Source organism: Natator depressus, chromosome 6 (genome assembly GCF_965152275.1).
Source record: "Natator depressus isolate rNatDep1 chromosome 6, rNatDep2.hap1, whole genome shotgun sequence".
Taxonomy (NCBI): Eukaryota; Metazoa; Chordata; order Testudines; family Cheloniidae; genus Natator; species Natator depressus.
This window is the reverse complement of record NC_134239.1, coordinates 91,263,994-91,529,081: the sequence shown is the minus strand read 5'-3', so window position 1 is coordinate 91,529,081 and position 265,088 is coordinate 91,263,994. Positions and strand designations below refer to the sequence as shown.

General features: G+C 46.6%; 4 protein-coding genes across 6 annotated transcripts; 3 read left to right on the top strand and 1 right to left on the bottom strand.

Annotated features, from left to right (window-relative positions):
* The first annotated feature begins 40,326 nt into the window (after positions 1-40,326).
* SPTLC2 (serine palmitoyltransferase long chain base subunit 2) lies at positions 40,327-159,470 on the top strand. The gene is made up of 12 exons (XM_074956022.1): positions 40,327-40,558; positions 64,410-64,604; positions 75,661-75,815; positions 79,461-79,609; positions 79,990-80,114; positions 86,420-86,513; positions 89,774-89,879; positions 90,815-91,034; positions 93,243-93,369; positions 143,186-143,321; positions 144,806-144,935; positions 153,090-159,470. The coding sequence occupies exons 1-12, from the start codon at positions 40,433-40,435 to the stop codon at positions 153,207-153,209; spliced, it is 1,683 nt and encodes a 560-aa protein (XP_074812123.1). The 5' UTR covers positions 40,327-40,432; the 3' UTR covers positions 153,210-159,470.
* Positions 159,471-166,799: 7,329 nt separating this feature from the next.
* Positions 166,800-217,940, top strand: ISM2 (isthmin 2). 2 transcript variants are annotated; one of them, XM_074956008.1, is made up of 6 exons: positions 166,800-166,949; positions 204,654-204,917; positions 207,268-207,589; positions 210,693-210,833; positions 211,645-211,722; positions 212,722-217,940. In XM_074956008.1, exons 1-6 carry the CDS (start codon positions 166,812-166,814, stop codon positions 213,237-213,239), a joined length of 1,461 nt encoding a protein of 486 aa, XP_074812109.1. In that variant the 5' UTR covers positions 166,800-166,811; the 3' UTR covers positions 213,240-217,940. The 2 variants fall into 2 exon arrangements, with proteins under 2 accessions (XP_074812109.1, XP_074812110.1); XM_074956009.1 differs by lacking the exon at positions 166,800-166,949 and adding an exon at positions 186,442-186,463.
* Positions 217,941-230,519: 12,579 nt separating this feature from the next.
* On the bottom strand, positions 230,520-236,760 carry AHSA1 (activator of HSP90 ATPase activity 1). Its single transcript, XM_074956007.1, has 9 exons — positions 236,620-236,760; positions 235,861-236,051; positions 235,564-235,646; positions 235,004-235,121; positions 234,016-234,104; positions 233,477-233,611; positions 232,307-232,408; positions 231,411-231,462; positions 230,520-230,888 (listed from the first exon to the last, which is right to left on the bottom strand). Exons 1-9 carry the CDS (start codon positions 236,697-236,699, stop codon positions 230,716-230,718), a joined length of 1,023 nt encoding a protein of 340 aa, XP_074812108.1. The 5' UTR covers positions 236,700-236,760; the 3' UTR covers positions 230,520-230,715.
* Positions 236,761-236,873: 113 nt separating this feature from the next.
* On the top strand, positions 236,874-262,632 carry VIPAS39 (VPS33B interacting protein, apical-basolateral polarity regulator, spe-39 homolog). 2 transcript variants are annotated; one of them, XM_074956004.1, is made up of 20 exons: positions 236,874-237,243; positions 237,731-237,823; positions 239,126-239,222; positions 241,632-241,775; positions 242,928-242,966; positions 243,506-243,570; positions 248,922-248,978; positions 251,295-251,387; positions 252,209-252,242; positions 252,789-252,891; positions 252,997-253,024; positions 253,289-253,362; positions 254,202-254,277; positions 255,711-255,845; positions 256,948-256,989; positions 257,835-257,924; positions 258,493-258,579; positions 259,683-259,772; positions 260,456-260,560; positions 261,703-262,631. In XM_074956004.1, the coding sequence occupies exons 2-20, from the start codon at positions 237,731-237,733 to the stop codon at positions 261,721-261,723; spliced, it is 1,473 nt and encodes a 490-aa protein (XP_074812105.1). In that variant the 5' UTR covers positions 236,874-237,243; the 3' UTR covers positions 261,724-262,631. The 2 variants fall into 2 exon arrangements, with proteins under 2 accessions (XP_074812105.1, XP_074812106.1); XM_074956005.1 differs by lacking the exon at positions 236,874-237,243 and adding an exon at positions 250,534-250,666 and having other exon boundaries at positions 261,703-262,632.
* The last annotated feature ends 2,456 nt before the right edge of the window (positions 262,633-265,088 follow it).

The window sequence follows — 265,088 nt, the reverse complement described above, 5'->3', positions numbered from 1 at the left end:
CATAATATTGGTGGGCTCCTGCAAATGGATGGATAAGGGGATTAGATGGAGCTTTTCTATCTCTGACCTTTGTGGTGCTGCACCAAAAATGCTCCCCAAAGTCTTAGTCCTTATGGACTTAACATTTTCCTCATACGTAAGTCTTGGGGGAGCAGAGGCTGTCATGAATAAATGCCCTAGTGTGGCTGCATGAAAACTAAAGGTCTGGCATTTGAATAAGCCCCAGAAAATATCAGAGAGCACATTAGCAGCATCTAAAGGGCAAAATTCTTGCTCTGTTTTGTAAAGGGCTAAGTTAGAGTTCATTGAGGGCTGAGAATTCATAATGAATTCACTACTTGCTTTGATCTGCATTAATCCAGATCTTTGCTTCAGTCTTGAGCATTCCAGTCATAATATGCCCATTAGCAACTGGAAAAGTGTCTAAAATCAGCTCTGTCCAAGTTTAGAAGGTGAGTGTTACCACTGATCTTTTTAAGGGACTACGCCCAGGTCGATAGGCTCAAGATGCAGATGATAACCCTTGTCTCCTCTGGGTGGAAGGGGAGACATTCTATTTTTAAACATCCCCAGCATAGGTGTAAATCCAAGAAGTCTGCAAGGAGAGCAGCAAAAGTCCATCTGCTCAGCAAACATTGAAAACTAGATAGGACAAAGCCCTAATGCAGGGGTCTCAAGCACGCGGGCTGCCTGCGGGGTTATTTTCTGCGGCCTGCCAGCTCCCCGCGGCCTCCCCAGCATTTACCTAGAGCGGCTCCAGCCAGGCACGCACTGGGGACAGGACTGCCTGCCTGCCTGCCTGCCCGCCCTGCCCCGGCACCGCTCCGGGAAGCAACCGGGACGTGGGGGAGGGGGCGTACAGGGGTCTGTGTGTTGACCTGGCCGCTCCTCCAGGTACCTCCCCTGAAGCTCCCATTGGCCGGGCACGCCCATTGGCCGCAGTTCCCTGTTCCCGGCCAATGGGCACTTCAGGGGAGGTACCTGGAGGAGCGGCCAGGGCAACACACAGACCTCTGTGCCCCCGCTTCGCGTCCCCTGCCAGGTCCTGGCCGCTTCCCAAAGCGGCGCGGGGGCAAAGCAGGCAAGAAGGGAGTCTGCCCTGCCCCCGGTGTGCGCCGGGCTGGACCCAGCCCCCCATACCCGTCCTGCACTCCAACCCCCTGCCCTGAGCCCCCGATGCATCCTGCACCCCTTCTGCACCTCCTGGGGGCAGGGAGAGGGTGGAGTTGGAGTGAGGATTTCAGGGAAGGGGTGGGAAGAGGCAGGGCAGGGATGGGGCATCATGGAAGGGGTGGAGTGGGGGCGGGGCTGGGATAATGAGGGGAGGATCAGTGGTGCGGCCCTTGGGCCAATGTACTAGTCCTCATGTGGACCTCATGGTCATTTGAGTTTGAGAGCCCTGGTTTAGAGAGAAGCAAATCAGAAGGGGACATGATAGGAGTCCTGAAAATAATGAATGGGCTAGAGAAGGTAAACCAGGTGCTTGTAGTTTTGCTTTCTCATAATACGTAAACAATGAGACATTCAGTAAAAGGCAATAAATTTAAAGCCCATGACAGAAAATGATTTTAACATAATGGCAGTTTAATCTGTGAAACTCACTGCCCCATGATATTCTTGATGCTGAATTCAGCAGGATTCAAACTATGATCAGAAACTTATACAGATAATGAGAACAGCAACAGTTACATTAGATAATGTCAAACATTATTAGAAGGGCTACAAACCTTTCTGTTTCAGGGTACAAACCAACCACTAACTAATAGGGATTAAGTGAAATTTTCCTTTGGGCAGGTACCGTCATATATTCATGGTATTTTCTTGCGCCTTCCTCTGATAGATCTGGTACTGGCTATTGTCGGAGACAGGACACTTGACTAGAGAGACCATTTGTCTGATCTGGTGTGGTAGGTCCTAGGATTTTCCTAGGCAGAAATTTTTTGAAAGAACCCTTCTGTTCCCCTATATACAGTATACCATAATAAAACCAAACACAGAATCTCCCTTGCACCTTTAATGCAGACTTGGCCTGGGCCTCCCAGCAGCAAGTCTACTCAGAGCTGCATTGCTCCTGGGGTTCCAGTGGGGGAAGAGGAACTTCTGGAGCATCATGGGTTAGTTTAGTATAAGCAAGCTCTCTCCCGCGTCCTCTTTCCTACTATTTTAAAGGTACATCCTGCCCCAAGAGGATTTGAATGTGTGCACACCACTCTGAACAGGTTAATCGGCTAAATTCTTATCTCCCTGAGATAATAAAAGCATTTGCAGGTTGGCAGGGAGCCGGATTTGAGATTCTCATTGAAATCCAGGGCCTGTGCACAGAGAGACATTGGAAATAGCAGCTGCTGCCTCCACTGCTTGCGAGGAGAAGGAGAATGTTTAATGTTTGCAGTAGTTTTTCCTTTCTTCCAAATAAAGAGGCATTGCCTTGTCTCTGAGCAGGTCACAACAAATGCAGACGTTCCCAATCTCTTTTTGCTTCTCAAAGCCGATTCACTACCGTTGACTGGCCCAACATATCCCCTTAGCCGGACTCCAACCTTTTCTTTTGTTGCTGTTGTTAAATATCCTCCCACCTGTGAAATGAGTTTGGCTTCAGTCTTGTTCCCGCTGAGTAAGTATTCACATGCTCAACTCCATCAGCTTCATTGGCACCTGTGTTGAATGGGCTGTGGAGACTGAGTTCCCCCCTCCCTCAAGCTGATTCCTAGAGATCAGGACTGAGCACTGCTGATGGGATAGCACAGGGAAGTTCTCACACCTGCTGCCCATGAGGTACATGTTCCTATGTAATAGGTCATAAGGCTTGTCCGAGATGTCTTTCAGGCAGGGAATCTCGAAGTACATCACAAAAGTGGCTCAATATCATTATCCCCTTGCTACTGATAGGAAAAATGAGACACAGGTGAAGTGAGGCATAAAGAACCATTGTCCAAAACTTTAAATTGAACTCAGATCTCCTGACTCCCAGTCATGTGCTCTAACCAGTAGACACACTGCTTCTCTACGGAGACTTCATTCACAAGTACTGTGAAGTGAGCACCTTATACGAGCATTTAAATTTATCTAAAAAGAACCTATAACTCCTTCCCAAACTGCATTTACTATAGAAGGCTGGAGGGTTGCTGCCCTGGACAGAGAATCAATAAAGGCCTTGGCTTTCCAGAGCTGATCATCACACCAATCATTTCTGTCCATTTTCTGTTCTAGTGGCTGAGATAAACTTTTTTTTTCTCCTTAATGGAAAGCCCCATTGATTAAGGTGAGGGAAAATGGGGAGTGCAATTTTGCTGTGGCAAATTAGAACTATAATGAGGCAGAGATGAGCTGAAGGGGGAGAATCGGAGATGGCTATTGATTTTTAAATGGTGGAGGATCTGCAGCAGAGCGCAGACCTTAGAAGGAAGACTCATCTTTCATGTCGTGCTGCTTCTTTACAGATAATCAGTCCTGGGGAAGGGGTTGTTTGGTGGTGGTATTTGCGGGTTTACTTTTGAGAGGAAGATTTAAGCTTGGATAGACTCATCAGAGTTCATGCATTTGGGCAGATCTCAAAGATACGGAACTAGGAATCATGGGCTGCACCTGAATAAATCTTGTGCTGAATATCAGGAAACACTAATGGTGACATTGGTGAGAATGGATCAGACTGTGGAAAAGTTCCACCAAAGAAAGGGGTGGAAGCCCCATTGCTCAAAGCCCAGCAGACTAGACAAGAGGGAATAATCCTTCATTGTCATAGGAATGGATTATTTTAGTGCTAATCAGTCTTTTCATCTCCAGTTTCTGTGTTCTGGGACCCATCATTTCTATGATTGAAAATTCTAATCAGGCTCTGACTTACCCTGCTCCTGTGGCTGAGAGCAGTCTTAGGTGTGGGTTTCTCTGATCCCTTTTCAGCACCCTTGGCCATAAATAGGCCCCGCCTTCTGGTTGTCTATCTGGAATTTCTACAAGACTAAAGTTGCCCTTTAGTCTGACCCAAGTAGCATCTGCCCAGCACCTGAAGAGTCTGAGAAAATTCCAGGTCAGCTGTGTTGATCTGTGATCAATTTGAGTTTGTCTTAACTCCCTTATGGCCATCACAGACCTGGCTTCATAAAAGGGAGATGATGGTGATGGGAGGTCACGATGGCCCTGCCACAGCAAGTAAATAACTTGTGGCAACCTTATGCCCTGGGTGAATGCTGCAACAGACCCAATTCCTGTTCTGTGGCCTGCTCACTCACTCCACAGGCCAGGAAGAGTTGGGCTTGCTGCAGGCTCTATCCTGATGGCAATACGAGCAGTGCTGTCTTCTCCCATCCAAGAATCTTCTATTCTTGACATTGATCTTGCTCCATGGAGTCATGAAGCTGGGGATGACGTTACCTCTGTATCTCTTCTGGCTCCTGTGGGGCTAGCAGTTTGTAAAAGGTGCTAATGCGTCTTTGATCTGGGTTCACTTTCCTTGCTCAGTATTTATTACTCTTTCCCCAGCTTCCAAGCATGGTGCTGTAGTCAGTGCTTTCAGGTTTCTAATTTCTCTGCAGCCCCATCCCTACCAGCAGCTAAGATGCTGCTATGCACCCTACTATAGTGAGACCCCTTGGTGAATCCCAAGAGAGCCTCTGTCTCCTGCAGCACAGGTCCTTGCTAGCAGGGAGAGGACTACTTTCCCCCATCTTTTTCTACTAGTAGCAGAACACTGCACTCACAACAGGCTGTGATGTGTCGTGGTGTATATCAAATGCAGCTATAGATAAGGTACTGTCTGATGCTCATCAGACCAGTAGTACTGTACCAAGTCAAACTGCTACAGCCTTTGCTGTACTAGCAGCTTCTCCTGCTCCCTGGGTGTTACACTGATGGAGTCTCTGGCTTTCCAGTTTCTCTCATGCTTATACCCCTCAGAAGAGAAACAAAGGCTCAGTGTGCTTCTTTCTTCTTGCCTTTCTCTGGCTTGGGTCCTGAGGAGGAGGAAGTGGGGCAAAGGCGGCAGCAGCAGCAGATGTGATTCCCCAAGACCTGTCTGTCTCCTTCAACATTATGGAAAATCATGCTGAGATTGTACCAACGCACATTCTCTCCCCGAGTGCTATGGTCTGATCCTACAGCGTTCATTTGAGTCAGAGCTGGAACCAAAGTTGTGTATGTGGTGAGGGTGTAGGCTCTGATTACAGAGGTCTCCAGGTTTACATAGCATTCAGTTACGGTAAGTGTTGGATTATGGACTGTACTGCTGTCTGAGACCACCAGTCAGCTCTGTACTGGTAGTAGGGCTTAGGTAGAGGAGATGAGGGACAGATTAAGACCTTGTCCATACTACAGAATTTTGTCAACACAAGTTAGGCCGATATACAGCCACCGCTGTAATTAAACTGCTGGTGCATGTCCACACGATGCTCCTTGTGTCAGTGGAGCGCATCCACAATAGCAGCTCTTGCGTCAACACAGAGCAGTGCATTGTGGGTAGCTATCCCATTGTGCAACTGGCCACAGGGTACTTTGGAAAGGGTTTGCAATGCTACATGGGAGCAGATACAGTGTCACATGCTGACGGTTTCTTAATCCCATCATTCTATGGGCATCCCACTAGATTGCCAGCTGCTTTTCAACTACCCTCTTAACCTGCAACCCAGCCATCTCTGTTGGAAAGCATGGATCCTGCACTGCTGTTCAGTATTGTGCTGTGAGTTATAAACACAAGGCTATAAGAGGAGCCCAACATGGGGGCTGTTCAGCTGAAGAAGCATATTAACACTGATCCACAGTAATATATGTTGCTGTAGTGTGCTGAGCCTGGCATTGTTTGTTTGCACCGTGCTATGAACCTTGTAATGATTGCTCTGTGGGGCCGAAAAGTAACACATTTTAAATCACTTTTTAAAGTAGCGCTCAGTAATATGACCAAATTGACATTGCTGAACATTAACACAAAAAGCCCATGGAAGGGGGGGAGGGGAGAAGTGTGTGACAGGAAGTGTGTGTGTGTGTGTGAGAGAGAGAGAGAGTGTGAGTGTATGTGTTGGGGAAGTGAGTGTGTTGGCATGCTGTCTCTTTAAGTTCAGACAGTAGCAGGAAGCAACCAATCCTGAGGCAGAAGCTGGTGCACAGACAGCTGGTATCCTGCTGTCCCCCCACCCAGCTCAGTGGAGACTGGTATACCGGTGGGTGGAGGGGGACACCCCAACATCAGCTGAGCCCCCACCTCACTCCCTGGCTCTGCACAGCACAAGTCTTTTTCCCTGCCCCCAGCAGCAGCCCACCCTGTCTGCCTGCCACTGTGGTCCTAGTGCCGGGGAGAGCAGGATTCCATGTTAATGTTTTGATTCCGTAATTTCGTCCACGTTCTCCCACAGCCTCGTCTCCCCACAGACCAAGGAGATCTACCCCTTCCCCTGCAGGAGTGCGTTTGCTGCCAGGAGCTGGTTATCAACTGTGAAAAAACGGGACGGGGGTGGGGGAGTAATAGGTGCCTATATAAGAAAAAGTCCCAAAAAACGGGACTGTCCCTATAAAAACGGGACATCTGGTCACCCTAATTGTGGGATACCTCCTGGAAGCCCGTTACGGTGACCTAACAAACACAGTGTCTACACCACTGGTCTCCAACCTTTTACCCAAAATCACTTTTTGAATCTAAGGGCAACCCAGGTAATACCCTTCCCTGAGCACTGCCCCATTTCCCACAGCTCTGCCCCGCTCACTCCATTTCCCCCCCCCCATCACTCGCTGTCCCCCACTCTCACTCACTTTCACCAGGCTGGGGTAGGGAGTTGGGGTTTGGGAGGGGGTGCGGGCTCTGGGCTGGGGCCGAGGGGTTTGCAGTGTGGGAGGGGGCTCTGGGCTGAGCCTGAGGGGTTTGGGGTGCAGGAGGGGGGTGAGGGGTGTAAGCTGTAGGAGGGAGTTTGGGTGCAGGAGGGGGCTCCAGGCTGGGGCAGAGTGTTGGGGTGCAGGAGGGGGTACAAGGTGCTGACTCGGGGCTGGGGCTTGGGGTATAGGAGGGGGCATGGGGTGCTGGCTCCGGGAGGGAGCTCAGGGCTGGGGGTTGGGGTGCAGGAGGAGGTATGGGGTGCTGGCTTCCGGAGGGGGCTGAGGATTAGGGTGCAGTCTCCAGCGGCGCAGCACTTACCTCCGGCAGCTCCCGGTCAGTGGCGGGCGCAGCAAGGCTAAGGCAGCCTCCCCCAGCCCCACACCACTCCCAGGAGGGGCCAGTGCACCACTGCAGCCCTTGGGGAGGGTTAGGGGCATGTAGCTTTGTGCGCTGCCCCTCTCTACAAGCACTGCCCCCGCAGCTCTCCCGGCCAATGGGAGCTGCAGGGGCGATGCTTGCAGGCAGGAGCAGTGCACAGAGGGAGAACCCTGCCTTCCCACCCGCGGGGCCGCGCTGGCTGCTTCCGGGAGGGGCGTCAGGCTGTGGTAGGGAGTCTGCCTTAGCGGCAGCCATGCTGCACCACCGGAGATCATGATTGACTGCAAGATCCTTGAGGATCGACCAGTCGATCACAGTTGACCGGTTGGTGACCACTGGTCAGCACTGACACTTTGTCCATCTAACTTTGCCGCAAAAAGCTCTATGCCTCTCGTCAAGATGGTTTTATTTTGTAAGCAAAGCAGGAGAGTTTTGTCGGTGGGAGGAGCACTGTCGTGTGTACACCTCCACTGTTTTGTTGACAAAAGCTGCCTTTTGCTGACAAAACTGTGTAATGTAAAAAGGGCCTAAGAGAAAGGAGGCCCGCAGGCATAACCTGCCAGGGGTGCAGGCATAACCTCTCTGACGCCACCAAGAACCCAAGGCCTCAGCTGTGGTGCAGGATGAGGGGATGTGCTACAATTGTGGGATAGAAATTGGGACAGCTTTAGTATTATCAGGTGCTGCTTCATACTTAAAGTAGCAACTAGGTTTCCATTTTACCCCGTTTTCCTGAAATTCATACAAGAAATATTAGAAATAAAAAATGATTAGGGGTATGGAACAGCTTCCATATGAGGAGAGGTTAATAAGACTGGGACTTTTCAGCTTGGAAAAGAGACGACTAAGGGGGGATATGATAGAGGTCTATAAAATCATGACTGGTGTGGAGAAAGTAAATAAGGAAGTGTTATTTCTACCTCATACTACAAGAAGTGGGGGTCACCAAATGAAATTAATAGGCAGCAGGTTTAAAACAAACAAAAGGAAGTATTTCTTCACACAGCGCACAGTCAACTTGTAGAACTCTTTGCCAGAGAATGTGGTGAAGGCTAGGACTATAACAGGGTTCAAAAAAGAACTAGATAAATTCATAGAGGATAGGTCCATTAATGGCTATTAGCCAGGATGGGCAGGGATGGTGTCCCTAGCCTCTGTTTGCCAGAAGCTGGGAATGGGCAACAGAGGATGGATCATTTGTTGATTATCTGCTCTGTTCATTCCCTCAGAAACATCTGGCATTGGCCACTGTCATAAGACAGGATCCTGGGTTAGATGGGCCTCTGGTCTGACCCAGTATGGCCGTTCTTAGACTTAAAATAGGTTCAGGTGGTTTAGGGCATGAGAGAGGGTTTTTTGCCACATTTGGAGTAAACTGGACAAATTCACAAATGTTGAGACATTAAATATATAAATCCTTAGCAAAGTCCAAGTTATCTCCAAAAATTTTTTCTGCTATGTACCATAAAAGCAGCAAGGAGGAGAGAGAAAAACATTGTCCAGTGGATTCATCTAGCTGAGATCTAGTGTCCAGGCCACTGCTCAGCAATTATTAAGTAGCATCTCTTGTTACTAAGACTTCATTATTGTTAGGAGATTTAGTTAGGAGATGCTCTAGTTTATGTTCTGGTATGTTCCTGAGCATCATTGTAAATCATTTCAATTATAGTTGCCAAAATAAATTAATAAAGCCTATTAATAAAGGCTCTTTTTTAAAAAAATTATTTACAACAGGTCTCCATGCCAATGTGATTTAGTGAAGCTACTGTATGAAGGGACCACTGCACCATCCCTGAAATGCAGCCACCTGTGGGGTGGAATGAGGAAATTGTTTAACAGCTGTGTAGTAATGCCAAATTGTTTAGTCAGGAAGCAAAGGAAAATCCCCAAGCCACCATCGTTTTCAACTCGCTCCTTAAGAAAATAGAACTTGGTTTCCTTTGTCCTGTAAAGTGTCCAGCATGCTTGTGAAAATAATCTATATTAATTCCACAGGAAGATTTTCGGTAGCGAATTGGGGTCAACACCCTGACTCTCATACAAAAATGGTACCACGGGCTCTTTAATGACCACAATAAGTCTCTCTGGTTTTACCACTTCTCTGACAGAAAGATTGAACATGGTGACTCAGCACTCTGAAATGGCTAGGTCAGGGGTTCTCAAGCTGGAGGTTGGGACCCCTCAGGGGGTGATGAGGTTATTACATGGGGGGTTGCGAGCTGCCAGCCTCCACTTCAAACTCCGCTTTGCATCCAGCATTTATAATGGTGTTAAATATATAAAAACTATTTTTTAATTTATAAGGGGGGTCACACTCAAAGGCTTGCTGTGTGAAAGGGGTCACCAGTACAAAAGTTGGAGAACCACTGGGCTAGGTGCTTCTCTTTTATTGCCACAAGCCTACCAGTAGGCTGTGATGAAGCTTGCTCTGGGAGTAGGAAATTGGGAGAAGGAGGCAGGTCCTCAGGGCACCTTTTAAAAACACCCCTAGCAAATCAAGAAAGAATGTGGCCCCAGGAAAAGATGCTGAAATGGGCAGGTCAGGTGGAAAGTAGGACCACTGAGTCTTCCCCTCTAGCCATGCTCAACAGTGGGTCCAACCCTGTCCTAGCACAGAGCCAGGGACTTGAGACTAGGCAGTAGCTAGATCATCATAGTCTACAGTGACACCTTGGCCTCATAAGACAGCACTCCTGTGGGACCAGCATGTCAGTTGCTCAGCTCATTATTCTTTCTGGCCTTTGAGCATGGATTCTTGAGTGCAGGATGTGAGTGGAGAGTGCAATGGAGTAAGTGCTCTTTGGAGAGCACAACGTGACCACGTTTGCCCCAAGAAAGTGCAACCTCTGAGGGTATGTCTGCACTGCAATTAAAAACCTGGCTGGCCTATGCCAGCTGACTTGGATGTAGGGACTATTTAATTGTGGTTTACACACCTGGGCTGCAGCCCGGGCTCTAGGATCCCATGAGGTTGGAAGGTTCCAGAGCTTGGGCTCCAGCCCGAGCCTGAACTCTGCACTGCAGTTGAACAGCTCCTAAGCCCAAGCCCCGTGAGCCTGAGTTATCTGGCATTAGGGTTGCCAAGCATCCAGTTTTCGACTGGAACGCCCGGTTGAAAAGGGACCCTGGCGGCTCTGGTCAGTACTGCCGACGGGGCTGTTAAAAGTCCAGTTGGCAGTGCTGCATGTCTAAGGCAGGCTAGTCCCTACCTGTCCTGACACTGCGCTGCACCCCGGCAGTGGCCAGCAGGTCTGACTCCTGAGGGGAGGACCATGGAGCTTCGCGCGTTGCCCCCGCCCTGAGCACTGGCTCCACACTTCCGTTGGCCAGGAACTGCAGCCAATGGGAGCTGCGGGGGTGGTGCTTGCAGGCGAGAGCAGTGTGCGGAGCCTCCTGGCCCCTGCCGCCTAGGAATTGGACCTGCTGGCCACTTCCGGGCCACAGAACGGAGTCAGGACATGCAGGGAGCCTGCCTTAGCCTTGCTGCGCCGCTGACCGGAGCTGCCCAAGGTAAGCCCACACCCCAACCCTGAGCCCCTGCCCAAGCCCAGAGCCCCCTCCTGTACCCCAACCCTCTCATCCCCAGCCCCACCCCAGAGCCTGCACACCCAGCTGGAACTCTCACCCCCCCTGCACTCCAACCCATGGCCCCATTCCGGAGCCCCCTCCTGCACCCTGAACCCCTCATTTCTGGCCCCGCCCTGGAGCCTGCACCCCCATTCAGAGCCTTTGCCCCCTCCTGCACCCCAACCCCCTGCCCCAGCCCAGTGAAGGTGAGGGAGAGCAAGCCACCAAGGGAGTAGAAATGTAGTGAGTGGGGGCAGGGCCTTGGGGAAGGGGCAGGGCTAGGGTGTTCGGTTTTGTGCGATTCGAAAGTTGGCAACCCTATCTGGCATGGGCCAGCCACGGGTGTCTAACTGCAGTGTAGACATACCCTGAGAGAGCTGGCCCTCCACCCCATACAGTACATCATGGGACTTCCAGGTCCAGAGAACACACCATCTGGACCCTACCCTGGAGACCACAGTGCCCCACTCCCACTAAGAACATGGATTGTGGGGAGTCCCCATCCCCCATACGGCCTGGAGTACAGCATGCAGCCTGGAGACTGCAGGCCCCTTTGAAGATGTGAGGTGAGTTTGGGGCTTTCAGCCACACAAACATCCTTTAGCAGCCTGGCATCTGGAGAGGAGAGCACAGTTACCATGGTGATGATTCGCCTCATTTAACCACAAAATATCCTCTTGTTTTGTTACATACAGCCATTTCCAGCACATATGCCCCATGTCCAATGTATACAGCATGCCACACACAACACAATGCACAACACACACTGTGCACAAAACACTCCCCAGGTATAACACATGCAACACACAACATACAATGTGCACGCAATACACATTCACAACACATATGCTTCCCCAACATACTATACACATTCCTAACACCCCCACACCATTCTTACAGCACACATCTGCAACACATACATGGATCTCCGTCGCACAAGCAATGCACACTACATGCCTCCAACAGGATGTTTCAACACAGATGCTTAGACCTTAAGGTGATGGGGCCCATATAAGTATCTAAATTAAGAGATGTGCAATCACACATGTTCCCAGCACACACACATACCAAGTACATGTACCCCAACACAAACCCATGTGAGACATACATTTTCTCTCTGTCTTTCACAGATACACAGCCCCCCACACTGAGTCCACATCCCAATTTTGTCTGTTCCTTGATCCATCTCTCTCTGACAATGGGGCATGGAGCCAAGATTGGAACAAACCCAGCTCCATCTTGCTGGCCTTCATTATGCCTGTGTCCCTCACAAGCAAGACCCTGGAAGGAAAAGCAGTACTGCACATAATCCCATTTCTTTGGCTCTTCCTGCAGCATGTTCATCTTACACTGTGTTGATTAGCAGAGCCTAGACTTTCATGGGCAGTTTGTGCAGCAGCTGTGACCCAGTGGACCCCTGCCATTCTCATTTGCTTGGTGATGGCTATGGGGAAGAATATCAGTCACATTTCTCTGCAAAGGACCGTACATGCACCAACAGATTAACCCTTACAACCCCTTGAGAAGAATAGTCAGTGCCATGATCCTGCTAGGACAGCGGGGAAAACTGAGGCAGGGAAGGGACTTGTCCAAGATCACACAGTGAGTCTGTGACAAGACTGATACTAGAACCCATGAGTCCTAACTGCCTGACCTCTAAGCTAAGCACCAGACCAAGCATTTGCCCACTAAGAAATAGACCAAGACCAACAATTTCTTTTTACATAAGCTGCCAAACAGCCATCTGCTTATAATGGCTGGCTCTGCTGAGTTTTAATTTACACTCTCCCACCATCACACCAGCTCCGGTGTAGCCCCACCAGTGGGTGCCACAGTGCAGGGAGGGCTGAGGTGCTTTTACCACTGCATCAAGTAGGCCAGCTCAGAGCAAGACTAGATGACCGAAGGATGAGAACATCTGAGCCCTCCCTACGCTACAGGTCCCACTGGTGGAGCTGCATTGGACCTAGTGTGATGATAGGAGACTTCCACAAATCTCAGTAAAGACAAGGGTCTTGGCTACACTTGAGAAATTCAGCCGGGTAGGGATCCCCCTCAATCAGCTGACATGCACCTTCATGTCACACATGAAACTGCTTCAGTACATTGTCAGGAGAGGCTTCTCCGATGATGATGGTGGCACTTACCTGTGGGTGTTCTAGGGCTAAGTGAAGACTGAGTCCCATTTATTGCAGGCAGAATCGGTTGTGACAGTGGTGATGTGTCCCATAAAACACTGCTGTCATCTCTAACAGCTGGCTCAGCCAGTAAACTTCCTTTAATTCGCTGGCTGTGAGTTTACTCTAAGCCCCTCTCAGTCCTCCCCCATAAATGTTCCCTCAGCCATCTCCCTCCCCCCACACTCAAAATACCCCCCTCTCTAATTAATATCCCCCTGCTCTGACCCTGAACAAAGTAAGCTGTGTTTTCAGCTGTGGCTCGCCAGCTGCAAGTAGCAGTTTGATGATGCACATACAGGTGATCACTGCCTGAGAGCAGGACAGGGAGAGCTGGTGGAAGAAGTGGTGGAGCTTTTATAGGGAGCCACAACTGGGGGAGGCAGTGACGCTATCTTAGCCTCCCCCACCTTTGCTTCCCTGGAAATTTGCCATCAGTGCTGCCATCTTACACTCACTGCACCAGAACATTTATGAGGATGGGTGAGTGGAAAGCTGATTTGTTACCCCAGGAGTTATTCTGTGCTCACTAGCTTTCTGACTTTATAGTCTCTCTCTAGTCTTTATAATCTAGCACTTTTCTCATCACCCTGAGAATGTCAGCATGGGCTCCTTGTGAGTGACAGCCATGCTACATCTGACACCATGGCAGAGCATCATCTGGGTCTCCCCACACATCCCCTCCTCACACACACCAGTGATCACTGAATGGTCAAAACAAGCTTTTGAACTGGGGTTCCCAGTACTAGCAAAGTGCGGGGGGAAACAAAGTTCCAGTCTCGCCTCAGAGCCAGTTGAGTCAAAGAGGAGTGAGCTCAACTTGTCTCACTGGCAGGATCAACGTGAATCCAGCTCAGACACAGCAGCGATTTTAGTAGGGAAAGGCTTAAAAGAGCCAAATCATCTTATTTAATTGAATTAAAAAAACTCTGTGTCACAAAGGAGCAGAGATTTTTCCTTTCTGAGAATCGTTTATACAATACGGTCCCCACCAGCTCAACCCTTATGCCACTACCCTCAGCCCATCCATAACCACCATTCCAATTGCCCTGGATGGGGATGTGTGAGAGAGACAGAATGAATTCCTATTGTGGCAGTCCTTCACTCTCAAGTATGCAGCTGAAAAGGATAGCTTCTTTTCTTCTGCTGCTATTTCTGTTCTCCACATAGTGTTCCTGAATATGGCAATTTTGTCACTGCACACCTGCAAAGCTTGAATGTCAGTTTCTGTTTCCTCATTACTTCTGGTTGTGGTAGTTTCTATTGCACCCAACTCCTGAATGTGGCAGTTTGTGTTTTCTCCACCCTTCCTAGTGCTTCTGCAAGAGGCAGTTTGATTCCCTTAGTGGTTGTGAATGTGACAGTATCCATCCCCCAGGTGATCCTAAATGTGGCAATTTGGATTCTTAATCCTTGCCTCTACTGCTCCCAAAAGTGGCAGTCTCTCTCCTCCCCTCCCCTGTATGCCTGACTGTGGTACATGTACATGGCCATGGCCATGGCCAGTTCCAAGTAGCAGAGAATCAAGGACCCTGCCCTGATGTAGCATGTGTGCTGTTGTGTTACTATCACTAATGACTCTGGATCACACAGACTTGATCTGTGAGCTCCTCAGGGCTGCTGCCACCTGCAGGAAAGCATATTGATGAGCACATACCGTCCTCTTGTGACCAGTCCTGGTACTGCAGCCAGACATCTTGCTGGTTTCAGTAGGCAAGAGCCTTTGTTTAGGCTATGGATTTCAGGAGAATATTAATACGTTTTCCACAGGAGGGTCCCAAACATTCCAGACACAAAGGTCCTTCTCCTGCACTTGGATGTATGTGTCACTTCCTATTGCATGCAAGGAGTGAGCCATACCATTTAGTTCAGTTCAGTAATGCTTTAGAGGCAAGAAAAGCTTCATGAGTGTTGCCCAAGTATATAGGTTGCAGACTCCTCCTGTATCTGTCAGAGTTGAGTATGATCTGCCCAGCATGGGGCTGCACACTGTGTCTGGGGTCTGATCCCAAGTGTCTATTCCTGGCCTGGTGGCAGATTATTCTATAGCAGGATGCTGTCTCTGACACCTCTGTCCTTTCCCCAACCCTTTGGTATGATTTTTTACTCACTGATTCTGAGTGGAAAATCTTTGTTTCTGATGACTTGATAAAAACTCTTCTTTGCACTTCCTTATATCTCACACATTGTTGGAGAAAGTCTCTGTGCAGCTCAGTTACAATGATTACACATTTGCTCTTCTTCGGATTTGCACTATGTTTTGATCCTCTCGTTTTCCGCCTCTGGTTTATGGTTTCTTTTTCTGTAGCTGGTGAGAATTTTTCTAGTATTGTACATTTCCCTGTAGTGAGGTTTCTGTTACAGTGATAGTTATCCAGAGGAATCCTGCTTGGTCACACAGACTCAGACCCAAATGTGGTAACATGAGCCTGCCTTTGTTCTCTGTACTATAGTTCAAAATACACTTTGTCCTTTTCTGCTTGAAATGAGTTAGGTGACTGGGGGATCTATCATCTTTCTTAGGAGACTATTTCACATTCTAATGGATCTTGTTTCAAGGACGTCCTATGACCCAGGAACCTCTGGATGCCAATCAGCAGAGGGCACAGGAGTACACAGGGGCACACAGATCCCCTAGGTTCACCAAAAGAATGTCATGTAGGTTGTCTAACGAATGCTGTCGCACTGGTCTTCATAATCGTTGCAAAACATATGTACAGATGGTGAATAAGGAATTATGTATATATACCGAAATCATGTTCTTCAGGTCTGTGAGTAGGCACTGGTTAGTAGAAAGGTGAAAAGCAGGTTTTCTTTCAGGCAAGAAATGTTTATCTATCTGTCTGTTTACAAGTAAATTGTGTGGTTCACAATGGGCATCCATTTAGAATCTGAGCTGACTGCTAATTTTGAAATCTTCGAAGAGGGGAAATTTACAGGAAGCAGTGAACCAGCAGGAGAGAGCTCTGTTTACAGGTAAGGACAATAAACTTTTAGGGGTATAACTGAGGGCTACAGAGGTATACTCTCATTCCTTCAATCTGGGAAAACAAGCCACCACTAGGCTTGATCTTATGAGATTTCAGCCAAACTGGGTGAAAAAGCTGCAAAAAGGACTTGGGTCAAGTTATCTTACAGGAGATAGGAAGTACCTTGTTAATTAAACTTAGGCTCTAGAAAGCATATTATGTTTCCAGTATTTTTACTTGCTATCACTTGAATCTGTTTTCACTATAAGTGCAGCAGGTTAAATAGAAATCTTCACAAGCTGCTGTATACTATTCTTTTGGGAATAGTGGATCAAGGACAGTGGTTCTCAAACTTATTAGATCATGCCCCCCTTCTTTCTCTCTCTCTCACACACACACACACACACAGAGAGAGAGAGAGAGAGAGAGAGAGTAGGTGCCTGGCAGGGAGCAGCCGCTCTCCAGCCACCCAGCTCTGAAGGCAGAGCGGAGAGCAGTGGGTGCTGGCCAGGCATTCAGCTCTGAAGGCAGTGCCGCGATGAGCAGCAGCACAGAAGTAAGGGTACCATTCCACATTTACTTCTCCACTGCTCTCTGGCTGCCCAGCTCTGAATGTGTGCTGTAAGTTTTTTTTCCCTCAAATCTTTTCATGCCCCGCCCCCCTCACAACTACATTCCGTACCCCCCAGTTTGAGAACCTCTGATCAAGGACAGGTTTCAGAGTAGCAGCCGTGTTAGTCTGTATCCACAAAAAGAAAAGGAGTACTTGTGGCACCTTAGAGACTAACAAATTTATTTGAGCATAAGCTTTCGTGAGCTACAGCTCACTTCATCCGATGATGTGAGCTGTAGCTCACAAAAGCTTATGCTCAAATAAATTTGTTAATCACTGGTCAAGGAGCTTGTGAGCATTCAGAGGAGCAGGGGCTGAGCACTCCAGAGGGATGCTTGGAGGACTTGGGAGTTGGTGTGCACCATACTGCTAACCTAAACAGAGAGTGAGGCCTTCAGAGGCCTGAAGACAGTTCTTGTGTTGCCAGAGACTGGTGGTTTGAGAGAGCTGAACCGCAGCAGGCACAGACAAAGATTTTGTCACACTAAGGGTGGGGTGGTGGCAAGGTGCCTCACAACCCTGGAAAGCATTTAACATCCAGTCTTTGGCCATCCTATGATTGCTGGTTGCATTTCAATGAACCACCTAGAAAAATTCCTCTCCCTTCCTCAATGATTGCAGACATGCATCTTATTTTTAATTATTATTTGTATTGCCGTAGTTCCTAGGAGCCCCAGTCATTGATCAGGAGCCCATTGTGAAAGCTGTAATTCCCAGGAGTCAAACAGGTCAAAGGACAGTCCAGATCAGTGGTCAAAATTCACATAAGGGGTCCAGTCACTAGGGGTATGTCTACACTACGAAATTAGGTCGAATTTATAGAAGTTGGTGTTGGAGAAAGCGTTTTTATACAGTCGATTGTGTGTGTCCCCACACAAATGCTCTAAGTGCAGGTAGTCGGCGGAGTGTGTCCACAGTACCGAGGCAACCGTCGACTTCTGGAGCGTTGCACTGTGGGTAGCTATCCCACAGTTCCCGCAGTCTCCGCTGCCCATTTGAATTCTGGGTAGAAATCCCATTGCCCGGTGGGGCTAAAACATTGTTGTGGGTGGTTCTGGGTACATATTGTCAGGCCCCCGTTCCCTCCCTCCATCCGTGAAAGCAAGGGCAGACAATCGTTTTGCACCTTTTTTCTTGAGTTACCTGTGCAGACGCCATACCACGGCAAGCATGGAGCCCGCTCAGCTAACCGTCACCGTATGTCTCCTGGGTACTGGCAGACATGGTACTGCATTGCTACACAGCAGCAGTTTATTGCCTTTTGGCAGCAGACAGTGCAGTATGACTGGTGGCCGTCGTCGACGTAGTCCTGGGTGCTCTTTTAACCAGGCACCTGGGCAAACATGGGAGTGACTCAGCCAGGTCATTTCCCTTGTTTCGTCTCATGGCAATTGAGTCCTACCGGCAGTGCACTGTCTTTTAATCTGCAGGTAGCAGAAGATGATGGCCAGTAGTCATACTGCACCGTCTTCTGCCGAGCACCCAGGTGTTGACATTGGCTAGCAGTCGTACTGCACAGTCTGCTGCCAGCAAGATGTATAAAGATAGATGAAGTGGCTCAAAACAAGAAATAGACCAGATTTGTTTTGTATTCATTTTCTCCTCCCTCCCTCCCTCCATGAAATCAACAGCCTGCTAAACCCAGTTTTGAGTTCTATCTTTGAGGTTTTGAGTTCTATCCTTGAGGGGGCCATTCAGTTTCTCGCAAAGCCACCCCCTTTGTTGATTTGAATTCCCTATAAGCCAACCCTGTAAGCCATGTCGTCAGTCGCCCCTCCCTCCATCAGGGCAACGGCAGACAATTGTTCCGCCCCTTTTTTCTGTGCAGACGCCGTACCACGGCAAGCATGGAGCCCGCTCAGATCACTTTGGCAATTAGGAGCACATTAAACACCACACGCATTATCCAGCAGTATATGCAGCACCAGAAACTGGCTAAGCGAAATCGGGCAAGTAGCTGACGTCAGCACGGTGACGAGAGTGATGAGGACATGGACACAGACTTCTCTCAAAGCACGGGCCCTGGCAATGTGGGCATCATGGTGCTAATGGGGCAGGCTCATGCGGTGGAATGCCGATTCTGGGCCCGGGAAACAAGCACAGACTGGTGGCACTGCATAGTGTTGCAGGTCTGGGACGATTCCCAGTGGCTGCGAAACTTTCGCATGTGTAAGGGCACTTTCATGGAACTTTGTGACTTGCTTTCCCCTGCCCTGAGGCACAAGAATACCAAGATGAGAGCAGCCCTCACAGTTGAGAAGCGAGTGGCAATAGCCCTGTGGAAGCTTGCAACGCCAGACAGCTACTGGTCAGTCGGGAATCAATTTGGAGTGGGCAAATCTACTGTGGGGGCTCCTGTGATGCAAGTAGCCAACGCAATCAAAGATCTGCTGATATCAAGGGTAGTGACCCTGGGAAATGTGCAGGTCATAGTGGATGGCTTTGCTGCAATGGGATTCCCTAACTGTGGTGGGGCCATAGATGGAACCCATATCCCTATCTTGGCACCGGAGCACCAAGCCGGCGAGTACATAAACCGCAAGGGGTACTTTTCAATAGTGCTGCAAGCACTGGTGGATCACAAGGGATGTTTCACCAACATCAACGTGGGATGGCTGGGAAAGGTACATGACGCTCGCATCTTCAGGAACTCTGGTCTGTTTCAAAAGCTGCAGGAAGGGACTTTATTCCCAGACCAGAAAATAACCATTGGGGATGTTGAAATGCCTATAGTTATCCTTGGGGACCCAGCCTACCCCTTAATGCCATGGCTCATGAAGCCATACACAGGCAGCTTGGACAGTAGTCAGGAGCTGTTCAACTACAGGCTGAGCAAGTGCAGAATGGTGGTAGAATGTGCATTTAGACATTTAAAAGCACGCTGGTGCAGTTTACTGACTCGGTTAGACCTCAGCAAAACCAATATTTCCACTGTTATTACTGCTTGCTGTGTGCTCCACAATATCTGTGAGAGTAAGGGGGAGACGTTCATGGCGGGGTGGGAGGTTGAGGGAAATCGCCTGGCTGCTGGTTACGCACAGCCAGACACCAGGGCGGTTAGAAGAGCACAGGAGGGCGCGGTGCGAATCAGAGAAGCTTTGAAAACCAGTTTCATGACTGGCCAGGCTACGGTGTGAAAGTTCTGTTTGTTTCTCCTTGATGAAACCCCCCACCCCTTGGTTCACTCTACTTCCCTGTAAGCTAACCACCCTCCCCTCCTCCCTTCGATCACCATTTGCAGAGGCAATAAAGTCATTGTTGCTTCACATTCATGCATTCCTTATTAATTCATCACACAAATAGGGAGATAACTACCAAGGTAGCCCAGGAGGGGAAGTGGAGGACAGAAGCACCAGGAGGGGTGGTGAAGGAGGGAAGGACAAGGCCACACAGTATTTTAAAAGTTTAAAACGTATTGAATGTCAGCCTTCTGTTGCTTGGGCAATCCTCTGGGGTGGAGTGGCTGGGTGGCCGGAGGCCCCCCACCGCGTTCTTGGGCATCTAGGTGAGGAGGCTATGGAACTTGGGGAGGAGGGCGGTTGGTTACACAGGGGCTGTAGCGGCGGTCTGTGCTCCTGCTGCCTTTCCTGCAGCTCAACCATACACTGGAGCATATTAGTTTGATCCTCCAGCAGCCTCAGCATTGAATCCTGCCTCTTCTCATCACGCTGCCGCCACCTTTCAGCTTCAGCCCTCTCTTCAGCCCGCCATCTCTCCTCCCGGTCATTTTGTGCTTTCCTGCACTCTGACATTGTCTGCCTCCACGCATTCGTCTGTGCTCTGTCAGTGTGGGAGGACAGCATGAGCACAGAGAACATTTCATCGCATTTTTTTCACCTTCTGATCTTCGCTAGCCTCTGAGAAGGAGAAGATCCTGTGATCCTTGAAACACATGCAGCTGGTGGAGAAAAAAAAGGGACAGTGGTATTTAAAAAGACACATTTTACAGAACAATGGGTACACTCTTTCACGGTAAACCTTGCTGTTAACATTACATACATAGCACATGTGCTTTCGTTCCAAGGTCGCATTTTGCTTCCCCACAGCGTGTGGCTAGCCCCTCCACCCTCCCCGTGGCTAACAGCGGGGAACATTTCTGTTCAGCCACAGGCAAACAGCCCAGCAGGAACGGGCACCTCTGAATGTCCCCTTAAGAAAAGCACCCTATTTTCAACCAGGTGACCATGAATCATATCACTCTCCTGAGGATAACACAGAGAGATAAAGAATGGATGTTGTTTGAACGCCAGCAAACATACACTGCAATGCTTTGTTCTACAATGATTCCCGAGTACGTGCTACTGGCCTGGAGTGGTAAAGTGTCCTACCATGGTGGATGGAATAAGGCTGCCCTCCCCAGAAACCTTTTGCAAAGGCTTTGGGAGTATATCCAGGAGAGCCGCGAATGCCAGGGCAAATTAATCATTAAACATGCTTGCTTTTAAACCATGTATAGTATTTTTAAAAGGTACACTCACCAGAGGTCCCTTCTCCGCCTGGCGGGTCCAGGAGGCAGCCTTGGGTGGGTTCGGGGGGTACTGGCTCCAGGTCCAGGGTGAGAAACAGTTCCTGGCTGTCGGGAAAACCGGTTTCTCCGCTTGCTTGCTGTGAGCTATCTTCCTCATCCCCAAAACCTGCTTCCGTGTTGCCTCCATCTCCATTGAAGGAGTCAAACAACACGGCTGGGGTAGTGGTGGCTGAACCCCCTAAAATGGCATGCAGCTCATCATAGAAGCGGCATGTTTTGGGCTCTGACCCGGAGTGGCCGTTCGCCTCTCTGGTTTTCTGGTAGGCCTGCCTCAGCTCCTTAAGTTTCATGTGGCACTGCTTCGGGTCCCTGTTATGGCCTCTGTCCTTCATGCCCTGGGAGATTTTGACAAATGTTTTGGCATTTCAAAAACTGGAACATAGTTCTGATAGCATGGATTCCTTTCCCCATACAGCGATCAGATCCCGTACCTCCCGTTTGGTCCATGCTGGAGCTCTTTTGCAATTTTGGGACTCCATCATGGTCACCTCTGCTGATGAGCTCTGCATGGTCACCTGCAGCTTGCCACGGTGGCCAAACAGGAAATTGAAATTCAAAAGTTCGCGGGCCTTTTCCTGTCTACCTGGCCAGTGCATCTGAATTGAGAGTGCTGTCCAGAGCGGTCACAATGGAGCACTCTGGGATAGCTCCCGGAGGCCAATACTGTCTAATTGCATCCACAGTACCCCAAATTTGACCCAGCAAGGCCAATTTCAGCTCTAATCCCCTTGTCAGGGGTGGAGTAAGGAAATCGATTTTAAGAGCCCTTTAAGTCGAAAAAAAGGGCTTCGTCGTGTGGAGGGGTGCAGGGTTAAATCGATTTAACGCTGCTAAATTCGACCTCAACTCCTAGTGTAGACCAGGGCTAGGAAATCCAACCCAAGGGGAAAAGTACAGCAAGGCAGCTAAGCCGGGTCAAGCAGGTCCAAGTAGAAACTATCAGGCAGTGGCATGTTTCTCGGACAAGGCCAGAAAGGCAACAGGAAATTTATATGTATAGACACCAGCCAATAAGGGTCAAGAGCATGTGGCCAATCAGGAAACAGTTTGTGGAACCCTGGAAGCTGCAGGTCCATCCACATCCATTAATTTCCTAGTGCTCTACTGCATATGTGGTGCAACAGGTGAGGCTGCTTCCTGAAAACCTAGTGGGCCTGGGTTTGAGACTGCGCTTGAAACCAGCATCCTGACAGTGGCATGTATGAACACAGAACAGAAAGAGTGTCCCTGCCCAAAGAGTGTACAATCTAAGTAGAAGATGGATTCAGGGCTGGTGCAAGGATATTTTGCGCCCTAGGCAAAACTTCCACCTTGCGCCCCCCTATATATCAAAATCTACTACATTTTATTCTACCTTTAGAATATCCAATTATTGTTATTAATAAAATTTATAAAATTAGAATGGCGGATACTCCATCATACAACAACTGACAACATCAATATGACAAATTTCAACAACCTTCACACGCATATTCGTACATGATAAACATATACACTCAAATACTTAACATACACACATAATTGACACAAAGTATTAGAGAAATGATGCAGCAGCAATTGCCAGTCTTAGATCTGCAACAACTCAACAAAAATAATTAGCCTCAGTCGACAACCTCCAAAAACTGGTAAACTTAGCATTATAAGCAGCCTGTCAGAATGGGTAATGGCTGCGCGCGACGAGAAAAACGAGGTCACTGCCACTTTGTACCGTAGTGAAGCAGTACGCTTGTGCCCGCAACGCAGAGCTGGCCTAGGCTATAGCTGTAATGTACGAGAGAACAAGTTAAAATGCAAGTTCAACGATGTTTCTCTTTTCTTTATTCATTCATTTTCCAGCAATAGTGTAAAAAAAAATTGGGGGCACCACTTTTTGGCTCCCCAGGCGGCCGCCTAGTTCACCTAGTGGTTACACCGGCCCTGGTAAAGACAGATTGATGTGGGGAGTGTAAGAAGACAATAATGGTCAGCACGATACACTGTGGTCTCAGCACACCATGTGCCTAACAGTTGTCACGTTATTTGTAGACATCACTGCAAAGGAGAGTTTTAAGGAGGGACTTGGAGGCGGATAATAAGTTAGTTTTGTGGGCATTTACAGGGAGCTTCTCCCAAGTGTGACCAGGGTCCCAATGCGGGCCAGCTATGATCACTAATTTAGGGTGAACCGCAAAGAATGGGGCAGACCATCCCATAAAGCTGGTGGATATTCCGCTACTTAGATTTACCAAGCCAGCATAAAACAGCTTCTTTATTACCTTGCTGGTTACTCAGAAGTCCAAACAACACAGTTCCCTTAAAGTGATCCAGCCTCAGGCCTTCATCCAGGTACCCATGTCAAATATGATGAAAATGTCTATAAATCTTATTTCAACATATAAAAGAAAAGGTTCTACCAATCCCAAAGGATTGGACACATTACCTCCCAGGTTAATGAATGTTTCAGATCATACCCAAATACACGCTACAGCCAATTCTTATTTACTAAACTAAAATTTATTAAAAAACAACAGAGAGAGAGTATGGTTAGAAGATCAATATACATACAGACATGAGTTCAATTCAATGAGGTTCAGATTCATAGCATAGATGGTGAGCTTTGTCGTTGTAAAGAGTTCTTTCAGAAATAGTTCATAGGTTATTGTCAAATGTCCAAATATCATAATCAAAGTGTACCAGCATAACTGGGACCTCAGTCTTGTGACTCAAACTTCCCCTGATGAAGCCTAAGTAGATCTGAGATGACAGAATCAAAACCCAAGGATCTTTTATACAATTTCATGTCTTTTGACAAGTTGGGAGTTCAAAAGGTAATTAGCATGACTTTGAAGGAGGTCCATCACCGGTACTTAGCTATAGAATTAACATAAGGCAATTTGCTTGTTCCTCCACCATTCACAGATTATTTGCTATACATTTCAAAGAGAGATGAATACAGAGCTATCCCGTGTTTACAATTCATTTAAATGATAATATGTTCTTTTGACCTCTGAATTATCAGAATACAGCATAGACAGGGACTGTTTATAACATTGTAGACCCTACTCATACATACGTAAATACACAAAAACACAAACATTATCTCCCCACATGTCTTTTGAGGGTTATTTATTCTGCAAGATGTTTAACCCTTTCTAGCCATGTGTCACAGGCAGCATGAGAGAAAGCATAAAGGTGCTTGTTTGAAAATGTATTAAGTGGGCATTAGTTGTCTTTTAGCCAAGCTATGTGTACCTAGTTCTTTCGGTGGCTCTAGGCCACATCTTTTGCAGGGCCTATGTGTGGCTGAGAGGATAAAAATCCTGATTCTCCTTTTACTTCCACCAGTTTTACACCAATTACTGCAGTTGAGTTACTCCTGATTTACCCTACTGTAAATGAAAAGAAAGTCAAGGAGTTTCTATGTTTATCTCCTCCAGTGAGCATTTCATGAGACAGAGGCCAACTTTCCATAGTCTGAATCCACAAATTACATGAGATGATGAAGTATCATATTCTTCATCTCTTATGTCACAGTAGTCTTTGCCAATGTGCCTCAGTCCTGACCTGGATGGACACCTCCTGCTAGGGATGAGAGAGTTCAGTCCCATGTCCCATTGGTCTTTCTGACAAATGGACCAAATGTGGTTATCTGATCATTAGAAATGACCTGAGATCCACCAAACACCTTTCACAGAGCAGAGACACCAGGCAACTACCAAATGGTAATAAGCCACTACTGACCTGGGCTGGCTTTGAACTGAAAACCTAAAGGAGAAATACCCAGTAGTCTATTCTCACTATTTAAAATTTTTAATGGCCCCCATCCTCTTAGTGACTGAGAACATGATAGCCCCTTGCCCTTTTCTAGAAATATCTAAAGTAGAAAAAGAGATGGGATGGAGGTGTAAAACATGTTAGCTAACCTGTTTTTAATTAAGTAGTGTTTAAGGTATCAATGTCAGGAACCGAACCAAGGAATCTTTTCTCCTAGTGGTTCCTTGATCCATCCAGTGCCCCCAACCTGGGACAATATTGGAGCTCGTGTCCTAGAGATGAAAGTCTCAGTATCCCATTCCCAGATACCTCTGAACCAGGTCCCTTCCCAGATCTGTGGCTGGCTGGGAACTGGTGATCTAGAAGTGAAAGTGTCCATATTCTATTAAGCAGCACACACCCAGTTGAGAAATTATAATCCCATCTGCAGCCTGGGGACACAGGCAGTCTCAAGTAGGAAGGTCTCAAACTATTTAGGGCTTTAGGGTCAAACCAACACCTTCAACTCCACCCAGAAACCAACAAGCTGCTAGTACAGATCACTAGGCACTGGTATACTGCCATAAAAAGGCACCACTTAAAAAGAGGGCTGCCATATTCAATATCTGTTTAAATTTCTCAATAGATATAAGGCATAGCCCCATGAAGAGTGCCCATTCAGTCTCGGGGTGACAAAGGCAGGGATCACAGTAGCAAGGTCAGTAGCAGAGAGACATGGTCACAATCTGTCTTGGCACAGATGATGAAAGTATTCCTGGACAATGCTGTGATGTGATCGTCCAAAATCAGATGGGAATCAAACAGCATTCCCACATTGTGATACCAAGTAATAAATAGCGGGCAAACCTCCTCAATCACAGGGAAAGATATCAGGCTTGCCATATCTTCTAGGTGCTTCTCCCATTTTACCAGCCTCAACTCACTCTTATCTGGATTGAGCTTCAGATAGCTAGTTCTCATCCATGCCCCAGTCTTGCCCAAATATTAGGCTTGGTGTTCAACACCACTGGCTGGATTGGATGAAAAGGCGACATAACAATGGGTATAATTAGCATATTGAAAGCCCCTTAAGTCATGCCTCTTCGCTAACTCTCCTAGTAGCCTTATAGATGTGTTGAACAGGACTAGAAACAAAATGGAACCCTGCAGAATGCCACAAGACAGTGCCCTTTAGGAGGAGGATCAATTACCCCACAGCTTTCTCTGTGATTGCTCCACAAGGCAAGAATGGAGCCACCCAGGATCTGTACCATCTCCTCCTTTTGCCAGCGGCTCCTCATGGTCAATGATATCATAAAGGGCTGCTGATTGATGAAGTGATATCAGCATGCATGCTTGATCTTCATCTTCATCCATTATCAAGAGGAAATCATCTACCATTGCTGTCAGTGCCACTTCTGTCTCATACCCAGGTCTGTATGCAGATGAGCAAGGAGCTCTGACGCAACTACATAGTCAGAGAGTGGTCTTACTATAATCTTACCCAGAAATGGAATGAACCAAAATGTTAGAATCAAGTGTTGGTTTGCTGAGTGAAATCCACACAACAGTTTCCAGAAGAGAAAGAAAAGGAGTACTTGTGGCACCTTAGAGACTAATAAATTTATTTGAGCATAAGCTTTTGTGAGCTACAGCTCACTTCATCAGATGCATTCAGTGGAAAATACAGTGGGGAGATTTTATATACACAGAGACCATGAAACAATGGGTGTTATCATACACACTGTAACAAGAGTGATCAGGTAAGGTGAGCTATTACCAGCAGGAGAGAAAAAAAAAACACACCTTTTGTAGTGATAATCAAGGTGGGCCATTTCCAGCAGTTGACAAGACCGTGTGAGGAACAGTAGGGGGGAAAAATAAACATGGGGAAATAGTTTTATTTTGTGTAATGACACATCCACTCCCAGTCTTTATTCAAGCCTAATGTAATGGTGTCCGGTTTGCAAATTAATTCCAATTCAGCAATCTCTCGTTGGAGTCTGTTTTTGAAGTTTTTTTGTTGAAGAATTGCGACTTTTAGGTCTGTAATCGAGTGACCAGAGAGATTCAAGTGTTCTCCGACTGGTTTTTGAATGTTATGATTTTTGACGTCTGATTTGTGTCCATTTATTCTTTTACGTCTGGTTTAACCAATGTACATGGCAGAGGGGCATTGCTGGCACACGATGGCATATATCACATTGGTAGATGTGCAGGTGAATGAGCCTCTGACAGTGTGGCTGATGTGATTAGGCCCTATGATGGTGTCCCCTGAATAGATATGTAGGCACAGTTGGCAACGGGCTTTGTTGCAAGGATAGGTTCCTGGGTTAGTGTTTTTGTTGTGTGGTTGCTGGTGACTATTTGCTTCAGGTAGGGGGGTTGTCTGTAAGCAAGGACTGGCCTGTTTCCCAAGATCTGTGAGAGTGATGGGTCATCCTTCAGGATAGGTTGTAGATCCTTGATGATGCATTGGAGAGGTTTTAGTTGGGGGCTGAAGGTGATGGCTAGTGATGTTCTGTTATTTTCTTTGTTGGGTCTGTCCTGTAGTAGGTGACTTCTGGGTACTCTTCTGGCTCTGTCAATCTGTTTCTCCATAAGAGAAACTGGCACCCTCCCTGGAACTCACAGTCTCCACCAGTAACAAACCCAGTACTTACCCAGTGTCTTTCACCATACAGGAATGGACAATTCAGTGTGTTTGTTTTTTTTTACTCTGTGGCCACAAGAGTGAAAATGCTTTAGCTTGCATCCTCCTTTCCCCCAGCCAGATGCTTTAACTTCCCAGGTACTCGGGCTACTAAGATGCTACTGTATGTTCCATTTCTGGGCACCTGTTCTCTGTAGAATGCAAGGCCCCCATGTGTCACATGTCTCTAGTGGCTTGAGGAGTTGCATGAAAAAGAAGGGGTACCCAAGCAAATTGTTTAAATATCAGGGCTATGCACATCATGTCCCTCCATGCAGAAAACAGGATGCCCCCCACCCCCAGCTCCCACCCCAGAAGTCACTGTGCTGGCTAGTGCATGTTGTCACCCTAGTTTGTTATGCAAATGAGATCCAAAAAGCAGATTAAGCTCCCTGCCAGAATGTCTAATTAAACTGGAAGTCGCATGGCAGCTGATAATCCTGCCAGCCTCTGATAGTTCTCCTTATCGACAGCAATTAATTTGGCAGCCATTGAACTCAATGGGCTGGATGAAGAGTCTGAATTTATTTCCGCCAAGGTAGGGCATGGAAATGAATGTCAAGAGGTTAGCCACTTCCAGGTGCCTTTCCCAGCATGCTGAAGGTTACCCATTGTTTCCCTGCATGCCAAGAGACACACTACAGTCCCAGGGCTCTCCATGCTGAAAAGAGCTACATAATGCCTGTCTTAATAACAGAGAGACTTTTGTGGACTATGGAGGCCCACAGAGGTTAAACAAGGGCCCTGTTTAGGGACACAGGCCATGAAAATACATAAGACCCCCAAAAGAGGGACAATGACTCTCCCCAACTCCAAGAGTTGTGCACACAAGAGGTGGAGGAGCTATGGCATGTAGGGAGGTGAGTGCCATTTGGTAATGGCCTTACAGAGCAGGTAGAGTTGGCAAAGTGACTATAAAATAGCCCCTCCCTTCCCTCACATGCTTCTGAGTCACACCTGTGAGTTTTGCTGACACCCAGGAGGTTTTACTCCCATTAATCATGCAGGAACTGGCGAGTAAGCGGGGGATTGTGCTGTCTCATGTATCACAAACAACACTGACAAAGGCAGAAAGGACCCGGCTGGACTCTTCACTCCCAGTGGAAGTTGGTGGCACCAGCAATAAGAAAAAACATCTTCTGATGTGTGAGCTGAGCACATGAAGAACCTTCTGCAAGTTTCCAGTGCCTTCTGTCACAGGAGATCAAAGCAGACTTCAGTGAAGTTAGATCAGGTCTACCCTAGAAACTTTTACCTATATAGCAACATCATTTGGGTTGGGGAGGAGGGGACAGATTTTTTGCAACATTTCCATACTGGCTAAAGCCCCGTTGTAGATGCAGTTATGCTGACATAAAAGTGATTTTGCCAGTATAAACTCTGTCTTTGCTAGGAGGGTTTTGCCAGTATAGCTATGTTAGGATATAGATATTCAGGCCTGTCTGTAAAGGCCTATACTCTAAGAATTTAGGGGTATTCTTATCACTTGGCTAGTTAGAGGTATAAAAGAAAGAACCAAAAATCACTGTCTGCCAGTGTAAGGTCCTTCTCTTACTGTGACAGTCTGAGGCCCTGTTCTTAGGCTAAGGCCTTTGGCTAAGCACCAGAGGCAGCCATAAGCTGGGAAGCGACCAGTCACCTCATCACATTCCAAACTAGTCACATTGAAATAAGGTGCAATTGGGCTGTTAGGAATACAATCCTATCCTAATAATGCCTATCACCTCCAGAGAAAGGGAAGTGCCAAGTGTGACAAAGTTTGGGCTTCACCTTAGTGGGTCTTGCGCTTATTGGCAGATTTGCTTGCCTTGGAGTTTCACGGCAGCCCTCAGCTTGGCCGTTTTTCTGAACCCACAGTCCAGGTCAACTCCTCCTGTGTCTAACCAGGAGTTGGGAGGATTTGGGGGAACCCAGGCACGCCCTCTACTCCAGGTTCCAGCCCAGGGCCCTGTGGAATGCAGCTGTCTAGAGTGCCTCCTGGAACAGCTGTGCAACAGCTACAATTCCCTGGGCTACTTCCCCATGGCCTCCTCCCAACACCTTCTTTATCCTCACCACAGGACCTTCCTCCTGGTGTCTGATAATACTTGTACACCTCAGTCCTCCAACAGTCCACATTCTCACTCTCAGCTCCTAGTGCCTCTTGCTCCCAGCTCCTCACACGCACACCACAAACTGAAGTGAGCTCCTTTTTAAACCCAGGTGCCCTGATTAGCCTGCCTTAATTGATTCTAGCAGCTTCTTGATTAGAACACCTGTAGCCAATAAGCCTCTCTGTCTTAATTGTCTCCAGAAGGTTCCTGATTGTTCTGAAATTGCCCCTGTTCCCTTATTCAAGGAAAAGGGACCTGCTTAACCTGGGACTCATAGCTTTCACTTCAATCACTCTTCTGTAGCTCTCTGGCCTGGAGGGAGAAGGAGGAAGAGGGCTGCTGCTCCTATGCCCTGGTCTATCCCTACTGGTGCTGCTGTTGCTGCTCCAGCTGCTCCCCTGGCTGGGCCAGGTGCAATTCCCCCCTTCTCTGCTGCTACTACCTGGTTGCTGGCCGGCTGCTGGACCCCCCCCCCACCCTCGGGTGCTGCTACTGCTCCAACTGCAGCCCCTTGGGAGGGGGGGGCCTGCTGGCCTGCTCCCCAAAGGGGGGGAGTGAGGGGCCCCAGCTGCTGTGGACACCACCACCTGAAAGGGGTCCTTTCTGCCTGCCTGGACCACCACCTGGAGTTCCGGGAGCTGCTGCTGCAGAGTCTGCTGACTGGAGCTGCTGAAGCCCCAAGGAGGAGAAGAAGAAGAAGAGGACCATCTACCAGTGGGGGAGCACCGAGAGACTTTGCAGACCACCGTGGAGGGGGCCTTAAGACTGAGTAACTTTTGAACTTTGCTTTTGTGGTGGTGGTCTTGACTGTGCTTGTAGGGACACAGGGGGTATGGCGTGGAGCTGCCCCCAATCCATCTGTGTCCCCCTCCCAACCCCCACCACTACCACCACCGCTGCCCCCTCCACTGCCCGCACTGGCTGTTTACCATCTGCCTCAGCTCCTGCCTCTGGACTCAGCTGCTTGCTTGGCTTGCCACGCCCTGATTCCATCATTTGGGCCAGAAGCAGCAGCCCAAATTGACTTTGTGCAAGCGCACGTGCCCCACCTCTGGACTGCCCACCTCACAGCTTTGCCCCTTGTTACCTGCCCCATTTGCCCTTTGCAGCTTTTGCCCCCCCTTTTGCCCCAGCCCTCCCTTACTAGCTTCAGTTTGTTTGCCTGCCCCACCCATTTCCTTCTACAGCCTTTGTTTGTTTGCCCTGCCCCAGCCTCTGAAGCTAGCCCCTTGGTTTCCCTGCCCTAACTCCAGTCTGCTTAGCCCCTTGCTCCGTGCGTCCATGCCCCCTCCCATGCACTTGTGCCACTCCCCATTTTAGTTTCAACCCTCTTCACTGCACCCCCAATGTTGTTGTATCCCCCCCCACCCCTAGTGCAGCTAGAGGAGCTGGAATTCCACCCTGTGTCGGCGACTGACCCCTAATCCCTGTTTTGTCCCTGCGTCCAGCCCACCCCTTTTGGCACCCTCCTCCCCTGCCTGCAGCCTAGCGGGGAGGAGTGGTCAACCTGCTTCCCCTTTCCCCTCCTTCTTTTGGTGTCTCCCCTTCCCTCCCTGCTCACGATGGTGGGGGATGAGACGGGTGGGGCCCCTCCAGCAGCCCCAGCTACCCCTCCCCCGCCTGCCCCTCCATCACCCCCCCAAGCCTCTACCGCCGCTGCTGAACCACCTGCCACCACACCCGCGGTGACTTCCGCTGCTGCCGTGTCCCTCGCCCCCTCAGATTCGGGGGGAGCCCCCCCAGCCAGCGGGAAGGGCCAGGGTAAGAAGAAGGGGAAGAGCCCCGCTAAAAATACCAGGCCCTCCATGGCAGGGGCTGCCCCCAGTGCCGCGGCCCCACCACCGGCCGTGGCGTCCCTCCCTGCTGTTCCCTCCACCAGCTCTGCGGGTGTCCCTTCCCCAGCCCCCAGGGCATACACCCAGGTGGTGGCAGCCCCCCTGCCTGCCGCTACATCATCTCTCCCGCCCACCGCCTCCGCTACCATCTATAGCGGCCGGGGCCCCTTTCCCACCATGACCAGGAAGCATGGTGTCTGTTGCCTCCTGGTGCCCGCCTTGCCCCACGTGGAGACCTACGTGCGGGCATTGGCGAGGGTGGTGGGGCCCACGGCCATTGTGGCGGTGTCCAAAATGTATGGCAAGGTCGTCTTCTTCTTAGCATCGGAGGCCGCCGCCCAGGAGGCGGTGGAAAAGGGCCTGGCAGTGGGGAGGGTGTTCGTCCCCCTGGAGCCGCTAGAGGACCTGGGTGTCTGCCTGGTCCTGACCTCCGTCCGTCTGTCCCTCCCTTCCTTCCCAATGCCGCCCTATTACCCGCCCTCTCCACCCTGGGGAAGCCCATTTCTGTTGTGAGCCCTCCCCCGTTGGGCTGCAAAGACCCCGCCCTCTGTCACTTCCTCTCGTTCCGCCGGCAAGTGCAGCTTCAACTGCTGCCGGCGGCGTGTGACGGAGAGGCGCTCAAGGGGTCCTTCCTGGTCCCCTACCAGGGGGCCCATTACTGGGTGCATTACTCTACGGGGGAGGCCCGGTGCTACCTCTGCTGGGCGATGGGGCACGTCCGGATGGACTGCCCCTTGGCCCGGCAAGGAGGGGCATCCAAGACCCACCGGCAGGGCACTGGCCCCGTCATCGCCTGCCCCCCTAGCTGCCCAGCCCCTGAAGCCACCCCTCCTCCTTCCCAGTCCACCACTGCTCCCGCTCAGGCCCAAGGGGCACCTCCCTCACTATGCCCAGATGAGCAGGAGAGCCCCGCCTCTGCTGCTTGCAATCTAGCGGGGCCTGTGGAGGAGGGTGCAGCAGGGACGCCACCGGGCATGGGAGAGGGCCCGCCCCAGGGGGAATCCTCCCTCCCTCATGCTGCCCCACCGTTACCCCCCCCCCGAGTCCCTGAGCCATCGCCTCTGCCCCCTGACACGACCCCTGCTTACCAGCCCCCAGATGATGCTATGGAGGGCTGGACCCTAGTCCAGGGGAAGCGAGGCAAGCAGAAGGCTTGAGCTCTGCTGCACCCATCCGATGTGGAGGCCCCCCGGAAGACCAGGAAGGGAGGCACTGATACTTCCGCTATGCCCACAAGTGAGATCCATCTGCCGGTGTCGGGAGGGGAAGACACAATAGCATTGGAAGGTAGAATCTCCCCTCCACGGGAGTCCCTCCCCTCCGAGGCCCCTGAGGGAGCCCCTTCTGCCCTGGTACCATCTGAAGCCTCTATGAGCCCCGAGGCAACCGTCACGTTGGGTGCCAGAGAGGACAACCCCGAGGTGGCAGAAAGCGATCTCCCCTCCATATAGTCCACCTCCTGATGCCGTGGCTGCCAAACCCACCATAGAGCCTGCGCCCGGCATCACTGAGAGCCCCCTCCCCACCCCCTTAACCCTTGAGCCTAATCGGGAGGCGCCACCATCCAGCTACTTGGCCTCTGAAGCCCAGAATCTCGTCTCTGCCCCTGCCCCTATCCCGTCCACCTCCCCTGATGTTATTGCCACCCCTGCGGCTGTCTCCTTCCCTTTTCCAATAGATGACCCCCAGGGAGCGGCCTTTGTGTTTCCCTGTCCCAACCCACTAGGGGCTGCTATCCTCCCTCCGCCGCCCCCTACTGCCCCAGGGTTTGAGGCAGGCCTAGTGGCGCCAGCCCATCAGACGCCCCGTCGGGGGTCCGCACCCTCTCTGCCCGTCTCGGTGGGCCACGGGGCTGTACCAAGGGCCCTGTCAGGGGATAAGCAGGAGACCGTAACCCCACCCCCCCCATGCGCTGCAAGAGGAGTTGTGGGAGATTTTAGAAGACGTCCGTGGCTCCTGCAACAAGGTACAGCTTGCTCTCCAGCGATGAGGGGACTTTCATCAAATCCTCCGGGCTGTGAGGGCCCTCATGGGGGAGAGTAAAAGGACCGGGAAGCAAGGCGCCGCGGCCTACTGGCGGGTCCGCATCTTCCGTGACTCCTTACTCACTTACGGGGTAGGTCACGGACTGTTGCGCAGCCCGTCGGGAGCCGTGAGTGTCCCTGCCGGCGAGGATCCCCCCACAGCCCTCCTCATGGCACTTCTCACCATCGCAACATTGAACATCTGGGGCTGTAGGATGGGTCTCCGCAGGTTCCAGGTGCTCTCCTTCCTTCGGGAGGGGGGCACTCTGTGGTTTTCCTGCAGGAGACCCATACGGATCCGACCACTGAAGACAGCTGGCGGCTGGATTGAGGGGACAGGGTCTACTTTAGCCATCTCACAGTTCGTACGGCTGGAGTGGCGACCCTGTTCTCCCCCAGCCTACCAGCCTGAAGAAGAGGGTTTCTTGCATGATCCTGGCCTCCTGTGTATGCTTCAAAACACTTCTGGGTGAACAGATGCTATGGGTTAGGCAATGCTGCTGCCTAGGAGGGGGCACTGCAGCATAGATCAGGCCCCAAAAAACACCCGTGTCCTCGAACACTGTGGTTTTCAACCTTTCCTGACTACTATACCCCTTTCAGGAGTCTGAAGTGAGAGCCCTACCTCCCAGGGCTGAAGCATGTAACTTAGCTTCACGAGGCTTCCTCGCAATTGCTCTGCTTGCCATGCCTTAATGCCAGCCTTGCACTTGCAACCCCCGAAACCTGTCCTGTGACCCCCTGGGGGTTGTGATACCCTGGCTGAGAACTGCTGCTCTAGATGAGTTGACATAGCCCCAGGAGGTCTGTGTACCCCTCATTGAGAACCACTGCTCTAACACAGCATTTCTCACCTTTTGATACCAGAGACTGGCTTGCTGCCTTTGTGAAGTGTGTTAAGAGATCTCTGGGACCAGCACTGGTCCATGGACCAGTCACTGAGAAACACTGCAAAACATGCCATAAGACAAGTACATAAACACAAGTCAGCACCCACTGTACCACCTAGGCTCCCTGTTCCTCTATTCACAACCCTACCCCCCACATAAAAGTCTTCTGGGAGAGCCTAGCTGACTTTTTTTTTTTTTTTTTTTGAGGGGCATGCGGAAAAGGTGAACAGTGCATTGTGTTCACAAATCCTGGCTCCAAAAGGTTTTGCCTACCAAGAGCCATTAAAATTGAATATGCACCTACCAGGAGACAGACAGGGCTTCATTGCAAGTGAAGAGATGAAAATTGGGGTCAGAGATCAGTGTCTTTATAGCCTCATAGTTATTTTCAGCATAACGTTTTTCACAGACCAAGTGAAATAAAACCAGCTTGGAGTCTGGCAGAGGCCTGGAGTGCTCACTGTAGAGAAAAACAGTACAGAAAGTGGAGGGTCTGCTCTGAAGCAGTGTCATACCCCTCCAGTTTGAGAATCCAGGGCACACCCCTCCAGCAGTGCTGTTCAAGGCATTCACCCCCTTGTGGGGGGCCAGTTAAAGTCATCAAAACAAAGTCTGCTTCTATAGCCAACAAAAAGCAGGAAACCAAAGAAACAACAGCAAAAAAAAAAAAGCCCTCTCTTGTCACTTTCCGAGTCAGCAACCCCTGGGACCAGGGAGTTCTGAATAGCAATCCTATCCCTTCAAAGTGCCATCCTATGCTAAGTAGGGAGCCTCATCTTCCCTTTTAAGGACCCACCCATCTCTAAACTTAACAAGCTTACAGACACACTGGGTTGAGGCTGATTGTGCCCAGAGGAGCTCTTTAACCCTTTCCTGTCTGGGGTGGAGAGCTGCCCCATGAGGAGCAGAAACGCAGCTCTCTTCTGTTACAAAGTTTACTCCTAAACCACCAGGAAAGAATCTGGGTATTGTTTAACAAGGTGTATCTACCTCCTCCAGCACACGCCCATCATAGTAGTATTTGCATTACTATCCTCACTGAAACCATCACTCCCACACATTGTTGCTCACCTGGTAGATTCAGGTGGATTTGATGGGATGTGAGAGTGCAGTTTATACTTTCTTGAAATTGCAGCATCTTTTCCCTTGTTTTGTTTTTACTCCATAGGGGATGGCTGGGGCCAGCACTCACTCTCTGATGCATGCTCTCTCTAATTCTTAGTAGTATAACAAGCTATGGAAGTGTTGCCAAAATGTAAGGAAGAGGCAGATCCTCAGGTATCTGTCAGAGGTAGATCATGCAATTTGCCCTGGGGGATTCAGAGTGTCTTTGAGGTTTCATTCTGTTTCCATACATAGCACAATGCCATCTCTACCATCTCTCTCCTTTTTCCCATCAAAAAGGCTTCTTTTCCTCATCCTCCTTGGTCAATCTTTATAATCTGAGGACATATCTTTCTCACAGCCCCGTGTATTTTGGACACTGAAACAAAGTGTCTGTCTGCTACAATTTCTCCTCTGTCCCTTTGGATGCACAATTGGTTCTCCATTGCTCTATGCTTTGTCTCCCAATTTTATAACTCTACTTTGTGGTCCCCGAGTCTGTAGTTGAGAAAAGTCTGCCTTAATTTTGCATAAATCACTGTGCTGAGATATCTGCTGGAATGACAGTTCTGCACAGAGATCTGTAGCAGTCTAGCTTGTTACTTATGGTCTGTTCTTCCTGATGACTCATATTGGTTTTCTAGGTGTGGGTCTAGTGTCTTGACCATCATTCAGTTTGGGGTGAAATTGTTTGCTCCATCGATCAGGAGGTTAGTACTGCTGTGGCCTGGAAGGGGTGCTCGATAGCACTGGGTTTTGTTTTGGATTAATTTTGCTCCTCTAAAGTTTTGCAGTGAACGAGGTGGGCATATGCTACTTAGGCTGAAATGTCCCTGGAAGTCTAGTATTCTTTTATGCATGTTGATGAAGAGGGTGTCAAAGTCAGATTCAAGACTCACAAAATTTGTCAGACCATTCTGTTTATTAGCAAAGCGCTTTGCCAATGCACCCAGATATGTGAGCCTCCAGCAAAAGCTCAAGCTAACTTTTATTTAAACAGATAAGGGAAAGCCAATTTAACATAAGAGACAAAAGGAAGCAGAAACTGACAAATATACATACATATCTTATTTGCATACTAACGTTTACCAAACTCAGTAGGAGCTCTAAGTTAATTAGTTGGAGGACCCATTGTCTCACACTCCTTAATGTTTCTCTTCCTGACAACTATATTTCAACAAACCCTTCAAGCAGCATTTCTTTAATGAATTATAATTTCAATATAATTCATTCTACTTTCACAAGGGTGAAGTGCCTTAGTTCTGCTCTACAGCTGTTGTTTCCTGTTTCCGTTTCTTGTATCCTGTTGTAGCTGTTTGCAAACTAAGATGTAGGGATTTGTCATCACTGATACAGTAGGCTGTGGAAGTAACACCTGACTTTACTCCCATAGAGTGGAATGGGTAGGTTTATGCTGTCAAATAGTTTTAGTAGTAGTTTCATGACAGGTTTGTAACTATTTAGTGGTTTTCTCATTATAGCGTGGACAGCCCACAGAGCTATATCTTGTAATGCTTCCCTAGCCAGAGTACAGGTACACACAGAGACTCTGTCTCCCACACACTGTCTCACTCAAGAGTCTGTCACCACTTCAGTGAAATGAAACACCTATGGCTGGCCCATGTCAGCTGACTCTGGCTCATGGGTGTCACACACACACTCCTCACTTTCTTCCTCATTCAACTTCCCATTCATTTCCTTTTTAGCTTCTCTGCTGTTGGTTGGACTCTCCCTCGCTTGAGAGTGGCTGAGAAGGGGGCTGTATTCTCTCCCCTCCCTGCATTCTGAGCAACTTTCCACGTCTTTATCCAAACAAAGCCTCCAGGTGGGTGCCAGTTGCTGAGCAAATTTGTGGTTGTGATCTTCTTCCTTGCTGTATCACCGATCTTCTTGTTTGGCTTTCTGCCCAGGTAAAGGGAGGGAGGTGAGCCACAACAATCCACCCCACCTTAGCCTAAGGCACATTCTCGCTGCATATAGAAACTAGGTGCAGTCAGAGCTTTTCCCAGGCTGCTTCCTACAGGCTTTAGCGGTAGACAGTCAGGGTTTGGGATGTTGCTCAACAGAAAGCTGGGCTCCACACAGCAAGGATTTTTAGCTGCTCATAAGCCTGCAGTTATACCAACCATTACTAAACACCCCTCCCAAATCAAGCAGAGTATAGGGCAATGGGGATGCTTTATAGTTAGGGGGTATGGAGAAGTCACACTTGCAATCCCTGCAAGTTTTATTTAATGCACAGAACATATAGTTTGTAACTATAACCATCAGGGAGGGGGTGGGTAATTGAAGAATTCCATGGTGGCACCCTAATGTAATGGTTCACGGAAGGCTCCACCCTGCAAAGAGAAGAGTGACAATCACAGAGACAAAGACCACGTTTAAGCTAACTACATTTATTTCATGCCATTTTGCTGATCATACATTGGTAAATGCCTACCCACCCTCTTCACAATGCAGCCACTTTGAAGCAGCTGGGACAACATTACTAGGCTAATGTAAACTGGTTCAAGGACCCTAATGCTGTTTTTTACAGCAAAAGGTGTCTGACCCAGAAATATCTAGTCTAAAGGCCCCAGTTCCCTATCTGCTTGGATACACACTGGAGAAATGGCATGGGATCGCAACATCACAAATAGGCTAAAACTAGATCTGTAGCTTTCCCAGTCCACCTTGGAGGGCTGAAAATGTTGGCTCTTTCACAGAGGGAGTCCCCCCCACACCCCAATTGTTTGTCAGGAGTTTGAATTAAACGTTTGTTCTGTATTTGTACAACACCTATGACAAAGGGGCCTGGTCCATGAGTGGGGCTTCTAGGCACTATGGTATTGCAAATAAATACATGAATTAATTTAGGTTTCAGAGTAACAGCCGTGTTAGTCTGTATTCGCAAAAAGAAAAGGAGGACTTGTGGCACCTTAGAGACTAACCAATTTATTTGAGCATGAGCTTTTGTGAGCTACAGCTCACTTCATCGAACGATGAAGTGAGCTGTAGCTCACGAAAGCTCATGCTCAAATAAACTGATTAGTCTCTAAGGTGCCACAAGTCCTCCTTTTCTTTTTTTGAATTAATTTAATTATTATTAATGTCACAGTATGGTGCCTCTTAAGGAGAGATGTGCCTCAGTCCAACTATCACAAGCGTCAGTCACCTCCCCAGTGGAGAAAATGAAGGTTAGGTGACTAGTGGGTCAGGTGACCTAATCAGCCTTATTATATGGGAAGGGCCTGCAAAGTAAAGGAACTGTGACCTAGCTGTGGGAAGGAAGGCTGGGGACTCTCTACTTAAGACAGAGATACTGACCTGGGGTTGGGAACTGGAGGGCCAAACTCCAGATTAAAAAGAGAGAGAGATTGAACAATGACCCAGCTTTGTGAAGGCTGAAGGGCCAATGTGTGAAAGGACTAAATAAAGTGGGCCCCAAAAGGGCAGTGTTTTAATTAACTTTTGGATTATGATGTGGAGTCATGAGTCCAAGAAGGGAAACTAAGGCAGAGTAACCACTGGCTACAACACTAACAACTTAAAGAAAATACCAAGGAGATAGATTCTGATCTCAATTCCTTTGTGTAAACTTGGAATAACTTGATTGCCTTCCATGGAGTTACTCTAGATTTACACCACTGTGACTGAGAGCAGAATCTGACCTAAACATTTTTAAATAGCACGTCCCTTCCCCTCTCAACGAAGGACATGAAAGTTACAGCTCAGATTGTAGCCTGGTAAGACATCCTTTTCCCACGCATTCTCCAGTGTGTCCTCCAGCAAAAACTCAAAAGTCAAACCCTAATGTAAAATCAAACAAATAAAAAACCCCCAAAAGACACTTCCCAAACTTTGGACACCCCTTTCCATGTTTTCATTATGCATCAAGCAGTAAAGGGTGATCACAAATGCTGACTTTTTGCATATCACCTTTTCTATGGAGTAATTCCTATGTGAGGCTTGGTGACCCAACTTCTAATTGGATGATTAGATTTATTCCCAGAATAGATACCATATTTCTGTACTCTTATTTATATTTATATATATATATATATCCTACCTTCAACTACAAGGTCTTGTTTATGATAGAGCTTGTAACCAAGTTTGAAACTGTTTTCAAACACATCTACAGCCAGGTTTCAACAAGTTATCATCCATGCCTGATATGGGCACCAATTCAGCAAAGAATTTAAGCACATGCATAACTTTATGTACAATTTTAATTCCCACTGACTTAATTTCTGCTGGGTTGCTGCTTGCAGGGGTTCTCAAACACTGGGTCTTTCCTCCAGCTGGGTGGGGGCTGAGTTATACCTCCTGCAGAATAAGCCCCAGCCCCCCTGAAGAATTCAAAGCTTTTCAGGTCAGAAAGGACCATTAGGCTCATCTTACTCTGACCCCTGCACAACACAGGCCAGAGAATTTTACCCAGTAATTTCTCCATCAAGCTCACATAGGAGCCAGCGGTGGAGTCACACAGGGGCCGGCCATGAGGGGCCCCAGACAGGGATAGACCAGAGGTCCAGGCACAGCCCTACAGAGGGGTCTACGCGGCTCTCCTTCATCGAACCCACCCATCTCGTCACCGGCTAGAGCCCATCCCCAGACCGGCTCTTCTATCCTGTCATTGGCCAGGGCCTACCTTTAGATCCCGCCCACCCCCGAGGCTCTGTCCTGCGATTGGATAGCTCATGCTCTTCTCTTCGCCCTCGGTGGTTCTATGCCGGGAAATTGGTCAGCTCGTCCCCTGGGCCTCGCCTGGCCTGGATTTTTTTGCCCTGTAATAGGATATGGCCTTTCGACGGCCCCGCCCCTCTTCCCTGCTTCCCACCCACCACCTTACTACACGGTCTTGTCGTTAGGCCGTGCCGTTTGGCTACGACCCCCCTCCCGCGGCCCCTTGTCTCACGCAAGCGCAGATATATTTGAGCGCGGGCCCCGCCCCCGGGTGACGCGAACACGTGTGATTGGCAGTCAGATCGGGCTGGGCTTTCACGGCCCGGGGGGGTGGTGGGGGACCCCAAGCGGCCGGGCGAAGGCGGCAGGATGGAGCGGCCGGAGCAGGGCCTTGGGGAACCGGACTCCCACTCCCGCGCCAACGGCTGCAGCCTGATGGGACATGGGGCGCTGCGGAACGGATACGTGCGGGGCCTGCTCGAGGCCGAGACCCAGGTGTGGGGCCGGGGAAGCCGGGCGCGGAGGGGCTGCCGGGCCGGGGCTCCACGGCGGGCGCGGGGGTCTTAGCTCGGCCGCCCGAGGGGAGGCGTGGAGCTGGGACCGGTCCCTGCCTGGGGTGGCCAGGGGCCAGCGTGCGGCGCGGAGCCTGGCCTGGCTTGGGGCTCCCTGCGCCGTAATCAGGCAAACGGGACGCGCCCCTCCCGGCTTGGCCGCCCGCGGGCTCCACAGCGAGCGCTGCCGCTCGGACCCGCCGGGCGGTGGCTGGCCGCCTGGCTCCGTGGGGACCCCGCGGGGCGGCAGGGCAGCCCTGCTCCTTGGCCTGAGCGGGACTCGCCCTTGCGGAGATTCCGGGGCCAGGTGTGGAGGCGCAGATGGGACGTGGCCGGAGGCGCTGGGTGCCCCGCGGGCCCTGGTACGAGCGGAGGGGCTGCCAGTCTCCTAGGCTCTGGGGCGGGGAGGGCCGCACGGGTCCTCACTGCGGCTCCGGGGAGCCACCTGGTTCTCCTGTCACGCTCACGTTGGCCATGTGCGTGAGGCTGCCCAGCCCTGACAGCGGGAGCTAGGTGAGCTGCAGGGTATCTGCTTTCCTAGGGCTGGCTGGGGAGGAGAGAGCTGGCAGAGCCTCAGAACGACCCACCTGGTCAGACCAATGGTCCATCTAGCCCAGTGTCCTGACCTAACAGGGTGGCCAGTGGAAGGTGCTTCAAAGGGAATCAACAAAACAGGGCCATTACCAGGTGATCCATCCCCTGCCCTCCAGTCCCAGCTTCAGGCAGTCAGAGGTTTAAGGACAGCCAGAGTCCTTCATGGGGTTGTGTCCCTGACCATCTTGGCTAAAAGCCATCGTGGGGACTATTCTCTAGGAATTTACCTAATTCTTTTTTTTGAACCCAGTTGTACTTTTGGCCTTCACACCATCCCCTGGCAATGAGTTATGGAAGTTGACTGTGCTTTGTGTGAAGAAGTACTTCCTTTTCTTTGTTTTAAAACTGCTGCTTATTAATTTAATTGGGTGATCCCTAGCTTATGTGTTACACTTCCTTACTCACTTTCTCCACACCATTCTTGATTTTATAGACCTCTGTCATACCCTCCCTTAGTTGTCTTTTCTAAGCTGAACAGTCCCTAATCACTTTTGTTTCCCTTCTCTGTACTTTTCCGAATTCAAATATATATTTTTTCAGATGGTGGGACCAGAATTGCACGCAGTATTCAAGGTGTGGATGTACTATGGATTTATATAGTGGCATTATATTTTGTCTTAGTTTCTGTCCCTTTCCTAATGATTCCTAACACTTTGTTAGCTTTTTTTGACCGCTGATGCACATTGAACAGATGTTTTCACAGAACTATCCATGATGATTCCAAGATCTTTCTTGAGTGGTTACAGCTAATTTATACTGTACCACATAATTTTGTATGTATAGTTGGGATTATGCTTTTCAGTAGACATTACTTTGCATTTATCAACACTGAATTTCATCTGCCATTTTCTTGCCCAGTCACCCAGTTGTGAGATCCCTTTGTAACTCTTCACAGTCTGCTTTGGAGTAATTTTGTATCATCTGCAAACTTTGCCATCTCAATTTTTACTCCTATTTCTTGCTCATTTATGAATCTGTTGAATGTCACTGGTCCCAGTACAAATCCTTGAGGGACCTTGCTATCTACATCTCTCCAATGTGAAAACTGACCGTTTATTTCTGAGCTTCGTTTCCTATCTTTTAATTAGTTACCAATCCATAAGAGGGAAGATACTCTCATCCCATGACTGCCTGTTTTGCTTAGGAGTGTTTGGTGGGGGATCTTGTCAAAGGCTTTCTGAAAATCCAGGTACACTGTATCCACTAGATCACCTGTGTCCATGTTTGTTGACCCCCTCAAAGAATTCTGATGGATTGGTGCGGTCTGATTTCTCTTTTTTAAAAACCCTGTTGACTCTTTCCCCAACATATCATGTTCATCTATGTGTCTGATAATTTTGTGCTTTACTCTAGTTTCAACCAACTTGCCTGGTACTGAAGTTAGGTTTACTGGCCTGCAATTGCCAGGATTGCCTCTGGAGCCTTTTTAAAAATCAGCATTACATTATCTACTCTCCAGTCATCTGGTACTGAGGCTGATTTAGGCGATAGGTTACATACCAGTTAGTTATTCTGTTTCATATTTGAGTTCCTTCAGGGCTCTTGGGTGAATGCCATCTGGTCCTGGTGACTTATTAATGTTAATTTATCAATCTTCCCCCAAACCACCTCTATTTACATATCAGTGTGGGACAGTTTCTCACTTGTGAGCCTTTATTTTTAGACGACAAATCTGAGGATCTTCCTCTGCAGTGAAGAGCGATGCAAAGAATTCATTTAGCTTCCTTGAGTGTGCCTTTAGCACTTTGATTGTCCAGTGACCCCACTGATTGTTTGGCATGCTGCCTGCTTTGGTGTACATAAAAAAAAAAAAAAAATTCTTTTGCGAGTTGATCTTCAAATTATTTTTTGGTCTGCCTAATTATACTTATACACTTGTCACAATTTATGTTCGTTTTTGTTTTGTTCAGTAGGATTTGACTTCCCGTTTTTAAAAGATATGTTTTTTGTCTCTAACCGTCTCTTCTACTCTGTTTAGCCATGGTGGCATTATTTTGGTCCTCTTGCTGGTTTTTTTAATTTGAAGTGTATGTATAGTTTGAGCCTCTATTATGGTGGTTTTTAAAAAGTTTCCGTTCAGCTTACAAGCATTTCGCTCTTGTGACTGTTCCTTTTAATGTCTGTTTAATTAGCAGCCTCGTTTTTGTATAGGTCCCCTTTTTGAAGTTAAATGCTAGAGTGGTGGGTTTCTTTGGTATTTTTTCCCTACAAGGATGTAGTTAAATTTAGTTAAAAGAAAAGTACTTGTGGCACCTTAGAGACTAACCAATTTATCTGAGCATAAGCTTTCGTGAGCTACAGCTCACTTCATCGGATGCATGGGCTGTAGCTCACGAAAGCTGATGATCAAATAAATTTGTTAGTCTCTAAGCTGCCATAAGTACTCCTTTTCTTTTTGCAGATACAGACTAACACGGCTGCTACTCTGAAATTTAGTTAAAAGAAGCTTAACTGGATGTGTCTAAGGTGATGGGGTGTGGGAAGATTTTTTGGGGTGCACTGAGGATGATTTCTGTCCTTGTTACTGAAGAAGTCTGTCTACTTTGTGTCCTAGGGGTTTCTGTTTTGGGAGAATAGGTGCATGGGTTTTTTTTTTTTGTTTGTTTGTTTTTAAATCCCCATTTGCTTCTGGCATCTTTGATGGTATTAGCATTTAAAAGTGTATCGTTCCATCTGTCTCTGGCTAGATGATTGTGGCTGTTTCTCTCAGGTCTTCTAGACCTTACTACTCTGCTTTTGTGACCTTCAGACTGGGTTAATGCAGTACACTTTGCAAGGAGCTACAGTTGAAAATCACTCAAAATTTTCCAGTGGTGCAGCATACAGGCAGGTTGGCAAGCTGACAGCTGAAAGAACATATTACACCATTTTTTTTGGTCATCTGTACTTGCTTCAGGGGGCTATTCAAGGCACTGACTTTGATCTCTAAGGTCTGATGACTTGGGTCTTGGCTATTAGTGTGATGCTTCTGTTGCTGTATGCTGCAGTGAAAGTTGAGCTCTGGAGCGAAGTCTGCAGATCAAAGTATTGGGTTTGGATGGATATTCTCAGTGAAGGGCCCTAGATTCTGGAATGTACTTCTGCATTGATCTGTCAGAGCTGGAATTTGTTGATCTTTCAGGTGTACAGTAAAACCAACCTGTTCTTCCTGTGTTTAGGTGTCTGGATGTGGAATTGGATGTATCTTATTAATTAAAACAGAAAAATCAGAACTAGTAAATATCACATGTAACTGTTCAGCTGTTGGGCCAGCTCCTGCTCCTTATTTACCTAGTCTGGCTTTAGATCAGTGAGATGGAAAGGAAAAGCTGTGTATCCCTTAATATATTCCCTGTGCTGTCTGCTTGCTTAATTATATGGACCTAAGATGGGACCTAAAAGTGCTACATAGCCCGTACCACCCACTTAGCCTGGGTTATTCAGTAAAATCAGTGTTTCTGTGGGGTGCCCTCTATGAAGGGCCTTTTGGCAGTCTTAAAACAAACTACATACTCAGTATTTGACTGGAATGAGATTTTCAATTTTTGGGAACTTTTAACTTTAGTGAAAACTTCAAACTAGTATATAACTGTGCTTGAAGTTTTGATGCTTAATGTGACAGGATAAGTAGACAGAGAATTGGACTAATATATGATAAGAATAAAAGGAGAGCTGGTTTTTTTTTTTTCCCCAGCCAGTTTGAGATTGCTGTTGTCTACGTTGAAGAAATGAGAGGATAGACCAGGGTGCTTTGTGTAACAGATCTGACACTTTTTGCCATCTGGTAATAGGGTTGCCAACTTTATACTCGCACAAAACTGAACACCTTTACCCCTCCCCTTCTCTGAGGCCCATGCCCCGCCCCCGCTCACTCACTCATTTTCACCGGGCTGGCTCAGGGGGTTGGGATGGGGCTGGGGATGAGGGGCTTGGGGTGGGACAGAGGGTTGATGTGTGGGAGGGTGAAGGCTCTGGCTGGGGATGCAGGCTCTGGGGTGTAGGAAGGTGCTCCGGGCTGGGGCAGTGGTTGGGGCATGGCGTGTGGGCTCTGGGGTAGGGCCAAGGATGAGGAGTTTGGCTCTGCGTGGCTCCTAGAAGCAACAGCATGTCCTCCCTCTGGCTCCTACGTGGAGGCACAGCCAGGCAGCTCTACATGCTGCCCCGTCTGCAGGCACCAACCTGGCAGCTTCCACTGGCCATGGTTCCCGGCCAATGGGAGTTGGCGCTTGAGGCGGGGGCAGAGCACGGAGCCCCCTTGCTGCCCCTACGCTTAGGCGCTGGAGGGGGGACATGCTGCTTCTTCCGGGAGCCACGAAGAGTCAAGGCAGGGAGCCTGCCTTAGTCTTGCTCTGCTGCCAGCTGGACTTTTAACGGCCTGAGCTGCTAGGGTCCCTTTTTCTTCCGGGCGTTCTAGAAGAAAATCAGACAGCTGGCAACCCTGTCTGGTAAGGAAGGAAGGTAATGTACTTCATAGTAATATATTTAGTGAAGGAAATTGGTGGATGTTACATTGAGAGGTAGCAACCAGGATGAGAACTGTGATTACTTTAGGATAGGAAAGTATTCAGCATCTTTTATCCTAAAACTCTTGTTCAGCTATACACATGGCAACTACTTCATTGCCCAAAATACAGCTGTATCTGGGAGGGTGGGGAGGACGACACAGTAATTATTTAACAATGAACAATATGCAACAATTTAAAGCAGAAAATAAAGAGCACCTTAGCTAACTGAAGTTGCTGATTTAAAGTGTATTATTGGTGGAGTAGGCTTGTGATTATTGTGCCTTCTCTCGCTCAGAATAAAAAGTAGATGATAGGACAAACTAGATAAAATGGCTAAAAATAGTTCAGTTTCTCTTTGTGGTGTGCTAGCTGTAGAAACTGAAGCACGGTTTGTGTATAGAGGTTTGCTAGAGGATAAAATGTAACCAAAATTTTCAGTACTGGCTACGAATGTGTATGTTTGGGTGAATTAAAAGGAAAATGTAGTTAATGTGTGTGAGGGGAGGGAAGGAATGTGGAGGTAACATGACAATTCATCATGATGATGGCGGGCATTTTGCCTAAATGTAGCTTTCTTGTCCCATACTTCCCTTACCTGTTTTTTTTTTGTCCTTTAGATTATAAATTGTGTTTTAGTAGCACCCCATCTCTGATGTCTTGTGGCCTGTAGATGGTACCTCAGTACAAATAGTAGATATCATGTGAAGTTAAAATGACTGACTACTAATGTTTATGATGCTTATTAATCCAATTCAGTCACTTCACTTTTTGACATTTTTTTCAAAGGCTTGTTGGTGATAGGACAGGTTATATTTTTGGCTAGTGCATTTGGAAGGGAATTCATGGCCTGAAGTTAGTGTGATTGGGCAGGGAGAGACATTTCACTTTTAGTTCAGTTAAATAGATTACAGCAGAAGCTGCTGGCCAAGGCATACCCGGAAATTGACTGTGCCGGAGGAAGTAAAAATTTCAGATTTTCATTTCCAAAATGTTTTAATCCGTAAAGAATCTCAATGCAATATCAGAATTGCATAGCTTTCGTTGTGTAAGGGTGACTCTAGACATCTGTTAATAGCAAGACACAAAGAAGCACAGCAGCTGAACAATAAGGCCCTGTGGTTCCTTTTGGTGTTTGTCATCACTAGATACTATGTTGAGACAGGAAAAATGTTCAGTTACTTGGTATAATCAGTTTATGCATGATGACCACTGAAATTATTACAGGCTGGAATGAAATAATTAGGTGGCTGGGTAATTATAGTTGGAATACTTGACTTATTCAGTGGTGCTCTGTGTTTTTTAAAAAAAATCAGTTTAGTGCTGCCTTGCAAAACTTGCCAACCTAAACACAAAATCTGCGTGCTTACTGTTTACCATGACTGGAAAAAGCCCCATAGATCTTAATCACCTTCCACCCCACCTCTCAAAAAAAAAAAGCAAAACTCTCCTGCCCTGTGTGGTTGGCTGGGCTAGTAGTATTTTGTAAGGCTGTAAAATTTCTGAAACCACTGGGATTTAGCTGAATCTCAAACCATTACTTTTTTCCTAGGCTTTTAGTTGAGTTGGTGATGAAGCTTGAAGTTTAATCCTCCTAGTATATTGTGCTTTTGCTACTAAAAAATCTTTAAAAAAGAGAAATGAAGCAGCGGTGAATTTTATTTTTATTTTCAAGAAAAAGCTTTCGTTTTGTGGTAAGGGAATTGTAGCAATTTGTACAATGATTCATCCTTTCATCCCATTCTGGTTATCCTGTTGTAATTCACTATGACTGCAGATGGACACAACTCCTACTAAAAAGACTTAGGCTGATACAGCATTTGGCATCTTGCTTCATTAACAATTCACAATGCAAGTGTGTTATAGCTGTTCTTTGAGAACTCCATTTGCTTCAAAACAAAATTCAAAATCTTTGTCCTAAAATACAAGGCACTTAATGGACTGGGAACTAGCTAGGTCAGAGACCCCTTTACTTTCAGTCCTTCAAAATGGCTATACTCCACAGGAAAGATGCAACTTGACAGGCCCAGGTTATGTCTATCAGAAACTTAAAATGGCATTCTAGGCAGTAGAACCCTGACAGTAAAACTCCTTTCCATGAAGATCAGACTGAGACCAAGCATGATGGTCTGCCACTCTCCACAACTCCCTATTCAATAAAGCTTCCCTCAATGAGCGCTTCATTGTTGTTAAGGAAAGGAAAGGTCCTACACAATCCCACTCCTATGCCTTGAAAGAACAGAAGGGGGAAGAACCTTTTTGCTCTGGGATTTTATGCTGTGTAACTCTGTGCAGTGTGCATAGCAAAATGAAAGGTGAAGCATGAAATTTAAGATAAATACTGCCCTTACATTGACCCTATTTAATAACTTATTGAATTCTCAAGACATTATCTTCCTGCAATCGCATTGTGTGTTGTAAATCCTGGACTTGTTTGTGAGTCCCCAGGCTGTTTGGCTGTGTTGGGCATGGCTACTTATAGAAGAGAAAGGAGACTGATGTTGCAGGGCTTCTCTTCTTAGCATAAGCACAACGTGCCTCAGATGGCAGCGGCCAGGATTCATCACCGAATTTGATCCTCTGGTTTGGACGAATTAGCATCACTGGTGCATACTGACTGGGAGTGCAATGTGACAGGAATCAAAAGCCAAACATAGTAGTATTGGCAGAGAATGTTAAGGGGACATGGCAAAGTTTCTGGGCAGCTGTCGTAATACAGTGAGCCCCATGGGTTTTGGAATTGGGGAAACTTGCCTTCTGTTCCCATCTTCTCTCTTGATTTTTGGGCAAGTAACTAACTTAAAACTTGAATGCTTGAAAGTTAGGTACAGAAACATCCCCATTTAGGCACCTCAATAAAGGGGTTGATTTTTCTGAGGTGCTGAGAACCTACAGCTTGCATTCATTTCAGTTGCAGCTGTGGGTGCTCAGTAGCTCTGAAAATCAAGGAACTTTAAGGTGTCTGAATATGGATTAAGGTGTTTGGGTTTGGGCACTCGTATTTGCAAGTGTTGGCCTTCACCTCTCTGAGCTTTGGATTCACTGTCTTTAAAGTGGGAGTGGTAATGCTTACTTATCCACGGATAGCACTTTGAAATCTACCGATGAAAAGCCTTGTGGGAGTTCTAAGCACAGTGGACCCCGTTTATCTGATCTGATTAGGATTGGGGGAGCATCAAAAAATTGGGTAGTCAGGAGAATGGGCGGGGCTTGGGCTGTCAGCCCCGGGGGCGGCACTTGGTTCAGTTAAGATGGATAATGGAGACTCAGATAAACGGGGTTCTACTGTACTGATGATGCACTTCAGAAGGAAGTGAATTAAAAGTGTAATGGGCTACTTAACATGGAAAGAGCAAAAAGCAGATGAAGGTTGAAAAATGTAAACTACCCTGCTTCCCTTTTGCAAGAGAGTAATCAATAGCACAATGACTAGAGAAATCAAGGAGTGCAGGAGTGGGACCTAGCTTACCTCAGCGTATTCACACTGGCAAAGCCCAGAGAAACCCACAGAGTGCTGAAGGGCAGGCAGAAGTTTTGTAATCACTGGCAACTTGATGAATGCTTGAAAAGCGGGCATGGTTCCGGTAGAGTCTTGTGAAAGGGCTTGTCTGAAGCCTGTATGCTGTTGTAGACAGGGACTCCCTTCAGCACTCTTTCCAGCATCATTGAATAAAGATGCAGGTCCCCACTTGCAGGAGGTGGGGAGCCCAGGGAATTATATCTGTATGTGCGATTGGTTAATTGTTAGGGTGAAGGTTTTCCTTAGGGTACAGAGAAGGGGTGATCCTTGCGGCCAAACAGATGAGCTCAAATTATCCTCCCAATTTCCTTCCAAGTGGAAGGGAGTGACAGTTTAAAGAAATGCAGCATAGACTCTTTTTGGTGTTACTCCAGGGTGAGTTAAAGGTGGGAGGTGGAAGTGTTCATCTTAAAACAAACTACTTAAAAATCACTTCCTCCCCTCAAGGACTGAACTCCCCATTTTCCCCTCGCAACAGTGGATTCCATCACTGCTCACAACGGATGGGCAGGAGCCAACCTCATACCGCCTTGGGCATTAATGAGGGCATAAGGAGTTGCTAGAGAAGTAACAATCTTAAATAGGGTCTTGGAAGGTAGAAAAGCCTTTTTATTCACATCTAGCACTATCTGAATAACAGTTCCTCTCATCCTTCGCTTCCCTGCCAAGTTCTGTGTTCAGGTTTGTGTGTCCCTGTTAAGTTAAATCTCCTCATAGATCCCTAGTTGTGTGTGTGTAGATCTCAGGAGAGGCATGTTTCTGAAAATGAGTTGAAGGACCATATTGCAGTTAAGGAATTCTGATGGGTGGAAGAAGAATGAATGAATTAAAAAGGGGAATATTTCTTATTGTAATAGAGCTAAGGGAGTGTGTACGGAGGATCTGATCTCATTCATGCTTATTGTAGATTATTCTATTTAGTACCTGAGTATAGCATCATAGTGTTAGAGAAAATAAAGGCCTGCATTTTTCAGAACTAAACGAGTTTGTTCTGAAGTATGCATGTGGCACAACAGGTGGGCAGATGGTCACCACCAAGGGAAAGTGGAGGAGTGTCTGTGAGTTGTGCATCACACTGCTGCCCTCCCCCCCCCCTTTTTTTTTTCTTTCAGATATCTGATGTGAGCATGGGTTGCTGTTGGAGGGATTGGTAAAAGTGGGTTTTGGAGGAAGTGTTAGGAGAGAGGGAGGGTGGTTTTGCATAGGGGATCAAGGGGGATGTTCCCAGGTCTAGAGTTCGCATGGGAAATTGCCTTTCCAATGGCAAAATGGCCTAAACTGGAGCATATTTTGCCTTTGCAGTTTGTTCATTGTCACTGTACTTTTCTCTAAATCGGGTCAGCAACCTTTGAGAAGTGGTGTGCCGAGTCTTCATTTATTCACTCTAATTTAAGGTTTCGCATATCAGTAATACATTTTAACGTTTTTAGAAGGTCTCTTTCTATAAATCTATAATATATAACTAAACTATTGTTGTCTGTAAAGTAAATAAGGTTTTTAAAATGTTTAATAAGCTTCATTTAAAATTAAATTAAAATGAGGATCCCACGGCAGTGTGAGTGCCACTGAAAATCAGCTCGCGTGCCGCAGGTTGCCTGCCCCTCCTCTAAATGGTAAAAAAAAGAAGCTAGTGCTGCTCTGGGAACCTATTCACAGTCGCCCTACTGTTGCCCAAAATGTGAGAAGAATTGGATGGCAATGACAGGACATTTTAATAGGCCAAGATGCCTTTACTCAACCTTCCATGGTAATTTGTTGGAATTTGATAATAATCTCACTTCAGTGAAGAAACTCTTGTGAACAAATATTTTCAGTAATGCTGCAACTCAGAGTGGGTGCGTACAGCCTTGCGCTTTAGACCTGCCCCTGTTGCCATGTTTTTGATGATATATTAAGGAGTGATCTTAAAAGCTAATCAAACCTGGATCTGGTCAGAATATGGATTTGGGGCCTCTGAGGAAAGTGCAAGATTCTGCAAGAAGTGGTGTTACTAATTCATAGGGCATGCTCTTCCCTTTGAGTAGTACTAAGGAATAGTTATAGGAGAGGGTACAATATAAAAAAGGTTCAGATAACTTCAGGTCATTAAAGATACTATAGCATTTCTGTCAAGAGAGGGGGTAGCACCCGCTTCTTCGCAGTCAGCAGTGACTCTCAGCCAGCGTTGTAAAGCAGAAGGGTTTATTAGTTGTCTGGAACACAGCATAGAACAGTTCTTGTTAGCATAGGAAGTAGGAACATTCAGCAAAGTCCATCTTGGGAGGGGGAGAGCCTAGGGCTCTGGATTCCCCCTTCTCCCAAGTCCCAAACCAGGAGACTGACTAGCTTCCAGCAGCCCACCCTTTGTCACGCCCAGTTCCCCTGCTCTGTCCTTGGTCTGTTTCCTGGGCAAACAGGTCACCTAGCCTACGCCTCCCTTTTCAACTCAGTTTTAGCCTGCTGGCTCTTGCAAAGGGCCCCAGCCATCAGTTGCCAGGATACAGAGTGTCTGGCTATTGCAGAAGTGGGCAAACTATGGCCCGCGGGCCACATCTGGCCCATGGGACCATCCTGGCCGGCCCCTGAGCTCCTGGCCCGGGAGGCTAGCCCCCGGCCCCTCTCCTGCTGTCCCCTCTCCCCCGCAGCCACGCCGCCGTGCGGCGTAACACTTTGGCGGCGGAGCTGCAGAGCCCGGCCTGACCCAGTGCTCTGTGCTGCGCAGCTGCCAGCCACTGGTGCTCCAGGCAGCACGGTAAGGGGGCAGGGAGCATGGGGCGGGGTTGGATAGAGGGCAGGGGAGTGCAGGGGGTGGTCAGGGGCATGGATGGGGTCGGGGAGGTCAGAGGGCGGGGAACAGGGGTTGAATGGGGGTAGGGGTCCCAGGGTGGCAGTCAGGAAGGAGAGGGGGGGTTGAATAGGGCGGTGGGGGGCAGTTGGGGCGGGGAGTCTGGGGGCGGTCAGGGAGAAGAGGTGGTTGGATGGGGCAGGGGTCCCGGGGAGGGCAGTCAGGAAGGAGGGGGGCAGTTAAGGGCAGGGAGTCCGGGGGTGGTCAGGGGACCAAGAGCAGGGCAGGGGATGTGGATGGGGTAGGGGTCCCTGGGGGGGTGGCAGGGGGTGAGAAGCGGGGGGGGTCAGATGGGGGCGGGGGCTGGGCCATTCCTGGGTGTTTGGGGAGGCACAGCCTCCCCTAACTGGCCCTCCATACAATTTCAGAAACCTGATGCAGCCCTCAGGCCAAAAAGGTTGCCCGCCCTTGGGCTATTGTCTGGTCACAGGCAGCGAGAGGCACTCCCACCTGCCTTCTAGGGGTCTCAGCAATGATCACACACCCTTGTTCCACCACCTAGATACTTGTGCAATACTGGGGAAACCGAGGCGCGCACAGTATTCATGTAAAACATTAAGAAAATTCCCACTTCGTCACAGACTGTTCCACCACTAAGCATGTGTTTGACACTGTTGTTGTATTCTCTTGTTTTTACTATGCTAAAAATAGTTGAATCAAGTGTTGCCAAAAGCATTTTTAGCTTTAAAGGGTAATTAATCTTAATAGTACACACGGACCAAGATTTTTAGAGATGACTTATGATTTAGGTAACCAGCGTGAGCTACCTGATTTTTCAGAAGAGTCCCAAATTGGGCACCTAAGATCTTTAGTCACTTCTCAAATGTTGGTGATCTGTCCATAGTTCTGGCTGAGGTTAACAGGAGGGAATTTAGAGATTCCACAGCAGCAATCTCCAGACAGTTTTTATTACATATATTCCTAGCAAAGCAGAACTCATCATTTATTCCCTTAGCAAGAGAGTGCATAGTTGTGGGGAAAGCTGTGCATGGACCATGGAGCTTGCTTTTGTCTCTAAGGAGTTTGACCTGTTAAGTCATATATATATATATATATATATATATATATATATATATATATATATATATATATATATATATATATATATATATGGGCTGTCGATTAATCGCAGTTAACTCATGCGATTAACTCAAAAAAATAATCATGATTAAACAATAGAACACCAATTGAAATATTTCGGATGTTTTTTCTACATTTTCATATATGTTGTAATTAAAATCAAAGTGTATATTATTTTTGATTATTGTAAACAAAAGAAATGGTATTTTTCAATTCACCTCATTGTAGTGCAGTCTCTTTGTTGTGAATGTGCAACTCACAAATGTAGATTTTTTTTTTGTTACATAACTGCACTCCCAAACAAAACAATGTAAAACTTCAGAACCTAGAAGTCCACTCAGTCCTACTTCTTGTTCAGCCAATCGTTAAGACAGAGAAGTTTGTTTATATTTATGAGAGATAATACTACTCTCTTCTTATTTACAATGTCACCAGAAAGTGAGAACAGGCATTTGCATGGCACTTTTGTAGCTGGCATTGCAAGGTATTTACGTGCCAGATACGCTAAACATTCATATTCCCCTTCCTGCTTCAGCCACCATTCCAGAGGACATGTTTCCATGCTGATGATGCTTGTTTTAAAAAAAAAAAAAAATGCGTTAATTAAATTTGTGACTGAACTCCTTGGAAGAATTGTATGTCGCCAGCTCTGTTTTACCTGCATTCTGCCATATATTTCATGTTATAGCAGTCTCGGGTGATGACCCAGCACATGTTGTTCATTTTAAGAACGCTTTCACTGCAGATTTGACAAAACACAAAGAAGGTACGAATATGAGATTACTAAAGATAGCTACAGCGCTCGACCCAAGGTTTAAGAATCTGAAGTGCCTTCCAAAATCTGAGAGAGACGAGGTGTGGAGCATGCTTTCAGAAGTCTTAAAAGAGCAAAACACTGATGCGGAAACTACTGAACCCAAACCACCAAAAGAGAAAATCAACCTTCTGGTGGTGGCATCGGATTCTGATAAAGAAAATGAGCATGTGTCAGTCCGCACTGCTTTGGATTGTTATCAAGCAGAATCAATCATCAGCATGGATGTATGTCCCCTAGAATGGTGATTGAAGCATGAAGGGACATATAAATCTTTAGCACATCTGGCACGTAAATACCTTGCAATGCTGGCTACATCAGTGCCATGAGAATGCCTTTTCTCATTTTTAGGTGACTAAACAAGAAGCAGGCAGCATTATCTTCTACAAATGTAAACAAACTTGTTCGTCTGAGCGATTGGCTGAACAAGAAGTAGGAATGAGTGGGCTTGCAGGCTCTAAAATTTTACATTTAATTTTTGAATGCAGTTATTTAATACATAATTCTACATTTGTAAGTTCAACATTCATGATAAAGAGATTGCATTACGGTACTTGTATGAGGTGAATTGAAAAATACTGTGGTTTTGTTTTTTACAGTGCAAATACTTGTAATCAAAAATATCAGGTGAGCACTGTACAGTTTGTATTCTGTGTTGTAATTGAAATCAATATATTTGAAAATGTAGAAAACATCCAAAATATTTAAATAAATGGTATTTTATTATTGTTTAACAGCGTGATAAATGGTGATTTTTTTAATCGCTCAATTAATCACGTTTAATTTTTTTAATCGCTTGACAGCTCTAATATATACAGCTGTTGAAATGGGGCAGAGCAGTATTTCTGAATGTTGGTGTCAGCATTTTAAAAATTTGCCTGCAAGTCTTGCTGCTGTGTGGTGTGTTCTGTGGGGCGGGTGTTTGTTCAGGAAAGCTTTCACTTAGTTGCTGTTTCAGACATAAATATGCTGATTTTGTTTCTGCAGAGACATCTCCTAAGAGGAGTTTGCTGAGAAATGCTTCTTTGGGAGCCACATCTTCATGAAAATTGAACAGTAAAGCTGGCAGTGGAAATCTTTTTCAGTGTACCAAGTTAACCACAGCAGCTGTGTAAAGCAACTTATTTGGGATAAAAACCTAAGTCTAAGATGTAGTAATTAAAAACAAATTGATTATAAAAACAGCCTTTCCACAACCCAATGATCTGTAAAGAAGGCATTGAAGACACAATCACACTTTTTCAAATTTGTGTAGAGGTGCAAAATGCAAATACAGCTGGAAAATTTAAAAAAAAATCATGTTGCATAAAGAGGGCATTGGGATTAGCTCATTCCTTACATAGCTAGAAATCCCATTGACTTCAGTGGACTTTTGCCCAGATAAGGACTTTAGGGTCTGGCCCTTACAGAGTATCTTTGGCAGGGTGTCAGAAGTTCATAGCACGTGCATTATAGTCTGATGTGTACATGGCACATGGATTATTAGAACAATTCCTTTCTAGCTCTTGTCAGATTGTGACATTTTGATACTGAATCAAAAAACATATGCAAACTAAGACAAGTTGGAGAAGGTTGGTTTGACATATTGCAGGCTACAGTGTCCTTTGAACGTGCTATTTTAATTGACAAGCTATCTTTCAAGAAGTCTCATTGAGATCGTTATTGCTTAGTGTGTGGGCACTCCTCACAAAGCATGACTTCCTTGCAAAAAAGATCAGCTCTCTTGCAGGGGCAATTGCTTATTTGAAGACAAGTGTCTTGACAAAGTTTGTGCCAATTTAATTTAAAAAAAAAATTTGTTTTTTAAAAAAACATAATTAAATTGGTAAGCCTAGAGTACAGTTTTATTGCTGAAAAAGTGTTTTTAGCTGGTTTCTGTAAACTTAAGTGTGTAGACTAAGACAAGTTTTAAACAGATGTGAGTGTCCACACAATGGTACAGACATCACTGAATTGGTATAAAAATAACACCTTCAGTTATATCAGTACAACTCTATGCAGGCAGGCTTGGACATGGTTCAGTTTGGGTTTGTGCAATGGGGGGAAACATTTTGGTGGCAAATATAGTGGGTTTTTTGTTTTTTGGGGGGGTGTTTTTTTTATTAAATGCTTTTCATATTTGAAGTCTCACTGACTAGATAGCTGTAGGAGTTAGAGATGGAGTTGACTGACGAAGTAAACACAAAATATTGCAGGAGGTATTGGCTTTGGGGTGCTGCTCAGTGAGAATTGCCATTTAATATTGCAATCCCTCTTGGAGCTGGCTCACTTGGCTGGCTTTTTAGTAAGTGATTGCCTTATAGACCTGGAGTGCTCCCTTCCCAATGCACTCCTCTGAGTTCTGCATGCCAGGAGCTCTTCTGTCTATAAAAAAAAATATTTTGAATGCAGAAACCCTTCATATCATGCAGCTAAAAAGAAAATTGCCAGGCTCTTAGCGAAATCTCTGCAGTATGTGTGGTAGTGAGAAGCTAATACATTTTAGTAAGATTCCAGGAAAGAGACTGTTCCAGCAGAAATGATCCTGTGGATAGAGGCATTTAAATAGAATCTGCCATTTTCAGCCTGTTCCTATTCCTGCCGACAGAAAGGAGTGAAACCATCTCTTTAATGCAAAAAGTGATTGCATGATATGTCTTGGGCAGCAGTAGTTAGTATAACTGCAGCCCTTTATTGTGCATTGCTTTCAGAGCAGCGGAAGGGAAAGCCCAGCCCTGCAACAAGATTAGGTTCAATGCTGAATTGTTCTACGTCTTTTGTGTCCTCAAAAACCTTTATATAAATCTCCGATAAACTCCTCTTCCAACCCCTCTGTGTGACATCTTGGCTCCAAATACTCCTGGCTACTGACCTCCATTGCCTTCTCCTGTCATTTGGCCTCTTCCCCTCCAAATACTAGCATGCAGTAGTTTTCCGCACACCATTTAAACCTTTCCAAAAACTTGCTGCTTGTGTCACCAGTCACCATCTGTTCCCCTCTTCTTCCACACCTCTTGCTCAAAGAGCTTAAAACTGGTGCTTCGGGTGGTTCTCCTCAATTCCATCCTGGATCCACTCCAGTCTGCCTTCTAGGTTCTCTATTCCACTGAATCTGCTGTTGCTAAAGTCCTGAAAGTCCCCCTTGCCGAGTCTGTATTCCACTCTCATGATCTACAATCTCTCTGAGGCTTCTGATACTGTGGACCACTCTCTCCTCAACATCCTGTCCAACCTCCTTGCATTTAGTGGCATTGTCACCTACTTCAAACTGCTCCTTCAGCACCTCTTGCTTTCTTTGGTGGTCCCACATGATTCAGTTCTTGGTTCCTTCCTCTTCTCCTTCTGTACTTCATACTTGGCAGAGCTTATCCTCGTACAGATCCAAGAGTAATTTCTCTGCTGATGCCTCTCAAATGTTCTTCTCTATTTCTGTCCTGTTCCCTTTGGTCCAGTTTCAGCCTGTTTCTGATGCTTCCTCCTTTATGTCTCACTGACGTCTCCAGTTTTACGTGGTTCAATCACAGCTTGTTGCCTCCTAAACTAAAGCCTCTTCTCTTCACTTCTCCATGGCCGTTGACACCAATGTCATCCCAGTCAGTCTGGGATTTTTTGACTTCTCCCTGCCCTTCCTTTGCGTATCAGCTGTACCCAAATCCTGCCATTTCTTTCTCAGATTAAGCTCTTGCCCATCTTCCATGCTGCCCTGTTCAAGGAAAGACCTTCCTATCCAAGATGAGTATTAGCATCTCATTCAAATCCTTATATATTCCATTTCTTTCACAATGCCCTGAAGAAGTGATCTTATAATTAAGAAAACCAGCTAAGTCAGTAGTTCACAAACATTTGTACTGGTGACCCGTTTCACATAGCAAGTCTCTGAGTGCGACCCCCTCCTTATAAATTAAAACCAATTTCTAATATATTTAACACCATTATAAATTCTGGAGGCAAAGTGGGGTTTGGGGTGGAGGCTGACAGCTTGCGACCCCCTATGGGGTCCCAACCCCCAGTTTCAGAACCCCTGCTCTAAATTATCCCAACTTCTAGATTTCCCTGTGCAGCCCCTCATCTGTGTCTCTTCTAGGCTGAAAGCTCTTCAGGGCACGGGCAGCCTTTGTTTGTTACTGTACAGTATTGAGCTCATTGTCGTTAAACAAATGCGTCTGGAAGAATGTGTTTGTTTTAACTACATGTGGTAATTTAGTGTCAAAATATGGTCCTGTAAAGACAGTGACCCTTCCCAGAGACTGAATACAAACTCAGAGGGAGGAAAGTTGGGAGGAGTGTAACAAACCAGTGAAGTTATTGTTAATTTCATGGATTGCATTTTTGTTAACTTAATGAACACTGCAGTGAAGGGGAGTTTTCCAGGAAGTCACTAAATACCAAGAATTGCAAGGAGCTGCATTGAAGACCAGGAGATTAGCTGGAGGCTGCTGAGGGGCCTGTTAGGTTGGTGTTAGGCTTGAATGAACGGGGGCTGGAGTGGAGTTGTTAAGAACAGAGACCATTTGTTTTTGGTTAAGAATCTCTCATACAAACCATACAAGATCCCTACAGTCTTAGGGAGAAACTGAAAATAATTGCAGATGGGGCAGGGTCTGGGGTATAAGTGAGGGCAGGAAGGATTTGAGCATCTCAAGTTAAGAGGAATTAACTTTCTGCCTATGTAGATCTCTGAGGTCTTAGTCCTGCTAGCAGCTGACTGGTTTTTTTTTTTTTAAGCATTATAAATTCACGAGTAAAACCTGACATTATTTGAAAGAGAAACTGTTCTTTAAAACACTAAGATTGTGTTCAGCAATATTGTGAGAACCTCAGGCTACATGTATGCAACCTACACTACAAATGCAACCACGTCAGGGAGTATGGTGACCTTGTGGTATGGACTAGGACTTTAACCATGTTTTGTAAAGGTCCAGACTGCTCCCAACTGTCCTGCAAACTGGAGTTGTGTTTGGAACCAGGTTAGGGGACAACAAAGTTGTAACTAGGCTCCCTGTATTTGTGGTGTAAGCAGGACCTAACTTCCAGTTGTTTGTAACTAGCTAGTGAAATTATTGGCTCTAAATGTGGCTTGTCTGTACACCATGAGGTGGTTATTGTCGTTTCTAATGTTCCACACTTGCTCGCAGTGTAGGCCAGCATGTAACTGCCTTCCTGTAAACAGCTTGTAATGCTTTTCTTTTTGCAGTGTTGATGGGACCCCAACTGTGGTTTTGTAATCAAGTTGGCTGGTCATCTCTCCTCCCAGCTCTCTGCACAGTAGGACTTCCCAGAGTAGTGGTGCTCCTCTGGGCAGCGTTAGTAGGTCACACTTTCCCCTGAATGCACTGATACAGACATGACTAGGTGAAGTGAAGGAAGTAGACACAAACTGGAGTGGCACACAGTTTTCCTGAATGGACACCACACAGCCGTGTATAATGGGACCAGATGAGTATATCCTGATTGCAAAACCATGATTTTCCTTGCATTGTGTAGAGGACCTATGGTTTCAACATATCAGGTCCCAGTCCTACTCACTCTAAAGTCAGTAGCAACACTCATTGATTTCCGTATGGCAAATTAGGCCTCTCGACCACACACCAGCCTTTCTCTCTTGGGCTCTCAAAAGGAATTTGCTGCTCATGTGCAGTTGGCTTAGAGCTGAAGACACACACATTTTTATTTGGAGGTTGGCTGTGCAGATGCAGACACCCCTTTTTTCCCCATGAATGCTTTGTATCTAAACTTAGACCACAAACTTCCTTTCTAAGGGCAATTTTAAATTGTATTTATTTACATGCATTCATCATATGCTTGTTGAAATGTCTAAGGGATGTTTTTAATCAGTCTCTTTCTAGTCTTACAACGTTCAAACGTGCTAATGTTGAGGGGGGAAAAATTTTTCCCCCTAAACTGACATATAAGCACAGTACTGTATAGACTTCCAAGCTGTGCTCTTGGCTTGGGTGGGTCTCCAACTGATGCAAATATCCCCAAAGATGATCCACCCACTGCATTCCTAAACGAAACTTCTGTGTTCTGGAAGTACAGACAATGGTACTGTGATTTCTCTGGTTCTTGTTCCAATATGGCAGTTGTCAGAAAGAACAGGCCTCTTTAAAGTTTTACAGATTGTGATTATTGCAGCCTTGTTGATGTGATACTTTTTATTTAAAATTTGATGTCGAGATTTTTTTCCCCAAACAGATAAAACCTTTGCCACTGGCCAGAATTTTGTTCTCATACTTGTTGGGTCTAGCCTTTCATTTCTTTCCCAAGTTACTGCTGCCTCAACTGGCAAAGACTGAGATTAAAGGCTCGTTTGTGATAGACTCACTCTTGGGACTTCAGTATGAAGTTGTTACATTGATCCTTCTGCGGCTGTGGCTGACAGAGGCATCAGCCATTAAATAGTTAAGTATGTACATTATAGGCATGCATATGTATTTTCTGTCCTGTCTTACTAAACGTTGGACAACGGTACATTTCAGATTTCCTGACCTACGAGTTTGTCTTTAGACAACAGTGGGGACATGTCAGTAGAAGTCTGCCTATTGTGCTTTTTTCCCCAATGGGTCCTACTCACCGCAACCCTTTCTTGATGGGTGGGTGTGCCTGGGATTCACTTCTTGTCTGAGGGTTGTAGCTGAATTTCCGCTATTGGCAACTATCAAATATCTGTCCAAAAATACATGCCTCATACTTGGCTGGAGGCTCCAGAGAGATTTCAGCCACTTTCTCCACTCCTTCGGTGTCCTTGTATTGGCCATGTTGTCAAGGTGGTGTTACTGTGAATACAGGCACTTACTGGTAGCAAATGTCTCTTCTGCATCCCACCTTCTTGCTAGTCTCCCAGCTACTCCCACATATACCCAGAGACATCTGTCGTATCACACTAGGATCTAAGCACTTTTTCAGAATTTATATTCCAATATGTAGCCTAAACCTGGATGTTCCTGCTAGTACTGTCCCTTTCCCAATGCAGAGAAGGAGGTGGTGGTGTGGAAGCTATGGCAAAGAGATGGATCTTAGTTTGTCTGAAAGCAATAAGGTTTGTGGTCCTTTTTATCCCGTGCCATGATTCTGGGCCCAGCCCCTTGAGAAGGCTCTATCTTCCACACTCGCAAGTATCTTTCCTTGACTCTTTGGAGTACTGATGTCAAGTTAGGTGTGGTGGCCCAGGCTTTCTACTTTCTGACTGGTCTATTGGCTTTGAAGATCAAGACCTGGATGTTAGACTTAGTCCAAAATTCTTTCCAGGATCAGTGTAGTAGTTAAAATTCAGTACTGTGCTCACAACATCCCATGTTGCTGAGCAGGTTGCCTGCTCTGAATTGTACCAGCTGAAGCTTGTTTGTTCAGTCCAGTCTTATTTGCAGGCATTGTGCATTGCAGTAATCAGCCCTGGAGAGCATGAATCAGTGGATCACTATAGCTAAGTTTTAGTTTTTCATGACGAGATGGAGTCTCTTGGTCAGCCTTTGTCAAACATTTCGGTGCTAGGGGGATACGTACTTGTGGGGAAGCATAATATTTATGATCCAGTTAGAGCAGAGGTGGGCAAACTATGACCCACGGGTCATATCTGGTCCGCGGGACCGTCTTGCCTGGCCTGAGCTCCTGGCCAGGGAGGCTAGCCCCCAGCTCCTCCCCCGTTGTCCCCCCTCCCCCGCAGCCTCAGCGCAGCGCAATGCCAGTGCTCTGGCTCACCGCTTCTACCGGGCCAGGCCAGGCGGTAGCATGGCTGCGAGCTGCCGCTCTGAGCGGCGTGTTAAGGGGGTGGGGGGTTGGGTTGGATAAGGGGCAGGGGATTCCAGGGGGCAGTCAGGGGACAGGGAGCAGGGAGTGGTTGGATGGGGCAGAGGGTCGGGGTGGTGGTGGTCAGCGGACGGGGAGCAGGGGGGTTGGATAGGGGGTGGGGTACCGGGGGGCAGTTAGGGGCAGGGATGTGGATAGGGGTCAGGGCAGTCAAGGGGCCGGGGGCGGGGGTTGGATAGGGGGTGAGGTCCTGGGGGCAGTTAGGGGACAAGGAGCAGGGGAGGTTGGATGGGTCGGTGGTTCTGAGGGGGGCAGTCAGGGGGCGGGAAGTGGGAGGGGGCGGATAGGGGGCAGGGTCCAGACTGTTTGGGGAGGCACAGCCTTCCCTACCCGGCCCTCCACAAAGTTTCACAACCTGGATGTGGCCCGTGGGCCAAAAAGTTTGCCCACCCCTGAGTTAGAGGTTTCCAAGACAGGGAATCAATAGTTCTGTGTGTTACAAAATTCATCTTTCAGCATTTATGCTGTTGATGCATTGCAGGTCACCTAGTATGGGGACAGTGAAACTAGAGTTCAGTTTCGTTTCTTGCATTTCCTGACCTAGACCGGGAAGGCTTGTATCAAACAAACTGGGTTTGCTGAGCTCTTCGGTCAAGTGAGTCTTTAAAAGTGGCTGGAAGAAGAATGGGGTCTGGAGTGGGTGAAAAAACGAAGCATAAATTGAAAATTTAGGGTACAATACAGGGATACATGGCTGGGGTGTTGTAAAAAGAGCTCAGATGTGGGTGCTTTTGAAGTGAAGATAAGAAGCCCTCACTTCTTGAAGTGGATGTGACATGGTCCTTTACCCTTTTTATACCATCCTCATCCAAGAATCTTAAAGTGCTTTACAGAATTAAATCTCAAAGCTCTTCTTGGGGGGGTAGCTCTGTGTTATCCCCACTGTGCAGATTGGGAAACAGACACAGAGGAAGTGTCTTGCTAGGGAAACACAGCAAATCAATGGCAGAGCTGGGAATAGAACAATGGTGTCCTGACTCCCATTCCTATGCTCTAGCCAAAAGGCCCTTACATCCATGGTATAGGATGGGAAGCCAGATGTGGTCTTGGAGAAAGAGGAAGATCTGTACTGGCACCAGAGTTTTGCAGTTCTGCCAAGTGTCCTGCGTCTTCCTGCCTATAGATCGGGTAAAAATCTTGTGCCAAAAGAGTATTGCATTCCAAATACTCTTTCTCCTAGAAGGCGGAGCACTGGCTGGGGACACAGGAGATTATGAGTTCTGGTTTTGTCTCTTCTACTGACTGGTGGAGTTTCTGTGCTGTTCACAACCATACTGCTGGCCAGGGCCTCGTATCCCTAACCTGGGGGCCAGTTTTGTTTGCCCATTTTAAAATGGGTAACATTGCACAAGGTCATTTTGGCAGATCTGGGAATAGAATCTTGGTCTCTAGTATGGCAGACCCATGTCTCATCCACCTCATCACAATGGCTTTCTGAACAAATATGCCAAATGTTTATGCTTGACTAGGTCTGTAACCACTGCTCTAACCACTAGACAACTCTGCTCCCAGAGCCTGGAGTAAAACCTAGGAATCCTGATAGCCGACATCCCCATCTTGTCTCATAAGTAGTTGTACAACATATTGGTAAAAGTGTCTCTGGCCTCCCTCGAGGGGCTGGCTCATGTAGAGGGTAATAGCCTATTCCTTCAATTGGTTACTACTCCAGTTCAAGCAGAAGAAGTCTGTGCTGTATATCTAAAGGCCCAGAGTTTAAACTCTGCTCGTGGTCATGTGGGGAGAAATAGTTTGTAATTAAAGACTGTGTACCCAGAAAGGAGCCGAATTAAGATAGCATGGGTAACATCAGTGCTGGCATTTCTGTGTGTGTGTGTGTGTGGTTTTTTTATATGCTTGCTTTTGCAACTGTAAGTCTAACACAGGTTTTTTATATGCGAAAGACCTCCTAAGTAGCCCTTACTGAGGGACAGGTGCCTTAAAGTATTGCAAGTGAGCTACAGAGCCTTTTACCTGTAGGTCACCAGTTTGAACCCAGTCCTGTTCAGTAGGGACTGAAAGCTGTTCTCACCTAATATGGATGTTGGCTGATTCCTACATTGGGATGAGTTTGAGTCTTGGTTCCAGCTCTGACATCACAAGTTCACCACCATTATTTGTACTAATGAGCAGATTTGTCAAAGAATTATTTGAGTCGTAAGGACTGAACTAGCACCATCCCTTTAACCAGCAGAAGTCGTCTTTCTCCTCCCTCACCCTCATCAAGGCTGAACTATGCTGGCAGGACAGTGTGTGTGGGAAGCTTGCCCTGGTGCTGCCCTATATATAGATAGATGTCGTTCACCAGGGTTTTCAATCTGGCAGTCACCCTTTCAACTGGGACTAAATCCACACATCTGAGATGACGTTGATGGTTGTATGCAAAAATTTAATTTGCTAATTTACATAACTTGTATAAAATGTCACAATGAGTTGCACAAAACTTGGCAGTGAAAACTTTGGACATGCTGGAAGCAAGAGAGAAGATGAAGCTGAGGCTAATAGTTGGGGATAGTGTCCTTTATCAAGAGTGGTTGTCATTAATGCTTGACCCAGTCTGAAAATGCTTGGTTCTTTGAACTGAGTAAAAATCTTGCCCCAATGCTGCTGGACATCTCTAATTTAGCAACACTCTCTGAAAACAGATTTTTTTTTTCCATTCTAGTAACTTCTAATTCCAGTTTTAACCTTCTATCCTAGATTCATCACGTTGCCCACAATGGAGGATTATATAAAAGACCCTTTAATGAAGCTTTTGAGGAAACACCAATGCTGGTTGCTGTGCTGACGTATGTGGGCTACGGTGTCCTCACCCTCTTTGGGTATCTGCGAGACTTTCTGCGACACTGGAGGATCGAGAAGTGTCACCATGCATCAGAGAGAGAGGAACAGAAGGTAGTTGCTGGACAGGCAGGGGTGGGATTGGAGCTGGTGTGCAGTGGCATGTCAGCCAGTAGTACCAATTTAAAATGTTTCTATTTCTAGCCCAAATGGATGCAAAAAGAACCTGCCAATATAGCCTTTGCACAGCTGGTTGGAGTAATCTGTAAACAGCTTGAAACAATAGCACCGAGGTGCTAATTAATTACCTCATAATCTCAATGAGGTGTTAACTCTGGGGCCCACTGATGACCATTTTAATGTCCACACTGGTGACTGTTTCATTGTCCACCACGTTAACAGAAATATCCAGTTCCTCTGAGATTGAAGATAGAGCACTGATTTATGCCACTGAGGATCTGTCCCTGTATTTGTGTCTGTAGTAAACAAAAGGCAATATAGGGAGAAAGCATAGGAATAACTGTCAAACTACTGAGGAAATAATTTTTCTTCCAATAAAAGGCTCTAGAATTAGGGGGTCAAATATTGCTTTTGAGTTAGTGTTCAGTGTGATTTATTTTCATCAAGTGAGGATTAGAGTAGGGTAGCTAAAGTACATGGGCAAACGTGGCCCATAGCTGCTCTAACCTTCAGTATAGAGGATTTATTGGTCATGAATCACACTCTGTATTCTTCACTGGATGTTCTTATCAATGTGCTTCATTGCATGCTGGGTTCTGTAGTCTCCCTGTGTCTCATCTCTGTTAAAATGGGGGCTGCTACAAGCTCCTTTGTTCTGTGCAACAGTGGGGTTTAAGATGCTTTTCTGTGGAGTATCATTACATAAACTCAGTATGCTTCCTGCCAGGAAGGATGAATAAAACTCCTGTCTCTTTTCTTTCTCTCCCCCCACCCCCCTCCATGCCCCAGTTTAAATGTACTTTATTAAGTTATTAAAAGTGTATGCACCTGATAATGCACATGAAATATGGTTGCTGTCCTGCAGAATGTGGAATGCAGTTTCAGGCATGACTAAAGGGGATACTCAATCTGTAGATAGGAGCTGAGATGGGAAGGACTGGGGTTACAGCATTGAGGTTGGTTACTCAGTGAACGCTAGTGCACAATACAGGGGGATTATCCTGAATATCTATAACTAAAGGGGGAGTGGGCAAACTCTTTTGGCCCGAGGGCCACATCAGGGTTGCAAAACAGTATGGAGGGCCGGGTAGAGAAGGCTGTGCCTCCCCAAACAGCCTGGCCTCTGCCCCCTCCCACTTCCCGCCCCCTGACTGACCCCCCTCCCACCCCTAACCACCCCCCTGGGACCCCTATCCATCCCGCCCCTGTCCCTAACTGCCCCCCAGGACCCACCACCTGTCCAATCCCACCCCCTATCCAAACCCCCTGGTTCCCTGCCCCTTATCCAACCCCCCCCGCCCCCTTCCCCTTACCATGCCACTCAGAGTGGCAGGACAGATTTGTTCGAAAGCCTGGGAGATGGGTGGCTTGCCCACAGAGCAACGTTGCTGCGGGGGGGGGGGGGCCGGGGACTAGCCTCCCTGGCCAGGAGCTCAGGGGCCGGGCAGGATGGTCCTGTGGGCCATAATTTGCCCACCCCTGAACTAAAGAGATACTGAATTAGGATTCCCTTACTTCAGACATAATGTATATTTAGAATTTCTGTCCTGAGAGTTGTCCTTCAGCCTAAATTCTTAATGTTTCCCTGAAATGCATTTGTTTTGGGAGATAACTGGTGACTTGAAGCCCTTTGGGAGCGTGTATGTGGAGGATGGCCTTGGGAGCCATTCCTCAATATGGTGGATATGGATCTTGGGTTGGGTCATGAGTTGCAGATAAGATATGCCCCTTTTCTATCCACTTTTATACTGTTCATGACATCTTTGTGGGTGAGTTTGGTGAGAGATTCGGGCTTTTTTTTTAAAGAGGAACTCATTTATGGTTGGTTGTGAAGGGAGGATCAGGGCATGTGGTGCAATACACTATAAAAATGGAAACTCCCTGTAAAAAATGTTACCAGTGTTGATGAAATGCTGACCTGGTGCACTTCCTCACATTCATACCTAGATTGGAGTAGCTGCTCGTACTGTAAGGTGAACTTAGTTGAGTGCACGTGACTTCTGGAACAAGTTGTGAGCTGCAAGTACTAGACCAGGGAAGGGCAAACTACGGCCCGCGGGCTAGATCCAGCCCCTCAGGGCTTTGGATCCAGCCCGCGGGATTGCCCCCCATGGTGCCGCAGGCCCTGCATCACTCTCAGAAGTGGCCGGCACCATGTCCTTGGGACCCCAGTGGGGGTCAAAGGGCTCTATGTGTTGCCCTTGCTTCCAGGCACCGCCCCCCCACAGCTCCCATTGGCCGGGAACGGGGAACCGCAGACAATGGTAGCCTCGGGGGAGGTACCTGGAGGCGTGGAAAGGGCAGCACATGGAGCCCTGTGCCTGCCCGCGCCCCCCCCCACCCCCCGGGGCTCTGCAGGGACATAGTTCCAGCCGCTTCCCAGAGTGGCGCGGCGTGGGGCCAGGGCAGGCATGCAGGGAGCCTGCCCTGGCCCCGGAGTGGGCCGCTGCCACCCCGGAGCCACTTTAGGTAAGCGGCACCGGGCTGGAGTCCGAACCCCTCCTGCACCCCAACTCCCTGCCCTGAGCCCCCGTCTGCACCTCGCACCCCCTCTGCACCCCAACTCCCTGCCCTGAGCCCCCTTATGCACCTCGCACCCCCTCTGCACCCCAACTCCCTGCCCTGAGCCCCCTTATGCACCTCGCACCCTTCCTCTGCCCCATTCCCTTGCCCTGAGCCCATTCCTGCACACCGCACCCCCTCCCACACCCCGCACTCCCTCCCACACCCCAGCCCCCTGCCCCGGCCCTGCATATAATTTTCCCACCCAGATGTGGCCTGTCAAGGTTCCTCCCCCACTCTGAACTCTAGGGTACAGATGTGGGGACCTGCATGAAAAGCCTCCTAAGCTTATCTTTACCAGCTTAGGTCAAAACTTCCCCAAGGTACAAAATATTCCACCCTTTTGTCCTTGGATTGGCCGCTACCACCACCAAACAAATACTGGTTACTGGGGAAGAGCTGTTTGGACACGTCTTTCCCCCCAAAATACTTCCCAAAACCTTGCACCCCACTTCCTGGACAAGGTTTGGTAAAAAGCCTCACCAATTTGTCTAGGTGACTACAGACCCAGACCCTTGGATCTTAAGAACAATGAACAATCCTCCCAACACTTGCACCCCCCCTTTCCAGGGAAATGTTGGATAAAAATCCTCACCAATTTGCATAGGTGACCACAGACCCAAACCCTTGGATCTGAGAACAATGAAAAAGCATTCAGTTTTCTTACAAAAAGACTTTTAATAGAAATAGAAGTAAATAGAAATAAAAAAAAAATCCCCCCTGTAAAGTCAGGATGGTAGATACCTTACAGGGTAATTAGATTCAAAACATAGAGAACCCCTCTAGGCAAAAACCTTAAGTTACAAAAAAGATACACAGACAGAAATAGTTATTCTATTCAGCACAATTCTTTTCTCAGCCATTTAAAGAAATCATAATCTAACACGTACCTAGCTAGATTACTTACTAAAAGTTCTAAGGCTTCATTCCTGGTCTATCCCCGGCAAAGACAGAATATAGACAGACACACATACCCTTTGTTTCTCTCCCTCCTCCCAGCTTTTGAAAGTATCTTGTCTCCTCATTGGTCATTTTGGTCAGGTGCCAGCGAGGTTACCTTTAGCTTCTTAACCCTTTACAGGTGAGAGGAGATTTCCTCTGGCCAGGAGGGATTTTAAAGGGGTTTACCCTTCCCTTTATATTTATGACATGGCCCTCAGCCCAAAAAGTTTGCCTACTCCTGTGCTAGGCTGTGCATCAGGCTCCCTCAATCTGCCTAGAAGTTTGGGAGAGCAAGCTGTAATGAACCTGATGTAGAAACCAGTTTCACCTTGTGGGTTAAGATAGTTATTGAACACCATTTTGAAGCAGTGTCCCTTTAAGAAGTTTCAAGTATTTAATCTTTCAGGGTCCTGATTACTTGCCCAGTTGGCTCACAGTGGCAAAGAATGGACTTCCTTGCGTAGAGAGGAAGTGACTCTTATTTTATAATTGAAACTTGTATCATTATGCAAGTAAGTCAAAGTGCTTGATAGAGGCAGTTGGCCTAAAATAGTCTCTCCCAGCCTTGTTGCATCTAACTGTATGGAAATGAGAATCTTTTTATTCTCCTCATGCAGATACAAGAGACTGGCAGGTTAAACAAAGCATTGCATTTAGATTTCTGAAGTAATACTTTGTTAATGTTTGTAAGTTACTTGGGAGATGAACAGCACAACATATGGGGATAAGTGTTTGGAAGATCCCTCTGTCTAGGTGACCAGTGTGCAATGAGTTTATTATATGTAGTTAGTAGTCATAATGTTTGCAATGCTTTATACAATAAACCCTATCTTAAACAACCACCCAAGGGGTGAGCAAAAGAAGATTGCTTAGTGCAGGTGGCCATTTAATGGAAGATTGAACAAACTTGTACTGGAAATCATGGGTTTACTTCAAAGTGGCTATGTAATATGGTTGTATTTCCTAGTTCATTGTAGTTTATAGGGGCATGGTCTGGAATTAGATCCAAAATGTAATAGTTTTGAAAAAATAAATGAGTACTAATAGAAATATTAACTTTTCACCTGGAAAAAAATAATTTTCTTTGGGGATTAAACTATGTCCTCTGCCACCTAACATTTCAGCTTTGTGGTAGTGCACAGAACCAGAAAGTGACTAGATTAATTTGGATTTTCAAGCCTGTTTTTTAGTTTGACAGTATCCTTTGGCTTGCCTACAGTATCCTTGGACTTATTGCAGGGGGAATTAATAACACTCCAGATAAGCCTGATATCCTCTCTCTGCTGCTTATATACAGCTCACAAATGGAGGAAGCCTTGTAAATTTTGTTTCTTTAGCTTCCTTTAAAATATATCCAACTGACATTTCCCTGGTAACTGCTGTTATGAAACACATCCTCTGAGGACAATTAGCAGCTTGTTCTAGGGCATTTAAACTGTTGAGAATTTTTGGTAGCCTTTATCAGCTTGAAGGAAGCCTGTCCATGTCTAACATGCAGTAGCACATACCTTTGGAGCTTACAGCAAACCTTCCCAGTAACTGTGTAAGTTAAATCTGGAAAACCCATATTGTACTTGATAAGTAGGATTGAATGTTACTCCCATCTAAAAGTGACCTGTATGTGGCTGACTACTCTGTCCCTGGGAATCGGAAGACCTATGGTGGTGGTTGGTGCAAAGCTAGATAGGTAATTGGTATTAATTTCTTTTAAGTGCCAAAGAAAGGGTGGTGATAAAAACCAGCTGCAGGGTATGCTCTGCAGGGTTGGTCTGTTCTTCCCTCTGAGCTAATAGGTTTACCCTGGGGGAGCTGTACTGGAGATAAGAGTTCTCCTAGAGGTGAGGAAGGTGGCAATGTTTGTTGTTAGTTGGGAGACTCCATTTTGAGTCAGGTTGACAGGGCTCACTAGCCCCTCTCCTAGTAGACTCTGACCAGGAGTCTAAACATCCTGTTTCAGCTTTGAAAGATTGAGTTTTGCCCTGGCTGAGGCCTTTACCACGCTGAAAAGATTTTTGTTCAGGTTAGACAAAGGGCTTGTCCACACGAGATTTTTCCAGTACTATTATATCTGTCTAGTTAAATTACTATGGATAAACCAGTACAACCTCCCCAGGTGGAGACATTTATTCCCGAAGAAGAGTGGCTTTTTTGGCTTAGCTTAAACTATTTTCAAAGCAACATAAACTAACGTGGAAAAAGGCACTCTGATACTGAAATATAGATGTCCTCACGGGAAGTTATGCTGGTCTAACTGTTTAAATTCATACACTACTTCTTACTGGTATAACTTTCCCATGTAAACCAGACCAAGGGTTTGTTCTGACTCTGGGTTTTTTACTTTATCTGGGAGCTATATTCTTATGAAGTTGCTATGTGAGTTTGATAGGTGAAGTAACTTCAGTTCCTATGGAACCTAAAACTAAAAAAAAAAAAAGAAATTTCTCCTATATTTTTAATGCTCCTGTGTGTCTTTCTGCTTCTGTGCCCTTCACAACATCTGAGGGCAAGTCTGAGCCTAGTATAGTAAGAAAACTGAATACAGATTAAAATCTCACCCTCAGAGATGTTTCAGTAAGCTACTATCACAGACCGGGTACCTTCCTAGTCTGGGCACAATCTTTCCCCTGGTACAGCCCTTGTTCCAGCTTAGGTAGTAGCTAGGGGATTTCTTATGACTGCAGCCCCCTTTGTTCTGTTCCATCCATTTCTAAGTTTTCAAATATATTGACTTAAATTACAATGCAGAATACAAAGTGTACATTGCTCACTTTATATTTATTTTTGATTACAAATATTTGCACTGTAAAAAACAAGACATAGTACTTTTCAATTCACCTCATACAAGTACTGTAGTGCAATCTGTTTATCATGAAAGTTATATTTACAAAAGTAGAATTATTAAAAAAAAAAAAAACAAAAAAACCCAGAAACCTGCATTCAAAAATAAAACAATGTAAAATTTTAGAGCCAATGGCTCAGACAAACAAGTTTGTTTACATTTGCAGGAGATAATGCTGTTCTCTTATTTACAATGTCACTGGAAAGTGAGAACAGGCATTGGTATGGCACTGTTGTAGTCGGCATTGCAAGGTATTTACGTCCAGATATGCTAAACATTTGTATGCCCCTTCATGCTTTGGCCACCATTCCAGAGGGCATGCTGATAGCACTCGTTTAAAAAATAATGCATTAATTAAATTTGTGACTGAACTCCTTGGGGGAGAATTGTATGTCCCCACCTCTGTTTAACCCGCATTCTGCCACATATTTCATGTTATAGCAATCTCAGATGATGACCCAGCACATGTTCATTTTAAGAACATTTTCACTGCAGATTTCACAAAACACAAAGAAGGTACCAATCTGAGATTTCTAAAGATAGCTACAGCACTCAATCCAAGGTTAAAGAATCTGAAGTACCGTCCAAAATCTAAGAGGGACGAGGTGTGGAGCATGCTTTCAGAAGTCTTAAAAGAGCAAAACACTGATGCGGAAACTACAGAACCTGAACCACCAAAAGAGAAAATCAACCTTCTGCTGGTGGCATCTGCCTCAGATAATGAAAATGAACATGCATTGGTCCACTCTGCTTTGGATTGTTCTTGAGCAGAACCCATCATCAGCATGGATGCATGTGCCCTGGAATGGTGGTTGAAGCATGAAGGGACATAAGAATCTTCAGTGCATCTGGCATGTACATATCTTGCGATGCCAGCTACAATAGTGCCATGAGAATGCCTGTTCTCACTTTCTGGTGATGCTGTGAACAAGAAGTGGGCAGCATTATCTCCTGCAAATGTAAACAAACTTGTTTGTTTGAGCAATTGGCTGAACAAGAAGTAGGACTGAGTGGGTTTGCAGGCTCTAAAGTTTTACATTGTTTTATTTTTGAATGCAGGTGCGTTTTTTTACATAATTCTACTTTTGTAAGTTCAACTTTCATGATAAACAGATTGCACTACAGTACTCGTATGAGGTGAATTGAAAAATACTATTTCTTTATCATTTTTACAGTACAAATATTTGTAATCTATACACTTTGATTTCAGTTAAACACAATACAATATATATGAAAATGTTTTTCTACATTCAAAATATATAATAAATTTCAGTTGGTTTTCTATTGTTACAGTGCGATTAAAACTGTGATTATTTGTGATTAAATTTTTTTGAGTTAACCACATGAATTAACTGTGATTAATCGACAGCCCTAATTTGAAGTAGGTCATTTACATTCCTTACACCCCCAAGTATTTGCTAGGAAATCCACTCCACACGTATTGTCCCAAAAAGTCCTTTGAAGTTTCTAAACCAGCAGTGGGCATACTTTTTGTCTCAAGGGCCACATCTGGGTATGGAATTGTATGGAGGGTCATGAATGCTCACAAAGTTGGGGTGCAGGAGGGGGTGCGGGCTCTGGCTGGAGGTGCAGGCTCTGGAGTGGGGCCAGAAATGAGGCAGTGAGGCTGTGGGAGGGGTCTCCAGGCAGGGGGTTGGGGTGTGGGAGGGGGGGTGAGGGCTCCAGCTAGAGGTGTGGGCTCTGGGGTGGGGCTGGGGATGAGGGGCTGGGGGTGTAGGTGGGTGCTCTAGGCTGGAACTGAGGGGTTTGGAGTGTGGGAGGGGGCTCCGGCTGGGGCAGGGGATTGGGGCACCGTGGGAGGGGGTGAGGGCTCTGGCTGGGGTGCAGGCTCTGGGATGGGGCTGAGGATGAGGTGTTTGGGGTGCAGGAGGGTGCTCTGGGCTGGGATCGAGGGCTTTGGAGGGCAAGAGTGGGATCAGGGCTGGAGCAGGGTGCTGGGGTGCGGGAGGGGCTCAGGGGTGCAGGCTCCAGGTGACGCTTATATCCAGCAGCTCCCAGAAGTAGCGGCATGTCCCCCCTTCGCCTCCTATGCGGAGGCACAGCCAGGTTCCTCCATGTAGTTCCTGGCCAATGGGAGCTGCAGGGGTGGCACTTGTGGTGCGAGAGCGTGTGGAGCCCCCTGGCTTCCCCTATGCTCAGGAGCTGGTGAGGGGGACATGCTGCTGCTTCCAGGAGCCGCGCAGAGCGGCCCCTGACCCCGCTCCCTGGCTGGAGAGTGGGAGCGGGGCAAGTCCCAGACCCCGCTCCCCAGCGGGAGCTCAAGGACCGGATTAAATCAGCTGGTGGGCCGCAGTTTGCCCATCCCTGTCCTAAATGTGATGAGATTGTATTAATCATGTCTTCCTCCTAAAGAACCTCTATAGATAGTACATAAACTACTCCCAAAATACTTAAGTTAAACCTTCCTGAATTAAGTTTAATTCCATAAGGTTTGTCCAGGATATTGTTGTCTGTAAAACTCATTTTCCCCTTGAGGTTCTAAAAACTTTAATTCTCCTTAGGTAGGAAAGGACACATCTGAGATCCCTGGTCTACCTGGGAGGTCCATTCTGTGACTGGATTTGGTTTACCCTTCTGTAATTTAAATTACCTGTGGAGGAATAAATAGGTTTGTTTGTTTGTTTTTTTGCTGCTCTGCTGTGTGAAGGTGGCTAAGAAGGGCTTTTAAAAAAACAATTCTACATGCTCTTTTTTAGAAATATCAGGACTGTTGCATCTCGTTGTGACGCTTTGGGTTTCCCCCAGATCTGCGGGGCATTCAGTCACTGCCTGCCTGCTCTGTAGCCCTGGGTGCTGTTGTGCTGTGAGCATGCTGCTCATGTCAGGGCTCTAAGCCACAGCTGTACAATGCTAGTCTTTACTCTTTTTGTTTGTGGTTTTCCTTGGAGGATCCAGAGCAGTGGATGAGGTACCATGCTAAGTGAAGGAGAAAGGGGGTTAAATCTTTAACAAAAACGTTTTTCTTCCAGATGTGTAACATGAGTTGGAGTTATTTGGTCTGTCGGAATCTAATTAAAAGCTTTGAAAGAAGTATGAATAAATATTACTTTCCTCTCAATCAAAATCTACTTCCATGGTACAGTGGAACCTCAGAGTTATGAACAGCTCGGGAATGGAGGTTGTTTGTAATTCTGAAATGTTCAGAACTCTGAACTAAACATTATGGTGGTTCTTTCAAAAGTTTACAACTAAACATTGACTTAATACATCTTTCAAACTTTACTATGCAGAAGAAAAATGGTGCTTTTAACCATATTAATTTAAATGAAACAAGCACAGAAACAGTTTCCTTACCTTGTGAAATCTTTTTTTTAAACTTTTCCTATATTTTTAGTAGTTTACATTTAACACAGTAGTACACTGTATTTGCTCTTTTTGGTCTCTGCTACTGCCTGATTGCAGACTTCCAGTTCCAAATGAGGTGTGTGGTTGAGTGATCCGTTTGTAACTCTGGTATTCGTAACTCTGAGGTTCTACTTATACTTAATGTCAAAACATTAATTCTTCACTCTTTCATATGAGCTCCTCAATAAAACAGGCCAGACAAGTCCTGAATTTCTAATATGAAAAACAGCTTGCATGGATTTTCTTCCTGTCTGTCTTCCTCTATCATAAACTCCAGCTTTTCCTCCTGTGTAGGTCACTTTTAATGAAAGATGCTTTTCTTGCACCACTACATCAGGTTAATAGTGTATTCTACATAGTCTCACTGCTCTTCTGATGTCAAACTTCCTTTTAATTGAACAGTAAATAAAGAAATTTTGTTATCCTTTCAAGCTTTCAAAGTGGGCCAAGGGAGTACGTTACCCTGTGCTCAGATGAGTCAGTGTTGTCAGTAAGCTTGAAGTTCTTCCTTGTTATCCATTCAAGACATACATTTGGTTTTCCTGAGAGATATGTTGGAAAGGAAGCTGGAGTTCAGGAAACATTTGTGCAAACAAACTTTGTGGGATATAAGTGATAATGCAAACTATAGAGAAGAATTTGTCAGAATTCAGCTTTACAATTGGGTTTCTGAACACAAGTTTGGGAAATTTAGAAATTAATTTCCACAGTAATGCTAATGCTGCTGTATTAATTGCATTAAAGTATGTTGTTTTTCTGAAAATGAACTGTAAAAAGGGTACCTTCATACAGAAGATTTCCTTGGTCTCAGTTGCAGCTGAACACACAGTGAACAGGAACTGCTGCACTGGGAGAGGAGGAGTTGGGAAAGTAGGCCCCAGCGGGGGCCACCCCTTCTCTATCTCTTCTCTACAATGGGATGTAAACAACTGAGGAAATTTTACTCATCTCCTGGGATTGAAATATGGATAATGTGGATAATGGCATGCCCTAGGAATTGGGAAGTTTAGGTTCTGTTTCTGGTTCTGCTGCTATGTGGAAGTTGGGCAAGCAGCTTTCCCTGTGCCTCAGCTTCCCAGCAGAGATGTATGTAGGGAGTGACGCCTCAGTGAAGTTCTTTAAAATCAGTGGCTGAAAAGTGTTCAGTGTGATCATATATTGCATTTTTCTTGAGTGCACTTAAAAGTGCATCCCAAACTGATGCAGAAAACTGGCTCTCCTTGTATCACAACAGACTAGGCATATGATCTTGTTTGAATGCCCTTAATGTATCTTTTGCAGGACTTTGTCCCATTGTATCAGGACTTTGAAAACTTCTACACAAGGAACCTTTACATGCGCATTCGAGACAGCTGGAACAGACCAATCTGCAGTGTACCTGGGGCCAAAGTGGACATGATGGAGAGACTTTCCCAGGACTACAATTGGACATTTGTGTGAGTTAAAGCTTGGGGAAAGATTCCCAACAACTAGTCTTGAGTGGAGAATGCCTGTGGGCTGTGAAACTGTCTTTGAAGGAGCAGCAGGTCCTGCACAGACTAGTGGATAAGAGGGAAGGTCTTCTCCTGGATCAGTTATTGGTTAAAACATAGGAAACAAAGGGTAGGAATCAACTGTCAGTTTTCACAGTGGAGAAAGGTAAATTAGCAGGTTCCTCAAGGGGTCTGTACTGGGACCAGCGCTGTTCAACATAGTCGTAAATGATCTGGAAAATGGGTAAACAGTCAGGTGGCAGACAATACAAAATTACTCAGGATAGTAAAGTCCAAAGCAGACTGAAGAGTCTGTCTCTCAAAACAGGGTGACTGGACAACAAAATGGCAGATGAAACTCAATGTTGATAAATGCAGAGTAATGCACAATGGAAAACAAATCCCAACTATACACAAAAATGATGGGGGTCTAAATTAGCTGTTATGCAAGAAAAAGATTGTGGAGTCATTGTGAATAGTGCACCGAAAACATCTGCTCGATGTGCAGTAGCAGTCTAAAAAAGCTACCAGAATGTTAGGAACTATTAGGAAATGGATAGATACTATGACAGAAAATATCATAATGCCCCTAGATAAACCCATAGTACACCCATACCATGAATACTGCATGCAGTTCTGGTCTCCCCATTTCAAAAAAAACATATTTAAATTGGAACAAGTAGAGAGAAGAGCAGCAAAAATTATTAAGGTATAGAATAGCTTCCATATGAGGGGAGATTAAGACCGGGACTGTTCAGCTTGGAAAAGAGGTGTGGGGATGGGGGAAGAGAAATATGGTAGCTGTCTAAAAAATCATGAATGTTGTGGAGAAAGTGAATAAGAAAGTGCTATTTACCCATTCACATAACACAAGAATCAGGGGGTCACCTAATGAAATTAATAGGCAGCAGATTTAAAACAAACATAAGTAAGTACTACTTCCCACCACTCACAATCAACCAGTGGAACTTGTTGCTAGGGGAAGGCCAAAACTATAACTGGGTTCAAAAAAGTATCCGATAAGTTCCTGGAGGATAGATCCATCAATGGCCATTAGCCAAGATGCTCAGGGATGCAATCCCATAATGGGCTCTGAGACTTTTTAAACCTGTGATTACTAGATGCTGGGACTGGAGGACAGGTGATGGATCACTCCCTAATTGCCCTGTTCTGTTCATTCCCTCTGAAGCACCTGGCACTGGCCACTGTCGAAGACAAGATACTGGGCTAGATGAATCATTGGTCTGACCCAGTATGGCCATTCTGATTGTTCTTAGAAGTGCCACAAATTTGAACCAAGGAACTTCAGAGTTTGAGATGCTAATTCCTCTTCACTGGGGTTATGACTTACACCAAGTATAAACGATTACACATCTGTAAACACAGTGATTAGAAGTGTTTTTATATCATTGTATGGAAGGGTTCACGTAGTAGTGGGAAGCCAGTGGTAAAATCAGGCCAGTACCTTTGTGAGGGCATTTACTGTGTATGCTGCTTAGCCTGTCTCACTTCTGGTGACTTTATTCTGACATGGATTAGAATTCAAGTGAGAGTTTGGTATTCTGGCTCCTGGAGTGTACTGTTGTGTTAATTGAGATTGAATATGTAAGCCAAAGGTGTTAACCCAGTCACTGTCCAACATTAAATAGTTTTAAACAAGGTTTGGGGTTTGGTATTCAGAGACCTCCGCCTGCCTAGAACCATGGCAAGTAGTATACTATAAAATTCATGCAAAAGGTTAGTAGTTTGACTGAAACACACAAAAGGAAGAGACTCAAAATGAGGTAGAGAGCATTGAAACTGAAATTGATAGGTTAACTTTGTTTTGGATAATCAAAGTCCTTTTTTGGAAACACTGAATATTAGTTAATCTTTTATTTAGCCAAACCATTTTTGGTGGTGAAGTAAAGGGTGAGTACTGTTGTTCAGTTCTGAGTTGGGAATGAGTCACTTTCCTGCTTTAGACAAGACCGATATAGAAAGGATAGTAAAGATGGGGGGAAACGCAGCTTTTGTTGATGATCTCAGGATACAGGGTGGCTGGTCAGTTGTGGATGGATGCTTTGGGCTGACAGGTGGGCCACGACAGCTGTTCTGGACTCCAGCTCACCATGGATATCATCTGGTTGGTCTGGGCAGGTCCCTCTCCTTCACTGGTCCTTCTCAGGCAGAACAGAGCTGGATGGACTGTCTCATTCCATTGTGCTGGTGCCATGTAATATGGTTGGCTTCAGGATCCCATGAAAAGCTGGGAGGGAGAGAGCAGGAGGAAGATATAAGGGACAGAAAGAAGCACATGAGGGAGGGGAATACAGCAGGATCTCACATTTATCAAGTTATGGTCCTTGCTGGTTTAGCGATAATGGTCCTGTGCTTCCACTGGAGTATCAAAGTCTAGTGTCACAGCAACAATCCTTCCACTACTCCTTCAGTGATGATAAAAGGTTTTTCTTCTTCCCCAAAGTCTCTTAAGAACCCCAAAAAGGAGTGATGAGTGGTGATTTCATTATTTTATCCATCAATTAGACAAAACTTCCTACATGCCAATTTTGGTTCACTGATTTCTGATCCCACGCTGTTTTTGTTTAACCAGGCATGATCTTAACACATTCCTTGAATTATATTAGTTGGCCTCTTTATACTAATTCAGTCCTTGTCTTGCTTTTGTATCTTTTCCCATCAACATTTGTTACAGGATATTGTGACATTCCATTAACTTTCACTCATTTCTCACAGCTGAACATGCAATTAGGGTAAATGTGTGGGCTCGATTATCACAACAGTACATTTCACACAAACACCACATGATTGTCTAATGCTGAGTTTAGGAGGAGTGCTCTGGGTCAAGACTGAAATAAACTGGCAGAGCTGTGGGGTGGAGACCAGAAGTGGAATAGCAAGGGTTTCTACAGATCAAGTCTGAGGTACCCTGACAGAGGTTGTATGTAAGAAACCTGTACAGCCCAACACACAGTGTAACTTGATTCCTGTCCTTGGCTTTCAAGAGTATTATATTTAATGCAACTCTTTTCCACTACAGTTTGTTCTTGCCCCGTATTGCAACACACCAGTGCTGACTTCCAGATGCATTTCCTTTGTGTGCTGGGGGGATATCCTGTTGGGGGTAGTGCCAACCCAATTGGTCTAAAAAATTCATTTTTAAAATGGAAAGAAAAGGCTCGAAATTTGGGAGTGGGAGGCTGAAGAAAGGACATAGCTAACAAATGGTTCGAAAAACCTTCAGCATTCTTTTAAAAATTTAAGACAGTATTCCAAAGAACATCTACTGGCTTCTAGCCTTCATTTAATTTTTTAAAATATATAAGCATAAAAAAGATGAGAAATCAGATATTTGTAAAAAATGGTTTATATACCTTTAACACATCTAGCTTGAATTAGAGACCCCAGCAATGAAAGAGCATCCTTGTTCAGCTAATTTTAGTTTTGTCAATGAGGGCCATATCCACGTAAACTTTCTGGCCACTGGCTGTTGGTCTCTCCTAGTTCCATGCATTTCCTAGCAAGCTAATGGTAGCTAGTGTATTCTTGTGTAGCTGGATCTTGGGTTTGATTGTCAGTGTCTTAACATGTGATGTTATTGAAATACAGGTACACAGGGAGAGTGATAAAAGACGTTATTAACATGGGTTCCTACAACTATCTTGGATTTGCTCAGAACACTGGAATTTGCAAAGAAGCAGCAGCTAAAGTACTGACACAGTATGGAGCTGGGGTATGCAGCACTAGGCAGGAAATGGGTAAGTTTGGGTGGGGGGCAGGTGTTTTCAAAGTATATATGTAAATCATCATCTGTTCATTAGTCTCTACAAAACATTGTATGGTTCCAGCTTTTGAACCTCAGATGAAGCAGTGAAGAAATCACAACTATAGAGTGAAGATAAATTCTGTGTTCTCTTCTGTTCTGGCATGCTTAGTTTACACAGCCACAACAGTCTTCATTGATATGTTCTCAGATTTTCCACCGATCCTTCCCCTCATCCGCCCCTCCCCCTCCCTTTTCTGGATCATACCAAAAAAAAAAAAAAATTCTAGCTGTTGAAAAACCTCTTGTGGCACAGATTTGGCTCCAGGTTCATTTGGTCTATTTTTGACTTCTCTTTTGCTATTTTACGTGCAGGAAATCTGGACAAGCATGAGGAGCTGGAAAAACTAGTGGCCAGGTTCCTGGGTGTGGAGGCTGCAATGACTTATGGGATGGGGTTTTCAACCAACTCAATGAACATTCCTGCTTTAGTTGGCAAGGTATGGCTTCAGAGAGAATGGGTAACAGGGTGTGAGGCATGAAGTTTCTGCTTATGGACTCTTTAGGGGTTGTTCACTCTTTTTTCAAAGAAGTTACTGCAAATGTTCTTTGCAGAAACAGGTCCTGATATGTCATCAATACTGTATCACAACCCAAGGGTCTTTTGGGGACAGTGTGTGCTTGGACCTATAATGCTCTAGAATGGCTCGTGTTGGGAGAGAGCACAACCCCGTGGGACTTCTAGTTTCTGCAGGCCACACCTTGATATTAAAGATGGTGATTACTTCCATAAACTGCCCAATTACAGACTGTTCTGACAGCTTGCTGGGAGACTGAATCAGCTGAATGCCACTTCTAACTGGCATAAAATTGAGCCAAGTTGGGCATCCCAGTCATAAACTTGGAAACCTGTAATCTTTCATACAGACAGTAGTTACTAGGGAAGAAAAATTTCCTTTGATGTAATAAACGCATAAAAGAACAAACATTTTGTTCACTAAATAGTTCTGCATTAATGAATACAATGATCATCCATGTCTGCAAAATAATAGGTCAGCTGCCTGACAGCACAGAACTCAGCCTGAATCTCTTGCATCTCTAAATGGTGTTACCTAATCACAGGAGATTAAGGCCTGGTCTATGCTGGGGGCGCGAGCTAAATCGGTTTAAATTACACAACTTCAGCTATGAAAATAGAGTAGCTGAAGTCGACATACATAGAGCTACTTACCGCAGTGTCTTCACTGTGGTAGGTTGACTGCTGAAGCTCCCCCGTCGACTCCGCCTACGCTTCTCACTCCGGTGGGGTACCGGAGTTGATGGGAGAGCGCTCGGCAGTTGATTTATTGTGTCTTCACTAGATGCGATAAATCGACCCCGGCTGGATCAATTGCTCCGAAGGTAAGTGTAGACATGCCCTGAGAGATGGAGAAGACCTGTTAAACTCCGTTTAATCCATCTCCCTCTGTTGGTATAGTACAAAGTATGTCTATTGCTGTCTCCTGTTCAGGTTTAAACATAATCTAATGGGGCTTCTCCCTCCCTTGGGAGATAATTCTACAGCCGTGCACATCTATCAGGATTTTTTCTTGGTACAATTTAAATATTCCCATTTTTAATTTCATCCTGTTATTCCTAATTATTCCCCCTTGGACCCTTCTGAATTCCTCCTATGGTGTTTGAACCTCTCAAATTTCTGTTGCTTCATCTCATCTCCTGCCTTTTTCCGTGTGTAGTCCTTTTCTTGAATACCTTCAGTGCCTGCCTCTGACACTGCTTACAATTTTCCCAAGCAGCAGAAGTGAAAGTGACCATATTCTGGGCAGTTTCACTGAAGCTATTCAGAATCTTGTGGGCATCAGTGAAAATGAAAGCTTTGCTCACTTTCACTGTATTGACACCTGGGTAGCTCTGATCAGCATCCAGGGTTGCAGTAGCTGTCTGCAGATTGAAGAGGATCACTTTGTGTTTGTATTGTAAAGTTATTTCCACAACTATAGAAACTAGCACTTATGTTAAATGATTGCTTAAATTTTCCAGATACTGCTGGCTTAGCTGCTGCCATAACTTTCTATCCCTGTGTGTGAACATTTACCATGGTAAAGTCTTTCAAGTCCTAGGTTTCCTGGTTTATTTTCTCAAGATGCCTTGTTTTTGTATTTAAAACTATCTGAAGTAATGAGTAAGATTTTGTGACAGATTATCAAATACTTTATAAAAATTAAGTTACTTACCATTTATAGTTATTCTCATCCAAGGATCTTAATTGTTTTACTTCTGTGCTATAAGGTGATTTCTAGGGTGTATGATGAAGAAGGGTCTTCAGAAGTAGTTTCAACTCAATGCAGTAATAGAAATTAAAATGACCAGATTTGGGATAGTCCATCAAAAATTGAAGTGTTCATGTTGTTTTCTCCAGGCATTCTAGAACCCTGTTATATATCATTAATAACAATAAGAATGGAATAGCTGCTAGAAACAGTAGCAGGTTTGGGAGAAAAGTTCAAGAGCTTGTAGGGACTATGGGGAGGGAATGAAAATTCAAAAAAAGCTAGTGTCAGCTGCAAGGATAATTTCACTTGCTGACCAGAGAATGCATATTTGTGATGCAGCAATGGAAATTTAGAATTTTTTAAAACATTCTTATTTAAGTTAAACACTTTGCATCGATTGCATCTGATATAGTTTGAAGATTAAAGTTAATAGGGTTAGTCTTCCTTTTGTCAATTGTAGGTATTAGAGAAACTAGTAATTTTCACCTATTTTTATTCCTTTTAGTAATAAGACTGCTTTCTTTTTCATTTTGCGTAATAATTATAAAGTCCCCAATTATAAAGTCCCCAGAGATTAGATAATTCTGCTTTTTTGGATGTCCTTATCTTTCCTCTACAAGTCTCACCTGACCCTCTGTTAATGTGTGGTTGCGTCCTGTCTCCTCTTCTAAGACTCTGGAGCATGTCCCTGGTGAAGCAACTACTTCATGCTCTTCGCATTTTGTTTTGGAAGATACATGGTCTCTTTAGCCTTAAATATGTGTGTTCTTGGAATTGTCCAGCTGTTTTCCAAACTGGTAGATATTAATACTTTTTCCAGTTGCATCTTATGTAAAAGTATTAAGTGCTCAAAATCTAATATCTTTGAAATGCCATGTTGTGTGAATCCCACGGTCTTTACTATGGCTGATTTGAGTAGCCAGGGACAACTTTTCCTCATGGTTTTTCACTACTTCTGTCATAAATAGAAAGGGAAGGGTAAACCCCTTTAAAATCCCTCCTGGCCAGAGGAAATCTCCTCTCACCTGTAAAGGGTTAAGAAGCTAAAGGTAACCTCGCTGGCACCTGACCAAAATGACCAATGAGGAGACAAGATACTTTCAAAAGCTGGGAGGAGGGAGAGAAACAAAGGGTTTGTGTGTCTGTCTACATTTTGTCTTTGCCGGAGATAGACCAGGAATGAAGCCTTAGAACTTTTAGTAAGTAATCTAGCTAGGTATGTGTTAGATTATGATTTCTTTAAATGGCTGAGAAAAGAATTGTGCTGAATAGAATACCTATTCTCTGATAGTGATTGTCAGCCTACAGAAAAAGACAATTCCCTTGTCTCTGCTCTGGGCCCAAATCAAAGCAAAAACTTCCAACTACTTTGAAACCTGTTTACCCAGCCCAAAGAAAAAACAAGTTTCCTTTTTAAACTTGTGCTCCTTGTAAAAAATCAAAATCCAAAAAAAAAAACCCTGCCACTTTTGTCTCCAGGCAAATGGGTAGAACACCCCTCCTTCTATTTACTTTTAGGGAAACAAAAAACTCTGGGTTGGAAGACTGTGAATTTCCCTGCAGGAGTTAAGTACCCTGCCTCCAGGCAAAGAAAACCTGCAATTCACAAAGATAATCCCCTTTTGTCTCTGCTTGGCCACAAAGCAGAGAAAAACAAGCTGCTTTCAGTTTCAGCTGCTTCTGGACTTCCTTTTTTTTTTTTTTAAATCTGTATTTCTAGTTCAAAAAAATCTCAACTGGATCTCAAAATGATTTCAGGTTAATCCCACCACTCTGCCACCATGTCAAGGTTCCTCCCCCACTCTGAACTCTAGGGTACAGATGTGGGGACCTGCATGAAAAACCTCCTAAGCTTATCTTTACCAGCTTAGGTCAAAACTTCCCCAAGGTACAAAATATTCCACCCTTTTGTCCTTGGATTGGCCGCTACCACCACCAAACAAATACTGGTTACTGGGGAAGAGCTGTTTGGACACGTCTTTCCCCCCAAAATACTTCCCAAAACCTTGCACCCCACTTCCTGGACAAGGTTTGGTAAAAAGCCTCACCAATTTGCCTAGGTGACTACAGACCCAGACCCTTGGATCTTAAGAACAATGAACAATCCTCCCAACACTTGCACCCTCCCTTTCCTGGGAAATGTTGGATAAAAAGCCTCACCAATTTGCATAGGTGACCACAGACCCAAACCCCTGGATCTGAGAACAATGAAAAAGCATTCAGTTTTCTTACAAGAAGACTTTTAATAAAAATAGAAGTAATTAGAAATAAGAAATCCCCCCTGTAAAATCAGGATGGTAAATACCTTACAGGGTAATTAGATTCAAAACATAGAGAACCCCTCTAGGCAAAAACCTTAAGTTACAAAAAAGATACACAGACAGAAATAGTTATTCTATTCAGCACAATTCTTTTCTCAGCCATTTAAAGAAATCATAATCTAACACATACCTAGCTAGATTACTTACTAAAAGTTCTAAGGCTTCATTCCTGGTCTATCTCCGGCAAAGACAAAATGTAGACAGACACACAAACCCTTTGTTTCTCTCCCTCCTCCCAGCTTTTGAAAGTATCTTGTCTCCTCATTGGTCATTTTGGTCAGGTGCCAGCGAGGTTACCTTTAGCTTCTTAACCCTTTACAGGTGAGAGGAGATTTCCTCTGGCCAGGAGGGATTTTAAAGGGGTTTACCCTTCCCTTTCTATTTATGACAACTTCCTGTCCCTCAGTGAAATGATGTTGATCCAGGTTTCTCTGAAAACTTCCTGGATCCTAAAGTTGTCTTCTGTGTGGCATAGGCTCGTCTTTTGTGTATACTCGATTCTGGTTGTCCATTACTCCAGATACCTATTGTAAGTAACTGAAATCCTCCATGAGTACAGTGTAACAGACGAGTATTTATTTCATCAATATAGATCCAATATAAATTTATTTAATGTACCATCAATATCTCTCTAGAAGGAGCCTCAGAGGTGGTGAGTGAGGTTAACCAGCATTTCTGGATCTTCTGAAGGAACACAAATGCTGAAATGTCAAGGCCCAAGACTTTTATTTTCTTTCTCAATCTGCAGATTGATTGGGTTTCTTAAAACATAATTAGGTGATACTCAGCTATTATGGTGATGAAGGCCATGTAAATATAAATTGGAAGGGCACATTGAGGGATGCTGGGTGACCCAGGTTTGCACTGCAATTAAAAAACAAAACAAAAAACTGGCATGAAATCTGAGCTGGGTCAATTGATTCGGGCTCACAAGGCTAAAAATGGCAGTGTAGATGTTTGGCCTTGGGCTGGACTCTGGCTCTGAGATCCTGTGAGTGGGGAGGGTCTCAAAGCCCGGGGTCCAGCTGTAATGTATGTAACCCGTTAGCTAATCAGGAAGACTAGCAGTCTTTCATTATTTACACTGTAATTAGGCATTTACATCACACTTGATAAGCCTAAAATAGAAGTCACCACAGCTGTGCTGGTCACAAAAGAACTGCTTGAGCATTTTTTTCCTCTGTTCTTCAAAAGCTTTAGTTACATCTTCAGTTACTACTTACGTCTCCATTCTACTGTTGTCATCGGTGAGGGGATTGAGAGCACAATAATAGGACCTAACCTACCCCAATAGTGTCTAGTCAGCATAGCCAGCAAGAGGGACTCATAGGCTCCATAAGCATGAGGTAATTGATCTGTTGCTCCCCATGGGCTGTCAGCAACAGGACACCCTGAACTGATGCTGAAAACTGCATAGCTGTAATGCAGATAGGACATAATCATTTTTTCAACACTGGCAAAAATGATTGAGAACAGTTGTGTCCTTTCTACAGTTTTGAGCACCAGATTCTGGAGGGGATGGGCGCATTGCTGATGATCGTTAGCAGCAGCCGGTCAAGTTCCTAGTGTAGACAGAGCCAAGTATAGGCTGGGGCTGGAAAGCTGGGGATGGTGTGAAATCCATAAGGCTTGTGCAGTCAGAAATATGCAGACTTCCTGAGGGTGAGTCAGGGTGCACTGAAAACTTCCTGTCCTGTACTACATTTCCTGTTCTCCATTTTATGTGAGCACTGATTTTAACAAACTTCATTGTAATTGCTTAATAGCAGTACCCGTGCCGCGTTTTAATATAAGGCTGATCGAAGTCACTAGTAGATGTTAGTGCAACAATATTAGGGAATCTTATCTTTTCCCTGAGAGAATGGATTAAATTGTTTTCAGACATACTCGGCTTTCACAAACTGACACTGTGACCGGCTGTATGTAGATGCCCTGTATTGCACACAGCACTTCCTAGTAAGGTATGGCTTTCACGTATTCCCCACAGGATTCATATGGTGAATCACTGATCTGGACTTCATGGCAGGATACTGGGATGTGCACACATGTCCATTACTAGCGATAGTTAAAGACACAGCTGTCTCATCTAATACAAGCACAGCAGTTTGAAGAGTACTCTGACTAAAGGCAAATAAGAGTGGTCTTACACACTGGTCTGCTGTTAACCTCAGTCTATTCAGCCTTTCTGCCTCATTTTTTCCCCTTGTGCAGGGCTGTCTGATACTGAGCGATGAGCTGAATCATGCATCACTAGTGCTTGGAGCAAGATTGTCAGGAGCAACTATTCGAATCTTCAAGCACAACAGTGAGTACCTGTTGGGGGGCACTTCCTCTTGTAGCTCAGACAGGTCACTCTTTTCTGAGAACCCTGCCTCTTGTTGCAGTAAATCTGAATTTCCAGCTGGGAAACCCATTTCCAGTAATTGGAGGCTCTTAGGGGCTGCTAGCACCTTGAAGTTAATAGTGTTGAAAACCCTGGATTGGAAGCTCTCTTCTTTGCAAATTGGCCATTAAATACAGGCTTTTTTAAGGTTGTTGAGAGGACACTTATGGAAGAGATTTAAACTGGGTGAGTGAATTTAGTGCTTATGCAAATGTGGGTATCTGATTAAATCTAGACATTAGAGGCAGGTGTCATGTAGGCTTTCTCTTCTCTCCCTTCCCAGCTCTACCAGTACTCCTCTGCCCCAATCAGTAGCTCTTTGTGATGTTGCATTTCTGGGTCCCCTTATAGCTGTTCATATGTAAAGTAGGGATATAAAATAGTAAATGGTTAACCAGTAAGCATTAGTCTTACCATTAACCCCCAGCCCTGGACCTGGCTGGAGCTGGGGCCCCTTGCCTGGCTGGAGTGGAGCCCCCGGGCCCTCTCCCTTTAATCGGTTAAACAATATAGTTGTAATAGTTTAAACGGTTTACTTTTTAAACAATATTTACATCCCTAATGTAAAGCCAGTGTATGTCTGTCTGGAATATGCAGGGGAACTGCTGGTGTTCACACCTTTCAGTTAGTAACATGTATGGGTCAGCACACTTACAGAATCTTATTACAATCCATGTCCGATACTAAAGTGGTGAATGTCGTGTAAGAACCTAGATAGATGATTTAGATTGTCATATGGTTTCTTAGGTCATTGCTTAGTTTCCTAGGTCAGGATCTAAGCTGTAATAAGATTCCCTAGCATGGTTCTGTAATCATTTCCGTCCTATGGACAAAAACATTAAAAATGAGTACCCCTACCCGTGCCTGGCACTATGCTTTGGCACAGTCTCCTGTAGCTGGACTCTGAAACCAGAAAGAAAAGGTTCTTTCAGCTCCTTCCACCTCCACTTTTCAAAATCACACTCTTTCCTCTTTTTTGTGATTGTCTGTGTTCCCCACCAGCCTCCCCATAATTTGTTTTCCATGCCTGGCTCTCTCCTCTGCCTCCCTGTCTTCATCCTATGTCACTTCAACTTCCATGTTGATCACTCCATCTCTAATGTCTTGCTTTCTTTCCTTTGGGCTCTTAGTTTGGACTGACTCCTGCATGATTTATTCACATTAGCCATTCCATCAACTGGATCTCCAAGTGCTAGTGGTGTGCTCCTCTCATCACTCAGATGCACTCTGGTCTTGTCATTCAACATCAATCTCTCCCTTGCTCCTCCCTGCATCATTTCATCTGCACTGTCATTCAATTCAGGCTACTGATGTCTCGGAGTCTGCTGCTACTCCCAGCCCTCCACTTTACTGTTATGGTGTGGTATGAATTCCGCCCCCTCCTGTGCATTCCCCTTGCCTTTGGTCTCTGCTCCCCTAGTGCAGTGTTTCTAGAGGGCAGAGGCCTGTAACTACCCCAGCTTCCTCCACTCACTGTCCTTTGCTCATTTTACTCTGTTTTGTTCCTTGTGTATTCGCTTTCTCTTTCCCCACCTCCAATCCAATCAGGTCTCATCAGATTTTCTTCCTTATTAACTCTTGTGTCTTTTCTCCACTCACCATCTTGTTCAGTTTATTTAAAGACAGAAATTACATTGGGGAGAACTTGCTTCCTCATCTATCCTCCTTTGTCCAATCCCCAGCAGTCTGTCTCAGGCCCATAATCCTTGAACTCATTCTCTCCCCTCTGGCTTCTTTGTTCCAGCCACTAAGCCTACTCTTTTTCCCAAACATCAAATGCCTTCACTCATCTCCACCTGCCATTTACCAACCCATTTCTCTCTTCCCTTTTATTTCCAAGTCTGTCTCTTTTGGATGGCTTAATCTCTGTACTGTTGTACTCTTAACCAGGGATGACCAAATCCTGGCCCATAGTGGAAATCATGTGGCAGTGCTATACCACACAGCCACAGTCACCTTTAACATGAGATGTGGCTTGCAGGAGAATGCAGGTCCTCAAATGCAATGTGGCTAAACTTGGACCATGATAGAGTATAGATTCCACAGGTACAGTAACTCCTCACTTAAAGTCATCCCGGTTAACGTTGTTTTGTTGTTACATCGCTGATCAGTTAGGGAACATGCTCGTTTAAAGTTGTGCAATGCTCCCTTTATAACGTCGTTTGGCAGCCGCCTGCTTTGTCCACTGCTTGCAGGAAGAGCATCCTGTTGCAGCTAGCTGGTGGGGGCTTGGAACCAGGGTGGACCGGCAGCCCCCCATCAGCTCCCCTAAGTTCCCTGTGCAGCAGCTGCCCAGCAGGCTATCAATTGCCGGAAGTTCAGCTGTCCCTCCCCGCACTGCCCTCTGCCTTGGAGCTGCTCTCCGGAGCCTAATTGTTGGGGGAGGCTAATGTCAGGGTGTCCCCCTCCACCATGCTCCTGCACCCTGTTTACCCCATCTCCATAGAGCAGGGGGGACACAGGACAGGGCTCAGGACGGAGAGAGCTTCCTGGCAGCAGCTGCTCTGGTCTCAGCTTGCTGATTAACTTAACAAGGTAGTGTACTTAAGAGTGGTGTCAGCCTACTTAAAGGGGAAATGCTCATCTCTCTCTCTCTCACACACAGGGTGTGTGTGTCTGTCTCTGTCTGCCATGCTGTCTCCCCTCCCTCCATTCGTGCTGCCTTGTGGAGAGTGAGGCTACATTAACAACAATGAGTTAACCCTTGAGGGCTCAGCCAATTGCTAGTTCATCATTTAGCAGTAAGGCATTCCCTGGGAGATATCCCACCCTCTGACTCCACCACCTCAACCAAGCTTCACAATCATCATTGCTGTGTACAGTATTAATTTGTTTGTTTAAAACTTATACTGTGTGTGTGTATATATGTCTTTTGTCTGGCAAAAAAAAATTTCCCTGGAACCTAACCCCCACTATTTACACTAATTCTTATGGGGAAATTGGATTTGCTTAACATCGTTTCACTTAGTCACATTTTTCAGGAACATAACTACAACGTTAAGTGAGGAGTTACTGTATTAGTCTCTGTGGGCCACTCTTCATATCAGAGGGTGGCTGTGACTTGTAGCTGTGGCCTCATTTGAGTGCTCCTGCATTTAATTATGTCATGCTAATGGGGAAATAGAAATAAAGGCTGCTTGGTGGAATCTCGCTACCTTTTTTTTTTTTTCTTTTCTGTGCAGACATGCAGAGCCTGGAGAAACTGCTCAAAGATGCCATTGTGCAAGGGCAACCTCGCACCCGCAGGCCCTGGAAAAAAATCCTCATCCTGGTGGAAGGAATTTACAGGTACAAATTATTCTCTACCTTGCCTACACTCTTCACAAGATCCAGCTGTCAGGGTTTGGGTTCCATCGCTGGACCAAGCAGTAGAGCTGGTTAATAAGAGCATGCCACTTAGCTGTTGCTCCTGATGAGAGACCATTTGTTTTAGACCTAGTTTGATCTTTAAGCTCCTCCCACATGGCCTACTGTAATAACAGCTGGTACTGATGGAAAGCTTCCCATCTCCTAAATACAACACAAATGCTAAGTAATCTAAACAAATTATTTACATCAAGCATGCTAAGCTCTGGAGCTGAGGTTTTCGACAGTGTTTATACCCTCTAGTCCAATTCCATTCTCTAGCAATCTGTTATTGATCATGCTAATGGGAATAGATGGCAATATGTGCAGATCTCATGACTTCTCTGAGGGTGTGTGGGAGGTATAAATTGGAGCTCAGTTGTCCTTGCACCTGGCTCATGACTTAAGGATCAGGTGGTCTTGAGCTGCTATTGGAAGGCATGGGTCAGCCTGGTCGGTCTCATTTAGGAGATCAACAATGTCACGTTAATTGGTGGCAGCATAGGACACTGAGGTTTGTGAGGTAGAGAAGCAGCATCTGTTGTAGATGGAAATGCATTACAGAATGCATTGGGTTGCTCTGTCATCCTTGCGGCTACTTAATCTGTTTAACTTGTGATGCTGATTTTTCAGAATAAGGAAATTTGAACACTGAATGCAACAAATCTTGTTTTTAAACATAAACACTTGGAAAAGAAATCTTTCCATAGAGGGCTTATGGTCTGTAGATAATGCTTCCGTGATAATTACGTAACTGCAAAAAGGAAGTAAAGAAAAGGAGGGTAGGAATCCAGTTTAGAATCTCCAAACAGAACCCCGATTATAAAAACCCCTTAAAGCTGAATCTAACATGATTTGATCTGTTTTTTCTTCGACAGCATGGAGGGTTCCATAGTCCGCCTACCTGAAGTGATTGCCCTCAAGAAGAAGTACAAGTCATACCTATACCTGGACGAGGCTCACAGTATAGGTGCCCTGGGTCTCACTGGCCGGGGCGTGGTGGAGTATTTTGGACTTAACCCTGAGGATGTAGATGTTATGATGGGAACGTTCACCAAGGCCTTTGGAGCTGCTGGAGGATACATCGGAGGCAAGAAGGTAAAGAGGTGGTGGGGAGATGTGGTAGGAAGCCAGGTATTCATTTGGGCTTCTGAAGGTCAAAAACGTGGACACTACTTTTTGGGTAACAGATAGTTAGGGCCCTACCCAGTTCTGTACCAGGATATATACCTGGAGGCCTTCAGTGTTAGCTTGTTTTTTGAGTTCACCTGGTACACTGGGAACTAAACATTGATGTACAGTTCAGTTATGTGGAATTCTGTCCAATGTGGATGAGTTGAATCCAGGAAAAAATTCCCCTAAGAACTCCTAATTCCCTAGAAGGAGTGATAAGCTAAAGCTGCTGAGACTTGGGGAGGAGAGGTTGTGCAATTCTTTTGCTAATAGCTACTCAGTGCTTTAAGGTAGGGATTTTTTTAATTGCTACCTGTTAATGAAGCTAGTAGTGAGAACTCTGAAGGCAAGGGTGTGGCGGTTCAATGACAAGACAGAACACAGCTTTTAGCAAGCAAGCAGGCTGGTCTCTGCTAACAGGCTTCTGCCTGTCAGCTTTCCACCTTCCCCTTTATTCTCTCTCTCCCCCCCGCGCATTACATTCTCCAACAGATAAAAGGAATACACTGGCTTTGTTTAACATTCTTATTTACCAATTTCTGTCTACCGCATTCCTTGCTCTCGGGCCTTGAGCCCAGTCCTGAGAGGCTTCCCACGGTTCATGTCATCTTGGCGAGATTCCAAGGTTGATGCCCTTGGATGGAGCAGTGTGTGCACTGCTCCTACACAACACTCCGGGTGTGCCCTGAATGTTGCCAAGCACATAAACCTTTATGAATCCTACACAAGGGTTTCCTAGCTCCTAATTAAGCTCTATGGAGCAACACTGTATGCTATTTCATCTGCTTTCAGGCATCTTTTTTCTTTCCATTGTCCTTTCTCTCTTTGCTATATGCCCGATATCCTCCTGGTGGGGGGCATCTAACACCTCTTGGGAAGCCCTGCTCTAGAGCAGTGGTTCTCAACCTTTTTTCATTTGTGGCTCCCTAAAAAATGTAGAATGGAGGTGCAGACCCCTTTGGAAATCTTAAACATTGTGTGCACGCTCCCCAGGGTCCGTGTACCGTAGGTAGAGCCCTGCGTGGATACAAAATTTGTATCCGCAAACATGGTCCATGGCTATAAAGCGGATATCTGCAGATTTTCAGAGCTCTAACCACAGGTTGAAAACCACTGTTCTATGGTAATGACAACCTTTTGCAGACCCCTTAGACAGACATAGTCTGCAGATTCCCAGGCGTCCCTGGACCTCAGGTTGAGAGCCACTGCTCTAAATTTCTCTGGTGCTAGGAGGGGACAAAAACAGCATCATGCTAATAGAACTTGAGTAATATATGCTGAGAGAAATTTCTGCCCCTGGTTACCGTTGTGCCTTCCCGTTGCTTTTTTCATAGTGGAGGCCAGAATTTGTCCCACCGCGTGCTGTGGTGTTTTACCGTAGTGCTTCTCATTTCTGGGGGTTGTGGAACAGTTTTATTATACAATGAATGATGAGTAACCATTCCAGGGAGTGGTGCCCCTTGTCTTCCTCATGGCTTGCTTCCATCCTGTAGCAAAAGCTATATTTGAGTGCAGAAGGTAGGAGTGAGTAATAGAAAGGGAGTGGTTCTCTGAAGTTCTTGCTCATTCTTAAATTACACCTACTGCCTTATCTATAGTGCACTTAGCAGAGATCCCTTGTGACCTTTTATATGCCTTGTTCAGTGACATGCTTAACAATGATTTGTATCAAACATGATACATAGCCATCTGCAGAGCCTACTCACCACCACACAGGAATGAGAGGATTGATTTGCATCTTCCCGTGACAGAATGATTGCTCTCGAAGCTCGTGTGCACAGCTTGAGTAATTCCAGACATCTTGTTGCGAAATCCAATGTTGTGATCATTGGCAGAATGAATCTGCATTTGAGTTATCCGAATTTTTTTGGTTGACCCTCATCCTGCCTTGGGATACAAAGTATAGTGCACAGGCATGTTTCACCCCTGCTGTTAGCACTTTAGTTTAGTAAATGTCGTGTGCAGCTTTTTACGAGCTTCCCAGCCTTTTCTAGGTGACTTGTGGAGAGTGTGTGTATCCGCGCAACGTGTGGTGCTACCAATTTGTAGGGTGGTCATGGTGTCAGTGGAGCCTATAGCTTTAAGATCTGACTGAGGGTGGTATCTGAAGGCCTCCTGTGTTCGTTTTGTCAGGAGCTGATTGACTACCTCCGTACGCATTCTCATAGTGCAGTGTATGCCACGTCACTGTCACCACCTGTTATGGAGCAAATCCTCACCTCCATGAAGTGCATTATGGGTGAAGATGGCACAACTTTTGGTAAGTCTTTTCTATTTGGTAAATGCTTCCAATCCTGGAATGGGGGTCTGTGACTGCTGGAAACTAAACCTTTTTATAACTGTGGCACTGGTAACTGTGCTTGCTGCCAGACATGTTAGCATGCTTTTTTGTTAACTATCTTATTGCTTCAGGAGTTAGGTTTATTCACTATTAGTTGTAGCATCCCTACTTTCTAATGCTGCTCTGCTAGTCATCTAGCAAGGTAATTCCAGCAAAAGGTAGGACAGGTTAATCTTACCTAAAAGGCAAACTGACGTTGTGTACAGTACTGAATTTTCTTCTCTCTCTCTCTCTCTCAAAAAAATGCAAATTTAAACACATCGCATCTCCCTACTTTGAGTGATCTGTTCCTAGGTATGTCTCTTTGTGATAACAGATCACTCAGAGGAAGGTGTAGTGGTTGAGTTTTTCAGAGTAACTGGAAATATTTAGAAGCTAAAGTATAGTATTTAGAATTTGCATCATCCCAAATTGAAACCTTGTTTCAAAATGAACGTAAGGCTTAGTCTAGCAGGTTTTTTTTATAATATAGCATGTTCCTTGTGCATCAGCCTTTTTTAACAGTTGATGGGTGTTACTCAGAATACATATCATTTGCAGTCCAAACACAGTTTTTTAATTCTAAAACTAATACAAATATACTGGATTCATAGTGTTTTGAGCTTTTGGCCACAAGGTGGTAGTATGCACTGAAGAATTGTATTTGTGCTGTAACAGTTAGAGGAAAATATCTTTAATGGACCAACTTCTGTTAGTGAAAGAGACAAGATGAGCTTGAAAGCTTGTCTTTCACAAACAGAAGTTAGTCCAATAAAAGATATTACTGCGCCCACCATGTCCGTCTCAAATCCTGGGACCAACAAGGCCACAACGACACTGTAACTTTAAGGCTATCCAACTAGTTGACTTGACAGAACTCCTGTGGTAAAAGAATATGTTGGACACAACTCAAGGTAACCTTTCTCCTTGTCTTAAATCAGGAATAATCTAACTTGTTTATATTATATTAAAGTAAAATTAATGCTGTTGATTGTTGCTGTGGTGGTAGCTCTAGGAGCAAAAGTAGCTAATCACCAGGGCATGTGAGGCAGGCAGTGCTATCTGTGGTCACATCTGAGTGCAGTGCTGCAAAGAAAAGCCTGCACTGCCAAGTCTCGGAGGCCTGGGTCAATTGACTCGCGTTCCCGGGGCTTGAGCTGCAGGGCTAAAAATAGCAGGGTAGACGGTTCAAGCTCGGGCTGGAGCCCAGGCCCTGAGTACTGGTGTCCTGCACTAGAATCCTTTTCCTCTCTAGTTCTCCAAGAACGTGCATTTACCACACAGCCAGTTATTGATGGATACAACTATGGCAAAGAGATGAGTTTTGCATCCTTTCCTAAAGGTTTCAGAGTAACAGCCGTGTTAGTCTGTATTCGCAAAAAGAAAAGGAGTACTTGTGGCACCTTAGAGACTAAATAAATAAAATAAATAAATAAATTGGTTAGTCTCTAAGGTGCCACAAGTACTCCTTTTCTTTTTCCTAAAGGTGACACTGTCAGAGCTACTTCAGCTGATCATTGCCAACATTTCACACTGATCTCCTCAGGCACTGCTTCTGTTGTCACTTCCAATGTCTGCTGTGTTTAAGCAAGTGAGGACTGAAGAATGTGTAACTAATTGGAAGTTCCACATAAGTGGTTAAGATGAGCACACGTCACCAGTTTTTGAAGGTGGCTTTTAGGAGCACTGGCATTTTTAGTAACTTTTCTGTATGGCCAGAGAGATTTTAAGCCTTTGAGAGCTGGTTTGTGGTATCAAAGAAACATCATGTTGTGGCAGACTTTCATGTGAGTTTTAGCGCTCTTCGAAGGTGCTGTATTTGACAGCCTGGAAAGCTGAAGTTCTCTTTTCATCCACACTCAAGTAAATGGATTACTGCAGGCTCATCTCTCCTGGAAGAATATCATTAAGTTATTAAAAAGTTTTTTTCCATTTGACCTCATCAGGGTGATTCTTGCTGTGATGATTACTACAGTACTTGAAATGGTCCTATTTCAATTCATTTTCGGTGCAGCACCAATTGCCAATCTCTATAGTTTGAGATCGTAAATCAACATTTCTTTATATATTGTTTTAAAATCCCTGCTGCTTTGCAGTCCTGTTCCATGGAGAGAGCTGGTTAAAACTCCTTTGTGCAGACTGAGCTGCTGCTCAGTGTAAACTTAAGGAACTCTTGTCCTGTTTTTGACTATCACTGGAACACAAGGACTAAGGACAGGACAATAATGTTCAACGTTTGGGAGGTAGAAATATGTAAGTTACAGGGATAATGACACTAATGAGTGGTAACTCTGGAAGGGAACAGGTAGATAGCTTGAGGGCTGTACTGGATTGCTCTTGAACATCTCTGAAACCAAGAGTAATACATAGTTCTGTATGAATGTTCCCTGACCATTCTGTAGGCGGCTAATTAAGATTTATTTATAGATGGGCAAAACTGAGACAGGCAATGGCCTTGCCAAAGCCACAGAAGGAACTAATAGTTGGATTTCCTTGTTCTTGGCTCTGAGCAACATAAACCCTGTAATTTTTATGTACTATTCCCCGCTGGATAGAATGGGAGGAGATAGCTAAGAAAGAAGCAGAATTTCCTTCACAAAAGTATTTCTCAATTTCATGAAGCATCAGCCGGGGACAGGGGTAGCTGGGGCAGGGAGGTCTCCAAACTTGCAACACAATATATTGCTGCTACTACAATGTAAGGTCAATTGTGCCGTTGGAGTAAATGTTCCCTTTGAGGTCTTTCCAGCAGGCTGTCACTAGCTAACAGGATGTTAGTAAGCAGGCAGCCTAGATAAAATACACATGGAAACCAGCGTGGCCATTTGCAGAGCTCAAGTAGGAAGCGAATGCAGGCCGAATAGATGTAGTTAAGAGACAGCACATGAATATGCAGCCTAGATTGAGATAAGCAGCTTTACTTTTCCCTTCTCATTGTCTGTCTAAACTAACCTGTCAGTGCTGGCTATTACCTGCTGACATACATAATAGGTGCCCACATGGTGCTGTCCAAACCAGCCCATATGGCTTTAAAAACATCATATGTCAGTGGAAGTGACTGTCCTGGAGGGGAAGGCTAGAAAAGATGGCCATTCCGGCTGTCTTAAGTCAGTGGTTCTCAAATGGGGTCTGCGAAACCTTTCAAGGGGGCCATGGGGCCCTGCAGCTTGAAACCCAGAGCCTGAGCCCAAGCCCTAGCACCCCCCGTGGAGCTGAAGCTGGGAAACGTGGGGCTGAATCCCCAAGCCCTGGTGCTCTGTGTGGGGCAGAAGCCCTGAGCCTATGGGCAGAGTTAGGAACATGGAAAGCATTTCTTTTCCCCACCCCTGCCAAACAGCAGCACAAGAGCACGGCAGTCCTGGGGGCAGCTCCACACCTTCTCCTCCACGCACCACCCCACCCCCCCACCCCAAAAAAACCAAACAAACTCCTCTCCCTGCCCCCGGGCCAGGTCAGAGGCAGGAAGCCAGAGCGGGGTAGCTGCTGCTCTGGCTGGTGCCATGGAGCAGGCAGCCACAGCATTCCCCCCTCTCTGGGTTGAAGCTGCTCCTCAGCTCCCAACCACCTTTGCACCAGCAGAGGTAGCCAGTAAGAGCCACTCGGTTGGGGAGACCCGGCTCCGTGGCTGGCAGACCCCTCTGGGAACAGGGACTGCAGGGGAGCCCTCCCAGCACACAGCCCCTCCCTGCACCCTGAGCTACCCCACTGCTTGCACACAGCACCTAAAACCCCCCTCCCTGCACCCTGAGCTACCCTCCTAGCCACCCCCTTTCCTGCACCCTAAGCTGTTTTCAAACTTTTTGTGCTGAGCCCCCCACCTTTGAGTCATAAAATTTAGTTGCAGCGCCCCCTCCCCCCCCACAGGCTGGGTGGCCAGGTGAGGTGAGTCAGGGGTTGGAGGTGGCATTCCCTCCCTGGACCCTGCCATGCAGAGGTGGCTCGAGCCCTGCTGGCCCCTTCTCACCCCCAAAACAGAAATCAAACTACACCTGTGCCCAAGGCCCCTGCCCTGAGGGCCTGCCCCCCACCCCGGGCTGAGCCCTGGAGTTTTTATAGCATGTTGAGGAGGGGCTCAGAGAGAAAAAGGTTGAGAATCCCTGGTCTAAGTGATGGCTGAACCATGTTTCTGTCCTTGGGCAGCTGCTGCCACTTCTATTGCTGCTCTTAGTAGGTGCTCCTCAAAGTCCTTCTCTGTAGTAATGCCATCTTGGGTCCCTATCCTGCAAGCCTGAGAGTCCACCACTCCTACTTACTTTACTTACAACTAAAGCAACAGTCTTGTGGTCTTGAAATGGATCATATGAGTTTCCTTTCTGGAGTCTTTGAATGTTTCCACAAAAGTAACAGGAGCTAAGAAGGGAACATCTGAAATATGTGGGACATGCCATCTTCTAGGAACAGAGCCTCTAACTGCAGCTTGTATGGCCATCCATCCTCTTGTTGCATTTGGCTCTATGATTATAAAAAAGCGAAGGGGGAATGAGATGGTTTCTAGATTGAGTCCCCCATCGGAGGAAGCACAAATGGCGAGTGCCACAGATGTGAGCATGTTTTAACAGTTCAACATCCTCCTGTCTTTTTCTCCCTCTTTGAGGGCCCCTCTCCAAAAGAAAAAGGGACATCTGTCTTGCGGTGTCTTTCTGCATGGTTTTGAAGACTTCAGATAAAGGAAATTAAACATTTTTGCATTTCAACTTTAGTTTCTATAAAACATGAACTTCCCCATATTTTTAAGGAGCATCCTGGTTATGTAAGATGACAAAATGCTTTCTAGAGAGAGTTGATCTAAGGCTAGAGAAGGCAAGCCTTAGGATAGGAAATAGAGGAAGCAGTTGAATGGCTTCGGGGGAGGGGAGTTAAAATTCTGCTTGTCCAGGGCAATAACCTTTGGGTATAAACCTCTAACTTTTGTCATCCTTTATCACCATGGTAGGAATGGGAGAGCAGACAATGTGCCTAGGGTGGCAAACTTTGCACGGCTGACAAGTTGTTGCTGCACAAATGAAAGAATTGCTAACTTCAGAGAGCTGGAAGGAGGCCAGCCTTACAGGAATGAATGGAGGTAGGGTGGAACAAGTAGTTGTGAAATCCAGGGGGGGAGATTTTGAAAGTGATTGGAGGGTTGGTTGTGTGATAGTTTCCTCTAGTAAAAATTGTCCAGCTGCAGCATGCTGCTTTATCCCACCAAAAAAACATTTTACATGTAGATTAAGGATTCTCAGTTTGCTCATGTTAATCAGTTAGCTTTCATGTGGACTCTGATAGTGTCTGATCTTGGTGCTCAGAAGTGTTGTGAATGCTCGCTAATTGGATGTGGCAGCTTCAAGGAAAACCTAGGTACTGTAGGTTTCAGAGTAGTAGCCGTGTTAGTCTATATTCACAAAAAGAAAAGGAGTACTTGTGGCACCTTAGAGACTAACACATTTATTTGAGCGTAAGCTTTCGTGAGCTACAGGTCACTTCATTGGATGCATTCATCCTGTACTGTAGAAAATGGTGTGGATAACTCTTTAGGAGTGCTCTTCCTTCATTACTGACCCTAGTGCTGTAGTGTGGTGCTAGGGATGCTCTTCACCCTGAATCAGTAAGTATTCCAGTGCCTGTGCTAGAGGGCATTGTGCTGCTAGAAGTGGCCACGGGTCCATTTTATTTCTAATCTGAAGGACATTAAGCGTCCGGTGGCATCTTTGCAAGAGTAAGGAGGCTAATCCAGGCAAGATTCCTGCAGGATAACTGTGTGTGCTACCTTCTTCCACTGCTCTTGCAGTCTCTATTGAATGTTAGTATTCTAGAACAGAGGAGTAATAACATTCAGTGTCATTAGCATAGAATGTCTGAATTCACAACTTGGAAGAGACTGCCTTTCTGCGTAGGGTGAAATGGTCCCTTTCAATGAAGTCTGGTACAAATTGTGATTTTTTATTTTTTTTTTATTTTTTTAGAATCTTTGGGGCTGACCAATGCGTGAATCTTTGTTTTTCCAGATAATATGAGGCTCCAATATATGAAATAATTCACTGAGCCTTTTTAAATTCAAGTCTGCTGAAACTATGGTTACCATCTAGGCAGTCATTCACAGCTAAAGAACCTAGCAAAGCAAAGAGCAGTGAAACGAGGCTATGGGAGGAGAAGTCTAAGGTAGATATTAAGGGAAAACATCTTCTCAAGGATATTTAAGAAATAGAAAAGGCTTTGCAGGAGGAAATTGAGGTTCTGTCCTTTTTAAAATTGCAAATACAGGATACAAAAAGATATTCATTGTAATGGTGTAGTGAAGGGTCCTGTGTAGTAATGATGCTAAGCTGGATGACTGAGGAGGCGATTCCTGGATCTTGTGATTCTGCAGTGAAGAGCTTTACAAACAGATCTCAGCTGAATGGTGATAGAATCAAAGTATAGGGGAAACCAGCGAGAATTTCCATTAGCAAGAGAGCTAGTTTACAAACTGAGATTGTGTATTAAATGGCCATGAAGCAAGTCTGCCCAAATACTTGTCATTTATAATTACAAAATATTACTGGAAATGGAAATCCCAGACACACACCCTGCCCCTCCAAAAAACCCCAGAAACTTTTAACAGTTAAATTTTTTAAATCTTTGCAAAAGCTCTGACGGTTGCTCTTTAACTGCTGATGTTTTTCTTTTACTTAGTTAAGTGAGAGTGGAGGGTCAAGAAGAAAAATCGGTAAGATGGGTCACTTCAGGATTTGGTTTCCTACCAGTGGGCATGCTTGAGTAGTTCCTAACTCTGATCTGCCTGACTTGGTGATGCCCTCTCTAGATTTGATGGCTGTTGCTCTTTCCTGTGCTCTGTGCTCAGAAATAGTAAATGCTTTCTTTTCAAAGACTAGATCAGGGTTGAAAATAACATGGTGAGCTCTGTACTAAAGGTGAGGAGAGGGATTTGGGATACGCATTAACTCTGGGGTCCTGGCCTGACTACGGCAGCAGTAGTGCCATCCAGAAGGATGGACCCTTAAAGATCCTCCCACTCAGCCACAATGAGATGGGGATTGAATAGGGATGGACTGTGATGATATGGGACTAGGGAGGGATCATAGTCTCATGGGACTGGGGATTGTGTGGGACTGATTAATTCTTGTTTATGCTATGTCTGGGTTCTTCAAATTGATCTGGGGATTTGATGGGTCGGTTTAGGGTGTGTGTTATTGTCAAGGTCTACCAGCGTATTGAATGGGTGCTCTTTTGTTATCTGTGATGATAATCTAATAAATTAATAAATATTTACCCTCTGTGACTTTTGCAGAGCCAGTTGTCTCAGTTTCAGAGTTAAAAGCTGGCTTTTTTGTCGATGCTACAAATTCACTCTGGCATCTGAGAATCCAGCTGAGTCCATTCTGCCTCTTGCATAAGAGCCAGCAGTATAGATCGTGCATTTGGAATTTGGCTGATGCTGATGATGCGCAGGCAGAGTAGAATCCAGCGGTGTCTTCACAGGGCTAACAGGAGTGAAGGGAGTGGTTGTCAGTAAGCAGCCCAAATGCAGCAGATAAAACTACCCTGTGCCTGGTCTCCATTAGGTTTTACAAGATAACTGTCTCTTTAATTTAAAAAAAGAGCAGTTTTTTTTTTTAGCAGAGGTGAACCCTACATGTGCACACACTGGTGTAATAATGCAAAGTACAACCTAAGGAGCAGCCCCGAAAGCAATTCTTGGCACTGAATGTAAGTGGCTTCCAGCCCCATGTTTGTAATCTGCTATTTCTACCTTGTCTGCAATATCAAGACTTGGGCAATCTCTATATAGATCAAACGGAAGCAGTGGCTGCTATTGCAGTTGAAGGGGAAATAAAAAGTCCTTGTGCAGGCTGAATTTGAAAACATTCAATTAGCATTAAACTCAGCTCATTTGAATTTCCCCTAATAATAGACTTGTTAATTAGGTGTTAAGTTATCACCTTAGGAACCCAGGGACCAGTCAAAACTAATTAGAGCAAAGTGAAACATTTTTTGTTGTGGCCCTTGAGAATCCCAAGCTTGGCTGGGGAACTGATGGAGAAACAAATACTTTGGGGGTCATAAAGAGTTTCCTGCTTCTCCCCAGGAGACTGACAGCTATAAACATCGCTCACTGTGTTTGTGCCTCCAGCAGGGGGTCTTTTAAATCCAGCGAGCTGCTGCATCCCTATCTCCTTCCCTCCCTCCCACGGACTCCAGGAAAACTGTTTTAACCTGATTTATTTGAGCATGAGCTTTCGTGAGCTACAGCTCACTTCATAAATTGGTTAGTCTCTAAGGTGCCACAAGTACTCCTTTTCTTTTTGCGAATACAGACTAACACGGCTGTTACTCTGAAACCTGTTTTAACCTGGGTAGGGGAGTCTTTCTGGTTTTGGTCCTGTGAGGAATGTTTATTTACAAATGCTGACAGAACTTTGTGTTATCTCTTCTTTGATGCTGTGTTTATTGGGTTGGGGTGTCAGCACTCTCCAGTATGTTTTCTTTGCCTTTTGGACTTTTAATCAACAATGTGGTATGTGCAGCAGCTGTTAAAAACTTTCTCATGCACCACTTCAGGTTTCAGGTGAGACCTGTGTGTACACTCGCCTTGTTCCTAGAGCATAGCAACTCCTGCTATTTCTATGTTATCTTAAGTCTACATAGCTACAAAAGTTGAATTGTCATACAGGGACAGCCGCTAGGAAATCTGAATCTTAAACTCGTTTTGTTTAAATGGCTTATTTGTATGTCTTCATCAATTTAGTTAGAGATCAAATAAAATTACTAGATCCTTTTTTTTCTCTCAATAAATAACACGTGTATAGCACACTCTATCCACAGAGTGCTTCTAGAACACTAATCCTCAGACTTGAGAGGGAGGTAACATTCCTGTTGTGAAACAGCACACGTCTTGCTAGCTCCAATTTTTTTTTGTACTGGTTTCTTTTGGGGTTTGTGAGGTGAAGCATTTGAACAGGAATGACTGGCTGCTAGCAGATGAGATGGCAGAGAAGAGAGGTTCTAGGCCAAGGTGGGGTAGTGTGGAACTTGGGAGCTCTTAGCTTAAGCACTGGAGTAGGAGTTACTAGATCAGAGCGCCTCAAACTTCTCATTTAATCTTATTTATATTATCGCAGAGGCTGGGAATCTGTTGTGCACCAGGACCCCGTTGTGCTAGGTGCTGTACAAATGCAGAACAAAAGGAAAGCTCCTGCCCCAAAATGTTTACAATCAAAGTACAAGAGAGGCAACAGATGGTTACAGAGATATGGGGAAGTACAAGGAAACAATGAGACAATTTAACAAGTGGGAGATAAAGGTTGGCATGATGGGTCGATTGGAGGTGGGGCATGAGTATTCTCATGGACATGATCTTTCTCCATCAAACAGGATCCCTGTGGCAACTATGGCAGTTGTTTACACTCAAAAATAGTATTAGGCACTATTGCAATACTAGTAAATACTTTCCTAAGTGGTGTGGACACACAGCAAAGGGCGCTCCCGGCCTCAGAGTGCTTACAATCTGAATAGTAGTTCTAGTTGCCCTTGGCAGCTGGAAACAAGGAGAGCCAGATCCGTGTGACCAAATACCAACCTTTGCATTAAGATTTTTGTACTTGTTCTGACAAAACTAATGTAAACAGTGACAGGCACCAGTGTAAACCACCCTAGTGCAAGTCACTCTTTACACTGGTACAGCTACACCTTTGTGAAACTCCCCAGTGTGGACAAAGCTGAAAATGTCTCATGACTGGTACCTGAATGTGTAAAGAATTTTTTTTTTAAAGAAAACACTGTTCCTTTAATCGTGTGTGTGCTTGGGGGAAGCACAGAGCTTTTTTTTAAGCATGCACAGCAGCTGCTTTTTCTGACTTTTAAAGCTGTAGTGATATTTAGTATGAGAGATTGTGCATCAGTGCCATCCTCACCGGACACGTACATTAACAGAACCAAGCAGTTTTCTCACCTTGCCAACTTTTTTTTTTTTTACGAACATAAAGGCAGTGCCTGTAGAACACAAAGTTAAAATAGTGATTCTGAAACCAGCTATGGCTTTTTCTCTTGCCCTTACCGACTCATTCCTATTTGTTATACTAACTGTCTGACTAAAAGGGGTTTGGTGGTATAGCTATACTGGCTAATCCTCCTAGTGGGGATGTAGCTTATGCAAGCAAAAGTGCTTTTGCCATCATAGTTTATCCCAGCTCCCCGAATGAAATAAGGCTATGTCTACACTACAAGCACCGCAGCTATGGCACGGTAGTGTAGACACTCCCAAATTGATGGAATTGGGTTTTTTTGTTGATATAGTTAATCCACCCCTCCGAGGCGGTAGCTAGGTTGACAGAAAAATTCTTCTGTTGACTTAGCTGTGTCTACAGTGGGGCTTAGGTCAACCTAACTAGAGCATTCAGGATGTGAACTTTTTCACAGCCCTGACATAGCTAGGTTGATCTAATTTTTAAGTGCAGACCAAGGCCTAAATTATGCTGGCAAGTTAAGTCTTGCTGGTATAACAGCATCTACACTAGGGCTTTTGTCAACATAGATCTGTTGGATGGGGTGTGATTTTTTTTTTCACACCGCTAAGCAACCTACATATGCTGCTAACTTTAAGTGTAGCCAAGGCCTTGATTTCTTTGGAAAAATCTGAGGCAAAGAGGTCCACCAATCCCAGGCACTATAGGTAAAGAATTGATCTTGAGCACAAGAAATAATGTTGAGTATTACAGAAGTTTCTGAACTATGTCTCCCCTGTGGTGTTCTACCAAGACAGTAATGCCTGTAGTCAAATATGCCAGGAGAAAGTATTCAGAGGTCTGACTGAGACAGTGCCTAACACTAGCATGTCTTCAGTCTCATCAGCTTTTAAAGACTGGTACATAAGATTATTTGAACTCTTGTGGGCGCAAAGAAAATATTTATACTGCTTAGAGTATGCCGGTGTGGATCCCACTGTAGATGAATTAAATGTGGTCTGTTTTAAGTGCAGTAAGTAGTCTGTCTGTGGTATCAAGGCCTGGATACGGTCCAGACTGTACATGGCTGCCCAGATAGAGAACCTCTGTAGAATACGTTTTCATGGTACACATCTTCCTGCTCTGTACCAGGATTTCCTGGACCTGTAAGGAGCCATCCCTGTCCGTGGTACACAACAAGCCAGCAGCCACATGTCTGGTGTAGACACTTTGGCTCTCAATGGAGTATCTGTGAGATCAGGTCCAGGTGTCTGAGAAATGGATCAGCAGCTGAATGACCATCTGTAATAGGTCTGTCAGTCAGAACTGCCTTGGCCTTGGAACTATGAGAATCATCATGGCTCTCTTGATCCTGGGAATCGGTGGAAAGACATAGAGCAGGCTTCTGTTCCCCTGCAGGAGGATGGTGTCCAGCAATGATCCTGCTCTCAAACCCCCTCTGGAGCAAAAAGTTCCAACCTTTAACATTGTCCCATGTGCAGTCTTGCTGCAATCTCAGCTTGCTATCTGAGTGTGTGGTCATGTTCAGTCTTTTCTCACCCTAGTAGTGAAGTTTTTCAAAAGGCTATCGCATACTTACCACCAGTCAAAAAAACTTTCACCCCTGCCTAGAACCTCATACTCCTCCAGAGGGTCATGGAGCCTCCATTTTGGACTTTCAGAATGCTCCTTGCGTCCCTTCACTCTAACGACTTCCTCCTAGTGGCTATCACTTTATCTAGATCAGTGGTTTTCAACTTGTGGTCTGCGGACCTCCAGAGGTCTGCAGACTCTAAGATTTCCAAAGGGGTCCACACCTCCATTTGAAATTTTTTAGGGGTCCACAAATGAAAAAAGGTTGAAAACCACTGATCTAGATCAGTGGGCAAGCTCCAGGGAACCTCCCTACATGATATTCCATAGGAACATGACAGTGCTGAAACCTCACCTGAAGTTTCTTCCTCAGATGATCTAGCACTTTATCTAAATCAGTCATCTTGTTTGTTTTCTTCCCAAAGCCATCCTCTGCAGCTGTAGAAATTATGTACCCAGGGCTTGACTTTATTACTCCGGCAGGACTAGGCCATTCAGACTGATGCCAGTCTATTTCTAGCCATGGCCAGGTGTTATAAAGGTCAAGTCTCATAATGAAGAATTTCAAAATGGATAACTCAGGCTGTGTTACCGTCTGACTGGTGTACCTCTCCCACTGAACCTCAAGGCACTCAAACGATATCTTCTGCTTCAGGAATGTGTGTCAATATAAGCAATTTGTAAGGCAGCAACATGGAGTTAACCCACTGACTGCTGTCAAACAGTATGCATTGTGTCACAGTTTACAGCAACTGCACTTGTATTCCCCCTTTATGGTCCTGCAAGGGCACCCGCTCTAGGCTTCTCCATCCCTTATGATCAGGGTATTTTAAGCAGGATGGATTTGATTTAAATCAAATTGATTTAAATCATTAGTCAGGAATACTCAATTTAACCATGGATTTCTACATAAAAGTGCATTCTTGTTGGTTGTTATAACCTTAATACATATTCTTCACAACTCAGACAGATGTAGTTTCATTTTTAGAAGGTACACACTATATGCATTTTTAAAGTGATTTATTTTGAAAACTTTTCAGATTAGTTTTACAGCTATATCAGAAAATGAATGATTGGTTATTTCATTTACCAAAGGTAATTGAAGCAGATATTTCTGAAGTCATTGGGAGGTGAACTATCTCCAATTCAACAGGTTAATCATTAATATTTGGAGGATTTTCTTGCCATACTGTATTAAGAGAACATCACCGGGCAGACATCTAATCTGTTTTATTTAACTAAAACAACAACTTTAGGTATTCTGGATTTTTTTTATTCAACAGCAAACATATAATATTTTAACAAAACAAGCATATGAATTTTTGAATTTAGTTAAACATTCAAGTTTTTTTTAAATCAGCACCTGAAATCAAGTTTCTGGTGCTTGTTCCATAGCTCACAAGGACCGGAGCTGATGAGCTACCACGCTCCATCCTTTTGCAGACTAGGACCATCACTTGGACGGGACCTGCTGAGAGGGAGTGTAGACAAAACCGTGGCTGAGAACCTGGAGGGAGGGGGAGAACTTGAACTCATAAACAGTTTTATGTGCTGCAACTCAACATTAACAGGTGTCTGGAGATCTTGCCAGTCATACAGGAGCCTAATTTATGCTCAGATTATACCTTCTCTAGAAATATGAAGGAAATTCCCAGTCAAAAAACTTGGTTAATAAAGTTAAGGCTGCTACAGTAAGTAACCTAAGCATTAAAAAATTCCAGTTAAAAGTCAAAACCCTAACCTTAAAAAATACGGAAATAACGTACATAAAGATGTGAATACACTTGCTGTTTATACATTCTCTTGCACAAGCATTAGCTATAATTTTATGAAAATCAGCATTAAATATTCCAGTCATAACCTTAACTTTGACCCCTTACTTTGTTTCGTGTTATGTTTTGTGTAGTTGTGGTATAGAAAGTCAACTGTTATAAAATTATGAATGATGCAAGTGTAGTGTTTGTGGTATTGTGTGTCATAGACCTTGAAGGGTATTGTTTATGTAGTTTAAAACAGTTAGTTACTGTATATATGTTCTTTGTCAAAACTAGTGTTGTCTTTTACAGTTTCTATAACTCAAACTGAAATACGATGTTCCTTGTTAACTATGTCTTAGATGGTAATTAATATTAGACATTCCAATAACCCTGTCTGTTTCTGTTGGAGACTGTAATATTGCAAGGATGATGGATGTGCATTTATCTTAGTTCCATACTTTCAAACCGTCAGGTCTTTTACCTTTTAACTTTCTTGTTTTTTTTCCCCTAGTGTTACAGTTGCAATTGAAGCATAAAAAGTTGATCAGGAAATTAACTTTTTCACTGCTAGTTATTTTATCCAATATATCCAGCTGCTCTTAGATGGCTGGCAGAGATTATTTTAGAGTTTCTGTATTCTTTCCGCCATGTGGCCTCCTGAAGGCCTTTGCTGTGTCCATTTTCTAAACACACATTCCTTATCCAGGTCCTGATCCTTTAATCTTTTAAAAGGTATATTGTCTTACATTGGTATATGCCTAGCAGAACAGTTAGCCTTAACAGTCACTGTTTCCCTAGTATCCTTGAAGAAAATCCAGCTCTCCTGCCCCACAAATAAAATCAGTTAGCACAGCAGTTCTTCGTGTCCTTTTTTTCCTCCCACTGCTCACTCTGATCCAGTTGCTAATAGACTTCTTTGTGAGTTGTCTGTCCTCAAGAAGATAACATAAGAACGGCCATACTGGGTCGGATCAGTGGTCCATCTAGCACAGTATTCTGTCTTCTGACAGTGGCTGATGCCAGATACTTCAGAGGAAGCAAACAGAACAAGGCGATTGAGTGATCCATCCTGTCATCCAGTCCCAGCTTCTGGTAGTCAGAGGTTTAGGACACTCAAAGCATGGGGTTGCATCCCTGACCATCTCAGTTAATAGACATTGATGGAACCTATCTTCCTTGAACTTATCTAATTTTTTTTTAACCTAGTTATGGTTTTGGCCTTCACAACATCCCCTGGCAATGAGTTCCACAGGTTGACTCTGCTTTTTGTGAAGAAGTACTTCCTTTGTTTGTTTTAAACCTGCTACCTATTAATTTCATTGAGACCCTCCTGGTTTGTGTGTTACATGAGGGGGTAAATAGCACTTCCTTACTTACTATCTCCACACCATTCATGATTTTATAGACCTCTGTCGTATTGCCCCTCAGTCATCTTTTCCAAGCTGAACAGTCCCAGCCTTTTTAATCTCTCCTCGTGTGGCAGCTGTTCCATACCTCTAATTTTTGTTGCCCTTCTCTGTACTTTTTCCTATTCTTAAATTTCTTTTTGGGATGGGGTGATGTTACCAGTTTTTCCCGTCACTTTGGGGTATGCTCATTTATTAGGCTTACTCTTCGGGGGTGAGGGGGTTCTGTAATTCTATCAATGTACTGCTGGTGTCACTTGTGTTTCCATATGGAGCTCTACTCCTCCCTTCTGCAAGCCCCCTCCCAATGGAGCTATCCTGCAGGACCTAGGTTCAGTGATGAGCTGGAGCCGGTTCGCACCGGTTCGCTGAAACTGGTTGTTGAATTTAGAAGCCCTTTTAGAACCGGTTGTCCCTTACGGGACAACCGGTTCTAAAAGGGCTTCTAAATTTAACAACCGGCCAAAAGTGGTGCCTTAGGCGCCGACTCCATGGGTGCTCCAGGGCTGGAGCACCCACAGGGAAAATTTGGTGGGTGCAGAGCACCCACCAGCAGCTCCCCGGCCCCAGCTCACCTCCACCCCTGAGTTACGCTCTGCCCCGCTTCTCTCTTCCCCCCCACCCCCGGTTTCCCACGAATCAGCTGTTCACACGGGAAGCCTGGGAGGGCTGAGAAGCAAGCAGCAGCTTCGCACTCAGGTCCAGGGAGGCAGAGCGGAGGTGAGCTGGGGCGGGGGGCCACGAGGAGGGCCGCTTGCGCCGCAGCAGGTAACCCGGGGCACGCAGGGGAACCGCTCCCCTCCCCAGCTCGTCTCCGCTTCCCTGGGCCTGAGTGCGAAGCTGCCGCCTGCTTCTCAGCCCTCCCAGGCTTCCCGCGCGAACAGCTGATTTGTGGGAAGCGGGGCGAGGGCAGAGAAGCAGAGCAGGGCGGTGCGTTCAGGGGAGGAGGTGGAGCAGAGGTGAGCTGGGGCTGGGCGCGGGGCGGGGAAATCTTCCCCATGGGTGCTCCAGCCCCGGAGGACCCACGGAGTCCGTGCCTAAGGCACCACTTTTGATGTGATCAGTGGGGGGAGCAGCTGCTCCTGCCTAGCCACGCCGCCAACCCCCCTCCCACCCCCCCCCCCAGGAGCCAGAGGGACCTGCTGGATGCTTCCTGGGAGCTGCCCCAGGTAAGCAACACTGGGACTCCCCACCTCGCCCCTCAGCAGGTCCCTCCGCCTCTTAGGGGCGGGGTGGGCACCCACGATGGTGACCCACCAGACCCTCCTGCCTGGTTCTAGGGGAAGTCAAGGGACAGGGAAGGCGGTAGATGGGGCAGGGGTCCTGTGGGGGGGGGGCATGACCCCCTCATGGGCTGAGGAGGGAACCGGTTGTTAAGATTTTGACAGCTCATCACTGCCTGGGTTCCTCCAGAACTGTGAGACCCACCCACCCACACACACCCCCTCAAGTCTGAGTGGACCAGGTCAATCAACGCTTTCAAGCTGACCCCTTATAATGTCCCTGGCTCAATGGGCTGGGCCAAGCAGCACTTTCAAGCTGCCACCCTTATGTGCCACAGGTACCGCACTGGAATAGAGTAATCCTGAGCAGGCTGGTCGAACAGCAGTTCCAGGCTGCCACCCTTATGTGCCCCATGACTCAGCAGACTGGGTCCAACAGCAGTTCCAGGCTACCACCCTTATGTGCCCCATGACTCAGCAGACTGGGTCGAGCAGCACTTTCAAGCTACCACCCTTATATGCCCCTGGACTCAGCAGTCTGGGTCGAGCAGCACTTCCAAGCTGCCACCCTTGTATGTAACAGGTTCAGCACGTCCCTATCCCCAGTTTCACATTACTGTTGAACTGGTAGTAACCCACTTGATGAGCAAACCCCACAGTGTTTTTGGGCACTACAGGGATCTTTAGCTTAGGTAAGAGAAGTGTTGCTGCAGAGTAAATGGGGAAGCTAAAAACACAGAGTAAAGTTCAGAGAGAGAGAGAGAAGCAATCAGCTTAACCATAAAAGTTATTTATTGAATAATAGTGATAACTACACAAGGAGAGCGTAAACAAACATAAGTTACATTTTTAAAGGTTACAAAAGTCAGATATAGAAAACTGTACCTGCCTGAGGTAGAAAAGAAAACACAGAGAGAGAGAGAGCTAGAGCTGGGATCTCACCAATCCAAGAAGCTTGAACTGGTCGGGGTTCCCAGGTGATGGTGGTAGCTCAGGGTCCTGAGTGCCGGAGACAGGCAGAGCCCCCAGCATGATCAGTCGGAAGAAGATGAAATCCCAGTGGAACTGATGCAGAGTTGGATCCATGCATCAGAACACTTACTTGAGCATAGATAGGGGGTTTTGTAGAGAAACAACAGTGGTTCAAGGGAGAAGACTAAATTTGTTTATGGGTAAACTGATGACTCAAGGGTTTTCTTTAGACTAGACATTAGGAGCTAATCACTCTTGGCTATGGGCGGTGTTCCTTCCAGGGAGCTCACAATGCAGTTAGGCTGCTTCAGTATTTTGGATATCGATCAAGGATTTATTACTAGAATTGGTCTGATAACTGCTGAGCTGGCTATGTGCAGGCGTAGGTTCATTAACATCTACAGCAGAGATCCCCCAGGATGCAGTGCTTCCTTGCTTTTCTGGTCCCAGAGTTCAGTGCGGTTCATGCCTTAGAATCTCTGTTCTCCATTCTGTATGTTAATGGAGATGCCTCCCTGTCCCATCTTTGATGCAGATGAGGCTTGGAGTTACCTTAATCTTGGCACCCTTGTCAGGAGGGGTCTAAGTGTGTTTCCCACCGCCCTTCACTGCTCTCTGCAAGTCTTTTCTCTAATCGGCTTTGGTTCAAGCAGAGGCTGCCAGGGGGTGGATGGAGGGTCTTTCATGAGTCAGAAAGGCTGGATACTGCGCCCTGGTTCCCCAGGAACACAGAGCTAACTGGTATCAGTGACTAGAACAGCACACGGTATTCAAGGTATGGGCATACGACATTAAATTTTGTCTTATCTATCCCTTTCCTAGTGGTTGCTAACATACTGTAAACTTTTTTAATTACCACTGCACATTGAGCAGATGTTTTCAGAGAACTATCCACAATGACTCCAAGATCTGTCTTGAGTGGTAACAGCTAATTTAGACGCCATCATTTTGTATATATTGTTGGGATTGTTTTCCAATGTGCATTAATTTGCATTTATCAACCTTGAATTTCATCTGCCATTTTGTTGCCCAGTCACCCAGTTTGTAACTCTTTGCAGTCTGCTTTGCACTTAACTGTCTTGAGTAATTTTATATCATCTGCAAACTTTGCCATCTCACTGTTTACTCCTTTTTCCAGAGCATTTATGAATGTTGAACTGTACTGGTCTCAGTACAGATCCTTGAGGGACCCTGCTAATTTACCTTTTTCTACTGTGAAAACTGACAGTTTATTCCTACATGTCATTTCCTATTTTTTAAGCAGTTACTGATCCATGAGAGGATCTTCCCTCTCATCCCATGACTGCTTACTTTGCTTAACAGCCTTTGGTAGGAACCTTGTCAAAACCTTTCTGAAAGTCCTGGTACACTATATCAATTGGATCACACTTGTTCACATGTTTGACACCATTCAAAGAATTCTAATATATTGGTGAGGCATGGTTTTTCTTTACAAAAGCAGTATTGGCTCTTCCCCAATATATCGTATTCATTTATGTATCTGATAATTCTGTTCTTTACTATAGTTTCAACCAGTATACCCTTGTTCTCGTTTGAAGCAGGCTATTGGGATGCATTTCCTGCGGTATCACTTTTGAACAGATGTCATCTGTTTGAGCAAAGTTCTGTGTGTGTTAGTGCAATGCATAAACAGAACATAGGGTTCATTCCCTCGGGGAAAGGAAGAAACAGCGAGCTCTGTTTACCTTCTTTTTTAGGGAACATACTTTTTCCTACAAGAAAAATTCTCGTTATGCAGTTCACCATCTTTAATTAAATAGCCATTTGTCTCATCTCAAAATTACTTAACTGGGTGAATTCATGTGCTTTTGTTTCACATCTTGATCCAAATCATCTGTGTACAAAAAATATCAAAACAATATGCACTGAATCTGTTCCCAGTCAGGAACCTGTGGGCAGCTCGGTTTGGATACTTCAGTGTAAGCTTCCAGATCTTGTGTTTTGGCTTTAATTCTCTTCTTTTCCCACTCATCCAAAATAACCCAACAGTCTTATTGTTCTACAGCGTCTTCAGCAGCTGCTCTCACTCCTGCTACAAGGAGCAAACGCATCTTGAATTCTACTCCCATTCCTTCCCTACAGCCTTATTTGCCACTTTCCACCTCCTTTTAAAAACAAACTGAAGGCTTCTTCATCCCTGTTTCTTGTCCGTCAGTTTGTACTCGCTGCTCTCAGCATCTCTCCAGAACTATTTCTGATCATTGTTAAGAATCTTGCCGCAGCTGATGCTGCCATGCTTCTCGCCAGAAGCCATTCTGTCAGCTTTTGTATGTGTGTAGCAACAGCCATGTTTGTTAGCCATGCCTACTGGTGAAACCAATAGACCAATAAGTTACTCCCAGTACTGTCTGATTTAAGAATGAAGAAAAGATTTTATCTCCCGAGTCATCTGTTTGTAATATAAGCAAGCACCATGGCCTTGCTTTGATGTTTCGCAATTTGAAATCCAAGTAGTTTGCTTTGACATTGGCCTCCAGTGTAGGAAAATTGGGCCTGCACAAGGCAGATGGTAAATATAGTTCACACTCACTGCTCCTATGTCACAAAAGCTACTGAACTGTCTCCATCCAAGTCCATTATAAACATCCCTTTTATAACACGTTTTGCTGAAGCCTACAAATTCTTTGGTTTATAAAGAAATGTGATGTTTGTATGTGTTCCTGATGTTCCTGTTCCCTGTGACTTTAGCAAAAGTCAGCCACAAAGACACACCAGCCTGTTTATATGTATACAAAGGCTTAAGGAGAGCCAGTTTCCTATTATTTCCTCCCTGCTTATCACATCTACATTTTGCGAGAGAACACTGCATTTAAGATTTTATTTTTCTAAAGATGTCTATTTAGCTTTCAGTCTCTGAAGTATCTCATTTTAATGCAAAACAGATTAAAGCTTCAGTATGGATTTGGCAGGATTTTAGATAGCTTTTCCCTTTGTCTTGCTCGCATCCCCACCAACCTGCAACATTTAGGCTTGGAGACCTGGGTTTAACTCTTTTTTCATTTGCATCCGATGAAGTGAGCTGTAGCTCACGAAAGCTTATGCTCAAATAAATTGGTTAGTCTCTAAGGTGCCACAAGTACTCCTTTTCTTTTTCATTTGTCTATTACTGATAGATATTCAGGAGGCACCCAGGACTAGTTAAAAGAATAGTCTGGCCAGTGCTTCCTCCTTCTGCACCTCCTCTTAGCACAGCATGAGATTTGCTGTCAACCCAGTTGTTTACAGCCTCCTGTGTAATGAGCTGATGAATGTACCATCTCTGTGACTAGGCACTTGCGATAATATGCAACTCACTGATAAGTAAATACTGCCAGTGCCCTTCTACGAATCCTACCTGCAAATGCAGTGTAAAGTAATAGGCAATGAGAGGAACATGGGCAGCACATAACTTAATTTCTCTGTTCCAGAATTAAATCTTTAAAAGTAGATTTAAGTTTAATGACCCAGTCAAGCCAGTGGCTTTTTACATTCAACTTTGCAATACAAATTACTGCAAAAATAGACACGTGGGTTCAGTACAGTAGTATTCTAGCCATATGACAAGAATATTCAGTACCAGCTAAGCAGTTAATCACTTTTTTTTTAAAAAAGGTTTACTGTTCATATAAATTGTACTTCAGGAGTGATACAAGACTCTGGGCCCATCTGTTGCAGGAAACTATTTGTTGCTGATAATGGGTGTCCACTGCAGGTCCCTCAACCAATAGTGGAAAAAAGTTTAACTGCTAGTGTAGACCTTGATCATGCTTCCTTTAATGGTGCAGAAAACTGTTTAGGTCCTGTCTTCACTAGCAAGAGAGTGGGACAAAAATTGTCTTTTTTCTTCAGAAAACTTCAATTTTTTTCCCCCAACAAAAATTCAATCATGGAAATCTCAGCTGAAAAACCAAAACCATTCAATTTGGTAACGCTACTGTGATGTCTCCTGAGAGTTGTTGTTCAGATGCCTCATTCCCCATAAGCCCAGCTCTCTGGTTGGAAGGGCTACATTTCCCATGATGCACCGTGCTCTTCCCTCTGGGAGAGGGGAGATGGTATTGCATCGTAGGAGTCCTTGGTTGTGGTGCAGCTGAAAAATTTTTTTTAAATGAAAACACAGTTTTCTGTCAATTGTTCTGATGGGAAATTTTTGACTAGCCTTAACTGACATCAGGCAGGACATTGTTTTCAATTCCAGCTGAGGGAGAATGATGGCTGTATGTGGGTGACAATGGGTCGTTTCCTGTGTTTTAGACCAGGCCTCTGTCCTCTAATAAAACTGAGATGTTGTCAAAGTCTACCATGTTTTCTGGCTGAGTATGCTTGGCCATGGACATTCACCCAAAGAGCAATTTGTGAACACATACCATACTGATATGGTTTTGTCCATTTGAGGCAGGGACTGTAACTTTGTATACTATCTAGTTGAGTGGGTCTCTGACCAGGCAGAGAACTGTAGGTGGTACTGTGGCACAAATGGTGTGAATCATAGAATATCAGGGTTGGAAGGGACCTCAGGAGGTCATCTAGTCCAACCCCCCTACTCAAAGCAGGACCTGTCCCCAACTAAATCACTGTGGACTGGGTCTTCAAAAGGAATTTTTGATACAGACTGGATTGCCTAATGTACTCATGTCCTCAGTATGCTCTTCCATATTAATGCTGATGTCTGACCTCTCGGAACAGATTGCAAGGTTTTGGCACTTTTTGTGGATGCATGGACTTCTTTTCTACAGTGTGCATCAATCTATTACTGTACTCCCAGTTCTCCCTTGTTTAATTCTTGGGTTATCTATGCAGGATTAGATCTACCGCTTGGCAGTCTGTATCTTGAAAGCAGTTGATCAATGAGAGTGAACAAGGATGTGACCAATTTATTTTAGATTATGCACTTTTTGGCCCACATTGGAAGCCTGTTTTCGTCTGAGTGAGAATTCTGATGTGGCTTTTTAAAGGGAATAACAACTATCAACTTTCCTAAATCCATCTGTTTGTAATTCTCTCTTGGAAGCTTGAAAATGTTCTATGACAGACTAATTCATTCTGAAAGTATTTTTATTACAGAAGCTAAAATAGCTATATTTTGTCAGATTCTTTGCTAAAAAAGTGCAAAGTACTTTGCAAACATTAAACCTTCAAGGTTAGTGTTTAGTCAGAACTGTGCACCTTGACAGATACATTCCCCAGGATTTGATGGAAGGATCAGTCCAGCAGAGCTTCTGGACTGCAGAAGCAAACCTGTTGAGGAGGCAGGCCTAGCGGAAGTTAGCTGTCAATAACTTGGAGGAGCTAGCCCAGCAGACTTCACAGTCTGCACCAAGTTGACTTCAAAGCCTACGTGTAGTCTGCAAATTGTCTCTCCTTACTATTAGAAGGTTTGTGGGATGTCTCCCAAGAAACTAAAGGTATTGTGTTGTATCCCCATTGTAGGAATGGGAAACTGAGGCATAGAGGTAGTGACTTGCCAAGCAGTCAGTACCACTTGGTGCATTCGCATTAAGAGAATCCAGGAGCATGCTCGGTAACTGCTGTCTTTTCTTACCCTTTCTGTAGTAAAGTGCAGCTTAAAAGGCTGTAGAAGAACTGAACCAGCACATGCAGTATATCTTGGGTCAAACCACAAAAAATGGCTTTAAACATTTTTTTTTTTTCTAGAGGACTTGAGCACATGGTAGGCACCCTCGATCAAACTGCACATTTTCAGCTAAATTAGACTTCGGGCTAGAATAGGTTGCCCATGTCTCTTTAACTGTGGGCTTGTGAGGAAATATGGCCCTTTGGTAGAGCAAGGAGGTGATCTGAGAAAATGTTAAAAAGCTGCTAGTCTCGAAGTGCCAAGAATCTATCATGTAGTTTGAGAGCACGTGTGGGGGTGGGGAGGATTATGTTTATGAACAGAGCATCAACTGTTGAACTCAACATAAAAGGGGAAGCAACAGTGCACAATCTCTAGCGATAAATACGTGGCATGTCTCGAATGCCAGATTCTTTTAGCAATCATCATGATGTTATGACAGCTGAGATGTTCCCATATTAAATTACAAATAGTCCAGTCTGCTATACGGGAGGGTCACACGTTGCTCGGCATTGGTAGCTGTAATTTAAACAAAAAGGGGATTTCAAGGGATATTTTGGCTAATTTCGTTGATTTGGTTTTATTGGTTTTTACATGAAATGCTTTCCAACATCATGATGCATGTTTTTAAAGGAGCCATTTTGTGCACCTCTCTGACTGTTTGAAGTTTCCATGTATAAAGCACGGCAAAATGAATACAGTTAGTGCCTTCATTTAGTTAACTCGGTTTAACTTGATCCATTTAATGAGACCCAAACCTTGGGTACCGAATCGCTAGTATTGCAAAAGGGTACAAATTGTATTTTTATCGCTTTTTGAGCTGGTATTAATTGGTATTAATTAATTGGTTGTACAAAGTTGAGGGTTATTTGAAACCTGAATGAAAGCACGCAAGGATGAGCCATGTTAAGATCTACAGTAAAGTTATCCAGACATTGTCATTAGCATAGTCATATGCTGTAAATTGAAATGAATTTCTGGTTTAAATGGATCATTTATTGCTTGCTTCAGATAGAGCAGGAATAGCTTTCTCAAAACAACAGGATGGCACTGTATATGCAACAGGTTTTGATTCTGACCTGAAGTGTTGTATGCCCATAGCAGATTGGCTCAGTTGTGCCATTTTGCAGACTGTAGAATTGGTGGTTCTTACCTGGAATTGCCTGGTCATGGTTCTGCAAGGGATCACTTTCTTTGCACGAGGGCAAGTGATATCAGGGATGTGTTTGTCAGTCCTGAATAGACTCTTATGACTTTGCTGGCTTCAATATAGTATTTAGTTTACCTTGTCATCTGGACATGCCCATGACAGATCTTCCACTGGTCTCTAATCTGGATACTGTAATCCGTTTAATGGTAGGCCAGGAAGGAAATAACTATTTATTTGTCACTAGGTGCATTTTCCTTTCGTGCGTTCATGCAGGTGTATTGCACTAGAGAGCAATGTAATTGATAGAGCCTCTGCTTTATCTCTTGCCCTCCTTCATTAGGGTACAGTCTTCTCATAGGCTTGCTGTGTGGGTGGCCAGGGAGGTATTGCGAGAAGGCAAATTGGAGCCAGCGAGCAGAAATATGATTTTATTCACAAATCTCAACAAATTACAGTTTTTAATTTCTCTGTTACACTACAAGTAGATCACATACTTTTCAGGTAACTTTTTTTTATTCTTACACCCTCTTAATTCAAATTAATTTAAATGTACAGCTTTAAATTGCCCTTGAGTATCATGTCTGTCAAATACTCCATGCATAGAAACTATACCTCTTTATTCTGGGTAGAGAGTCACTCCACAGTGAGCTGCGCTAAGCCATCCCTAACAAGCAGTTGTAGTTGATTCAGTGCATTACTCCTCCTATAGTTGACTGCACAAGTGTTTCTATTCTAACCCCGTTTTCAGTTATGTATAACTTTCAGAAATGTTCACCTTGAAATCCAGGCTTGATCTTTGCCCAAGGGTGAGGTATGTTGGAAAGCTTGAGCAAAAGTGACCCGGTGTGGGCCGGATGGGGCGTAGTTTACCACTTCACAAAATTTTGGAACCTTTTTTGTAAACAGTCTTAGTTCTGAAATGAATGGGAGCTGAGTGTTAAAAATTTGTCCTGGAAATATCCCTTCCTGAGAAACACCTTTGAATGCTTTTGATTTGACCAAGCTATGAATCTCTGAAAATATGTAGTACGTGCAGTACAATTGGCCCTGCTTTTAGCACCATTTGGAGTGAAAGTACCAGTTGGCTGCACGATGCATGCTTACAAAATTTCCTTAACTATACTGCAAGCTCTGCTTCCCTGAATTATTCCATCCTAGCTAAGATTCATTTCCAGATGTGTCAGAGGAATGTCAGGCTAATGCCCCTTTCACGAGGAGGAATCATAGCTAAGAGGCATTCAGTTCTGTTCATACCTCTTCCACCTGCTGGCCTTAATTCCCTGCACTTCACAACCCTTACTTAGAGAAGCCTTACACCCACTCCTACTAAGAACAAATATAATTACTCCCATTTTCCAGATGCAGTAACTGAGACCCAGGCAAAATGAATTACCATAGTGTCGTGTAGAACTCCTCTGAACTGATGTAGATGGCATGGTTAAATTCCAGTAGCTTTCTGGAGCTTTTGCTACACTAGAACCACCTTCAGTGTGAAATTTTTCGTTAAAAAAGGTTAGTGTAGAGACAGCTTTAAAGAACAGATTCTCCTAGTATTATTTTTGTGGTTAATTGTATTTATTATTATTGATTTTCTTTATGAAAAGATAAAGATAAATAACATAGCTTATATAAGTTACCAAGTACTGCACCTTTCACAGGATCCCGAATAAAATTCTGCAGTTATAGAACTTTACAACTTGTCTGATTTTGTATTATCTCATCTTGCAGTTTGACAGTGTTACACAGATGTAAGTAGAAAAGGAGTACTTGTGGCACCTTAGAGACTAACCAATTTATTTGAGCATAAGCTTTCGTGAGCTACAGCTCACTTCATCTGATGCATCCGATGAAGTGAGCTGTAGCTCACGAAAGCTTATGCTCAAATAAATTGGTTAGTGGTTAGGTGGAATGGAATAAATAAAATACCAATAAATTGGTAATTGGTTAGGTGGAATGGAAGTCTGGCATTATTTGAGTAATCTCAGCATTCTTTATCCAAATGTATCAAGAAACGGGGTCCACATTTCTTTGAATCCATATATTTGCTTTCTGTGTTGATGAACTATTTTTTTCTTTCACTGCAAACTCAAGACCGTTCCAGTTACCACAGCATACTCCATTTTTGTAAAATCATATGCTGGGTAATCGTTATGACCCTCAAGAACCAAAGTCTCTGCGCTAGAGTTAAACTCAGCATAGTAGGTACGTTACCTAGGATATAATTTTCAGCTGAGATTTAGTTGCTGAAGTCAAACACTGTTCCACTCTTTTGTCCACCTCTTTCCATAGCTGCTGGCTGTTGAACAGTCCCATAGCATATGCATCAAGGTTTCTGTTTTATTGCAGTGCCAACAAACAACAGAGGACATGGCCCCCATCTTGTACAACCTGTGTGGTGTCCAATTTGAATAGAATCTTTTGGTGTATCAGGCATAGCCTGAGATCTAGAAAAGCGTGTTTAACATTTTATATTATACTCTGCCATTGTTTTTTTTTCGTAAGGGCTGCAATAACTCCACTTCCCACACTTTCATAAAGACATCCAAACCAATGGAGATCCTCTTCATAAATAAACCATACATATTGGACATGGGCCTGGGGAGTTTAAGAACCATTTCTAAGCTTCCCAGTAGCTCTTGGGCCTCTGGCAGTTTCAGGGCATCTGGACCATACTGATATAGTACATTATCAAATATTTTAGTTGTAAGGACACCCAGCTCTCTGCTTTAGTGTTAGAAAAGAGACAAAGCCCTCACCATTGACTAACTGGGAAATCCCTATGATGCTCTTGCTCAGCCAGTTCTTCAAAATTATAGGGGGATTTTCCCCAATTTGCAAGTTTGGGTTATCCCATATAGGTGCTGTTGCATGAAGATGAGTATGAAAGTGGGGGTACTTAGCTAAGATAGCCCAGATCTTTGAACAGAAACCACTGTAGGCACCATATTTGTCTCCATTGGACAAACAGTAACTGCACAGACCCTGGGGGAATTGGATTCATTAATACCAGTTCAGTTTCCATCGACGTGGATTTAAGGATGTTAATATGCTGGAACCAATTTCATATTCCTGATGTGATAAAAGCATAATAGTAACTTTGTAGGTCTGGGAGCCCAGAGCCCCCTTTGGCTATAAGGAGCTGGAGTTTAAGGGATCATCATGGGTGTTGACCAGGGCCCCACAGAAAGACTGTTAGATTTCCTAAAATAAGATGGAGGGATATATGGAGGTGGACTGCTGAGAATATAAAGGAACCCTAGGCAGAATATTCATTTTTATTGTATTAACCTTCCCCACAGGCTCGGGGAGAGAGGATGCCACCTATTTGTATCATTAGTTATTTGGGAGAATACAGGATCTAAATTTATCTTCAGTAGTTTAATATTTCTTGCTACTTTTATACCTAGATACTACTTAGTTGTATCAGTTTGTCAGTGGAAATTCCATTGAGAAAAATCCCTGATACATGACAACCGGGAGATTTCCAACAGTTCAGATTTTTCCCAATTTATTTTCTAGCCAGATATTGCTCTGAATTGTTGAAATTGATAGGAGGGCTGGAATAGTGACTTCTGGTTGGTTATATACAAAAGGGCTTTGTCTGCATAAACATCAATTTATACTCCATGGATACTCCAAACATCAATTTATACTCCAAGTTGTTTGCCTCTGGTATCTACACAAGTCCATATATCTGTTGCCAGGGGTTCAAGAGCCAAATCAAAAAGTAATGGACAACCGCCACCCTTGCCTAGTAGTCCAAGAAGAGTCTGAAAGTATCTGAGGTCACATTGCTTGTTGTGATGTGAGCATTTGGGTGAGAATATAACGGTTGGATCCAGGAATTTAAATACACGTCCAAATCCAGATTTTTGTAGGATATAAAACATGTACCTCCAGCCCACTCTATCAAAAGCCTTTTCTGCATTTAAAGTTAATATGGCTTGTGGTACGGGGTTATCATATTTCACTGCTAGAAAATCAATAAGTTGCTCTGTTGGCTTTTGATAAACCAGTCTTGATTTGCATGCATGATAGAACCCAAAACCTTCTCCAGTCTCCTCACCAGAACATGTGCCAATATTTTGACATCACTATTAAGTGAAATTGGCCGATAATTGGAACATAGTGGGGCATCTCTGTGGTTTAAGAATAATTGATGTTAAGGCTTCCCTCACGTACCGGGAAGGGTGCCCTTATAAACGTTTTAACAATCTTGCCAGACAGATGGTCAAGGAAATGTCTGTAGAATTCAGAAGGGAAGCCATCTGCCCCATGGTCTTTCCCCACTTTCATATTCTTAATTGCCTCAATTATCTCCATTAGGGATGTGTCAGGATTTCTAGATTCCCAGCACTTTTATTCCTGAAACCACACATCCGTTGTCTGTTCCCTTTACAAGAGACCACGGCTATCTCTTAACAAATGGCCTCCTTCACTCTGGAGAGCACTGGGGGACCTGTATCTATCTACACAGTAGGAGCCTGACACATAGGAAGCTGCATTAGGCAGCTCTAGCCGTTTATTGAAAACATTGTTTCCAGTTCAAAGGAGAAGGTAGTTATTCTGTCTTGGAATGATAGTTGCCCCCTTATTGAGAGTGCTCCATCTGGTTGTGATAAATCATCTAGCCCTGGCAAGGTGGCAGCTTTCTGATAGCAATGGATGACTAATAAAAGCATTTATGTCCTGATTGTATATTCTCTTTGATATCCACATGGTTACCTATCCTTGTGTTCACAGGGTAATAGCTGTTTGTCTCCTTTTACAGCTATGCGGAATAGCTCTAAATGAAATCTTCATATAAAGAGGAGTGATGCATGGGATTCACGAGTAACCAGCTTGCATCTCAGGTTTATTTCCCATGATCTACTTAGAGGATGGTTCAGGAAGACACTACGTAGCTATCAATTAATCTTGTTTATTTCAGGTGTAAGGGCTGGTGTTTTGTTTGGGTTTATTGTATTTTGTTCTTACCAATTTAGGGCCCACTCCTACAGCAATTCAACCTAAACTGCCTGAAAATGTTTCACCCTCTGTTAGTATAAGACACACCACAGGTTCCTAGAACCAGACAAGATTAAGTCATTCTTTTTTCAGTGTGTTTGCTTTGTGCGCTTGTCAGCACTTCTCTGTGCCCTCAGTTTTTCACTGTCCCTTGTTTGTGTGTGGGTTTCAGAGTAAGAAGGAAGAGGAAAAAATATCAAATTTAGGGACAATGACTGTAAAACTACAAAAATTGGCAGGAGACTTATGAGGGCACGTGTAATATGTAAAGCTACTTGTAACTCAGTTCTAAAATGGCTAGCTTTCAAGTTGCTTTGTGCCTCTAAGTCTTTGAAGTAGACTAGCCTGTGAGTGAGACTGTACTGAACACAAGACTCAATAACTGCATTCTCGTGATTGTAGCATCTGATCTGTTTACAGTATTGGCTGAATTTCACTTCCTGATTTTTCTGATTTCAGAACATTGTTCTAAAGCCTCTTCTTGTGCAGGGTTTCCCTCCAGGTTTCAGAAGCTATTTTTCCACATCTGACACTTGCATATTTTTACCGATGGAAATTTTTTTCTATTTAGCAGTGAGACTCTGGAAAGCGACCAGTTATCCCTACTAAGTCTAGTGTGTCCCCTTGTATGACTATCTGGGATTGGTGCACCCACTGAAGGAGGAAAATACTGCTCAGTTAGCTGGCCAAACCATCCGGGGGAGGGGGGTGGTGTGTGTGTGTGTGTGTAACTCACTCTCACATGAAACCATAGACTCCCTCACTTCCCCTAGTCCTCACCAGTTGTGTTTTTGGAACTGGAGACCATACTGTGTGTTACTTTTGCACAGTGTGGTATGAATAACATACAATTTAGTTTATAGATCTCAAGTATAAAGAGAAATGACTTTGAACTTGGCTTGGCTCTGCTTGTTATTTCTGTGGGTTGGCAGTTTGGATGTACATCTGGGGATTGGCCACAGGTTAAAATAATTCTGACACTGTGTTGAGTTGTTACTAAAATTCAGCAGATCATTTTATGTATAATGAGAACAGTTCCCCAGGCAAGTTTGACTCACTCTTTCTTTGGCTGCCAGGGCACACAGTGGAAGTGGATGTATATTGTTTTGGGGTTTGGCAGCTGTTTCTTAACTTTTCATGTGGGCAAAACATCTCAGCAGCTTGGGCCATACACATCACATCTTGTGTGCAAGATGTTTCAATGAGCAAACAATCCTAAAAAATAACTAACTTAAACCTTGAAATTCTACTCTCAGTTGACAGAGCACAGTGCAGAGAAACTGTGTGATGATACAGGCCACTTGGCTACTTTCCGTTTCCTTATCCAGTAAATAACAGTTTTAGATAACTGTTTGGGAGATTATCCTTGATAAAGGATAAAGTGGGTAAGATATTGTCCAGCTAAATAAGTGGGAAATTCTGAAAGCTGAAAAAGTAATACTTGGCAAACTCATAGCATCTTTCATCTGAGCATCTCAAAGCACTTTACAATTTGAGTTTATTTATTTTTAATTTAGATTGAAACAGTGTAATGACAGCATCCTGCCAATACTCCGGGTGCCCTTGGGGAAAATTTAAAAAAATACACTAAAATGAACAGACCCATCGATTCTGCCAATCAACTCAAACAGCAAGAACGTAAATGACTGAAATTAATAAATTACACAGTCCCCAGAGTTGTACAGTGAGCCTTAACCAACACCATCCATTTTCTCACCAGCCAGGGAGAAAAGCAATAAGCAATTGCTTAGCATCAGTAAGTCTCACAATACACCTTGTAGCGACAGTAAGTGTAAGATCTGTTTCACAGATAGGTTAGGTAGTGCCCAACAAGTCAGTGGAAGAGTTGTGAAAATAATCCAGGAGTCCTGATCATCACCCTTCTTTAATGATTAAGCCACAGTAGTTAAACTATCCTGATAGTTTCAGAGGGGTAGCCATGTTAGTCTGGATCTATAAAAGCAGCAAAGAGTCCTGTGGCACCTTATAGACTAACAGACGTATTGGAGCATGAGCTTTCATGGGTGAATATGACAAAGTGGGTATTCACCCACGAAAGCTCATGCTCTAATACATCTGTTAGTCTATAAGGTGCCACAGGACTCTTTTTGCTGCTTTAACCTGATAGTTTTCCCAATGCACTACACTTCTTTAGGGGACACTATGTTCTATAGGTGGAGAGAGGATTCTCTGTTTTATCAGCGTCCTCTGATGTGATGGTGGAGCCTTAAATAAGAGGGTTATTAACTCTACAAGCTCTTCTCTATAAAAAGTATCGGATTGAATTGGGAATCTTTTTACTATTATGTTGCTTGAGTTGAACAGTTAATGATATGCATGCAGCGTGCTTAATGGAAGCACCTCCATATACTGGAAGTTAAAGGAACAAACCACTCTCCAGGCGGGTGACTGGTTTTCTAACTTATGCAATAATATCCCTCTCCAACCAACATACAGCATAGATTTGAAGTTAATTTACTATCCTCTGGCAGTTGAGAGAAATAAATATACTTCAGGTTCAAGCATGCAAATACTCCTGGAAGGACTGGGGACAATCTAGAATGCTTTAATTAAAAGTTAAGGTAAAATGGATCTGAAAGGAATCAATACATTTACTAAGGACACAGGTACCCTAGCTGATAAATACGTACAGTTTGAGTCTAGGCATTTAGGAAGTTAACCTAGTCTTTCTGCCAAATGAGGAAAATGGGGGCTAGCTTTGAAAGGTGACTTAACAAAAGAAAGAGAAAATAAAAAGTTTGCAATATCAACTTAATGTTTTCCACAACCTTAAATGTACTCTAGCTTCTACTAGTATTGTTGACTGCGGTGTCTGCTAATCCACAAGTCATTAATTTATATGAAAAGCACACAGGAAACCACATAATAAAGAATAAGTGTACGACAGTTATAGTGAAACTGTACTGGCATATGTAGGCCATCTATGTTTGCCGCTTGTTGTTTAACTCTCTCATCCCTTGAACTGCACTTAAAGAACTGAGCTGCTGGCTGAAAAGGAACTAGAATGGCATACATGCTGACAAAACTATTGAAATATCTAGTGAGGAAAAAAGTGGAGATTGGACCATTAGGGCAGTTAAATTAGTGAGTTTAAGAATTAACAAAATTATTATGAAGTGCTACATTGTGCAGAAGGATCTGCTGTATATTGTATTTGAGCAATAGAATGTGATCCTATAATTCGATTGTATTGTAAGGAAGTGTGCGCACACAAGGCAGAGTTAAGGTTGTGCATCCTTAACACTGATATTTCTCACTTTTGAGTGCTTAACTATGCAACTTCAATTTTCTTAATTTTGTCTTCTATATGGCATTGTGTTTACTTCTAATCTATCCATGGGTAACACAATCGAGTTCATTCAAAATACTCAAAATAGGTTTTTATGCCTCTAGTATTAGGATCATGGCTATCTGTGTGAATTTCTTCTGTTTCTGTTTTTCCCTTTTCTATTCCTTAAAATTATATCCAATTGTTGAGATTTACATACTTCTGACTTAAAGCAGGGTTGAACTGAGTCCACAGAAAATTCTGAGTTCCAAAGAGCATGGGGGGGAAGAATTTTTTTTCTAACCTGAGATAGTCAGTGTAACAAATTATCATGACCTAGAATTGGCTTTACTATTATATTTTCATTCATATTTAACCTTTAGTTTGGTCTTGACTAAACTGTATGGAAAGGCTACTATCATCGAGGCATCGTCTGTGTTAGAGAATATCCTACAATGAGAACCATTGTAACCTCTTTTGTGATGGCCACCATCTTAGTCAATACCATGTAATGAACTGGAAACCTCCGGAGCTGAATGCATCAGCCTTTACAGCTTGAGCTAAAGAGCTAGGCTCTGTTGCTGGGGGGCTGTAACACACTCATCCTCTGTAGATCGGGGGAAATACAGCATATGCTCACCAGTGGGTTATTCTAGCATGTTTTTGTTACGCACTCTGCATCTGCATGTGAGTGCTCCAACTGGCTTAACAGCATTGTTAGCCTTTCTGTGTAGATTCTCTCAAACCCTCCCGGGGCTAAATACTAGCTTTGTCCTAAAAGTTTCTGCCTGAATGGCTTAGTCCCTGTGTGGATGCAGACTTGCTGAAATGGTTCAACTAGTCTTCCCACTACTGTTCCACAGTTGCACCAAAGACCCTGTGAAATCTTCCAGAATGTACAGCTTCTTGGAAACTCGTCCAGGAACTGGGGACATGCATCCATCAGGCATTGCAACTGAAAAGATTTAGAATAGCACTAGTGGGAGCACTGGGCAAAAGTTTAAACCAGTTCCACAGTCCCCGTGTGGATTAATTGAATCGTCTGTGCTTATACTAGTTCAGTACAGCTGATCCAGATAGAAACAGTTGAGTTCTGTAACATAGCCAGGACAAGAGATGCAAAGTTCTTTCCCTTTCCCTGTCTGAGGAAGGGAAGGTTTGTAGCCTTGACCGCACTGGACTCTTTTTTTTTTTCTTCCCCACTATCGCTACCACTGGTGGGAGCACTTGTATAGACTGGGCACTGGTGCTTTAGCCAGGGTCTTATCTAGTCCTATTGTGAGCGGAGTTAGACAGGGTGGTTAAAAATGCCATCAGTTGGTATACGCTACTACTAGCTCTATAACAACTCCTTCACTGCTGTTGGCAATAATTGGCAGCCCTAATAGTTCAGTACGGACACAGCTAAGTGCTTGAACCCTGGTCTCCTTCATGGTAGAACAGTGAAGAGCATTACAGCTGGAAACATTTTCCCGTACTGCCTTACTATCCCTGAGTGTCCACTTTTGCATGTTTCTTTGTTAGATATCCGTTTGTACACAAATGCCATTTTGAGGCTGGGCAAAAAGTGCAAAATTTGTAATCTCATTTTAATGACTAATGGCACGTGCTAAATATCACCATTACTTAACAAGACGCTTTTCAAAATGTAATTTCCAAGTTTTATATTTATGTATTTGCAGCTTTGCTTTTGCGTGATGGGCTTATGTAAGAGTTTAGTAAAATGCTGGATTTTGGCAGCTAAAAATCTTTCAGCCACCCAGACAGTTAAATGTCATTGATCTATAGGTTAATCCTACTTTAATTTAGTTTTTTGTGGGTTAATTATCATGGCACCCAGTAGCATTGTTGTCGCTGAGCCTATCAGAAGTTCTGTTTGAAACCCATATTTTCAAGGGGTTTATAACATGAATTTGGCTGTAAAAGCTCTCTTCATTCTTCAGCTTGGAAACCGCGGGTTCAGCCTAGAGCAGTTTTTTGAATATTGATTTTGTTAAATTCTAGTAGCTTTTAAAAACTATTTGCAGGATATAGGCATTGCAACTGAAAAGGGTTCAGGAGGGTTCAGAGTTACTCTGCATTGCCAGTGAGCCAGGTCCCCCTCCTGAATTAAATCATTGCTTACACTTCTTCCAAATGGCCTACAAACACCCACTCTCTTCAATCGATTGCTCTCTCAACCCGCTTTATGTGTGTAAGGAGCACATTCCTCTTGGTTTCCCAGTGCCCCGTCATTTGCTGTGTGTCTTCTGGACTATGAGCTCTGATGCAGGGACTGTCCACGTGTATCTTGTACACTGCAAAGAGAGTAAATTAACATAGGGCCAGGCTTTGCAACCAAACCAGCGGTTCGAAAATGGTTAATTCCTCTTGTGGTTGAACAGGGTCCTAGCATGGTATGGCTTAGGTTAGGGCAGAGTCAAACCATCATAACCAGGTTTAAAAACAAGTAGAGACCAGGGCTAAAGAATGGTTATAACAGTTTGATTCAGTCAATACAAGCCAGCCAAGTTTAGAATCCAGTTTAGCCACAAATCAAACATTGATTTGCACTGTGTTCTAGCTGAAGAAATGGAGTTGCGTGCAGGTGAGGAGAGTGCCTAGTCCTCACCACCTTTACTGTCCCAGTTCCTACGGCTGCCCTTCTGCCCTGGATATTCCTCTCCTGCTGATGTTGGCTGGCGGCTTTAGTCCTGCTGCTGACTCCGGTTCCTGAGCATGGTTCTAGTTTCCTCTTCTTATGTAGCAGTGGCCCCGAGTGGAAGTAGCTGTGCTGGTTTCTCCTCCTGAAGGCCTGTAGAAGCAACTAGAAACAAGGAGGAGGAAGCAGCACCTTGTGCCCTTGCCAGTTCTCCACAGATCACCAGCAAATTTTCCGCAGGCCTCAAACTGCTACTATGAAAAATCACAAATGTTCAGATAACTTTCCAGGTCTGTTCTAAACAGACAGCTCGGGAAGCTGTTAATTCCAGCTAGTTGCTTCCTTATCCTGACTAATTTGCTTAAGCAGTAGATTTTTTGGATGAGGCAGTTAAATAGCTGGAAGCATCAAAAGAACTTGGTGTTGAACATTAAGGAGCAGTTTTAACTCTAATAAATTACATTTTTAGGTTTCCTTTGTTTTGACAGAACCTCTTGGAGCATGTGTGCGCACATGGGAATTGATTCTTCCTGATGGGAGATTCTTGGAATGCAGCATTTAATCTGTGTGTTTATAAATACACACACCTATCTATTCATAGCATCCCAGATTATATTATGGCCTGTCATAAATGCAGTTCTCCAGATCCAGAATGGAAATCTGCAGACAGGCAGCTTCTAAAATTGAGGATGTAAAATGTTCACTTTTAAATATTAAGACCTGTTTAAGTATGAATACAGATTTGGTGCTTAATGAGTCTCCTTGTCCTCAGCGCGTAGAATCCATAAGTAATAAAGACTAACACTGTATGTTGGTTTCAGACCTTAAGAATGCCTGGACCTTTTAATTCTTTTACAATATACCTAGTCTCAGTTGGAATGGCTTGGAACTTTTCTTTTAAAATGAACCCAAACCTTTTTTTGTGAGATGATATAAATCACTTAAACTGGTTGAAGTTTGAAAAACTCAAAACAGATTTCTCTAAGAAATGACCTTGCTGCTGTGCATTAGCACATAAACGTGTGCATTCCTTTAGCAGCAGCATCCATGTGGACCACTCTTGGATTTCTTCCATTTTGCCCACTGTCTTGAGTCTGGCTATGGAGGTGGCAAATGTACGTACCATCTAAAATTACCTTTAAGTATGTGTCTGTATGGATCCCGATCCTCGTGCTTAGAGGCCAGATTTTTTTTTTGACTAGCAGTGACTGTTGGGGCTGTGGATGTGTCCTGTGCCACTTTGTGCTCCTGTATGAGTGCAGGGGCACCTACACTCTGATCCTCATTGGCTACATCATCTCTAAGAAGTAAGTAACCACTCTCTCTTTCCAACTTGTGTAACTGGCTCTAAAGACTCAATCCCAAAAAACATGGGATGCTAAATACTTTGGAATCTGACTTCTTGAAACAAGGGAGAAATCTTTTGTATAGCTGTGTGTCACTGAAAAGGTGGTTCCTTATGTTAGCAGACATGCTGCTGAGGTAATGCTGATCATTCTTTCCATGCTGGGTCTTTGTAGAGGTGGTAAGTTTCTGGTTGCGGTTTCCCCTAAATCTCCACAGTGTTCGCTAATTTAAAATCTTGAATCACACCTCTTTCTCTGGCCTATCTGCCCATGTTCTTAAGAGTCCTTTTTACATGGGTATAACAATCTTCTCCCCACTCCTTATGACTTAACATTCATCTAGAAATAGATATTGTTCTAAACAGGGGGGAAATACTATAGAACAATACTTAGCACTCACATATCAGTATTTTCAAAGTGGGATTTTGCTGTTCAGTGTTCCAGACCTTTCTATGTTTAACAATTTTATATTTGTATTAAAATGGCTCCTATTGCTTAGGATTCAGTTTCAGAGCCACTTCTGTTCAGAGGGTTCAATTTCAGAGCATTAAAATGCTTCCACTAAGTTTAGCCTCAATTAGCTTTTATTCAAGGGCAGCTTCAAATAAAAACTGCTATCTTGTCTAATTTTTGGTGACCATAGCTTTTATTTGCAGTCAGATATCCTTATCATACTCAGACGTGCTACGTCTTAGCCAGCCTAAAACTGCCTTGAATAACTGTAGAGTAGAAGTTATGGCTGGCTCCCGTTCTGTGGGGGAGGGGCATGGAAGAGAGAATTTGCTATATCCTATATGAAGAAACTTTACATTGGCACTGAAAACTGGCCTGTCACCCTTCTATCTAATTAAAAGGTGAAGGAATTGGCTAATGAGATCTTTTTGGAAAGATGAAGTAGTTAAGTGCTATAAACTAGCAGAGCTTGTCCATAAAGTGACTAATTATTCTATTAACATTGCAGACAGTTTTGTAAGAAACCTTCAGGAGATCATCAAATCTCTAAAAGTTCAGTGGAGACTTTACTGTTAGCAGAGGAATACTGGGGTCCCTTTTTAGGTCTTAAGGTGTTTCTTTCCAGAGCAAAGTGCGCACTTTCTCTTACAGGCACTCCCAACCAAAAAGATACCATATTAGAAATATTAAACAGAATGGTGGTTTAAACCTTTGCAAAAAAAAAAAAAAGAAAAGAAAAAGAAATACAGTATTTTATGTGGAAAAGCTTACATGCTTGGCTATATTACAGCATCAATCAGACTTGGAGAAAAAGTTTGTGGAGAATGATTTATACAACCAAGATTTCATTGCCAGTTTAGTTGCTGAAATAGAAAGAGAACACTTCTAAATGTCCAAAGACAGACTTTTGAAGTAACTAGAAAATCAAGTACAGATCATCACACACTGTTTTTTCCTATTTTATTCATTAACGGCAGCATTGTGGAGATTGAAGTCAGACAACGGAACCACGCTGACCCAAACTAACAGAAAAGCAGCGTTTTATCTCCACCTTCTGGAAAAGATAGCTTGAAATGTTGTGGTCTGCAAAGAGTCCTCCAAACTCTTTTGGTGACATTAGGAGCTCTCAGATCACCTTGAGCTTAGTAGAAAGGAGAGACCTAGACAGCCATGCTTTCCTAATTACTTTGCACCAATATCTTTAACCGTAAAATCTGCACGTCATGTGCTTTCAGCAGTCTTATGTGGGGCCAAAGTGCTCAGCCAGGAATCCTCTTTAGACTAGGACTTGTGCAACAGAGAATTACCTGGCAGTCTGACATAAATTAAACCAAAAAAGACTCACTTGCCAGAATGAGTGTTCTCGCAGGTTATACTATTATAACTATACTGGCTTAAATTAACATTGCAAGTAATAAAGAAGCAGCTTCCCCATGTAGACAAAGCCTTAGGCCATGTCTACACTGGGGTTGCTTTGCTGGTTTAGCTATATGGGTATATTATACTGGCAAAGTGATCTGGCAAAACTGCACATAAGCCAACATAGCTTATTCCAGCCCTTCCACCCCCAAGCAGAATAAACTATATTGGCAAAAGGGTAGCTTTACGCTAGCAGATTTTGCTGACACAGCTACATTGGTCAGGGATTGCACCCAGAAGTGACATCGCTGTGCTGGCAGAAGTCTGTAGTGTAGATCTGGCCTTAGAAACGAAGTGTGGAATAGGAATTACCCTTTAGATTGAAAGAGAACGGAGTGAATTGAAGAGAATTCCCAGGATGCTCAGATCTCAGAGTGAGGTACATTATCGATGTAGCATTAAATTAAATCTTTGCTCTGATCTCCCCAACTTCCTCTACAGAGTTACAGGAAAAAACGGTCTTTAGTCTGCTGCAGTGGATTTTTCTAACCAAAATGGCTTCTTACCAACAGGCACCAACATTTTTAGATGAGTCCTATCAGGGGCAGCTGTTCCTTTTATGAGGTGGACTAGTGTGCTGCTTCGCAACTTCTCAAAGATTTCCGTTAAAAATCCCTGCTAATAAATGTTAAAACTACGATGTCGCTCTCAAAACTTAATGGTAGGGTAGTTATGCCCTTACTTCCAGCTATGAAGTTATGGTGGGCAGCCGCTATTCTTAGAGGGACACAGGTAAGTATTTTTAGGTATCCGATATAGATCATGTGAATGGAATGATTTTGCCTATTATGAATAGCAGTCGCCATGTCTATGAAGTTTCACTAGGTTTTAAACGGTTTAAAAATTCCCTGGCAGTTTTAAAAACCAAAACAAACAAACAAGAGAAGAATATTAAACTAGCACTTGGGAATGAGCGTGAAACTCACCAGTCCAGCTTCATTGTTCATACAGAAGTGCAAAACACAGATGGCATAAGTTATGACGACACAACTCTTTTTTTTAAAAAGAGCTAAGAATTTCAGGGTTAGTCATCCAAATGGGTGCATTGAGAGGAGAGATGAGGGAAAGGCCCAGGACAGGAGCATTTTAATGGATAATCAAGGTAAGGAGCAACTTCATCATCATTCCTAGCTAAAATAGGAATTTGTTTAACAAATACCTCATAAAAAAATGTTTTCCCTTTCACTAATATCTGTTTATTCACATGACCTCTACTGCAACCCCAACACACAGTTCTGTCTGTACTGTGCGAGGGATTTTAATAAAGATAAATGCTGCTTTGAAATCTCTTGAAGAATTAACCAAAAATGTAAAGGATCTTAGGGGTATTTGTGTTGCACAGAAAGTCTTTCATTTAGATCCAGGCAAAAATGGTCACTAGTGTAGCATGAAAATAAAACTGTGCCCGTGTTCCTTTGCCCAGCTAGAGTTAGTTTACCACCCTCCCCGAGTGCAGCATTTGTCAATTATCTGTTTGTATACAACACAACATGCCTCTGATTCCTCCAGAAGCCTGGATGATGAAGTGTTGCATTGTTTAGAAGCGCAGAATTTGTGATTATTCCCCAGTAACAGCCCTGAAAGTGCAGGAGGCAAAAACAAATATGTCTGGATTGAACTAAAGGTCATGTGTGTGATAACACCCCTCAGAGCTAGTTCATCAGCCATTATAGCAGCTGGTTGGGACATTCCAAATGAGACCCTTTGTAGCAGAGAGAGCCTTCTGCAATAAAATCTGGTTCTTTGGATTTATAGGGACGACTTTTTATAATAGAATGGGAAGAAGTAAAACTCAGACTCCTGACTTCATTGAAAAGTGTCTGCTTTTTCCGTTGTCAGTTGCAAAAGAACCTGGAGTGCTGTCTGTGCTAGTCTTAGAATCAACATCCTGCTCTAACGATATGCCCATCCTGGACTGGAAGGATTTACTTAAAAAACATTTTGTGGCAAATGGAGGAGGTGGTTGTCTTAGGCTTTGTCTACGCTATACAGTTTTGTCAGCAAAACTGGAGGTGTACACTCTACAATGCTCCTCCCGCCAATGTAACTCCCCTGCTGTGACGACATAAAACTACCTCAGCAAGAGGCATAGGGCGTATGTCGGTGTAGTTAGGGCAACACAGTGTGTGTAGACACTGTGTTCCTTACATGGGCTATCGGCTGTCATTCTTCTCAATTTCACAGCTCCAGTGGAGCTATGAAATTAACAAGAAAGCCAGCTCCTGGACTGCTGCCCAGTCTCTGCTTCCAAGCCGAGCTACCACTTAGGCTCCCAGCTTGGGCTGCTGCCCATGCTCCCCGCTGGGAGGCCTGCTACCCTCAGGAGTTCTTGCTCCCCACCTGGAGCATGGCAGCCACCTGGACTTTGGAGGTGAGAAACCCCAGAAGGCTGCTTCCAGCTGGGAGTGTGGAAGCAAGAAGCCGGGGATGGGGGTAGCTGAGCTCCCAGTGGGGAGCTGCGTAGATCTGAGAGCCCTGGCTCTCAGTCCCCCACACTGCCCCTCTTCAGTGGGTGGAAGTGCTCCTCATGAGGACGCGCACCACCAACAGAAGGAGGGTAGTGGGGACATCTGCCACTGCAGTAATGAATGCGGTGGCTGTAAGTCGACCTAACATAGGTCATCTTATCTTTATAGTGTAGCCAGAGCCTTAGGCTCCTGGCAATGCTACACACAAAGTTTGGACTATTAGTTTAAGCAAGAGCTTTGGTGTTTTGAAGCACAATGACAGCTAAATAGATGGAAGCTCTTTTGTATACCCGTTTCATTGATCAACCCCATCATTCACCCATCATGATCACTGTGGAATCTTAGACTCCCCACCTGTTTAGTGCTGCCCATCTCTGTGCATCCTTCATTTGTCCTTAATTTTAGGCATGAGAGCTTCTGAGGGGTAGATGGGTACTTGAAAGTTATTCTGTGACATATCCTTATTTCTCAGCCCAGGAGAAACTGACAACCAAATAATGCTGATTTACCATGTACCAGCAGTGCTAGAGATGTATCATTTCTCATGCTGCTTCAGACAGTGTATTCAGGATACGAAATGGATTCTCATGGGAAGGCTTTGAGCTGCTCAGGATTTCAGAGGGGTGTTTAGCTCACTGTTTCAAGGTTGCTGCTTCCTATTTGTTTACATGATCCTTCTTATCCAGCCATCATCTGTGTCTTTATATGTCTTAAAAATATCAGAGTAAAAAGCCCATTCTTCCCCCTTCCCCCCATACAAGTCATCTTTTGAGGCTTAAATAGACGTTTGTAAAATTAGCATTAAAAGTGAAATAATAAGCACCAATTACTGGAAGAGGTGCATTGGAACAAAAAATGTCTTACCCTCATCCCTACCATCATTTCATCTGTGGCACCTAGTAGCACTCTAGTACAAGTGCAAAGCTGTGCAGGCCTAAAGCAAGAGCAGGTCCGGTGCACAATGTATAGAGTTAGGTTCTCACCACAGTGCTTATAAATGTCAGAACACTTATCTGGTATTCCCAGGCCTGAAATGTTCCTGTAGGGTTGATAGAAGCCACCTTATACTGACAGTTCCATAAAGAATGGATTTGAGAGAGGCTCTTAACTGCTCAGCCACTGAAGCTGCTGTTATCATGGTGGTAGCCTGGGGTAGGAGAGGTGCTACTTCATGCTTGAGTACCACTTCTGCACTAAAGGTATCATGTGGCATCTGTCAACCAGAGTGGTGGCGATTTAAAGTGATGTACCTTGTCATCCAGGGCTCATGAAAGGTGGTTACAATCAAGGACATGGGTGTTTTCCCATCTAACTGCTATCTAGACACACTTAGCACATCTTAGCTCTCCAAACATGCATTTATTTTCATTCTCTTACAGCCTTGTTCTTATTTCTTATCTCTGCCAGATCCACAAAACCAATACCACCCCAGCTCTGTAAGAGTTGAAGGCTGGATATAAAGGGAACATGCCCTTTAAATGGCATGTGACCTTTACTTATATGATACCTTGGCTGCCTAGCCCTTTGAAGATAGATGTGAACTTTACACTACATGATAATATTCAGATTGTTAGTATCAAGGGGTAGTGTCACTGAATTGTGAAGGAATTTTTTTGAGTGAAATGGGTTGTAAAAGGTGACAGAGGCAAAAGAGGAGTTAGTTGTTAACTTTAGGACACCAAAGAGACAAGCTGGTTGTGACTTGAATCCCAAAGTAGATCTGTCGGTAGCTAATTTAATCCATTTACCATCCCCATGTAGTTTCATATCAGATGCCCTGATAAGGGGCTCCTAGTTTTCTTTTCTAGTCCTTTAAAGAATTCAGTTACATTGCCCCCTGAAAGTCACTGCATTCCAGTTCACCAGATTAAAGGATGTTAACATAACTGTTACACAGCTCCTCTGTGTGTGCAGACAATTGGCAGGGCAGTGTCTCAGCAGCTCTGATTTGAGCTGTCTAAAAAATGAAGTTAACCTTTGCCAAGAATTACAGCTGCTGGAAAGTTGCTGCCATCCCAGCATCTTCCTAGACCTGTAGTTGAGCAGATACAGACAGAAGTCTGAGCTCCACAACTTATGGTCAGACTAGAGAGGCATGTCTGACTGTTATGTACATAGCAGGATAACACTGGATATGTCTGCACTGCAGCAGAAACCCAGGGGGAGTAGAATTTGAGTTAGCAGGCCCTGGGTTTGTTAACCTAGGGCTTGAGCATCTACACTCCTTTGTAACGTCAGGTTAGGAATTGTTGAACCCTAGGTCCCAACCTGCAGATCTAGCATCTACACTACATTATGTTGGCCCTAGTCTCACCACCCATATCTCAGATTCCCTAACACCCACCCAAAACATGGGCACCCTAGCCTTGTGTTCAAGTGCAGTATGGGAAAACTTGAGTCTCCAGAGGATAAAGAAAGTCGACCCATGGGATTGTAGGATACTTTTGGTAGACTGAGAGCATGAGTCCAGGCTGTCTCTACTCTGCAAAATAATAGGACTTGGATCTTGGGGCCCAGCTTGACTTAGGCTCAGACCCCCCACTCGTGGGACCCTAGATCTGATCCCTGGCTTAGCACGATTTGTGTGTAGACAGAAGCGCAGTTAGGCTTGAGCCTGAATTTGAATGCTGAGCTTACATTGTAGTGTAGACATCGGATCTAGGGCCCTGCCTGTACAGTTCTTTATGCTGGTTTGGTTTCACTGAGGTTAGCAGCACTGGGAGCACTAGCGCCGAGAAATGTGCTGACTGCTGCCAGTCGTCAGCACTATGTTAATTTACATCTGCTCAGAGCATGGTTAAAGGACTCCATGCTTAAAATGGTGGTAGCAGCTGGCAGCCCAACCACTGGTGCTCCCAATGTTGCTAATGCCAATGTAGTTAAACCAGCATTTACTGTTGACAAAGCCAGAGTTGGGTGTGTTTTCTCTTAACCTTGTACATCGTACTCCAGTAGTGTACCTCCATTGCCCTTGAAACCAATGCGGTATTTTAAGATAGAGCCAGGATACCAAATATCTTATGCTGGGGGAGGTAAAAACTACATGGAACTTTGGATGTAAAAGGACTAGGGGAACAGAAGCTCCAGAGTTTTAATCCTTGTTTGGCTGATGACTAATCTTGGATTAGACATTTAACCTCACTGTTCCTCCATTTTCTTCATCTATAATGGGTGGCCAACCTGAGCCTGAGAAGGAACCAGAATTTACCAATGTACATAGCCAAAGAGCCACAGTAATAAGTCAACAGCCCCCCATCAGCTCCCCCTCCCCCGTTCCCAGCGTCTCCTTCCCATCGGCAGCCCTGCCAATCAGCACCTCCCCGCACCTCCCAATCAGCTGTTTTGTGGTGTGCAGGAGGCGGGGGGGAGCCAGGGCATGGCAGGCTCAGGGGAGGGGAGGGGAAGGGGTGGAGTGGGGGCAGGGCCTGTGGCAGGGGCAGGGGTTGAGCAGTGAGCAACCCCCCCCCCCCCGGCACATTGGAAAGTAGGCACCTGTAGCTCCAGCCTCAGAATCGGTACCTATACTAGGAGCCACATATTAACTTCTGAAGAGCCGCATGTGGCTCCGGAGCCACAGGTTGGCCACCCCAATCTATAAAATGGCAAAGAATTGCTCCACAGCAGTGGTGGGAAGAGACTACTGGGTATCAATAAAATGCTTTGAAGCTTGAAAGCATAGTATAAGCATTAACTTTTAGCATCATGAGAGCCTTGAAAGAGTCCAGAGAAGAAAATAGCAAAGCAGCTATGGACTATAAATTAGGACTGAGATTTCAGGTTAAGCTTTAGCCCATGAGGCCTCCAATGATTAGAGAGGTGATGTGGGCATAAGTTATCTTGCTTCTTATTCATAGTAGTGAAAGTGGATATTTGTTTGAGGGGGTTTTTTAGTATACATACTAAAAATTTTGCCAAAAGGTGTGTGGCTGTGCGATATTATATAGGGACAGGGACCACTGCAGCTTTCTCTGAGAAGGTCCCAGCACAGCCTTCCTGTTCACCATAATTTGCTCTTTCAAACTGTCCCTGGAGAACCCTAACTTTTATTGCATACAGTGGTATTAGAAATATATGGATTAGCTCTCACCCTCCGTCAGGAACACTAACCTTCCACTGTTGTTGTAGATCTGCTCATTCAGACCTTACTGTGCAGTCAGCCTTAACTGAAATCAAGTTACTAGTGTTCAGGCTTGAGAAAGCTTAGAGAGATTCTGCGTTTAGGGGATCTGATTGGACTTGAGAGCTAATTACATGATAGGCTCAGAGTGTGAAGTTATGTCCCTGTTCTACAGGAGATGAGTGGGAAAGGGTGGAGGGAGTTATACACTTACACAGCACAAATTCTGGAGAGAGTGTTTTGAAAAAAAATGTTATTGGGAAAGGGAGGTGAAGACATTGTCCTTAGCTGGTGGTGGTGATTGTAGTTTAAAAACTCTGAAGCTAGCCTTTCATCGAAGGAGGAGTTGGGATGTAAAACACACTGATGTTTCACCCTTTATTTTTATGTTTGGTTTTTGATTGTGTGATTGTGGATGGAGTATTTGGCCTATTTTTGGCTTTGAACTACATACGGTATTAACCCATGTCACTCCAGGTCACATCAAATGAAATTTTTTCTCTTCCTGGCATGAGATGCGCCCCTTGGATGTCTCCTCTTCCATCTACTACAGAACACTGCTTACTAGAAAAGTAAGCAGAGCCCAGCCAGTCAACCCCTCAATGTGGTATGTGGTGGATACTACTGCTACACTTGCTGTTTCAGCAGATGAAATTTGCACTCAGTAGAGACAAAGATATGGCATCACTTCTCCAAGAACTCTGAAAGACAGTGATCTGTAAGTTATACAGGGTAGACCATAGTAAATCTTACTATCCCAGTCTTATCACTGCCTTGGTATCTTCTCATGCGAAACAAATTAAAACATCAACTTGTCCTCCAAAACCATGGCAACCGTCTTGTTGGTGAGAGTGTGTGAAACTTCCTGTAGGCAAATTTAACTATATATTATACTCTATAATTGTTATACTTTAATTTCAAATAGGCATCCTTACATGTTGCTGTCAAATAGACTGATGTTTAGTCTAGACTGCCTATACAGACATATTTTCTGCATGCACTGGCTGTACCTTACTCAGCAAATGCCTCAGCACAGATTTGGTTGTATATATGGTTACTTGTAAGGAGCGGTTGAAGCCAGATACATATGTGAGTGAGAGTTTGCCTTCATGTTTCCAGGCTATACCTGGAGACTGTAAGCTCTGGGCTCCAGTGGCTTGGTATGGACGAGCTGTCATGTAAGCTTTAAGACACCGTCGTGGCTGGTTGGGGAAAAATTGGACCTACCAAGATATGGTAGAGGGCAGGTACATGCTAGGGTTGCCATTTTTGGTTGGATGTATTCCTGGAGGTTTCATCACATGACGTAATCTTTCATTAAAAATTAATTTTTAATTCCTGGAGACTCCAGGGCAATCCTGGAGGCTTGGCAACCTTGGTACCTGAACAAACGTAGTGTGTGTCCCTCTGTTGAACCTTTTTGCCCTATTCTCATAGGCAGGCGGTGTGCTAACATTTACCAGAATGCTGTTCTGAATACTACTAACAACATAATGACAGGTTTCAGAGTAGCAGCCGTGTTAGTCTGTAGTCACAAAAAGAAAAGGAGTACTTGTGGCACCGTAGAGACTAACAAATTTCGTGAGCTACAGCTCACTTCATCGGATGCATTCAGTGGAATTTCCACTGAATGCATCCGATGAAGATGAAGTGAGCTGTAGCTCACGAAAGCTTATGCTCAAATAAATGTGTTAGTCTCTTAAGGTGCCACAGGTACTCCTGTTCTTTTTACTAATAACATAACTGTTGTAAATAACATTCCCCATAGACACATTGTTCTGCTACACATGGTGGTGAATAAAGGAAAAATATATAGGATTGTAAAGTCCATTTATTCATATCTGAATACTGGTGACAGCAGAATTTTCAGAAGCCTTCTCAATCTATCATTACCTTTGTACACTCAGTAGCTAACCTCCCAGTGATCTGCCGCACACTATCTATCCATTGCACTGGTTGTCCCCTATAATGATGACCCAGCACCGTTCCTTCCATTATAACTTTCTCAGGTTATTCCACCTCTGTGCCTGATGTAACCGGGGTACGTAAGTCTGGGCTTGTTGATTTCTGAGAGCAGGGGTCCATTCCTGTCCAATAATTTTATATTTTTATAAAACATATTCATCTTTTCTATCCAGGAGATACACAAGAGTTTTCAAACACCACATCTCAAGTGCTTTGGTTTTCTTCTTGTTAGCAGCATTAGTTTCCCAGGATTCACATCCATAAGTTGCTATGGAAAAGAAATTTAAGCTTTTCTCCAATCTAACCTTCATACATTTCAAGATGCCACAATTTTCCCACAGTTTCATAAGGGAGGCCATGGCTGTGGGAGTCATCCCTAGTGCTCGGATTTCTTTGAAGCAGCCTTCTTGGCTGGATGTGTGTGAGCCTAGGTAACTAAATTCATCTCCTGTCTCTACAGCTTGACTGTGTTAATCGTGATGTCCGCTTGCATCCTTTTATTGATTGTGTCAACGAATGTGCATTTCATATTCCCTACATTCAGGAATAGTTCATATTCCTCGCTAGCTGTTTTTACAGACTCCCAGCATTTGTTGCATTGCATCAGCAGTTGCAGCAAGAGTGTTGTATCAGCATATCTGAGGTTAGTTTTAAGAAGTGTCCACTAATGGAAATCTGAGCTCCTTCCACTTTATCAAAACCTTCCAGGGCTTCTCATAATAAATTCTCTGTATGTATTGAAGAGGCTTGGGGACAGAAATACACCCTTGTCTCACAGCCTGCCCAATGAAAAACCACTTGCTGTTGCTCAGTGTTGTTTGTACCATGGTCTGTTGTTGACCGATGCACCTGGTGATGACTTCAATGAGATGCTTTCAAATCCACCTGTCTGCCAGTAGCCTCCAGAGGCCGTCATGTTAGACGGTATCAAATGCTTTGGAGTAGTCAATGAGACATGTTATCAGTGGGTTATTATGCTTCCTGCATCTTTCGGTGTTATAATTGATATTTGCTATTTTATTACATAGGCCTTGTCCCTCTCTGAAACCAGCTTGTTGTGCTGGTGGTGGCTCTACCCTTCACTTTGTGATCCTGAATTATGTAGAGCAGCATTTCACTCACGTGCGTATCAGGGAGCTGGTGCTGAAGGCAATAGAGCAGCCTGCAGTAACTTCCTTTGGTAAGGGCAGAAAGATTCCTGTCGTCCAGTCATCTGGCCGGTTTCCAGTCATCCGTACATTAAAGCAAATTTTCCACATGAGTTCAATACCATGATCACCAATCACCTTTCAGCAATTGTGCTGGTACGTTATCCAGCCATGGTGCTTTCCCAGGCTTCATTTCCATACTAGCTGGCACCACTGCCTCTCATAGGGTTGACGGCTCCAGCTCTGTGCTCGTTCCTATTGTCCTGTGTTGTAAGTGGTTCTGAGGCATACATATTGGCACAGTAATCTCTCTACCTGCATTTGATGATATCACTTTCAGTAAGAACTCTGCCATCATGATCTTTTATTATACTCTCTCGCAGGAAAATCTTTAGTAAGAAGTCTGACCAGTATACTATGGGTAGGCCCCTACCAAATTCATGGCCATGCGAAAACGCATCACGGACCGTGAAATCTGGTCTTTTGTGTGCTTTTACCCGATACTAAACAGATCTCACAAGAGAGCAGCATTTCTCAAATTGGGGGTCCTGACCCAAAAGGGAGTTGCAGGGGAGTCACAAGGTTATTTTAGGGGGGTTGCGGTATTGCCACCCTGACTTCTGGGCTGCCGTCAGAGCTGGGGGGCTGGAGAGCGGCGGCTGTTGGCCGGGCACCCCACTCTGAAGGCAGCACCCCACCACCAGCAGTGCAGAAGGAAGGGTGGCAATACCATACCATGCCGTCCTTAGTGGTGCACTGCTGCTGCCGTTGGCTCTGCCTTCAGAGCTGGGCTCCTGGCCGGCAGCTGCCACCCTCCAGCTGCCCAGCTCCCAAGGCAGCGCAGAAGTCAGGGTAGCAGTACCGCGACCCCCCCTACAATAACCTTACAATAACCTTGCGACCTCCCCCTCCCCCACAACTCCTTTTTGCATCAGGACCCCTATAATTACAACACTGTGAAATTTCAGATTTAAATAGCTGAAATCATGAAATTTATCATTTTTTTTTTAAATCCTATGACCATGATATTGACCAAAATGGACCAAGAATTTGGTATAGCTCTAACTATTGGGGAGAGGGCAGTTGCCCTGACTTTGTGACTTTTTTTGGAAGGGGTCTCTAGGAATATAATTCTAATTTTAAATTGAAACCCTCATTTGGGATTGTTGGTAGAGAACATTTCAGGAACCAGAAAGATATCATAAAGTCACTTAAGACTGCATACTATCAGTATAAAATATGGGGTATTATTTAGACCGTGGCATTTTGAAGACAGTGATCCTTTCAAAGGATTTGTGTAGCAGAGAAATTTGATGTATTTTTTTGTGTGGGAGACTTGTGATATGTGGGAAGGGGGGAGGGGTATTGAGCTTTGGAGTAAAAGGTCTGATCATTGCAATGTGTAGGCACACATACAAGTCTGTTTGAGAGACCAGGATATGTGCAGATGGAACTGCAGTGTACAGGAGTTGGAGTAGTGTAACAGCATGCTCATAATGTGCAGCAAGAATGGAGAAAAAAATATCTGAAGCTATCTTCAAAAGCCTTGTGTCAGGTTTCAGGAGCTGAACTTGCTCATGTTATGGATACATCTGACAGAAGCTTGAAAGTATTCCTCTGTAAGCATGGCTTTGGATTTTCAAATCTCAGTCCATCTGCAACCCTGCATTTCAAGTCAGAGGTTGAACTTTCAGTTTGTTCTGCTGTAATGGTGTGTTCAGAAAATAAAACCTTAAACAAGCTAAATTTTGGTTTGCGTGCTTACCTTATAGCTGTCTTTTTATCTTGTGCCACTTTGACTTCAGCATATTGGCAAAGGGTAGCAATATTGTCTCAGTTGATCAGTTTCTTTACTGAATTCTCTTTCACAAATTCACTAACTCTGCTTTGTTGTTGTGGATTTGCCAGTGAGCCAGGGTCTACTGGCATGAATCTTTTATAGGAGCGTGTGATTACCCATGTTCCAGACAATCTCAGTACAAACCTAATTATTATGGAAGAATTAAGGAATCATTTAAACTCTTGCAGCTCATGAAAGGGTCATCTGTTGTCCATTCTGCAGCAGTGTAGCCAGAAAATAGAGTAATCTTGGCCGTGTTAAAGGGAACTGAGGAAGGAGATACTGCAAACAATTGCTGGTTGCAGTTCAAATTTTAAATAACTTTGCAGTTTAGTTAACACTTTTATATACAAAGCTGGTCCAAATATGTTCATAATAAAGATGGCACAAGACTAACTACAGTTATGTGGTACATGTGATCTGTGGTGGTCATTTTGCTCATGGTTTTTCCTTCATTTTTTTTCCAGGCAAGGAATGTGTGCAGCAGTTGGCAGAGAACACCAGGTATTTCAGGAGGCGGCTGAAGGAGATGGGCTTTATTATCTATGGAAACGAAGATTCCCCGGTTGTGCCTTTGATGCTGTACATGCCAGCAAAAATTGGGTAGGTTCAGTGGAGAAAATTCCCCATCCATCCACTTGACCCAGACTTGTTAGGAAGCTGGCTTTTTTTCCTGGTCTCTGTGCCTACTGCCTGTAGAATACTGCCAGAGACATGTAGAATACTGCCATGTTCTACAAGTGCTCAGGAAGCTCTCTTCGTCTTGGTTTATACTTGGAAAGAAGCATTTGAGAGAATGACGTTTAGAGGTGTTTTTTGGCCTATGAGCAAAAGGGAGAGGAGTAAACTCCAAACTGTAGGCAAGAATTGGTTTTGTGTTGCTCTTGGGATTCAGATATGGGACTAAGGGGGACATGCAGCTAAGAGATGAGGTGAGATCTGGTAGAAATGGAAGCCACTCCTGGGCGTGATGTGATGGTCACAGAACCACATGGGGGAGGTGCCAGGTTCTGAAGTGGTTTTGGTCTCAGACGGATAGTCCCTCTATTTACAGCTGTCTAGGTCATACTTTTTTTGGTGCCTTGTGCTGGGAATGTTTACATTAGAGAGGATATGAATAAGAGGCTATCAGAGATGTACACAGAATAACAAATGGTACAGAGAAGGTGAATGGGTAAATAGGAACATCCCCATTCTCCTAATTCAAGAACAAAGGGGAATTCCATGAAATTGAAGGGCAGCAAATTTGAAACCACTTAAAAGGAAGTACATTTTACACAGTGCATAAGTCCATGAAACTCTTTGTGAGTTGAGGCCAAGAGCTTAGTACAGTACAAAGAAGGGTTAGATTTTTTATATAGATTGTGGAAACTTTCACAGTTACATTAGGATTATAAACCCTCATGCCTCTGGGGTATAAGACAGCCACTATCTGACAAGGATTAGGAATGAATTTTCCTTCTGGGAAGGTATTCCCTGTCTGTCCATTATGGAGATTCTTGCACCTTCCTCTGAAGAATCTAGTTCTTGCCACTGTCTGGCATACTGTCAATTGTCCATCTAGTCTGCTACCTAGTCAAGAATGGCAATTGCTAGGTTCTTATGAGCACTTTTGAGCAGATGCCACAGTGTACCTTAATTGCATTACATTGGTGAAAACAATCCTTTTTTGAAACTGCAGAGGCTTCTGCTTCAGGGATAGGCAGCAGGGGGGAATTCCTCTTATAGTCAGACTCTGGAGTGTAAGTCCTTGTTTTCCATCAGAGAGATTTTCAAGCTTAGGTTACAAATCCATTTAGAAGCAGCCCACTAAAAGACCAGCTCCTGCCAAATATAATCTTTCAGCTTTGTTAGAACTTAATACAGTGAAACCTTTCTGGGAAGACCACCTCTGGACTGAACAAAAGAAGCCTTTGTGAGCAGGCATTCTACCTCAAAGAGAAGGCAGTGGAAAGTCAGAACTGCAGCCTGTCAGGCACGCTTCACCAAAGACCTGTGTGGTTTAGTGTACTGAGACCTTTATGCTGCTGCTCTGTCTCTGCTTCTTCAGTATCACTCTCAACATTCCTCATTGCTTTCTCTTGCAGTGCATTTGGGCGCGAGATGCTGAAGCGAAACATAGGTGTCGTGGTTGTGGGTTTCCCTGCCACCCCAATCATCGAATCCAGAGCCAGATTCTGTGTGTCTGCAGCTCATACCAAAGAGATGCTTGATACTGTAAGTGTCTGATCTTGTCTTCCTCTCATCTATGTCTGTACCTTCTCTAAACAGAGATGGCATTTGGCTGTTGGTTTTTGCAAGCTGGTTCTGTGTTCAGCACACAAGCCAAACAAGTATTCATAGCATCACAGAAACTAGAGATGAAAAAGATTTCCCTCTGGACAATAAGTGGTTGTCTATGGTACGTATTCTAGGGCTTTCCTCAGTACGTTTTTAAATGAGCCAGCTAACACTCTGTCCATCACTTTTCTTGAGAGAACTCCCCTTCCACTCTTAAAAGGCGGTAATTTGTGTGTTATGGATAGTTAAGAACACAAGGGCAAGAGATATTTCCTTCTAGCCTTAGACTTGGAAGTTAGAGCTGGAAAAGACGGACTAGCTAATCGGGGCCCAGGAGTGCAGTGTTATTGACATCAGAACATTACGTACCACTAGATATTCCTGGAGGGAATTCTACACCACTGTGCGCACACCGAATTCATGTCCCCCAGGAGACTTCTTCTTTGTTTCCATGCAGAAAAATTATTTTCTGACAGGGAAGTGAAACGGAAGCCTCAAGAGCGGTCATGCACCATTCCTCAGCAGTGTGGGCACATCATTTCAGGTGCCTGGAGCAGCTGGTGAAAAGGTAAATCACTGCAGGGGGACAGGGCTGGGGACACTCCGGCCTGTGGCTCCTACCCTGCACCAGGCTTAGCTACTAGTCCCAGATGGGATGAGGATGGGGGAGGACAGGACTTGCTCTTCCCCTGCAAGCAGCAGCTGAAGCTGGATCAGACCCACTCCGCAAAAACCTCCCTCAGCTGCAGGAAGCTCTCCCACCCCCTCCCCCTCCCCCGTTCCCTGCCCCCATTGTTCCTCAACTGTGGGGGAAGGGGTCACTGTATTAGGAGCTGCTACCCCATCTTCCCAACCCCCATGCATCCAGATCCTCCCACCAAGCCCCTCCTGCCCGAACCCCCACCCTGCTGAGCCTCACCCCCTGCATCTGGACCCCCCCCTGCACCCAGGGGCCTCCTCCCTCTTGTGGAGCCCCACCTCTGCTGCACCTGGACCCCCCCGCTGACCCCTGCACCATCCCAACAAGCCCTCCCACACCTGGACCCCCACCTCACTGAGCTCCAACTAGCTGTACCCAAATCCACACCCCACTAAGCCCCACTTTTCCAGCACCCGGACCCCCCTGCCGAGCCTCCAGCACCCGGACCCCCCTGCCAAACCCCATACTCCACACTGACCCCCCCCCCCACTCCAACCACCTTCACCTTGACACTCCTCCTCCCCCACCCCACCCCGCAGAGTCCCATTGCCCCTGCACCTGGAACACCCCCCACCCCCAGTGAGGCATCCAGATTTACACTCACTTTGAGCCACCCGCACCCAGATTGCCTGACACAGAAATCCCTCACACCACACCTGGATCCCTCCACACTTGGAGCTTGCCAGGCTGTACCCGGCACAGAGGGGCAGGGCCTCGGGGTGTTTCTGGGGTAGGCCCAGCCCTTGTGCAGTGTCAGGGTCTGGTGCAGCCTCACTGCTGAGTCTGTTTCCCGGGGGGGCTGCAGGGTGATCTCCCACCTTCATGCCTATGCTCCCCACTGCCATGCTGGAGCCTTCACATTTATTTATTGACAAATAAAATTTGCAGAATTCCCTGAGGAGTAACTGGAGTTGGAACTGTCACCCTTGCTAAAGCCTCAGAGGTGAAGGATTGAACACTGTCCTCAGATGTCCTCAGAACGCAGTCCACCTGCACGTTGGCAGGTGATGGAGGACTGCTCCGTTGCACCTATTCTGGTGACTAAATTCATTTCAACAGATAGTTGTTTAAGCTTGTTGTCTTTGAAGGACAGGCACACTGTGTGTAACCCAGTCCAAGGCCATGTCAAAGCTCCCCATGTTCTGCAGACTCCCTGCTTCATGGTGTGGTTCCATTAAAGCTTTCTAGGAGCTTCATAAAGTGATAACTCAAGTGATGCTTTTCCCTTTGTACTGAACCCAGTACCTCAGAATGGCTCTAGGAGGCGCTGTGCTGCTGGAGTTACTCTTTTCCCAGGAAACTCTTTTGGGAGCTCCTCCTAAGCACTATCTCTTTTTTTTTTTTTTTTTTAGAGAAGGGGAACTGGTGGGCAAGGCACTCGAGATCACATCTCTGTGGCTAGAGACCTGTAGAGTCAGAAAACAGGAGAATATGTATACACACACAGTTTAGACAGCTTAGTTAGGTCACTAGCATTTACCCCGTAACTGTATTGAGTGGAATACAGCCAACTGCGTTGTCTCAGAAGTGTCCAAATATGAGTAGGTAGTAACAGTTCTATATAGTGTAATAGACAGGAGTTGGCATGTGAGCTGACAGTTTCCAATGTGTTGTCAAAAACCAAGAGCCAACCTCCTCACACTACCACCACAGCACCTTTAGATCAGCAGCTGAGAATTCCACTTGTTTGGTTTTTGTCTTTGCTAGGAAACCAATAAAACAGAATGGTATAAGTCATGTATGTGTACACACAATACATAAACGCATGTGCAATTTTACAGCAAGCTTAGATTCAGTTATCATCTTTCCTCACCACAGTTACTTATTCAATAAAGGATTTACTGCACTACGCCTCACTGATCAGACTCATCCCCTTACAATTATTTAATCAGCTAGGCAAACAGGATGACATGCATACAAGTCACGCAAGTGACCACAGTCTCTTAGGCCTTGTCTACACTATAGGGGAAATTCGATCTAAGCTATGCAATTTGAGTTAAGTGAATAGCATAACTCAAATTGACGTAGCTTAGATCTACTTACTGCGGGATACACACTACTCAGTGTTGATGGGAGAGCGATCTGCAGTCGATCCCCTGTAAGTGCAGACAAGCCCTTACAGCTGGTCTACACTGGGAACTTACGTTGGCATAGCTACGTCACTTAAAGGTGTGGAAAAATCCACATCCCGAAGTATCATAGTTAAGCCTACCTAACCCTCGTCAACACAAGAATTCTTCCATTGACCTATCTACCACCTCTCAAGGAGATGGATTACCTAGGCCAGTGTTTTTCAACCTTTTTTCATTTGTGGACCCCTACAAATTTTCCAGTGGTGGTGCGGACCCCTTTAGAAATCTTAGACAGTCTGCAGACCAAGTTGAAAACCATTGTAAGTCGACAGGAGAACACCTCCTGTCAGCATAGGTAGTGTCTGTACTGAAGCGTTTCAAGTGTAGACAAGCCCTTACTCTGTCTCTCAATTCTACACTGTCTGTTGTCTCCTCCTGCTGTCTTAATTTAGAGTAAGCACTTTGGGATGAGGTGTCCATCTATTTGTTTTCTCAAGTATGCTTATGATGCTATTATAAATGAATAAATAGTACTGTACCCTTTCCATTCAAAACAAAACCATGCTCCTCTGTTGTAAGCGTACCTTTCTTCTACCATCCTGTTCACTAGTAACATTCCAACTGCCCAAAGAATATTTCAAATCTTATTTTTTCTCATGTTTATTTTTAACTATTAATATAGCCAATAATAGTAATAACGCTTTATATAGAACTTCTCCAAAAATAACCAGGTGCTTCAATTTAGAGGAAATTATTAAGGCCTGGTCTAAACTGGGGGGGGATCAATCTAAGTTACGCAACTTCTGCTACGTGAATAACATAGCTGAAGTCGACGTACTTAGACCTACTCACTGCAGCATCTCCACTACGGTGAGTTGACTGTTGCTGCTCCCCCGTCGACTCTATCTGCGCCTCTCGCAGCGCTGGAGTACAGAAGTCAATGAGAGAGCGCTCGGGTCAATTTATCATGTCTAGATTAGACGCGATAAATCAACCCCTTCTGGATCGATCTCTGCCCGCTGATCCGGCGGGTAGTATAGACATACCATTAATCTTATTGTGTCTTTTCTGATGTAGAGGGGGAGTTTGGTAGCAAACAGCCATCAGAGGTTAAGCACTGGCCGCCGGATCTGATCCCTCTCTAACTGATTGCAAAAATACCAAAGAAATATTGAATCTGTGATAGAATTGGGGAGGGCTAGCAGGGGGCTTGTCAGAGCTGAGGCTGGAGAGGGAAATTGGGTAAAGTCTACACTTATATGCCTGGAGCTGCCAGTTCTATTATCCGGACACTTTCCTAAACAAATTTCACCTAATGTTGGAAGCTTGGAGAAGGGAGGCTTTACTTATAAATGATGATATTTGTAATGCTTCCCTTTTCTTATTAAATAAACCCACACAATGGGCAGCAGTTCTCTGTTACAATTTGTAATTGTTTTATGTAAATAAGATTTCCTTGCCTGAAAATATTTGGCTCTGGATTAGAGCAAAGTCCCTCCTAACCTGCATCCCTGTGGGCTGATGCTTTCTTTTCAGTGATGAAAAATATATTACACTTTCCTGAAGTCAGAGTTCACCAGTGCTGTTTCCTTTGTAGTCTTTGCTAGTGACATGATTCTTTTTGTTTAAAATTAATAAAATCCTAAATCTGAGTTCAAGAATAACAGTTAACAGTTCTTTCAACAGAAATTCAACCTTAAATTGTTTCCATATGGGGCCTTTCGTTAAAGCTCTGGTAAAACATGCCCACTATTATACTGAAATCCAGCTTCTTCCAGGCTTGTCGTTCCCCCAAATTTTGGAGCGGATAGTCTCTTGCTGCCAGATATAACAAGCATGAGGGGCCATTGTTTAAAGAAACAAAAACTTGAAATATTGATCCAGGAAGGTAAATCTTGTAGAAATACATTAACCCTTCCTGCTAACACCATTCTCAAGAACAGGAGATTTGGACTAGACCATCTCACAATTAGAATATTAATCCTACGTGTGGAATTAGTGGATTTCTCATGGAACGGTTGAGTATATCTGTATAAACAAGCTTAAGCTTCAAGCACCATTATGTACAGTAATACTACCCCCAGAAGTTCAGAAATCATGAGCTTGGCCCAGAAATCATGACTTAAACCAAAAAACCTTGTCTTTTAAAGTTTCTTCTAACTTTTGAACTCATTGTCTCATACGTACTAGGGGATGAGCAAATAGCATTGCTTACTCTTGCAATACTACATTAAGGTGACTTTGGCTCCGGCTGCAGAAGTCCTTGGTAGAGGACCCAACTGAGATCGGGGCCCCATTGTGCAAGGCAATGTAAAAACGTGTAGAAAGGCAGTCCCTCCCCCAAAGAGATCGGTCTAATGCAAAGCATGATAGTGAGTTTGTGATATGAGATCTGGAATTTGGACTCATCAAACTCCTCTCATATAGGGGCCATCAAACATCCATTAGATGGGAACAACTTCAATCCCTGCTGGGCTGACCAGGGTTCAATAGGGACCTGCAGGTGAAAAGCTAGGTAGTTCATTTCCAATGCCCTAAGGTGTCCAGTCCCCCATAAAACTAATATTACATCTTGGAGGATGAGGCTTGCTTCTTGGAAAGATATGTTTATTAAATCAAGTTTTGATCACTTTGGAGCTTACACAAGCAGTGTTTGTCTATTCAGGACACCAGCAAAATCTGCCGCTGTGCTCTTAAAGGGATAGCTCCCATTTTTGTCTCATTGTTAACTTGCCCATCTCAGTCTGCTAGGTTTTGTTGTAGGGTCTTTGGGACATGGACTGTCTTTTTGTTCTGTTTGTACAGCAACTAGCACAATGGGGTCCATGACTGGGGCTCATGTGCGTTTTGATAATATAAATAACCAAATCAAAATAAGAATGCATCAGTAAAACATTAGCACAACAGGCAAATTCACTTCTAAATATTTTTTTAATATAAAACAATTCCAGTAACTATTCTAGTGTCCATACACTTTATTTATACTTGTGTATTTTTCACCGCCTCATGGGGCACTAACAGAGCTTGAATCTACAGATCCTCTACACAGACCTCTCTGTGGACCAGCCCATACAGGATTACACAACTGTATGTGAGACAGTAATGGAACATTGGGCATCAGGATTCCTGGGTTCTGTTCCTGCTCTGGAAGTAGATTATGGTCTAGGGGTTACAGAGCATAGCCAAATGTAACAGCACTCCAGCTTGGGTTGTTTGGAGATTGGGCATAGAGCTCTTGATGTAAAAAGCAGGAGCCTGTGCCTTCGAGCATCAGGTCTCGAAGCATGAAAGCAGTAGCAGAGGTATAAACCTCTATATGTGGTCTGACCACCAGTGGGTAACACTGAGCCCCAGTTAGTGTGGGTGACATAAGTGCCTCATTTGGCATGTTTCTTCTGAAAGGCAGTGTAGCAACATGAGTGAGAGTTAGGTGGGCATGCATGCACACACTTCTTCCCAAAAATCATGTGAAGGCAGGAGCTCTTCTTCCAAAAATTATATTACTCACGAGCTGGTGGCATTGTGCTACTTTGAGGGCATAGGTGCGATCTGAGGCAGTATTGCAAATCTGTGGGGGAACTTGCCCTTCCAATGATGAGCCCACAACCTGAGCGCCTAGCTGTTAGTTTGGGAACTGCTCAAGTTCATCCATTCATGCATTCCAAATGGCCCAATTATATGTAAGATTCCACACCCAGCCTTGACTCTTGCTGTTAGACTAGCCTGGCTTTCCCAGGAATATTTCAGGTGAGGTCCACTTTGCCATCTTTCAGTGGCAGAGGCATGATCTGGGGCATGTGGCTAATAAAGAATCAGATTCTTCTAAGGAACCACGCACTCCTGTTATGCTGCACAAATAAAAATATTTTATTGAATGTAAAGCCTGAAGTAAATATCTATTTTTACTTGAGAGCGTCAATCTGTCATAGCAGCAGACCCATTATCTATTCCGCTGAGCCATTATGTCTGCTATGCAAAGGTTGTCATGTTTGGATGCATGAGCAAGTTAACATAGATGTGCTTTGATGATTTAGTCTTTAGACCCCAGGTGCTGTCCGTTTCAGTTAGTATTGTAAAGATTCTTTGCTGCAGAGTTGCACATTGTTATGCCATGTTAAGTCTTTGAACCAAAAAAAAAAAAAAACTTCGTCCAATTCTAAAATTTGAGAGTGATTTTGATTCTCCCTCCCCCGACTGACATTTTTACCTTTAATTCAAAGTCTTTTGAACCATTGGCTTGATTGGCCAGCAACATGTGTTCATCACTTATCCTGATTCTGTCCATGTCACCTGGGAAAAAGCTGTCCTTTGCTAATTTGCCTCGTTTATGTAAACTGGTGCAACTTAAAATATAGACAAGGCCTGATGGTGTTGTATAGTGCACATGACACTAGTGACTAGAATCATGAGGGAAAGTCTTCAGTATAATAGATTCTCTTCTAGGGAGGGTCTATTTTGATGACTCTAAGGTAGGGTTGCATGTGATGCTAAAAAATTCACTCCAGTCAGTGGTGACCAAAAATCATAGCTGTTTGATGGCCTGTGTGAAATGATCTTAGTCCAGTTTGTAGTAAAGTGTCCATTGCAAAAGAAACACCATTGCAGTGGGCTTCCTGTGTTAGAAGTTTCCATAAAATGAGAGTGAGCTGCTCATCCTAAGATCCAAATGTGTGACAGACCAACACGACTTTACTTGCAATACAAGCTGATGACGATAAGCTTAGCGCCTGTAAGAAACTTTACACTTTTGAAAGTGCAGTGCTAGTACTAATAAATATGTAAGGTGTTTGTGTAAAGTTTTCTGCCACTTAATTTGTATATCTCATGTCAGTTTACAGTGCTAAACTGAGTACAATTGTGTATTTGTGACTATGGTGTATATGGGTCTAAATGGAGTGGATATACCTTGTAATGAGGTACAGTATGAGGATGTGGAGACTGAGAATTGCCTTTTGGGATAGCCCTTTCGGGGTTTGCATTAAGGCACACGGTGTGAGCCACGGAAGTATTGGGGAAGCTTGCTTGCCCTGCTGCTGTCTTTCACACCTGTTCTGTGCATAAACATAATATTTCATACTCTAGGGACAGTCAATTGTCAGCTTTACACTAAAACCACAATAAAATGATTAGGGAGAAGCGTAGTATTGTCTTTAATTTGTGACAAGGGGCAGCATAGCAAAACCTTGCTCAGTTATAGGGTTGCTTTCAACGTAGTCTATGCACTTAGTGTATGTCAGAGATGCAGAGGTAGCTGTACTATTAGGGGTTTCACGTCCTGATTCTCTCTGCTGATATGTCATGGTCTCTCCCCTCTCCCAGGTTTTAAAGGAATTAGATGAAATTGGGGACCTCTTGCAACTGAAGTATTCTCGTCACCGGTTGGTGCCTCTCTTGGACCGGCCATTTGATGAGACTACGTATGAAGAAACAGAAGACTGAACTCCCTCCACATGCCTTGGGGCACTCCCACGAGAGACTCTGTGGCACAGAGGCCACGCAGTCCTTGAACCACACACTTCTGACTGCTTAGCATAAAAAGGACATTTTTTTCACAATACTGAAGTAGCCACATCATCTCTAAATGGCAATTTGTAAATAGTAAAACAGCTTTGATTCTTGTGTCTTCAGGGTAGGGCCCTAGAGAGATGCTTGGCTCTATTTTTTTTCTTGTTGCTTTTTTAATTATTTATTTGTCACCGTGAAATCACAGTGACCCTAGTTGGCACAGATGCCCCACATACACTACTAGTCTCAGGAGTGCCAGCTGAAATGTCGTGTCTGCAGCACGGCTCTGTTGTGGTAGCACTTCCAATTTCACTACTAGGCGTCTAACTTTGCCAGGGAGTGATGGGCTGGCCAGTTTGCTCAATGGAGATCTCCTAGAGAAGCTGTTGATAACTTGTTTAATCTATTTAACAAGACGGATAATCAACCAAAGCTTTTTCCTTTTGCATTTACTTACGTTTAAAACTTGAGTTGTCTTTTTTTAAATAATAAACATGTTGCTGACATGTCACTGACAGAAACATTGTTCCAAAATGTTGACTAGTTCCACCAGCCACAAGCAAGAGACCTCCCTGGACTTCACCCTTTTTCCCCCAGTCTGGCTACCAGATTGATTCCTGGTTTGATGCCAAGTATTGTCTCATTATGGGGGCGGCGGGAGGGGGTGATGGAGAGCTTTTCTGAGTAGGAAAGATCTTGCTACTGTTACTTTCCTCATAGCTCTAACTCATGGCATAGTCAGGCCTCCATTTCCGAAAATGAATGTATTGTGGCTCACTTCCTCATGTACAAGCAACTTTGCTTTGCTCAAGCTTAAGAGTTGTCCAGGTCTGTTAAAAGATGATCAGATGATTGACAGGTTATAAAAAAATATATACTCAGAATTAGAACTAAAACCCCCAAACCTTTCTCTTCTACTGGAGAAAGCTCCCATTTGCTATCAGAACCGGAATTGCGTGGTAAGAAGGGTATAATGAGCAGCTACATTTATTTGGGGCAGTTCTGCAAAAGAAATCTTAGTACACAGCATGCAGTTAACTCCAATGTAGCGTGTTCAGATTTGGTTGTCTGAGACTCTCAGTATATTTTGTGAAATTGGTTTTGCAAAGATTAGTGTCTTAAACAAAGCACTGAATGAGACTGCAAAGCCAAGATCTACAATTTGGTGTGGGGGTCACTCTTAAACTTGGTCTGGTCATGATGCTCTTTGCAGGTGGCCTTTAGAATGAGATTCTCAATTTTCAAATGGAAGCACAGTGTGGATCAAGTCCATCTGTCTGGTGCAGCAAAGCAAAAGATAACTTTTTGAGTGTGATTGTAGTTCTGTAACTTTCATTCTTTGCCACTGACAGAAGTGGCACTCTTTTTGATCACTAAAGCCAAGCAGATCTGCAGATACTACCTGGTGGATTAAAGCAGTATCACCTTCTGTTTTATAGAAACCCCATTTTATAACGAAGGCTATGTCTACACTAGCACTTTTGTCGGTCAGGGGTGTGGAAAGAACACACAGCTCGTGGGGGGTGGTTTTAATTATACTCACGGGAGAGCTCTCTCCTGTAGGCATAGAGCGGCTACACGGGAGACCTTAGAGCTGTGCTGCTGTCAAGTCTGTAGTGTAGACATAGACTTATGCATCTTGCCCCATGCTGTATAACTAACCCTCAGAAGCAAATTGTCTCAAGTCTAAAAACAAATCATTTTTGTTGATTTGAAGTGCAGTAGTACAGAATCAGAAGTTTTAAAAATGTAAGTTGAAATTATGAATTGAAATAGCCACAGATAAGTCCTCCAGTATATCAAATCCACTGGAGATGTTTTGTTTGCTGGAATTGATCATCTATCCATACAATATGTCCACACCTCACATGTGGTCATGATACACATAGAATAGTTTCCTTTATTTCTTCAGTCATGGAATAAACTGCAAAGTCCTGGAATGATCTGAGTTTATTTTGCCCCTTTGACCCTCTTCACCTGCACTCTGCCCATTAAGTCTTCTCAGCCAGGACTGCTTGTAACATTCCAAACCAATGAGTAGCTCAGATAGCTGCTGCTTTTTAAAAGATCCTATCATAAAAATAGCTGCTGTTTTTTTTTCCCCTCTGCTCAGTGTGTCAGGAACCTGGATAAGATCATCCCAAGAATTCCGGATCAAAGCTCCAGGCCTCGTCAAGTGATACCTTTAAGGACTGATTTCATACAAGCTACCAGAGCCAGAAATAAAGGCTGTAGGTCAGTGGGGACCTGGGATTTTTGCGGCTTCTCAGGGCTGTACAGTGCACTTGTATCCTACCCCATGTGATCAAGCTATTGAACCTTTACAATTGTGAGGTCCTGACTCCCAGAAAACCTATTTTAGGTTCTAAAAATGTAAGTCCTAATTTCTTTCCCTCTTCCTGTGCATTTGGTCTCTCGATGCTAAGGCAGTCTGGCTTTGTAGACAGAGGGTAATGAAAAATACTATTACATTACTTTATTAAACTCAAAGTATTTCTAACACAGGTTTGCTGTTTTTAAAAAAAAAAAAAAAAAAGTCTCAAAATAGTTAATATGCAGTTGGGTTCTATGACAGTTGTTTGGGATGACCTGTGGCGATAATGCCATTACATCATGGTACACCAGCATATTAAATACTGTATCCATTCCTAAGACTTGGCTCAATCACACTCTGTCCAGCTAACATTGTGAAACCACTTGATTAAATTTCAGTCTTGGATCGCCCTGGGGTCTGTGCTGCATCCTGTATGGGAAGTGGGATTTTTTTTTTTCTGGTTCAGGAGGCCCACGTTACTTCAGGAGGATGTGTTTGGCCAAAGTCTGATAACTAGATAAATTGCTTCTAAAAACATGTTAAGAGCTTAAGATTTGACACATTGTGTTCAGGTAGTCATGTTTTAAAAGCTAGGGAAATCTTTCAAGGTCCATTAAAAATTTCATCCCCAGAAATGAAAGAGCAGGTCCCTGCTGCATCAGACTATGCTTGCCTTCATGTGGAAACGGGATGGCAGTGTACCCGGAGGCGGGGGGACAGTTGCAAAGCTTTCACCAGAAGTAAAATTCATGCCCTTTTTGTCCTTGCCAAAGTAGTAAATGAAAGACACTCTTAGAATGAAATGAGAAGGAGAGAGGCTGCTTAGGATGCAGACCTCAGGCCCTGCCAACTTTTATGAGCAGCTTTAATTGAAAATTATTCTGTTTTTTTTCCCTGCTTTTATATAAAGAGATGCATAGCTCCAAGACAGAATTAAGGCTGGCCTTGTGCAGAGGGTTTCTCTCTGTACTGTTCCTTCACTGAATTTTGACCCTTGTCGTGCGACAGCATCTCTGGAGAACGGAGTTAAGGAAGAGAGAAGAAAGCTTACTTCCTGAGCTGGAGAGGACTTTAAAACACACAGTGCTAGTGTTGATGTCTGTTTTATTAAACCTAAAGGGATTTCCAGTCTTACACTCAGCTCTCGTAAAGGGAGGCCACTGTGCACTAGTGAAGGATGTGGTCCTTGCATCCTGCTGGGGACTGGCCTTCCCCTACTGGGAGATCTTTTTCTAGAGTTAAGGAGGCACCTGAAGTTCTCATGATCTGTAGTCACCATTCTATTTCTTTTAGTTCCTGTGGGAGAAAGGGGGCGGCTTATGTTTTTGGTATCAAAATATCCAGGATTTGGTTTGTACCATAGGGGACAAGCATTTGTACAAAGTCTCAGTGTGCACGCTATTTTTTTAACACGGTTTGATTTCTCTATCTCTGATGTGCACATGTCTTTTTACTTCTGAGGAGCAACTTGAGAGGTTTTTTTCCCACTCTGGGCCCCTGCAGTTACTGGTAAAGAACACTTTTTGCTCTAATCCAGAGCTCCCGGGCGTGAGCTGGTCCAATTCCTTGTGGGGGTAAAAGCACTGTCTGCACCCTCCCTTATTGCCTGTTGCAGTCAGTTATCAGGGATAGGTAGAATCTTTCAGAAGGGAATTGCAGCATTTTCCTCTTACACACCTAGAGAACAGAAATACCCCTCACCCTCTGTCATAATTGCACCTGCCTGCTGAAAGCAGGCACGGGAAGTGTTCCAGTGAAACTAATGCAGCCCAGTGCCATTCATGCGAGGGAAATCTGGCTTCCTGATCCAACAGTGGACAGTGAACAAAGAAAAGGTTTTAGTATTACCATCGCTTTCTCCTCTCTGCTGTATGGAAGGTTTTTCCACATGCTTTAGAGCAGTGATCCTGAAAGTAGGAGTGCAGCTCCCACTGGGTTGAAGGGTCTGAGCCTTGCCTGCTCCAGACCTCCTGAAGCTCCATATAAATGGAAATGCTCCCTCCCATCTGCTGGCCACCTTTGACTCCCTTCCCCCTTTGGAAAAGTGTTTGGCTTGTTGCGTAAACGGGGCAAAAGGAGAGGGTTTTTTGGCCTCCAGGTATTTCCAGTCTAGGACTCCTACTGTCTATTAGTGAGGTTAGTTGACAGATCATTCAAATGAAGCAAAGAAGAGGGTGGGAGAAGAGACATGGGGAGTCTGATCACACATAAGAGGGTGTCCTGCAGAGTTCTAAACTGCTACCATGGCCACCTTTCTCTCTCTGCAGACAGTACGGCCTGTGGAGATGTGTCGCAGAACGCAGTGCTCCATCTTAACCACTATAGTTATGCTCAGCTTTTGAGAACGTTGAATGCTGGAACCTACAGTCTCCATCAGTTGCACCTGTGTATTGAAGAGTGAGGCAGCTGCAGACTGTTCCATTTTAACATAAGTTCAGCCTCAGGGTACCGGTAAATCGCTAACGTGACTGTCAGGTGTAACGTTGGCTGTCCCAGGACTAGAGCTGGAACTGAAGTGGACCACCATCAGGTGAGAGAAGCAGTCAGGTGTAGTCCATTTAACTTGAAACCACTTTTTAAACTCAGTGTAATTGTGGTGACTTGTACTCCTGCGAAGGTTCCCAGTCTTTCAAGCTGTTTTCCTGTCCGAAGGTTTTGTGTGTGGGGCTTGCACGCATGGGAAATGTCTGCCTGGGGGAAGTACTTTGGGGTTTATCTCATGTTAACGTGCTTTGTACTGAGCTTGGAGCTCTACTGTTCCATCTGTGTCCCAAAAAAGAGTTGGGTGGGGGAGGAGGGATGACTGGACTGTACAGTGCGTACTATTAAAAGGCCTTAAACTGATTCTTTTTTACATGAAGAATTAATAAACTGACTCTAAAGAATACCATGGATCTTAACCCGCAGATATTCTGGGCTCGTAATTAACCAATAGAGAATGTTGTTTCTTGGGGGTGGGAGGGTTGGGTTTGCTTTGTGTTCAGCCCTCCCTATCAGCAAGGTTTGTTTAATAAGCAGAAGAGGCATCTGTACACAAGGGTCAAGTGCAGTCATTACAGCTCTGCATCCATGCTACTGCTTGGCAAGGTTTGGTGATCTGTCCCTGGGGCTGCTGGAAGAGAGGAAGGATTAGGGGGAGGCTGGGAGAGAGAGGTTTTAGCATGCAGGAAGTTGTGGCATCTAGCAACTTAATTATTTCTTCGCCTGTAGACAGGCATGTGTGTCAATGGAGCAGCAGGATTGGGCCAGGGGTTGATGCAGATAAAAATATCGCTGACCAAATGAAGTGTGCTGTAAACCATACAGAGACTGTATGTGCCCACTGTTTGCCAGATCTCACCCTGTTCAGCCAGTGTTTCTGCAGTCCCCTAACAGGGTGTATTAAGCCAAAGGCATTTCCAGTTTTTCAATGTCACTCCAGAAGGGGGCTAATAAAGGTCTGCGAGAGTGCAAAATAACTAGCATGGAGCCTGAGGCTTTAGGCTAGCTGCCCCAAAGCTAATGGTGGCCCATATTTCCATAGCCCTAGGGTTGAATCACCACCCAGTCAAAGCTTTTGAAGTCTTACATTGTACAGTATTCCTTTGCCTCTGCGTTGCTATAATGTACATATATATATTGGATCTTTTGTAGATATGAAACATTTTAAATGACCTTTTTAATGGGCTTCCCCAGAATATTTTGTGCCAGATATTTACTTTTTTTTACACTGTTGAGGATGAACATGAAGCTGGGTACTGTGTGGGCAGGGAGGGAGAAGAGAAGCAGATGGTCCATTGACTATAAAAAGGGTAACAATGCATGTTAACACTGGAGAAAAACAACTGCTTGGAAAAAAATTGTTCAAATATAATCTGTTCTACATAATAAAGAATTCGGAAAAGGCCTGGGGAGTGTTTGCTTTTTACAAATGTTGACAAGATTTCTGCCCTGTAAGTGGGTCAAGAAGCACCAGCTGTTGGGCTCGCTGTCAGAATTGCTGGGTAAAAGTCTATGGGCCTGTGTTATGCAGGATGTAATGGGCTGCTTTAGAAGGAGTTGTGGAGTTGCCCCTCAGCTCTGGTCTCGTCCCTACTCACAATACATTTGCAGCACTGTCCTAATGCCAGTGAAGCCTCCAGGAGGGGATCTTAGTCTGTTCCAGCTTTGGGGCTCAACTCGCATCTCTGCCTGGAAATACATGGCTCATTTCAGATCTAAATTCAGCCATCTGTAAATCAGAGATGTCAAGTCTTTGAAATTGAGAACAGCCTGGGTCTGGTATTCCAGCACAGGTGCTCAAACTGGCCTATAGGTGACTGAATACTGATTTGAGCATGCAAGTGAGGCAGGATTGGGACTTACTGTTAGCATTTTCTCATTTGGAAAATGGATTTCTGTTGTCCGAAGGAAACGCAAACATTTCTGTGCTTGATCTGCAAGGAGGTCCCTTTCGGATATGCTATGATAATGAATACTTCTCAGTGTTTATTTTTCCCCCAATTCTTGCATTTTCCTCTGAGTGGCTGGATAGGACTCTGGTTCCTCAGATGTTTGTCACCCTTTATAAAGGCCAGTGCAGTGGTGGATTAGCCACTGAGACAACAGGGCTCGTGCCCAGGGGCCCTGGAAAAAATCTGCCACTGGGCAGCAGAACCCCGGAGTCCTGGCAGCAGTGCCAGGCGGGGCAAGGGAAGCCCCAGTTCCCCCAAACCTGCTCCCCAGCAGCAGCGGCAGGTGGGCAGGACAGGGGAAGCCTCCCATGCCCCTAACCCTGTCCCCAGCAGAAGCTGCAGGACAGGGGAAGCCCCTCACGGTGGCCCCTGTCCTCACCAGAAGCTGTGGGGCAGCAGGGCAAGCCCCCACACCCAACCCGCTCTCCAGCAGAAATGCCGGGAGGGGCAGGAGAAGCCCCAGCGCCCTGACCCTGGTGCCCTGCAGAAGTGTGGGGAGTGGCAGGGGATGCCGCAGCACCCTGACCCCCGTTGCGGCCCTGGAACTGGAGGAGCTTTCACTCCCTGCTGTTGCCCCGGGGCCCTGGCACGGGGACAGAGCTTCTCCAGTCTTGGGGCTGCAGGGGGGAGGGGAAGGAAGGGGGTGGTAGAATGGGCGGACCCTAGGTAGAACAGGGGCGGGCCCTTGGGAAAGGGGCAGAAAGGGGTGGGGCTGCAGGTGGAAGGGGGTGGGGAGGGGCTCTCCACTTGATCTGGCCCAGGTGAGGTCTCGGGAAACCTTAATCCACCCTGGGCCAGTGGGTCCATAGTCAGGTCCTTGGATGTTTGGGCCTAAACAATCCACTAGGCCCTCTGTTATTCCAGAGACCCCTGCCCCACACACATGCATGAGGGTCCATAGAGACAAGGACACGAATTTCAGAAAGGAAGGAGATAGCTGAAGAAGAGGTCACGGGAACACAGATTGGGGGACGGGGGCAGTCCCAGGCACAACTGGAGCTGGATGGTGTTCTGCATGTATTTCTCTCCTGGGGCTCTGTGGTAAGTCTCAACACTGACATTGTATGGGAGAGGTACTATTGATGATGCAGGCTCTCACTTGGGAGAAGCCATGGTAGCAATGGGGTCAGGATCAGCTGGCAATGCATCTCGAGCTGATGCTCTTTGGAAAAACAAACTGTTCCACTAATTGGATCAGAGCATTGGCAGGTGAGCATGACCTACTGAAAGGTCTGAGCCTTTCTCTGCAGCCATATTAGGAGAGAAGCAGCCGTGTGCCAAGAAGCAGAAAGTCACATCCTCACATTCCATCTAAATTACATTAAAACAATGTAATATCAGACTGTTAAGAAGGTGATCCTGTCCTAATAGCACCCACCATCACCAGATAAAGGAACAGATTTTAAGATGGTTAAAAAAAACTTTGTTTGATAGCATTCTGTCTGGCAAGAAACCACTTATCAGCAGTTGTGACTGTAAAATCTATACTTCTGTTGTTTTGTCCCCACTGCTCTATTGTTTATCTGTATGGTCTCTGTCTGGTTCTTTGATTGTTTCTGCCTGTTGCATAACAAATTTTGTTAGGTGTAAATCGATGGTGATGGGGTAGGATGGGTTAAAGGATTGTTTTACAGTATGTTAGGATTGGTTAGAAAATTGTTTAGTAATATTTTAGTAAAATGATTGGTTAAGGTACAGCTAAGCAGGACTCAAGTTTCATTATATAAACTGGGGTCCAAAAGAAAATTCTTGTGAACCAACTCCAGAACACAACCCCACGATCAGAGCTGCTAGACCACAACACACTGCCAACCACACTGTGCAGAAACTGGAGTCTCCCAGATGACCTGATCCTGACTGGCCATCAAGAAAAGTTAATCCCCTTTATTGGGAGTGGTGAGCATGATACGCTTAGCATATGCATTCTGTTTTGGTGACTGTTAATAAAGGTTAAATAGGATATTACTATGTGAGGCTCTTTCATTGGTAAAAGACCGCACAAACCCGCAGAGTGTAAGGTTATGCCCTGAGCCCATGGAAGGGTAAGGGTGGGTGCCTAAATTAAGAGGGTTACGCCTTGAGCCCTAGGAACTGGGTAAAGATGGGTGCCCCTGGAGTGTGTGAGTAACAGAGAATTTTGTGCAGGTAACATTATGATCCAGCTTCTATCCAGGAGAGCACTTTAGAGGGGGTTTGGAGAAATTGAGGCACAAGAGATTATAAAGGGGCAGTTACAAATGGAAGAAAAAACGGTTAAGATAACATGGATGGAGAGGAAAATCTAAACAGAAAAGGACAATATTTTGAAGAGAGTTCAGAGGTCTAAGGTCTTTCAGGCAGGGAGCACATCTTATTCTGGCTGGTTAAGTGCCACCCATGTGTGCACCGCTGTATCAATGAATTATTGGAAGTGAATTGTTGAATTATTGAATATACAACACCTTGAGTGTATGATGTTAATGCTGGCTTGGCTATTTCTACACTAAAAATTAAAAACCTCCCCTGAATAGTCTCCTATCCTTGGATGATGCAGTTGGGCAGCATTAGTTAGGTCCAGAGATGAGATACAGCTGCCTTAAAATTCTGCGGAACATCCATCTTCCTGAGACCCTTGCAGGTAGGGATGGTCAACCACTCTGCCAGTAATCTGCCTGGGTGGTGAGAGGCTCTCTCACTACCATGTACACTCAATAGCTCAGTGGGCTCAGAGCTCTAGCTTTTGCAACACTTGCGTTACAAAGATGTCTTACTAGGTTTTCATTGAATCAACCTAGTGACAGAGGATGTGGGAAAAGCTAATGTACTCAATGCTTTTTTTTGCCTCTGTCTTCACAAACAAGGTCAGCTCCCAGACTGCTGCACTGGGCAGCACAGCATGGGGAGGAGGTGACCAGCCCTCTGTGGAGAAAGAAGTGGTTCGGGACTATTTAGAAAAGCTGGACGAGCACAAGTCCATGGGGCCAGATGCGCTGCATCCGAGAGTGCTAAAGGAGTTGGCAGATGTGATTGCAGAGCCATTGGCCATTATCTTTGAAAACTCATGGCGATCGGGGGAAGTCCTGGACGACTGGGAAAAGGTGCCCATCTTTAAAAAAGAGAAGGAGGATGATCCTGGGAACTACAGGCCAGTCAGCCTCACCTCAATCCCTGGAAAAATCATGTAGCAGGTCCTCAAGGAATCAATTCTGAAGCACTTAGGGGAGAGGAAAGTGATCAGGAACAGTCAGCATGGATTCACCAAGGGCAAGTCATGCCTGACTAATCTAATTGCCTTCTATGACGAGATAACTGGCTCTGTGGATGAGGGAAAAGCGGTGGACGTGTTGTTCCTTGACTTTAGCAAAGCTTTTGACACGGTCTCCCACAGTATTCTTGTCAGCAAGTTAAAGTAGTATGAGCTGGATGAATGGACTATAAGGTAGATAGAAAGTTGGCTAGATTGTCAGGCTCAACGGGTAGTGATCAATGGCTCCATGTCTAGTTGGCAGCCAGTATCAAGTGGAGTGCCCCAAGGGTCGGTCCTCGGGCCGGGTTTTGTTCAATACCTTCATAAATGATCTGGAGGATGGTGTGGATTGCACCCTCAGCAAGTTTGCAGATGACACTAAACTGGGAGGAGAGGTAGATACGCTGGAGGGTAGGGATAGGATACAGAGGGACCTAGACAAATTAGAGGATTGGGCCAAAAGAAATCTGATGAGGTTCAACAAGGACAAGTGCAGAGTCCTGCACTTAGGACAGAAGAATCCCACGCACCGCTACAGACTAGGGACCGAATGGCTCGGCAGCAGTACTGCAGAAAAGGACCTAGGGGTTACAGTGGACGAGAAGCTGGATATGAGTCAACAGTGTGCCCTTGTTGCCAAGAAGGCCAATGGCATTTTGGGATGTATAAGTAGAGATATTGCCAGCAGATCGAGGGACGTGATTGTTCCCCTCTATTCAACATTGGTGAGGCCTCCTCTGGAGTACTGTGTCCAGTTTTGGGCCCCACACTACAAGAAGGATGTGGAGAAATTGGAAAGCGTCCAGCGGAGGGCAACAAAAATGATTAGGGGAATGGAACACATGAGTTATGAGGAGAGGCTGAGGGAACTGGGATTGTTTAGTCTGCGGACAAGAAGAATGAGGGGGGATTTGATAGCTGCTTTCAACTTCCTGAAAGGGGGTTCCAAAGAGGATGGATCTAGACTGTTCTTAGTGGTAGCTGATGACAGAACAAGGAGTAATGGTCTCAAGTTGCAGTGGAGGAGGTTTAGGTTGGATATTAGGAAAAACTTTTTCACTAGAAGGGTGGTGAAACACTAAATGCGTTACCTAGGGAGGTGGTGGAATCTCCTTCCTTAGATATTTTTAAGGTCAAGCTTGACAAAGCCCTGGCTGGGATGATTTAGTTGGGGATTGGTCCTGCTTTGAGCAGGGGCTTGGACTAGATGACCTCCTGCGGTCCCTTCCAACCCTGATATTCTATGAATCTGCCCCCTTTACCACTTGGCCTCCCTCCTGCATGCTTCTGTCACAGAGGGTGGCTACATTGGCTTTTTTTCCCAAAAAAATATCAGGAGAGGGCTAATGGACAGGGCCCTGAACTGGGAGGCAGGAGACTGGTACTATTCTGCTGTCACCTTTCTCTGCCTGCTGCCCCCACTGGCCTGCCTTGTCTGTTTAGTTAGACTGTCTGCTTTTTTGCGTAGGGACTGTCTTTCACTATTATTTATACCATGGGTAGCACAATGGGCCCCTAATCTTGGTTGGGGGCCTCTTTGGCACTATCTTAATATAAATAACAAAAGACACAATGACATGTATAGTAGGAACACTGGTGTAGATGGGGCTTTGGGTAGCTGCTGGTGTTTTAATCCCTGTGTGGCTGCCATCCATCTCTGCTTAGAACAGATCCATGTGGCACTCCTTAAAGCACCTTGGCTATAGTAGATCCCCTGTGCGGTGCTGCACTAGTGGATTTTATTTATTTATTTAGGGCAAGCAAGCCTTGGTTAGATAGGTCAAGTCCTGAGGATGAGTTCAAATCTCTCCTTGCAGCCAGGCTGATTTGCTAATCTTCACCTCCCATGCCCTTGTGTCGTGCACAGAGAGGATGCCCTCACATGGACCATGGCAATCGAATGAAAAGCCAAGTTCAGCTCCCGCCAATAAAGGAGCTGGGTTGTAAGTCTGGCCAGCGGCAGCCCCAGCTCTGCCATAGAAGCTCAGATGCTGAGCTCAGAGGGCTGGAGACCTCGGTTGTGTCTGACCATATTTTTAACCCTTACCTAGGATTTCTCCCTCTGCCCTGCCCTGCCCTGTTCCGGCTAGGGCCTGGGATTCACGGATTGATTCATTCACGTCATTCCGTCCATTCATTCATTCATTCATGCAGTGTGCAAGTGGGGACCCTCCTTCTCCAACGTCAGAGCAGCTGGGGGCTGGTTGCAGAGTCGCCGGAGAGCGGAGCCGCGCAGGCAGCCCCGATGCCGCGAGCCACGGGGGGACCTGCACGCGCGCTGCAAAGCCCGAGAGAGGGGCAAAGCCAAAGGCCGAGCGGCGCTCGCAGGGTCCGGAGGGGAGAGGCCGACAGCCGGGGGATTACATTGAAGGGACTCGGTCGGGGAAGCCAGGGGCACTTGGCGCAAGGAGGGAACGGGAATGGGAAGAGCGAGAGCGCCGGGATCCCAGCTCTGACGACGAGGGTCCTCACGGAGGGAGCTGCAAAGGGGAAGCCCCTGCCACGGAGGGGAAGCAAAAAGGAGCCTGCCGCGAGCGCAGCCTCGAGGAGGCGAAACCTCGGCCGGCTGGGGAAAGCTTCGCGAAGGGGAGAAGATCAAAGAGTTTGCAGAACAAAGAGCGGCTCATCCTCGGTTGCAAAGCCGGGGGAGCGAGCCCAGCCCACCCCACCGTGAGAGGCAAGCGGGAGCCCGGCAAGGGACCAGAGGGGAGAGGTTTGCAGCAGAGGTAGCCTGGGACATGCAGCATCCGGGAGGAGAGAAGCGACTGGCTGAGCCCAAGAGGTGGAAACATTTGGAGGGAAACAGAGGAAAGTTTTGTATTGTCAGCAGCCGCCGCCTCCAGTTTGGGGCTGGGGGGGCCGGAGCGCGTGGAGCCGTCTGATGCTGCGCCCCTTTGATCTGCGAGGAGGGACTTTATTTGTCCTGATGCAAAAGGAGCATTTTCCCAGCTAGAGGGGAAAAAGGGGGGGAGCCTCTGCCTTGGGATAAACGAGCACTGGGCTCTGGAACCGCCTGAGGAAAATCACCAGCCCAAGTGACTCGGGGTGGGGTGGGGGGGCAGAGAAGAGGAGGAAAAGAAATCAGAGTGCAAAAAGGATTAGAAAAGGGGGTGGGGGAGGTGAAGCCCTCTCCCTCGGTTCTTCCTTTCTTCTTTCCCCCTGCAAATCTTTTCAGAGTTATCCTTCAGCATCAGTGGCCCAGGCACCGGAGCCCGGGAAGGGCAGCTAAATGCAAACGTGATCAGCAAACTGCAAGAGAGATCAGAGGGCCAACCCCCGCCAGAGGAGAGTCCCCGGGAAGCCAGGGCTCAGGGGACTGTCAATAATCTCTCTCCCACACTCTGAGCGGCTCTGGGCCCTGCCGGGGACACAACAATACAGGAGCAGAAGGCTGGAAAGAGGATTGCAGTTTTCATTTGCACTTTTTGATTCTCCCTCTCCTACTCCTTCAGGGACTGATTTTGTAACATTAGCAGGCTGGATTCGGGGTGGGGGGGGGGGTGCCTGGCTGCTTGCCTTGTCTGTGCGTGGAGAGGTGGGTTAGGGGGAGGGCGGAGGAAGAGATGTCTGGGATCAGAGGGAAAGTTGTGCTTATCCTAGGCTTCGTCTTCCTGACAACTCTCCTGGCGGTGGTGAGAGGGCTTCCCCTGAGGAAACAACGCGCCAGCAGCCCCAGGGAGCGGAGTCACAAGCTGATGGAGGTAAGGCAACTGGCTGCTGCTCCCTGCTCTGTTTGAGAGCAGAAGTGGGGCTCGGTGGCAGTTCTTTCTCTGGGTATTGTTGGGGGGGGGGCGTAGATGTGGGAGAACAGAACAGGAGCCTAACCTGGGGGGTGGTCAGATGACCTGCCCCCAACATGGCACATGCAGGGCTTCTAAAGAGCTGGCACATGTGGTGGAAGCCCCTCAAAGTCACCTGGACAGAGCTCTAGAAAATCCAGTATCTGCCCCAGGAGTGGCTGGGAGAGGTAGGACCCTGTGGGGTCCTGTTTTGTTCTAGGTGCATGGTTTTTCTTAACCAGCTGCAGCTGGGTTTTTAAAGTCTCAGCATATGGCAATGCCTCCTTCCCTGGGGAGCTCTTCTCCAGCATCTCTGCGTATGTGGAAGGGGACAGCACACCCTTGTACAGAGGTGAGGGCCCTTCCTGCTAAGACTGTGAGGAGTCCCTTGGAGTTGGTCATGTCCAAGGTAATATGTAATTACATTACATTTTATCCAAAATGTGTCCATGTAGCCCGTCCACACCTCGTCCTACTGAGAGCTCTGAATGACATAATGGGTAACAGCAGCCACTTGAGAGAGACACAGGTTTTTAGTTTCCTCCTTGGCTTGCCAGAAAGGGCAAAGCCCTTTCCCCACCAACCCAAGGTGTATGATCACCGGAGATCTCAGCCTTCCATGGGATGGGAGCAGGGAATGTGATTTCAGACGCCTCAGGACTGAGGCTAAGTTTAATAATTCAATGCGCAGGAAGGTCTGTTGCCTCCAAAGGACAATATCTGTCACAGGAGAGGTGAGTCAAAGTATAGCCTGAATCAGGGCAGGGTTTGCAACTTGTCAGGAGCACAAATGTTTCACCACATTGGCATTAAATGCAGCAGATTGCAGCGACCTTGCCCCTGGAGGTGGAGACCATGGCGGCTGCAGGTTTCAGAATGTCATGCTCCTCCTTGATCCAAATGACCTGTGCTTGCATAGGAGGGAGTATGACATGCTGGCATCTGCATTTCCATATGCTGCACCCCTCAAGCAGGGTAGACTTTAGCGTGGGTTCATGGGTTCAACTGCACCCACAGAAATCTGGCCCAGATTAACCAATATGCAATGATTTCTGTGGGTGCAAGGGCCTGGATTTCGGGTTTGGCCCAGGCTGCCCCTTCATGATGACAGATCTGAGTGAGTGACGTTGCAACCTGACACACGGTCACAGCACCACTCAGGTTTGACACCTGCCATCAATAGCGTGAGGAGCAACTTGTCCACCCTGACTGGACCCAGATCACACCTGTTGCTACTGCTGGCATTATCACACCAGGCCTGAGGCAACCTGTCAGGCAGAGAGCCCAGAGGGAGGGTCAGGGTCAGGGATACTGCTCCCGCTGGTAGCAGGGCTGGAACTCAAGGAGAGGTGGGACCAGGAGTGGCTCCCCCAGCCTCAGGCAGGGCAGAATCCACCTACCCCCACAGAGAGGGCAGCAACCTAACAGGCCTGAGCCCTGACACCCCCCATACCCTCCCTCTAGTGTACCCATTGGAGTGGGAGGCTACCTCCACCCATGCTCTCTGTAAAAGGTGGGGGTGGCCAGGGGCTGTATTTTGCCTGTTTTTGTGGCAGGACCTGTGTGTTGTCTTGCAAAGGATTTAGAACAGCTAAGATCATGGAAGGAAACCTTGACTCTGCCCCTCTGGCTTCAAGACAGCAGTCACTAGTGGGCTTATAGGACATGGGATCAAAAGGCATGGAAACCCACTATGTGTCTGAGTGGGGGAGAAATCAGTGGAATGGGAGCAAATCTATAGCAATCCCAGAGAAAAAAGGCCCTTTAACAAACAAGGAGGGGAAACAGTGACTTGCATATGGCTGAACCAAACAACTGCCTTTTAAATGGGTCTCTTAGCAGGAAAATGAAAAGGGGGTTAGACAATAAGGAAAAAAAATTCACCTTGTGACCAAAGCTACTGATAAAAAACAGGTAGTAAAAGGAAGATGTAGAAAAACTGACTGTATATGAATTAGTAGGTCTGGGTAGTAGCAGCCCAGATATTCATCAGTGATAGGCATCAGTATAAGAAGCTTGGTGGACAGACTTTAATCCCAGCATGTCGGAGGGGTTGGCTGATGAGTTTACCGAATGACTGGCAGCTCTTTTTGAAATGTTTCAGAGAAATGGGGATGTACCTTATTGTTATTACTAAAACGTGGCACCGATAGGCTAAAAAGAGTGATTCTGGCTATTTCTGTCTGATCAACTGAACTTCACTCCTTAGTAAAATAATGGGATAAATGTTGAGAGTGAATCTGAAAGCCAGTGGAAGATAATTGAACCACAAGCACCAGAGAGCTTGGTTTGATCTTGGCCTAAATCATGCCAAATGGATTTGATAACTTTTTTTGGATTGAATTACAAATGAGTGGATGAAAGGGGATTGCTCAAAATGTTATATCTAGACAATAATCTTACATTTATATTGTGCCTTTCCTGGGAAATTCTGCAAACATATATACCTGTATCAGTTTGCTCACTACAGAAATGCAGCCACCTCTTGGTGGAACATGGCTGTGGGTATGTCTACACTACGAAATTAGGTGGAATTTATAGAAGTCAGTTTTGTAGAAAGTGTTTTTATACAGTCGATTGTGTGTGTCCCCACACAAATGCTCTAGGTGCATGTAGACGGCGGAGTGTGTCCACAGTACCGAGGCAACTGTCTACTTCCGGAGCGTTGCACTGTGGGTAGCTATCCCATAGTTCCTGCAGTCTCCGCCGCCCATTTGAATTCTGGGTAGAAATCCCAGTGCCTGATGGAGCTAAAACATTGTTGTGGGTGGTTCTGGGTACATATCGTCAGGCCCCCCTTCCCTCTCTCCTTCCGTGAAAGCAAGGGCAGACAATCGTTTTGCGCCTATTTTCTTGAGTTACCTGTGCAGACGCTATACCACGGCAAGCATGGAGCCCGCTCAGCTAACTGTCACCGTATGTCTCCTGGGTGCTGGCAGACGCGGTACTGCATTGCTACACAGCAGCAGCTTATTGCCTTTTGGCAGCAGACAGTGCAGTATGACTGGTAGCCGTCATCAACGTAGTCCTGGGTGCTCTTTTAACCGACCTCGATGAGGTCGGGGTGCCTGGGCAAACATGGGAGTGACTCAGCCAGGTCATTTCCCTTTTAAGTTTCGTCTCATGGCGATTGAGTCCTACAGGCAGTGCACTGTCTTTTAATCTGCATCTAGCAGAAGACGATGGCCAGTAGTCATACTGCATCGTCTTCTGCTGAGCACCCAGGAGATGACGATGGCTGGTGGTCGTACTGCACAGTCTGCTGCCAGCAAGATGTATAAAGATAGATGAAGTGGCTCAAAACAAGAAATAGACCAGATTTGTTTTGTATTCATTTTCTCCTCCCTCCCTCCTTCCCTCTGTGAAATCAATGGCCTGCTAAACCCAGTTTTGAGTTCTATCCTTGAGGTTTTGAGCTCTATCCTTGAGGGGGCCATTCAGTTTTTTGCAAAGCTACCCCCTTTGTTGATTGTAATTCCCTATAAGCCAACCCTGTAAGCCATGTTGTCAGTCGCCCCTCCCTCCGTCAGGGCAATGGCAGACAATCGTTCAGCGCCTTTTTTCTTTGCTGACGCCATACCACGGCAAGCATGGACCCCACTCAGATCACTTTGGCAATTAGGAGCACATTAAACACCACGCGCATTATCCAGCAGTATATGCAGCACCAGAACCTGGCAAAACGAAACCGGGCGAGTAGCCGATGTCAGCGCGGTGACGAGAGTGATGAGGACATGGACACAGACTTCTCTCAAAGCACGGGCCCTGGCAATGTGGGCATCATGGTGCTAATGGGGCAGGTTCATGCTGTGGAACGCTGATTCTGGGCTTGGGAAACAAGCACAGACTGGTGGGACCGCATAGTGCTGCAGATCTGGGACGATTCCCAGTGGCTGTGAAACTTTTGCATGCGTAAGGGCACTTTCATGGAACTTTGTGACTTGCTTTCCCCTGCCCTGAGGCGCAAGAATACCAAGATGAGAGCAGCCCTCACAGTTGAGAAGCGAGTGGCAATAGCCCTGTGGAAGCTTGCAACACCAGACAGCTACCGGTCAGTTGGGAATCAATCTGGAGTGGGCAAATCTACTGTGGGGGCTGCTGTGATGCAAGGAGCCAACGTAATCAAAGATCTGCTGATATTAAGGGTAGTTACCCTGGAAAATGTGCAGGTCATAGTGGTTGGCTTTGCTGCAATGGGATTCCCTAACTGTGGTGGGGCCATAGACGGAACCCATATCCCTATCTTGGCACCGGAGCACCAAGCCGGCGAGTACATAAACCGCAAGGGGTACTTTTCAATAGTGCTGCAAGCTCTGGTGGATCACAAGGGATGTTTCACCAACATCAACGTGGGATGGCTGGGAAAGGTACATGACGCTCGCATCTTCAGGAACTCTGGTCTGTTTCAAAAGCTGTAGGAAGGGACTTTATTCCCAGACCAGAAAATAACCATTGGGGATGTTGAAATGCCTATAGTTATCCTTGGGGACCCAGCCTACCCCTTAATGCCATGGTTCATGAAGCCGTACACAGGCAGCCTGGACAGTAGTCAGGAGCTGTTCAACTACAGGCTGAGCAAGTGCAGAATGATGGTAGAATGTGCATTTGGACGTTTAAAAGCGCACTGGCGCAGTTTACTGACTTGGTTAGACCTCAGCAAAACCAATATTCCCACTGTTGTTACTGCTTGCTGTGCGCTCCACAATATCTGTGAGAGTAAGGGGGAGTTCATGGCGGGGTGGGAGGTTGAGGGAAATCGCCTGGCTGCTGGTTACGCACAGCCAGACACCAGGGCGGTTAGAAGAGCACAGGAGGGCGCGGTGCGCATCAGAGAAGCTTTGAAAACCAGTTTCATGACTGGCCAGGCTACGGTGTGAAAGTTCTGTTTGTTTCTCCTTGATGAAACCCCCCACCCCTTGGTTCACTCTACTTCCCTGTAAGCTAACCACCCTCCCCTCCTCCCTTCGATCACCGCATTGCAGAGGCAATAAAGTCATTGTTGCTTCACATTCATGCATTCTTTATTCATTCATCACACAAATAGGTGGATAACTACCAAGGTAGCCCAGGAGGGGTGGTGGAGGAGAGAAGCACCAGGAGGGGTGGTGGAGGAGGGAAGGACAAGGCCACACAGCACTTTAAAAGTTTAAAACTTATTGAATGCCAGCCTTCTGTTGCTTGGGCAATCCTCTGGGGTGGAGTGGCTGGGTGGCCGGAGGCCCCCCCCACCGCGTTCTTGGGCATCTGGGTGAGGAGGCTATGGAACTTGGGGAGGAGGGCGATTGGTTACACAGGGGCTGAAGCGGCTGTCTATGCTCCTGCTGCCTTTTCTGCAGCTCAACCATACGCTGGAGCATATTAGTTTGATCCTCCAGCAGCCTCAGCATTGAGTCCTGCCTCCTCTCATCACGCTGCCACCACCTTTCAGCTTCAGCCCTCTCTTCAGCCCGCCACCTCTCCTCCCGGTCATTTTGTGCTTTCCTGCACTCTGACATTGTCTGCCTCCACACATTCGTCTGTGCTCTGTCAGTGTGGGAGGACAGCATGAGCACAGAGAACATTTCATCGCGAGTGCGTTTTTTTCGCCTTCTGATCTTCGCTAGTCTCTGGGAAGGAGAAGATCCTGTGATCCTTGAAACACATGCAGCTGGTGGAGAAAAAAAAAAAGAGACAGTGGTATTTAAAAAGACACATTTTCTAGAACAATGGGTACACTCTTTCATGGTAAACCTTGCTGTTAACATTACATACACAGCACAGGTGCTTTCGTTCCAAGGTCGCATTTTGCCTCCCCCCAGCAAGTGGCTAGCCCCTCCCCCCTCCCCGTGGCTAACAGCGGGGAACATTTCTGTTCAGCCACAGGCAAACAGCCCAGCAGGAATGGGCACCTCTGAATGTCCCCTTAAGAAAAGCACCCTATTTCAACCAGGTGACCATGGATTATATCTCACTCTCCTGAGGATAACACAGAGAGATAAAGAACGGATGTTGTTTGAACGCCAGCAAACATACACTGCAATGCTCTGTTCTACAATGATTCCCGAGTACGTGCTACTGGCCTGGAGTGGTAAAGTGTCCTACCATCATGGATGGAATAAGGCTGCCCTCCCCAGAAACCTTTTGCAAAGGCTTAGGGAATACTTCCAGGAGAGCCGCGAATGCCAGGGCAAATTAATCATTAAACATGCTTGCTTTTAAACCATGTATAGTATTTTAAAAGGTACACTCACCAGAGGTCCCTTCTCCGCCTGGCGGGTCCAGGAGGCAGCCTTGGGTGGGTTCGGGGGGTACTGGCTCCAGGTCCAGGGTGAGAAACAGTTCCTGGCTGTCGGGAAAACCGGTTTCTCCGCTTGCTTGTTGTGAGCTATCTACAACCTCATCATCATCATCTTCCTCGTCCCCAAAACCTGCTTCCGTGTTGCCTCCATCTCCACTGAAGGAGTCAAACAACACGGCTGGGGTAGTGGTGGCTGAACCCCCTAAAATGGCATGCAGCTCATCATAGAAGCGGCATGTTTTGGGCTCTGACCCGGAGCGGCCGTTCGCCTCTCTGGTTTTCTGGTAGGCCTGCCTCAGCTCCTTAAGTTTCACGCAGCACTGCTTCGGGTCCCTGTTATGGCCTCTGTCCTTCATGCCCTGGGAGATTTTGACAAATGTTTTGGCATTTCGAAAACTGGAACGGAGTTCTGATAGCACGGATTCCTCTCCCCATACAGCGATCAGATCCCATACCTCCCGTTCGGTCCATGCTGGAGCTCTTTTGCGATTCTGGGACTCCATCAGGGTCACCTCTGCTGATGAGCTCTGCATGGTCACCTGCAGCTTGTCACGCTGGCCAAACAGGAAATTGAAATTCAAAAGTTGGCGGGCCTTTTCTTGTCTACCTGTCCAGTGTATCTGAGTTGAGAGTGCTGTCCAGAGCTGTCACAATGGAGCAGTCTGGGATAGCTCATGGAGGCCAATACCGTCTAATTGTGTCCACAGTACCCCAAATTTGACGCACCAAGGCCGATTTCAGCGCTAATCCCCTTGTCGGGGGTGGAGTAAGGAAATCGATTTTAAGAGCCCTTTAAGTTGAAAAAAAGGGCTTCGTTGTGTGGACGGGTGCAGGGTTAAATTGATTTAACGTTGCTAAATTCGACCTCAACTCCTAGTGTTGACCAGGGCTGTGTAACAGCACGCAGCAACACAAGAGTTGGAATTCTAGGCAGGCATAATGTAATTATCTGAGCTGCTGTTCAGCTGGGAGACTGTGGTTAACACCCAAACTCTTGCAAAAAGGCAGTGGTATCTAGTAAAGCACTGGATATGGTACTTTGTGGAATCTTAACTGAAAAGGCAAACTTGTAGGCTGTAATCAGAGGATAATGATAAAATGGCAATGTATGAAGTTGAGGGCGGTGTCCAGTGGAGAACTCCAGAAATCTGTGTTAGGCCCATTATTACTAATCAGCTAGCAAAGGGGGAGGAATAAATCAGCACAAATTTGTGAATGATTCTGAATTAGGGAGTTTGCATGAATGCCCAGAGACCATGCCTCCATACGTGTTTGTATAGTGCTTAGCACAACAGGTCTCAACTTGAGAACTCTGGGTTCTACTGAAGTTTTATATCAAATTTTCCAGAAGGGCTTGGGAGTTAGATGCATAGGCAGGAGACAAGATGGAGAAACAATCTTCCTTGGGGTCTATCAGTGCTTCTCATCATGTCTGTGTGTGCCTTGTAGACTGTAGGGTCTTTGGGGCAGAGACTTTCTTCATTTGTGTTTTGTGCAGCAGAGAGAAGGTTGTTGACCCTTAGGAAATAATATTAAATTGGATGTGTATCGTTATTCTTGGAACCCACTGAATATGGGGGGAGAGATGTAGAAAGCGGGTAATGCTGGGAGATTTCTGCAGATGAGAGAGGATAGCAGATTGCGTTTATCAGCTTGTAAAGCAACAGGGTAGCAAAAATACCAGTGTGATTTTTGGGTTGCATACACAGTTGGTTCATGTCACAAGGCTGACAGTCCCTATCTCGATGGCACCAGTGTGACTACATCTGGAATATTGGTTACTTTGGGTAATGCCCTAGAGATGTGGATAGATTGGAGGAGAGGGCAGAGGTACAAAGAACAACAGAAATGATCAAGCAAGGTGGATAAAAAATCTGATATTTTTTAGTTGAATACGTTGTTCTTTTTGGAAAAACCTATTTTCAATTAACCTTTAGTCCTTTTGGTATGATGTCAATCTGTTTGCATTTGGAAAGGAAGATGAGGTCTGTCTGTATCTGTGTGAGTTTTTTCATGAAGTTGAGGGATTTCCATTCCATACGGCTAAATTCAGTGCCTTGCATAATGACAGGTTCAGAGTAGCAGCCGTGTTAGTCTGTATCTGCAAAAAGAACAGGAGTATTTGAGACTAACAAATTTATTTGACAGGTTTCAGAGTAACAGCCGTGTTAGTCTGTATTCGTAAAAAGAAAAGGAGTACTTGTGGCTATGCATCCGATGAAGTGAGCTGTAGCTCACGAAAGCTCATGCTCAAATAAACTGGTTAGTCTCTAAGGTGCCACAAGTACTCCTTTTCTTTTTTCTTTTTACAAATTTATTTGAGCATAAGCTTTCGTGGGCTACAGCCCACTTCATTGGATGCATAGAATGGAACATATAGTAAGAAGATAGATAGATGTATATAGTTATATATATATATATATATATATACACACACAGATAAGTTGGAAGTTTCCATACAAACTGTGAGAGGCTAATTCGTTAAGATGAGCTATTATCTGCAGGAGAAAAAAACTTTTGTAGTGATAATCAGGATGGCCCATTTAGACAGTTGACAAGAAGGTGTGAGGATAAACCCAAGTTAATGGTATCTAGTTTGCATATTAATTCAAGCTCAGCAGTTTCTTGCTGGAGTCTGTTTCTGAAGCTTTTCTGTTGCAAAATTGCCACCCTTAAATCTTTTACTGAGTGGTCAGAGAGGTTGAAGTGTTCTCCTACCGGTTTTTGAACGTTATGATTCCTGATGTCAGTAAAAGATTTAAGGGTGGCAATTTTGCAACAGAAAAGCTTCAAAAACAGACTCCAATGAGAAACTGCTGAGCTTGAATTAATATGCAAACTAGATACCATTAACTTGGGTTTGAATAGAGACTGGGAGTGGCTGGGTCATTACACATATTGAATCTATTTCCCTAAGTTAAGTATCCTCACACCTTCTTGTCAACTGTCTAAATGGGCCATCCTGATTATCACTACAAAAGTTTTTTTCTCCTGCAGATAATAGCCCATTTTAACTAATTAGCCTCTCACAGTTTGTATGGAAACTTCCAACTTATCTGTATGTATGTATGTATGTATTTATGTATATATAATATATATATATGTATATATCTTCTTACTATGTGTTCCATTCTATGCATCCGATGAAGTGGGCTATAGCTCACAAAAGCTTATGCTCAATTAAATGTGTTAGTCTCTAAGGTGCCACAAGTCCTCCTTTCAGAGTAGCAGCCGTGTTAGTCTGTATTCGCAAAAAGAAAAGGAGTATAAATAAATGTGTTAGTCTCTAAGGTGCCACAAGTACTCTTCTTTTTACAAGTACTCCTGTTCTTTTTGCGGATACAGACTAACACGGCTGCTACTCTGAAACTTGATAACCTATGTTAAGGCATAAACTTACTTTAATAGTAGTAAACTCTTTGAAATAAATAAAATATGCTTCATCAATGAGCCCTGCTCAAATTGCAATGAGTTGAAGGGTGATGCTTCTTTGAGAATATACAGAATCTGTCAGAAAATGTTGTTAATTTGTGAGGTCAACTCAAGCTTCATAAGTACGTGATAATGTCATGTAAGCATCTGTGCTATTTTCAGGGTTTCCAGTGGAGTGAATGCTGGTTTTTACATTTTTCCCAATGTAAGTACTTTTAGTTTCTGTTGTGCAGAAAAGCTTTGGCCTTCATCCCTTTTGGTTTCAGTTTAGCAAGCAGAGGGAGAGAGAATATTTATTTAATTTGGGCTGGTTCATTCAAAGTTAAGAAACCAACTGGGAGTTGAAAAACCAGAAAAGCTTGTCTTGCTCTTCCAATCGATTAATAAAATCCAGCTGGGAGAATATGAGATCTATTGATGCTAAAACCCTGAAGGATATCGGGCCAGATTTTCAAAGGTGTATTTAGATGCCTAAAGATGCTGATAGGTGCCTCGTCCTCATGGGGTTTTTAAGGAATTTACGCACCTAACTCCCATTGAAATCCCATGAGGTTCCTAAATACCTTTTGAAAATCTGGCCCATGGTGACTAGAAACAATCTGTCAATTCCCTAACGCCAGTTAGAACATCCTTTTGTTTAATAAATCAGACAGTTTTAAATGCAAAATGTGTTTTGATCAACTTTTTTTCCTATGTACCCAGCACATTTAAGGTTATTTTATTTAACTGATAATAAACCATTTTAAAATGCCATTTTGTGCATTTTTAATTGAATTGCAATTTCCATGCAAATACAGCTTGACACAAATCATGAGCAAAAAAGGATGATCTCGTAAATAAGAAATGCAGCATTTGCCATTTTCTACCGTAATAATAAAGCAAAAATTAAGACTCCGAATAAATATATATTAGGGTCATTTTTATTATATAAAAAAAGAAAAGGAGGACTTGTGGCACCTTAGAGACTAACCAATTTATTTGAGCATGAGCTTTCGTGAGCTACGAAAGCTCATGCTCAAATAAATTGGTTAGTCTCTAAGGTGCCACAAGTCCTCCTTTTCTTTTTGCGAATACAGACTAACACGGCTGTTACTCTGAAACCTTTTATTATATAGCTTTTCTTTAGAAAAATAACTAAAAGGTTCACATGTGAAGCAGGATTAAAAACAAAAATTTAAATCAAGGTTTCCTGCTTGCTAATTTAAATCATGATTAAAATCTGTGATTTAGTCAATCCAGGCTGTGAGCAAATAGGTGGAGTGATTGAGTTGTGAGGATGAATTCAAAGAGTCTAATTTGTATCGTTAAATGGCACCTTGCTAGAGTTCCCTGGGAGGTCTGACGAGCAAGGGATTATTGAGGGTGCTCCAAAGTGGTATAACAAGGTATAAAGGAATTAAAAGCAGCAAAAGAAAATATAGGCTGAGCATGAGGGAAAATTTCCCAAGTTTCAGGAAAAGTGGAAATAGCAGAAGCCCCATCGCTTGGAACATTTAAACAGGGATCGGAGCACGCCCTGGAGAACATAGTGTAAGGAACAATCCCTCATTGATCTCTGGATGGATGGACCAGATGGGACCCAACTGGGCTCCCCAACATCATCTCTGCAGTGAAGCTGCTGGTGCCTTCTGGAAAACGTTCCTTTTAGCATCACTTTTGCTCTGAATAGCCCTACGTGCTTTGTTCTTCCCTCTTTCTTGTGTCCAGGGATGGTTGCATAAAAACCGAATCTTACTTTCCTCAGAACCCATCTGCTCCTACTGCTGATTCCCAATCCTCTCTCTTACTGACTCTCTCAGGACCAGCTAACAGTGCTGCCACAGACGGTGGAGGATGGCTTCAGGTTGGGACTTGCAGGGGTGACAAGGGAACAGCTCCTCTGTCTTCCATGGTAACCCAGGAGGAGAGAACCCAAGGACACGTGATGCAGGATCCGAGCAGGCCATGTGTGCAGTGAGCTCCCCACAGCTGCTGCAGGCTGTGTCAGTGGCAGAGTCATTTTGCTTGCGGATGTGCTTTTTACCTTTTCATTTCTTCAGCAATTAAGCGTTCTTATCTCCGGCTTTGTCCTTGTCCGGGGTCGGATTTGTGGGTATAAAACGTGCACTGAAGCATCGTTCCTCTCTGAAAGGGGCTCTTTGTGCACAGGAAGGTACTTTACCCTTTGTAGCAAATTTCCTTTTGAGAAGAGCCAAATTATCTTAGCCAACAAAGTGAAAACCCTTCCGCCCTGGGGCTGAGGCAGGAGCAGAAACAATGAGAAGCCCGCTGTAGGGAAGTTACTGGATCAGGAGGCTTCTTCCCATTTTGCGGCACAAATAGGTCTTTTGAGTTTTTGTTGCAGAAATTAAAGGGGTGCCTGTAAAAGGCACATGTATAGGGAATGGCTTCGGCATGAATTGCTCTGCAGGGAGGAGCCATTCTCATGAGCTAGGTGCTTATGGACCCTTTAGCAATGACTCTCTGCACTTCTAGTTTGCTGGTTCAAATCCAGCTCCAGGTCAGCAATGGCACAAAGCCATTGTAGAATGAGTTGGAGGTGGGGGCATACCTCTGTTTGGTTCCTAATGGAGGGGTGTCTGTATCTTGCCAGCATTCCCCATAATTCACCAAAGGCTGGCCTATGGAGACTGACCTCCCCTCAAACTACAGGCTTTCCAAAGCAGATCAGAGTGGCATGTGTGTGTGTTACAGCATGGAAACCCTGCCCTGCTGCTGCCCAGGCTGGATTATTTCTGGGGATTAGAGGTCTTCTGTCTGCAGTGGAGTCAACTGGTATCCTTCATTATCACTAAAAACAGTTAGAGAGAGACCCATGCCAAAGTCGCACCAGTGCCTGCTGGGAGCAGACTCCATGGCTGGTCTTGAGATGTGGGGCTGGTAGTGGTTGTACAGCAGGGTTGTCGTTGGTGCAGTGTGAAATAAGGCTGTTGCATTTAACATGTGGGATGTGTTTGGTTACTGGAGCTAGTTGGGAAGTTTTCCTCCAATATTTTTTTGGTGAACAGTGGCTCATTGGCACAACAGACATTTTCACCCAAACTTTTCTCTCTTAATTGAAAATGTTGGGGAGTGCCTTTTAAACAAAGGTGGAAAAAAAAGATTTCCCCAACTTTTTTCTTTAAAAAACTGACAATTTTTCAGTTTTTGATGAAAACCTTTTGGGTTTTGTTGAAAATTTTCACAGGGAAAAAAACCCTCACTGGATTACAGGATACCCTCAAAGGACCAGCTGTCAGAACCCGTTTTAGTGACTTTTTTCCCGTTCTTCAGTTCTTGCCTGCTCCACGTGTCTAGTAACTTCCTGGGCTTTACTGAGAAGCTGAGAGGATGTTTGTGACTTCTGGGGCTAAGAGACCAGAGATATGGTGGTCTATGTGCCTCCGAGTCCCAGGTGGCTCATGGTGTGAAGGGAAGCAATATTTCCTGGGCTATTGGTTGTTTTATTTAGTCTCCGGGGGAAGAATAAAGCTTCAAAGTAAACAAAATGTTGTACATTTCCTCTTGCTTATTGGCGGACTCCCCCTGCACTGAGACAGCAAGAGGACAACAGAAAGGCTGGATGGAGTCAGTGTGTGTTGGGAAGAGGAAGGGAGCTGTGATCTGTGGGTTTGTCTTGACCGGGGTTACAAGGTGTTAGCTGACACATTCTAGCTAAGGGCATGTCAGCACTGCAATCAGAGGTGTAATTGCAGCGTGGACCCGTGCTAGCGTTAATCTAGCTAGCGAAGCTAGAAATAGCAGTGAAGTTGCAGTAGTATGGACTCAGCATGGGCTGTACAAACCTGCCTGGAACTGTGGGACATACTTGTGTTCCTAGCCTGCACCAGGGTCCGTGCTGTTGGGTCTTGACTGCTATTTTTAGCCATGCTAGTTAGATCAAGGCTAGCTCGGTTATGGCTGCACAAGCTACAATCACACCTCTGATGGCAGTGTAGACATACCTAAGGCCTGATCTAGGCTAGGATTTAAGATCTGATTTAGCATGTATTCGTATGCTAATGCACACATTTGAAAGTCTAGTATACACCAGGCTTTAGCATATGCTACATAGGGGGAACCTAGGCTTTAGGTCAGGGATCGGCAACCTTTGGCATGCGGCCTGCCAGTTTACCTGCTGCGTCCTCGGCTGATCGCAGCTCCCTCTGACTGTGGTTCGCCGCTCCAGGCCAATGGGAGCTGTGGGAAGTGGTGGCCAACACATCCCTCGGCCCGCGCTGCTTCCCGCAGCCCCCGTTGGCCTGGAGCGGCGAACTGCGGCCAGTGGGAGCTGTGATCGGCCGAACCTGCAGACGCGGCAGGTAAACAAACCGGCCTGGCCTGCCAGGGCGGGCCACATGCCAAAGTTTGCCGATCCCTGCTTTAGGTTGACCAGTATGGCATACATCAGAAGTCTACAACCTGTCTATCCTAAATTTTTCAAACGTGATAGCTAGCATGTATTAGCTGTCATATGCTCACACCTAGCCTAGACAGGTTTAACTCGTTCTAGAACTCTGGTGTAGACAAGGCAGTGTAGACGTTTAACACTTAGCTGGTTGTGTTGAAGCCTGGCAGGGAGCTATGAGTAAAGTGCAAATGTTTGTGGAGCAGCCAGCTAGCCTGTACAAATGTGTGAGTGTGGGGGGAGAAAGGGCGGGGGGGGGCACAGAAGGCTGCACTGTGGAGAGAGAGAGGAGTATTTCAGTAATTCCTGATCACCCCCATGATTAAATTACCCCACAGTCTTGCCTTTCCCTTTTCGTCAAATGTCCAGTCGTTACCCAGCTCTCCCCCATTGTGGTGGAGCCCAAGGTCAGCTTCTCCCTGCTTGGTTTCCCTTTAATATGTTGCTAAGATCCTCCTCTCTATTTTTAGCTGCATGGTCCCAGGGCACAGGCAGCCTCCTCGCTAATAACCCAGAGGACACCAGGTGCAGAGCGCTGTGCAATGTCTTCAGCGAGATGAGATTTTGTACAGATGTCTTAAGCCCACATCTGCTCTCCCTCCCCCACCCCCAACACCCTTCCTCTTCCCAGAGAGGCTGTGGCTGCATTACATAGCTAAGTTGGCTCCTTCCTCAGGGGAGGAGGCAACCAACAGTCTCTCCCAGGATGAGTAATTGTGGGGTGTCCCAGGGGATTCCTGGGTGGACTGTGATGTGGGGATGCACTCAGTGCTTAATTTGTAATGACAGAGGTGCTGAGACTATGAACTGCCAAGCCTAGAAGTGCCAGGGCTCAGCCCTGGCACAAATGAGGCACGGGATGCACGGCACTGCTGGAACTAGGGTGTGGGGGGCATGTTATTTGCAGTTGTTCTTCATCAGATGATTGCATGGGGTTCTTGGGAGGGTTTTGGCTTCCTCTGCAGCAGTGAGTGGGGCTCCTGGTAACAAGCATGAGTGTGCAATGGACACTGGGGAACCTTGCACTTCCTTTTCTAGGTTCCTCTACATTCAGAAAATGATAATACACTAACTAGCAAAATGTCAGAGAGAGAGGCCACTGCAGGCCAGAACCCCCAGATGATCCCGTCCTATACTATTACACTGTTATAAAGGGAAACTCCTCCAGAGTGGGAAGGCAGTGTGTGTTATGGGGGAAATGGACAACGTCAGTCACCCCAGTGACCTCTCTGTAAATGCCCCTTTGCACTCTCCCTTCCTCTTAGTTTTTTTCACACCTGTAAATAGCGTTTTGAGGGCTAGATGGAGTTACAAGGCCTAACATGTGAGTGTTGCTATTTTGAAAGGGTTTTTGCAAAACTGGCTATGAACAGAAATTACTTCAGCACATTGTTTGAAAATGTACCAAAAGAGCCAGTACGCAAGAGTCTAAAATCAAAATCTGAAGTTTCTCATGACACCCCAGTCCTCTGGTCCTGAGCTGGCTCCAGCAGCAGGGGGGCGAGGTGGTGAATGGAAGGAGCATGCTGGCTCCCCTGGAGTCTGTGTGTTCCAGTCTCTGGCATAAATTAAAGCAGCCCCTAGGGGACTGCTCTAATATACAGCTGCCCAGACTAGCATAGTGCATTCCAGCCACACCCTGTTGTAATTCCTGGCAAACCCCTGTACCAGAGGCTGCGGTCTGCTCTGCCAGCACTAGCTAGCCTGGGGAAGCCCCCAGGATCAGAGGGAATTCCCAAGTGGCTGTTTGCCTGTGTATGGGGCCAGGTACTCCAAAACAGGGCTTTGGGCTGTGAAGCATCCAGCACACCTTGGATGTAATTTAAATGCCAATGTTAAAACCATCAAAGAAAAGGCTTTCTGTGAGGGGTGGTGTTTTTGTTGTTTATGCCTTTGGAAACAGTAATTTAGCCTCTCCACAAGCCTCTGCACAGTGGCTCAATATCACTATCTCCATTTAACCAATAAGGCTCAGAGAGGAAAGGTGACAGGGGAGGTAGTGGCAGAGCTGGAATTAGGGAATCAGGAGATTTGGCTTCTATTCCTGACTCTGTCACATATTTCCTGGGGGACCTTGGGCAAGTCACTTGACCCCCCCGAACCTCAGCTTCCCATCTGTGAAGTGGCTGGTGAAGATAAATGAATTCCTTTTTGTGAGGCAGTCAGACACTGGGGAAGAATGTCATCGAATAGCCTATGAACAAATTAAATGTGTTTTAAACAGAATAGACTAGAATCTGAGGGAAGGTTTATTCTCCCTCTGTGGCCACTGCACAGCACTGTGCAGATATACAGGGGTTATAGAAGTTCTAGGGTTGCCAACCCTACCGGTTTTGCCGGGAGTCTCTCGCAATTGAGCTCTATCTCCCGGAGGCTACTGAAGTGCGCGGGACCAATGCAGGCAGGGCGCCTGCCTTAGCCCCACTGTGCCACCGACCAGGAGCCACCCGAGGTAAGCACCGCCAGGCCGGAGCCTGCACCCCTCGCCCCCTCCTGCACTCCAATCCCAGCCCTGAGCCCCATCCTGCACCCAAACTCCCTCCCAGTGCCTGCACCTCACATCCCCTCCTGCACCCTGCCCCACCCCAGAGCCCCTCCTGCACCCAAACTCCCTCCCAGAACCCACACCCCTTACCCCCTCCTGCACCCCAATCCCCTGCCCAGCCCTGAGACCCCCCTACTGGAGCCCACACCCCCTCCTGCACTGCAACCCCCTGCCCAAGTCCTGAGACCCCTCCATCACCCAAACTTCCTCCCAGAGCTTGTACCCCACACCCCCTCTTACACCCCAACCCCCTGCCCCAGGCTCAGCCCAGAGCCCCCTCCCAGACCCCACACTCCCTCCTGCACCCCAACCCCCTGCCCCAGCCCTGAGATCCCTCCAGCATCCAAACCCTCTCCCACACTCCGAACCCCTTGGCCCCTGCCCAGAGCCCGCACCCCCTCCTGCACCCCAACCCCCTGCCTCAGCCCGGTGAAAGTGAGTGAGGGTGGGGGAAAGCGAGCACTGAGGGAGGGGGGATGGAGTGAGTGGGGCAGGACCTTGGAGCAGGGGAGGGGCCTTGGGGAAAGGGCGGGGCAGGGGACGGGGAAATGATGTTTGGGTTTGTGTGATTAGACTGTTGGCAACCCTATATAGAAGCCCTGTCTTTGGCCAGGGGAGAATCCCCATGGCACAGGCACTGCTCATGACAGCCACAGGTCTGCTGTCAAGGCCCAGCATAGGGGGCATGCCTAGGGTGACCAGATGTTCCGTATTTAAGCCTTCCTGCAGGTGTCCTGACTTTTTCTTAAAAACAAGCAGATTGTCCCATATTTTCTGTCTCCCCCGCCCCCCATCAGTCCTGATGGGTCCTGCTGCTGGCTGGATCCCTGCTCGCCAGCCCACCAGCGGTGAGTGGGGGGGTTCAGTGGCCGACAATGGGGGTGAGGATGCAAAGCTGGTGGTGGGGCAAAGCTGCAGCGTGCGGGGCCGGCTGCTCCCCCTGGTGGTCCATCAGCGCAGCCCCTACTACATGCTGGCTCTTTGCCAGCAGGGCTCTACCCCCCAGGCCTGTTTCCAGCCAGCGCTGTCTGCATGCTGCGGTGCCTGGTGAGTGCGGGCAGGCGACAGCTGGTTACATGTCACCTCTACTGCCCACCCATCGGCCCTTTATGTGCTTCCCCTCTTGCTGTCCTCTCCCTGCTTTACACCGTCAGCCCCCCCACCCTCAGCCATATTTCCTCCATATCCCCCCTGCTGGGGCACGTCCCGCTTCCAGCCCTGTGCAGAGAACCAGCCTCTGGTCGGAGCTCTCCTCTCACCAACAGCCTGGCTGGCAGGTTCCTTCCTTCCCCCGCTGCCTCTGGCTGGGCCAGTGCCCCGGAAAAGCCCAAGACCCTCCAGCCCAGGGGGGTACTCTGTCCCCTAGGCACTCTCCCCTGCTGAGCCACCTCTCTGGCTGGGGTCCCTGGGCCCTGGTGCACAATGTGTCCTTAGGGCTTAACCCCTTTCTGCCCACGCTCTAGCCGGGGGACAGGAGGCGGTTGGATTGTGTCGGTGGCCAGCAGCAGCCTGGAGGTGTTAGCTGTCTTTTTACACTGTGTGGGCAGGAAGGGACCAGCTGCTTCCAGCCACAGCGGAGTGGGATGAGCTGTCAAGGGGCTGGGAGGGGGAGTGCCCATTGCTGGGAAGGTGCAGCTGAGCCATCCAGCTGCGGGGGGTGATTTTACTGGAATTAAATGGGCCCAAGTGGTGAAGAGATCAGGTGCCCTGGTGACAGTTCCACTCCCCAGTGCAAGGCAGGGAGATGCTAGATGCCCTTGGAGCCTTCCCTATCCAGGGTGCGTAATTGCTATGAATGGAGCCAGCTCAAGCAATCAGTTTCCTGAAACACTTTTAATTTAAAGTGCTTAATGATGAATTTACATAGCAACTGTTTTTATTTGTTTTCAGTTTCCCCACAAGAGGTGTCAGATCCACAGCTGCTAGAGTGATGGCTCCATGGGCAGCCTAATCCCTTGGCCTTGTGCTCCACCTCCTGCTGCATCCTCTCAGCAGCCCCCGAACCTGGCTCCAGAAGGCCAGAGTGTGTAAGCAGGGGAGGAGCAGGCTGGGTTTCCAGCCAGAGCTGAGTTCCCAGCTCTCTGCTTGTTGTGGGTTTTGATCCCGCTGGGAAGTGTCTGTGGTTTGTAGCTCGTGATGTTTGCTGCCAGCTCTCGGGCGGCTGGGGTTACATCACTCATTGCTGCTACTGAGGGATGAATCTGCGGCTTGGCCCCACTGCCGGTTTCCCCCAGTGCATCCAAAGCCATCCCTTCGGGGTAGGGAAATAGACATGCCTTACATTTTATTGCCTGGTGCGCCATCCCCTCCTGATTCCCATTGCCACACATTGCCACAGATTAGGGGAGCCAGGGAGCTTGTCTTTGATCTGCTCTCCTTGATTTCAAGTCTAAAAAATCCATCCAGACACCTTGGCGGGAGCCACGAACTATCCAGTGTTATTCGGATGGGGCGTGTGGGGGATGAGCGCTCTTGTTTGGCTTCTTTTCTTTCTTTCACAGCTTTACATAAGCTGAAAAGCTACGGAAGCAACAGCTGGAGCCATTGGTGGGGTACCATGTGCAAGCTAACAAATGTATATCATTAACCGGAACAAGTTAATGGTTACTAAAGCACATGGGTTTTATAGCTGGAACAAGTTAATAGCAACTCAGTCCCATGCATTAAGAGCTTATGTGTATTACAGCTCAACTATGTTAACAGAAAACATGTGCCCAGACACTAGAATGCCTGTCTGTGTGTCCGACTGTCTCTGATCTGGATCTGGGTACATGCAGCATGTACTGCGTACTCTGGTGCGTACTCTGAGTGTTGTTCTGTCCTAGTAGCATGAGGGCGGTAAAAGTACAGCAGCAGAATAGTATCTGCTTCTTTGTGGTGTGGGGCTGCCTGCAGTGGGCACCAACTGTCTTGTCAGACTCCAGTTTCCAATGGATTTTCCCTTGAACCGTGACATTTATGCAAAACCTATCGGTGTCAGGACAAAAAGGGTCAGTAACTCTGAAGAAGCCTCTTGAGACAGTTTTGTGCTTCAGCTGCCGAAGAAACAGCCCCCCTTGCTCTGCTTTGTGCTGTGTGTATGTGGGAAGCGGAGGGATCTTTATTGGGAGTCACACTAGGGTGGAAGCCACCGTTAGAACGCTTCACTGAAACTTTTGGATGGGATCCTAGGCTGGTTGAGTAAGTCACTGGATTTGGACTCCGGAGATCCATGTTCAGTTCCTGACTCAACCACAGATTTCCTGTGTGACCCTGCACAAGCCACCTGATCTACCCTGGGCCTGACTTTCCCATCTCTAAAATGGGACGAGTGCTTCCCTACCTTACTGGGTGTTGTGAAAGTAAAATCTGCTAATGATTGTGAGGCACTTGGAGACTTTGCTGATGAGCGCTAGATCAGTTCAGAGAGAGATTTTAAAAATCCACTCCTGTCTGGCTTTTCTTGGATATTAAAGATCCCAGGGCACATTTGGTGTGAGAAGTGAGTTGGCTTTGGTCTCCATAGCCAAAATTCCTCTCCTCACCTAATTTTGTGCAGTGTTGCTTTGTGCTGGCTGTTGTCCTCCATCCCAGATGCAGCTGCATGTCAAAGGTGTTATGCATACAGGCTTTGGGAAGTACTTTGGGATGAAAGGCTTTGTGAATGTGAAAATAAATGTGAAATAAGATGAATCCACTGATCCCAGTACCTGTAGCTCCCATTTCAAGGCAGATGAAATTATATTAAGAGGAGAGGATGATGCCATGTTATCCAGGGTGTCTTGATAAACCTAGGACTGCAAGTGTTAAAATATAATAGTAAGCCACACAATCCTGTAGATTGCTGCTAGCTTCCGTTGGTCTGTTATATCCAGGCTCTTATAACACCAGCATAGTATCTAAGTAACTGATCTGTTCTGGAAAGAGTTACAGGAGCTCCAGGATTAGGTTAAAGGGGCTTCCTCAGGTCCTTAGTCAAAAATAAATTGCATGTGTAATGTGATCCTTCTTAGGGAAGGTGAGCTCCTGGTTGGAGCAGGGGATGGGGAGTCAAGTGACCTGAGTTCTGTTCTTAACTGTAATCCTGATTCTGTGTCACTTTGGCCAAGTCACTCATTGCCCCGAGGAAGGATTCACCTCCTTTTGACAGCCTGGTCACCTACACATGAAGGGATTTGCCATAAGGGAGGGCAGGCACTTGTACTGGGGCTCCCCAGGTCTGGGACTCCATAGGCTCCTCCAGTGGAGGCTATTCGGACAATGCATGGACTCGCCATACTCCTCAGCTACCCGAACCATGCGCTGCCTGCTTTGGGGGCTGTGCTGGCCCCACTCCTTAAGGTGGGGAAGTTGTGGCTGTTTTTTGCGCCAAGGTCTATGACAGGGCAGACTCTGGAATAAATCCTGGTATTTCTATTGTAAACAGTGAATCCACCACCGAAAAATTACCAGAAAAAGTGTTACTTAATGTAGGTCCTTCATGTAAACAAAGGGGTTCTTGTGCCTCATCTACTCTCTTGAGCACTGCTTTAGGTGGAGGACTTGGGAGCAAACTGCAAATTGTTTCTGGAACAGGTCGGTGCTGGCTGCACTCTGTGGTGGAAGTCATCCCAGGTGCGCACAGGGGTGCAGGGTTAATATGGTGGTTTTAGCAGAGCTACAGCTGCCTGCTCTTCAAACTGAGCTCCAGCCCCAGGCTAACTCCCAGCAGTGCTTGGGCTGCGCCATTACTCTGCAAAGACTGATCTTGAATAAGAGCTTCCCTGTGCTGCTTTGCTCCATCCCTGCAGTCACTTACCGAGTACCCCCAACCAAGCTAAACTAGCATGTGACACACAACTTCAACCCCCTTGTACACTTTTGCTCTAAGGGCCCCACCAGTAAAAGCTGGCGGGGGGGGAGGGGGGGAATATTAAATTTCTTCTCACGCTCAAGGAATGTTCTGTTTCTTGGCTCTGACGTCCCAAGCGTGTCATGCGTAAACCATCAGAGCACAAAGTCCCTCAGTTCCTAACTAGCTGGTCCTGGGAATTTTGTGAGACCTGTTGTTTAAATGAAATTTGAGGCTACAGGCAGTAAGTTCTTTGGGGCAGGCACTGTCTTTTCGTTTTGTGTTTATACAGCACCTAGCGCAATGGGATCATGGTCTATGACTGGGGCTCCTCAGCACTACTGCAATACAAAGAATAATTATTATTAATCAGTGGTTCCTATGAGGATGCTGTTGAAACACTGCCCCAGCCAACCCAGCAGGTGAAATACTGGCAATGAATGTGTTTCATCCTCAGAGCATTTTGCAATCCTTGCAGGTGAGCTGCAAAGCAAAGAGGAAATGAGAAGCTTGTGCTCTTCGTGGTTTCTTTGTAAGGAGAAAAATCATCTGGTGTTTCTAGTCTGAGGCTTTGTGCTTTCATCCATTTACTCCTGGGGGAATTCTGTGCCACTGCACATGGGCAAAATTTATGTTCCCCACAGATTTCTTTGCTTCCCCGCAGAAAAATGTCTTTCTGACAGGGAAGCAAAGGGTGGTCATGTTACCCCACCCCAGCAGTATGTTTTGGGTGCCCAGGGCAGCCGACAGAGAGGTAAATCACTGTGGGGCAGGAGGTGGGACTGGGAAGACGTGGCTGGTGGTTTCTACCCTGCAGCAGGCTCAGCTGCTAGTCCCGGCTGGGCTGGGGAGGATGAGACTTCCTCTTTCACTGCACGGCATCCAGGGTCGTGTCAGACCCACCCCCAGATTTCTCCCCTGACTGTAGGAAGTTCTACAAACTCTCCCTGCCCCTCCCTCCACGCTTCTTGCACCCATCGCTCCTCAGCTGCAGGAGGAGGGATCGCTGTACAGAGAGCTGCTTCCTTATTCTCCCAACCCCTGTCCATCCTGACCCCCTCATACCCAGAACCCCCCCAATGAGCCCCACTCCTCCTGCACCTGGACTTCCCCAACAAGCCACACGCATCTGGAGCCCCACCTCACTAAGCCCCACTCCCCCAGCATCTGGCCCCCCTGTTGAGCCCCCCAGACCCCTCTGGCAAGCTCTATCCTCCCCACACCCAGACCCTGCCCTGCTGAGCCCCAACCACTTTCACCTGGACCCCCCTGCAGAGTCCCATTACCATTGCACCCAGAACCCCCCAACAAGTCCCTATGCATCCAGATCCCCCACTGAGCCTCCTGCACCCAGATTGCCCCACACAGAACCCTCTCAACCCACACCTGTATCCCCCCCCACTAAGCCCCTCCACACTTGGATCCTGCCTTGCTGAGTCTGCCTGCCCACACCGGGTGCACCTGGCATGGAATGGCAGGGCCTTGGGGTGTTTCTGGGGCAGGCCCAGTCCTTGCGCTGTGTCAGGGTTGGGTGCAGCCTCACTGCTGAGTTCATGTCCCAGGAGGGGGGGAGCTACACAGTGATCTCCCACCTCTGTGCAGCCAGTAGCCTGTTTTCCCCAATGCCATTCTGGAGCCTCCACATTTATTCGATAAATAAACTTTGCAGAATTTTAAAATATTGTGCACAGAATTTTTAATTTTTTGGTACAGAATGCCCTGAGGAGTAAATCCATCACAGAGGAGATCTAGAGGGCATACAAAACATTTCTTTAAATTTTACTTCAAAGTTCACCTTTAATGATATCTTCACAATGTAACTGTGAAGAAAGGCAGGATCCCCACTTCATTGTATAGATAGGGCAGCTGAGGCCTGGAGAGCAGATATAACTTGACCAGGGTCACAGCGTTGGCCTCCAGTCCTGTGCTCACACTGCCCTGTTCAGAGGAAAGAAACCATGAGAAAATAATATGTGTACAACTGATCTCTGAAACTATGCAATACATGCCCACATAATAGGGTTTGGATGACTTTATAATAGCTAGAATGGGGAAGCTTCTGCCATCAGATCCCTGAGGCTCCCGTCAACTCTCCTTACTCTTTGCCTGTGTTGTTTTATATCAAAAACTACTGCAAATAGTTTTAATTTCCACAAAATATGCCCCCCTTCCCCTGTATATCTTTTGTAAGTTTCTCTTAGAGAATCACAGGAGCAAAACTTCAGAGACCACATTTTCAAAGTGGTGTGTCCAAAAGTGTGTGCTCCTAATGTAGGTATGCGCATCTCCCTCCCTCCCCCCAATGTGCAGGGCAGCAGGGCATTTGTACAGCTAAGCTGGGTGCATGCACATGTTTGCATGAGCCTGCTGGAGAATTTACACCTACGTGGTTAATACCAGATTCTCCTCTGAAAAATCACTTTAAAAATAACATTATTTTTTTAAACACATTACAGTAGCTCCCAAGGGCCCCAATCAGAATCAGGGCTCCTTTGTGCAGGCCTCTTTACAAACACATGGACCCTACCCTAAAGCGGTTACAATAAAGATGGGCTCTGTATTTATTGTCTTGCTGATGACTCCAGATTAAACTGGCTCCGTTTACAATTCAAAAGATGCTAATTCTGATGATGTAGCAAAACGGCTCTGGCAAAAACTGCCCATTAAATTTAGTTTAATTAAATTTCATTTGCAAGCTTTAAGGGGCAGGAACATTGTTGTCACATTTTTCCATGACATAACTGTGACGGGTTTGGGCCCTTTGGGGTGTCACCTGATGTGCCACTGAGTCAGCCTGGGTCCCCTTTACCTGGCCTTGCTGGGCTAGGCTCCCCAGCCTCTTCCAGCCAAGCACACAGGCAGGGCCATACCCAGCTGCACAGAGAGACAGAGATCCGCTCTGGAAAGATTCAGCCTTAGGGAATCGCCCCAACACTCTGCTGCCCACTCCCTTTAAGGGGTACAAACCCAGAGCTTTTATTAAATTTGCCACCTCCCTCAATGGAGATGGAAATATGCATAACTTCTTGTCCCCACCCCCAGTTAGAAATTACATAAACTGGGTTATATTATAAACAAGAAATATGTTTTTTTTAAGTGAATATAAGAGATAACTGACAGAACAAAGCAGATTACTGAGCAAATAAAACAAAGTATGCAGCTAAGCTTAATATACTTAAGAAACAGGTTACAAAATGTAAATTCTCACCCTAAATGTTATTTTAGGCAGGTTGCAAAGTTTCTGTGGTTCAGAGTTCCAGTTATATTTCTTTTCAGACTGGACTCCCGCCCGCCTTCCCTTCAGGTGGCTTTAGCAGTCTTTCTTCTTGGGCAGACAGGCCAGGGAGAGGAGGAGCCCCATTTGCCTTCCTCCCCACCCTTAAATAGGCTTTACATAAGGCTGGAATCCTTTGTTTCCCAGACTTGACACCCCCCCTTCCCTTCCAGTGGACGGTTACAAGGAGTCCCAGGTAATGTTTAGTATCAGGTGACAAGACCACCTGACTCTAGTATCACAGCGTCCATGAGTCAGTGGCAGCATGAAGCATCTGCAGGAAGGTCAAGCCTTTTCACAGTCCATTGTCCTCGCTGATGGGTCATCAACGCTGTCTGGCTTTTCCATTGTTGTACCTGAAGTTTTTTTGCAGTGGGCGTCACCCAAAGTAGTATAGTTGAAATACAGACACATAGTCAATATTCCTAACTTGAGATACAGAAATGGTATGGGCATACAAATTGGATAATCACATTGAGTAAATTATAACCTTTCCAATGATATCTTACAAGACCCATCTTGCATAAAGTACATCTCAGTTATGTCATATTCATATCATAAGTATATTTTCATAAAGAATATGGAGTTAAATGTCACAATACATGCTATGCTTTTGTGTGTCTAGAAATAATAATTTCAGTGGAGATTTAAACAATCTGCGAAGTAGGTGGTGAGAATGGCCAGGTGACCGTCACAAGTAAAATTGATACACAGCTGACTTTTCCTATGAATGGAACACCTTATCCCTCAAAGGGTCAGCAGCAGCATGGATCCTGGGGCCTCTGGACCTTAAAGCATGATCGTCTATAGCCTGGTCTAAAGACCCAGGTCAGTTAGCCAAAGCTGTAGCAAGGCCATCAACCTCTATTTGTGGCCCAGCCACCACTAGAAGGGGACAAAGTGCTACACTGAATGGGTGTGAGTTACATGAACATTTACTAGATGCCCAAAAATTGAGGCAGAAGGCTGTATTGGTTAAAAAACTGACCTAGTTTAGAGGGAAAGTGAAGGAAGGAATAAAATATTGATAGTAATGAATGTAAATCAGAAACTAAGAATTGTAGAAAATTGACAAGGGAAGCAAAGGGTCACAAGGAGAAATCTATAGCCAGTAGAATTAAAGACAGTAAGAAGGATTTTTTAAGTATAATAGGAACAAAAAGAATCATAATAATGGTATTGATCCATTATTAGATAGAAATGGTAGAATTATCAATAATAATGCAGAAAAGGCAAAAGTGTTCAATAAATGTTTCTGTTCTGTATTTGGGAAAAAAACAGATGATGTAGTCATAATATATGATGATAACGCCCTTTCCATTCCATTAGTATCTCAGAAGGATTTTGGACTGCAGCTACTGAATTTAGACATTTTAAAATCAGCAGGTCCAGATAACGTACATCCAAGAGTTTTAAAAGAACTGGCTGATGAGCTAACTGGACCACTAAAGTTAATTTTCAATAACTCATGGGGGACTCGGGAAGGTCCAGAAGACTAGAGGAAAACTAATGTTGTTCCAATATTTAAAAAGGGTAAATGGGATAATTTTGGTAATTCTAGTCCTGTCAGTGTGGCATCAATCCCAGGCAAAATAATAGAGTGGTTGATACGGGACTCAGTGAATAAAGAATTAAAGGAGGATAATATAATTAATGCCAATCAATATGGGTTTGTGGAAAGTAGATCCTGTCAAACTAACTTGATATCTTTTTTGAATGAGATCACAAGTTTGATAATGGCAATAGTGTTGATGTAATATACTTAGATTTCTGTAAGGCATTTGACTTGGTACCACTGTGACCTCTTGGGGATCACCCAGAGGGTCAATGGGGTCTGCCCTGTAACTTCAGGGTGCATTGGTGCTATGTGGCTACAGTTCAGATCCCTGACACCAGTATCTTGCTTGCAAGCACAAAGTCTCACCCTGGCTCTCACCAGCCTACTTTCTCCTTGCAGGGTGACCCCAACAGCACTTCCAGTCCTGAGTCTCCCCAAATCCATCTTCCCCGAGTTCTTCATTACCAGACATTTGGACTGTTCCCTTCCAGTTTGTCACTGCCGAGAGCGTGAAACCAGTTCCCAGTTATCAGTCCACTGTGGTGCCCCACTCCACACAGTTTTCACTCCAGAGATCTGCTTGGGCTAAAAATAAACATACAATTTATTTAATAGAAAAATCCTGGAGTCGAAGATGAAATAGTTTTGGGAAAGCAAACACATACAAGTTGCACAGATAATCATAAACGTAAAGATGCACCCACAGGCTTTCCGTTTCCATATTAAACAAAATCCCTTTTCTAATACAAATTACCTATTGCCTTTGAACAGTTTCCCATTGCACCCTTAGCTCCAGTGGGGATTTTGCATTCACAGACAGCTTTCCACTTCGAGGCTATCCCTCAGTTTCTGGATGGATTTCACTTCAAACCCCTTCCATTTTGCAGTTTTTTTCTTCAGTCAATATAGATATTCAAAGTGGGGAAATGCCCAGTTGTCTCAATGTTTTTCCATTAACTTTAATGGTCCACCATTGTCCTTTCTTGAGCTGGACAATAGATGGTTGCCTGAAGCTGGTTTCCTGTAAACACCTAGCTTGGGAGGTACCTCTCCCACTTGACTGCTCACCTCCCTGATGTGAGGTGTAGCTAAAATTTCACCACAGAATATGAGCATAGGTTTCTCTATCTATAAATACATAGATTCATAACCACAGTCTGTATATATTTCATAATGACCATCAAGTTCAGAACATTACAAGCTTTCATAAAAGACCTTACTCAATATACTTTTATAGTACAATAATACCATATGCAATCATTTGGTTTAACTGCTCATTTTGGGGGTTTAAACCTTCTGTTCTCCCCTTAGGGTGCCATACCCTGATTGTCACACCTCTGTTGTGGGTCCGATGCTGGAGTTTTGGCAATTGGACATGACATAAGCTTCAACTTTGCTCCCTATTTTGTGGATAGGACATCAGCTATTTTGTTCTCCAGCCCCTCAATATGTTTAATTTTTGTAAATTCCTGCAAAGCTATGCTCCAGCATAGCAACATGAAGCAGGTTCCTTTTGTTCTATGGAGCCATACTAATGGTGAATTGAATAGTCTGTTAACACCCTGAATGCCTCAATTAAACAGGTAGGATCTCAGTTGTTGTACAGTCCAAACATTCCTTTTCTATTACAGAATAATTCTGTTCAGTGGGAGACAGTATTTTGCTGAGAAATTCAATTGTCACAACCACACTACATCTTTTGATTGAAGAACTAGACCAATATAAACAAGTGGAGAAGTTATTGTACTTGGCACTGGTATGACTGCTGCTGGGATGCTGTGTCCAGTTTAGGTGTCCACAATTCAAGAAGGATGTTAATAAATGTGAGAGGGTTTAGAGAAGAGCCCTTATAATGATTAAAGGACTAGAAAAACATGCCATAGCTTGAGCTCCTTGAGTCTATAACTGTATTTAGCTAAACAAAGAGAAGTTAAGGGGTGACTTGAATATAGTCTAAGTATCTACGTGAGGAACAAATATTTGATAATGGGCTCTTCAGTCTAGCAGAGAAAGGTATAATGTGATCCGGTGGCTGGAAGTTGAAACTAAACAAATTCAGATTGGAAATAAGACGTCCTTTTTAAACAGTGAGGCTAATTAATCATTGGAACAATTTACCAAGGGTCATGGTGGATTCTCCATCGCTGGGAATTTTACAATCAAGATTAGGAGTACTTGTGGCACCTTAGAGACTAACCAATTTATTTGTCTATTTGTTAGTCTCTAAGATGCCACAAGTACTCCTTTTCTTTTTGCGAATACAGACTAACACGGCTGTTACCCTGAAAACAATCAAGATTGGATGTTTTTCTGAAAGATGCTCTAGGAATTATTTTGGGGAAGTTCTTTGGCCTGTGTTATACAGGAGGTCAGACCAGATGACCACAATGGTCCCTTCTGGCCTTGGAATCTATGAATAAAATGTTATTCTTGTTGGCTAAAATGCTGTTAAAGTTATTTGGGGGTTTTCTTGTATTTTAAGAATCTTAAGAATGTTGTGAAACAGATTGCACCCCACCCTTTTCTGCCACTCACGGGCAGTGGGAATTGTTCAGGATCTGTTCTGTAAAGGAATCACACCGAGTCTGGTCCTAAAACCTCTGTGTTCAGCAGTTTTATAACTTTCTCAAAAAATGTTCCTCTTGGGCTGAAAATTTCTCGTGCTTGGTTTCAGTTCAAAGGGAAACTTATTTGGAACATTGATCAAAATCCATACAGTTGGTTTTTAATGAGGTGCATGTAGGTGAAAAAAAAAGTATGCTGCTTAAAAAAATAGCAAAGACCCCTCTTTTTTCCCCTTCAATAATTCATGCATGGGTTTGTTTGCAGCTGCTTGACATGTGTTGTATGAAATGTTAATTGTTCACAGCAGAGGTGAGTTAGATGCAATACATACTTGAGAACAGTAGAGAGAGCTTGAGAAAAATGACCAGAAAGAAGCGTTTATAGAATCTTCAGTGAGTAGGCTGAAGGAATAAAGTATTTTTTGTTTCCTTCTTGGGTTTTTTCATATTTTTTTTATTTAAAATTTCAAAACCTTTTTTAAACAAACAAAAATAACTTTATCAGAAGTAATTAAACAACCAAAACTTTTTAAAAACAACACTAGTAACTAATATATACCAGACAGGCCTATGCAGGTCTGTAGGAAATATACTGCTAATGATTATATGGAATGCAACTTAACGTGTATAGTTAGCGTGAGAGTCACCAAAGAGAATTGCAGTCATCACTTTTTTTAGTTCAGATTTATAAAACTGCAAGATATTGACAATATTCAAAACTCTCTCCAATAACTACTTATAAATTGAAGTGGAAAGTCACTTTATTTTTGGTGGTAGTGAGGCACCTTGTGTTGCTGGCTCTTGTGCTGGGGCACAGTGGGAAGGACTGACTTATTGATGTCTTCAGGTTCTTCTTCAAGTGATGGTCCCTGTAGGTGTTCCACACATGGGGTACACATGCACACTGTGTTCCTGAGTCTGGGAATTTTTTGAAAGCAGTGTCCACTGGCCCACAAATGCTCTCCTCGTGCACCGCACCAAGGGCATAAAAGGTGGTGCAGGCCAACGCCTGACCAATTCCTTCTTAGCACCACATGATCTGAGTTGGAATCTTCGGTGTCCTCTGCTCAGCTTTTACGGCATCATTGCTGTAAGACATTGTATATAGTTAGTTCTGAGCAGCTTTAGTAGTTTTTAGTATTTTTATAGCATAATCTATTCTACACAGCATAGTTGGATAGTGGTTTTCCCTTTTTCTTCCCCACCCTATACTGGCCTATAAATGGGTTAATAGAGTCCTAGGGAGGATGCTCAGGAGGCATCCAATTAGAGAGGAACTGTGAGGAGCAGCCAGTCAGAGCTGGGCTGGCCCACATAAGAAGAGCTGCAGGGCAGAGCAGGTTCAGTTGCTCCCTGGAGCTGAAGAAGGGAGGACTGCCTGCCTTGCAGGAAGAACACCACTAGCACCTTGGACAGAGCAGTGCAGGGCAGGATCAGGGGAGTGAGAGCGAGCTCCCAGCTGACTGCTGGCATGCTGAGGCCCTGAGATAAGGGAGGAGGTGGTGCTGGGGCTGCAAGGAAGTGGCCCAGGAAAGTAGACTGAGAGGTTTGAGGGGATGCAGCACATGGCTGCCATCTACAGGGTCCCTGGGCCAGGACCCAGAGAAGTGAGTGGGCCCCAATTCCCCCCACACTCGTCACTGAGTAAGTGACTGGGTTGTCGGACTGTGGTACATAACTCCAGAATGGGGGAACATAGAGTGCAGCACAGCCAGCGGGATGTGTCCTGAAGAGGACACTATGGTCCTTGGTGCGACACGGGTCCAGGACCAGAGGTGTTGGCAGGCGAAACACCACCAGAAGAGGCCATAGAGCTAATTCCCAAGGCGGCCAGCAGGAGGCGCCGCAGTGTTGAGTTGCACCCTGTTACATCCACCCAGGGACCTTTTCCCCCTGGGATTATGCCCAGAGTCCCAGGATTCAAGAACTGTATTTTCTGCCCTCACTCCTTTTCAGTGAGCAACAAATATCAACTCTGCCTACTGCCTGGATGAGGTTCATAATTCTGGCAAGTGTGGTATCTGCTGCCCTTTTCCTCCCCAGTCTCATGAGTGTCAGAAAACATATTGTGGAGAAGGCAATGAAACCCTACCCAGATCCAGGCAGGGGAACCCACCCGTACATCAGTCTCAACAAGCAGGCATTAGCTTGGGAATGGATGCTAAGACTGTTAAGCCTAAAGAGAAGGCTTCACATGAGAATAAGGGGCATTTTCCTAGACATAAGGACAAGTTCCTGAAGAGAAAGGATCACTTCCTGACCCCATCAAAGTGGGGGAGCTGGCATGCATGGGCACAAAGGATTTAGGTCTGAGTAAATCTTCTCAACAGGAGAAGGAGGCGTGCAAGGGTATGGACATCAGTGACTATGTTAAAGACCTGGGATAAATGGCTCCTGGCACTCCCATCTACTTTTAGAGCCGATGTGGTACCCGGAAGTAACACGGCCCCAGAGGAAGCTGACTGCCACAGTGACCAGAGAAACTCTGTTTCCAATGGCTCTGCCGATGGACTCTTCTGGTAACCCAGGGCATTCTGAAAACCTATGGCTCCCCAGAGGACATCTTCCCTGCCCACATTCACCCCTCCTACCGCAACTGTGTCTATTCTGGGATGTGGATATATCAGAGGAAGAGACTGTTCTTGCAAGGCAGAGTCCCCATCCTCTCTGCCAGACTTGAAGTGCAACCATAGGTACCATTGGTTCTTCCGGAGATCAGGCTTCTGGATTTCTTGTTGGAGGAGTCAGAGCCTCTGTGGTGTCAGACAGAGGGAGCACGAGCCCCAAGTGATCAGGGTTCTGTCCCCTGACCAGAGATGATTGGCCAAGGGACAGGCGGTAGCCGATGGCATGGGGTTCTTCTCCGTCATTGATCCATCCTACTGGCAACCTTGGGAACCCTGGGAGCTCTATCAGAGACATCTGGGATCAATGCAGGAGGCCTTTTTGCCATTGCCCATTATACAAAACTGGCACTGTCAGAATATTCAGAAGGGGAAGGTGAGCCAGATCCAACTGTTCCAACGGTTCCGGGAGCGATCTTGTTTTCTTTCACCAGATGAGGCGGGTACTCCATCTTCTCTGTCTCCACCAGACAAGTTTAAACAATACCAGAGGTTCATGCACAGTGTGGCAGTGGAGCTACAGTTTCTGCTGGAGGATGTCTAGGAGCCTCAGCATAGTTTACTGGACATTCTTCAGCCTTCCAGTCCCAGCCAACTGGCCCTCCTCATCAATGAGGCCATTGTGCACGCAGCAAAGGTGGTTTGGCACATCCCTGCTTCTTGTCCACCCACCCCGATGAGGCCTGAGAAATGCTACTTTGTTCCGTCTTGGGGGGGGAGATTTATCTCACCCAGTGCCTAACTCTTTGGATGCTGTTGCTTGGACTGATCCGTAGCCACCTGCATCACCAAAGTCTACTCCCTCTAATAAGGGACATAAGTGACTCAACCTACTAGGAAGAAAAGTCTTCTCTTCCACCTCCCTCCTGTTCAGGATCTCAAATTTCCAGGTCATTTGGGGCAAATGAGATTTTACCAACTATAATAATTTTTTGGAATTCAAGGACAAGCTCCCTGAGGATGATAGGGCCTGCTTCCAGGGCTTAGTGGATAAAAGCAGGCTGGTGGCCAAAATTCCCCCCCCAAACCACACTGGAAGCAGCAGATTCTGTTTCTAGGGGGATGGCTACAACCATAGTTATGAGGAAGAACTCATGGTTGCAATTCTCAGGTTTCCCTAGACAGTTGTGGAGTACCATCCTAAATCTGCCCTTTGATACTGTCAACCTCTTTTATGAGAAGATGGTGGAGTCTCTCCGCTCCCTTAAAGACTAAAGGTCAATGCTTTGCTCTCTGGGCTTTTACAGCCCTGCCCCTAAGAGAAAACATGAGACAAAGGGGTATAGGGCAAGACCACCTTTTCAGCCATTTTACCACCACTGTCCTCAGGAGCCACCATGCATGAGACAGCGTTTTATAGACCCAGGAACCCAGCCTCTGCAACATCCACCACCACATCATACTCTAACCCCCCAAGCGAAGAGTTTCTTTTGACGGGACTGCTGAGACCCACATCCCCTTACTGATGCCATTTCATTCCCCTCCCCTAATATTTGGAGGCCACCTTATTAAATTTGCAGACACACTGGAGGGCCTTACTTACAGATAAATGGGTATTAGAGATTATTCATGATGGTTATCTGATCAAGTTTCTGGTATCTCCTATTCACAAACACCCTTCTCAGTTCCTTTTAAGGGACCACTCTCACGAGGAGATTCTACGACAAGAGGTGAACTCCCTTCTCCTCAGGGGAGCCATAGAAAGGATTCCACCTCAACCTCAAGGGAAGGGATTCTACTTCCTGATCCCCAGGAAGAATGGGGGATGGAGACCAATTCTTGATCTACGACAGTTCAGCTAGTTCATTTGAAAGCTAAAATTTCACATGATATCCTTGGCATCAATAAATCCTTCATTAGAGGATTCGTCTTTTGACATGTCATCTACCCAGCTCACAGTGTTCAAAATCAGCCGCCCCCCTTTCCCTCCCCCCCCTCCCCCCGCACACTATCAACGGTTATTTGTCACCTCTGCCTTTGCATGGGATACTGTGCTGAAACTTGGCCAGTAGGGATTGCTTCTGATATATACAAACCTTTTTTTATTTCAAAGAGACACCCACTCACCCCCACAACTGTTTGAGAAGATCACTGAATTGTCGGGGAGATGTGCTGGGCAATTTGGTGAATATTAATAAGTGACTGGCAAATTCAAAAATTATGTCTGAGGGCCTACTTCAGTCCTTAAAATATTAGGGTCTGGGCATGTTGGTATTGCCAGGAGCTCAATGGTCACTGTGTGCAAGATAGGGACGGGGTTCGGGGTGCCCCTGTCTAGTTCGTCATTTGAGATTAAGGATGCTAGGAGTGTGTTGTGGTTTGGCATTGAGGCATGGGATGTTGGTAGAATAGCAAAGGGAACTGGTTTTGAAGTAGAGTTACTGAATGTTTGAAATCAAACAGTGCATCAGCTTCTGATTGAAGTGCACCCAGGAGTGTAGGATTTGGGCCATCTGATAGACCATCCCACTAGACCCTAGTGATTCCAGAGGACTTTATGCTTGGTAAATGGGTGAGGGGTTTCTTAAATCTGGCAATCTCTCAGCCCATCAGCTCTTTCCAGGTCTCCTTCAGCAGAATTATGTTACCCCTGTGGGAACCAGAATCTGAATATTCTGAGCTGGTGAGGGTGTAAAATCTGAACCAGGCAGTGTTGGCCAGTGATAGGGCAGAAGAGTGGGAGTCAGGAGAGCTGGGTTTCTCCAGGCTCTGTCACTGTGACTTCTTGTGTGACGGACACTTCCCTGCATTGTGCCTCAGTTTCCACATGTGTAAAGTGGGGATGATGATGCCTACGTGCCTTTGTTAAGCACTTTGAGGCCCACAGTTGAAAAGCCCTATAAAAGGGCTTTCTATCACCAGTATTTTATTGACGTGACTTTCTTGCAGTGCTGTGTGTTACTGTAATACAAGGTTTAATGTACAGTTTGGTGAAAATGTAGTGCTAGTGAAAGATGTCCTATTGACAGACCTAGTGCCAAGGGTCTCTTTATCCATGAAACAGGTTCATTTTCCATCACATTACCCTCTGTTGGTGCCTCAACCTGCCCAGGAGGAATCCCCGTAGGATAAGAGTTCATGGCCTGTGGCCTATTCATCCTCAGCCTCTCTGCTGAGAAGGGCTAACTGTGATGCTGACCTTTATGATGTGGATGCTTTTCTCACTAAGAGCTGGACTAGGATATTGCAGGTAGCAAATAACCCTCAAAGGGTGAAGACATTCACTGACTGGTCAGCAGCCTAGGAGTGAAATGCACTCAGACGCTGCGGTGGATTAGTAATGACTTATTCCCAGTGTCTTGAGCCACCTAGTAGGGAAGCCTAGGGTCGAAATGGCTTAGCATGATGCAAGTCACGATCCAGAAACAGAAGGGCTTGAATTCCACAGTGAGCCGCATTGTGGAGGAACCTTGGGAAATACCGACGGCACTTCGTGTCTGGTTGGACTTGGCCTTTCCTCTGAGCTGTTTCAGCTCACGGGTGTGTGGTGAATCTTGTGAAATCTATACAGCATCTCCTTGTGGTGCCTGCTCTCAACTAACTCCTGGCCCTGGCCCACTGTGGAGTGGGTGGTGGTGGTGGTGATCCAGGGGCTGGCTTGTTGCATTTGGTAGGGGCCGGGGGTAGCAGCATTCCAGGGGCCACAGTTTTGCGGGTGAAAGCTGTCTGGGGCTGGGGGCTGGAGGAGAGAGGCAATCCATGGGCTGGGCTTTGAGGTTCTCCAAAGTGGTTGGAACTGATTGTTCTTTATGTTTTGAACCCAAACCTCAGAGTGTTAACCCCACCTTGGCAGTAGGACCCACCATGCCCTGCTGCTGCACAGCCCTAGCTGACGTTGTGGGAGAGTTAACTGAGTTGCCACATCTGCTTGGTGAATATAGAAAACCCCTGTCCTGCCTTTCCCACAACGGGATATCAAATCAGAGGGACGGACAGACCCCAAACAAAACCCTGGGGCCATGGACGTCTTAAATTGGAGCCATTGCTTGTCTAGGGCAGTGGGATCAGAGCTGGATCAATTCAAACAAAGTTCTGGGCCTAATATCCATCCTCCCTGATCATTCCTCCAGGACAGAGCAGCGACTCTCCCCACACATGGAATATTCACCCAGAACTTCCCTCAAACCTGTACGCAGGGGCCCATCTGGACAAAGCTGTCGCAGTCTCTTTGCCACAAGCAGCTCCACTCTGATAAACAGCAAAGGGACCGGCAGTGTCCCCGCTGCTCCCTTCCTTTCTCTGGGGGAGGGGGAGACAGGCAGCAGGCCTTTGATGTGCGGGAACAGGCCTGGCCGACATGCTGTATGTGCAGTTCATGTGAACCTGGCCTGGCTCCAGCTCTCTTTGAAGTGCTCCAGTGATCAGGATGAAAGGAAGGGGAGTCCCTCCCCAAACCATCTGGCCCTAATTGCAGGTAAAAGTGCCGTTCTGTCTCCCTGGTGGGGAGGGGAGCTTCTCACTCTTCGTTTTCCTGCAGCTACAGTCTGGGCTCATGGAGGGGAACGAGGGTTTGGTGGTGCCAGGGAAGAGAGCTAGGAACAAAGGGGAATTTAGGCTGGGCATCAGGAAATATCTGCTACCTGTGAGATGCACTAAGCTGGGGAATCAGGCAGGGTGGAAGGCACATAGGTTGGAAAGTTAAATCCTAGACCACTGGAGAACCTTCTTTAGGGAAGCCTGCATTGGTTGAGTGAGGACTGGGGTGCAGAGAGCTTGACAGGTTGTTCCCATCTCCGATTTCTCTGATGCACTGAAGCTTGCAGCCCCTTTGACTTGCACCCTTTAATCCCAGTGTGTGTCGATCACAGAGGTTAGTGACGGGGGAACCTGGTTCAAGTGGTTTAATTTGGAGGAGTTAATCCTGCTTCTTTCCAAATCCACCCTTAACTCATCCTGATCTGGAAGCCTCTTGAGAATCAGGCTTCCTGGGAGATGGCATCGGCACAAGGCTGTTTCTTGCTGCAGCTCCCAGACCAGAGTGGGAATGCAGAGGTGAGCACAGTGTGCCTCAGAATAGATACAAATGTCTGCAGAGTGAGAGCAGGTCAGTTAACACACAGCTTGAGTCACGGGTACCATTTACAAGTAAGTTATGTTGCTTCATAGTCTGCTATACAAGGGGGCTTTAACCATCCATTATCTGTTTCCTACAATGTAAAATGCAGCCATTCATCTTTAGCAGTTTCTTTTCCGATTGACCTTTAGTAGACGATTTGTTCAAGAGGTTCCTAGAGACAAAGCGAGTGAGGTAATATCTTTTACTGGACCAACTTCAAATAAATTGTTTTCTCTGATACTAGTAAATAGTTTTTACATGGCCGGGTTATCTTGGGGAAGTTTCGCCTCAGTTTAATTCACCACACATGAGTGTTGGGCTGGGTGACTTTGTGACCATTAATAATCTTTGGATTTATCATTTTCCAGCTAAAAGTTATCAAATCTCGTGCCTCAGGGTGAAAATTGATTGTTTGCAGCGGCTGATCATGGTGGGGGGCATTTTGGAATTTTTCCTCCATGTAAAATATTGACCAGCTAGGCAAGTGAATTATAGATTTTTGTCCTTCCTCCAAAGAATTTGGTCTCTGACATTGTCAGAAGTGAGGATACCAATCAAGGTGGACTAGCAAACTGGTCTGGTATGGGCAGGGAAATCAAAATGCCAGATTAGATGGGACAGTGTTATAGCAGAGAGGTGCAAATACTGGATTGGTTTCTGATGTGGCAGAAAGCAGGGAAATGCCAGACATCATACAGAGTCATTGCTCTGCTCCAGAGTGGCAAGGATATTGGACTAGATAGGCAATTGCTCCGATTGGGTGCTGCAGGGGTGTGTGTGAGGAGAGTGGAATAGATACGCTGGTGGCCAGATCTAGTGTAGCAGTCAATATGTTCTTTGCTTGTATGGCCTGTTTGCTGTCTCAGACCACACTTGGAGGAATAGGGAGATAGTGGGTCGATCAGCCTTGCGTTGGTTCTTAGTAGGCATGTTTTGAGGACCTGTTCCTTGGCATTTGCAAGCAGCTGCTCACCTCCATAGTGCCTGCTCTCCTGCCCTGTCCCTGGTGTGAGGATGTAGTGGAGTGAATCCTGAATGGTAGCTGTGGAGATGGTCAGGGTAGGGTTGGAACTGTCATCGCTGCCTCTTTCATTGCCAGGTCTCCACTTCATCTGGCACCCGTGTGACGCAGGAAGAGGAAATGCCACAGTCCAACAAGGTTCGGAGCCTGAGGCGAAGCGGGCAGGCTGCACCTCGCCGGCACAAACGCCGATGGTCGTCCCAGCGGGCTGCAAGGAACCAGCCAGTGCCACTCTGGCCTGGTGGCGCTAGCAAGGAGGAGAGCACACCCTTTGTGCTGGACTTACAGAACCTGCCAGGGTTGGCCAACGTTGACCTGAGTGCCCAGAACCCAAACATACAGGTAGGAGCACAAGTCTCTGTCACTGGCTGGGCAAGGGCACTTTGGGCAGGAGCAAAAAAACAATGTGGCTGGATTATGCAAGCGTAGAAGCACTTGAGGGGCCGGGGGACGACCTGATTGGGCCGAGGGCCCCGTCCATCTGCCGTGCGGTAGGGACCAGAAGGGCCCGCAAACCCGTTCCTCTGCACCATGACAGGATTGATTTCATTATCTATACACCATCCCAGACAGCTGGTCTCAGCCTGGGTTATCGCCAGTGCTGTTGATTCCACCACAGCTTGCTCTGTCGCCAACAGTTTTTAGGGTAAAGTGCCTTGCAGAGGCCAGGGGGGAGTGGTGTGGCACTTCCTGGCGCATATCACCACATCTGACAGGAACTCCCTCGCTCTAAGAAGCTCATGCTCATGGGCTCACTGTACATTTCAGGCCAAACTAATGGGGAAGCAGTGGCAGATTTTCAGTGACTGTTACACCCAAGCTCCAGCAGGGAGGCACTGAGATCTGCTATAGCTCCCCATCCTTACGGGTGGGAAGGAATCTGAGTGGAGAGGTTGGTGGGTCTGGAATGGATGAGAGAAGGGACCTGACTCCAGGCTGAAACTGAACAAAGGTTCCATTTGGGTCGGTTCTTATGTTGCCTGGCCCAGTTTGCCCAATCCAAGTCACCAATTTACTGAAACCATGCAATATAAGGGGCTGGGGTGATACATTTTTCCCAGAGTCTTGGGGAAGAGAGGCCAAAATAAACTCCCAGCACATAGGAGCAATGGGAAGCAAACCACTACCATGGTTTACCTTGTATTGTGGGGAGCCTATTGACAAAGTCTCCTAACCCTCCCCCTGCCTGTACAGAGCTGGCACAAAATCCACTGGGGAAGGATCTGATCAGGAACACTCCCTCGATGTGCTGCAGGACTGGGGGCCCTGTGGGGACTTCGTTGGGCAGAGGGGTAATACCTCCAGGATCCAGAATTGCTCTGATCTCCATTTCCTCTTCATCCCTAAAGGGCCTGATTGCTGCCTTAGCTGGGCCTGGCCGTCAGCATGTGTGCAGGGTGCTGAGAATGTCAGGGGGAGGGCACTATGGCAGACTGGAACTGGACCCAGGCCTGGGGAGTGCCACAGACAAACTGCAGGGTGGGGTCAATTAACCAGATGTTTTCTCTCTGGCCTTGTTTGATCTCCTAATTGGAAACCTTTTGTGTGGGGGCCCCATTTCCTAGACTCTGCAAGGCTGATACGATATATTTTGGCAAATAATCCTCAGGCACATATAAGCCACACCCATTTAGGACAGGAGATGCTGGCATGTAAATTCCAGATCAGCTCGGTCAGGATTCTCTGTACTCCTGGCCCCTCTCGCTTCTTTTATAGAACTCCTCCCTTTACAGCAAGGATGGGTTCATGGACTGTTTCCTAAGGGGATACAAGCACTGCATTTCTAAGAGTTCTAGCCTATGCACTGGCCCTCTGCAGTCAGGAGAGATTTTCCCCAACCCTGCCTCGCTGGGCTAGGCACCCCCAAAACATGTCTCCTGACTGACCTGCAACACCCCCTGCTAGTCCAGCCCTGGCCTACCCACACGCACCTCTGCCAATGTACCTCAATTGTTTCTTGCAGCAACCCCTGCTATTCGAGTCCTGGGTCCCTCCTACCAGCTGTGCCAGGCTGAGTTTTGTACTGTGGAGGAATGTCTGCTTGCAACTAGGTTGAGATCCACCAAACTCACTGCTCTAGTGATTTAAGCCAGAAAATAATCTTGGCCTCTCTAGGAGTGTGGCTGGAGTTTCAGCCCACCCAATCATCACAATGCTGGTCCTGCTACTTTCCATTCCCAGAGCAAGGGCCTAGCTAATCTCCAGGGAGATCTTACTTCGTAGCACCCATCCCATTACTAAACTGCCTCCTCTCTCAGTGTGCGGGTGCTGTTTCTATTCCTGGAGGATTATGTTGCTTGACCCCCCCTGCCTGTCTCTGGCACCTCAGTGTGCTTCACAAACTGTTTACCAAACCTGCATCTCCCCTGGTCTCCTGGGTTGTTCTTGTTTTATACAATGTGCCTCTCGCTGCCTCCAGACTCTGGGATGTCAGGTTTTTTTAATGACACATTGGCGCCATCAGCTGTGGGAGGAGTCTAGCAGGGCCCGGCACTGTATCCTGTAGCATAGCACAACCCGGCCAAAGCAGGAAACTAGTTGGAATGTCTAGATCCTGAGTAGGGAGCTATTGGACCAACAGGAAAATCCTTTGTTGCCCTTTAAGGGAGTCCCCGGCAACTGAGTCAGGCAGGAGCCCTGGCTTCAGTGCTGGTCCCTCCCTTATCGCCTTGCCTTGTGTCTGGCTTCCCAGGTAACCATCGAGGTGGTGGATGATCCCCAGGCTGAGATAGAGATGGATTTGCTGAAGGAGACCAGCAATGACTGGTCCCTGACCTCCTCTGAGTGGTTGTCCCACAAGGACCTCTTCTGGCCCCTCTTCTGGGAGTATACGGATCCCACTGAGGAAGAGGAGGAGGACGAGGATGACAGCTTGGACAGAGAGGAGGAGGAGGAAGATTATACAGCAGAATATGAGGAAGAGGAGGAGACAGTGCTGAGCGGAGTGGGAGGTGACTGGGACCAGAGGTGGCCGAGTCAGAAGAACTGGATCTTCAAGGAAAAATATAATTATGGTGAGTCATCCCCTTCCCCTCAGCAGATGCCTCCGAATTCTGCAGTGACCACCTCCCTGCCCACGAGGGGCTGGATTCCTATTAAAGGCATTGGGTGCATCCACAGGGCAGCCTGTTCCAGTGCAGGGATGTCAGACAGATGGCAGCTTGATGGATTTGCATAAATCTCAGCTTTTGTGTTTAAAAAAAAAAAAAAAAGGAAGTTTCTAGCCCCTATGGTTGTGAAGGAAACTTTCCAAATGGAACCAAAACAGTGAAGTCTGCCTGAGTCTGCAGACAGCCTAGATAAATAACTCAGAGGTGTGAACTGAATTCCCAGCTGATTGGATTGCTAATGCTAAAGCCTAATGAGTACGTATATTCAGACTAGAAATAAGATACAGATTTTTAATCATACAGGTAAGTAGCCATTGGAACAACTTACCTAGGGATATGGTGGGTTCTTCGGCACTTGAAGGCTTTAAATGAAGATTGGCTGCCTTTCCAGAAGATATGCTGTAGCTCAAACAGCAGTTATGGGCTCCATGCAGAAATGAGGGGGCAAGGTTCTCTGGCCTGTGTTGTGCAGGAGGTCAGACTAGAGGCCCCTTCTGGACTTAACGGTTGTGACTCTATGACTCTTCAGTGTCAGCATTAACTATTTTATGGCTGATGGCTCTGACAGATAGAATGGGGCAGGGGGTGGGAATGAAGTGAGCAAGACTGGATGTGGCATTAAGGTAGTGAACAAATAATAAATGACCTGAAAGATGAGTTACGACAGCAAGGCTGTATTCTAACCTTGATCCTGTGCAAACCTCCACTACCATCAGTGGGAGGTGGTTGTGGATAGGGGACTGTGCAGTCCTAAATGTATATCCAGCCCATGGACCATCAATAAGCATGGAATGCGTCCCTCCCCACTGAATGAATTTGAACCCTGGTGTAATGGTTAGCGCAAGAAGACTGGGCACCACGACTCCAGGGTTCTGTTCTCAGCTCTGAGAGAGAGCGTGCCAAGGTGGGAATTAGGGCTCTGGTTCTGTTCCTGGTTCTGGGAAGGAGAATGGTCTAGTGCAGGGGTTCTCAAACTGAGGGTTGGGACCCCTGAGGAGGACACGAGGTTATTACATGGGGGATCGCGAGCTGTCAGCCTCCACCCCAAACCCTGCATTGCCTCCAGCATTTATAATGGTGTTAAATATAAGGGGGGTCGCACTCAGAGACTTGCTAAGAGAAAGGGGTCACCAGTACAAAAGTTTGGGAACAACTGGTCTAGTGGCTAAGACTGGGAGTCAGGACGCCTGAATTCTGTTCCCAGGAAGCACAGCCTGAGAAGGGTGCCAGCAAGGGCAGGTGCAGCCACCTGCTGCTGCCCCGACCTGGGTTTGTCAGGAGTGGCATCCATGAAAAAGCCTGAGCAATTAGAAAAGGGGAAGAAGGGGGCACTTCAGGGAAGGTTCAGGGTCCCCTGGTGTTTCCACTTCTCCCCCACTCCCCGGTGGGGACTGGACGCAGCTCCCTCCAGAACTAGCCAAGTGGGGCACTGAGAGGAATCAGATGTGCCTCTCCAGGGCTCACTGCTGTGCTGTGAGCAGTTCCTCAAGGTACTTACCATATGCATGAGCTCTCACCCTCTCACATTGGGCCAATGGGAAATCATCATTGAATGGAGGGGTTTCCAGTGGTTCTGCAGGGATCGGTTCTACACGCAATGCTATTCAACATTTTCATCAATGGTCTGGAAGGAAATATAAAATCACTGCTGATGTACTTTGCGGGTGACACAAAGATTGGCAGAGTGGTAATTAATGATGAGGACTCGGCAGTCACACAGAGTGATCTGGATCACCTGGTCGGCTGGGCCCATTCAAACAAAATGCCTTTTAATACAGCCAAATTCAAAGTCATACATCTAGGATCAAGGAATGCAGGGTGTACGTACAGAATGGGGGACTGTATCCTGGAAAGGATTGACTCTGAAGTGGATTGATGGGTCATGGTGTGCAAGCTCCCAGTGAAGAGGACTAACGCGACCCTGGACTGTATAAACAGCAGCAGTGTGTAGGAGTGGGGAGGTGATTTTGCTTCTATGTACAGCATTGGTGAGACCAATACTGCATTCAGTTCTGGTGTCCAGATTTTTAAAAAGGATATTGATAAATTGGAGAGGGTGTAGAAGAGTGTCACAAAAGTGATTTGAGGGCTGCAGAAAATGCCTGTAGTGAGTGATTAAAGAGCTCGATCAGGTTAGCTCATCAAAAAGAAGATTGAAGTGACTTGATTACAGGGTAGAAGTCTCTTCACAAGGAGGAAATACAAGGTCCTTAAGAGCTCTTCAGTCTAGCAGAGAAAGACATCATATGAACTGATGACTGGAAGTTGAAACTAAATAAATTCCATATAGAAACAAGGAACACATTTTTAACAGTGGGGGGTGATTACCCCTGGAACAAACTACGCAGGGAAGTGATGGATTCTCCATTTTTTGGTATCTTCAGATCAAGACTGGATGCCTCTCTGAAAAATATGCTGTGGCCAAGCACAAACTATTGTGCTTGGCCAAAGCCAAGATTACAACAGGGTTCAAAAAAGAACTAGATAAATTCCTGGAGGATAGGTCCATCAATGGCTATTCGCCAGGATGGGCAGGGATGGTGTCCCTACCCTGTTTGCCAGAAGCTGGAAATGGGCATTGGGGGTGGATCACTGGATGATTACCTGTTCTGTTCATTCCCTCGGGGGCACCTGGCATTGGTCACGGCTGGAAGACAGGATACTGGGCTAGATGGACCTTTGGTCTGACCCAGTATGGCTGCTCTTATGTTTCTTATTGGGCTCAGTGCAGGGATAGCCGGGTGAAGTTCTGTGGCTGCTGATATACAGGAGATCAAACTAGATGACTTCAACTTTAAAAATCTGTGAATCTGTTCAAGTTCTCTCCTGAGCTCTAACCAGCTCCCCTTTAGAGACCAGCTCAGGAGGGCAGGACTGGGGGAGCTAGGAGCAGGGTGATGTAGGTAGAAGGAAGCCAGCAGGGTAGTCCAGAGCAGCTCCAGGCTTCATTCCCATCTGGGCTTTGCACAAGGACTTTCATGCTTTGTCCTTCTCTTGCTGTCCCCAGACTATGAAGATGAAGAGGAGTGGAGCTCTTGGTCCCCCTGCAGCGTGACCTGTGGTAGCGGCAACCAGAAAAGAACCCGGTCCTGTGGCTATGCCTGCACAGCCACTGAGTCGAGAACCTGCGACCTGTATCGCTGCCCTGGTGAGCCTCTCCCCTCCTATTGTACACTTCATGCTCCAGACAGAGCCACTTCTCTGCCTCCCCTAATGCCTTAGGGGGCCGTTTCTCAAACTCATGTGCCCAGTGGGGCCTTCCCACAGCAAGATCCTGTTTCTGCTAGGGGGGAGGTATGGATTCCCGGCTCGGGGCAGGAGGGTCACTTGAGGAATTTTCCATCTCCACAGGGCAGGGAGAACTTTTTCCCTTTCTAACATGATGAAGGGATCTAGGTGGGACTCACCCCAGAAAAGAAACCCATAGGCCAAATCCCTCTGTGGTCCTTGGCCTGCCTCCTAAACCCTTAAAACACTCAGCTTCTCTTGTCCTCTGTTTGGATACTGGCTAGTGCTTGAAGGGGTAATAGTTTTCAATTTTTTGATCTGAGCCAGTAAAAATGGCTGGTTCTTTCCATCATGAAGAGAGGACGTGGCTTGTCATTCCATAATCAGCCGTAAGTAGCCCATGGATCATAGATCTGCTGTCTACCTTCAAAACTCTGTTACATATGAAGCCTGAAATCCTCATTGGAAGTTTAGTGAGAGCTGGTTCCAACCATCAGGATCCATCACAACCAGCGATCTTACACTCCCTTTGTGTTATCCTCTTTGCAGTACCATCCCGTTGGTCTTCTGTGCATAGGGGTAGGCCACCGTGAAGGTAGGGAGGGGGCAGGCAGAAATACAAGGGTCTGATGCCCAAGCCCAGCCAGGACCGCTGGCCCATCCCTGGAAAGGGATTCATTACCTCTGCGAGGTTCATCTTGGCTATTTGCTTGTATGTTTTATCTCCGAAGGAGCAGATGGGGAGATGGTCTTCACCACTGACGAGACGCCATTTGAGGGTGAGAACACCACAGAGATGTTCAACTCAGGTCAGCACATTTCTCCTCTGTACATTAGGGCCCTGGCAGCTCCTAAGGGATTTCATGGTGCAGCACCCCAAAGAGGAGATGCTGCTACCTGGATGGGAGTGTTCTGCCAACGGGTCCAGGTTTTGGTGGACTTCACTGAAATATCCACACAGGCATGAAATGTTGTCAGCCCTCTCCACGTAGGGACCTAGGCATTAGCATGTGCCAGGCACGCTGTTCTGATAGAGGGTGCTGGCATGGGCTAGGCATTCCACTCAAGAGTGGCTTCATAATGGGAAGGGTAGAAATGCCCCAGTGGAAGTCCCACCCTGAAGCAAGATTGAGATTTAATGCTCCACACACCTAGGTGCTTTCACAGTCATATGAGTCTATGGCCCTTGTCCATGCTACAGCTACACTCATGTTGGGAAGCCCAGTTACAGCACAGTGGTTTCACAGCCTGGTTACAGTCTGGTTCCATTATGCAGTGAAGACAGAACCTAACCCAAGTCCCTGAGACATGTTGAACTTTGAGACAGTGTGAAGCTTTAACAAAGATTATAGGCATGGGTAAGGTCCCATCTGCACTGACTGCAGCGGTGTGGACACGACCCATGACTGCATCATGTTCCTGTTGATGATTTCGCTCTGCCATGTGCCTTCCTGAAACAGATCAATGGCCCAGCTGCTCTGGTAGCCTGTCTCCAACAGTGGCTGGTGCTGGATGCTTAGAGATTATGCAGAGCCCACATTAAGCACCTTGCTGTGCAACAGTATCCCATGGAGAGAGATTCTTTTCTGATTCCCATCTCTTGATCAGCTGTTGCCCTCAAGCACAGGGGTTGTTGTCGCTGGCAATCTCCTCCCCTGGTACCAGCTCCTCCATGGAGGCTATGGTGATTGTTAGCCCAGCTGTTGTGGTGTAACTCCATTCCCAGGGCTGTGGCTGGACCTCAGAGAGGTACCCACTGGGTGGGGAGGTTGCTTATACTCCCCCTGGCCCTTGTTTCTCTTCTCCAGATGTGGACAGCTGTGAGAAGTGGCTGAACTGCAGGAGCGACTTCCTCACCAAGTATCTGAGCAAGGTGCTGACGGATTTGCCCAGCTGCCCCTGCTCCTACCCATTGGAGGCTGTTTACAGCGCTGTGAATCTGCGGGACGAGGGCCAGGGCAAGAACTTCCGCTGGCGGGATGCCAGTGGGCCCAAGGAGCGGCTGGACATCTACAAGCCCACGGCCCGCTTCTGCCTGCGCTCCATGCTCTCCTTGGACAGCACCACGCTGGCCGCCCAGCACTGCTGCTACGACGAGCACACAAAGCTCATCACCCGGGGCAAGGGGGCTGGTGCCCCCAACCTCATCAGCACGGAGTTCTCCCCGGAGCTGCACTACAAGGTGGACATGCTGCCTTGGATTCTGTGCAAGGGGGACTGGAGCCGGTACCATGCTGTTCGGCCCCCCAACAATGGGCAGCAGTGCGCTGATAACCCCACTGAGGAGGAGTACCTCTCCCAGCTGCAGGAGGCCAAGGAGTACTAGCAGAGCTTGGCTGAGTGATGGGGGAGCAGGATGTGGCAGGTCTACCACGTAACACTCCAGGAGCACCAGGGGGCCTGTCTCTCTCTCCACTGCAGTGAGGGCCCGCAGGCCACAGAGGCTCTGGAGTCGTCCCCTGCTTGTCACTCCCTTGGAAACAAAGCAGTCCGGGGGAGAGGCAGAGCGCTTGGCCTTACACGCAAGCTCCCTGTCAGTGCCAACCACAGGGATTGGTTTTAAATCTATCTTTTCACAGTGGCATCCCAGTTCCTTTCCAGTTTCCAAGGGGCCCAGGTGATCCTTGCTGCCTGATTGGTCCCGGGGGTGCTGTTCTCACTCCAGCTACTTCTCTGTGGATAGACAGGATCCATGCGGGTGACAGCTAGAGGCAATGGCAAGCAGCGGTCTCTGAGGGTGGGGGTGCCTAAAGGGAAAGGGCACAGCTCCTGTTACTTTTCTATGAAGTGTTAATTGCAGTCTCACAAGGAGCTCAGGGGTTTATGGTGAAACATTCTTGGCTTCTGTTTGCTTCGTGTTGCAGCTGGGCTGGTGGAGTTTAATACACCAATCAAAACTTGCTGTTAAGGCAAAGAGTTAGCAGCTTTATCAGAGACATCCGATCAGGCAACTGTATAAACGCCTGCCTTAGCAGGTCCTGGGTCTCCTCTAAAACCTGGGGATGGATCCTCCCAGGAGAGGGCTCCTCGTGAGGAGTACAGGGTGGGGTCTCCCCTGGATCTTACAGTCCAGACTTGGAAAGAAAGAGACTGGGAAAGGCCCACGTGGTGTTCCCTTGGCTCTTGTGGCTGGGGAATGGGGTAGTGATGCTGGTGCTGGGAGCTATGTGAAAACATGCCCTCTTCACAGAGCTATTGAGAATAATAAGGTACACCTGCTGCCAGGGCCAGGGGCAAATAGGGACAAACAAGAACTGGTCTCCACCCAGAGAGGAAGGAAAAGGAAATGATCCAATATCTGTGTTTAACACCTTGTCCTCACTTCAAAGGGAATGGGATGAGGGGATTGGTAGAAGTCGCATCAGCAGCCTATACGGACACCTGGATCTCCCTGGCAGGTCAGCTCTCCTGGTGCGTTGCAGTGTTGAGGAGTGTCTTTCCATCAGATGGTATCCACCCACTCTCTTCCCCAGCTCTGCAGAGTGTGGGAGACAGTCCTGCTGTTTGTGTCTTCACAACGATTGCAGAAAGCACCCAAGTCAGAGGGATCTCTCTGCAAGCCCAGACCCTGCCAGGGTGACCAGCTGTGACCAGGGCTTTTGCCCCAGGGGCTGACCACTGGTTTTGACACTGTAAGACCATGTGGAGATGGGAGCTAGACTCCTGCATGTGATGCTTGCACCATTGCTGGGTTTTTCCCCTGGAGAGGCTGCAGCCTTAGCCAGTGTGTCTCCATTTCCCCCCCCCCCGCCCCTGCGCTGGGGAAGAGCGAGTGTGATGGACTAGGCCACTCCCTGCAACTTGGCATGTGGTTAGAAAGAGCAGATTGGCATCTGCTCTGTTTCTCTCTGGGCACCTTCAGGGCCAGGTCCCCTCTCCCTCTCTCCCCATTGTCCCCTGTTATCTACTAGTCCATTCCCCTGCGTTCCTGCCTGCCCAGCCATCTCCCGAGCTTTATCCCTTTCTTCTAGCAGCAATAGGGAGTGGAGAATGTCTGGAAGAGCAGCAGCTGCTGAGTGGGAGGCGCTGGTGTCCTGGATAGTCACTCCCCGCCCTTGCCCTCAGCATGTTTTCATTTCCAGGCTCTTGGGGTATGGTCATTGATTCCAATCCAAGGTTCCCATCCTACTGGGGCGAGAAGCAACATAGGACCCAGCCAAAGGTGCATGCTTCACCCTCCTGTCACCTCGATTGAGAACTCGCCGACCAGAGCCCACAAGCCTCTCATGGACCTCTCTGCTGCTGGGGATGTTCTCTTGTGGCTGAAGCCCATCCTGTGGCCAGTTCCTGTGGATTATTTGGGGGAGCTGAGGTATGACCCATCCCCTTAAGGTTCTTGTGCCTTGCCCACTGCTGACTGACAAGTGCATGGTGTGCTGGGTCACAGTGTGGCAATAGCAACATCTAGTGGCCCCCTAGGGAAATGGCAAATGTCATTCCTCGGGAGAGCCCCAGGCCCAGCATCTTACGAGGGGTGTGGGGTCCAAATAGGTGATGGGAATAAACCACTCACCACTGGGGGGCAGAAATGTCACTTCCTTCCCAAATGGTATCTTCTGCCCAACCCCCTGAAATGAGGCAGCCCAACCCCACCTCATTAGGGAACCAGCAGGTATGGCTCATATATGTTCTGTCCCTCTGCTTCAGGTTCACTGCTCTGCCTAGGCACCCTCTGTCCATGAGCCGCAGGGCTCGTGAGTCCTGTTTCAATCCATTCCTGCCCAGGATCTACTCTAGGAGTGAGTATAGTGGGGTGAACCATACGCTGGTAGGTCCCAAGAGCTGTGCCACCCACCTCCTTAAAACTGTAAAAAAAATACACGGACACAAATTGGACAAGGTAACATCAGGGACAAGGTGAGACGTTCATCTCCTATGACAAAAGAACCGTGTCAAGTGGTTTAATCCCCAGATCTGACCCAAGTAGCTGGGGAGGAAAGACCTCCAAATGCTCAGTACTTTATTTTCTCCGTCCATCATACCCCCCACTGCCGAGAATTGAAGGAACTCTGTTTTCCTGACCCTAAAGCTGTCACAGAGAGTCTACCCACTAGGAGTGCAGGGTAATTACTTGCCCTACATCCAGAGTGGTGTCATTTCCAGTGGTGGCAATCTGATAGCAAGACAGAAGTGTAAGGAGGCAGAGCTGGCTTGTCCAAACTCAGCTGACTGCAGGCCAGGGAGAACTGGGATTTGACTAATGCAAAATGGATACGAAGTAGGAGAAAATGCACAGAATAATTGTTTCTTTAGCTCATAGTCTGCTGCTCTCATTGACCCCCATTGCATGGGTGCCATCCTAGTGGTTATCTTGGGTGTCTCCAGAATGCCTACTCACATGGCTTGGTGCCTTGCCCTGGTTTTCCAGCTCTCCCCAGGTCCATGTTGGCCTATGGTAGCTTCCAGCACCCAACATTCCCATGGTTTTGACCAAGAGCCAAGACTCAAATGTCTCTTCTGCTGCCTCCCTGGGGGTCTTTATTCCTGGGCACCCAGCAGCTTAACCCAACAGGCAGCAGTTCAGATCATTCTGAATAAAACAACATTTATCTGGCAGAGGAAATAAAGAGAAAATCAAGGGAATCTGACAAAGAATAGGATCATGGCCACACTAAGATTCCAACAAGCACAGCTGGTTAATCAGACTTTGCTGCAGAATATCGATCAGTCAGGATAAAACCCTTCATTGGCAGAAGGTCTGTATAGCTGATCACTGTGCATTGTTTCTCTCATTGTCCCAGTATCTTTCTCCAGGGTCAGGGAGCATCCAGTCTGTCAGCTCTCTCTCTTTGATCCTTCTTGTAATCGTTGAACCTTTCACTTCTGGACCATTGTGTTCAGGTCATCAGTCACCACATGGGACGCTGTCACTAATGAAACACAAACCAGTGGATTTGCCAAGCTGCCACATATTGGATTATTATTGTTTAATAATTATAGTTCCTTGACATGCACAGACCCCGATTAGCATGGGAGCCCCATTGTGATGAGCACACTTCAGACCTATATCCAGACCTACCCCAGAGAACTTACAGGCTACGCTGACAAGTGACATATGAAAGGTGGGGTGAGAGCTAGAGACAAAAAGACATTAACGGTAGATAAATGAAGGGCCAGCTATATTCTCCCTGTCCTTTAAACCATCGCTTGTTGGCTGGTCTCTTATCGACTTTGTGACAGAAGTGGGTCGTAAGGAGGTGAGGGCAGTGGTCGATGGATCAGTTCTGGGACAGCATTCTGTGTGTAAGGGGCAGCATGGAAGAAGACTTGGAGACATTTGTGTGTGAAGCAGATGAATGGGCGGGTGAGGTTGTCAGTCATTGGTGAAAGGAAAAGCACATTATCCCTTGTCATTCACCAGTCTCTCTTCTTATTGCCTCTTGCACATCAAATGCCATTGGCCCACTTCAGAGGACTCTTGATCTAATGTAATGGGAGGAATCTTTTTAGCGTCAGTACACAGTCTATCTGCTTCTTAAAAACATGTCCTTTTAAACCTTGCTACCTTTCAAAAAGGTACACACCCTCCTCGGCGGGGTCTTCACATAAATCCCTTCTGAGATGAGGGCTTCGGGATGTTCTCCAGCTTCTTCCCTAGGCTAAGATGCCACTGAATAAGTGACCTCCTTATAATAAGGTCCGTTGCATGTTAATAACATCTTTACTCATGGTTAGTCTGAATTTATCAACCTGCATAATCCCAGAAATGATGCTATAATTCCTGTAACACACACATTTCCTATCAGGGGGCTGGTGGGAACTTTCACAGGAAGGGATTGCTGTTGAAGCCTCCTGGGATGCTGAGTTGCTATTCTGCCTCCCTGGTTGAGGACTTCAGGAAACATAGACAAGAATAGAAATACGAGGGGCAAGAAGCAGTGCTGCTCCTCACGCAAGCACCTTACCCACCCAGGAAGCTTTATTGAGCTACGCTAGGAAGAGCAGATGTTTGGACAAAGGTTTATTTTTATATCCTAATAAACAGATTGTTGAGCCACAATTATTAGAGTTCTTTGTCTCCACCTCCCTTAATTATATTGTTTATATATATAATATATATATATTTCTTTTACTCCTACGAAATTGCATAAAGGGGGATTCTCCTGCATTCTGACTTGCAATAAAGCACTTTATTTAAAATGTATGTGTTGTTACTGATATTGTTCAGTTGTGTTAAGTTGTATATTGCTGAGTGGGTTAGTTACATTTTAAACAGAAATGGTGGTGAGTGCTGCATAGTTTGGGTCCCTGTTCACAGCCGGATTGTAAGGAGCCAGACACATTTGCTGACTTTCTTCTCGCTCTATTGTTTGTGTTTGATAGGGATGGGCGAACCTCAAATAGCTCAGAGCCGAGATACAACCACATGGTTCAGATGCTGCTGTGAACCTTGCAGGCTGCAAATTCCAGGTGCTCACCGTCTCCTGGAGGAAGCCCACAGCAGCCTTTCCTGTGGCATTTTTGGCACTCCTGTGCCCAGCAAAAATGGGAGAGAAGAGAGGGTATGGAAACCAGGATGCCTTTAGTTGCTTTCCAAATACGACTGGAATTTTCAAAACTCAAAGGCTTGTGTTGGGAGGGGCAGGGGAGGAAGGATCAAGGCAGGTTTTCATTTGAGCTGGTTCATCCATCCCTAGCATGGTAATGTTTGGTTCCCTTGTACAGTATTTATTGTTTGTGGTGGTCGCAGTCGCTTAAGAAATGGGAAAGTAATGCTGGTGGATGGGGCTGCGCTGTGGAGCTGTGTTGTGTATCTGAACTGAGAGCAGAGGCTTTACCGAAAGAGAAGCAATAGTGCCAGACGTCTCTTACCAATAAAATTTATTATTACAAGGCAAGCCTGTTAGCTTGGTCTTTGATGGTGGAAAGCCCAGGAGTGCAAAGGGATTTGATCTCTTTGGGCTCCTGAGCATGAGACTGCAGCCTCATTTGTGCTGACCTGGATCCTGGCTTAATTGAGAATACCCTCTCTGGTTTTAAAACTGGATTTTGGAACTGGTTTTTGGAGGGTGTCCCTCAGAAATCTCCCATTTCCCTTTCTCATCCCTCCTAGGAGAGCTGGGTAGAGAACATGGAGTGAGCAGAGTCCGTGTGGCCCAGTAGATAGGGCACCAGACTGGGAGTAAGACGACCTAGATTCTGTTCCTGGCTCTGCTGTAATACAACTAACAACAAGAACGACGTGTGCTGCTGCCATCCCAGGCTGGGGCTGAATGTGCTGGGGTGGAGGTGGGTGACTTGACTGTTGTGTGCCATCTGGAAAGTGCTTTGGATAAAAGATGCTCTCCCAGTATCATTACCATTAACAAAGTGGTACACGAGATCTCGGAAGCCACAGCCTGCTGTCAGAAAGAGAGGTCATCCAGGCCCCCACTATGGAGGAACTATCCCCCCTAAGAGGGGACCATCAGGGTCAGTTTATGAGAAGGCTTGGAAATGATGTAGCAGTGAGATCTCTGAACTCCACCTTCCAAGGTCATGGCTGTGGATGCTTCTATACTGTATCTAGCCTGGTGGTATTTGAGGGTATGTCTACACTACCAAATTAGGTTGATTTTATAGAAGTCGATTTTTAGAATTACATTTTATACAGTCGATTGCATATGTCCACACTAAGTGCATTAAGTCGGCAGAGTGCATCCTCACTACTGTGGCTAGCATCAACTTATGGAGCGGTGCACTGTGGGTAGCTATCCCACAGTTCCCGCAGTCTCCGCCACTCATTGGCATTCTGGGTTAAGCTCCCAATGCCTGATGGGGCAAAAACATTGTCGTGGGTGGTTTGGGGTACATGTCGTCAGTCGCCCCTCCGTCCGTGAAAGCAACGCCAAACAATCATTTCACGCCTTTTTTCCTGAGTTACCCATGCAGACACCATACCATGGCAAGCATGGCACCCGCTCAGCTCACCGTCACCGCTGCTGTTGTGGGCAAGTCTCCCGTGGGGGCTGCTGTGATCCAAGTAGCCAATGCAATCATTGGCGTTCTGTTATCAAGGGTACTGCCTCTGGGAAATGTGTGGGCCTTTTTAGATTTTAGGTGCATCATATTCCTGTCCTTTGTCGCTGGTGAAGAAGTCTTGCAGCTGTACATTCCAGTCTGGTCAGTGCTGTAACACCCCGTAGCACTTCTGTGGTTGACACATGTAACAGCTCCAGGGCTCTTGCTCTTTTGCCTTGGCCGGGGTATTTTGCCCTGCCAGGACCTCCAAGTATTCCACACAGAAGTACCTGCAGCAGCTGGCGTTGCTACACAGCAGCAGCTCCTGGGTGCCATCGCAGCAGACGGTGCAGTAGGACTGCTAGCCATCCTCGTCCATGGTGTACGGCTCCACCACTTCTGCTGCAACTCTGCTCTCCTGCTCCCCAGCGACGAGCTCGGGGAATCCGTTCTGGTCCTCCCGGGTGCCTTTGCAGCAGACGGTGCAGCAGGACTGCTGGCCATCCTCGTCCGTGGTGTACGGCTCCACTGCAACTCTGCTCTCCTGCAACTCTACAGCAGATGGTGCAGTAGGACTGGTAGCCGTCCTCATTGGACGTGTAGCTTGGCCGGGGGTTCTGGGAATGTCTTCCCTGCCCGGCTCCTAGCAACTTCCAGGGCAAGGTGTACAGCTCCACCGCTTCCGCTGCAGCTCTGCTCTCCTGCAAGTTGGAGGCTTCTGCCTCAGGCTGTTCTCCCAGCCAGCAGCACCGCGTAATCGCACCTACCCCAGCCTACCCCTTGCTCCCATGGCTCATGAAGCCTGGACAGTAGTAAGGAGCAGTTCAACTATAGGCTGAGCAAGTGAAGAATGGTGGTAGCATGTGCCTTTGGACATTTAAAAGCTCACTGGCGCTGTTGGTCAGACCTCAGCGCAACCAACATTCCCATTGTTACTGCTGCTTGCTGTGTGCTCCATAATATGAGAGTAAGGGGGAGACGTTTATGGTGGGGTGGGAGGTTGAGGCAAATCGCCTGGCAGCCGATTTTGAGCAGCCAGACACCAGGGCGATTAGAAGAGCACAGCAAGGTGCGCTGCGCATCAGAGAGTCTTTGAAAACCAGTTTCATGACTGGCCAGGCTTCAGTGTGACAGTTGTGTGTGTGCTTCTCCTTGATGCAAACCCATCCCCTTTGTTGATTTTAATTCCCTGTAAGCCAACCAACCTCCCCCCTTCGAAATAAAGTAACTATTGTTTTGAAACCATGCGTTCTTTCTTTATTAATTTAAAAAAATGAGATAATGGACAAGGTAGCCTGGGTGGGGTTGGGAAGGAGGGAAGGACAAGGCCACATTGCTTATTGTAGCCACACTAAAAATCAGACTGTTTGAATGACAGCCTTCTGTTGTCTCCACTGGAGTGGAGTGGAGTGGCTGGGTGCCCGGAGCCTCCCCCATTGCGTTCTTGGGCGTCTGGGTGAGGAGGTTATGGAACATGGGGAGGAGGGCAGGCGGTTATACAGTGGATGCAGCAGGGGGTCTGTGCTCTTGTTGGCTTTCCTGCAGCTCTAACTGATGCTTCATTGTGTCCGTTTGCTCCCCCATTAGCCTCAGTATCGGTCCTACCTCTGCTCTTCGTGCTCACTTAATGCTTTCCTGGCCTCTGCCACTGAATCCTCCATGCATTAAAGCTGTGCCCTATCAGTGCGGGAGGACTGCATGTCGGAAAATGACATCGCGAGTGTGTTTTTTTCACCTTCTAATCTGTGATAACCTCAGGGACGGAGATGATAGGGGGAGCCTAGAAACTTTCTATGCTCTACGATTCTGGGGGGACTGCATGGTCACCTGTGCTGCTAAGCTCGCCACGCTGACCAAACAGAAAATGAAATTCAAAAGTTCCCAGGGCTTTTCCTGTGTACCTGGCTAGTGCATCGGAGTTCAAAGTGCTGTCCTGAGTGGTCACATTGGAGCAATCTGGGATAGTTCCCGGAGGCCAATACAGTCGACTTGCGTCCGCACTACCCAAAATTCGACCCAGCAAGGTCGATTTTAGCACTACGCCCCTCGCCGAGGAGGACTACAGAAGTCGATTTTAAGAGCCCTTTATGTCAACGGAACGGGGTTGGTTGTGTGGACGCAGTCATTTTTAAATCGACCTAGCGCGGCTAAATTCAACCTAACCCCACAGTGTAGACCAGGGCTGAGAGCATTACAGGGAGTTGCTTGGAGCAGGTGTTGAACATGGAGAGCTCCACCCCTAACTGGGAAACTACCTTTGATGCTTTTGCCGGGGACAGAAGAGGAATGGAGTCTTAGAACTAGTCCTCCTTTTCTTTTTGCGAATACAGACTAACATGGCTGCTACTCTGATACCTTTGAAAAGACTGTTCTGGATGCAGCCGCCACAGCCGAAACCCAGTGAAGCCAGAGGATTTGCCAAGCCTTCCAGCAGTCGCAACACTTTTTATTGTTGTTAATAAGCATCCATTCTGACCGTTTCCAAAGCCTAGCTATTTCCAGCTGTTCCCCCCCCCCCCTTTCTTTTTGCTGGCTGCACATCTGTCAAGGTTTATTGGGTTTTCCAACACGTGGCTCCACTCCACATCTGCTTGGCGCCACAGCTGACCCCAGCCTGAGGAGCAACAGGCGGCCTCTGTCCATACATGATGCGGCGTAGTTCTGAGCGCCCTGCTGTTTGCCTGCAACATGAAGTACATGGATCCCAGAGCAGGGGGCTGGATCCCAGCTGTGCAGAAAAAGAGCCTTGGAGAGAAATTACTCTCACTGCAGTGTGGCAGACAGGAGTTATCACTGTTTATGATTTAGGGTCATGTCTAATGGCCCCGACCAAGTTCAGGGCCTACTTGTGTGAGGTGCAGTAGGAGAGCCACTGCCCCAGGAAGTGTACAGTCTAGATAGACGAAGGGTGGGAGGCAGGGAGTACTCTTATCCCCATTTTACGGCTGGAGAATGGAAGCACAGAGAGATTAAATAAATGATTTACCTACAGTCACATAGCAAGGCTGTGGCAGAGCAGAAAATTGACCCAGGTCTGAGTTCCAGTCCATTGCCTTAACCACACAACCATTCTCCCTCAAGGTGTAGGGCCTGGTTAATTTGTCCCATCCCAATTTACCCTGCTTTCCAGGGGTTCATGGATCTCCGCTTTACCATTTCACTCTGGGTTCCTCATCACTGATGTCTGGGGCTGGATTTGCCCATTCATTCACATATGTAAGGATCTTGATTTGCACAGGCTGCTGTGCCCAGAATTTGATGGGCACAGTGGTCTCAGCATGTGCTTGCATGTGCTTCTCAAGCCTACCCCAAAGTGCTCATGCCAGCGCAGCTTGCTCTTTCCTTCACCCTTCAAAATGGGTGTGGAGTGGGCAGGGGGCAGTTCTACAGGTCTGGGTCAGTGAAATTTTCAGAGGAAAACCTTGTGTGGGAATCTGCCATGGGGCCAAGGAGGGCTAGTGGAACAAAGAGGCCAGTGAAGGAGTGTATTTTCATATACGTGTATTTACAGCAGCAGGACCCCACTAATTATTCCCACAGCTCCCACCCCAAGAACAAGAAAACAAGAAATAAAACCTAGGGGGGCCCAATGACCCAGACGCTCTGTCAACAGAAGGGAAAGGACAATAGGCCAGAAAAGTGTGGCCAAGTGCACAAAGTTGAGTGAACCAGAAGGCCTGGCCCCCGAGAGTTGAAGGGACAAAGGGTGAAAGATGATCAGCAAGTTCCTTAAGCCTAGTGTTGCACCTGGGTGGGGGTGGGGGGGTGGCTGGGTTAGAGATTAGGCCAAAATTTGCTGGTTCCAGACCAAATTCAGAGGCAATTCCTTCTTGGCTATCAGAGACCCCCATGTTTTCACTTGGCAGGTCATGGCAACTCCCCCGGGGATGGTAGTGGTGGGGTTCTCATCCAGCAGTGGATCTTTACATGTAAGGGTTACATCATCCATGACCTTCTAGCAGCAGGCTTGTTGGGCACAGTGTTGCTGATGCTGGGATATGGGGAGCCAGTGACTTGGTTTGAGTGCCTAGTGGTAGCCCCACCCTTTCCCTTGCAACATTCAGTTCCTCACTGCCCTCCTCTGCTCACACTCTCTCCTTTCTTCCCAGCCCTGCCATCCATCTGGCCCCCTTTCAGCAAGCTCTCACTTCCCCAGGGCCATCGGCTCCTCAGGGATCTGAGCTGCAGCTGTGGGGGAGTGTCATCAGCGGTCACGCTGTGTAACCCTGCCCAACAGGCCTGCAGGCCATGCTTTGGGCCCAGTGCCTGGAGGGAAACGTGCACCACTGGCCTGCCAGCTCCATGGCTGCAGCAGGAAGTGGACTCTCTCTCCCTCTCCCACCCCCACAGAGCAGCAGACAGCTGCCCCTTGGAACTGTGTGCAGAGAGCCCGGCTGGTTGGGCCCCATGCCCTGCTCTGTTCCAGGCCCCTGAAAGCATTTCAGCTATTCTTTTCTCGCCGCGCTGTAACACAGCAGCGGGAATCCCGGCCTCACAACGGCCCCCGCACAGCTCAGTGGCAGAGCCAGGACAGCCGTTGGCTGGTGGCACGTCCAAAGCAAATCTGTCAGCGAGAGGCACTCAGCCACGCAGTTCCGCTCCAGGTAAAAATGCTCAGCTCTCGCCAGTGGGAGCAGCCCAGGGACGCCAGCCAGGGGCCGGGAACCAGCATCAGATTTCAAGGCTCTGAGTGAAGCTACAAAGCAAGATACAGCTGCTGGGAATTTTTTTTTTTTTTTAAGTAATAGGCTGCTGGTGAAGCGGCTGATGACAGGCTGAGCAGCCCAAGCTCCCTCCCCAGGGCAGGTACAGCTCTGGCAGCTGCCCCTCTCCTGCTGCAGGGCCTCACCTCAGACTTGCAGGGCCAGAAGCAATAATTCATGTTTGTTTTAAATTAGCCAGTGGCTATAGGAACAGGTACAGTGAGGGCCGCACTCCCAGCTCTGTCAGTGTGGCCCAGCTCTGACCTGAAGGGACCCCCTGGGCTCCAGCGTGCATACAGCCCCTGGCCTTGCTGCAGGGAGTAGCAGTTTTGGTGGGAGTGGGATTGTGTGTGAGAACCCTCCCAGCTTGTTTTCCACAGGGGCCAGCAGGCATGGGCGCCCCGGGCTGGGTTCAAACCAGTGACCTTGAGCGGAGATGCTCCATTTCCCCTCACGTAAATGTGTTTGCAGGATCTCTTGGCAGCTAACCACAGCCTCATAGACTTTGTCAGAAGAGACCATTGTGATAATCTATTCTGACCTCCTGCACATTGCAGGCCACAGAACCTCACCCACCTACTCCTGTAATAGACCCTTAACCTCTGGATGAGTTACTGAAGTCCTCAAATCATGGTTTAAAGACTTCAAGTTACAGAGAATCCACCATTTACATTAGTTTAAACCTGCAAATGATACATGTCCCATGCTACAGAGGAAGGCAAAACCCCTCTAGGGTCTCTGCCAATCTGACCCGGAGGAAAATTCCTTCTAAACCCCAAATATGGCGATCAGTTAGACTCTGAGCATGTGAGCAAGACCCACCAGGCAGATACCTGGGAAAGAATTCTCTGTAGTAACTCAGACCCCCTCTCCATCTAGTGTCCCATCTCCAGCCACTGGGGATTTTTGCTATTGGCAGTCGCCTATAGGCCACCTGCCATCGTAAGCAGTCCTGTCATACCATCCCCTCCATAAACTTATCAAGCTCAGTCTTGAAGCCAGTTAGGTGTTTTGCCCCCACTGCTCCCCTTGGAAGACTGTTCCACAACTTCACTCCTCTGATGGTTAGAAACCTTCTCCCAATTTTGAGCTAAACTTGTTGATGGCCAGTTTATAGCCATTTGTTCTTGTGTCCACATTGGTGCTTAATTTAAATAACTCCTCTCCCTCCCTGGTATTCCATCTGAATGTATTTATAGCCCTCTGATGTATTTATAGAGAGCAATCATATCTCCCCTCAGCCTTCTTTAGCTTAGGCTAAACAAGCCAAACTCTTTGTCTCTTCTCATAAGGTAGGTTTTCCATTCCTCGTATTAGCGAGTAGCCCTTCTCCGAATCTCTTCCTATTTGAATTCATTTTTCTTAAACATGGGAGACCAGCACTGCACACAGCATTACAGATGAGGTCTCGCCAGTGCCTGGATAATGGTACTAACATTTCCCTGTCTCTACTGGAAGTGCCTCACCTCATGCATCCTAGACTTGCATTAGCCTTTTTCAGAGTCACATCACATTGACGGCTCATAGTCAGCCTCATAAGAATGGTCACACTGGGTCAGACCAATGGTCCTCCTAGCCCAGTGTCCTGTCGTCAACAGTGACCAGTGCCAGGTGCTTCTTCCTATCTTCAGCCGTAGCCGGGCTCTGTGGTAAATGCAGCTGCAGCTCATCTGGATGAACAGCTGTGTGAACGGAGCCTCAGGGATAAAGGTCTTTCTGCTCCAATGGGCCCCTTCTGGCTAGACCCCGTGTCTTCTCTTGCCCCTGCAGCCATTTGAGGAACCCCACTCCCAACACCAACCACGGGCACAAGCACCTTCTCCCCACCCACACCAGTAACTGCATGGCGGTGCCCTGAACTAACTGTAGTGCTGTTGCTCTGAGACCAGCCTGGGTATGTCAGCACTGCCGCAGCCAGGTGTAGGAGCCATGCGCAGCTGCATGGCATCCCCTCGTTCCCAGGCCTGGGCATGCCCATCCCAGCAGGGATGTGTGAGGCTCTGCGGCAGAGAGGCCGAGACAGCGGGTGCTGGGAGTTACAGGAGGCAGCGCGGTCAGTGGGGCAAGTGGCAGGAGCTCAGGGCTGCCTCCACTGCCCTGCAAAAGCTTCAGCTGCCAATTCTCAGGCAAGTCGCCCTGCACCACGTGGCTTTAAACTTCACCAACGTGGGGAGATGGGTTTCCTTCCACAAGCTGCCTGGGGACGGCAGTGACAGGCTGCTGGGGGCTTCTTCCCTCCCCCCACATTCTCAGCTGTTACTTCACTGCAGGCAGAGAGCCCGGAGGAGCTGGAAGGCAGCTTAAGTGAGCCCTCTGTTAAAGGAGCTGCCACTGGGGAACCCCCCCGCCCCCAAAGGCTCAAGCCCTTTTCCTTGCCAGGAGCCTTGAAAATGTCACTGAGCCAGGTGAAAGGAACAAGCAGCTGAGCTGCATTTCCCTGGCGGGAGCGTCCTTCAGATCCCCCAGTTTGGCACATAGAGTGAATGAGTTGAGCTTGGAGTGTGGCGCAGAGGTTCAAGCCCCCTCCTTCCCCCCCCCCCCCATTATCAGCCCAGGCATCCCTGGAACGCAGGCACTCTTGAGAAGAATTGGTTACATGTGGGGGAATAGGGTTGTGTGGAGGTGGGAGCTGCTTCTCAAGCCTACCCCAAAGTGCTCATGCCAGCACAGCTTGCTCCAGCCTCACTGAGGCTGGCCCTGAGCTGGGTGCTGCTCACTTGGGCAGGTGTCCCTGCTGTGGGCATGCCCAGCATTGCAGCAGCGGCTGAACTGCCTGCCTGTGTGTCCTCCCACTGTGCTGCAAGGCGAGATGCGGACACACGCACCAGGAGGGGGCGCTGAGTTGCTGCTGCACTGAGTGGATTTCTGCCGCTCCCCGCGGGCACCCAGCCTGGGTTTGAAGAGCTAGTACTGGTCTGGGAGGGCACCAAGAGTGACATTCGCCCACCCCACCATGCACTAAGAACCTGCTGTCCCTCCTGCCTTCCCCCCTACCCCCAAACCCAGGCCTCAGCCCAGCACTCAGCTGCCCCAGGGGGAGCTGCATGCTCTCACTCCCCACAGGCAGAGGCTGCAGTCTGACCCCATCCATCAGCAGGGGGGCTAGGCTCTCACCTACCCCCACTGCTATTGCTGTGAGGCGCAGCAAGCAGGGGTACGTGTGGCGGGCTGGGGGTGAGGAGTGTTTTCCTCAGAGAAGGGCATCGCTGTTGCCTACCAAGGTGGAGAATGCATGGCTAGAGCCTCTCCAGGCTCTCCTCCCTCGGAGTGAAATGCCTGAGCCTACATCCACGGAGCCATAACTGAGACCCACAGGGAGGTGAGAGCCCCTAGCCTCTGCAGCACAACCATGTCCCCCATCGCTCTGAAAGGGTGGTGAGTACAGCACTGAATGGAGTTAAATGAGCATGCTTGGGGCTAGTTCTTAGGGCTGTATCCTAAATCCTGCTAGCTTGACCTGAGACTATGAGTGGGTAAGCCTGGCCAGATAAAAAATTCAGGCTGGAAGGGTGGAGAAACCCCCTTAATTTTCCTTTAGGCTCATCTCCAGTGTGCCATCTCTGAGTTGCTTAAAGCAACTGTGACAGCATTCACCCCACCTAAACAGCACTCCAGAACTGGGGCACTGAGCTTACAATTTTTCAAGGGTATTTGGGGGAAGGCCCCCTGGCCTTTGTGGGATGGTGGCTTCGGTGGCTTCCCAAGAGGGGCTTTAATCACTGAAAGGAAATAAACTTGAGGGCTATGCAAGCCTCAGGCAGAGCAATTGGCCTTCATTGTGCCCCTAAGGAGCATGGGCTGCATCCCAGGAGGTATCACAGAGGATGGCAATAACAAACATCCACATAGAAAGATAAGATGTAAGACTTGGCCCTGGACCAGCCAGGCCACTGGGCTTTTCCATAATTAACAGCAAGCCACCTCTAAAATATCCCAACCCCCCTATGCTGAGCTGAAATAAGAGTCTTAGGCACCTTTTAATCCCTCATGTTGATTTATGCCAAATCATTGTCCAAAAATGACCTTGGTTTTCTGTATGCAGACTGAGGGTCTGCCCCATGGGCTGTTTTTGAGCATTGGGGTTACACTGACTCTTTTGTTGTAGTAAGGTTTAATATGATCTAGTATGCTGGGGAAAAGCCCCACAGAGAATGACAGCATCTGCAAATGGAAGGATGCAGATTTGACCTGATGCCATTCACAGCAATAATTCATTCAGTGATTTAGGCTCCTTTCATATCCCTTGGCAGGCCTCGGGTTCATCACTGGCACCTGCACTGCTCCAGCTGTGGCAATGTTCCAGTGTTTTAAATGAACAATTGTGTTGCTTTGCTGAGTGCAGTCAATCAGACTGTGCCCAGGCAGGAAACTTTGCAGCTGTGCACTAACTTAGTTCTCCTAAGCAGCCTCTGAGCAAGACACTGTGCTTCCATGGTCTTTGTGCTTGTGGGCTGCCTGTCCCACAGGAGTTGTCTATGGGCCATTCTGTTATGGCAGTAGCAGGATTCCCAAATCAAACTGGGGTTTGTGAAGAAGAGAGCAATTAAAATTCCACTCAAGCTGCTGTCCTCTTCTCCCCCACTTCCTAACTCTGCAGTGGCAGGTGATTAGAGCAGCCTGCCTTGCAGTGCTCCACATCCAGCTGTTATGATCAAATCCTACTTTACTGGGGGCCAGTGCTGCCACCCCGTGGTCAGCTAGGTGCATAGCTAGCACACCCCTATTGAGGATATGTTCAGACTGAGTCAACTTGCTGATTGCTGGAGCACCATCACTTTCCTCCCATCACAGGTTCTCGCCTGTGAGTTTTCCCATCACTGTTGGAGGGACCTGCTAGTGTCAGCCTATTGCAGTTTATCATCAGCAGTGCTGTTCTGGAAAACAAAAGTCACCCATTTAGGCATGCTGTTTTTGAAAAAGACAGACAAGGCTGCACAAAGGGATCAGTGGCACAATCTCCCCTTGAATTTTGTGCTTGCACGCCAAAGACAAAAGGGATTAACAGAAATGATCAGAGGAAGACACTAGTTAGTGCAGAAAGGAGACCTAGAGGGGGTAGGTCACGGTACAGACTAACGCAGAAGCACAAACAGCCTCCAACAGGATAAAAGGTCCCCTCCTACCCTCCCTCTGTAATACTGCATGACTCTGTGCATGGGGCCAGCAGTTATGTCTCTGCCAGAGCTCAGGGGGGATGGAGCAGGGCTCTCTGTTCCCTCCAGGTCACTGGAGGGGGAGTAGTGTTGGCAGTAGATGGCATATGGGAGAAGCTCACCCTGTTCTGAGGCAAAAAGAGGCCTTCAGTTTCCTGACTGATGCCAGAGTTAAAACCCACAGGCAGTACTCTCTCTTCCCCACCCCTAGAACTAGCAGAGCAAGTGGGGTTCAGCCTGGGGCATTGCCCCTTCATGGTATCCCCTTGGGAACAGGCCCTATCTCACTGCTCCCCAACCACCAGTGCTAGAGCCAGCAGTCTGCTTTGGCCTAGGCTCCATGCCCATTCCCTGTCCTCTCTTTGAGGGGGAAGTTTTTCTAGCTGTGGTTTGGAAGAGCTGGAGAGTTACTGATTTTCTTGGACAGTAAGTGATGTCCATTCTCACGAAGCAGGCCAGCCTAGTGAGTTGGTGAGACTAGCCTGGGACTGTGTGCAGGGAGGGGCTTCCTGAAGAGGAAACAGGAGGGTTTTTAAACATTCTCTCCCTGGCATTTGGTCCATTGCTGTTTACCAGTAGCAGGCCTACGGGATCACTGGACTCTCTGAAACTTGCTGCCTTGAGCTAATGCTGTACACTTGCTGTGAGGTTGATCCCCTTTGCTAAAGCACAAACAAGTAACTCGTGCTGAGGCTGGTGCTCATCTCCATGAGCAGCACCTTTCCAGATACATCCTCTGATCTCACACTCAATTGAAAGAACCTCCCTTTGTTTTTTTTTAAGTTACGTTTATTTAGCAATAAAAGTATGTACATGTAAGAGAACCCCTCATTGACTCCCCTGTGGCAGGAGACATGCACAGAGCAGTAAGGGGCTACAAGCAGTGCTGCTCAGTGGCCTTCCTTGTCCTGCTCTTCACAGCAGCGGCACCAAAAAAGGGACAGACGAGAAGCAATCAGTCCACACAGCAGAATCTTCGGACAGAGACTCTCCCCGGCAGCCGATGTTAAAACAAGCGGGCACCGTAGCCAAACGTCTGTTTAATGCCCTCAAAGTAGTAGCGCTGCCACCCTTGCTTTGTTCTCTCCTCCTCACTGGAAGGGATGCCCTTCCCCTCCAAGCGCACTTCTGTCTCGCCGCCTTTATCAGTGAAGTTCAAGGTAACAGTTGCAAAGTGCCCTAGAAGAGCCGAAGGAAAATCTCCACATCAGCACCGTGCAATAAGGCACAAACCCTGGACAGCACAGCCACATCCTCACCTAACACTGCTGGTAAGAGCAGCATACCTGTCCCATCACCAGAGGGCAGAGAATCCCTCCCAAAACCTTCCCCTGGTGCACAGCCCCTTCCCTCATGTCTTGTACGATACTTGCTTTCCTTCCAGGAGGAGGGAGTGTCCCCCTCAACACTGCTTGCAAGACTGCCAAAGGGGTTGCAGCAGACAGCCTTGGGGCAGAGCATGGTGCTGCTGCAGTGTTCCCAGTCCGTCCATCTGCCCAGGAAGCAACACAGCATCCAGACTCACTCAACTGGGAGAGGCCTGGGGTTACTGTGGGGTGTTATGATCACCAAGCAGATATTAGTGCAACCTAGAGAACCGCCCCCCCACCGGTCAAACCAGCCAATGTGCAGTCATGGCAGGATTCATTCAGTTACAGACAAGGGCTGGAACTCTGTAGTCTGGTTCTTCAGGCTACCTACCAGATGGCCAAGATTTAAATCTCCACTTCATAACAATCTGCTTCTCAGGGACCTAGGTAAAGAGAAAGGAATAAATAGGCAGCCGTTTGCCCTGCTAATCCCGCTCCATCTCATGTTAGCCAATGCTCAGAACTGAGCATGACCCAAAGCATCAGACTCACTTCAGAGACTCACAGAAGGCAAAACTAGAGGGAGAGGGACTCTTAGAGTCCCTATATCCTGTTATGCGAACGCTGGGCCCCGTTAGGCTGAAGCACTGAGGGGAGAAGAGACACTATTGCTATCGCAACACTGATTCAAAAGTATTCTCCCCACCATATACAATCCTTATGGGGATCGAGTTCTGAATGCTCTACATATTTATACATTAGGTGTTACTATAACGAGGCCCTAAGATCTGAGGCCCATTATGCTGGGAGCTGTACTAATATAATGAGACAGAGTCCCTGCCACAAAGAGCTTGCAAACTACACAGACAAGACAGACAATGAGTGGGAGGAGAGACAGAGGTAGAATGACTTGACCTTGGACTCGAACTTTCCCAAAGTCACACTGAGCCAGGAATAGAAGCCAGATCTCCCAGCTCCCAGAAATGAAGACGACCTTCATCAACAAGGGTGACTGTAGGACAATGGCAGTCACAAGGGAAGGCGTTTCAATCAGGAAGATAGTTAAGGAGGTGAGTAGAGCCCTGCAAATCCATGGATATCTGCATCTGTGGATGCGGTTGTATTGTCTACCATCTTTACGGATTGGATGCAGATCCAAATTTTTGTATCCGTGCAGGGCTCTAGAGATGAGGTACAGAGCAGACGGATAAAAGACTGCAGGGAAGGTGTGACTTGGCCACCAAGGCTCCTTCTGAACAAGATACAGCTGCACCAGCTGGTACTCACTAGATCAATGAACTTGCCGCTGACACTGCCATCTAGCAAGTGGAACTTCCCTCCTTTATCAGCCTCTATGACTGCCGGCGCATGGGTGAAAGCCTGGACCATCTGCAGAGAGACAGGCCTTGTGACATTGCAGGACTCATGTGACTGGAAGCACCACAACCTTCTCCTCATAACCTGCGCCAGCTGCTCTGAAACCTGCTGGCAGGGGAGTTGCTGCTGCTGCTGAATGTCTCCCACCCCAGCACAAGAGCACTGGGCTCTCTGGAACAAGCGCTTGGCTGAAAGCTTAGGGTCTGCATTTTGAGGATGGGGACAGCAGTGTCTCCACTTTCTAGCCCGTTTCTGAAGAGCTCCATGGGGATGTGGACCCAGGAAGAGCTCCCTCAGAGCCGGGAAAGCAGGATTTGAGCCCTGAGGCATGTAATGCCAGCACCCCATTAACAAAGTGTTTTACCTGCTTCTCACAGGATGGGGGACATGCCAGATCTATAGAGGGCCCCCTAACTCTCATTATGCCCTTTCTATCAGTTTCTCCTAAGTGCGTTTTACATTACTCCCCAAGACATTCTCATGTGATCTGATGATCCCCAATTAAAGCCTGGCTCTCAGGAAGCGGAATGTGATTTTCCAGAAACAGAACTGGGTACTGGGGCCTACAGAGACCCCACACGCTTATTGCCATAGGCAATGCCACCGCTAGGGCTGCTTCCTGCAGAGAGAGGACTGGAGGTAGGCTGGCATCGACAGCCTTGTAAACCATGCAGGGAGAGCGAACACTCGTAGATTGGCAGTTCCTGTGGTTTAACTCATCTACAGCAGCCAGCCTAGGAAAGTTGTTCAGAGACAGTTAAGACCATATAGTACAGTCCTTTGTCTAGTATTCCATTCCCCTCACCCCTGGCCCGCTCCTCCCCCCCACCCCCCGAGCATAGAGAGAAACAGACTGTGTGCTTGAGGATTACTTTCAGGAGGCCAGGACACTGCCTCCTCTACTCCTGAGCTGGCAAGAGAGTCAATACCAAGTGGTTTGTGGGTGGGAAGGTCTCTATTCCCCAGAGGTGGCATCTGCTGCCAAATTGCTCCTGAGCGGCTTGCGTCTAAGCTGTTCTAATGCAGAAGTGTACTACTCCCAGCTCCTCTGGGCCACCCTCCCCGACCATGCTAGTTTACCTCCTGTGTAGTGAAAATTCTGTAGAGCTCCTCCGGAGATGTTAAGAAAATGTCCTTCAAACTGATCTTACAGGTGGGAATCTTGATGCCTACGGGGTTAGACTGAGGTGCTGCAGTGACAGTACTAGCAGTGGTCTAAGGAAACATTAAGAAACTCAATGTTGAATTGTATCCCTAGTGCATACATAGCACTTTAGAAACATCTTATTTCCCAGAACTCTCAAATAAACGCAGTTGATCACACACTTAAAGGACAGGAATAAGCATCTTGGAAAAATTTGTTTAGGAGCTACCATGCTTCATGGAGTAACAAGAAGTTTTAACACTCAGCCTTGTTACTGACTATACTAGATTTGAGTTAGGGAACATCCCACATTGCAAATTCAAATACCCAGGCCAGCAATCACAGACTGCATCCATTGCTGAAAATACTGTAGCGTCTAAGTAGGCAGCCTGACCTATCACACACATCAGATGCACCTAACATGCTGCTCTTTTCTCCAGGACTTCAAGAACATCTATGGGATGCTTTATTTTACCTTGTGGTCTTCTGCCTTAGCTGCCAGCTGAGGAGCTGGCTCTGTTTGTTCCCCATTTACTGTAGGTAAAATCATGCCTTGGGTGAACTCTGGAAAGACAGAAATATGCAATGAACCTAGCAAAGACCAGGTCAATGTTTTAGCTGCTCAACATGCTGTAGGACACACAAGGGTGGAAAAGCCTGACCCTGGGTTAAGGTCATGACTGGAAAGGTTGTACTGAACAGAACTTGAGTGCCTAATGTGAACTGGGAGAAGAGTGCAACAAACCCCTTGAGCGTGCACGGCCACCCATTTCAGGGAGATTTGAATTCTGTTTATAAGAAGTGTGTTCAGGTGGTCAAAAAAGATTATTGGTTTACATAAAAACAACTGCTGCAAAAATCTCAAGTTGTCAGTTCACCACAAATCCAGCTAGAGCTAGATACAGTTTCTATGTATTGTTACTATCCTGGAAAAGAGGAACACGTGACACACAGCTAGCGCCCCAGAGGAGTCAATGACAATTATATAGAGAAAAGGAGACACCACATATTTCTTTGACAAGTTGAAAGAAGAGAGAGAGCCTGACTCCACCATACCACAGTAATGTCAGTCACTGTTGCCTCAGAGCCTCTCTTCTCCTTCACCTACACATGAACAATTGTACTGTCATCATAATCTTCTCAACAGCTGGGCTTCAACTCAGTTACGGATATGTTTAGCTTTACAGGGTGCCGTGGAACACCCAGTCTGTTTATCCCCCCAGGCTAATGGAGGTACAAGTGGATACAGTTACTAAGCTAAGCTAGAAAGCTTGGAGATCAGTTTACTGCAAAGACTTCAAAGAAGCCTCCTGCTCCGGGTCATCTGATTCCAGTGCAGCAATGAAAAGGTAACTATTGCCGTAGCTTCCTGCTTCTCCCACTGAAGAACTCCGAGGTGGAAGCAACTCTCCCCAGTCGCTATTTAGCAGTTGCAGGGGGATTTCTCCCTCACAGTTATGTACCTGTTTTGAGCATGCTGATGTAAGTGCTCATGGCATTCCTGATCTTTTTCGTGCCCTCTTGCTTCATCAAGACCACTAAGTTGGTGTCAGGCTCATCTTTGGCAAGACTGATGGAGACCTAAGAAAAACAGACAAGGGCTTGGTAAACAAAATCACACTCACATGGTCCTTTTAAGACAGGATTTAGCATCATAACTAATGCTTCAGCCTGGAAAGCATTTCCAGAGGAAGCTATGAAGGAGCTTTAATAACTTTGTTATAACTCATTGCCTCATGTGCTACCAGTTCACAATAATTTCCGTACCTATTCAACTGTCTATAGCTGCTGTGGCTCCACTTCTGACAAAAATCAGCATTGAAAACCAGATCTCTTTAAGCTAAAACATATGCTGCTTATCTGGTAGAGGTGCAGGATAAACCTAGGTGGTCTACCAAAAAACAATGATGGGCTACATCCTTATAGGGCTGCTTTAGAGAGTTAAGATGGGAATATTTAGTGCTGTGAGACCCTTTGGTAATGAAGTGGCACAGTCAGCAGTATTAGCCATAACTGTGCTTACCTCAACTTCATCAACATCATTTTCATCCGAGAGGTTGGGAATCTCCACATGCCCCTTATACTTCACTCCCGACTTTGAGGTGCCTGTAGAGAGCAATTATACTCTGATTAAAAAGGCTTGTTCGGTTGAGCTTTCCTTGCTCTGACTGCTGCAGAGGGGCAACCTCATATCATTTTTCAGAAAAGTGACTTTCCTCTCAAAACCCCGCTGACCCACTTTTGGGAAAGCCTTGGAAAACACTGTCCATAACCCTGTGCTAGACCCTTGCCCTGAGAGAAAACAGAGACTATGACTCACCTGTCCATGACAGCTTGATACTCCACTCGTAGAAAAATATCAGCTTCCCTTTGCGGTTGTTGATGGATGCTTCTCCATCCAGTTTACTCACTTCTGTCACTTCACAGGCCCCCTCCGCATTCTCCACTCTCACCGCCAGAAACAGAACTTTCAGCTTCTCTGTAGACCAATTAGAAGCATCCCGTTCAGTCCTGTAAAGATTAAAGTGGTGTAAGAGCACTCTGGAAAATTTTGCTTTTGCGCCCCACCCACCCAATCTCTTTCCACGTTCCCCTCCCTACATCAAGGCCGGTCTCTGATGCCCTGTCCCACGCATCATCCCAGGCTCCCTTCACTGAGCCTGCTGCTGCGGGGATCCAGTCCCTTCCCTTCTCCCACCTGGCCGCCCAACCCGACTCTCCCGCCATCAGGGAGGCTGCAGGAGGAAAAGGGCTCGGGGCAAGATGCTCACGCCCCGTGACCGACGGGTCAGGCCGCGCTCAGTGACGACCCTTGTCGTGGCCCCCCAACGAAGCACTGGGCACCCCTGAGCGGGGGCCTCTGGTGCCCGCCAGTGCCGTGCACGCGGCGGGGCAGGTACGGGGCTGCCCCCAGGCAGGGTCCCCACGCTCGGGAGCGGCCTCCCCCACCCGCGCCTCTCCCGGCATGGGCCGGCCCGTCAGCGCGTCCTCCGGCAGCGATCGCTGCCGAGCACGGAGCGGCCTCCTGCGCCCGGCCTCGCTGGCCCGATGGAGCCAGGCCCCCGCGCCCGCCGCTCACCAGTGCCAGTTGTTGACATTGGTGGCGTCCGCCCGCTGCTCCACGATCCAGCGCGGGTCGCCCTCCCCCCACTTGGCCATCGGAGCCTCCGGACGCGCCGCCGAGCCCGGCTCCTCCGCGCCGCCCGCCTATGGAACCTACTAGAACCGCCGGCCGCTGCCTCCCGGCTTCCGCCGCCGGCACGCAGTCCTTCCGGTCCCCCGACACAGTCCGGCCGGGGCGGGGCCCCGACACCTTGGTTCCGGCTCGGGCGGGGCGCGCGGAGCGGTTTCCCACCCTCCGCGTCTGGCCGTGTCGCTACCGACACAGCATCCCCCGCCCCGAGCGCCCGCCGGGCCTCACAGCTCTGCGGCTTCCGCCAGTTATGGCGGAATCATTTCAGCTCCGCCGCCGATGCGTAGCGGGATGTGAACGCCCACCCCGTTCCTCGCGAGGCCTCTTGGGACTCGTAGTCCAAACCTCCGCGGACGGAGGCCCCGGGAACAAGGCAGAGGGCGGCGCGGATGAGACGAGAAGGCGGAAACTACACGTCCCATAGTGCTTTGCGCGGAGCTACCCCCCGCCGCCTCCCCCCCCCCCTCGGGAGGAGGCGCTCTCAGGGCAGTCCGGCTGGCTGGAGGGGCGGTGAGCACCTGTGTCTTGGCGGCGGCCCCTGCCCCGAGCCCCGTCCCTCTGAGCCGGGGGGCGGGGCCTGCTTGGCCCTGGCGCTCCCAGTCACGACGCAGCAGCTCGGGGCCTTGTCCTGCGGCGGCGCTGGGGGGCTCGCTGGTGCCGCTGCCCCGGCCTTGCAGGGCCGAGATAGCTCGGCCGGGCCCCGGCATCTGCGCAGCCGGTCCCCTCGTGCCAGGCGGGTCATTGAGCTGCCGGGCCATGGGCTGATCTGATCTGATCCGCCACAGCCTCGTTTCCCACCATTCCCTTCTCCTCTGGCCGGCCCTGTGGGTCCACCCCTCTTTGCCTGGTCAGGCGCTGCAGTCCCCTACAGCCCTCAAGTGGGGTGACCCAAGGGCCCTCCCTTGAGGGCCTAGGCCCTGAAGTGCTGGTTCTGATCCAGCCTGGAGAGATTTTCCTGCCGCTTAGCACCTGTGTTTCTCTTTGGCTGCTTTTCCAGATGAACAGGATGAAAGTTGACGAGGAGGAGTACTGGCACAGCTCCAAGTGTAAAGCCTTCACATTTGATGATGACGATGATGAGCTCTCCCAGGTATAGTCTTCAGGCTGCATGGGTTGATAAAACCCTAGAGAAGGGGTCGGCAGCCTTTCAGAAGCGGTGTGCCGAGTCTTCATTTATTCACACTAATTTAAGGTTTCGCGTGCTAGTAATACATTTTAATGTTTTTAGAAGGTCTCTTTCTATAAGTCTATAATATATAACTAAATTATTGTTGTATGTAAAGCAAATAAAGTTTTTAAAATGTTTAAGAAGCTTCGTTTAAAATTAAATTAAAATGCAGAGCCCCCAGGACCCGGGCAGTATGAGTGCCACTGAAAATCAGCTCGCGTGCCGCAGGTTGCCTACCCCTTCCCTAGAGACTCACCTCTTTCTTCCAAAAAATGGGAAAATGGAGAAATCCAGCTGTTTAAGGGTTCCTATGCATACAGTTAAATCCCCCCCTCCCCCCTGCTTGAAGGAAGCCGTGCTAGACCCATGAGAAGGAACAGGGAGTCTGAAGGGCATAAATGTTGGGTCCTGCTTTCTTCCTCGCTTTCTCTGTAAATCTTGGAGGATCTGTGTAATGTTTCTGGGAGGGGAAATAAGTAGAAAACACCAAAAAATACAGTATATTTTTCTTTTTAAAAATAATTGAGGGAGTTGTTGGACCTCAGTTCATTTCCTAGTAGATTTCTGTCTGTTGTTGTGCGAGTAGACTCGTAGGAGATTTGGTCCCCTTCATGGCCATTTTAGCAGAGATGCCTCAAACTTGATCAGGGACACTGAATTCCCTCTCGCCCTTGAGTCCCTGAGAATAAACAGAGGGCTTCAGGCATCTGTGCTTGGCACTAAATTAATTGAAAATTTCAGAATTAACCTTTTAATGAGTTCTTCTCACTGATTTAGTGTTGCTGGGCAAATAAGAGATAAAAAAACAAGAAATATTTGTCTTATCTTTTGATTGTCTGTGTGGAGATCCTTAAGGTCTCTTGACATCAGGCCTGTAGGGCAAATCTTAGACCTCATAATAAATTGAGGGTAATTTACCTTTCCAGTGATCCCCACCTGCACCTCCTGCTAGTTTGAGGTATTTATAACTGACTGCTCAGATGTTCATAGTCCTCAAGTTCCATATACTGGTGAAAAGGGGCTGATTGTTGGCCAATTGCCTTGTGCAGAAGTGTGGAACATCTTCCACTGGTCTTTCAGCTGTGTGGGGGCTGGAAAAGGCATGTGCAAAGCACTGAAGGCATGTGCAAAAAGTTTGTTTGGACGGGAGTGGGTCCAGGAAAGCCTCAGGCTATCTGAGTGGAACAGAGATGGTCTTCATGCTAGCCTTGTGTTTGTCCACAGCTAAAGGAGTCCAAGCGGGCAGTGAACAGCCTTCGAGACATCGTAGATGATGACGATGACCTTGAGAAGTTCAGCTGGAGTGGAGAGCCAGTGGGCAGTAAGTGCAGGGGTATCTGAAAGTTATGTTGGGGAGGGAAAGCGTATGAAAACATTCCTGTCTGGACTTGAGCTGTGCAGCTACTTTTCTTACTCCAAAGTCAGATCCCTTCCCCAGGAATACGGGGATCTTGGAGTCTAATCCTCCCACTTCCCATTCTTTCATGTAAACTTGTATCTGCCTCAGCCCATTAGAAGGAGAATAAGATGAGGTCCCCAGTGTACTCTTTCCATTTATACAAGTGGAGGGAGTTCCACTCTCCCTCTCCCAATATCCAGCACAGACCAGCATAGACTTTATCCATATCTGGCATCCACTAAGCTTAGGTGAAGGAACCACCAAAAGTATGTTTGACAACCTATTACGCTCTCCCACACTTGAAACCTGTTTCTCCCAGAATCTTTTATGCCAGTTTCTGCAGGAGTTTGTCAGAGATGCTACAAGGTTCAGCACGGTGATTGATGGGCTGATGTGGTGCTTGAGGTACAAGTTTCAGTTGCAAGCAGTTGAACCAATCCATTTCAGGTGGACAGTTGGAGACTGAATGGGAGCTGGGTTATGACCTTCTGACAGCTGCTGTCCACATCCTTTTGGGGGTCATGACTCCTGGATTGTTATAGGGAATAGCAGAGATCAAAGTGCAGATAAAAGTTGCTCGTTGGAGTCCTGAGGATAATCCTACAGTATTTTGAGGTTGTCAGATTCCTTAATGCTGGGAGTCTCCTCCTTGGATAGTTAATATCAGGCATGGCAAGCCGGTCAATTGACTGATCAAATAATGTCAGTTGACTATTATTTGACTATGGTCAAATTTCCACCAAAAATGCCCTGATGTGAGTGGCAACCTACCTTTTTGATTGCATCATGGTCCCATTCTTTCATTTCTTAGAATTTCATTGGATTGTGTTTTTGCATTTTTCTGAGTTAAAATTACTTAGTTAAGTAACTTGTTTTTTGTAATTTGGCATAATTATCTATTTAAGGCTAAACCTGTTGAAGACCATAAAGTTTGACTGTTTTGTTACTGTTCTAATAAATTAGTGCTTTAAAATGTTTGGCCATTTTTGACATTATTTGACCAATATTTGATTGGTCAATTGACCAGTTTTTTGGACCACTAAAATGCACAACCCTAGTTAATACTGATAACTTTATTATAATCTGTTCCCTGTGTTCCCCCATCCACCAGGCCACATTTGTGGCACTGCGCAGACCATTGAAGTGTAATAATAAAGTGTAATAATTTAAAAACTACCCAAACCTACAATGCTAGGTGCTGTGGCATCTTAGATAAAGGGGCTGGCAGGGCTGGCCAGCAACATGCCTGGGAAAGAAGAGATTTCTTTCTTCTGAGAACAGAAAGGGATGGTGTGAGGCAGCGTTGTGTGGAAGCTAGGTCCATATACCCTAAAGGTCACCACAGTAACAGTTCAGTCCCTGTCAAGCTATGGGCAGGGGTGGGAGCTCTACAGGGTGGGTGGTGTCAGAGCAGTTTCCTGTTAAGAAGAAGCTTAGATATAGCCATGTCCTCAGGTTTGGACCAACCCAGTGAACTTAAATGTTGTGCATGGATCCCCCTACCGTGTTCTTATTACCTGAGAGATCAAAGGGTTGCAGTGCTCCCACCATGCTGCAGCAATCCTTTGCATGGAGCCAGCGCTTCTTGTCTTGCACCACAGCTGCTCTTCTTGCTTGTGTCTCCTGTTCACCTTCCCAGTCAGCCTCTTTACCCAACCACACACTATCACAGTCTGGCTCACTCTTCTTCTGCTATGCCAGTTGTTCAAAAGCTTGTGTGTGTGGTGGGGCTAGGGTACAGCTGTGTAGAGAGAGAGAGACTGCCTGCTGTGCCTAGAGCAACAGGGAGCAGAGCTGAGCACATTATCGCCCCCATCTGGGGTGTGTCACAATACCTGCCTGTCGTCTGCAGGCATCAAAGTTATCTCAGTGCTGTAGTGCCTGGAAGGGAATGTCTTACATTTTTCCAGTCCAGAGAAACCAAAGGATCCAGTATCTAGTTTTGTATCTTCCATTGTAAGCTCTTTGGAGCAGAGAATGTGGCACACCTCATATAGCATCATTTAAATGTACTGTGTCACATAAGTGATCTGTAGTATTTATACAAGCTGTACCCATACAACACCACTGAAATGCAGCCATTTCTGAGGAGGAACGGGGCAGCTGCTTAAACTTCAGCACTACACAAGTTCAAGTTTAGGAAGCTATGTGCTGAGTACTGTATCCAGTTGATACAGGGAGGTAAATACAGAGGCAGAATGTGCAGAATGTTCCAAAACGAAAAGTGATGAGGACACAAGAGTTAACATGCGTCTTCCACTCTAGAATTTTTCATTAAAGACTGGTTTTATGTTTTTTTGGTGAGTTACAAGGATTGTTCTCTCTTCATAGGTATTTCCTGGTCCATCAAAGAGACAGCCTCCAGCAGCTCTAATGCTCCTGAAGGGAGAGACTCAAGCCTACAGAAGGGCTCTTCTTCCCATGCAGCCTTCCCCAAGCAAGCCTCCTCTTACTCCATCAGCAGTTTCTTCAAAGGTAAAGTCCCTACTTGGCTAGGGCAGATGGGCCTTCCCACAAGAGTGCCAGAGGGGAATCCAGTTACTTTGTGCGTATCCCAGACCAGGAAGTGCCCCATCTCTGCCCAGCCACAGGCTGCATCAGCCACTTGACAGGTGTCAGTGACCACGTCTGCTTTTTATAAAGTGGGGAGAGCAGAGGCGACGCGGGGGAGGAGGAGAAGGAGAAGCGGGGTCATGTTATGCATCATCTCTGGGGGATTGGCTGAGGTCTCTTTCAGTATAGAGGGGCAGGCCATGTAGACTATATCTTCCAGCATGCTATGCGCTGTGGAGTAACAAAGCTGCTTGGACCAAGGTGGAGCATGGCATGCTAGGAGCTGTAGTCTCCAGCAGTCACCCATCTGTACTTTAGATGAAAGGCTATTTGGGACTGTGTTTGGCCCAGGTGGGCTGCGCTTGGTCCTTTCTGCCCCAGAGGCAGCAGGCAAATACCCTTCTCCTGGAGCTGAGATGGCTTCTACTGTTGCATGTGGGGATGGAGCTAGTTACTTCACCTTGGCATTGCCAGACATAGTCCAGCTGGCTGAGGGAGAGTCATGTGGCTCAGCGCTGTTGTCTCTCCAGCCTGGAAACAAGTCTGATTCTAAAGCTGAATTTCCTCTGAATGTCCTCTAACCATGTGTCATGTTTTTTGACTGCCCCCGTTCTTATACATTAACTGATTTAGTGCTGGTGAAAGGTGCTGAAATCTTAGCCCTGGAGACTGAAGACTTCTGTATAGTCACAGTGTAGGTACAGATGTCAGTGCCTTCTCCCTCCTCTCACAACACTGTACCCCCAGAGTGGCTCAGTGATCTGTAGTGGACCCCTCCAGGGGTAAGGAGTTCAAGCTCCATAACCCTCTCAGCCCTGGCCCCTCTGGCAGCAAGGGGTCAGTTAGTGCCAGTTTTGTTGTGTGATGTGGACAGATGTCCAGTAGGAAATGGCCTGAGACCCGACACGCCCCTCCTCCCCCCCTCCCCCATTTGTTTCCAATAGGCTGGCCCTGTCTAATAGAGTTAGTCTGGGATGCCCACTTGGAGTGTAGTTCTATGTTCCTTCAGTGAGAGGTGCTGCCTGGGGAAAGCCAGTTGAAAATCTCTCACTGTTGCCTGTTTGATTCTTTTAGGAAGAAACAAATTTGGGAGTTTTCAGTCCCTTTCAGATGGTAAGAGAGCGGTTTTTATTCCTTTCTAAGCAGGGTGTGGGAAAGGGGGATAACACTTGACACTTATGTAGGGGATTTTCACACTGAGTTCAAACCCCTTTGGAAAGTTGGGTCACTATATTTTCCCCGTGTTACAGATGAGGAAACTGAGGCACAGACTTGCCCAAAGTCCCCCAGCAAATCAGTATAAGGGTCAGAAATAGACTAGTATCTCCTAACTCATTCCCACAGTCTAATCGCTAAATATGCTGCCTCTTTGATAGAAAATAACCTGCCTGTATACAGCCTCCTGTGGTTTGCAAGGGGCCTCTAGCCAGACTTTCTCACATTCTGGTTCACTGCAGTTCTGTGCCCAGTCCATGGACATATGGGCTCCTCTCAGTCCATGGGGCTGGCCCAGGGTTTACTACTCAGTCTGTTCTTTTAACAAAGGAACCTATGCTAGGGAGGAAGCTTAGACCTGGGGAAATATAGGAAGGTTGATGTGAATCAGGATCTCAGATGCGCTACTACTCAGTGTGTTGCCTTCCCCTTCACAGCTCTCTCTGACACAGGCGTTAAAAGCTATGCTCCAGAGCTGCGGAGACCAAAGGCGGAATACAAGGTGGGTGGCTCACATTCAGTATCCCGGTGTTAGAGCAATGGACTGCAAAGGTCACATGGGGTGGAAGGGGTGAGTGACCAGTCCCCCTTTTAGCTAGCAGAGGGCAATCTAGGAACTGGGAGCGTGAAGGTGAGATGTACAGTCCCAGTTCCAACCTGCAGGAATCCCTTCAGCAATAACTCATGCAGAGTCTCAGACATCACATCTTTTTCCACTAAAAGTGAGCGTGTTGGTGGAGACACAGGAGTTCTCCCTCTTCTTACTGAGGAGCCCTGCAGAGATGGGTAGAAGGGAACATTTGTTAATGCTTTGCCTGAAAGCTGCTTCCCCACCAACAGTGCAGCCGCAGCGTTGGCAATGGCTTTATTCCTGCTGTGAGACTGGAACTAGAATCATAGAATATTAGGGTTGGAAGAGACCTCAGGAGGTCATCTAGTCCAATCCCCTGCTCAAAGCAGGACCAATCCCCAACTAAATCATCCCAGCCAAGGCTTTGTCAAGCCGGGCCTTAAAAACCTCTAAGGATGGAGATTCCACCATCTCCCTATGTAACCTATTCCAGTGCTTCACCACCCTCCTAGTGAAATAGTGTTTCCTAATGTCCAACCTAGACCTCCCCCACTGCAACTTAAGACCATTGCTTCTTGTTCTGTCATCTGCCACCACTGAGAACAGCCTAGAGCGCCATCCTCTTCGGAACCCCCCTTCAGGTAGTTGAAGGCTGCTATCAAATCTCCCCTCACTCACTCAGCCTCACCTCGTAAGTCATGTGCCCCAGCCCCCTAATAATTTTCATTGCCCTCCGCTGGACTCTCTCCAATTTGTCCACATCCCTTCTGTAGTACAGGGACCGAAACTGGACGCAGTACTCCAGGTGTGGCCTCACTAGTGCCGAATAGAGGGGAATAATCACTTCCCTCAATCTGCTGGCAGTGCTCCTACTAATACAGTCCAATATGCCGTTGGACTTCTTGGCAACGAGGGCAAACTGCTGACTCATATCCAGCTTCTCGTCCACTGTAATCCCCAGATCCTTTTCTGCAGAACTGCCACTTAGCCAATCGGTCCCCAGCCTGTAGCAGTGCATGGGATTCTTCTTTCCTAAGTGCAGGACTCTGCACATGTCCTTGTTGAACCTCATCAGATTTCTTTTGGCCCAATCCTCCAATTTGTTTAGGTCACTCTGGACCCTATCCCTACCCTCCAGCTTATCTACCTCTCCCCACAGCTTAGTGTCGTCTGCGAACTTGCTGAAGGTGCAATTAATCTCATCATCCAGATCATTGATAAAGATGTTGAATGAAACTAGCCCCAGGACCGAGCCCCTGGGGCACTCCACTCGATACTGGCTACCAACTAGACATTGAGCCATTGATTGCTACCCGTTGAGCCCGACAATCTAGCCAGCTTTCTATCCACCTTATAGTCTATTCATCCAATCCATACTTTTTTAACTTGCTGGCAAGAATACTGTGGGAGACCGTATCAAAAGCTTTGCTAAAGTCAAGATATATTACATCCACCCCTTTCCCCATATCCACAGAACCAGTTATCTCATCATAGAAGGCAATCAGGTTGGTCAGTCATGACTTGCCCTTGGTGAATCCATGTTGACTGTTCCTGATCACCTTCCTCTCCTTCAAGTGCTTCAAAATGGATTCCTTGAGGACCTGCTCCATGATTTTGCCAGGGACTGAAGTGAGGCTGACCAGGTTCTCTTTCTTCCCTTTTTAAAATATGGGCACTATATTTGCCTTTTTCCGATCGTCTGGGACCTCCCCCAATTGCCACGAATTTTCAAAGATAATGGCCAATGGCTCTGCAATCACATCAGCCAACTCCCTCAGCACCCTTGGATGCATTAGATCTGGACCCATGGACTTGTGCACATCCAGCTTTTCTAAATAGTCCTTAACCTGTTCTTTCACCACTGAGGGCTGTTCACCTCCTCCCCATACTGTGTTGTCCAGTGCAGCAGTCTGGGAGCTGACCTTGTCTGTGAAGACCGAGGCGAAATACTTCACCTTTTTTCACATCATCTGTCACTATGTTGCCTCCCCCATTCAGTAAGGGTCCCACGCTTTCCCTGACCTTCTGACCGCCTTTTAACTCCCAATCAAGAATGCTACTCTGAGCCTCAGGACACCTCACACAGGAATAACTCCCTGCCCCATGGTGGTGCTGTTCTCCTCCTGAATATGCTGCTTTTCTTTACACACACTCTTCCTTAAGGGATGCTGCTGAGATAAACACCATCCTGGCCACTATGGTTGTAGAAGCCCTCTACACCAACATTCCACACAAAGATGGACTACAAGCTATCAGGAACAGTATCCCCGATAATGCCACGGCAAACCTGATGGCTGACCTTTGTGACTTTGTCCTCACCCATAACTATTTCACATTTGGGGACAATATATACCTTCAAGTCAGCGGTACTGCTATGGGTACTTGCATGGCCCCATAGTATGCCAACATTTTTATGGCTGACTTAGAACAACGCTTCCTTAGCTCTCATCCCCTAACGCCCTACTCTACTTGCACTACATTGATGACATCTTCATCATCTGGACCCCTGGAAAAGAAGCCCTTGAGGAATTCCACCATGATTTCAACAATTTCCATCCCACCATCAACCTCAGCCTAGACCAATCCACACAAGCGGTCCATTTCCTGGACACTAATGTGCTAATAAGCAATGGTCACATAAACACCAACCTATACCGGAAACCTACTGACCGCTATACTTACCTACATGCCTCCAGCTTCCATCCAGGACACACCACACGATGCATTGTCTACAGCCAAGCTCTACAATACAACCACATTTGCTCCAACCCCTCACACAGAGACAAACACCTACAAGATCTCTATCAAGCATTCTTACAATTACAGTACCCACCTGCTGAAGTGAAGAAACAGATTGACAGAGCCAGAAGAGTACCCAGAAGTTACTTATTACAGGACAGGCCCAACAAAGAAAATAACAGAACGCCACTAGCTGTCACCTTCAGCCCCCAACTAAAACCTCTTCAGCGCATCATCAAAGATCTACAGCCTATCCTGAAGGACGACCCATTACTCTCACAGATCTTGGGAGACAGGCCAGTCCTTGCTTACAGACAGCCCCCCAACCTGAAGCAAATACTCTCCAGAAACCACACACCACGCAACAGAGCCACTAACCTAGGAACCTATCCTTGCAACAAAGCCCAATGCCAACTCTGTCCATTCAAGTGACTCCATCATAGGACCTAATCACATTAGCCACGGCATCAGGGGCTCGTTCACCTGCACATCTACCAATGTTATGTATGCCATCATGTGCCAGCAGTGCCCCTCTGCCATGTACGTTGGCCAAACCAGACAGACTCTACGCAAAAGAATAAATGGACACAAATCTGACATCAGGAATCATAACATTCAAAAACCGGTAGGAAAACACTTCAACCTCTCTGGCCACTCAGTAACAGACTTAAAAGTGGCAATTTTGCAACAGAAAAGCTTCAAAAACAGACTCCAACGAGAAACTGCTAAGCTTGAATTAATATGCAAACTAGATACCATTAACGTGGGTTTGAATAGAGACTGGGAGTGGCTGGGTCATTACACAAATTGAATCTATTTCCCTAAGTTAAGTATCCTCACACCTTCTTGTCAACTGTCTAAATGGGCCATCCTGATTATCACTACAAAAGTTTTTTTCTCCTGCTGATAATAGCTCATCTTAATTAATTAGCCTCTTACAGTTGGTGTGGCTACTTCCACCTTTTCATGTTCTATGTGTGTGTGTGTATATATATCTTCTTACTATATGTTCCATTCTATGCATCCGATGAAGTGGGCTGTAGCCCATGAAAGCTTATGCTCAAATAAATTTGTTAGTCTCTGAGGGGCCACAAGTACTCCTGTTCTTTTTGTATGGAAAGTGTCCTTTCCTTCTCTGTCACTGCCCCCCACAGAGATCATTAAGTAGGTGGAGGAGGAATAATTTAGCATAATAAAGGGGGAAATAATAGCTATGGGATGAAATGAAGGTAGGGATAGTTTCTTCTGACTTCCAGGACCAACTTTTGGACAGTGATCTGGATCAGGCGGAGGAGCTGTCTCAGTGGAAGCTCTGATTCTTGGGACATTTACCATAGACTGTGCAAGGCCCTAGAACCATACATCAGGGCCCAGTCCTGCATTGGCATCTTAGAGGGAGGGGCGGGGTGGAACCTAAAAGGCACTTCCTTCTCTGGCCTGTATGATTTGATAAGACATCAGTGAATTTTAAAATCCCATGTACTTTTCCCCACTGCTGCCCATTGTTCACTCCCTGCCTCTTATTCAGGATGGGGCAGTGACACTAGCCTGGTCCCTTTCACCTCCTCATTTGAGTCCCTTTCCTTTGCCCGTCCCCAGGCACTAGCCCAAGGCTGTTGGCTTTGGGTTCCCTGTGCTGCCAGGGAAGGCTCACCTGAAGAAGCCTGCCTGAGGGTAGAATGGGAATGGGAAGATGTAACTGAATCCTTTCCCTGCCAATTCACAGTCTCTCAAATTGTGTGGGGGGGGAAACATTTGGGGTTTAAGGTTCCTGGGGTGGGAGCCCATTCTAAGATGCACCTCCCATGTGGATGCAGTGATAGTCTTTGTCCAAGGCAATAAATAGACACCCTGTTCTCCTTTCGGCCTCTGGCTCTATCCAGTCTGCTGTAGGGGGGCTGAGCAAAAGTCATTGCCACCTGAGGCTCTGTGGGAATGTGTCCTCATCCCCAAAACCACTCCAGCTGTCACCCTCCTAGGTAGTTTCAGCAGAGGATGGGCCACTGAGACTGAACCCTGCGGTGGGCTTTTGAGGGAGCTCTATGAGGTTAGGGGTCAGGCGTGTCAGGGTAGTGCGAGAGCAAGCTTTCCCGCACAGTACCTGGGCTGTAGCTATCGTGTGGATAAACAAGAGACTTCTGTCTCTGCAGGTGTGATTGGCCCCTTTCAACCAGCAGTAAAAGTTTGCACGTAAATAGTAGCCTGATGGCATTCTGGGTACTGAACTTCAGAGTCTCTTGGATTGCGTTGGCACCAGTGGTACCAGCCAGTGACCAGATCAACCTGCCTCCCCCCTCACAAAGGTTCCAGGAAAGTGACAAGATTCTGGAACCTCCTTCCCCAGGCCAGTTCAGTCACATCAGAACTCTACTACTCTCGTTAGTTGCAAAGCCTACTGGGAAACCCTTCTAGCTGCTGTGAACTGTGTGACAAGTTATTTCATCAGTCCCAGCTTTGAGTGGGAGGAGCTGCACAGCAAACACTGGGATAGCTTGGCCCCTCAGCATCTCAGGAAGTTGATGAGCTGATGTCTTCTGTTGCAGGATTACAGCAGCGACTGGAGTCCCAAGGATACAGTCAGACGAATGCAGAGGGGCAAGGTAAGGACATTCCTTTTCCATCTGCTTGCAAGAGGGGAGCCTTGGTTGTTACGGGATTCCCGAGGTGCAGCCTAGGACCATGGGACCGCTGTGCCCCCTTAACTCTCCAGCCTGGGCTCTCTCTCTGCTTTGCTAGTGATGAGCAGAAAACCCGTCCAGGCACTATCATCACAACTGCATGTGCTACCCTACACCCAGCTAGATTGCATGAATGTTCCCAGAGCTACTCATGAATCACACACAGAGAAAGGCACCAGGCCAATCCCCTCAAGCTCCCAGCCTTGTACGTCAGGACTATACCGTCTTGCACTGCTCAATACGAGCACTGCAAGTTTATTAATTGATTCACCACTTCATCAATGGAAAATGGATATACACCAGCCTTTGTAAACCTAAGCAGATTCACCAAATGCTTCAGGCAAACTCACTGGTAAAGATAAACAGTAAAGCAAGTTTATTGACTACAAAAGATAGATTATAAATGATAGGCAAAAAGTCAGAGTTAGTTACCAAAATAAAATAAAATACAAGCACACAGTCTAAACTCTCAACCCTATTATTGGGCAACATCTAGACTAAGCAGTTTTTCTCACCCCATTCTATCTTGCAGTTCATAGTACACAGGTTTCACCCTTGAAACCTGGGCCAGTCTCCTCTGTTGGAGTCTTCAGTCTTCTGAGTGTCCTTGTTGCTTGCAGCATAGGTGGGGAAAGGAGAAAAGGCCAAGCCTGGGGCCACTGTGTTCTGTTTTATACCCTTTGTCCATGTGCTTGGAGAACACAAGTCCAGGCATGTCTGGTGGGCATTACTGAGTCAGAAGGTGAAGCAGTACTCTGGTGTGTCTCCTGTGAGTGAGTCATTGAATTGTAACTCCTCTGCTAGACAGTGGCTGGTGATGTCTGTTCAGCACCCATCCAGGTGTTGGTTACCTCCCTTGTCATTGTCTCTGGAGAGCTATTATCTGGGAGCTTCTCAAACACATGGCATATTTTAGTGAAAACTATACAACACAATTCTTATAATTTCATACGCATTGATGATAATTTTTACTTTATATGCAATAGCACAATTATATATAAATGAGGAATATGGGGGTTACAGGACACTCCCCCAAGGTATACATATTTAGGTATGGGGGTTACAGGGTGCTCCCCTGAGGTATACATATTTAGATAGAACAATGGCTTTTGGCAGATCGTAATGTTTCCCCTGATACCTCACATGGCATGCTTTATATGCAGTATCACAATTATATATAAATTAGGAATATGGGGGTTACAGGGCACTCCCCCAAGATATAGAGTGTCACATTGGTGCTCTCAGGCTGCCTCCTGCTTCCATCTCTGTATTGTGGGACTGGGCAGGGGAACTGGGCAGCTCCGTTAATTGGTTGCATGGCCATAGCGGGCACAACTGTCCAAAGCTCTGTGCCCACCTATGGCTTTGCCAAATAGAAGGAGCAAAAGCAGAAAGGAAGCACTGAGATACTGCTAGAGTCCGGAATAGTGACAGGTGGCAATCATTGGGCCACTGCTAGAGCCTTTGTCTCTGTTAGACCCTGGAGGCTTCTCCCATGGCATGAGGTCATCTGCAGTGCCGCTGACCCTTCTGGAGCTGGCGTTATGACAAACGACCCGTGGGGTCAACTTCAGGGCTCTGGCTCTCTTCATAGTTGGTGGCAATCAGAGGTAGGGAGCAGGGAAAATGGGAGTCGTCCTTGGTGCAGTGGAGTTGGGACCTTGGTCCCAGCTGCTCAGGGCTGGCGGTGAGCAGATGAGTCCTGTGGAGGAGAAGGTGATGTGTGCAGAAGTAACCACCCGACTGCTGCTACCCCTTCGCTAAGGTTGTAACTTTCCCTTCTTAGCAGTTGGTGAAGGGCTTTGCTTCCATCTCCACTGTGGGAAAGGGTAGCTCCAAGGCTAAGGAGTGGTGGGGGAAGATCAGCTCTGGGCTAAAGGGAGCCAAGGAAGAGTCAGAGTCTTCCAGTTCCAGTCTGCTGATCAGCTTCAGAGGAACCCAGATACCAGGGCCCTTCTGCTCTGATGAGTTCTGGTGGTTTGCAGGGTGTTTTGGGGAGCAACGCAGGCACCATGCTGCCCCCAGGCTGTATAGTTAGAGAGCCTGATCCTGCAAAACCCCTTCAGTGGGAGACTCTCTCACAGCCCTGGGCTCAGAAGGAATGAGAAATGTTCTGAAGAGGAGTGATTCATGTTGCTGAATCATTCAAGATTAGAGAGAGGGTTAGATCCCTGTATCTTGGTTGGATTCCAGGCACCTGACTGATGCAGTGTTTCCTTGTCTCCAATGATGACCCAGATTTGCTCACTGGAGAGGTTCCGTTCCCTGCGGGAGAAGCTGGTGCTCCTGGATGAAGCTGTCGCGGTGCATGATGGGAATGTCATTACAGCTGTGAGTCCTCCTCTGCAGTATAGGGTTGGGTTGGTGGTGGCGAGGATGGTTTCATAAGGGGTCCGTGTATCTGCACAGCTATTTAGCCCCTGAATGCTGCTGGTGCTTTGAATTAAAATCTGTGTGTTACCGAAAAGGGCCAAGTCTGAGGTCTGGGAAACTCCATGTTCTCAGTCTTTGGTTGAAAATCACGTGCTTCTCTGGAACCTCTGGTTGGAATCCCCAGCAATCAGCTTCTTTTCCACTTCCTGTGCCCGATGGATCAGGTTCCCTGTCACTGCCTGTGTTTAGGGCTTTGGGGTGAGATGTGGAAAGTTTAGGTCCCATCTGCTGCACATTGCACTGAATATTCTAAAGAGCTGCTCATAAGGGGAGAGGTTTGTCCCAGACTCTTAGCCTTAGAGCATTGTGCAGCAAATGAGCCATGTGCTGGGTGGTGTGATCCCTCCTACTCCAGCGAGGTGGGTGAGGTGGTCCCTGTATGTATGCTGCTAGGAAAGCTCTTTAGGGTCCTTCAGGAGGGACGTGACGGAAATGCCATAGTTTAAGTATTGAAGCCTCTCTTATCTAAGCTATAGAAAAGCCAGCAGACCTTCTCCCCAAACCAGTGTGTGTCAGCTCACAAGCTCCCCCAGGCCTGTGTTTGGCCTATGCAGTACGGAAGACACTAGCATTGCTCAATACAAAACACTGATCAAGCCTTGCTTGAAGGCTGGAGCTGAGATGTCTGTGGATGAGTGGGCCTCCCCTGATGTCTCTGCCTATCCAGATGCTAGTGGGGGTTCATCTGCTCATCTGAGGGATGTCTCTTCTGCTTGCAGATCCTAATATTCTTGAAGAGGACGCTGAAGAGAGGTAAATGTGGCTGAGAAGTGTCTAGGGCCAGTGGCATTTGTGCAGGATTATGTTTCTCAGTTAAGGGGAGCGTGGCCAGATTCTCTCACCTGCTGCAAGTTAAAGGGAGAAAAGGGCTGGGATCACTCTTTTTAGGTGCTTCTTAACTGAGCCAGGTGTCTCCTTGAGAGAGATGCACCTTGGATCCAGTGAGCATAATGGGACAGGGTTGGTGCTGGCTGTGAAGACCCAGAGAGACTGTGTGAGCCCCTGGAACTCTGTTAGGAGATGGCAGAGGTTGGGGTGGGGATGAATGAGAATGAACCTCTGTGGGATATGACCATGCACCACAGAGTGCTCGGCCATTAAACAGGTGTAATTGGGTTCCTTTCCTAACCCCTGGTCACTAGAGGTTGGACTAAGTTCTGGAGAGGGGGGTTTGCAGAATCCTTTAGTTTTCTTCCAGAAGTTAGCAGCACCATCCATACTGAAACAGCCCACGCTGGCCAGCTCACACCTTCTCATGGCTCCTCAGTGCTGACATGCTGTCTGTTAATCCCCACTTAGAAATCCTGTTCCAAGAGCTGGAAGTGCGACAGGTGGCCCTGCGCCATCTAATCCATTTCCTGAAAGAGACAGGGGAGCAGACGCTGCTCCTGGACCTGCTCAGGTGAGGCTCCCCACCCAACATCAAGGCTGGGCTTAGCACACTGCCTGTGGTTGGACCCAGAGTGGAGGGTGCTGAGCAGGGCTAATGCTTTGTTTCCCTTTGCAGGTTCCTGGACAGGACCGAGGAGGTTGCCGTGAGTATTCCCAACCGTGGCAGGAACTTCTCCTGTATAGCTTTTACAAGGTGGGGGAGACCCCTCAGAGACCCCTCGCACATCCCACCTTCCAACAAAGGATGCTGTTGTGACAAGCGCCTGGGGACTGGGAGTGGCTAGCCTTTAGGCGTGGTGTAGTCAGTGGGCAGGGCTTCAGTTCATGTTTTGTTGGAAGGTGACATTCAAGATCTCCTGAGCCCATTCCCTTTTGAACAGCTCCTGTTTTCTTTCTGCCCCCTCCAGCTTTCTCGGTACCGGGAGCACTTGAGCATCCAGGATGCAGAGAAACGAAGAGAATTTCTTAAAGGCTGCATCAGGTGAGCAGGGAAGGTGGGGGACTGGTGGGGTGTGAGTGCCTCCTGGAGGGTGGAATAAGAAGTGCAGCCTGCTGGAACCAGTAGAAGAATGGTAGTCTACTTTTTGTCAAGGTCCAGATTTCTTGGTCAAGGTATAGTCAAGGTCCAGACTCCAGAGAAAATAAATAATAAAAAAAAGTAAATAAAATTTTTTGGGTCATTCAAAAGCGTCTGGTAGTCCGGTTTTGGCCCTTGGTCCTCCTATTGACTACCCCTGCAGTAGAGTTTTGTGATGCATAGGATTAAAGGGACAGTGGTCTCTCTTTCATCACTGAGCGGGGGTTTGAGGAACAACATAGTGATTAGGAACAGCCTGTGGTGATCAGTACTCCAAACTATCTTCTGCTGACCAGAGGGCAGAGACACCTTGGGGAGTTTCTGATCACTTACCCCGTGGGTGGGGATGAGACCTGGGGTGCCAAGGTGAAATGTTAGTCTCTGGTGGGTATCACTAGCACTGTTCTGTGCTTCCTTCTCTCACCTACCGCTCCTTGAAGTCCCGAAGATTTCCCCCTCTGATTGGGCTCTCTTTGTAGATGGCCTCCATCAGAGAGAGCAGGCAGTGATCTGGGAAGCTGAAAGCTTGAGAACTCACTGCCACTCCCAGAGCATTTGGGTGGGTGAGGCCAAAGAGGGATGCCATTCTGAGTCATCATGAATATAGGGAGCAAGAACATGGGGAGTTCATCCCCCGGGAATACACAGGTAAGGTAAAATAGGGAAGAGAGAGCCCCTCCAGGCCTTGTGTGCTGGGAAGAGATGCTGATAGTGGCTGTCCTCATCTCTTTGTTGCCCGCCAGGTTACCATTTTCATCTGAAGATGCCGTTCATGTTCAAGACCATTATACGCTCCTGGAGAGACAGATCATCATTGAGGTAAGGGCCTCCTTTGGCCATAGAGGGAGTGTGTCTCAGAGCTCTCCATCTGCCCCTGGCGCAGACCGGCCTGTTCTAATCCCAAGGTTCCCTATCTGGGAGGAATAAGAAGTTTCTAGATGCTGTAGCTGACTAGCTTGTGACCTCTTGGATCTAATGTGACTCCATATCCAAGCTTTGCTGATAGGCAGCTGCACCAAGCTGTCCCACTAAGAGTCGGATATCATCATGTGCTGATGGTTACATACAGGGCATTCGCTTCAGAGCTGTGCAGCACATTAAGATAGTGTCACACTGTCCGGTGGCTCACAACCGTGAATCCCAGCCTCAGGGCAGACACTGGTTTTATGTTCTGTAACGAGATTCACTCACCCAGTAACAAATGTGAACTCCTGCAGCACTGTAACAGTCTTACATGGAGTTACAGACAGTCTCCTTGGACACTCCAGTCTATCTTGCCACTCAGGCAAGCTGCATGAAATGATAAATGGTCCCTTACATCAAAGATCACAAAAGATTCAGATTGCTCCCAGTCCCAAGAGACTAGTCACTGACGCCAGATCTCACACAAAAGGCAACGCTTGTAGCCAATCTGACAGTAAACTAACTAAGGATTTATTAACTAAAAAAAAGAAATGAAAGGTATTTACAGGTTAAAGCAGGCAACATATATACACAAATGAGTTGGTCTGTGGTTCCAAAAGGTGACAGAGATATAGTAATCTGTCAGCACTGAACGTCTTCTACGATTAACCCAGGTTGACCCTGGGGATCTCTGCTTTTGTTTCCTAGCTCCAGCCCTGTGAGAGTCCAAACAGCAGAGAGTCAGAAGAATTTTCATGTCAGCTGTCTTTTATTTCCTTCTTCCAAAATTCAAGTTGATAGGTTGGGCTTTCTTGCATGTAGCACCTTATGGGTGTAAGAGGACCATCAACCCAGTCTTTGTATAGTGATGTTTCACAGTGGCGCACTTAGTTTTGATAGCCCTTCTTGATGGGTGGGGGAAACAGTTCTCCTGCCTGGGTTCACAAGTTCAGAGCAGACATTTTTACAGTTATAAAGCAAAACTTACATACTACCTTTATAGGACGGAGTTCAGAAGTTACGAATAAGATTAATGCGTGCAGCAACTTACAAGCATTTTATAGAGTCTAAATACTAAGCACATCCTTACAAATCGAACACCTATATTGAGCAATGCTAACATACAGGTGAGCTGGTCTGGTTTCCACCTGTGAATTTGTCAGCACTCAGCTGACACCTACAGCCTTGGCAAGAGCTGGCACCTGGTCTATCAATGTCACAGATGGTCCTGTTGAAATCAGGGCTGTCCCATGGAAACTGGACCAGACAACCCTCATCCTCTGTGAACTGGATGAGCAAAGTGTGGCTGGCCTGGTTTCCATGCAGTCTCTCTCATCCTACTTCTCTAGGCAAACGACCGGCATCTGGAGGCCTCTGGGCAGTCTGAGATATTTCGGAAATACCCACGAAAGGCCTCGATCCTCAACATGCCACTGGTGACCACGCTATTCTACTCCTGCTTCTACCACTACACAGAGGCCGAGGTGGGGGCAATAGCGGGGTAGGCAGGGGGCTGGAATTCTGTGCCGAGATCCTTGGTATGGGTTACTAAATAATGATAGTGCCCAGCTCTTTCTCGCACTTCCCATCCGTAGATCAAGGGAGTTTAGAGTCACTACCCCTGTTTTACAGATGGAAAAATGAGGTATGGAGAGGTGCAGTGACTCACACAATGTCCACCAGCAGACCAGTGGGCAGCCAGAACTAGAACTCATATCCCCTGAGTCCCAGTCCAGTGCCACTCAGCCAACCGCTCAGCTAATAAAGTTGGCACACTGGTAAAGAAAGGATGAAACTGTTCCCCTCCATCTACAAAGATCCTCCCCCACACAATCTCCAGAGAGAGTTCCCCATACCTTCTAGAATGGTCCCCACATTTTATGGAGTTCTGGCACTTCAGGGGGCCATAAGAAGTGTGGGGACGGCATTAGAGAGGGGCATTTTGCCTGGTATGGCAGCCATCACAGAAGAGTTGGCACCTCAGGGAAAGCAGCTACCTTGCACTGTTTCAGAGGCAGCTGCTGGATCCAGTGTCCAAGGGGTTAACGTGGTTATTAACCTTTTCAGGCCCAAATGTGGGACAATGGTCTTTGAAGTGTGTGTGAGCGCCCTAGACTAGAGGCATGGGAGACCCAGCCCCAGATAGCAGAGGAGGAGATGGGAGAGTTGCTTCCTTTGGAACCTCCATTTCCCAATCTAGCATTAGCAGCCTTGGTAATGTACGGAGCCCTGGCAAGCAGGAGTTCTGGGTCTGTCAGGGTGGTCTACATTGCAGCTGGGAGTGAGTCTCCCAACCTGGGTAGACAGACTTACTCTAGCTGAGCTCAAACTAGTCCACTGAAAATAGCAGTATGGATGTTCTGGCTTGGGTGGAAGTTCGGGCTCCAAAGCCCACTTGACCCCCTAGGCTTCAAAGCCTGAGCTGGAACATCCATGTTGCTGTTTTTAGTGCACTAGCTTGAGCCTTGCTAGCATGAGTCTGCCTGCCTGGGCTGGGAGACTCGCTCGCCTCTGCAGTGTAAACATACCATAAGGGGCGGGGGAAGCCAAGATCTGAAAAGGCTGAGCATTACTATCTCTCTCCAGGGGACATTCAGCAGTCCAACCAACCTGAAGAAAACCTTTAAGGTAGGGAGTGAAATCAGATTGGTGTCTCATTCTTGGTGGGAGGTGGGTTTCTGTGACAGCATCAATGAACAGGCAGGCAACAGAGCTGGGGTGCCTGGGAGGAAGGAAATTGAGAGGCTGAGTTCTATCAGAAGTAGGGGTTGCCGGCTCGGCAGAGAAAGGGTTTCTCCCCAGACAGAAGGGGAGTGGGGTTAGATCCAGCTGTTAGATAAGGGGCAAGCTCTGTGGAGACCTTTACTTTGGGCTGGGCTGGAAGCCGGACCCTCCTGGGGGACAAGGGAGGAAGCTTGGCTGCAAGAGCCTGCGGGAAGTTCTGTGGGGAACTTGGGGTGTGAGGAGCCACTGGGATCCCAGGTTACAGGAACCCTTGCACCTGGATTTGAACCCCAAGCTCTGTGAGGCTGTTCCCTTAACTGGGGTGAGCTCCCCTCACCCTTAGCTGGCTTTGGTGCTCGGCCTACGGGTGATCCTATCTTGCTTCTTATGGCTTGGAAGGGGAAAACGGGCGCTCCTCACTGCCAGTCCATTGCCAGCCTCAGCCTGCTGCACCAGCCCTGTTGGGAGCCCCCTCCGTACCTTCCAGCAGCATGGCACTCTCCCTGGAGTAAGTGTGGAATGGGGTGGGCCATGCTGGGGGCTTGAGCCGTGTTAACCCTGCCTCAGTAGGAGTTGCAGTTCCTTTGTGTGACTCTACATGTACTACTGTGCTGCCGGGCTCAGGCTTGGATCGCACTATCCCTCCCCTCCCAGCAGCTGGCTTGGTTCCTGCTGAGCAGTTGGTGCTGTCTGCTCCCTCACCCCACTCTGTGCTCTCATCCTCAGCATTCAGTGTCTCTGCCTTGCAGATCCCAGACAAACAGTATGTGCTGACAGCCCTGGCTGCACGCGCCAAGCTGCGAGCCTGGCATGATGTGGATGCCCTGCTCACCACCAAGGTGAGTGGCAAAACCTTTCTGGGGGGTGGGTCCAAACACTTGCTGTTTCCTGGCTATGTCCATCTGGTTAGAGGGCGGTGAGCTGTCTGTCTCTTGTCTGGCCTGAGCTGCTCTGGGGTTTATTTGGAGAAGCATTGCTTGTTAGCTCTGGCCCCTGGCCCATCCATGCTGTGGGGTTCAGATTGAGTTGCTCAGAGAGCAGGTTCCCCTGTCTAAAGAGACGGACTTAGTACAGCTCCTACCAACTCAGCCAGAGAAGGAAGCTGCCTTGAGGCTCAGCTGCAGGGGATTCACATGCATTGTGAACTCAGCCTCCAGACATGGGACGCTGCTGATCGTGGAACTAGGGTCTGGCAGGAAAGAGCAGCATCCTCAGCCAGAGGCAGATTACCACTGCCCTCTGGAGGCTATGCAGAGGGTAGGGAGGAGGAGGAGCAATCCCAGCGGCTCTTCTGCCCCGCACCGAAATCTACTAACAGCCCTGTCCCTCAATTCCCCACCCTCTGGGAATCTTGCATGGGACGTCCGTTTTGAAAAGGTTAGTGCTGAGTTTGGGCTGTGGTTTCAGAACTGGCTGGGTTACACCAAGAAGAGAGCTCCCATTGGCTTCCATCGAGTGGTGGAGATCTTACAGCGGAACAGTGCCCCCGTGCAGGTGAGCAAAGGAACTGCCCTGTCAGAACACACCATCCAGTCTGCTATTCTGCCACACTGGATCAGACCTTTGGGCCATTCGGTCTACAATCCTGTTGCACTGACTCAGACCACTAGGTCACCTAGCTTGCTAACGTGCCGCCAGCAGTGGCCATTACCTATACCTTACAGTGTGGTGGGGGGGCTGTTTATTCTTCCTGATCCAACAAGTGAATTTGCTTACAGCCCAGAGAGGGGCATTGACCCCATGTGGTTGTTGCTTGGCTTCCATAGATGTGGGTGGTGAAGGACTTCCCCATGTGAAGTTCCTCTTTGTTTGGGCCTGCTGAGTCCCTTAGTTACGTACATGTGCCTGGAAGGAACATCATAGGGGTGAGAACACAAGGGAGGTAGATGCAGCTGTTTGTCAGAAGCTGGGATTAGGTGACAGGGCATGGATCACTTGATGATAACCTGTCTGTTCATTCCCTTTGGGGCACCTGCCATTGGCCACTGTCAGAGGACAGGATACTGGGCTTGATGGACCTTTGGTCTGACCCAGTATGGCCTTTCTTATGTTCTAAGTCATAGTGCTATAAGAGTGTGGGGAGGCTGGGATTGGCTCTGTCAAAGCAGTACATGCAGACTGGCTTTGTGTGGAAGTTGCTGGTGCCAGGCCACACTTACTTCACAGGGAAGGTAGTTACCTCAGCTAAGGGAGATGGACAGCAGCAGGCTCTGAGGTGTCTGAGGGATCAGATCGTGCATGGCAAAGCCCCTCTAAATGATCCAGGCCATCAAATGGCTTCTTTCCTACATTAGGTTTCTAGATGCTTCATTTGGGCAAGTGTTCAGCTGATTCCCTGGAGTTGGGATAGTGTAGGAATTGCCCCGTGGGTTGGCAGGGCCCTTGAGGAGGGGCTAGGTTCATTACCTCTGGAGCCTCCTAAGCAGGCTCATCTGTGAGGCTGTCCCATCCATGCACTATCTTCTGCTTGCAGAGGGGGCCAGACTGTGTGGTGACCTTCTGTAAGAGGCTAGTTGACTGGAGCAGGGGTGTTTTGGGGGAGAAGGGGTGGCTAGGGGGAAGTGAGCTCTGCTGATGCCTCCTGCCTTCCCATCCAGGTGCTGCAGGAGTACGTGCGCCTCGTGGAAGACGTTGAGACAAGGTTGAACCTTGCCATGAAATATAAGTGCCATGATGTTGTTATTGATGTGAGTCCCTGCTGTACAAAGCGGGAGGTCTACATCCCCCCCACACACAGACACACCTGGCTGGGGGCAGGCTCTCCCACATCTCCCTTGCCTTGTCGTCATGTGCCCATCTCATTTACCTCTGGATTTACTTTCCCTGTGTTCCCTGGCCTCTCCCAGAACCAGCTAAAGCCAGGTGAGCCCTGCTCACACTCCCTCTACCCCCACCTCCAGGAGCTTTGCTGGGGCCTCACAATCCCAGCCTGCAGTACCCCCTGCTATTCCTGCCTGAGCTCCTCTGGTGTAGAGATGCAATTGTGCTGAATGGCACAATTCAGAGACAGTTGTCAGCTTGGGAGTGGCATGAGGCTTGGAATTTGCTCTACAGCAGGACGTGAGCTTCCGTCATCAGGAGTGAAAAGTCGGTGCACCAACTCCTTGAGCCTCTCCTTCCTGGAGGGGGCCTTTCCCAAAGGTTTGAGGTGAGGGCCCAATCTTCCATTGGGGCACCCCATAAGATCTGTGATTTTTCACCAGGACTGGCTGCCTGTGATGGATCCTGCTGCACAGCGATGAGTCTTTGCGGAAATCAGCATGTGGCCAAGGTTTTGGGGAGATTGGAGGGTTATTCCTCAACTGAACAGAGGGGTGCTGCCCAATAAAGAAGGTTGCTTCCCTTAACTCTGGTTTTGCTGTTTAACTAGACATACAGAGACCTGAAGGATCGGCACCAGCTGATGGCATACAGGTGTAAGGTGGAGCGGGGCTCTGCGGAAGAGGACAAGATAGACAGTATCCTCAGCAACTTGGTAAAGAATGACTCCTCGCCCACATACACCCCGAGCTAGCCCTGTGGTGCTCTCTCCTGTAGACACTAATCAGAGACAGGAGTGGGTTTGTTTGGTGTATGGCATTGGGGTTGCTGCCCTGTGTCCCCATATCCTCATCTCTCTCCCTGCTGGGAAGATGCTAGTCCAGGTGGAGGTTCCAGTTAAACACAGGAAAGGGGGATCTGTGCAGAGTCTCTGGAGAAGAGCTGGTGCTGGGAAAGGGAGAAATAGCAACTGCTCAGTGCCGAGTCCCCACACCGAAGAGTTGATTTCTGTTTTTGCGATAGCGAAAAGAGGCTCAAGGCATTGTGCTAGGACTAGTGTCATGGGTGTGAAAGACAGTCCCTGCCCCAGGGAGCTTACAGTCTTAGCATGTGACGAGCAATAACAAGTGGTGCTTTAATGTGGGGCTGGGCTCCTTTTTGATGGTCTATTATGGACACAACCTGCTAGGTGACTGTTTTGGGGCCTCCTGAGATCAAAGGGTTTTTTACCTCTGGGTTTGGTGTTCTGTTTTACTTCTCCTATTAGGCCCAATTGTATTAAAAGCTTATAGTGAGTCATAGTCTGACAGGGGACTGCAAGTCAGGAATGTCTGACTCAGAATCCTGGCTTGCTGCATGGCCTTGTCCCTTTCCTTCATGCCTTAGCTTCTCCATCTATACCATGCAAGTAATCCTGACCCACCTCCTAGGGGATTGTGTGGATCTATATATTGTGGTGATGATCTTTAGCACTTGCCTTTATTGCTGCTTGTCTGCTCCCTACAGTTGACTCAGCTTGGGGCAGTGACACTAGTGTGGTCAGTTTGCACTTCCTGACTTTAGTTGTTTTTTGTTGCTGATCCCAGGCGCTAGCCCAGAGCTGCTGGATTTGGATTCCCCATGCTGCAGGGGAACATCCGACTGTTTTCATTGACTTAAACCTCAAAGCTTTCCAGGCACATCAGTTTATAAACCCGCCCACCTTGTCATTTGCTGCAACATCACTCGAGCATGGGCTGAATTCCCTGAGAGTGTTCTCCGGTCCAGTGGGGCAGATACCGCCTGGGCATATTCCTGAGGGATCTGAGCTGCGATCAGCACTAATACTAGCCATGTCCTGTTGTTCTTCTCTTTCAGCAAATCCGATGGAAGAATTGAGGTGTCTACCCACCTCAGAAGCAGCCCAATTTGCCATTGCCATGCCATTGAGAGAGGAAACTATGGAGCCAGCCTCAGTGCCAATAGAGCAAGTTCTGTTTCCCGTCTTGGTATGGTTTGTCTGATATTGCCAGTCAGTGCCAGTGGCTCCTGGGACAGAGAGGCATCCAGGCTGATATAAGGCAAACCCCACTATCTGGCTAGTGGGACAAGACACTGATGAACTGGAGTCAATGCTCTGTAACTGGCTAGGCCATGAGGTGGGCATGGCTTCAGCGTTCAGAGGGAAGTAAAGCCAGGCAAAGCAGCGGCTACTTCAGATTTGTGCAGGATCCGGGCTCATTCAGGTGAGAGGAACAAGACAATTACCCACAAAAGATGTCTCCTAAGGTTAGAGGTGACCCGCTCCCTTGCCATACCAGCTGCTAAGCCTGGGGCAATGATGGCCGTGTCAGAAGAGAAGACGCAGGAACCGCTTACTGGACTGCGTTCTCCCTGCCTCTACGAGCGTGATGGGTAGGGAAAGATTTCTTGCCACTTAAAACTCCAATCTTCCTGTTTGTCTCTGATTCAGAAAAGAAGCTTTCAGCCAAACTTCTGCAGATTGCATATCCCTACTACAAAGCCCTGCATCTCAAGACCTGCCCCTTCACCCAAAGGGAAGCTGGGAGTTCTGCCTGGAGCTCCTCCACTCCCTCATTGGGTTGGTTAGAGAATGAGGTAAAATTCCCTCCCAGCAAGTGCTGAAGATGCTGGCCCCACAGAGCCCCTTGGAACAGTCTCTTCTCCCTGGCCTTTACATTGGGAAAGTTTTTGTTACATCCCTTAAAAATGTGACTCTCCCCTGGGGTTCCCTGCCAGTTTTGTGGTGTCAGACCTCACTTTCTGTTCCGTAAATAAAGCTGCGTGTCTGTCTCTCCTTGTGGCTCCTATTTACTTCCTTCCCTAGTGCTTTACTGTCCCCCTGTGTCCTGATCATGAGAGGTTGCCCCATCTTTTGAGAAGTGGGCACATGAGATGCACCTCAGAGTATCCCAGGGCCACAAGAAACGTGACTGATGGAGCAATTTTGCCTTGAAGGAGAAGCTTATCCAGGGTGGCAACCTTGGCATCTCACATCCTTGCTGTTCTCAGCGGGGGCACATCTAACAGCGAGTGATGCTGTGGAGCACACAGCCTTGCAAATGCCACACAAAAATGGTGGTTATTTATCTGTTGGAGCCAACAGCGGCCACATGCCAGTCTCCCTGATCTGCTGTAACAACCCTACATTAAGTGTATGATGAAGTGGGAATTTTTGGGAATATTTTTCTGACCCCTATGTAGGTCTGTTTCCTCTATATGCTGCATTGTTACCTAGTGGGTGGAAAAGAACTGTTTGCTCTCAGAGCAGGCAAAGGGTTGGTCTACACTAGGAACTGACATTGCTGTAGCTACGTTGGTCAGGGGAGTGAAAAAGTCACACCCCTGAGAGACGTACCCATACCAACCTAACCCCCAGCATAGACAGCGCTAGATTGATGGAAGAATTCTTTGTCGATCTAGGGCTTGTCTGCATTTACAGCGCTGCGCCCTACACCGCTTCGTGAAGATGCTACCTACACCGATGGGACAGCCTTCCCCACCCTGAGAGACAGTAGCTATGTCTACCCTAGGAGTGAGGTAGTGTAGACTAGGGCCTAGCTGCCACCTCTCAGGGAGGTGGGTTAACTGTGCTGATACCAGAACGGCTCCTGTTGGCATAGATAGTGTCTATAGTGCGCCGGGGTAGCGTAAGTGCAGACATACCCTAAGAGACATAGGTATGAACGTTGCCTAGCTGTCTGAGCCAGGATGGGCCGTTAAAAGGGACAGGCCCAGGCTGACCCTATCTCAGTGATTCTCAACCTGTTTATCATTGTGGGCTGCATATGCGGCCCACAGTGTGTCTTGCTTGGGCCGCAGGTTGAGAACCACAGCATGCTCCCCCTTGAACTGCCCCAGACTCGTATGCCCAGTGCCTCCCACCCAAGACCCCTCCACAGAGTGGGACCAGGAATGGGGCCCGGGGCTAGCTGGCAGCCCCGGACCCCTGACCCTATGGGGCCGGGTGGGCAGCCCCAACCCTGGAACCTGACCCTGCGGGGCTGGGTGGCCAGGCAGCTGGGAACCTGGACCCTGCTGCCCAGGCTGGGCGGCCTTTAGCAGACAGCTGTGGAGCTCCAGTTGAGAACCACTGCCCTATATCGATGGAGAATCTGAGAAGACCATGGGAAATGTAGTCACCAGGACATTAACAAGTAGCAACCAACAACCTAGAGGCAGATGAATTTCCTTAGCTCTCAGCCAGGAAGCTGAGCACAATCTCCTAGCTCAAGAACAAAGGACTGGGCTCTGGTGGCTTTTACGCAAACAGCAAGGTTCTCACCGGAACATTTGGTAACTAAGCAATTGCCATGACAACTTCACTTGTTTGGATTGAGTTGCCTGGATTCCAGAATAGGAGGTGACCTGCTGTTGAGAACCTGAAGCCTGTGGAAAAGGAGTCCAGCAGGGAGGCAATGGGTAAAAGGTCTCACCAGGTGGGAGATCCAGGAGGCTGCTGAGGTTTTTTTCTCAAGCAAGGAGCATTATACTGCTTGATGAAGGGGGTTTTGTCATCAGCACTTCAGCTGGGGCAGGACTAGGTACAAAATTCAGACAGTAGAAACTGCAGGGGGTTTGTGTGTGTTAGATCTTCAGGCAGGCCACCTTTACCCACCTGAGTGTTCCTTACTCATACCACTGGAGTCAATAGAGCTACTTGGGGGAGTAATGGCTGCAGGATCAGGCTCTTTGTCTTTTTGTGATGTTATAAACGAAGCGGTTTGTTTATAACTAGAGAGTCTTGGGGTCTGGCTTGGCGCTACAGGCCTGCTGCGGACAGAGGGCATCTTTGGCCATATTCAGCCTCCTTTACTCACTGGGTAACTGGGCACTGAATAAGAAATGCTGGAGAAAGCCTTAGGAACACCCTTTCCCTGCTATATTATCTTTGTTTAGTCAGGGCTGTTTTCGAGATCAGTTTCAGGTGGTCACAGTTAACCGTTCCCAGCCCTTGGGAGGAGAGGAGGAAGTGCCTTATGTTGCTCAGCAGCCCCCCATACTGGCCGCTCAAGCAATGACTGACTCCAGCCCTTCTTGATGAGAAGAGCGGGTCAGCCTTGGGTTAGGCCAAATGGTGCAATAAGCTATCCACTTCACTGAAACAGGCCTGACTGTTGCCTAGCTTGAAGAAGCTGTTTACCCAATGTCTAAAGAAGCCCCCCTGTTGTCAAATGAACTGAAATGGTGACTTCCCAATGTGGGTCCGAATCTGGAAGATGCTGAGCACTTTCATTTCACTT

Coding starts and splice junctions, on each gene's coding strand:
- SPTLC2 (XM_074956022.1), top strand. CDS start 40,433: ATGGAGCGGCCGGAGCAGGGCCTTGGGGAACCGGACTCCCACTCCCGC. Junction 86,514..89,773: donor TCGAATCTTCAAGCACAACA/GTGAGTACCTGT, acceptor TTTTCTGTGCAG/ACATGCAGAGCCTGGAGAAA. Junction 89,880..90,814: donor CTGGTGGAAGGAATTTACAG/GTACAAATTATT, acceptor TTTCTTCGACAG/CATGGAGGGTTCCATAGTCC.
- ISM2 (XM_074956008.1), top strand. CDS start 166,812: ATGTCTGGGATCAGAGGGAAAGTTGTGCTTATCCTAGGCTTCGTCTTC. Junction 204,918..207,267: donor CCCAGAACCCAAACATACAG/GTAGGAGCACAA, acceptor CTGGCTTCCCAG/GTAACCATCGAGGTGGTGGA. Junction 207,590..210,692: donor CAAGGAAAAATATAATTATG/GTGAGTCATCCC, acceptor TGCTGTCCCCAG/ACTATGAAGATGAAGAGGAG.
- AHSA1 (XM_074956007.1), bottom strand. CDS start 236,699: ATGGCCAAGTGGGGGGAGGGCGACCCGCGCTGGATCGTGGAGCAGCGG. Junction 236,052..236,619: donor AATGTCAACAACTGGCACTG/GTGAGCGGCGGG, acceptor TAATCTTTACAG/GACTGAACGGGATGCTTCTA. Junction 235,122..235,563: donor ATGATGTTGATGAAGTTGAG/GTAAGCACAGTT, acceptor TGTTTTTCTTAG/GTCTCCATCAGTCTTGCCAA.
- VIPAS39 (XM_074956004.1), top strand. CDS start 237,731: ATGAACAGGATGAAAGTTGACGAGGAGGAGTACTGGCACAGCTCCAAG. Junction 252,243..252,788: donor GAAGAGGACGCTGAAGAGAG/GTAAATGTGGCT, acceptor ATCCCCACTTAG/AAATCCTGTTCCAAGAGCTG. Junction 252,892..252,996: donor CTGCTCCTGGACCTGCTCAG/GTGAGGCTCCCC, acceptor TTCCCTTTGCAG/GTTCCTGGACAGGACCGAGG.